This window comes from Aythya ferina (assembly GCF_964211825.1).
Source record: "Aythya ferina genome assembly, chromosome: 2".
Lineage (NCBI taxonomy): Eukaryota > Metazoa > Chordata > Aves > Anseriformes > Anatidae > Aythya > Aythya ferina.
In genome coordinates, this window is record NC_140297.1 from 55,196,156 (window position 1) to 55,484,513 (window position 288,358).

Here is a 288,358-nt window from a genome sequence, read left to right on the forward strand (position 1 = left end):
AAACTCTGAAAGAATGCTAGACAGCAATGAAGTGATCACTCTGTAGAGCATGAGAAAACACAGTTGCAAGAATTCACTTCCATAAGTTGGGAAATAGTACATTCATAGATGACCAGAACCCTAGAATTCTTAAATTTGACTGAATTCCAGGCCTGACAAGAATATATTGAATGAAGAAAAAATAAAGATAAATAAATAAATAAAATTAAGGCAAGAATACCTCACGCTTACATTTTCTGCTCTGAAAACTCATGTTACAGATAGAACTATAATTTCCTTAAAAATAAATAAATATAGCAAAGAAATCGGGTTCACAAGCTGAAGATATAGAAGAAATTTTGCAAGTGTTTTATAGTTTTATAATTGATCATTACATGTAGACTACAGCTATTTCAAAAGACCTTAAATAAATAGAGTGACTGAATTTCAAATTAATATTATATGCATGCAGTTTAATATTATGTACATTTTAGTGGCAGGTTAACTAACCAAGTCAAATAACTAGCTTTCAGTCATGCAGCAAATCATTTACAAGATTCAAAAAGCCTTTCTTATAAGCCTTTTTTGAATCCTGGATTGTGGTTCCCAAAGTAATCTCTACTTTTAGTGCAAAAACATGATCAATGTAGGGACAATGACAACTGCATTTTTGATATAACATGGCCACCTTACAGCCTTCCTCAATAAACTCTTCCCGGGCTCCCTCAGTTAAAAATAAAACAATGCATTTTCATTTTTTCACTTGGGAACCAAGAGATTTTATGTCCCTGTGGGAAAATGATGTTCTAAAAAATTCCCTTGTCTGGTATTTGAGTTACCACAAATGTGTCTAAGCTAGGACTTCCCATTGGCTGCCAGTGTCAGTCCTGGAGCACTCAGCTACAAGTGTAGCTTTTGCCATTTTATTCTGCTCCTTTGGCCTGCCTCTCAAAACCAAAGAGTCACGTTTGCATTAGTGCTGTGATGGAGAAATGGATAATGAAATACATGGCTAAATGGAGCTAGAAATATTTTCTATTAAAAATTAGAGAAAGGCTTAAAGCAGAGATTGTTAGCAACCTAAACTTAATATATACACCCAATAAACATGTTTCACACCCAAAGCACTGTTTGGAAAATGTGCTCTAGGGCAATATCTTAGAAATTCTGTTCTGGAAAATCACTTTCTATGACAGCTCTGTAAATATGGGTAACAACTGAGTCTGACTGAAAAGCTGTTTCATTGTTGAATAGCTGGGCCTGGGTCTACCAAGGACCAGCCAAGGACCTTGAATGTCCTTGAGAATCAAACAAGCCAGCGGGAAGGTAAAAAGCACAGTGGGATTTCTAGGCTTTCCCAACAGGAAGCAAAGGGTAGAAATCAAGATTCATTTGTAGAACTTGAGCAACTCAGTAGAGGTTTGCACATAGAAACACCTGAATGCAGTATTACCTGCTTATTCTAAATGAGCAAGATTTGTTCATACATTATGAATGAACAGATTAGAAAATACCCTGAGGTATTTCCATTATTCCAAACAGAAAAACAAGATTATATTAGAAAGTGATGTGCTTACTGACAATAATAAATAATTATTACACTTACCTGTAGGGTCTAATTCAAATTGTTTTTCCATCACATTTTCTCAAAGAGAACTTACCCTCCTCTTCTTCCTCTGCTTTCCTCCCATCTTATATACCAATTGTTTAATAATATATTCTAAACTCACAGTCAGTAACATGTAAAGTAAGCCTTGGCATAAGATAAATGAAAGAAAGTACTCATTATTTTACTCTTCAGAATGATTAGTTCTAACCAGTTCCTTTGTGGTGGCAAAAAAAAAAAGCAAGTGGAGAACCTCCTTTCTTGGTTACCTGGGAAGAGTTCAGACTTTCTGCTTGAGGTAAAAACTGTTGCAGAGTTTTGTTATGACAGATATGTCCACTGAAAAACACAAAGGAGGAACTTAGCTCCAATCAGCTGACAGATACTACTGCATCCCAAAGAAGTGGTCACAATGACCCTTCCAAATATTGTTTTAAAATACCTGCCCACAATGACCTTTATGTGAGTCTTACTTCATACCTCTTTCTAAGCAATTTCTTGAAAATGACTTGCTCAAACCCAATTTGTATTCCAGTATGATCAGGACGGGTTACCAGACTCTTCTGCACCATTCATAGTATCAATCTATTTCTAATAGACACTGTCTCATCACCATCTTTCCTCCCTTTGCAAACAACTAACTACAAAATAAAGGGAAAAAGGAGAAAAGGAGAAAGGGAAAAAGGAAAAAAGGGGGAAAAAAATAGAAAAAATAAAAAATTGAAAAAAAAGGAAAAAAGGAAAGATTTTTTGTTTGTTTGTTTGTTTGTTTTGTCTTAAAATACAATAAAATCACAGTGCTGGAGTCCAGAGATTTACTTCATTCTGTGGTATCCAAAGACAGGAATCACAACAATCGAAGCACGTTCTTAAAAGATGTCCAAAACTGAAGGATTCAAAAACCTTCTCAATCTCTTTCAGTACTTCAGTATCTTTATTACAAAGCTGTATTTTTCCCAAATCTAACCTGAATTTTACTTCGTTACAATTTAAGTTCATTAATTCCTGTGCTGTCCATTGCTGATAAGGAAAACAGCCAGAAGCTGTAACTGTGTCTACTCTTTTGAATGACTAATACTCCATTAGAAGACCTTACAAAGAGCTCTTTGATAATTTGCATGAAGCTTTATGCTAGTAGGTCAATATGTCAGCTCTGAAAACTACTTCTAATCCATCTATATTGATATATGGTGGACACAGCAGCAGTGTTGGATGTTTGGGCCCTGGTCATGAACAATGTTTCAAGAAAAGGAGGAGATAACACCTTATGCCTGGGAAGAGGATGATAAAAAAAATAAGAGAAGCACAATGCCTTAGCTGTAATACATTATTTATAAAATACTGTTTTTAAAAATCAAGCTGGACACTTAAGTCTGTGTTGGAAACTAATACTCATAACAAAACAAACAAAGAAAAATTGTTTTCAGGTTCTGTTTTTTTTGGAAGTTTGATCCAACACATAGATCTGCATGCAGGGAAAGCTTATACAATCTCTTGCAGGCAGATATGAGTTTACCCATGTCTATATCCTAAGGCAATCGAGAAGCTGCATGGCTACAGTAAGTGTGGCATTTAGCCCCTATCTGCTTAAAACCATCCTATATAATCACAGAGTTCAATGGCAATGAACTGGCTTAGGAAATCTGCAATCCGTTGGCTTCCTTTTCTAAACAGCCACAGAACACAAAACATATGGGGTTAAGCATTACAGAAGTGTTGGTTGAGAAAGTACTGAAGTAACTGGAAAAAATTGTGATGAGAATGCAGAAATAACACAGCCTGGAAATTTTGCAGTAAAGAGTAAGTTTGCCTTAAGACAGAAAAATAAACACACACTAAGAATCCAGGGAAGTATAATGGAAAACTGAGATGCGTTTGCTCAGCTACTAGTATAATCATTGTTTTCTCTATACTTTACGGTTTTAATAGCATGATTACATCCATCTGCACAGCATTAACTCTGGTAGAAGATTGGTTTGTTACAACAAGATAAGTAATAAAAATACTTTAAACAATAAAAAAGTATTCTAGCCATGAGACTGTTACAGTGCAGCACAAGTTATTAGGTGCCAGTCAGACAATCTTAACAATGGATAGCACTGATCTATGAATTGGGCTGTTAAATGCAGTATAATATTATACCTATGCAAGATGATAAGGTATTTTTAAAAACAAAAAACTACCAAACTATATATGAATAGTATAGCCAAAGTATACACTCAGAGGCATGAGTATATTTATGAGTATATATCCAGAGGTTACATAAACCAGATTTTTACTAACATAGAAGGTTGGAAAGACTATAGATGTGTGTTTAAAAAACTAAACTAAACAAAACTAAACAAAAATCACCATATATCTGGCAAAGGAATCGTTCATTTTGGAATGAGTAAAGTAATGCATTAAACTCTGCACACTCTTCATAGAATCATGGAATCATAGAAACATAGAAACATAGAAACATAGAATCAGAGAATCATAGAACAGTTTGGTTTGGAAGGGACCTTAAAGATTATCTAGTTACAACTCCTCTGAGGGCACGGATGCCACCCATTAGACCAGGGCCCCATCCAACCTAGTCTTGAACACCTCCGGGGATGGGGCACCCACAACTTCTCTGGGCAGCCTGTTCCAGTGCCTCACCACCCTCTGCATGAAGAATTTCCTCCTAACTTCTAACCTAAATCTCCTTTTAGTTTAAAACCATTCCCCCTTGTCCTATCATTATCTGTCCGAGTAAAAAATCATTGTCCATCTTCTTTATAAGCTCCCTTTAAGTATTGAAAGATGCTCTGCAGGAAGTTATCCCTTGGGAAAGCTCAATAAATTTGGTTGTAAGACTCTACTTTCACAGTCCCTGTAAATTGCTCAACCCACCTATAGACCCTTGTGGACTTCATGTTTTTCACTTGTGTTCAGGTTTCCCATCTCTACTGACATCTCATAAGACCTACACCTGGGTTTTACCCTCTTGGTTATTTCTCTTCCCTTTTTCTGGTCATCATTCTCTTTCAATATCCTGGCTTTTCTCCTTATTTTTGCTAGAAATTATTTATTTTCTGCATGAAAGAAAAGGAGCAAGCTTTGATATTACCTGTAGGAGATATTCCTAAAGCCATTTAGCTTTTTGGTACCACTCTTCTTCAGTGTCAGAAGGGGGTGCTCAAGGCAGTTTTTTGTTTTACTATTGTTTTGATATTGTTGAGCAAAACCATATTTCCTCAGACTTGGTCTATCAGTGCCATAAAGAATATAGTTCCTGTATTTGCCTGCATTTACAGGCAAACACACAGCACTACTATTTTCAGTGCACCTCTAATTCCTGAACTCAGTCAAATGTGATTATGCCTGACATAATTGTATAGGTACAAGAGTAAGTAATGTGTACATGTTTATTGTCAAGACAGATAAAATTAAGATTATTAAATCTTTAGAGAGACCATCACCAGCATGATAAACTGAAATGTAACTGAAAAAAAATAAGTAAAAAAAAAAAAAGTAATTGAAAATATTAGGGGTAAGAAACAGGTGTATAGAGGAAGATAAAGTCATCCTAACTGAGCCTATAGACATTTTCCATGGAATACATCGCCATTCCTACCTCTTGGCACACTGCAGATTAAAAACACTCATAAAATGTTTTTGGATTCAAACACTGCACAAAAATTTCCTGTGGGAAAACTGAGTGCAAGACAATTTGCCATAATCTGTTACCACCACAGATGGGTGGAAACTGCATTAGAATAGTCATAGAGCTTTCAATTATTTTTCAGCTGATGCATATAAAAAGTTGTTCCTTCCTTGAAAGAACTCTTGAAATCAAAAAAAAGGGTTTTAGGTTTCTTAAGGAATGATGAAATCTCTTTGTCTGGACATTGGACTTTCTAGTTTTAAAATAATGCTATAAAACTGAACAGTAGAAAACAAAGGCTTATAATCCAGGTCCTTCAGTGTTTCCTTACAGCCCAGAGACATGGTTCTATGATGATAACCACTTCCTGCATTTTGCAGAGCTAAAAGAAACCTATTTTATGAAACAAGAGAGGCTGGCAGCCCCAACTCAGTTTATGTCATCACTGAGAATGAAATCACATGCCAAACACATGCAAGTGTTTTGTCATGTTCTGTCATAGTTATTTGGTTATTACTTTGTGTAGGGTTGGGTCAAGGGATCAGAGGAAGAAAATAGCAATGAAAATGAGACAGCAGGAAAAAAGAGATGTAACCTTAATAAAGGACACTTGGTTCTAAAAAGAAGTCTTGAGAGAGGTGTTTGTTGTTGTTGTTGTTGTTGTTGTTGTTTGCTGGTGGTGTTTTGTTTTGTTTTGTTTTGACCACAGAATCACAGAATGGTTAAGGTTAGAAGAAACCTCTGGAGGTTATCTGTTCCAACTCCCCTGATCAAGCAGAGACACTTAGAGCAGGTTGCCAGGACCATGCCAGATGATTTTCAAAGATCTCCAAGATGGGAGCCACCAAAAATTCTATGGGCAACCTGTAGCAGTGCTCAGTCACCCCCACAGTAAAGAAGTGTTTCCTGATGTTTAAACAAATCCTGTCACTGGGCACCACTGAGATGGTGAAGGGTCTGGAGGGCAGGATGTATGAAGACTGGCTGAGCTAACTTGGTTTGTTCAGCCTAGAGGAGGCGAGACTGAGGGGAAGAGTCATGGTGGTCTCTGATGGGAGCAGAAGGGCAGGCATAGATCTCTTCTCTGTGGTGACAGAAACAGGACCCAAGGGAACAGCATGAAGCTGAGGGGACATTCAGACTGGATGTTAGGAAAAGGTTCTTCACAGAGAGGGTGGTTGGGCACTAGAACAGGCTCACAGAGGAAGTGGTCAAAGCACCAAGCCTGCCTGCATTCAAGAAACATTTGGACAAAGCCCTCCAACATATTGGAGCCTGATTTTTGGGTGGTCCTGTGTGGAGCCAGGATTTGGACTTGATGATCCTTGTGGGTCTCCTCCTACTCAGGATATTCTGTGATTCTTTGATTCTTTGCACCCTCCTTTCAGGTTTTAGTAGGCATTGATAGGATCCCCCCCGAGCCTTCTCTTCTCCAGGCTGAACAGTCCCAACTCTCTCAATCTGTCTCAATCTGGTGTGCTCCAGTTCCTAACTGGATCTAACTGAGTACCTAGTGGAACAAGGGACCAAAGAACTTTACTTTTATACTGCCTGGGGTTCAGGACTTGACACATTATTATAAAAAGGCCATGATTATATTTTAAATTTCCAAACTCTAACAAGATTTTATCCTTAATTCATTGTTTACCTGCAAGACCCTACAAATTTGTCTAACTCCCCAAGTCAAAAGGATAATAAATAATCTAGCTAGGCTTAAGATTTTATTTTAGAGCAACAAAACAGACTATGAGCCTCATCCTCAAACATTCTGATACTCCCAAATGTTTTCAACTTCAGATGGATAAATGGTGTCATTTAAGCCAAAGAGTGCAGGGAGCTACTTTGCTTATTTATATACAACATTGAAATGCTCAAAGAAATGTATTATAACTCAGCAGGAAAAATGTTTAAAAATTTCCACCCACACACTCTAATTTTAGCCCATAGAAGTGATTAGTTGTTTCTACATCAGGTTTAGCTTTAATTGGATGTACAGAGTGAACTCCAAATAAGCTGCCAAACTGATATAATGTATTCAGTTACATGGTTTTAAAGATTAGCCTCATACGCTACTAATTAAAACTATACCTGAACTTTTAGTATATTCATTTATGACTCTGACTGGCATTAGGTTTACACACATGTCTATTTCAGGTAGCATAGTCTCATACGTTTATGTAGTGACAGTAAAGAGCACACTAGAAAAAAAATCAGTAAGTGACTCAGTAATATTTTTAGCTCTGATTATGTGCCTGGAGTTATTCTCTTTTAACGAAGTCCAGAGCTACAGCAGCAGCTCACCAAAAGCCAGAAAGAGTACAAGCATTCAGATTTCAGTCATAGTGCTGGCTGCAAAAAGCACTCTCGTTGACACATAGTCCTCTTTGGCACTCACGGGCAGACTTTTTGAGGCCAAGGAGGCATATACATGACCTCTCTCACGACTTTTGCCTTAGACTTAGCCAGAGGAAGTAAAGAACATGGGATGAAAATAAACAGACTGTGGACCACACTTAATAAACAATGGTCTCTCCTCACCCCACCCAGAAACCCCAAAGAGAAAAACAAGTTAATTGTATTGAAATGTGAACAGACTTAAATGCAAGGATAACTGAACTCAATACACAGAAATAAGCATCTCTAAGATCACATTTTCATTAATTTCCACCCTTTTAAAAGTAATTGTTTCTTAGGGATAGTGTAGTCTAAATGTAGCAAATCATTGTAACTGAAAGCAAAAAACAACAAACAGTTATGTCTAAAGTTTCATTTATTTATTTATTTTTATTTATTTTATTATCTAATATTACCCTTAAAAGAAGCTAGAAAATTGTTATCTAGGGCATACAGGTCTTATTTTTTTTCCTTTGTCCACATCTGAGTAAAATGGTGTTTCTGAAAAGCAAGCTACTGAGACAGACATCTAGTGGGGTTTCTCCTGGAGTCAGGGGACCCTATGTGCACCAGCAAGCAGAATGCGGAGTCCTCCTGTGCTGTGGTCTCCTGGTGCTGCCTGTGAGTGAACAAAGCAGCCCCAGCCTAACCATGCTGGTGATCTTCTGGCTTCATTGAAAACATGACACCAGTGGAGGACTGGCGTAATGAAAACATCCTCTGCCATTTCACCAAGGCCAGAGATAAAAGGAATGCAGGTGGCAAAGGCTCCTAAACAAGCACACAGTTAATTATAACAACATACCCTTCTGAACCATTTTCAAAAACAGGTTTGGCCTCAAATCTTGACCAGCTGCAATGTTACCTTCTTAAATTTTATAACAAATAACAAATACTCGTTTTCTTCTATTTTAAATCAGATCAGATGTTCTGGTTCAAAAACTACCAACAATCACTACTACTACTATTACTATTATTACTACTATTACACAATCAGCACATATGGGGTAGGATTCAGTACACCTAAGAAGCAGGCTCCTGTGAGGTTTTTTATCTTCACTGGCATTTAAGTTTCTCAAGTGGAGGAGTTGTGCTGCCAACTCTAGGGAGGAAAAGTTTTCTGCCACATAAGAGCAAAACACCCTGGAGAATAAAACTTCACCAGTTATCTCAGACACCATCAGGTGAAATCAGCCACTGAAATTTGTGTTTAGTTCTCACCACTAAAAATGTTGGCCCACGCTGATCAAAACAATGGAAAAAGTGAATACAATAACAACAGCAATTCCCAGGAAAGGGGGAAAACAAAGCTTCCAATAGCTAATAGTACTCTAAGGCTAGTTTTTTTATTCTTTCATATGTTTCTTCTCTTATTTTTATTTGGGGGCTTTTGGAATACCGGAGCACATTTATGAAGAGCCTTTTCTAACTCCAAGCCTTGGCAAAAATAATAAAAACATACTTAAAAATGCAATAAAATTACTATTAAAAAAAAAAATGGAAAGCCAAACCAGAAGACAGATACACATATACAGAACAAAAGAAAGAAAGAGCATAAATGGAAAAAGTATTAAGTATATTGTTTATTACATTGTTGTGTAACATGGAGCCAATACCCATAGCCACTCATGTGAAAATGAGTGAATTTGAAATGCTATTGTTGTTAGGTACACATAGTACTGCTTCCCCAAACACATGAAGCTTATTCTTTTGCTTAAAAACCCTGACGTTCAACATTAAAAGCAAGATCTTTACCCCAAAACTCTCATGTAGACCCACTTCCATTTCTTCTTCTTCTTCTCCTAGTAGATGGTACCAAGGCTGAGCAGGCATATACATACAAATATACGTACTTCCAGACTGGAGACTGCATTACCAGGCAGTGCAGCCCAATGGATGAAACAGTTGGTGATAAGGTCTCATGTTTTGCACTGCACATCTTTCAAGAGTTTCACTTAGTGGTAGCTGTGGTCCCATGTATTGAATGACAACTGATGTTCTGAATTCATGAAATATGCATCTGGAACTCATCTTCCAATTTTGTTTCCTCCCAGTGCAATTCAACTCTTATGTATTGAGACTGCTTTATGATGTGAATTGACATGCAGTAGAAAGGTGTAGTCAGGAGATTCACTTTAAAAATGCATTTCTACATTCAAACTAAAACTGTTATAGATACAACCAAAAGCAACTGGGATAGCAAATACTTAATGTTTCAGTTGTTTAAGCTAACCCAGTCTGAGACTATTACTTCTTTAGCTGGCATAGGCTCAGCCAGAACAAAATGCATATCAAAACCCTGCATGCCTGCATTTTTATTTATTTATTTATTTATTTATTTTAGACTTTACTCACTAATTCTCCCACAGGCTTTGGTATCTCTGAGAACCGGTATCTTAGTCCATCTGACTGTTCAGTAAAGGAATACCTTCATGCCAAACCAAGGCAGGAACTGATACTATTTGCAGATGAACTGAGCATTTCTTGCATGCCCTTCAGCTTTCAAGTCTGAACACAGTCATCAATCCAAGCTTCCAAAATAAAAGACATTGTGAATTTCAACAGAATAAATATATCAATGGAAAAAAGTGGTTCAAAACAGTAAGAGCTGCAAGAGAAAGCCAAAACATATCAAGTTTGAGGAAAGATTAGACACCTGCGATGCTAAGAAAAATAAGCCTCATTCAGCCTCATCCAATGAAAGGCCTTCTGGTTAACCATTCGAAGTGACACCTGAAAGAAATTGTCCATGGTGTTGGCCAGTCTTCCTTGCATTCAGCCTCTCCTCTGCCAGGGAAAGCACTCGAGAGATTTCACATTTCCTATTATACTTCTAATTTAACTATTTGCCATTCTTTATTCTGATTGCATTATTAAAAAAAAAAAAAAAAAAAAAAAAAAAAAAAATCTTATGTATTATTTCATTGAAGAAATTACCTATTTTATTAACTTGTATTACTAAGGTGGGATTTTTTTACTGTTGATCAACATCTTGAAAAATCCAGTTCTTCAGGACCAATGCTGATAAGTCACTTGCATTGGGATGACACATTAAAATATTATTCACAAGAGGAAAAGGTTAATATGGAATACATTTAAAGCAGAAAGGGTAAAAGGTGCTTTTGTAGAAGTATACCAGTCTCGTGGTTCCGCTCGAGTGGGCAGCCGAGCTCCACCACAGCCACTCTCTCACTCCCCCTCCTCAAAGAGGAATGGGGAGAAAATATGTGAAAAGGGCTCAAGGATTGAGATAAGGACGAGAAAATCACGCAATAATTATTGTAACGGGCAAAACAGACTCGGCATAAGGAGATAGTAAGATTTATTGCCTACAACTAACAAGCGAGAGAAGTGAGAAAACAAAGGAAAAAAAAACAAAAGCACCTTCCCCCCATCCACCCTCTTCCACCTCCTCCCCCCGAGTGGCGCAGGGGAACGGGGAATGGGGGTTATGGTCAGTCTACAGCACTTCTTCTCTGCCGCTCCTTCTCGGTCACTCTCGTCCCCTGTGCTGTGGGGTCCCACCCACGGGATGCAGTCCTTGATGAACTGATCCGGCGTGGGCTTCCCACAGGCAGCAGCTCTTTCAGAACTGCTCCAGATATGGGTCCGTACCACGGGGTCCATCCCTCAGGAGAAAACTGCTCCAACCTGGCTCCCCTACGGGCAGCAGCTCCTGCCAGGTCACCTGCTCCTGCGTGGGCTCCTCTCCACGGGCTACAGGTCCGGCCCAGAATCTGCTCCGGCAGGGGTCTTCCACAGGCGGCAGCCTCCGTCGGTGCAGGGCCACCTGCTCCACCATGGTCTCCTCCACGGGCTGCAGCGTGGAACCCTGCTCCACCGTGGTACTCCATGGGCTGCAGGGGGACATCCTGCTTCACCATGGTCCTCACCACAGGCCGCAGGGGACTTCTGCTCCAGCGCCTGGAGCACCTCTCCCCCTCCTTCTACACTGACCTTGGTGCAAGGCTGTTCTCTCACTCCCTTGACTCTCCCGGCTGCTGTGTGGCGCAGTGTTTTTTCCCTGTCTTAAATATGCTCTCACAGAGGCGCAAAACAACATCGCTTATTGGCTCGGATCTGGAAAACAATGGGGCCCTTCCCAAACATGGGGCAGCTTCTAGATCTTTCTCACAGAAACCACCCCTATGGCTCCCTGCTACCAAAACCTTGCCACGTAAACCCACTACAACCAGCAAATGACTGAATACACAAAGGAGTCAAAATAACTAGCTTTAAGGATACAAAATATGCAGTCACATATTATCTTGCATATTCTTTTTAATTGACTGTGTTCTTGAAAGAGTATTAATTAGATATCTATTAATCTAGAACTGCCATTTACATTTTGCTGCATTAGATTATTAATTAAATATCTGTTAGTTTTTCTTTAAAGTGCAAAATATACGTTAAAACTTTTTCAAGTTGAAAGAAATTTCTTAATTGCATCCATATTTAAGATTTTTTTTTTCCACAGGCAGTAAGTAATAAATTGTGTGTGCTTTGGAATTAATCTTTTCATAAATATGTATTCTAAAAATGTAATAACACAATATTGATTTATTATATGATGTTATATCTTTTTCATAAAAATCCAGCATATCTTCTAAGCAAAAGGAATTTCATAAAACTTTTTATTTTTTAAAGACAGTTCCAGAGACATGAAAATAATGAAAAATATGGTTCACACTATTTGAAAAAACAAATAACATTTAGACATTGCAACAAATTCTATTTGCTTTTGTAACATACAGCACAGTGAGGACTTACATATAATTTCCTGCTCTTTCATAAATGTAAATATTCTGGTGGATTCTCCAACACATAAAAGTACAAATATAAACAGGAATGACAGATTATATATATTTTATTCATCCAGGGTTTTTTGTTTGTTTGTTTTTAACAATCCTAAAAATAATTACATTTTAAGCAAAAACAGGGAAGCTTAACTCAATAGAATCACATAGCTGAACTGCTGTACTTAAAAGTACATTAGGCTTTCTCTCTTTAGTGTAATTTTTTGTAACCCTGCTGTGAGTTAAATTAGTTGACGCTGGAACATACTACAATGCAGCGGTTGCTTCTGAACTCAGGAAGCCCAACAAGAGGCCTCAAGATTACCAACATTTGTTGGTTATCCTTGGGTGGCCATGAACGCAGAGCAGTGTATAAACACTCTTCCTGACCCAGTTATCAGAGCAGCTTTCCAGTTCTCCTGTCAAAGATGAGTTGCATGACAGACACAGAAATTACATTTCTTAAATAGTGATTTCTTGTTGGACATGAGATGCTAGATGGCTGTCTTGGCCATAGTGATCATGAAACAGGATTCATAAAGGTAAAGTCTTGCCTTAGTAATTTGGTCTCCTTCCATGATAAGATCACCCATTTTGTGGGTGAAAGGAAGATCGTGAAGGTAATCTTTCTGGATTTTAGTAAGGCCTTTTGATACTGTACCTCATAGCATCCTTCTAGACAACTTGTCCAACTGTGAAATAAACATGTTCATGCTGTGCTGGGCAACGAACTGGCTGAGTGGTAGAGCTGAAAGGGTCATAGTGAATGGGGCTACATTTGGGTGGTGGATGGTCACTAGTGATGTTCCACAGGGATCAACTCTAGGGCCAGCCTGTTCAACATTTTTATCAATGAACTGGATGCAGGAGTTGAATACATCCTTAGCAATTTTGCTGACACTAAACTTGGATGTGTTGACTCTGAAGGGACGAGAAGCCTTGAAGGATCTAGATACACTGGAGCACTAGGCAATCAGTAATGGCATGAAATTCAACTAAGGAAATGCTGGATTCTGCGTCTGGGTTGGAGTAATGCTGGGCACAGGTATAGACTGGGAGACAAATGCCTGGAAAGCAGCCCTGTTGAAAGGGATCTGGGGGTGCTGGAGGTTCAACATGAATCAGCAGTGTGTTCTAGCAGCCAAGCAAGCAAACTGCATTTTGGGATGTATTAAATACAGCATAGCCAGCCAGTCAAAATTGGTGTTTTTCCAGCTATACTTAGCATTGATGCAGCCTCAGCTTGAATATTGTGTGCAGTTCTGGGCTCCACAATATAAAAAAAGATGCTAAGATACTTGTATATGTCCAGAGGAGGGTAACAAAGCTGGTAAAAGGGCTGGAAAGCATGTCCTGTGAAGAAAGGCTGAGGACACTTGTGTAGTCTAGTTTGGAGAAGAAGAGGCTGATCTAATGGAAGGTGTCACTTCCCATGGCAGGGTAGGGGATGGAAATAGCATGCTGCAAGGCAACCTCGTTGCTCTCTACAATTTCCTGAAGAGGGGAAATGCAGAAGGAGGTGCTGATCTTTTCTCTCTGGTAACCAATGATAGAATCTGAGGGAACAGCAAAAATCTGCACCAGGGGAGGTTCAGACTAGACATTAGGAAAAAATTATTTACAATGTGTGAGGTCACACAGTGGAACAGGCTTCCTAGAGAGGTGGTTGATGCCCCATGCATGTCAGTGTTCAAGACGTATTTGGATGATGTCCTCATGAATACATTTTAACTTTTGTTTACCTCTAAAGTGGTCAGGCAGTTGAACTTGTCCTTTGTAGGTCCCTTCCAACTGACCTGTTTTGTTCTGTTCTGTTCTATTCTATTCTATTCTACATTTAAAACACTAAATGATGGGAAACTGTGTAGCCTACAGTAGCCATTCTAGCAGAAATGATAACTGAATATCTATTTACTGAACATAGTGGTATTATCAAAATATTCACACATTAAAATTTGAATATAAGTATAGTGATTTCTTTCCTTCTAATTACAGAATCACAGAATCATAGAATCATAGAGTCAAAGAATCATAGAATAATAGAATAGTTTGGGTTGGAAGGGGCCTTAAAGTAATCTTCTAATTCCAACCCCCCTACCATGGGCAGGGACACCTTCCACTAGTCCAGGTTGCTCAAAGCCCCATCCAGTCTGGCGTTAAACATTGCCAGGATTGGGGCATATACAAATTCCTTGGCAACCTGTTCCTGTGCCTCATCAACCTCTGAGTGAAGAATTTCCTCCTAACATCTAATCTAAATCTACCCTCTTTTACTTTAAATCCATTACTCTTTGTCCTAATGTTATGTATCAGCATATAATTATGTTCAAATAAAACTGCTTATCCTCCAACTTCCACAAGATTTCTGTAGAAGGAGTATAAACATAGAATGTAAACCAAAATTTCAAAAATAGAAAATAAGAATAGCTCCACTATGTTCACAGGAAATAAAAACATTAATGTTCAGAGAACTTGGCACAAAAAAGCACTCACGTGAGATTCACAGGCTCAAGAATAGAGCAAGTATCATGGAAGTTTAATAAAACATTTTCATAACAACTTCAGAGGGGAGAAACAGAACTATTGAACATTGCATTTCCACAGATATTATTTTACAAACCTAATGTATTGAAATTATTCTCTCACTGAGATACTTATATCATTTCCGTGGAGGAGAAAAGCAAATTTAAATCACTACAATAATAGTTATAACAGTCTAACGTTCCTTGGAAGCAAATCTAAATTGTTCAAAATTCTAGGAGAATGTTTTTCAAATTATCAGACATTGAAGACACAGGAACAAAGTGTAGCAGGACAGCAAAACAGAACAAAGCATTTGAAGCAAGGAAATAAAATAGTGTCAATATTTATTTTTTTTTAAAGTTAAGTGTCTGAAAACTCAAGAGCACAGAACAGGAGCTGCTTTGACTGAAGACAGAACTGGAGGTAATTTATCAAGATACAATGGTAAAAACATCCATATTGTTTTCAGTAAATTTTTTGTTTCCCTGAATAAAATGTAGTCATTTAAATACCTTGCAGAGTGCAATATCTTTTGGCATCATTAATTGAAGATGTCCTGTTTTCTTTCTTTCAGATCTAAGAAGTAACTTTTTTCCTCCTAAGGCCCACTTGGTATCAGAAATGAACCTGTTGCAAGTCCTACCTATAGGAGGGAAGATATGTTCTTGCTCATGCCATGGAGTTTCCATTGCTTAGGAAGTTTTTGGAGAGAAAAGAGTTAAGCCTTTTGGCTACAGTCTAATTCCTTCCACTCCTTTCAATAGTAAATCCATGTTAGCAATGTCCACTGTTTACAAGTACAAATTATGATTTTAATTATGGTCTTAATCATATAAATTGAAAAAATTATTAAAGAATAAAGATCCTTAACCTTTCTGCACTTTTGCCCTATGTAAATAAATAAACCATTCTGACTTTTATAAAGTGCTGTGGAAGGTGATAAGTGTGCCCAGATGGCCAAGAAGGCCAACAGCATCCTGGCTTGTATTAGGAACAATGTAGTCAGCAGGACCAGGGAGGTGATTGACCCCTGTACTCTGCTCTCATGAGGCTGCACCTCCAGTATGGCGCTCAGTTTTGGGCCCCTCACTACAAGAAAGACATCAAGGGAAGGGCTACAAAGCTGGTGAAGGGCATGGAACACAAGTCCTATGAGGAGCGGCTGAGGGAACTGGGGTTGTTTAGTCTGGAGAAGAGGACACTAAGGGGAAACCTTATTGCTCTTTATATACTACTATTGCTCTTTTTATACTACTGAAAGGAAGTTGTGGGGAGCTGGGGATCAGCCTTTTCTCACAGATAACTAGTGATAGGACTAGGGGGAATAGCTTCAAGTTGCACCAGGGGACATTTAGGTTGGAAATTAGGAGAAATTTCTCCTCAGAAAGAGTAGTCAGGCATTGGAACGGGTTGCCCAGGGAGGTGGTAGAGTCACTGAAGCTAGGGTTATTTAAGGAAAGGTTGGATGTGGTGCTGTTGGATGTGGTGCTGTCCTGGTTTTAGCTAGGATAGAGTTAATTTTCCTCCCAGTCGCTGGTAGGGTGCTATGTTCTAGATGTAGAGCTTAGGGATATGGTTTAGTGGGGACTGTTAGCGTTAGGTCAGAGGTTGGACTCGATGATCTTGAGGTCTCTTCCAACCTAGAAATTCTGTGATTCTGTGATTCTGTTTTGAATTTAGGATGTGAATAATGTTGATAACACACTGATTATCAATTGTTGCAGAGCAGTGCTTACACCAAGCCAAGGATGTTTCAGCTTCTTGCTCTGTCCTGCCAGCAGGCAGACTGGGGGTGCAGCAAGAGCTGGGAGGGGACAGACCCAGGACAGCTGACCCAAACTAGCCAAAGGGGTATTCCATACCACCTGACATCATGCTAAACAATATATAGGGGTGGCTAGCCAGGGTGGGGGGGCAGCTGCTCAGCTATGTTATAAATCATAGAAAGCTTCTTCTAAAGTAGAATTTGAATTTCATTCTCTCCTACAATTAGATACTGAAGTTTACAAATGAAATAGAAATAAATATGAAGGTTTACTGCTGTCTTTTAAAGAGCGAGATTAAAAACATATATATGTATATGAAATCAGTATTTTTAATTTAAACTAGCTTTAAGAGTCAATCTCATGGATAGGACCCAAGGGAATGGCATGAAAATGCGTCATCGGATGTTCAGATTGGATATTAGGAAAGGTTCTTCACTGAGAGGGTGGTCAGACACTGGAACAGGCTCCCCAGGGAAGTGGTTATGGCACTGAGCCTGCTGGTGTTCAAGAAGCATTTGGATAGTGGTCTTAAGAGATATGGTTTAATTTTTATGTAGCACTGTCTGGAGCCAGGTGTTGGATTCCTTCTTGGTCCCTTCCAAATCAGGATATTCTGTGATTCTGTGATTCTATGATATGAGTATCTCATACATAGCTGAGAACTGCTGTTTTCAATGCTTTACTAACAATACCCCTTGTATACAAGAAACTCAACTGACGAAAAATGATTAGTGTTTGCACTATTGCATAATGGCATTCAGAGAGACCCATCCTGAAGGATGGTTCAGAAGACCACACCTTGACAGCCTCCTCAGGAACACAAAGGAAGGAGGAGGGCATCTAAAGCATTATTCACACTATGAAAGAAATGAGAAAAGACAGTATTTCCTTTCAAAGTATTATGGATTTAAAATACACCATGCAGAGCATTTGCACATTATGGATTAAATAGCATTCTCTCCACTCTCCCAAGACTCAAACCTGTACGTTATCAATAAGATGATGAAGAAAACACATATATGAACAAGCATAGCAACCCTTTCAAAATTTCCCACTGTTTGAAGGTAGTTACGGAAGTAACTGTATTTTGTTGAAAGGTACCATCTAGTGGTGATTTGATATCACACAAACCCTCTGAATTCTACATACTGAAACACTTTTGCCTGTTAATGTCAGAGCACAGATTCACTAAAACTGAATTAAGCATTATGATAACATATGTAATATTTTCATTCAAAAATAAGAAGTATGTTATCTTTGCTAGTACCTTTGTTCACATACCAGCTGGTGAGTCACTGGAAAGGAACACTTCTGAAGAGAAATGAAAGGTCTGCCACCTCGCTGCTGAGTTTAGCTCATTTTCAGGATTGGAGTAGTAAAGACTTGTGGAAAGGATAGATTAATAATTACCAAAAGTGTTTTTTGCTTACTAGAAGCCTCAGATGGTACTTTTTATCGAGTTAACAGACAGAACAGCCCAGGAAAAAAGCAGCACCTTGACCTTTTTCATGTTACCAATTTCTTAGTGTAAGCAAGGACTTCTTTACTGTAAATAAACAGAAAAATGTTTTACTGTGTTAGTTTTGTTGTTGTTGTTTTGTTTTGATTTTTTTTTTTTTCCTATTGATTATCTATGTTTTCTAGAATTCAGAATCCTTCCACCTGTCTTGGGAAGTCTAATCCACATCAACTCTTGTCAAATGATACACTAAGCTGTTCAACAACTGGTTGCTCATAAATATGACTGCAGGCCACATTAATAAGCCCCATGCTCTCCTGAAAGCAGCAGGAAATAACAAAGAGCAAAAAAAAATAAAAGAAGAATTAATGACCATTTACAGTGCTATTATAATTTTTGAAGGAATTGAAGAATTAGGCTAGCAAAGCAGCAGGTGATAACCAAAGGCAGGTGTGTTTGTTGTAGCACTTGGTTACTTCAAGTCTGTACACCCTGCAAAAGGACAGAACATCTGGCATTGTATTCATCTACATAGCCCAAGGATTCAACTGAGATGCTCAGGGTCTTGTATGTCATGTGGCCCTGTCTAATGTTATAACATATTCCTTGTAGGAACATCAAGACCCTTATTAACTTAAGGAAGGAAATTAAAAGCCAGATCAAACAGAGGTAACAGTCACTCTTAAAGAAAATTATTTAAACTTGCACTTAAGATCCCAATGTTAAGGTTAGAAATATCATGCAAAGGATTCTCGAGCAGATTGAAAACAGCAGCAGTTTGTACCCTAACAGTTGACTGACTTTTGGAGGGTGATTTGAGAGAAGTGGAAATGAAAGCATATGGAACTTTTAAAATAATTTGCCTTTGCCTATCCTTGTAATTTTCTTTTGCCATTCAGGTAATGAATAGTTACATTAGCCTTGGTTTTCCTAGCCTAATTCTTTACATTCTTTGGCTTGCAAATGCAAATATCATCTTACAATAACTTTTTTTTTTTTCTTAAAAACTCCTCCCAGAGGAGGAGTCTTTTTCAACATTCATTTTGTTGCTCTGAATTCCACCCATGTAAGCATGTAAATACTATGTCAAGAATTTCCTTTCTGTGCACACACAATCTTTCAAAGTGGTTTTGACTTTGAAATAGCTAGATTTTTACATTTCGTGATTAAACTGCCAGACCAAAAGATCTGCTACCTCATGCAATTGTATGTTGCATGTTACTTAGGCCCAGCTCATACAGATGATATAATTCCACGTTCTCTTCCTCAGAAAAAAAATAATAATAATAATTCTTTTTTATATCTGCCTGCTCATTCTCCACTTAAATATCCAATAAATTCTTCAAGATCTTCCATTAGTTTCTATTAAGATTGAACCATCAGAATATACTACATCAGGTTCAGTTTATCCTTACCCTGCCATGTCAACATTTCATTTAAATGTTTCATTTAACTGTTTAGCTTTAGAAAAAAAATACAAGCAGAAAATCTTGATTATTCTAAACTGGTTGACAAATTCTGCTGAAAGAGAACATTTTAGTGCTTTTAAATACAGCCAACACAACAGAATTTTGAATTATTTTGAATGGGTTGAATATAATTACTTCTGCTGTATGTTGTGTATATATTCTTGAAACCTAAATAACATATTTTTTTTAGACAGTTCTCTGGATGCCAAGTTATACTCACATGGTATCAAATTACTATTTTACATGTATCTCTTGATAACATGTTGTTGCTTGCATGATCTAGAATTGTGCTGAATATTTTAAAAGGATATATATTCAACCCTTTTAACTGTTAAAAATAAATAACATAGAAAAACTATTTAGAAACAACATAAACTATTTAGAAACAATGTTGGCCCCGCTTGTCGGTGGGGCCAACAAGGCTAGCGTCCTGGTCAGGGTCTGTTATAGACCGCCGAACCGGGATGAGGAGACGGATGAGGAGTTCTACAGGCAGCTGACAGAAATTGCGAAATCTTCAGCGCTTGTTCTCGTGGGGGACTTCAACTTCCCTGACATATCCGGGAAGCACAACACAGCCCTGAGAAAGCAGTCTAGGAGGTTTCTGGAGAGCATGGAAGATAGCTTCCTGACGCAGCTGGTTAGTGAGCCTACCCTAGGGGTGGCGCCCCACTAGACCTTCTCTTCACAAACAGAGAAGGACTGGTGGAGGATGTGATTGTCAGGAGCTGTCTTGGGCAGAGTGACCACAAAATGGTGAAGTTCTCTATTCTTGGCAAGGCCAGGAAGGGGACCAGTAAAACCGCTGTATTGGACTTTCAGAGGGCTGACTTTGAGCTGTTCAGGACACTGGTTGGTAGAGTCCCTTGGGAGGCAGTTCTGAAGGGCAAAGGAGTCCAGGAAGGCTGGGAGCTCTTCAAGAGGGAAATGGCGCAGGAATGGTCTGTCCCCACGTGCCCAAAGATGAGCTGGCGGGGAAGAAGACCAGCCTGGCTCAACAGAGAATTGTGGCTTGAGCTTAGGAGAAAAAAGAGGGTTTATAATCTTTGGAAAAGTGGGCAGGCCACTAGGGAGGACTATAAGGATGTTGCGAGGCTGTGCAGGGACAAAATCAGAAAGGCCAAAGCTCATCTGGAGCTCAATCTGGCTACTGCCATTAAAGATAACAAAAAACGTTTCTATAAATACATCAACACAAAAAGGGGGACTAAGGAGAATCTCCATCCTTTACTGGATGTAGGGGGAAACTTAGTTACAAGAGATGAGGAAAAGGCGGAGGTGCTTAATGCCTTCTTCGCCTCAGTCTTTAGCGGCAATACCGGTTATTCTCTGGATACCCAGTACCCTGAGCTGGTGGAAGGGGATGGGGAACAGGATGTGGCCCTCAATATCCACGAAGAACTGGTTGGTGACCTGCTATGGCACTTGGATGTGCACAAGTCGATGGGGCCGGATGGGATCCACCCAAGGGTACTGAGAGAACTGGCAGAGGAGCTGGCCAAGCCACTATCCATCATTTATCAACAGTCCTGGCTATTGGGGGAGGTCCCAGTTGACTGGCGGCTAGCAAACGTGATGCCCATCTACAAGAAGGGCCGGAGGGCAGACCCGGGAAACTACAGGCCTGTCAGTTTGACCTCAGTGCCAGGGAAGCTCATGGAGCAGATTATCTTGAGAGTCATCACGCAGCACTTGCAGGGCAAGCAGGCGATCAGGCTCAGTCAGCATGGGTTTATGAAAGGCAGATCCTGCTTGACAAACCTGATCTCCTTCTATGACAAAGTGATGCACTGGGTGGATGAGGGAAAGGCTGTGGATGTAGTCTACCTTGACTTCAGCAAGGCTTTTGACACCGTCTCCCACAGCATTCTCCTCAAGAAACTGTCTGCTCTTGACTTGGACTGGCGCATGCTTCGTTGGGTTAGAAACTGGCTGGATAGTCGGGCCCAAAGAGTCGTGATAAATGGAGTCAAGTCCAGTTGGAGGCCAGTCACTAGTGGCATTCCCCAGGGCTCGGTGCTGGGGCCGGTCCTCTTTAATATCTTCATCGATGATCTGGATGAGGGCATTGACTGCACCCTCAGTAAGTTTGCAGATAACACCAAGTTAGGTGCATGTGTCGATCTGCTTGAGGGTAGGAAGGCTCTGCAGGAGGATCTGCATAGGCTGCACCGATGGGCTGAGGTCAACTGCATGAAGTTCAACAAGGCCAAGTGCCGGGTCCTCCACCTGGGATGCAATAACCCCAAGCAGAGCTACAGGCTGGGAGATGAGTGGTTGGAGAGCTGCCAGGCAGAGAAGGACCTGGGAGTGATGGTTGATAGTCGGCTGAATATGAGCCAGCAGAGTGCTCAGGTGGCCAAGAAGGCCAACAGCATCCTGGCTTGCATAAGAAGCAGTGTGACCAGCAGGGCTAGGGAGGTGATCGTCCCCCTGTACTCGGCTCTGGTGATGCCGCACCTCGAGTACTGTGTTCAGTTTTGGGCCCCTTGCTACAAGAAGGACATCGAGGTGCTTGAGGCGAGTCCAGAGGAGGGCAACCAAGCTGGGGAGGGGCCTGGAGAATAAGTCCTATGAGGATCGGCTGAGGGAGCTGGGCTTGTTCAGCCTGGAAAAGAGGAGGCTCAGGGGTGACCTTATCGCTCTCTACAGATACCTCAAAGGAGGCTGTAGCGAGGTGGGGGTTGGTCTGTTCTCCCACGTGCCTGGTGACAGGACGAGGGGGAATGGGCTAAAGTTGCACCAGGGGAGTTTTAGGTTGGATGTTAGGAAGAACTTCTTTACTGAAAGGGTTGTTAGACATTGGAACAGGCTGCCCAGGGAAGTGGTGGAGTCACCATCCCTGGAAGTCTTTAAAAGACGTTTAGATGTAGAGCTTAGGGGTATGGTTTAGTGGGGACTGTTAGTGTTAGGTCAGAGGTTGGACTTGATGATCTTGAGGTCTCTTCCAACCTAGAAATTCTGTGATTCTGTGATTCTGTGAAAAACAAAACAAAACAAAACAAAAAAAAAAAACTTTTCCCTTGAAACATGTGTGTCCTTTGACTGTTTCAGATGGATAAAGAAGAATGAAAGCCAGATATATGAATGATAAAAATAGCTGAAAGTGAGACTGACTTTACAAAGGTAAATAGACATGAATTTAATTATTATGATTAATTTCAATAAGACAATCAAAAATGAGCTGTCTTCCTTGCCTTGGTATGATATGCAGTATATCTGCATTTTCTAACCTTAGTATTTCTAGCCTAAATTTCTTATGACACTTTCCTCTGTTACAGCTTTGCATTATTATTATGTAAAGTAATACTGCACATTTCCAAACCATATAGAATAAGGCAATAAATTTCACAATATCAGTAAGTGGAAAATTGTTTATTTTGCTACAGCCTTCATATATATGCTGTTTGTCTACTCTGTGCTGACATTGCTCTGCACCCCACATTTGGGAAAGACGTTACTGCTTGAGATGCTAACCCTGTTTGAACAGTGAGTGTCCTGGAATTTAAAAGCAGCAAAGCCTCAAAGTGTCAGTCAAGTTCACACAGGGTGCTACTCAGAAGGGGGCATGGCATGGCCTGGAAGTTTTTAATGACAATACTACCATAGATCATTGTTTCTCTTCCTGGCTCATCCACCAAAACAGTGAGAAACAGGGTGAGAGGAGGCTGCTGTTCTCTGACAGAAGCAGGCAGGCAGGAAAGTTTTTGAATATCTTTTGAATTATAGTCAGAGGTTTAGAAGGCAAAAAGAAAGAAAACAGAGAATGCATCTCAGGAACAAACCCCTAAAACTTCAAAGCCTGCGTGTGCCTGCGATTTAGACACTATATTACTAATACTTGCTCACCTACCACAATCTACTTCAGATTATAACTGCACATTGGTAGTAGCTGGCACCCATTGAATTAGGTGTCAGTGATATGTCAGTGATATTTTACGGGAAAATTTCTAAGCATAAAAATAGTTTCACCATCCAGATTCATGTAAAGGCAAACTATAGCTGAAATCTGTAGAATTACAGAAGGTCACTCTTCTCCACTGGAAATAACCTAAACGCAGTGTGTGATTACATAGGCTTTTGGAGGAAAATTAAGATTTGCCTATACTTCCACTTCCACTAGCTTTAATCTGCATGGTAGTGTAGCTATTTCAGCATAAATTGTAAAGGGCTAGCCAAGGGCTTCATGCTGAAAGCTGACTTCAGTGCTTCAGTGGCTTTGGTATTGCTGGCACCCAAACCAGTACGCTTGGGTATGTACAAATGGGCTAGAACAGCAGCTCTGAACTTCAGGGAGGATATTCTCATGTCAAGAATGTGAGTCTTAGTTTGGCAAACTGTATATATATGAGCAAAATTAGTATCAGCTAGCTAATGTAATTATTTAAGAATTTCAGATTTCAGTACAACTTATTTCTTGATTTTGTCTGAAAGCAGAAAATTAAAAGAAAGCATATCTTGGTTCTTTAATTCCCACAAAAGATAGAAGCATGAGAGAATGAATCAGCTGTGTGTGTCTGTGCATGAGATTTCATGTATATAATATAAAACAAGCTGCAACTGCTTGGAAATATAAATAACAGCAAAAATATATATTTGCTGAACCCATAAGCATAGTCACAGAATCACAGAATCACAGAATCACAGACTGGTTGAGGTTGGAAAGGACCTCTGGAGATTATCTAGTCCAACCCCCCTGCCAAGCAGGATCACCTACAGCATGTTGCACAGGATGTGATCCAGGCAGATTTTGAGTGTTTTCAGAGAAGGAGACTCCACACCTTCTCTGGGCAACCTGTTCCAGTGCTTTGTCACCCTCACAGTTTTCTTATTCAGCTCAAACTTCCCACGTTTCAGTTTGTGCCTGCTGCCTCTTGTCCTGTTGCTGGGGACTACTGCAAGGCATCTGGCCCCATCCTCTTGATACCCATCCTTCAGTTATTTATATACATTGATAAGATCCCCTCTCAGTCTGCTCTTCTCCAAGCTAAACAGGCTCACCTCCCTCAGCCTGGGGAATCCACAACTTCTCTTGGCAAGCTGTTCCAATGCCTCACCACCCTTCTACAGTGAAGAATTTCCTCCCAATGCCTAGTCTATGCTCTGTTAGTTTAAGACCATTCCCCCTTGACCTATGCATTCTTACGGGTAAGAGATATAAATGGTATAGAACGGGATGGATTTTTACCCCAAATAGAGCTCCTTTCATCTGAGAAGCTTCTTGTGCTGCTTTGTGGAGAGCAGCCCATGCTGGAGCAGTCCGTTCCTGAAGGACTGCACCCTGTTGCATGGCTCCCAGGCTTCTCAGGCCAGCAGGCATTTTCTTCTGTCCCAGTTTCAGAAGACTTTTTCTATCAGCCTTTTTTCCAGTTAGGGCATGGTCACCTTTACGGCTGCTGCCCTTACCCGGTTACCCAATCCCATGATAATTTCCCATCCCCCAAATGATATCCAACTGGGTTGCTTTTTAGGATTTTTTTTTTCTTTAAATGTGGGGCCTGGCCTGGTGGCCTGCGTGGTTGCTAGCCCCCAGCTCTTCTTGCTGGGCCCTTTGAAGCCACAATGTGTCTCCAGCATTGGCATTCAGCGGGGACCGGGGCCGTCTGCACCCGTCCTGCTCCCAGTGCCATGAGAAGCTGCAGACGGGCTGTCATGGAGTGGAGGGGCTGTGGTCCCTGGGCCTGGGTGAGACGCTGTGGGACCGGCAGCTGGAGGGGCTCCATTGCCGCTGCTGCTGCCACTGCCCCTGCCCCGTGTTGTGTTGGGCCCTTCCCCAGGGTGGCGGGCTGAGGCGTCGCATCAGGCGGCTGGCACCAGCCTCACGATGGTAATGATGGGCCAGCGGCAGAGCGGGCAGGTGGCTCCCCAGTACAAGCGGGACATAGAACTACTGGAGTGAGCTCAGAGGAGGGCTATTAAGATGATGAGACTTCATCTCTGCCGCTCCTTCACGGTCACTCTCTGCCCCTGCTCCACATGGGGTCCCTCCCACGGGATGCTGTCCTTCCTGAACTGAGCCTGCATGGGCTGCCCACAGGCTGCAGCTCTTCAAGAACTGCTCCCACATGGCTCTGTACCATGGGGTCTATCCGTCAGGAGCAAACTGCTCCAGCACGGGTCCTCCACTGTCGGCAGCTCCCCCCCAGCCCCCCTGCTCCTGCATGGGCTCCTCTCCACAGGCTGCAGCTCTGGCCCAGGGCCTGCTCCTGTAGGAGTTCTCCATGGGCTGTAGCTTCCTCCAGGCCACATCTACCTGCTCCACTGGGGACTCCTCCATGGGTGGTGGCATGGCAATTTGCTGGAAGTGGTCATGACATCGAGCCTGATGGAGTTCAAGATGCATTTGGACAATGCTCTCAGACATACTGTCTGATTTCTGGGTGGTCGGTCCTGTGTGGAGCCAGGAGTTGGACTCAATGATCCTTGTGGGTCACTTCCAACTCAGGATATTCTATGATTCTAATTTCTTCAGATAGTTTTAGGAACTATGCAAAAGTGGTTCAAGGGAATATGTGGAAAAGAAATAGTTGCACTGTTGTGTATTGCATGTGTTAAGCTGCACTTCATTCAAACCACTACAGGCTGGAGGTAAGACAGCAAAATACCTCTAAGAATGAACACAGGTGTAGAGAAAAAAAATAAAAAATAAAATAAAACTCAAACATCATTGCTCTTCACATTTAATAATCCATATCTCTTTTGTTCTCTGTTACAATACAAATCTTCACCAAGACCCCCAACCCAGACCTTCTGGCCTATGAAAGCAAACAGTTATTAGCATCTGATAAGTCAATTGGTTTGGCTTATATCCTCTGGAGGAAAGGGAAGATGAACTTTTTGCCCCTGTGACATCTGGTGTAACCAGCATCTCCCACCTCCAGCCTCACAAGACAGCAGCAAACACTGAGGGCTGAGTAGTGCGAAAGAGAGGCACAACCATCTTCAGAAATCACAGAAAAGGAAATTATTGAGGAAACCGTCAGAGCATGATAGTGCACAATGAGGCAGAGCAATGGTTGTGCAAATAGACACTGCAAATGGAAGAAAGGAGTACAGGAGGCCCCTGCAGTTGTTGATCAGACAGGTTTTGTTCAGACTCTTGCAGCACAAGGATTGTGAGCAAATATAAAGACAAAGTGAGCAAATTTTATTTGTGAGCAAATAAAAAGACAAAGCTAGACATCCTGTCAATTTGTCAGTTTCTCAGGCAAAAAGAAGAAACGGAGGGAAAGGAGGGGGAAAGACTTTCCCCTTTTTCCTTTTTTTTTTTTTTCTAGGATGGACTGTACAGTTTATATGTTAATAAAGAGTTTTGCATAACCTTGTGAGCATCCAATATCATTTTCAAATCAAACATGAAAATTAATTTGGTAACTACCAAGACAAGCAGAAGAAAGAAGGTAGCACACAGAAGGGCAGTGTTCTGACACTTTTAAGAACATGCTAAAGTAACAGAAGAAAGAAGGTAGCACACAGAAGGGCAGTGTTCTGACACTTTTAAGAACATGCTAAAGTAACAGAGGTTGTAGATAGAATTAAGCTACCGGATTTCACTGTGCATGGCAACAAAATAGTCCTGCATTTACAGATGAGAGTTTGTTTAAGAGGAAAAAAAAATATCCTTGTGAGTGTTGAATGTTTGCTTAATAATCATCCAAATTATGACTTTACATTGTCCTGAACAGAAAAATGCCAGTTTCTGTAAAAACTGATGAACAGCATGCACAAGAAATGGAAATTATTAGAGATTAGCACACAGTGAGAAAAGACAGAGAGGTTTACCAGTCTCATACTTGATGAAAGCACAAATTTAAATGATACCTCACATATGGCTATTCTTTCAAGACCCCACACTTGTGTTGCCTTGAAGAGAGAGGATACAATGGAAGCTCTGAGTAACATTTTGAAGAGGGTAGGCAGGAATTGATTCTTAATATATTAACAGCTGATGACATTGCGGTAACAACAGAGAAGCGAAGAAGAGTTCAAAGGTTCTTGAACCACTGAATCACTCGCAGCTTTCACCACCTGACCTGTGAGAAGATCACTTTTGTTAAATACTAAAATGTCAAACTAATAATATGATGCACACGATAAAGAAAGTAGAGAGTTCTCTCACTTCAAAAGCCAAGTGAGACTCAGGGAATTTAAACTTGTGATGAATAAATTAGATGATTATATGGAAAATTTTTCTTTCTCCATCTGACAGTTAAGCCATAGCAGAAACTTTGTACTGACATGCAAACTGCTTTGATGCAACCACACAAGCCTTGCCTGAAGAAAAGACACAGCTATGCTTGACTTTTTTATTATAAATTTATTTTAATTATAAAAAGTAACCGGGCAAGCTTACAGTGATGACTGACATGATACAGTTGTGAATGCTGGGATAGATTCTTGCAGCTTGCATTTTGTGTATTTCTTTTAATAATCCACTCCAAAGGAAGAAATGGTGGCATACAACTGATCTGGACTGGAGCTACAGACTCAAAACATCTTTGCTGCTGTGTAATCATTACAGAAGAAAGTAAATGAAACCAGAAATTATGTAATCAAAAAATAGTAAGTGGATACTGAAGTAAGAGTTTTAAAATCTCAGTGACTCAATATATATATATATTCCTTTCATTCAACAGACTGACAGTCTTGTGAGTTTACAGGAACTTGCCAGACACTGGGAATACTTTCAACAGACATATCATTTACCATTTCTTCAAATTTGCACAGTATTCTGGTGAATCTCAAAATGCTGACACAACTGAATTAAAAAATAATAATAATAATAATAATAAATACTTTACAGCCAGAAAACACACTCATAAAACCATCTACAGGAAAATCCGCACATTTGCAGCCTTTGTAAGACTGCAGAAGCTCCTGGGTCTTCTAAGAGAAAGAAAATTACTATGAGTAATTTGGTTTTGGCTGTCACAGAATGATATGACAAATTAAAACAAAGTTGCTATGCATTTTCATATTTCTTTTTCAAAACAAACAGTACAGGAAAACTGCAAAAAAGAAACACCTTTCAAGTTAATTTTAGATGATGTAGTAATGAAATATTATTTTCTCTCTTGCCCTTGATGACAGCACAGATATCACAAACATTAAAGAGCTAGTATCAACAAAAGTGATAGGGAAGATTTTTCATACAAAAAGAGAGCTGTCTCATATTGCTACTTGGTGCCCTCAATAACAGTGCCTGTGTTTCTGAAGTAGCTCATCACGCCATAGGTGAATTTGGTGGCTTTGGGACTGTATCTGATTTTCTATAATGGAAGTTCTGTGATATGGCTTTGTTAGGCTATTAAGGCATAACAGGGATAAATCCCAAGCAGTATATTACATCTCTAAGCAGGAACCCTTTCATGGAGATCCTTTAAAACTGTTTGACCTTTCACAAGTGCAACCATTTAAAACTTATCTCTAGTATTACCAGGGACATTATTATTAATATTAAATAATGAACTGAATTTGGGGATTGGACTAGATGATCTTTCAAGGTCCCTTCCAATCTCTAACATTCTCTGTGATTCCATGTGAATTACTGAACAATAAAATAAAATAAAATAAAATAAAATAAAATAAAAATGTTAATCTGTTTTCTAAGGATATGGTGAGTTGGCGCAGCCATAGTAATGCTATGGGAAAAGATGTTCAACCACATCAGCCTCCCAAAACAAATAAATAGTGTGAAAGAAACATTAATTCATTTTCCCTTCCTCCTTATTATGATTTACAGAAAAGGCTTATCTGATTATGATTTTACAGAAAAGAGCACCTAGTCACCAGAGAAAAATAAGCAAGGACTGGATTTTGGTCATGTATCGCATCCTGAAATACATGTATAAGGAAGTCTTGTTTGGATCCCCTCAGAAATTCTGAAATGCGTTGTAAAGTAATACACTGGAAAAATCCTAGAGGGCAGCTAACTATTGGTGCAAAAAATAAGCAAGCTTCTCAATACATTATTCAAACAAGAAACTGTTCATTTATGAAGACAGTGACAGGCTACTTAATAGTAACCATTTATTTTGACACTGCCAAATAGTAAATAAAAATGCTTCCAGGTGACATGTGGAAGCATCATTACGACCTTGAGAATGTTTTGCCTGAGGAATGATCATCAAACATTTCTCATGAAATAAGTGTCCTAGGCAGACAAAGACAAATATTCAGAAGATCAAAACAGAAAAACAGCCTTGGAATATTTTTTTCCTAGCTACAGTTTGCACAGATTATCCCAAAGGACTGCTTCAGCAACGTCACTCTTGCTGTTCAACCCTGTTTTATAGCCAACTGAAGGTATCCTGCTGCTCAGTTATTTCTGTAATGGCACATGATTTCCACCAGCTGGTCCTTCTCCTTCCTGTGAAAACAGCTTCAGCTGAAAAATTTTTGCACATCACTTTTCTCTGTCAGTCTCATGGTCCTTAACTGCAATCACATGAAGCTTGTTTCAAGTTAGGTTTTAACATAAAATATCTGCTGGTGTTACAACTCTGAAAACAAAGAAAAGCTTTAGCTGGCTGAAGTACAGGCTGCAGGGGTTGGGTTGACCCAAAATGAGTTTCAAATTTCTTCCCTCACCCCATGCTACCAGCATTGTTCATCTCCCCACCTGCTGTATGGGAAAGCCAGTCTACAGGACTCTAACTTGGGCAACTGAAAGAAAGAGAAAGACTTGCATACATACAACCACCTGAAAATCAGTCCCTTTGCCTCCAGAGCTTCATGGAACAGTGGCACTCTTGTATTGGTACCTGTCCTGGCTCCTCAGGGAGCCCCTCAAACAAACCACAAGTCCCATCACAACCAGGCTACCGGGGAAGCAGTGGCCTCCTTTCCTACTCTATGCCCTTCCTTACACTGTTGCATCTGGACCGATGTATCCCTTATTTTCTCTCAGGACACCAAACCCAAAAGGTGCCTTGTTAGCACCCTCCCCTTCACCATTCTCTGTGAGCACCTCACCTGCTATCTGGCCACTGTGCAAAGCCAGTGCTTCTTCCTCTTTACAAGGCATGAGAGAGAAAAGAAAATCCACCTCTTGCCCTGTTTTTTGCTTTTTCTTCTTCCTGTGAGGCGATCCCATCCACTCAACTGTCTTACTTCCTGGCTCCTGACTTTAGGTACGAACTTTGGCTGAAAATCTGATAAACCCCTGGGACTCCAGCTGAACAGCCTTCTGCCCTGCACCACAGGGGATGCTGGAAGAAAAGAGCCCCAAAGGCAGAAGAGGAAGGTGTTATACAGATGTGTCCTATTTACCATGAGTCATGAGGGCTGCCAAAGGCCAAACTGCACACTCTCCAGTCACCAGTCAGGAAAGAAAGGAAGCAAAAAAGCAACAGTCAAGCAACTGCGTACCAGGAAGGGTACTCTGAGCTGTGCTGCCTTGCAGGGTATTTTCTGAGGGACAGATAGAACCCTTCAGGGACAACCACAAGTGATTTCTGAGAAGGGGATATCTGGAAATGTAAGAAGTGCATTTCTCCATCAGAACATCACAGAGAGAAGAATTATCTGGTCCAGTCAGATAAATGAGGTGGGATGAGATTTGTGGTGCATTTCAAGAGTAAATAGCATAGCCACAGGGCAACCACAAACACAGACCCATGAAGATATTACAAGATATACCAAGCCTCTAATTTCCCCACTGTAACAGCTAAAAAGAGATGATAAGGCAGAGTTCACTAACAGATTTTTGTGTGGTATCTCCACTGTTTCTGTAAATGATTGATGAGGAAATAGTATGAAATAATGAAGTTGATGAAAGTGTTTACATGGTGTTGCCTTTGGTTCAATGATTTCTCCTGAGGAGAATGAAGAGCAGTTGCACAATGGTGTACCAGCTGCTTTTTCTGAATTTTAAGGCCACAGGCTCAGGAAGGTGCCTTTTCAAACTTGCTGGGAACTCAGCATAGCTTCTGTATACCCATGAAACCCTATGTGTGTGTAACTGTTGAATGCATAGAATTCTCTTCCTAGAGACACTTAAGTCCTATAAAACTGTTTTCAAGTTACCACATTCCTGGGAAAGGGTGCTATTTGAGAGAAAATATCCCCATACAATTTACAAGCAGCACGTTGCCAAGACCTTCCCCACATTAGCACCCAGCAGCATTGACTGTACCTATGTCTAACTGATGTCCAACTGATATTTTACAAATCAACATACATGGTTTTCAGGATGATAAAAGATTGCCTTGACAAGATAGATGTACATTTCTAACTGGTCCAAAATCAGCCAATGCAGAACACTGGAGTCTTAAGTACTGTTTGTATCTGAAGGGCAGAATAAGTGCTAAGTGAGTTGATCTTTATCCCACTATCCCACCGGAGCTAGCTCAGGCAGAGCCAAAATAGAGCCATACAATGGATTACAAGATAGTGAAGATACCGTTCATATTGCCAAAGACCAATTACAAGAGAAGAAACTGGCACTGTCCCCCAAACTTCTCAAAGGACAAGAGCCTCTCCCTCAGGCCAGAGGCAGATCTTGTTCCTAATCCCCTCTGCTTCCTGCTCCTACCTGCCTCTGGGAGTTCTCAGCTTTTCTAATGAGTCTGATTATACAAACTAAACAAAACACACCCTGCAAACAGCTGGAAAAAAAAAAAAAATCCTGAACTGCACTGTAGCTTCAAGCTCGAACAATGCTGCACCAGTTCCCAACGCTAGGGCCCAATGCAGCAACTGTTCCTCGCAGTGTTCCCAGAGCTGGGAACAGGCGGCTCTCTGCTCTGCCTCCAAGCTCCCAGGTCCCCCACGCCAACTTTCTCTCTGACACCGACATCTTGTGGCCAACTGCGGACATGACAACGCTCCTGCTCTAATGGAGGTGGATGGGGCCTTACTTTCATGTTTAATTCCCTTCGGGGGAATTAAATTCCTCCTGGGGGAATCCCACTGTGGGTTTCGTAAATCTCTCTACAGGCCAGCTGGATCAGAGTCAGAGCCCTATAAACTAAAAAGCATTAGAGTCAACAATGCACTGAACTTCAGCAAGTTTAACTTTCCCATACAGAAAGCAGGCAGGACAAGCAGTTATCCATACAAGAGGTGAAAAAATAACTTGTGAAAAAGTGAGTCATTCTAGCAGTATTTACCATTAAGGTTCTGTTACTTCTATTATTTTAATGGAGATATCAACATTGTAGCACTGATGCTGATGTGACTGCTTTTGTACGTAGAAGGCACTAAAATCTGACCTTGCTGAAAGGTTCCAATGTTTATTCCAAATTCATTTACCAGTAAATACCATTAAAGGGATCTACTTGTATATACATCAGCTGAAGAATTTGTAATGTTATAAACTCTAGTTTAGATATAAGTTACAGAGTTATATTGGATTTGTTGTCATCCAAATTTAGAAGCCTTCTAACTTCACAAAGCAATCTGTTCTAATCCATTAGCCATTGTGTTTTACAATTAGGACATAGAAGTCTTTGAAGAAAAATACTATTAAGAGACAACATTCAGGCTATTTATCTCAATGAGCACACATTTTCACTCACACTCTCTGCTATTCTTGGCACCAGCTAGCAAATTACTGAAATGCCACATCTTCACCAGTAAATTAAGAGATGTCTGGGAATATTCCTAGGCACTCAGGCCAACCAATAAGGAGGGACTTATGTCTATGCTAATAAAATCTCTCATCCTCTGAACAGGCTGGCTGCACACAAATTGACACGACAGCTCTGGACGAATGTCCAGAATTCCTCGTAAGTGTATCACTTGGCACAGGCTAGAATTGTGCTAGCAAGCGCCTAACATTTTAATAGAGTAGATAATCGCACTCCATTGCCCAGGCACTGTTTAACTTACAAGCACAAAAGTAGCCAAAACCTACAATTGGGGAGTGTCCAAATACACGTTAAACACTGTGATACATACTGGGTGAAGTCAGCTACAAGAATTCTACTAACGTCATTTGAAATTTCCAAACATTTTTGAAGCCCTAGATTCAAATTTTTTGTGACATCAGTATTATAACTAAAAGTAAACAGTTTACGTATGCCACTTTTTGCAGTATTTCTATCACTTGCTTCTGAAATGATATCTGAATGTTACCTACCAGTATACTCATCTTCTAATTCAGGAGAGAGATGGTACACTATTCTTTAAAAGTTACTGCTTCCAGAAGAAATGCCCCAGAATTTTATCACAACAGATGCTAAACTTAGGTTGATGTATTTGTAAAAAGTTTCTTTGAGCTGAACACATCAAATGATACTCACCTAAAATGGTACACAGATCCAAGAACTAAGCAGCAAGAGCCTAAAAAATGGAAAAATAAATAAATAAATATATATATATATAAATAAATAAATAAAAAGAAGGAGCTGAAAAAAATAAGTCATTCAGACAAACACTCAAAATTATTGCACCAAAACAACAAGAGTGCAACATAGGAATCAGTAATATGTATTACTGTGACTTGCCACACTTAATAAACTTGCAAGAATTTAGTAGTATTGAAGTGGACTGCATCTCACAAACAGAACACTTTCACATAAAACTTTCAAACTCTCTTTCCCTGTTTCTACAATGATGACTGAAAAAAAACAGTGAAAGATATTTTAAAATTATCATTGTAACATGTGAATAAACAGTGATCAAAAACCAACAGAGTTGTACAAATGTTTTCTCTTGCTCTCTAAACTGTTTCTAGATTTAGATGAAACACAAAACAGGACGAATATTTTAAGCATTGTTCTGGGAGTCATTGAAGTGATTTAATTGAAGATTATGTGATAAGCAATTCATCATCATTTGCTGTTGAAGTTAATGATAATGCAAAAAACAGATGATGTTCACAAGAAAACTACCAGAAAAATTATACAAAACACTTGTGTAACACAGTTCCAGTTTAAAACTGACGGGTCACATAAAAGAGAGGTTTTGCAACTGAACCTGATGTGTTCTTTAAAATAAATAAATAAGTAAATCTGAGAGCATTCCTGCAAAACAATTCATAACTACACTTGTCACAATGTCAGGTGTGTATTTGTAACATTTTGGCCAGATTTTAGACTGCCAGTGGGTGGTATTAACAGCACCATTAGCCCATGCTGTGGGGAACAAATATGTTATTCAAACTGATTACAGAAGAGAAAGTAGCTTGTCACACAATCCTACTGAAAATGCTGTGTGCATCACGGTCCAATACATTACTGCACTCACATTGTGTTGTGGCTGCGCACGTTCTATTACAACAAATTTCTAATTCTTTAAGCACCATCAGCAACTTCCTATAGTCCCCAGGTACAAAATTTGTGTTTAAAAACAGTAAACTGATTTGACACACCTCTATTCAGACCAGTATCAGCCAATATCTAGTCAGTATCACTCTGTGATATTAAGGATACAATAAATTAAAGCAGTTGCCACATAGGCTAGAACGTTATAATTGCTCAGTATCCTTACACATTGCCACTTTTTATCAATCAGGCTCTGAAAAGCCAAGTAGGTTCAAATCTACTTTTGAAACTAATTTATTAACACAAGTTAGACTGACGTAGATTAGTTTGGCATACCTTGCAATTTTCATGATTTTTTGTAAAAGAAAAACAGCATTTGCTTCTTTTTCATTCACTGCCAAATACGTTTCTTCTAAGATCAAAAAACATACCCCACAGATTTGCAGAATTATTGACATACAATGACTAGCACCTAGACCTGCTTGAAGGGGAAAATTTCAGTACATTATAAAGAAATATTTCACCGGTCCACCACTTACTGGTGATGGAAAACACAGGTGCCATCTGTGAAGACTTGAAGGTAGAGCCACTGACAACTTAAACCAACATGAAAGGCACTCAACATTCCTGAGGAAAATGAATTTAAGGAGTATGACCATCTGCTTGTTCCTGAGCACGCCAGTCTATGCAGACTGTTTTATTCCATTAAGCAAAAGAGATAAAGGTTCAAACAGTCAGAAATAATTTCACTCATATTTCTGTGGACCATGACAGCACAAACAAAAGTAATCCTGCACATAATTTTCAACATTTCTTTGCAATGATCTTGAAGGAAACATATTTTGCTGTTTTAGGCTTACTAAATTTCTAGCTTTACTGTTTCTCTTTCCTTCCCAGCAACATTTTCTGACATTTGCACTTATACAGACATTCTTTTGAGATTAAAACAGGAAAAATCATTTGCTCAAAGCATACCAGGATTGTAATACCTCATCACATAGAGTGTACTTTTCAGAACACATAACATTTAAGATTAGATGGGAACTGGTACAATGTGTGACATAAGTAGACTTGACTTGCCAGAAAATGCAATGGAACAGTTTATGCCTATAATCAGTGATGTTTTAAGACTGACATCCTGACACCCTTCTGTTAGATTTATGAATGTGTTGTATACTGTCAATGTATTCTAAAACATTGTTCTAAGAAGAGGACTGTAAAGGATGTTTCCACAGAGAATTTGCTTCTTCTATTAATGAGATATCGCAATGGAAGGGAATGGACTTCCAACAACTTTCAGAATTTTTTATACTAACACAAGATCTTTTGAACAGGGAGCAACAATGCAGGCAATGCTACTGTCCTGACATGTAGCGCAAGGGTACTTTTTGCAACCCTGGGGGCAAAGTTAACTATATATTCACATATGTAACTCTAAAGGCTACAGCATCCCAGCATGTGGCCTTGTCCTTAGTAGAACCTACAATGATTTTTTCTTAACAATTGCATACTGCTTGAAATATATATTCCATGCTGGACATCCACTAAAAGCATTGCTTTTTGGATCACCTTCTTGACCTGCTGCCAATGAAACCTTTGTGTTCAGTTAAATGCCATAAACAAAAATGCATTAAAAATAATTCACTAGTTCTGAAACTAATGCACAAAAGCCCTGTGTATCCTTTCCATTCAGAAGGCAGCACTGTCAATAAAGCCCCATCCCTCTGCCAGTTTGATGGGCTTTAGCAACTCGATGTTTGTTGATGCTCTGATGACAGCCTGCCAACTCCACAGGCTATCCCCCATAACAAAATTCGTTGAAAATTTTGCATGCTGCATGTAATATAAAGAGGGGATTTTTGACTTAGCAAGGTCTTGTCTCATTGCAGTATTTTATGGCTTTTCAAACGACTGAAAATAACCAGATATTTAACTAGGCTTCTTTGGTGGCAACTGCATCTCTCACAGGGTACTCTTCACACAGACAAGTTGCCAATATCTAGTCCCCTGAGCCACAAACACCACAGGATAGGCCATATTTTCAAAGCTGAGTCACCACCACCACCAGTATTCCATCTGTATATTATGTCTTTTTTTTAATATATATATAAATATTTCTTTTCCTTTCATAATAATTTCACAGCTGACACATATGTATATATATAAAATAAGGAAATGGAGAACAAAAGTATTTTTAAAATAGGATGTCCCTTGTGTAAACACTACCTAGCATGCTGCTTATTAGAGAACAGATTTTGATCTGTTTTGATCTGAAAGTTAATACAATATTTAAATTATTGATTAGAAATATGCAGTATCATTCTGAATCGCCTTGGGTCACCAAGGGTAAGGCCAACAGGTTATAAGGGTATGAAAACACAGTATGCACAAAACATAATCCATTTTCAAATAACTAAAGTGTGCTAACACCTGGATTTTTCTGCAGCATAGCAGAGGTATCAGACAAAAATGTCTTTCACCTAAAACTGTTCCATAGATGCTTTGTGAACTCTTATGCTTTCAGTGTTTGTTTGCTCTCTAGCAATGTATGGAGCAGATGTGACTTGCAAATGTGGCCAATTTCTCATTTCTTATATGTTGCAAGGGACCTGTGCTTCGCTATTCACTATTCCATGTATCTAACCTACAGATGATCCTATACTTAACCATCTGTTCCAAGCTCTGTTCCACCTTCCTTCTACCTAGAGAGCTTACTGGTAAAGAGAATGATTATTCTGTTGCTAAATGTCATGGCTTTGGCTGGGACAGCTATTTTTCTTTGTAGGGGTTCAAACAATGCAGTGTTTTGGATTTTTGATGAAAATAGTGATGATAACACAGTGATGTTTTAAGTTGTTGCAGAGCAGTGTTTGCATATAGCACCAAGGACTTCTCACAGTTTCTCATGCTGCCCTGCCATAGAGGAAGCTGGGGGTGCAACAGGAGCTGGGACAGGACACAGCCAGGACAGCTGACCCAGACTGGCCTCCATATCATATGATATTGTGATCAGCAATTAAAACTGGGGGAAAGAAGAGGGGTGGGGGTGACATTCAGAGCAATGGCGTTTGACTTCCCAAGGAACCATCATGTGTTATGAGCCCTGTTTTCCTGGAAGTGGCTGAACACCTGCCTGCAGATGGGAAGCAGTGAATGAATTCACTGCTTTGCTTTGTTTGCAAGCATGGGTTTTCCTTTACCTAGTAAACTGCCTTTACCTCAGCCCATGAGTTATCACACTTTACCTTTCCAATTCACATCCCTACCCCAGCAAGGGAGAGTGAGTGAGTGAGTGGCTGTGTGGTACTTAGCTGCCTGCCAGGGCTAAACCACAAAATTACCTCAGATAAAGATCATGTACTTGGCAAAAGGCCACAGCACTGTTTCTAGTAGGACTTAGTCCAGAGAATTTTCAGCTTCATATGGCCATCCGTATATGCAAGCAAGCCTTGAGGGAACAGGAAGGAATCTTTCGGAAAAACTGCATGGATAGCACGCTCTTTTCAGTGCCTGCTGTATTTCACATTCGCACAAAGCTTACAGTTACACTAAGCTACACCACAGCTGGTCTCTGATGAATTACGTTTCTGTTTAGTATGTTCTTTATGACCCGTTGTGTTGTCCTGTTATGCCAGCCTAGGCCTGAAGGCATAACCCCACTGGTTTGAAGACAGAAAAGACTGTGGTCCTTTGCCAAGGCCCTGTTTGTCTAATGGGACGTGCCTAAGATCCAGGCTATGGTAACTACCCACACAGTTTGGCAGTCTTTCAGTCAGATGATCAGGCTGTCCTTGCATGAGCAGGGATTACAGGGTTTCTGTCCTGCAGGCTTTCCTGATGCAGTTCAAACAAATCCAGAAACTGTATTTGTACTGTCTGTATTTCCTTTTTCACTTTCTAGCTGCATCTTGGTGCCTGTCATCTGTGACTCTCTAGCAAGTCTACTAACCTCGTTTTTCAACTTGGTTAATAAGTATAAAACTTAGCTGTCACAGAAGAAAAACTGTTTAATCCTGCATTTCACATTCTAACAGATGAAAGCAATAATCACACTACTTCTCCCTCTTACCTGGTTATTTATTTTTTTTTCTGTGAGCTTTTTTTACCTGTTTTCCAGTGTCCAAACAACGTCACCCTGAAGTGCTGGGTCTGACAGCACTCCCCTATATTGGTGTAATATTGATATTATCGAGCTGTCTGCTGGTTAATCTCCAAACAACGTTGGGATAAAATGGATTGCAGTAGCAACCATTTGTCTTATGGCAGAACTCAGATGAGGAGGGTAGCAAATATTTCACACACCAGCAATACACTCAAATCACAGAATCATAGGGGTTGGAAGGGACCTCGAGAGTTCATTGGGTTCAACCCCCCTGCCAAAGCAGGTTCCCTAGAGCAGGCTGCCCAGGTAGGTGTCCAGACGGACCTTGAATATCTCCAGAGAAGGAGACTCCACAGCTTCCCTGGGCAGCCTGTCCCAGTGCTCCAGCACCCTCACCGTGAAGAAGTTTTTTCGCATGTTGGTGCGGAACTTCCTGTGCTCTATCTTGTGGCCACAAATCAATGGTCATGTTGGCCAGACACCCTGTAAATATTTCTCTTGCGAACCCAGATGAGGAAGGCAGGAAATATTTCACACACCCGCACTACATTCAAATCAATGGTCGTGTTAACCAACACCCTGTGAACAGCAACCTCCTATAATCTTTAATTTTTCACATTCAGGGCAGTATCCAACCCGGCTATGTACCACCACCACATTACTGTGCGCCTACGCCAATAAAACACATCATCAGAACAAACTCTGTTTATTTTCATATTTATTCCAAAATCCGGCGGGATCAAGACAGCTTTTCAAACCAGGTCTCACAAGGTCCCACTCGGCTGTAGCAATACACATTTAATTTGAAGAAAAAAAAAAAAATAATTAACTAAAAGCAGGATTTTTTTTGTGCGCCGTTCTGTCACCTCACACACCCACCCGCCCCCTGCGGCCCCTCACCGCCCCCTCACGGGCAGCCCCCGCCCGCCGCGCACGCGGCTCGCCCTGACAGGCCGCCGCCACCGCCCTTGCGCCCTCCCCCCGGCGGCGCCCGCCAGTCCCCAGCGCCAACGTCGCGCTACGCCCGGCGGGCGGGCGGGGAACCCCCGCTCCCTTCCCTCCCCGCGGCCGCCCCTCCGCTCGCAGCGCGGCTGCGCCACCATGCTCGTGGCGGCCGGCGGTTGGCGGCCGGCGAGCAGCCAATGGGCGCGCGGCAGCTCAGAGCAGGGCGTGCAGCTGCGCGCCGACGGCCCCGTGCGCTCCTCGCCCCGCCGCAGCGGAGCCGGGCCGGGACGGGCGGCGGCAGCAGCCAATCAGGGGGCGCGCCGAGGCGGCGGCAGCAGCAGCAGTAGCAGCAGCAGCAGCAGCAGCAGCAGGAGTAGCAGGAGTAGCAGGAGTAGCAGCGGCGGGATGAGGCGTCGCGGGGTGCGGGCGCTGCTGCTGCTGCTGGGGGTGGCGCTGGCGCTGGCCGTGCTGGCGCGCGGCGCGGCGGCCGAGGAGGACGAAGGTGAGCGCGGGGCGGGGCGGGAGCCGTGGGGAGCCCCGCTTCGGGCCGGGGGGGATGTGGGGGGTGCGCTTGTTCCATCTCTGCTGATTAAATCGGGTGGTTGTAAGCGTGTGGCAAAGCCCCGGAGTTGCGATGGGCAGGCCGTGGCTGTTACGCCCCTTGCATGGCTACAAGGCAGGGTCCACGCAGAGAATCCGGTACGGAAAAGGTGGAGGAAAGCGGCTTTCCTAAATAAGGCTTTTGAGTGACCTGGCGGCAGATTACAGGTCTCGGCCGCCGTGTTTCTGGAGATGGAGGTCAGCTGGCTGGAAGCAGCCTCGACGCTGCCCTTCCCAAAGGAGGCTTCCAGGCAGCATCCAGAAGCCGTCCGTGTTTGGGTCCAGCTTTTTCACACAGGAATCATCTTACACACGGAAAACTTTTCAGGCCAGGTTTCCAGCAAGGGTTGAAAGTTCAGTAAAGCCACTGCATAAATCAGTATCAGTTAGAGTAGCCCATCATCCCAAAAAAGGCCTGCCAGTCAGTGTCACATACCTGGAGTTTTAAAATGAGCATCATCTTTATTAGTTGGCTTAAGTAATAATGCGTTGAAATTTGGGGTATGAAACTCTTCGTACTCTACTTGAGGACAAGTTATAGCAGAGCTGTCGTTTCACTGCCTTGTTAACCTTCTTTGCAAGTAGCTTTAAGAAACAAAGATAGTTTGGGTGCAGCTGTTTTATTTTCTTGAGCTGTGTTATACAAATACTAACTTGTTACTTCTACTGTATTAGATGTCACAGTTACACTCATTCTCTGTCTGTTCTCTTGAAAATGTAAATCGACTCAAAGCAAAGTTCCTTAATGACAAAAGCCTCACTGCCCCCTTAGCTGCTCAGGTCCTTAAAGCAGGTCTTTCGGTCCCAATGCTGGGAGAGGCGATAGAGGTAGCTAAAGCGATCCTAAGTGTCAGTGAAGCTACAGACTCCAGAGGATGAGTTCATGATTGTTACAGAAATGCATGTTCTCCTTAAGATATTTTGGAAGGCCTAGAGTCCTGATTTTACGTGCCTTTATCATGCCTCCACCTCTGGGGAGGAGGAAGTAGATGTGTGTAATGACCATACATCCATGTCAAAGCTTCATGTTGGCAGGCTGTGCAACTGCTTCCAGTGAAAGATATAAAATTACTTCAGTGATACACATGAGATCCAGTGGTTTAGAGTTTTTAATTTGAGCAGAATCTCCATGTGTGATTCTTGGTTCTTGCCTTTCCAAGCTCCGAGCTTATGTTGCTGTTACTGCAGCAGTCTTTTTCTTACAGGAGGGAAGCTAATGTTGTGAGCAGAAACAAGACTTGCAGTCTGGTCAGTTTCAAAGCTGCACAAGAAGAATTGACTAATGAGTTTTGCTCAAGTTCCTTCCTTGTTAAAAAGTCAAGTCTGATGTGCTTTGCTTGGAAAAGCAACGGGTATTGCACAGCTCCCTGGGAATCCAGGCACACACCAGCCTGGAACTCCCTACAGTAAAATACAGCCCTTGAATCTACTGAGCACTGATGTCAGCAGAAGTTTTGGCTGCTGAACATCCCTGACAGCTAGCTTTCTCACAGTGGCATTCCCAAATGTAAATAAATGAATGCCCTAGGAATTCTCTTGTAGTGTGTTTGGAAGCTCAGCCCTTCTACTACTGCAAGTGCTCTGAGGCAGCAACACAGAAGGCATTGTCCAGTTGTAAATAGTGCTTTTAGCTGATGTTTAGATGAGAGGGAAGCAGTAGTAGTTGTTAAGAAACTTAATCCAGGTGACATCCATTATGTGATAAATGATCTCCTGTGATCTCTGACTGTGTTAGAGACTTCACTATTTTGGCATTGTATAAAATTGGGTTCTAATTAAAATATACCCTCCTCTAGAAAATACGTTTATGCAGAGAGCATATGCACTTACTTTTTTTTTTAGTGTCTTTTAACATAAAAATGGTTATCGGTATTTAGTGGTATAATGTCCATGATGAGAATGTTGCTGTGGTTTGCTGTTGGCCTGAAAATAAACTGGGTTTTCTTCCATTTTTTCCTGTTTGTACCTGGCCACTGAATATTACATATTTGTAATTCTTGACTTCAAATTCCAGGCAAAATCAAGAGTATTTTCAGAATTCTTGTCCTGGACACATAGACTATGTGTACGTTATCTACTGCCTCCTGCAGTCCTCCATGTCAACGTAGTTGAAAGCTAGCTAAACTTAGGTAGAGAATATATAGTTTTGAACAAGGCAACTTTTAATCTTCTTCCTGCTTTTTTAACCATGGAACTCCATGTGGCTAAAAGGACCTTAGTTACACTGATGCATGTTTTACATTAGGGATGACGTACTGTCATCATTTGTTCTGTGACTGAAATTCCTATAAAAACATTCAGTAAGGTTTGTTTGCCTAGAATTATAGCAGTTTTAATAACGTCTTTAAAAGAACACGTGAATGATCAAATGTTAAAGACACCATCTCAAATTCTAAGGCAGACTGAACTGGCTGAAGTGTCTTGGCATCAGATTTCATGTGCAAGTCCCGCTTCTCAAATTGAGCAAATCTGTCTTCTCCAAAGGCCTGTTCTAGTGGTTTTGGACTCCTTAAACCAAAGGGCCCCCTGGGTGGGGGGCCTCACTCCATTTGTTTCAGAAGGGCATCTTGTATCTATCATATGCCTGGGGATGGGTTTGCAGGGGTGTGTTATGTGACAGTCAGTTTGTTTTTACACTCGCTCCACAGCCTGGTGCTGATTCTGAGCCTACAAGCAGAGTGATGCTTTTGCACGTAGAAAGCCTCTTTAATGAATTGAAACATCTCTGTAACTGAAAGCAGGATAGGTCGGGGTGGCAGGGCTGGGCTTGAGCAGTTGGGGATGGAAACAAAAATTCCCAAACTTGGGCAGCTGTCACTGGATGTAGAACAGGAACTGACCTAGTACTTCTTTAACTACAGGATACATCTAATCCATCTTTAACCTGGTAGTTATTGAAACATTAAGCTTGACACAATCTAGTCTGTACTGCATTTTTTTAATTCTACTTTTCCAGAATCACTTACAAAAGAAATTGATGATGATGATGATGACGACGATGATGAAGAGGAAGATGATGACGATGATGATTCTGAAGTTAAAGAAGAGAATGGTGTGTTGATCTTGAATGATGCAAACTTTGACACCTTTACTGCAGACAAGGACACTGTGCTGCTGGAGTTCTATGCGCCATGGTGAGTTCACGGTCTTCAGCACCTCCTTAGGTGGCAGAATGGGATGGGTTCTGGGGGATTTTTTGGCAATATGCAATCCTAAAAAGTGAGCTTGGGCTGTTGTTTTTGGGGTAGAGATGTTTGCTTGTTTGTTTCTACTCTTTACCAAGTATCTATCTGAACTGTTTTAGGGAGTGAGGAGTTGTTGATACTGTTTCCTCATGTTAGTAGGCTGTGATTCTAAAAGCAGATGTCTGGGTCATGACTGGTTTAAAAGCATAGGTGGTTTCAAAGGCCAAGGAGGACCAGTACTGGACTGTGCTGTTGTCCAGGGCAGGAGATGGTTCTGGAGGTATCCCTTTCCCTGCTCCTGTAACATAGGAAAGAGCATGCTGTTTTCTGTCACCACGTGTTTAGGTCATACTGAGGGCTCCTGTGCCAGGGGAAGCACTGCTCGGGGTCTGTCTCTGCTCTATTCTTGTCAGGGAACAGAGATGGTCCCAGTGAGCCCCAGAAAAGTTGTGCAGTATGACCATGCAGCCCGCTGTCTTGTCCTGTTGGCCTATCTAAAACCAGTGTACTTCTAGATGTACTTCGAGAAGGAGGCCTGCCTAACTGGGAGGTTTTCCTTTTGAAGTTCCAGTCTTTGTCCTTGCCAGAAGGATGCGGTGTAAGGATATAGTTCCTTCATACTTCTAGTTTCAACAGTGCCACATACACCAGCAGAATTTTGATCATGTACGCTGAGTTACACCAGTACACTCGGGAGCTACCATGGATTTACCTGTGTACAACTGAGACAGAGAACTTAAACCAGAATGTATCCTTTTTTTTTTTTTTTTGCATTATTATGGGCAAAAATAATGAGGATCATTAATGGGAAAAATAAGAGTAGACTATTTGCAGTCAAGCTGGTGCATTAGTGCTGCTGCCAGAACCTCTCTTCCTTTGTGGCTTAGTGATATAATGGATAATTCATTTGACTTACCCATGTGTCCTGTTTCATAGAATCATAGAATATCCCAAGTTGGAAGGGACCCATAAGGATCATCAAGTCCAACTCCTGGCACCGCACAGGTCTGCCCAAAAGTTCAGACCATGTGACTAAGTGCACAGTCCAATTGCTTTTTAAATTCAGACAGGCTTGGTGCAGTGACTACTTCACTGGGGAGCCTGTTCCAGTGCACGACAACCCTCTTGGTGAAGAACCTATTCCTGATGTCCAGGACTTTTTCTAGTCTTTGAGTGGGGGGGGGGGGGGGGGGTGAGTATGATCTCACTTGAGGGAGAGTTGTGTTTTATCTAATACCAGTCTCATCACATGGAAGCCTATTCCTTTTTGGCAACTGTAGTTTGCCAGCTTGAAAACTGAACGTGAAGCTTAATATAACCAAGTAGAAGGATGTGTTGTCACCACAGACTAGACACTTCTTTTTTTCCTCCACCCTCTCCTGCCAGTTGAGAGGCTAAGGAATACAGGCTGTCTGTTACATGCTACTTTTTTTTTCCTGTTCTGTCTTCAGTTTGTCAAGCTATATTCAGCTTCTCATATGCTGGTATCCTCTGCTGTGCCATTTTTTGCAGCAGTAAGTCATGCTCTTCCCAGAGAGTTTTGGCATGGTCAGAGAGAACAGGTGTTATGATATGAGAGTGGATGCGAGGCTTCATTAAAGCCCAGTTAACTTCTGGTTCATTTTTCTCTTCAGTTTAATTTTAGGGTACCAGATAGAGAAGATGAACCCAGATCAGATTAGGGAGAAGCTGAAGTCTGAGTGAGATGCTATCTGGGGGCAGGGAGGAGAAGCACAGTACAAGGTTTGCAACTTTGTAGAAGTAGTCATTAAATTTTCTTACGGAGGCTTTAAGAAGCATATATGGTATCTTTTGAATAGGTGTGGGAGTGGAAAAAGAAGAAAGGTTGTGATTTGAGTGAACTAGCTATAGCATCTCTTGCCCTCTCACCACCACTACCACCCCCCATGAGTCTGAAAATATAGCAAGACAAATACTCTTGATACTGTGAACATCTGGTAGAAGGCCTCCTGGAAATGTGGGGTAGTAAAATACATCTCCATGTCTGCCTTGCATTTATCTGTCTACTTTTGTCTTTTACAGGTGTGGGCACTGCAAGCAGTTTGCTCCTGAATATGAGAAGATAGCCAAAACTTTGAAAGAAAATGACCCTCCTATTCCAGTTGCCAAAATTGATGCTACTGCAGCCACTTCGCTAGCAAGTCGTTTTGATGTCAGTGGCTACCCAACCATTAAAATCCTGAAAAAAGGCCAGCCTGTTGACTATGATGGTTCTCGAACAGAAGATGGTAAGCACCAGTCCCTTACAGTTCTTCATGACAAAGCAAGGAATTGTATTGTTTTGCTACTCAGACCATGTATTTTCAAGGACTTTGATCTCAAATTCCATTGCGTTAAGAGGAACAGTATTATGAAGGCTGAAATTTTGTCCAGTCTTCTAAATTCTCTGTACTAGAAGGTAATTCTGCAGGTAATCTGTAGAGCTTTTAGTGAGGAAAGGTTTTTAAAATTATGACTTGATTAGAGTAGGAGGTATTGTTGTGCTTGATGAGAGATCAGCCAGTAGGAAACATCAGGTTTGTAAATTGACATTGGGTATAAAACCCTGTGTTTCTCACTTAATGAACTTGTCTATCTTCACTCCAGTCAGAAGGAAAAACTACCTTTTCTGTCTGCTTTGAATGGAATTCACATAATAACTTGCTGTGAAGTATAGACTGTGTTCTGCATAATTAAGGTGCTGAGTAGGTGAAGAGAATATTAAAGACCTTGGCAATACCAGCAGTAAAGTAGACTATAAAGGAGCTTTATTAAAAAAAAAAAAAAAAAAAAAGTGATATAGTGTAAACCAATATAAAAACTTGACTGTTTGTTCTAAGACCGTGCTTGCTGCTCTGATATCTTGATGTTGACTCTTCCTTTTGATATACTACAGATGTGATAGTGCAAACTTTAACTGGGCTATTGAACTATCTTTCAGAAATTGTAGCCAAAGTCAAGGAGGTTTCTGACCCCAACTGGACTCCTCCACCAGAAGCTACAATGGTATTGACCCAAGATAACTTTGATGATGTTGTGAATGGTGCTGACATAATTCTGGTGGAATTCTATGCTCCATGGTAAGCAGGAAGGCAGTCACCTCTGCTTTACTAGCACAGCTGGCCTGAACGTGCTTGGTGAAGCTGTTTTCTGTCATTATGTCTCTAATAAAGAGGCTTGCAGCTCTTTCACTGAAGAGGTAAAGGTAACTAGCAGGACTATACATGTACATCGTAAAAATTGCCTTTCACCTTCCTCCTTCTTTAGGTGTGGACACTGCAAAAGGCTTGCTCCAGAATATGAGAAGGCTGCTCAGGAGCTCAGCAAGCGCACACCTCCTATTCCTCTGGCTAAAGTCGATGCCACCGCTGAAACTGACCTTGCAAAGAAGTTTGATGTTAGTGGCTACCCAACTCTGAAAATATTCCGCAAAGGCAAACCTTATGACTACAATGGTCCCCGAGAAAAATATGGTATTGTGCCTTCTCTTTTATTTTCTTTGGGCTTGACTATAAATGTATTGATGTAACACTAGAGCTTGCAAACTTGTTCGCATCCTAGGAATAGTAGTTAGAGGAACCTGAAAAAAAGATGTAGTCGTATCTACACAAGCCAGCAGAATAAATTAGTCTTATCTTTGTAACATCTTATGGTGGCACTGTAAGCTCCTTTTAATATAAAGTAAATGTACAAGCTGGCAGTATGAGTAAATGAGCAGCCATTAGTTGCCCTGCTGTGTAAGGGCTGGTGAAGTGCTCAGTAGTATTGAGAGAAGAATTAGCAATATCCGAGTGGAATCATGTCTCATAGCAGGGTCACAAGACTATGGAGGATCTAAAATTTCAAAAAGATGAATTACTGGGAAGGTAATTGGATCTGATATCCATGGAAGTCCTTGAAAGCAGCCTAAAAGAGACTATCCAGAACTGAAGCCTTTGAAGACCATGACTGCAGTCCTGTTGATGTGGTCTCTTGGTTATTGTGGAAAGGCTGCACAGAAAGAAAGGTGTCAGTGGGGAATATGGTATTAAATGATGCTGTAGAGAAAATGCCTGAACCTTTCAGTTCAGTAAATGTTCTAAACAATTTCTTGGGGGTGGGTTTGTCTCGCAGGTATTGTCGACTACATGATTGAACAGGCTGGTCCTCCATCTAAACAGATTCAGGCTACCAAACAGGTACAGGAATTTCTGAAGGATGGGGATGATGTCATCATTATTGGTATCTTTAGCGGAGAGACTGACAAAGCCTATCAGCTTTATCAGGAAGCAGGTAAGGAATATTTTAAAATATTAGAAGACCAGGTTGTTGATATTCTGTCCAAGACTTTATGCATGAGAAGTTCCTTTATTTTTGCTCTGAATTCAGTAAGGGACTTAAAGAGGGAAAAGGAGACTGAAGGGTGATCTTCCACTTTTACTCAAGGAAAAAAGCTCATACCAGGTCTTGATCGTGTAACTGAAGTATCGGCAAGTCACAGGACATAATCTCTTGATGTTGCATCCCTAAAGAAAATTCCTAGCTGAGGAACAAGTCACAGCTTCTTGCTAGCTTTGTCATGTGCTTTTGTTGGCTTCATATCTGACAGTTCCAGAGGCTGGACTCTACTGAGTTTATTTGGGGTGGAGAGACTTTAAGGAAGGATCATCATCCATCTCTGGGTCAGTTTAGCTTAACCATTCCCAGCAATGCTTATTTTTACCACCACATTGACATAACACGCTGATAGTCCTGTTAACAATTTTTGCTACCACATGTAAGAGGCAAAGCACCGTAAGTGCTCAGATCCTCTAATCAATCCTTGTCTCACAGGATTGATTTACTTACAGCCACTCTCTTTCTGTTTGAGCCTTGAGAGAAGTAAGAGCTATTCCTCATGACATGGCTATGCCTGTTTCTGGGGCTGCCATTGTTTATATCTGGATTAAGAGCTGATCTGGCAGTTCTGGCATGGCAAGATACAGAACTGTCTCCCATGTTTCCCAGTTTGGAGGTGAGAGCTGTTACCTAAGACTCTGGGCCATAACGTGTCTGAGAGAATTTCTGTGCAGTACAGTACTAAGATTTTGGTTGAAGGCTGTCAGTTCAGTTCTTTATGACTCTTCATTTTTCTTAACCTTTTTTCAGCTAATGGCTTAAGAGAAGACTACAAGTTTCACCACACCTTCAGCAACGAGATTGCAAAACTATTGAAAGCATCTCCTGTAAAACTGGTTTTAATGCAGCCAGAAAAATTTCAGTCAAAGCATGAGCCCAAGATGCATATTTTGGATCTTAAAGTGAGTAATTGGTCCAAAGCTACAAAGTTTCTTAAGAGACTGAAGGCTTTATTTGTATGTATGAGCAGTTGGCATCTTTCTGATGGAAATAGTCCATTACATATTTGAGGTGACCTGTTTGTCTCCTGAAATTATTTTGGTTTGTTCTTCAAAACTTTATGAAATTAACGCAGAGATTATGCATTCAAATAATTTACTACTGCAATGTTCAGGCTAGGGGTAGAACGCTAAATAATTATTAATGCTTAAGGATTTGAAGAATATGGTGAGGGCATTGTTTATAACATGCCACTTCCTTAGTCATGCATGCACAAATACTAGTTTCCAGTACTGTGTAACAGAAATGCCACTTATTCGCATGTCTTTTCCCTGTTTTTCTTTTTTTTGACAGGATTCTACAGATGGATCAGAGATCAAAGAGCACGTGCTAAAACATGCTTTGCCTCTAGTTGGTCATCGCAAGCCTTCCAATGATGTTAAAAGATACACGAAACGTCCTCTAGTGGTTGTCTATTATACTGTAGACTTCAGTTTTGACTATCGTGTTGGTAAGTTCACCATCCCTCTTCTTTGGAAGGAAGCAAGCGATAAGTAACTAGAAATCACTAATCCTGTTGTATTCTGGTTCTTTAGCTACTCAGTACTGGAGAGGCAAAGTTCTGGAAGTGGCCAAGGACTTCCCTGAATATGTGTTTGCTGTTTCTGATGAGGAAGATTATTCTTCTGAAATAAAGGATTTAGGACTTCTTGAGAGTGGAGAGGATGTCAATGTTGCCATTCTGGATGAAGGTGGCAAGAAATATGCCATGGAGCCAGAGGAGTTTGATTCTGATGTACTCAGGCAATTCGTGCTGGCATTCAAAAAAGGTATAGTTCCTAAAAAGAAAAAAGACATTTGCTTGTTTTCCTTCCATCACTTTTTCCCGGTATTATGGCTACAATAAAATCATATGTGCAACCTTGTGGCGCTCTGTGGCTTAAAACTTTTGGATGATGCTTGCCTTTTTTTTTTTTTTTTCTTTTAACCTTGGTACATTAACTTTGTTGTTTTAGCTATGCTGTGGCATCTAGCTGACACTAGCTAATATCTAGCTAACACTGAATGTGTTTGGTAAGCCTAAAAGCTGCTTGTAGCTTTGAAGTGCCTGTTGATCATTCATATTCATGGCTAGTGTAAGTCACTGTCTAATACATTATGGATGGATACCAGAAAAAACAGGAGGAAGCTTATAGAGAATTGAGATATTGTTGCCAATATTTCACAAGCTTGCCATACTAAAAAAAATAGTCAGCAAGCTAGCCAGTGTTTCCTGTAGAGGTAAGCTCATTTAGTGGTGCAACACTTTTCCTTGGTGTGAGAATGTACTTCTGCCCTTTCTTAGGGGAGATCATAAGGATTGTTTTTATTCTACACTAATAATGATGCATGTTTTCCTTTCTTCTAGGAAAACTGAAGCCTATTGTGAAGTCCCAGCCGGTGCCAAAAAATAACAAAGGGCCTGTGAAAGTGGTAGTGGGTAAAACTTTTGATACCATAGTAATGGATCCAAAGAATGATGTTCTCATAGAGTTCTATGCCCCGTGGTGTGGACACTGCAAGAAACTAGAACCAGTGTATAATGAGCTAGGCAAAAAATACAAGAATGAGAAAAATCTAGTCATAGCCAAGATGGATGCTACTGCCAACGACGTGACAAATGACCGCTACAAAGTAGAAGGATTCCCTACTATCTACTTCGCTCCGAAGGACAAGAAGAACAATCCTATTAAATTTGAAGGCGGGGACAGAGATTTAGAGCATTTGAGCAAATTCATAGAGGAGCATGCGACAAAACTCTCCAGAACAAAAGAAGAGCTTTAGATAAGATGAGGGATGGTAAAGAAAGAATTTTTTGTACCTTGTAGTTTAAAGAAAGTTACCGACAAAACTTCCTGAGAGAAGAATTCAGCAGTTGGAACAAGGAAATTGTTGAGCAGTAAAGCAATTGCAGTATGTCTTTTTGCATTGCAGGAAAGTTTTCTCTGGACACTGAACTTCTATGATATGAATGTCTTACGTTAGTTATGGTTTTGATCTTTGGAGGAAAAATACATCCTTTATTTTTTGTGACTATCTTGACCTTGATTCTTTGATTTCAATGCAACTGTTTTTTAGAAGTTAAGAGATACCACCAAAAAGAGAAAACCAAATTCCTCTACCAAATATACTTGTCTTCTTTGTTGGTATAGTTACTTTGGGAGCAGGAAGCCAAGCTATCTTGCTATATTTCTGTATACTTACTCAGGTGACTGTATTACTGTATAGATTGAGGGTAAGAAAGGGGGTTTTCTAAAGTGTGGATGAAGTACTCAGTGCTATTGAGATAAGACACCAGTAACGTGCTAACTAAATACACACTAGACTTGTCTGCTTTTGATTTATGGATCTCTGTAGAGCAGGTGATGATATAATAATGAGAAGTCACTTAGAAAAATTTGATATGTGTTCATATTGACCAATTTATATCTTAGTCTTCCCAAATATGTTTTGGAGCAATTGGAGCATGATGGAAATAACATCTAGTGCTTGGATTCTGATACCAGGTCTGTGTGTTGCTGTCTCAGAGAAGATAGTGTTTGGTACTGATTCTTCTGTGGGAAAGACTGGACTTAGCAGTTCAGAAACAGCCTGCCTTTTTCCAGAACTTTGATCCCATAGCGTGTGCCACTTGAGTGTCACTGGAGCAATTTTGCAGCAAACTTAACTTTACAGGTAATGCTCCTGACCTAGCAGCATTGTTTTCTGTCTTAGAAAAGACCAAAAGACCAAGTCTTCCCTCTGTTTCTGTGCTGCATTAGTTTTTCAACTTTTTGGAGGGTGTGAAATCTAAAACCACCACACAGTCTTTTTTTCTCCTGATGAGACGGCATCTTCTGTGTAGCAAGAATAAACCCACATCCAGGATTTGGTTGTTAAAATACATCCCAAAGCCTGCAAAGGGACAAGTAATGCTTCTCCTCTCCTAGTGTACTTTACATCCCTGTTGAAGGGGGTGTGCCTCTGCCTCAGTAAGGGACCGTTTCCACCTGACAGTTAACAACCTACCCAGCAAAGTATGACTAAACTCTCGCAGAGGTGAATGAGACTGCATGAAAGCTTTCCCTTCACTAAAAATTAAACTGAAGCTATTGAACAAAGCTCACCAGCAGATTATGAATGAAGGGGATGGTATTAGATCTCCATAGAGTGCTGGGGTGTGAGAGATTGCATTTAGCTCCTGTTGCTTATCAGAGGAAGCTGAGAAGTGCTGAGCATTTACTTACTCAGGATAACATCACAATTGCTGCTTTGTGTTAAAGCAGGTGTAGTCATTTACTTCATTCCCTGGCATTGTTAGTCTTCTCTTCAGAGTAGAAAAGGCTTTCCTATACTGTCCCTAAACATACAGATGCATGTTAAGTTTAGGCAATGCTTCATCTACAAGACTCTTCCAAAGTGCATTATCTTCATCATTTGCTGTTTCTGTTTACAGCTTTTCTGTAGAGCCTTCAGAGGCCACAATCTGTGGTAATTGTGTAGGTAATAGGACTGAGATCAAACTTAGCTGAGCGTCAATGTGTTTAAGATGATTTTTCAGCTTTAGAGGATGTATATAACCCAAGCAGAATGTTCTGTCCTGTCTCTGCCAGTTCCTATCAGCTCGGTTTTTCAAAGAAGCAAGCACAGACTTTCTAAATCTGTTCTCAAACATAGTTTAGGTTCTATCCCTGAGATACCTCACTTAACGCTGCGGGAAACTAAAGTGCTCCTGCTTATCATTTGCTCTTACAATAGCGTAGTTGCAGGCTTGTAGGTATTTATTCCAAAACAGATGTTGCCTAACCAACAGGAGGACACAGATAAATATAGAACATGTAGTGGGGGAGGGAATCCCTTGCTGGTGCTGAGGACTAAAGCTGGGGCTGAGGCTCCATTCTTGGGACAGTAAATGTCAAAAGCTGATAAGAATTTTCCACCTCTCTTCTTGCAGCTGCTAACTTCATATCACTGCCAGTACTGTTTCTGGAGATCTGTCTTCCACAGGAGGCTGTGTGGGCAGAAGCCACTGGGTTGAAAGCAAGCTCTCCAGCCTGCCGAGAGCCTTGCAGCTATACAAGGCCCTGGGAGTGGCAGAGCTGTGCTTGCATGGCAGTCCTGTGTGCTTTCTCTTCCCTGCCTTTGCAGGTGGAGACAGCCTGGGTTGCAGATACTTAGGGCTGTGCTCAGGGACTGGATTGTATTTTGGGGTGGCAATGCTCGAGTCAGAGCTGTGTAAGAGAGAAATAAGCCTAGCTGTAGTATTTCTAATTTAATTTCCTGGCATCTGTGAGCTGCAAGAGCAGGCACTGTTGCCATGAGTTAGTTACAACCATGAGGTTATAGGTTTGGTTTATGAGCATTAAAGACTGGAGAATTCCTCATTCTGTGTTGGTGTCATTTGGCTGTATTTCTCACAAGTCCTTGCCTGTGCTCCTCGGCACCTCCACTCTGTAACTGATGTATTTATCCTGACTACTTTCCAGCAGACTAGAGAATTCTGTTGTCTCTCAACTTGAAGCAAAGTTATACTGGAAAGCAAATGAACTTCCTTAGCTCCAATATCCCATCCCCTGTTGCGTGCATTGTCAGCATCTCACAGACTTTCTCTGAGACTTGGCCCTGAGCTAGGAGTCTCACTGGGGTGGTTTGATCATTAGGCCGTGGCTAGATAAAGCTATCTACTTGAAAGGTGACTTTTCCAAAAATGTGCTTGATGCCTATAAGGAAAATAAGTCATACCATCTACTGGATTTTCTATTAAATGCTTTTCCCTTTCTGTTTCTGTTCTGTTCCCTTTCTGTTTCCCTTTCACATTAGAGTGGCGTCTATTCATCCTAAATTCCATTAAGGTATTACCTAAGTGCTACTGGTCAGTTTTGGTGTTTCACCTCTTACAAAAAGGGGAGAAAAAATACACACAGTGCAAAAAAGCAAGGGAGGAGGTCACCTGATCTTAACACAGCTGTACAAGCATATGATACCACCTCTGGTTGTAGTTTCAAGTGGAAGAAAGCTTACAGTTCAGGCTTCAGCACACGATTGCATAGCAGTAACCATTCCCAGATAGGCTGCAAGGAGCTCAGTGGGAAAGACCTACTTACCAGATCATGTTCTCATGCACAGCTTTGAGGGTGGGAAAAAAATCATCTGTAAACGGGGGTACAGTTTATGTAGTCAGAGCTGAGACTTCACGGCTACTCCCTTGCCCTGAAGGGCAGAGGACTGGGGTGGCAGCACAGCCACTCATTTGCTGAAACTGAGTTTCTGTTCTATCTGTAGGGTAGTCAAGGCCACAGCAAATGCTGTCCTGGGACCTTGATGCTGACTTTTTGTTTTGTATTGAAAGAGATTAACAAGCCATCTTTCTGCAATCAAAGTTACAACCTGGCTTCTACAAAACAATTTTGTTCTTCTAAGCTGTTAATTATGGTGATGTTTGGGGATGGCCCAAGATGTGTTTGGTAGCAAGCGAGGCATTACAGAGCAGACAATTTCATGAAGATATTTGCCCTCGTGTAAGGCTATATGTTGAGATAATGGGCTTCTGGAAAATCAACTGTGAATAAGAATGTATGTTAGGGGTTAAAGACTTCAGAAAGCAGCAATAAATGTGGTCAAAATTCTGTCCTTTCTCTTACAGTAGGCAGGTAAAACCCCTGCAAGCTGGCTGTGCTCCAAAATGCATTTGGTCATGATATGAAGTGGAACTGTACAAGGATCAGAGGACTGAGTGTTGCAGCCTGTGGGGTAATGAGTATATCAAGCCCCATGCAAGCGAGTATGTAATCCACAAAAGCGATACAAAGCCATGTATTTGTTAAGTACAGCAAGCAAAAGCCAAATTGCTTAAGTTGCATAGCTCCCTTTTTGGTAAAAAGTGGGTAGCTGTGACCAATGGTATCTGAAAGCTCTGAAGTGCTGCACTACCTTGCCTCTGTTACTAGGTTTTTCGGGGACATTGGTTTGAATTGTGTGTTGTCACAGGAATCACTACAAATCACCATGGTCCATGGTGGCCAGGGTCCCCTGGTGTCAAGGAAGAAGGGCTTCCCTGCTTTTCCTGCCTGAACCTGTAGTAGGTTGCAGGAAGCCATGGGCTGGCAAAAGCTTTCTAGGCACACAGCCTCACTTGAAATCTGTGTCCAGAGTCCCACAGAGCGCAGAAGGCTGCTTGCTCATCTTTGGCAGACCCTTGGCCCTGAAGCTGACTTCTTTAGATGCTATTGTGCATCCTTCCACAGTCCAGGAGCCATGGACTACTGTCATTTCAGCATGAATGAGGTTCCTGTGCCATGAACAGCTGGTCTTACGCGAAGTCACCTTGTGGTTACCTGAGTCTTTGTACCATGGCTCTCGGGAACTCCTGAAGGCCTGTCTGGCCAAGTCCTTGGCAGAGGCTGAGTGAGACTGCTCGGTACAGGAACGACTTGGTCTGGAAGGTTGTGGCCACTCTCCATTTTCATCTCTGCTTGTAGAGAGGAAAAGATTTCCTCTGTGAGTTACCATGACTCTATACATCAGAAAGGCGGAAGTTTCCCTTCCAGAAATGCTCTTTGTTCAAATCCCAAGCTCTGTGCAGCTTGGTAAACAAAAACACAGAGAAGATAAAGCTACATTTAACACAACCATGCAAATAAAACCCTTATCACTATCAGTAACCCAATCCTTTGATGGATTTCATTGTGCTGGGGTTTTGAACAGCCATTTGTTTCTTCATTGTGAAAGCTGATGTTTGTCAGCCTGCTCTTGATTAATGTGCTACTTCTTGCTTTATCTAAGCTACAGTAACCTTCTTGAAATTTAGTATGCTTTGTCTTACAATAGAGAATTATTCTGTAATACAGCCTAGCACACTGCTGCTCAAAGTGATAGAAGTAGCATAAAAAAAAATACTGCAGAAGGTGGGCTCAGAAGAAAAGTAACTGATAACCCACATTTCTATAAAGTCTGAGAAATCAAGACTAGACATGACCATTTACTCACTCTGATTTCTTTATATATCAGTCTGTGTTTCCAGCTGTTTAAGCCTAATAACTTGCATTTAACCTATATACCCATTTAAAAAAAAAGTCTACACATAAGTCATAGAGCTTTCGTTAAGTGCTGATGCTACACTGATGTCTGCAAAATGCATTCAGGTAATGGATCGTGCCTTGAAAGTAGTACTATTTTGAGTACAGAAGGCAATTTTGCATTCAATTACAGTGATATAGTTCATATTACTTCTGCTTTTACCTAGAGGTCTTCACAGAAGGCCTAGTGGCAGGGGGGTTGAGCTTTGTTCAAGATCCTTCCAACAAATCTGAAGGAGAAATAAGCAAGCAGTATGTGCAAATCTAGAGAGTGTACTAACCATTCCATTGAAATTTAAGTGGCCTTACTAATCTGCCTCCCTCTATTTTTCTGAGAGCTCATCCTTAGAGTTCAATTCAGACAAAGCTGTTGTTAAATCTTTAAATAGAAAAATCACTGAATAAATGAAAAAAAGGTCACTGTGGGCTTTGTTTTTCATTTTCATGCTTCCACAATACACCACCATTAATGAGATCCTTGATGCTTGCTGTTTTCTGTAGTGGCACAGCAGCAGGAGGACAGGCAGCGCTTCCTCATGCTGACAGCTGTCCAACAGGACTACTAAGGATCAAAACGTCTTTGATCCCAGTGATGTGGCAACAGCTTCAGTGGTACAAGCATATCAGTGTGTGCTTTATTTCTAACAATGCATCCTTGTTTTGCTGAGAATTAAGTTGTTGGATAATGTAGGAATGGTCAACCTTAATCAGCCACACTGTACTTAAACACCTCAGACTGAGGAGATGCAGCTGAACAATGGATGTGTAAGTAACAAGTCATCCTCATGGCTGTGGAACGCTGCAGTTTGAAGGACCAGACCTAGCTGATTGATCAAAAGCATAATGCTCGGAAAATAAAGAGAAAATTCAAATAATGTGTAAAGATCACTATAAATGTCACCACACATAGTACTGCTCATCACTCATCATAATATTAGCAAATACAGATCAATAACTATGTGAATGGGAAAAAAAAAAAAAAAGTGAAGACTTTTGAAAGTCTTTGAAAGATTTTGAAAGTGAAGTCTGAAAAATGTGTTAATTCAGATACAGAATAAGTAGAAAATCATAAAGATCTACTTGGAATTACAGGTATTGTGTTATTGTTTGACAAAAAAAAAAAAAGTCTGGTCTTAAAACACCAGTTTTAGCTTATCACTAGCTGAAATCAATAATAGATTTAGTCCACTCATTTTTAATCTCAGTAAAAGAAAGAATGTGCATTGCTTGACTCAAGAACGGCTTCTATAATAGACAAAGAAACTAACTTCAAAGAGTCAGTCAAATGCATTCAAAAATATACTGCTGGACTTAACGTGTTTGGCATCCAAAAAGAAGTGGTTATTATGTGGTTCTCTGCTAAGATATTTCCTTTCTCCTAGGTCAAGTTGTTTCTTTTCTCTCTCTCTCTCTTTATTTATTTATTTATTTATTGTTATGTTGAATCCAATGTTACCTTTTCAGAATAAGGACTGCTACAGTGACCAAAAAATAAATAAATAAATAAATAAAAATTGCCTGCCTTCCCTGTACCCAGAGATTTTGCCTCATCCAACCAGCCCCTGCCTGCCCACAAAAACTCATGGCTTCTTACACCTGCAAACCCAATGTGCTCTTGGGATTTCCTCAGAGCTCTAAAATCCCACGTTTTTCTGACTCATTAACCCCGTTGCTTGCACTAGAGCCAGACTTGGCACCTGTATTTCCCCACGCCCAGCCCTGGGAAGGGGGTGCAAAGGCTGGGAGGTATTTAAAATTGTTATTGCACTAGGGCAAGCCGAGAGGCTGGGAGCTGCACGGAGACCTGCAAAAGGCAACGCTGGGACTCTTGCCCGAGGATGGGGCTGCAAAAGACCAGTCAAGTGCAGTAGTGGGAAGGGGGGAAAGAGAGAACGAGGAGATCAATCTGTAACTGACTGTGAACAATCAATTGAGATACCCCACTACCTTCGGACCAGCCAACACCAACTGTTTACCAGGAGTCTATTTATACCTCTAATATTGCACTACTCTTCTGTATATGGCTACTGTTGGTTCTGTGCTTTTGGTGCCGTGTTCTGGCGTCGTGATCTCGGTGCCAGCTGTGTTTCTCGATACCAGGCTGGATTTGGGGCATTCGGTCTCCGAGCGGGGCCAGGACACGACCCTGCCGGCCAACCCGCGCCGCGCTGCCCTCTGGGAAGGCGGTATGCAAATTAAGCCAGCTCCGCTGCTGCTGGCGCCAGCGGGTGGGCGTGGCCATGCCTCCGGCCCCGCCCCCCGACACCCTCCCACACTCCCCTATTTTCTCTGAGGTGGGCTGGTGTCTGCCAGCTGAGGGAAAGGAGAAAAGTGCGGCAGGAGGGGCTGCACAGGCACCTTGCGGCTTTCAAGACGTGTTTTAGAAGCAGCCCTATGGGGAAAAAAAGCATGTTTCTGCTCTGGGCACAAACTCCTACACTCAGGGTGCCAGCAGGCGCGTGACGTACCCCTGGGACTGAAGGTCTCCAACAGTGCCAGTGTTCGTGAACGCCTCGTTAAAAATAAACAGATGAGTAAAGCTGTAAGCTTTGCCAGCTGATCTCATGGCTGGAGAGGCCTGGTCTGCAATAATTTGGACCTGAGTGTTCTGCCACCCTGTGAGGCACGCCAGCGCCTGGAGAAAGCAAGCACGTTGTGTGTGCTCACAAGAAAGAAGAAACCTAACGTTGTGACTGACCTCGTCAGTATAGCACGTCAGGAGAGTGTAGACTTCAGCATATGTCACCTGCAGGTGCATTTGGTAACAGAATGGAGCATCCGCAGTGTTCAAGAGGGACAGAAGCAACAGCAGTGGTTCTTTAGTATGCAAATAGAAGATCTCCAGCACAGAGCTCAAAGGAGGAAGAACAGAAGATGAAATGGATATCAAAGGAAAAGAATAAAAGATTTTCTTAAAGTAGAAAAAATATGCTCCCACTTGTGGTGAGGGCACCACATCTTTACTGCTTTTCAGACACGCATGAATGTGCAATGGATTAGCATTGTTTTAAAGAAACTTCTGCAGTGTATATGCGCACACTTCAAGTGTGTGGTATGAATAGTTGTTTGTGATTGCCTCATTTTCATGTTATTTAATATACCACTTGTGTTAATTACCGGAGAAAATTATTCACAGCAATCTGTCCAAAAAGTGTCTATAAAGTGCAATATAAATAATCATTGTGCAATTTTAGATTTGTTTAAAATTATGGTTATTCAAAATATCCATGACATCAGTCACAGGATTTTTTGGTCAGTATCTTGGTGCCTCAAGACATCTCCATAGCTTTCTCATCAGGACTCACTTGCCAGCCAAGGATAGCAGCTTGCTTTGTGCCAGCCCAGCCATTTATGCAGAAAATAGAAATCCCTCTCTGAAATCAGTCTTATTGTTGCATAAAGTAAGCAGAAAGCAGAAAATACATAAGTGGGCACAAGCTTGGTCTCAAGCTGAGAACATCATTAGCTCCAAAGAAAATGTTCTTTCTAGTGTATGTTGTATATTTCATTATATTATTTACTTTGTATAAATAATCTGACCAAAGCTCTAGCATGAACTTCAGCTGAATCAGCCTAACACGTACACAACACCCAAGAAAGGCTTCATTCCACTTCTATGCCACCAGTTGCTCCCTTGCTGGTCACTTCTTTGCTAGGTTTGTTCTCTGCCAGGTTAGTGACTTGAATTAGCTCACAGAGAAAATGAGCACCAGAGGCAGCACAAGGCAAGCAGCAATGTTCAGGACAACGAGGAAAGAAAAATTGCACGTGAGACTACTACCCTCTGCCAGAAGCAAGCTGATAGATCTGGTCAGCTGCAAGAAGGGACTCCATGTCTCAGACCATCTCTTTAGCATATTTTTCAGCTTCTTCTGTATGTAGCACAAACAGATATAGAGAAGCACTCATTCATGTAAATTATTTTCCCCTAGGCTTCTCTCCTTCTTCTCAAGAAGGCTTCTTTCACTGTGAGAATATGACGTATCTACTCTGCTGGGGGCTGGGGGGCATCCCGGGCCAGCCACAGCTGCTTTCTTGCTTTCCATAATCAAGGCACTGAAGTGGAAGCAATTGGTGGTTAATCCTCTCTAATTACTACCTTTTTCCTTCCCCTAAGGTCTGTGATTATTGAAAGAAGTTGGGTTTTCCAGGCCTTGGAGAGCTTCTCTGCATTTATTTATTTGTTTGTTTGTTTGTTTGTTTATCTAAAGGCCTGTGGGTACTTGTCTCCATTAGCCACTAGGTCTGGTGTAATTCATCACTGGGATGGTTTCCGTAATTGACTGAATGCTTCCCAGCTGACTCTCACTTCAAACTCGTGAAAGCTTCCTCAGTTGTCAGCATATACTTTGGGGAAATTGCCTCTTGGTTAGTGGATAGGCAGGACTGTGTGTGCTTTTATTCTGATGATCCTGCTCTGGTAGGTGTACACGTACAATAAAGCTCTGCAGGCTGGAAGGCATATCCGGTGAGAAGTGGCTGAGGACACTGGGTTCCTCAAGCCTGAAGAAGATGAGATTGAGGGGTGACCTTATTGCTTTCCACACCTTCCTGAGGAGGGGAAGCTGAGAGAGATGATTGTCTTTTTTTTTCTGGTACCTGGTGGCAGGACAAGTGGGAATGGCTCTCAGCTGCATTGGGGAAGTTCAGACTGGATGTTAGGGAAAGCTTCTTTACTGAGAGGGTAAACAGACACTGGAACAGGCCTCCAGGAGTGGTGGTTGATGTGCTGTGCATGTCTGTGTTTGAGAGGCACGTGGATAATACTTTTAATGATATGTTCTAATTTTGTGTCAGCCCTGAAGTAGTCTGATGTGCTTGCACTTGATCTTTGACAGTCTTTTCCAACTGAACAATTCTATTCTATGTGCCCAAGCTCCATGATGTTTTGGTGCTTGTTGCAGAAAAGATGCAAGTATCTGGTACTTTAAGCCCCCAGTACATATGCAGGAGGAGAATAACTACTTATCCCTTGCCCACTGCTGTGTTCTCATGCCTTCTACCTGTCCTTTCCTAGAGCTATGACTCTGGCACATTTTTTCAACTGCAGCCCTGCAAGCTGCTTCTGCAATTGGTATTAGATGACCAATTGAGGTGAGTACCTATGAGAGAGTAACAAAGTCTGATCACAGAATCACAGAATTTCTAGGTTGGAAGAGACCTCAAGATCATCGAGTCCAACCTCTGACCTAACGCTAACAGTCCCCACTAAACCATATCCCTAAGCTCTACATTTAAACGTCTTTTGAAGACTTCCAGGGATGGTGACCCACCACTTCCCTGGGCAGCCTGTTCCAATGTCTAACAACCCTTTCAGTAAAGAAGTTCTTCCTAACATCCAACCTAAAACTCCCCTGGCTCAACTTAAGCCCATTCCCCCTCGTCCTGTCACCAGGCACGTGGGAGAATAGACCAACCCCCACCTCTCTACAGCCTCCTTTAAGGTATCTGTAGGGAGCAATAAGGTCGCCCCTGAGCCTCCTTTTCTCCAGGCTGAACAAGCCCAGCTCCCTCAGCCGCTCCTCGTAGGACTTGTTCTCCAGGCCCCTCACCAGCTTGGTTGCCCTTCTCTGGACTCGCTCAAGCACCTCCATGTCCTTCTTGTAGCAAGGGGCCCAAAACTGAACACAGTACTCGAGGTGCAGCCTCACCAGAGCTGAGTACAGGGGGACAATCACTTCCCTAGCCCTGCTGGCCACACTGTTTCTTATGCAAGCCAGGATGCTGTTGGCCTTCTTGGCCACCTGAGCACACTGCTGGCTCATATTCAGCCAACTATCAACCATCACTCCCAGGTCCTTCTCCGCCTGGCAGCTCTCCAACCACTCATCTCCCAGCCTGTAGCTCTGCTTGGGGTTATTGCATCCCAGGTGGAGGACCCGGCACTTGGCCTTGTTGAACTTCATGAAGTTGACGTCAGCCCATCAGTGCAGCCTATCCAGATCCTCCTGCAGAGCCTTCCTACCCTCAAGCAGATCGACATGCACCTAGCTTGGTGTCATCTGCAAACTTACTGAGGGTTCACTCCATGCCCTCATCCAGATCATTGATGAAGATATTAAAGAGGACCGGCCCCAGCACTGAGCCCTGGGGCACGCCACTAGTGACTGGCCTCCAACTGGACTTGACTCCATTTACCACGACTCTTTGGGCCCGGCTATCCAGCCAGTTTCTAACCCAACGAAGCGTGCGCCAGTCCAAGTCAAGAGCAGCCAGTTTCTTGAGGAGAATTCTGTGGGAAACGGTGTCAAAAGCCTTGCTGAAGTCAAGGTAGACCACATCCACAGCCTTTCCCTCGTCCACCCAGCGCGTCACTTTGTCATAGAAGGAGATCAGGTTCGTCAAGCAGGATCTGCCTTTCATAAACCCATGCTGACTGGGCATGATCGCCTGCTTGCCCTGCAAGTGCTGCGTGATGACTCTCAGGAGGATCTGCTCCATGAGATTCCCTGGTACTGAGGTCAAACTGACAGGCCTGTAGTTTCCCGGGTCTGCCCTCCGGCCCTTCTTGTAGATGGGCGTCATGTTTGCTAGCCGCCAGTCAACTGGGACCTCCCCCAGTAGCCAGGACTGTTGATAAATGATGGTAAGCGGCTTGGCCAGCTCCTCTGCCAGTTCTCTCAGTAGGCTGAGAGAACTGAGGCGAAGAAGGCATTAAGCACCTCTGCCTTTTCCTCATCTCTTGTAACTAAGTTTCCCCCCACATCCAGTAAAGGATGGAGTTTCTCCTTAGTCCTCCTTTTTGTGTTGATGTATTTATAAAAACATTTTTTGTTATCTTTAACGGCAGTAGCCAGATTGTGCTCCAGATGAGCTTTGGCCTTTCTAATTTTGTCCCTGCACAGCCTCGCAACATCTTTATAGTCCTCCCTAGTGGCCTGCCCACTTTTCCAAAGATTATAAACCCTCTTTTGTCTCCTAAGCTCAAGCCACAATTCTCTGTTGAGCCAGGCTGGTCTTCTTCCCCGCCAGCTCGTCTTTGGGCACATGGGGACAGACCGTTCCTGCGCCATTAAGATTTCCCTCTTGAAGAGCGCCCAGCCTTCCTGGACTCCTTTGCCCTTCAGAACCACCTCCCAAGGGACTCTACCAACCAGTGTCCTCAGCAGCACAAAGTCATGATGAAGTAAGTTATTAAAAAAAAAAAAAACAAAAACAAAAACAAACTTGTTGTTGCCTTGGAGTGGCCTGTAATTATGGACAGAAGCATGAAATAGGTAAAACTGACTATAACAGGAAAGGAAGCTGTCTTCATTACTTAATCAGAAAGAGTTTTGTGGTAAATTTTACACACTTCATTTTGAGGGGATGGATGCTTTCTGAGCAGCAATAAAACCTAAAACACAGAAAATGGCAAAGCAGAGAGAGAAGGGCTACTTTTACTGTAATTGGTCTGGAATCATATATTAAATGTTCCCCACATTTTTTTCTAAATGTTCTTTATTATTATTATTATTATTATTATTATTATTATTATTATTATTATTATTATTATTAATGCTGATAATTCCTATATGCAGAGCATAAAGGCCAAGGATTAGCAAAGGATAAGTGCTTGATTGTTTGGGTGGGTTATCGGTAGCAATGTTTTGACTTTTTGTTTTGGAGTAGGAACTGCAGTATTCTTATCTATCCAAAAGTAAAACCTTCTTAACTGATCTTTATCTCACATTTTAAGAGCGTGGACTGCAATTAAATATAGTCACAGATAATCACTGAAATGCTAATCTCCTGCACTTTTATATCAATTTATTCTTCCTCCTTTTCTCCTATGAAAATTTGATTATCACTGTGTTATTACTACAGAGTAACTTTTGGCCTGTTTGATTTAGTTTGTTTCTTTCTACTTGCTCATTAGATCATAGACTCAGATCTTTATCTGATCAGCTTTCTCTTCTGGGAACAATTATAGGAATACAAATCTCCTGCTTACAGTAAGAACTTTCTACAACAGCAGAAAGTTCTGGAAACTATTTGGAGTCCATGGTGCCATTATTTTTGGCTAGAGAAACTTTCATTAAAAATGCATTGTTTGCAGATTGGTTTATTTCATCCATATTTGAATCTTGGGTGTGGTTTTTGTTGTCATTGTTGTTTAAAATGAATGTTTCATGGTATTATAGCTGTTCTATTCCAGCTAGCATGCACAATAAGTTTCCATTTTATTTTTATATTTGCTGATAATTGGGTTTATACTTCCAGCAAGTGTAAATCAATATGGTTTTATTAATATCAAAAACCATTAATTATAATTTACATTGAGAAAGCACCTGCACACCCTCTGACAGACAACTGTACAATGAACAGGCAAAAGGAGGAGAGAGGGAGAGAAAAAAGGGGGGGGGGGGGAGGGGGGGAAGAGCCTGCAAGAAGCTCCTTAGGGCAGAGATTTCATGCATTCTGGTTTATATCAGCTAAGGTCCTTGGAGTATTCACAGGGCGAGGACAGTGATATGGAAGAACACACGCTTATCACAGAGCATTTTTGAAGTGTCTCCTTTAGAAGTGCAACACTCCATTGTTTTAAATTGGTGATAAATAAATTATAGATCTGTAATTTCAAGACAACAGAGAAAACTATTTTGTGTGACACTGTTAGCAGCACTTGCTTCTGAGGCTCAGTAAGGCTTTATTTTCCATTGCTCAAGACGTCAGTCTTAAGAGAGAACCTATATCACTATGAAAATATTTCCTATCTTCTGGAGGACAGAGGAGGAATTGTGAAGTATCTGTAATTACACAAATGCTTTTGGTTTTATTCCTTGGACAGGTTCCATGCAACTTCAAGTTTCCCCCCTGGGAATTAATTAAAATGACTTTATTTAATCTCTGCTGACTATAGGTATTTGTATATTCAGAATCTTCTAGCACCTTTCTCTAGGGAATATTTGTCGAAGATATATCTCAGCTTTTACAGTGGATGTAATGATGCTGCATATCTGCAGTTATTTCTTACATTAAGCATCTAATTTAATATTTCCAGAATTTAGTTTAAACAGCAAAACAAACTTCTAGTGAAAGGATAACTTTTCTTAAAGAGAAGGTACTGTATCCAACTGTACTTTGAGCTATTTTCTGTTCAAAATGTTTGTTTTGCCCTAATGAGAGTATTATGTAATCTGTTAGCTTTGCACTACTTCTTTATCACTCAACTGAGTAAATTTCAGAAGATATCCTGAGGAAGACTATTTTAATATATTTTTGTTACCATATCTTACTCTCCCAGGCTTATGGCACAAAAGTTGTGACCAAAACAATTCATGATCAATGTTTAAAAAATAAAAATGATGTGAAGTCAGAAAGGAAATGCTTTTCCTTTCCCACCTTATTTTGGGGACAATCCTGTTCCCTCACATGCAGGTGTAGGTGAGCCTTTGGCAGAAAAATAGCAATGCTTCTGTGGCACAAATACAGACTTCACTATAGGTGGTAGAGGTGCTGCACCTGGTGTAGCAAGTACTGCACCTGTGTAGAGGAGCAGGGACACACTGAAAGCATCTTCTGTGAGTGCCATGTGAACTGCTGTACCAGGGTTCACCAGGTGAGTTACTACTCCAGTCAGTGGAGTGGGCTCTGCTTCAGTGTGGTGCAACTCTGTGGTCCTGCAGGAGACAGGAGAGGAAGCTCTAGTATCCACCTCTGGACTAACAGCTGATCACTGGATGTTGTCTCCTTGGTGGAAACTACAGTGGTCTTGGTGAAGTTACCTTAACCTTTTTTTTTTTCCCTTGGTCCACTGAATGCCAGTGGTCTGAGAAGGAGGAAACATAAAGGCTGTGATTATTTAAACCTGTGGCCCTCTTATTAAAGCTACTCTGATCCTTTTTTAAAAACAACAACAACAACAAAAAACTACCAGTCTGATATAAGTGAATAGAAATTCAGAACAAGATTACTGCTTAGGTGATCAAAGAGCACCTGACTGCATGTGCCAATACCAATTTCATTATCATTTGACCTTTATACAGAACTCATTTGCGTGAGCCTTTTCTGTTACAGGTAATATTACATAATAACAAAAGGTTCACTAACTTTTATTTACAATAATCTAGTCTTTAATTTTCTTAGGTACCTAATAATCGATACTTATTGTGAGTAATGTAATCAGTCTTTAAAAAAAATTCACTTGAAACCTAGCAGATGGATAGAGATTTCACATAAAGGAAACCGTAAGTTGAAATATAGATGTCGAGTGTATTTGCTATCCTAATTTTTGCACAGGCTTCCTAGATCAGATAGAACTTAGTCATTGCTTGTGTTTTAAAGAAAGGCATGTTTTTAAGGCTTTTTTTTTTTTTATTAATGTTGACATGGTTTTAGCTTCAGAGGTTTGCTAAACTGAATAACTACTGGGAAGAGTGGTGTGCTAACAGGGTTAGTAGAATGCTGAACTTTGATCCTTCATGGTGTCTAAGTTTTAAAAAGGCCTCCATGACTGAAAGAGACAAAGGACAGAATTTACAAATCAGACATATATTTTTCAAGCTGTTTGCACCACACAGGAAGGAATGTTAAGAAACTTGCACGGTAATAAGTATTAAGAAATGAGACTGTACCTTCATAGCCATGTACATGAGGCTGTGTGTCAGCATTTAAAGTGAATGCAAGGAAACAAACTAGTGACAATTATAAAAAGAAAATAGTGGATGTATCGTTTACACCTAGAGATCCCTATTCAACCGTAGTAGCTGATAAGCATGTATTGGGATGGCTCTATCCCATACAAGACCATAGGGCATGGGAGGTAAAGCACACCAAAAACATAAAATATTTTTTTTTTTTTTTTAAAAAGAGATTGAGCCTGCATACAAATGCTACTGGAGCTCTAAAGAGGGTTCTGCTGGGTGTTACTTGTTTAAGAGATTTTCTTTAAATATACTGTGCAGTGAATTGCTTGGAGGATGCAGCAAGTAGGGAGAAGTGGCTAGAGAACAAAATCAAGATTGGGTTTCTGAAGTGGGAAAGGGAAGAGAAAATTCCCTGTGAAAGGAGAGCAAAAGAGAATAGTATGCTGTAAAATAACAGGGATAATTAGTTCCTCTGAATGCACTGATGAATAATGCAGACATCCTCCCTCAGGCACCAGAGTCTGCCTGGGTTTTATTAAATATCTCCACAGCAATACTGATTTTATACAGTGCTTTGCAGAAGATCATGGAGGGGTCAGACGAAGCCTGTCTCACCACGTCTGGCAGCGTCGATGCTACCAATGGGAAGCGGCCCCATGGGGAGGCTCACAGGGACCTCACCCCCCTGGGCCCCACAGGGCACAAGGCCTGCATGCTGACGGGCAGCTGGGCACCACTGGGATGGGCAGGCTGCTGGCTCGGGTCAGGAGGCAAGATGTACCTCAGAAAGAGCAGCTGGTAGTAGCTCAGCAAGGGGGTGAAGGTGGTACCTTGGCAGAGCAGGGGAAATGGAGGTGAAAGCTTTCTTTGCCCGCTCACACTGCCAGCCCTGGTGCACCCCACCTGTCGCTCACAGAAACCTGGTCTGTACTATGCCAGACTGAAACACGTTCGCCCCATAGGCAGCATCTTGAGAAAGCCAGTTTTGAACCAATATCATATTCTCATCTACTTGGCAAAATATCTGAAAAGACACTTGTTATGCAAATGTGGATGTTGCAGCATTTAATGAAAACACAGCCTTTACACTGAGGTCCCTGCAGACGCAGGTATCTGATCAGCACCTCAGTGGGCCTATGCCTTGCATATTAACTCCAGTAATTGAATTTCCGAATTTCAATATTAAACTTGAAGAGTAGTGCTTATGACTGCAGAGGCTTAGGGTCTAGTCTGCTTCTACAGTTTTCCTTCTGCTTTTCACAAGCAGTTCCTTCTTCCATAATTGCCATTACTGAGCTGCTTCCACTGGGAATTATCTCCCAGCAAAACCTCCAGAACTGTTGGCTTGTAGACACTGGGGGAGGAAAAAAAAAAAAAAAAAAAAAAAAGAAGAAAAGAGTATATAAGGTACCCAACACCTCTTTGGGCTTATCCTAAATCAATTTTGTTTTAAAGTGAGAAAGACTGCATGCCTCCAAGGAAAATATTTTTAATATGAATGCAGTTCTAGCCCCAGTGGTACAGAAGCAGAACTCTCTTGAAACATCTGTAGGCCTACAGAAACACCATGGATATACTCTTCACAGTGGTGTTGCATGGCTGCTGACATGATAACTGACTTGCGGCTTCTGTTCAGTGCTTTGTTCTTCTTTTGAGTGTGGCAGTATTGTAGTATTGTAGTATAACACTACACTGTTGAAAACATTTGAAGTGTACTTAGTTTTATTTTCTTACAATTTTTCAAAAATACAGGTTGCTTACACAGATCCCACGTAGATCCCACATTCATCTGAAAGGAGCTTTAGCCTGTGGGTACAGTTACACACGAGAGGGAGGTTACAGTGATGGTTACAGGAATATGAAGTGCCTTGGCTGCACAGCTCAGTCCACAAAATAAACCTTTCATTTTTTTTTGCTGTGTATTTGTGGGTCTGCACTCTTGCAATGCATTCATAACGTAGACAGCTGAAAGCAAGACAGTGAGAAAAATAAAGGGGAATGGGAAAAAAAAAGGCAAACCGGAACAATAGTTTGTTATTCAGCAGACTTACATAATTTATCAGCATTTCTCATCTATTTGAAATACACAATTATTGTTAAAAAGAACCTACAGGGGAAAAAAAAATCTGTAGTGGCTGAACTGAGTAAAGGTGCATTCCTGACAGCACAATTAAAGTGTCATAGCTGATCTGAAAAAACAAAAACATAACCCCCTAGTCTAGAATTAGGGGGGTGAGATTGCTGGAGGCAAGGAGCATCAAGCAGCCACCTGTGGAAAGCTAACATCAGAGAAATTTTTGAGGCTCATGACAACAAAAAATGAAATACTTTTCTGCATAAAACCAGGGCCTCCACCTTGTTCAGTTGTTATATTATCTGATAATCAAATGGGACAGTCGCATAAAGCAAAGGAGGAAAATAATTCTTATGTCTAGTATGTAATAGGTTTAGGCAGTCATCAGTTAATTTTTATTTATCCTTTTGACTGTCATTTGATTTAATTAGTCTGTTAAAACCACATGGGAGATTGTAAGCATAATGTATTAGAAAAGGAAAGCATATAATTGAAGCAGAATATGGTAAGTGGCTTCTCTTTCCTCCTCTACCCCCAGCAGTGAGTTACTCTTTCAGCTGCTGTTGTACAAATGCCTTTGAAGCACAATTCCTTTGTTAGTAACAATGGTAAAAATCAAGTAAGTAGCAGGCACTGACTTCTGAAAATGACTGGAGAAGAAAGCATAGGCCAAAAGGGATTAAGACTTAAATAATAATAAAATGTTGTCTAGATGCTCATTTATTCCAGAAAATCACAGGCTAACAAAAAAGACTATAAATTTACAAATTAAATGGAACAAAAATTGTTCCATTTCAAAAATTGTTAGTCACTAAAGCACTTGCAAAAGTAGAAGCAGGATGAGGAAAGTTGAATTAAACATGTAATGTTGGAGGTATTCACTAACCCTGGTATCTGAATCACTGTTCTCTCCTGCACCTTGTAGTTCTACTAGAGTAAAAATTAATATAATAATATTTCTATAAGACTCTATTGCAAGTAATATAAAAATGCAGAACTTGGGCAGCAAAAGACTAGTCAAGTGCAGCAGTGGGAGTGGAGAAAGAACAAAGAAATCTGTAACTGACTGTGATCAATTAATTATAAGAGCCACTGCCATCGGACCAGCCAACACTGTGCTCCTGATGAAAAGGTATTTATAGCTCTAAAAAAGAATTCTTTTACAGTTATGGTGACACTGGTAGTATTTTAGTTTTCCAAAACCGAATGACTGTACTGCTTTAAAAGCAGCGCATCTGTCTCTACCTTAAACACAGTGTGTGACACGTTTCATGTGGGCCCTTTTCTCTACGCAGTGACGGGCACTGTTGCATGATGGGTAAGAGATATGCAAATGTGAAGCGTCAAGCCCTAAAATTGAAAATTGGTGAATAAGAGTGCTGCTTTCAACCAAGCAGCCTAGCTTCAGTGTTGCAAGCATTGCAGGATGATCTCTGATAAGAGAAAAATACTGTTTTCGGTTGCTCTTTAGCAAACGAAGTGAGCAGGGTTTATTGTTAGCAGCCCTGTGTTGAGTATCATGCTCTGCACTCACACTTCTGTGCTTGTAGCTCTCCAGAGAGAGATAAGCAGGGCCCCACTCACACCTACATACACACACATTCCTGCACTTTTGTCTGCTGTAGCTTATAAAACAACAAATATTTCTCCTTATTCAAGAGAGGCTGCTGAAGTCTTTCCCCATTTGCATCTCCTGCATATCAGTGCTTCCAATGAAAAGGAGAGGCAAGTAGCAAATGGGCGTGGATGAGATCTGGATCCCAGCAGCTACAAAGAAAATATTCTCACAAAACAAAACTACAGAACTTTCCATCAAAGAATAAAATAAATAGTTTTTGTTGTTTTGTTGTATTATATTGTTCTTCCTTTTTTTCCCAGCTCTCTTCTGCTGAGAATTTTCTTGTTTGAAATTGATAGAAATAATTTTTCAGATGACTTTTCATTAAATTGTCTAAACAGGAGCAAATAAAATTAGCTTTACTCTCTGCATAGATTTTTAGTATGTTAATAATCATGAACATTAAAAATCTTTAAATATTTTGGTCATGATTTTTTACATTCAGTGGTGGAAAATCTTGTTGCTCTGGTTTAATAATCTTAGTAAATATTTATTTGATGCAGCACATTAAATCAAATTATAGCTTTAAACAAAAAGGAGAGAATTTAGAAAAACATTTTCCTTCATGTTTGGAGATGCCCAAAAGACAGTATTTCTTTCTGATTACAGAAATTCTAACGTATAGACTTTCTCTTAGGTGAAACAATGAAGACCCTCTGCCCAACTGTATTGTGCCCCTGTCTGATCACTCCTTAAATCTCTGAAATATTCTGCCAATATCTCCATTTAATCTCTGCCAATTATTACGGCATTTATAGACACAGAGCAGAATCTGAGGTTAAGGTTGGGTTCATACAGCAGGGCAGCTATTCTCCTGTTACATGTGCTTTCTGATAATTTTGGAGTATTAATAATTTTGGACTTATTAAAACTCCTGGGAAGAAAATGGACACTTTCAATTCACTGTAATGAATTGAAGAGCAGGTCAGCAAGGTACAGAGAGAGAAAAAAAAAAATGTTATTTCAAAGAAAATGAATCCCATAATGTCATATTTCATTAGCTAGATTTTGCCAGGAAAATCAGGCCTGATAAGATCTCTTGGAAGGGTCATTTGTTGGCTCCAGACACTTGTATTTTCCTTAGCTAGATTAAAGCTCTATGGAAATCAAGGAAGTTTTACCTCTCAGTGCTTTGAATTAGTACCCTGATGAACAAAATTCCTTTCTGAGATATGAGCTATGCTATTGTTTGTTAAGATCAGCAATATTGATAAAATATTTCTCAAGGAGAAACATCTTTCTTTAAACAATTTAGTGTTTTGTTTCTTACTGTTTTGACTAAAGTGAGTTGCTTTTTTCTTCCTATGTAATGGAAGGAGCCATCTCTTATTCTTTACATTGGCAGAACTAATGATGTGAACATACTTGTCGAATCACATTGCCTTGCATTCCTCAGGCACTCATGGGAATCTAGTTCACAGTACATGTTGAAGTGTCAAATGAGGTCATTTGTTGCTTTTAGTGAATACCTAAACCACTGCCATTAACATTATGTGTTGAAATGCTGAGTAGCACACTATCTGAAACACACTGTAGAATCTTTGTCACCTGTTCCTCAATCTGTCATAATTAAAAGTAACTATTTATAAGTAATAATAAAGGTTTCTGTAGCAGCACTAACTCTCCCACATTACAATCAAAATATTTGACATGTAGATTAAGTCTTTAAAGGCACAGTTGAACACACAGATAGTGAAGAATGAAAAAGAGGAAGTCAGCATTAAAATTAACTAGGCTAGTCAGAAGAGCAGTGGTTTTCAACAAAAATATGAGCACGAGGTATATGTAGAAATCCCTGTGAGCTCTTACATGTACAAGAACCTGTCCTATTACACTCCAAGTGTCTCTTCACTGTCCATAGAGCCCTCTAACAGATAGAAAGCTCCAACCTGCATTATTAAACATATATTGAAAAAGACTGTACAGAGGATGACATATATCCACTACTTTAGTCCTGAACTCCAGTTCATGCTGCAGGATACCTAGTTAGTGTACTAAAATAATACTGAGCTTGAGGCCCATGCAGATGTCACTGGAACAATGAAGCCAGAAGTAAAGAACATGGGAACAATTTTAGTGTCATTCTGTGGGGTGGCCCAACATTCACATTGCGTGCCAGGGTTTACAGGTATTTTGGGTCTCTGCCATGATAAGGGATTATTTATAGAATCACAGAACCATAGAATGGTTTGGGTTGGAAGGGAACTTAAAGATCATCCAGTTCCAACCCCCCTGCCATGGGCGGGGACACCTTCCACTAGACTGGGTTGCTCAAAGCCCCATACAGCCTGGTCTTAAATACTTCGAGGGACAGGGCATCCACAACTTCTCTGGGCAACTGGGTGCTAGTGCCTCACCACCCCCGAGTGAAGAATTTTCTCCTAACATCTAATCTAATTCTCTAAATCTAAATCTCTAATGTAAGTCTCTAATTCTAAACTAAATCACCTTTAGTTTAAAATTTTTACCTCTTGTCCTATCACTACACTCCCTGACAAAGAGTCCCTCATCATCTTTCTTGGTCTCCGTTCTTCACAGGAGAGGTGCTCCAGCTCTCTGATCATTTTTGTGGCCCTTCTCTGGACACACTTTAACAGGTCTGTGTCCTTCTTGTGCTGGGGGCGCCAGAGTTGGATGCAGTGCTCCAGGTGGAGTCTCAAAAGTGCAGCTCAGAGGGGAGCAATCCCCTCCCTCATCTTGATGGCCTCGCTTCTTTTGATGCAGCCCAGGATATGGTTGGCTGGCTCATAGTGAGTTTTTCATCCACTGTTAGTGGATGTCCCTTTTTCATTTGCAGCCTCCCTGATGTGATACATGCAGATATGAAGGGCAGCCATTTAAATTAAGTATATATATATATATATATATATACTTTATATATATATATATATATGTTTCTTTGGGTTACTTTTTGTTTACACTACATTTTTTTGTAAGGTTACAGACTTTTACTATACATTCCATTTTTGACCATATGTAAATACTTAAATGGTTTAGAGCAAAGTGCTGCATAGCCAAATCTCATTTAGTAACAATGTCAACTGTAGTTCTCATCTAACAAAATATTTAAATATTGGCAGTACTGTAAGTGTGAAGTTATTTCTTTTGATGATGATGAAAATATTGTGCATGAACTTAATACTGAATTGAAGCTGTATAGTGTTTCATCTGTGTTGGTTGTCTAGACACTGTTGCAGATGCTTTCCTATAAAGGTTTTGTCACACTGTAAATTTGTGCTACAAGTGGAAACCAGTCCTTCTCTTGCCCTTTTCTCAGTAACCCTCCCCAAAACTATAGTGTTAGAAAAAGACAAGGCTTAGAGACATGAGAAAACTAGGATAATTAAGACATTGGGAAATGGCTTTGGTTAGGTGCCTCCTAACATTTAAATGCCTAAATCCCTCTGCAAAAGTGGGGCTCAGTGATTTGCTGACTGGCTTTAAAGTGAATAAAACAAAATAAAATTAACTCTTAATTCGCTTTCCCTCTCCTCTTCCCAGCAGCCTGTGTTTAAATGCTGACATCTAAAACAAGATTTTTGGTATGCCAGAAGCCTAAATAACAGTTACTTTTTACACTTCAAAAATGCATTAAGGAAAATAAAAGCAGATTTTTATTTATTTATTTTTTTTAAGACTGCAGTGCATTAGGTAGGAAGGATTCAAAGTTTGGGAAGATACTCACATTCTTTGTATCAGGGGAAAATAACAATAATCAGTATATGTTACCCTTAAACTACCAAACAGCTTGCTTGCTTGCTTGCTTGCTTGCTTTCTTTCTTTCTTTCTTTCTTTCTTTCTTTCTTTTTGTTTGTTTTTTTTGTTTTTAATGTCAGTGAAACCTAATGTGGAGTTTTAATTTCAGCTCAAGATCCTATGAGAGAGATGAAGAAAAGTTATATGATCCTGTGAATGTACATAAATAAGGCATTGAACAGCACTGGGCAATCACACACACACATTACTGCTTTTATTCAAGCACAAGTAATGTTTATGTTGCTACTACGGCCAGAAATGACCTAAGAAGACCACATTTGGATTCAGTTCACATTTATAGTAATGTTTAGGCTGTTATCCAAGTCAGAACCAGTGATTCTCTTTCCAAAGGTTTTCCTTCAAGACTATTTCTCTTTGTACTGTAAACCTTTTTTAAGATCAGTTACATTAACACTGGGATAAGAAATTTTAAGTTTCTTCTGAGTTTGGGTTCAAACCACAGCATTTAGGCAGGTTTCATTCCAAAAACCCCATCTGTCAGTGGTCTTTCTCTCCTCTTCCCCAAAATAGTATTCCTTTTTATTAGAAGCTGAGAAATCTTGTCTGTGAGAACATATTTTATTACTTTATCCAAGCTGAGTGAATACCTGGAAACATGGCTTTTAATTTATCAGGTACAATAACAATATTTTCCTATTTATCTGTTAGCTTGAAGTTCATATAAACTGGTGAAAACTTCTAATGTAGGGCCTATAAGATTATTTCGCTTTTATTTGTGTAATTTAAAAGACACAAACCATCTTACATGCTTATAGCATGGACTCGCATTTGGTTTTAGTTTGACACTGGTTAGAATACTTAAACTTTCTATCATGGACAAAGCTTATTATAGGGAGAAGCTCTGGTATTCTCCTCAAAACAATATGTATGGGTGAAATGTTCTTTTGCGAAGCATATTCGTAAAAGAATTACTTTTCCCAGCATTTCAGCATAGTTATCTCTTCAGTCTTGCATCAGTATTCCATGGGGGGAAAAAAAAAAAAAGTGGGGGGGGGGAAGGGAGAGAGAAAGAAAGAAAGGTTTCCATTGTTTCCATTTTTCCCCTACCTACTAAAAGCTGCCTGATACTCAAATGCTCTGAGGAGAGTCAGATTAATTAAACAAATATAAACAGCACATTTTACTGACAGTTTGTCCTGCTAAATTTGGGTTTCTTTATGTTTACACAGTGGTCCCTGAATCATCCTGACTTCTGGAGAACAGTGTGATGCACTACAGAGAAAATTCTTAAACTGAAAATCACTGGAAAAATCAATGGACAGCTGAGTCCTCTAAATATGTCTGTGGAACGAAAGATTTTGAGAAAGAAGCAAGCTTTCTCAGGGCCTACTGAGAATATAGAACATTTATCTGGTATGGTAACTCATAATCAAGGTCAATACTCAAAAGATCACTTTTTAAAGAAGCTTGCAAAACTCACTAAACTCATTTCTCTGAACAGGTTCAAATTTTCCACAAAACTTTTACTTTTCCTACTTGTTTTGTTTTGTTTTGTTTCTATTCAGATACCATAGAGGAATTCCAAGGTCCTTTAGAGGAGCTGCCTTACCTTGCAGTTTGCCAGGAACATGTATATTTCCTTTTTTTTTTTTATAGGTCCCAAAGGTTCTTTTGCATGTTTAGATCCTTGCTGTAAATGGACCAGACACTTCTGCCCAGTTGCCCAGTTATCCGCATTATTACTTAACTTTTTTTTGTTACTTTTTTTTTGTTACTTTTTTTTTTTTTTTTTTAAATCAAACTGTATATATATAATTCATTTTGGCTTCCGCTGGGTCATCCTATCTCCATTGTTATTTTATAGGCCATTCATAGGGCAACAACCAAACATTAGGGAAACATCTTTTGAACTTTTATATGATTTTAACTTTTGAGATGGCTGCACTTTGAAGAGTTTTGGAAACCAGGCGCATGACCCCTCTCTTGGTTGTTGGCTCAGTCTGGCTCAGACTGTGTGACCCCGGTCAATACAACAGAGCATCAGTAAGGATTCTTACCCTACATCACTATTACTTTCTTGCTGCTCAGAAACTTCAGTGAGATAAAAGGAAACAAGGTGAATTAACTAACTCACCTTAATCACAAGGGAGAGCAGAGGAGGAGGTTCTAACCTTTTCTCTCTGGTGACCAGTGGTAATATCCAAGGGAACAACACAAAGCTGTGTCAGGGGAGGGTCAGGCTGGATAATGGGAAAAAAATTGTACTTTTATTTATTTTTTTTTAAGATTTATACTTTATTTTCTACTTGGTAATGTATCACCATGAACACACTGAGAAAGACACATATTTACAGTATTTCTCTTAGACAAGAATACTTTTGCTAATTGCTCTGTGTGGATGGAATTTGCATGCACTGCTTTCTTGTCATTGAAACTTAATAATTAGATCTTGTCACAGTGAACATAACCCATTGACTTTTTTCACCAGACAGGTGATAGAACTTGCAATCTCCTCCCTCCATAATGTCTGTCCAATACAGCAGCCCCCGTCACCTTCAATGTCAGCATGAACTGCATGTAAAATGAAAGGGAATTTTTTGCACACGTGCAATACTGCCAAACAAATGTTTGATAAAATGGCTAAAATAGTGAGTCTGGATTTCTGTAGGTGTTTCTGCAGCCTAATGTTTATGGAATCTGTTCACTTCATGACTGAAGTGAATTTTTTAAATAATTTTAAATAATTGCTGTTCAGCTTTCAATGACAGGAACTTGCTTTTTAATGGATTTTTTTTTTTTTTTTTTTGTATGTGGTAAAATCTTCTGTCATGTTTTTTTCTAGTCACCCTCTGCAAAAATAGAGAAATAAGTCTGCAGTCTTAAGAACAAGATTGTTTTTAAAACAATCATACCTGTGTGCTATAAAATATATTTCATGAATGCTAGTAAGTCTTATTTGAAAGCACTGTTTCTGCAAGCTCTTCAACCTCTACACCTTTTCCCACACCTCCCTATCTCCCATCTTCATATAATTTGCATTTTTCTACAGCAGTTTCCAATTCTCTTTGGCTTCTTAAAAGCAAAGGTCTTTGCTTCCCTGGTTCCATTTTATTCTCTGCAGTTTAGGTAACATCACCTAAATCTTGCCCAGGTGTCAGTACTATTTTCTCTTGCTTTTTATCTAAAACCATCATCAGTACCCTTTTGTATTTAGAAGACTGAAATATGAAAGTTGTACTTCAAAGGAGATCATAAAATATTGTTGAAGTAACAATTTACCAGAAAGCTGGCAACTAATCTTAATAAAAATCAGAACTTTAATAAAAAGATGTAGTTATCTGTAACAAGTAGCAGAGGATGGTAAAAACTCAAGTCTTTGTATTTTTCCTATATTATCCTATATTATTCACTTATAGAAAACACTGTCATTCACTGGCTTCAGTTGGATTCATCTGCATGCTCAAGTGAAGCACACAGTCAGGTTTCATGGGTCCACAGTGGTCAATAAGAGATGTTTTGCTCCTCCCGACCTTTTAGCACAGAGCTTCTGCTGTGCTACGTGGCTATGACTTAACCACAGATAGTACCACTCTACAATCAGTTATGAACCTCTCTAAATGTCCAGGGAAATTGTACACATCAGACAACTATGATTAATTGATAGGGTTTAAATTTGGTCACAGAATCATATTCATTATCTCTATTTTTAGGTGGTCTCCTTAGTTAAGTAGTTGGGCCCAAATAACTAGAATCATGTCTTTATTAGTTCTGAAACAAACAAAGAAAAAAAAAAAAAAAAAAAAAAAAAAAAAAGGAAGAAGCTTGGAAATTCAATTCTCCTTAAACTAGTAGATTTTTTTTTTTTTTCCAGAACTGAACTGTATTCTATAAAAATTACATTGGATAGTAAGAATTGATGTGTACAGCAAAAAATGTTTATTCAAGAAGATGCCATGTCTGCTTAACTACAGACTACAGATGTGCCCAGAAGCTGTCAGTCTGTTGGAAAAAAAATATATTAATGGGTAAATAAAATGCACTAAGAAGACCGGTCAATGTTAGCAGTGGGGTGGAATATAGAAGGGTTAGTTTAACTAACAATAATAATTTCTTTTAACCCACTACCATCGGACTAGCCAACTCATTTAGCCCTTCAACTTTTATATAAATCTCTCAAATCACCATTCCACCACAATTAGGATGATTTATTTAACTAATAAGAGTGAATAAAATGATTAATCTACCTCTACAGTTTGTATCACAAGCACCAGTGAATGATCACTCTGTCCTCTCTCTGCATTTCTTTGGAAGTTCAGGTGGCAGAATATGTTATTGGATTGCAACAAATTTGCATGATGGGAAATATAAGCAAATGACCAAATTGTAAACTCTCTGTGGTATTAAAGCATTGTTTTAGTTGAGTGAAAACTAAGATAGAGGTATGTTTAGTTACTTAATTAAAAATAATGTGGGGCACTTTGATACAGAAATATGAATTTCGTGGGGTTCTACCTTCTGATCTCTTCCGACTATAATTAAGAAAAAAAGTCAGTTGATAAAATGCAGCAGATGGCAGTAATGCACAAAGGAAACATGATCCTTTGCTTATCTCAGGATTACTCTGAGCATACAGACTTTACCGTTCCTCACATTGACTGGCTAGCCTAGGGCTGCTAAATGCCTCCATTTTACTTGTCTGGATTTCAACTTGCTTTAGTATATTTGTCAGCAAGTGTTTTAAATCAAAAACCAGACAGGAAGATTCAAAGCTGAATGCTTTTACGAGTTCAAAAGAACATCACTGAGATGCTGTCAGCATAAATAAATAACCTGAAGAGAAATAGCTGCTGGTATTGAGACACACCTACTCAGAATAAGAACGTTGTCCTGACTTCATATATTTATAAAGCACCTGCAATGGTGATTAAAAGATTGAATCAGACAAATCCAGTTTTCTGGGTTTTAAAGAGCAGTGTTCCAGGGATTCACATCTTTTTGAAAGGGAGCAGTATGACTATCCTGAATGCCGTTGGGATATGAATTTCATGATACACTTCCTGCAAAAGTCATAACAACTTCCATCTAAAATACAGCATGCCTTATTGAGAAATGTTAAGTACCACCTATGAGTTTCAAGAGATTATATAATTTCTAGCATCCCAAGGATATATGGCTAAAAATAATAAAAAATCCTCTGTTTTTTCATACTTCTCAGACGACCATTATGAGGGAGGTGCCCCAGGTTCTTTCCACTCCTGGCTCCCCCAGCACCTCTGCTCACCCTCTTTTCTGTCAGGTTAGTAACTTTGGGCTCTAACGTGCAGCCTGTGGGGTTTGTGCTGGAGCGGTGCACAAGAGGTTGATGTCATGGGCAGTTTCAGCATGAAGAGTGCTACATAAACAGTAGCACTACGTGAACATGAATAGCAGAACTACATTAACAGTGCTGAACCTGATTTTCAGCCATTGCTGTTCCCAGAAAAATATGAATCAAAATCAAGACCAGTGATGTCCTGTGTCACTATGTTGGGCAACTGTAGCAAGGGGTTGTGGCCTCTCTGGTGATTCTGCTGGGGGGTGGTGAGAGCCAGTATTGACAGGGGGCACAAGCTGCAGGGTGGTTCGAACATGAATTGTCAGATACCATGATTTATATACTCTCAGACTTCAACCACCCCAGAGCTACTTTTCAGAGTGCGCAATTTGCACTCCTGTGAGTCACACACAGCCAATACAATCCTTGTGTGTTCTGCTGCTGTAGCTGAAATCCTGGTGTAGAGATTTCTGTTTGTCCAATCCCAAGAGTGCAGCTGTTACCAGTCTCCAAAAAAGTGTGAGCATGGATTTGAAACTAGAAGTTAGGAAGGAGGTGGTTTAATTGTATGCTTTCATTTTCTTGCCTTTTGGCCCCATGATTTTATGTCTGTTACAGGTGGAAACAAACTGTTGTGAGTTGGTAAAGCCCAGATGCACAGCATGCATGAATGTGCTTTGAAAGAAAGGCTAGATGAGATCTACTGTTAGTCACAGCTCTCATTAAAAATGCACAAAAAGTGTTCACTTTTTCATTGTCTCAATTCGGCTTTTCTCTGGCCCAACTGCAAGGTTTGCTTAGACTTTCCTCTCTCCCAGGGATGCCACCAGTGATCAATATTTGGGTAAAGCTTTTTAATATGCAGAACTGATGATGATATTGGATACTGTCATTTCTTGAGGAGCAGTAAATCTCCCTTCTCCTTTATCAGTGACCAAGTAAATAAATGAATGGCCCAACATTCACTTATTAGAAAATAAGTTTCTCTCTCTCTTTTTTTTTTTTTTTTTTAACATGACAGCTAGACTTTTTTTTTCGCAAAATCACTGCCACAGCAAACCCTCTTGCAAAATAAATAGATTAATAAATAATAGATAAATGAATAATTGGTTGATAAAAATGACGGTTGCCTATTGAAAGCCAACAGTGACTACAATATGCTAACAGAAACTATGCTGCAGATAGAACTTCTACACTTCTACACTTCTACACAGACCTTCTACAGAGCTCGTTGTCTTTAGATCAGTAGGGGAAATAGGATCGAGTCTAAGCAGAAATATTTTGATGAAGAGAGGCTAATCTAGCAAGGGTATTGTAGAATTCAAGTCTCCAGACGGTAACTGTTGTATTACAGAAGAGAAAAAAAAAGCAGAGCTCGATGTATTTTTCAACACACAAACCTGAAGAAAGACAATCTGGTATATTTTCTGTCTGGGTAGCCTCAGTTCAGACCACTGACAATAATGCTTCATTTTGGAGTGTGATGTCACAATGTCACAATGAAAAGATAGTGTTCGTAAAATGATTCTTACTCTTCATAGACCTACATGAGTGGTGCTTCCCCTCATGAAAAACAATTTCCAGAATAAACTAGTCAATGAAAATAAAATGAATTTCTTCATGATTTTAATGATAACTAGGCCAGCCCTTTAGAATCTGATTTAATTGCTTCATATGGCATCTTTTGTTCTTGGGTGGGTATTTGCTTAAAAAGAATATCATAATGTTGTTTCCACTTAGAGACAAAACAAAACCATACCAATTTTCTATCAGTATTGTGATGGATGTAAATGGATCCTACTGGCTGTAAAATAAATTAATTTAAATTATGTAAAAACCTATCCTGTTCTGAGCTGTATTTGGCATGAATTTACAAGCATTTATGACAAGGCATCTACATGTTTCATAGTAATTAAGACATCAGCTCTCTAGTCTTTAAAAGGAAGACATTACTATACAATATGAAACAAACACAGAGAAGATATAAAGATTACTAAAATAATCTCAATTTCCTTGGATTAACATGAAATTTAATTTTTATATTTTGCCCAGCAAATAAGGCATATAGGATAGGATCTGTTGCTGTTGGCTAAATGCTTAGATATACCTGCATTAATAGAAAATGTTTCTTCTTCCTCCATTTTGCGGATCTTAGATTCAAGCTATGCCTGTTACTCTACTTTAGTATTTTATAATGGCCTATTTTCTGTTTTTACAAGGTATATCACTTGATGTTTGCTCAAAAACACATAACAATTGTATTAAAAGAGGCATCTGAATCAAATTCATAATCTAAATACTCTCAGTTTTTGAAAAACAACTCTAAATGTAGGTTTTCCTTGAACATGGTAAAATAGAAATGATGTGATAAGCCATAATGCGGAGTTAGTTTTGGGGTCATTGTGTGTGTAAGAAATGAGGCACTGCTCAATTTCCTCTGCAGATGAATGGAGAGATATTGAAAAAGATAATTACAAGAAATAGTGACTCAAGGAGGGAGAATATATTTTCTTTAAAATAGCAAAATGCCAACAAAATGCCAAAGGGACAATGAAGATAATTCAGAAAGAGGAGTTTGAATAATAATAATTCAGAAAGAGATGGAAACAAATTTCAGTAAGTATAAAAAAACAAACAACACAACAAAAAATAATTAAATTATGGTCCTAGAGATAGGTATTCCTGCATGTAGATGTATCTATTCCTGTTCTGTAGGAAGCAGGAAAATTTAATAAAAAATGGGAAACTCACTGAATTACACTAATTTGTTTTGTGGATGTAAAAGATGTGCAATTTATAGATTTATTAGCTACTTATTTTATTACTATTCTAACCATTTTACCTTAAATCAAGCTATATACTAATTACACAGACTTAAACAGAATATTACTTAGTAGTGACAGTTCAGCCTGAATATAAATCAAGATGTTAAGTGAGTAGTCTCAGTGGACATTTAAAATTAGCATTTCAGTGTAAAAGTAGATCTTGATTGCAAGCTAACCAAAGAACTGCAGAAAAAAATATATATATATATTTGAGTATGAAGGGTGTTGGATTTTATACGGTTGCATTTAGTCATGCAATACATTTTAATATACATGGATTCTTTTGGCTCTCAGCTCTCTGTAAGCAGGTACCCATAGCAAGTAGATTTTCTTAATGTCTGTCAAGACAATTACTATAGTTTAGTTCAGTATAGGTTTAGGTTTAGATTTATTTGTGGTTGGGTTGGGTTGGGTTGGGTTGGTTGGGTTGATTGGGTTGGGTTGGTTTTTTTTGTCCCCATTCAGATAAGAACCTGGCTAGGATTACCCTGACCTCAGGACTCTGGATGGCATTTTTACAAATCCCTCACTGAGAGCAGCCGTGTATCTGCCAAGTGGGATTCCAGCAATACATTTCAACAGCATTCTGCTGTCTGCACCCCTAGCAGACAGTATCATGAGTGCCCAAACAGAGCCTCGCGTTATCTCTGTTGCTGTTCATCACATGGCATTGCTTACTGACAGTGCTCTGAGCACCCTGTCTGCTTCACATATTTCCGCTGGTAGAAACATACAGGAATTAGAATTTAGATGATAATTCCATTAGGGAATAAATTCTGAATAAAACCCAGCTGACTCTCCATCAGCTCTTCAGCTTTACAAGGCTAACAGTAGTTAAGGGTCTAGTTTCATCAGGAGTGCACACATAAAAAAGCCAGAGAAAACAAGAGATATGTCATGTAATAAAGTATCATTTTTTTTAAATGTCAAAAGCCAAGTCTTACAATCCTTTATATGTTCTAAATATACATCTGTTACATAGTACTTTAAAAGTAATATTGTAATTGTGAATACAATTGCAGTAACTAAGTTTTTTTTTTTGTGAAAGTATCTTTAAAATTAAAAAAAAAAAAAAAATAGTATTTTTACATTGGTTTTGCCTGCACCAACAGAAATAAAAACAGAAAATAATACTCTTACTTAACTTAGCATTATTATTCACATTGCATAACTTGCAGTGATTTATTGTATACATTAAAAAAGTACATAATCCAGAAGAAATGTACTATAACACACTATTTGACTTTCCCGCATGAAACAGTAAAATAAAACTTAAGTGAAGCTACTATGAGCATTTTTATTCTGATATCTCATTATTTTTCACTTTGATAATAAACAATGATTGAAGTTAGACAACAGTAGAAAGCAGCAAGATGTTTTAAGTGCAGTGAACTGTGGATTTTTCACTATGATTATTATCATTTCCTCGGGTCTTATAGGGAATAGTTGGAAATTCTGAACTACTTAACTACTTCTTAAATATGTATTTCTGCTAGACAAAAATTACCTCAGGTGGCCTTCCTTTTCACCTTGTAGCTCAGATGATCTCTTGGCTATCCACGGACTCTCTAGACTAGGGATAATTTCACATTTAGCAGAATTCTTATGATATATTAAATAATGAATGAACTGGTAATGCAATTAAGTAGAATTTTATGCCACCAATTAGATAGACTTTATGTAAAATTTATTTGCATCATATTAACTTGGAAACTGGACTGGTTATGTACTTCTTAAGATAACTGTAGAAAACAACATATATATTTGTACTTGTGCCACTGCTTTAATAATTTTACATGTTATTGACCTGTTTCAGTTATCAGTTAAACAGATTATCACCAGTCCTGTTTATGTACAGAAGCACATCTTTTAGTTTAAAGAAGAATTAAATTATACTCGGCCGCGTCTACAACATCTTGGGTTCCACGTACTCAAGCTTTGTCTTTTCTAGTTATTTTTATAATATATTGTAGATGATTTTATGTCTTAGATGTATGTGGGTAAAGAATAATAATTGCGTTTACAATAACTTACTTGGAGACACAGAGAAGTCTGCAGCAGATCAAATCTTGATCAGATAGTTTGGACAGGCCAGGATGTTCATGCTGATATGAGTGGCAAAATTCCAGAAGCCATGGACATATGCAAGCACGTTTTCTTCTGGGCTTCACTTATGATAATAATTTATCAGCTATAAACTTTTCTCTGTTTCCCTTTTCTTAAAATTCTTTTTTAGGGTCTGGTTATGTGACACTGAATCAGCGCAAATTTGGGGCAATCTACTACTTGAGATTGATATCATACATGTAGGAGCTCATCATATATGTTTTTCTCTAGTCACACAACCGTGAAGGAAAAGAACATTAGAAATACACTTTGCCTTACTATTTTCCATATTGTATTGAAAAATCCTAGTGCTTTCAACTGAAATGCTTAAAAAGGGATTAAAACTACATTTTTACAAAACAATAGTACCTTTAGCTTAAGGCATGCACATACCTTTTAAAGGTGCCACTACAGCAATTAATCTGTTTCAGTCAGCTGCAATCCATACTGAACTTGAAAGCTGTAGTAAATGTGGCACACATTCAACAAAGCACTTAAGCCTCCATGTAACAGATGTTGCTGAATAAGGACCTCTAACTTCAAGACTTCATAACATGTGTTTTGTATGAACCTTCCTTAATATACACAAGTATATACAATCATAACTTCTGCTAAAAACAGCCTATCTGTAAAAGTAAGAGCCAAGTTTTGACATTATTCTCTGGTCCCCTACAAATATGCATCTTTACTTTTTTTCTCCTTATCAATGTGGAATTAGCAGAGACAGCAAATTTCAGGATCTGGAGGCCAAGTTTTAGGCATGTAAGTAAGCTACTGGCTGGTTCTTTCAACAAGAAGCGAAGATAAACAAACTTGATTTCATAATTTGAAAAACAAATTGAAATTACAGGTATCTGTTTAATCTTTCAATGAAATCTGATAGTATACGATTGTTTTTAATCAGCCACACAGCAAATGTTGCTGTAATTTTGCTTTACAGTATATACACTTTTTAAAGCAGAACAGCTGACCAGCTGTACTGCAAACTTCCTTAAGCTTTTCCAATCTATTACACATGTCATTACATATTTTGGATGTGTATATAATGTGTAGCAAGAAGATAATAGGTGTTGGTTCCTTCTTGGCTGTTTCAGACCATTATGTAATCACATAATTGTGGTCTTGAAGCACCTCATTTATTTGTTAGGCCTGAACTGCAGTTCTTAAAAGCCAATCACAAGGATGCTCAGGCAAGATAGAGAGGATAACATGTAGATTCATCTATGCGTGCATGAAAAGCCTGAGTAAAACACAACAATAAACAGAAAATAAAATCGGGGAGAAGTAGCTGAAAACCAATGATTAGAAAGGATAATCCAATAAAATAAGAACTCATTGAAAAATATCAGTAATTTTAAAACTGTATCATCCATATTAAAATGCAGAACTAAGTACTCCACGAGAGTGCTATGTAATCTGTCAAAATCAAGGCTTTCAAAGTCCTAAGACTACCAGACTAGTATTTGTAATTTTTATTTCTTTTCAATGATAGATGCTGTTCCTCACTTCTTTTCCCTGTGAAAAATGGTATGTGTATGGATTTGCACAGTTCTGATAAACTCATCAGGAAATGGATCTAACAGACCAAATGCACTTGGAATTATTATAACATAAAGCCATTCATGTTAAAATGTTATTAAAAAAAACTTTTCCTTGGAAGACATTATCACGAGCCATCCAAAAATCTCAAATAAGTTTTCACTTACAAAAGAAATGTAAGTATTTCAATAAAAAATATTTAGGCAACAAACCACCGAAACTCTTGGATGAAATGAAGTGCCATATACTTATTATATAAAAGTCTCTATGAAGTGTGATGGAAAACAAACGTTTTACAATGGATATAGTATGTTTGTTGGTTTCCAACTTTAGATATCTCATCTGACAGATTTTCAAAAGCAAAGCATTTGAAAGCAGCCCAGAAAATGATTACAATTATTTTATTTAAAAAAATAATATATTAAAATCCATCAGGCAGACACCAATAATGTATTGAATTTTGAAAGGTACTGAACTGCTGTACTATTATTGTTTTCTAGTGATAACACAGGTGCACAGTCCTTTCCAGAATTTGTCTCAGTATCTTTGACTTACAAATATAATATTTTATCTCATTTTTATTTCTTTTTTTTTCTTTCTTTATTTATTTGTTTTGTATAATTCAAAATAAGTTGTTCTTTTCACTTATTCCTCAAAATTAGTTTCACAAGCAGTAAAATACCAGATATGTTTGCTTACAGAAAATTTTGTTAACAATAAGGAAAGAAAACACATATTTTTGGTTCTTTACAGTGTTAACATTTTGGTCTATTCCTTTTTAGGTCTTATGCACTTTTTTATTTCCTAAATTAGGATGCTGGCAGCTTATGAGGTATGAGGTATGACCACATCTCACATGTTGCTGCATGCAACATTAAAAGAGCAAATGATTTGGACTGTGATTAAATGACTTCATAAAATTTGAATTTAATATGTACTCTAGCACTGGATAAAAACCACAATGTCTATGCAACAACTGAACCAGAAACACTGACAAACTCTCTCCGCTGGCTCAAATGTGTTTACAGCCTCCAATGAAGAACTTTGCATTGTCAGTCTGTCACGCCAGAACAGGTACTCTCTCTCTGAGCTGCTTTAACCTCCTCAGGTCTTATGGATCCTCTGTCTCACCACAGCTGATGCAAGGTCTGCATAGAAGACACAGGCAGAAGAAGCATATGCTCTAATTCAACAGCCCTGTGATCACAAGCCCATTCATGTGGACAGAGCATGCAATCATGATGATCTCTGGGTCCACTTGTGATAGTAATGACTGAGGAACCACTGCTTCACAAAATAGTCAGTTTGACAAAATAGTTCAATGGTCATTTTTTCAGAAGATAAGATCACTGTCTTAAAAGTTTGCAGTTCTTTGTGCGGACTGTTGAAAGATTGCAGCACTAAGGAAATACATACATACGTATATATTTATATATGTATACATTCTTATTTTATACATAGAAGGGAAAAAATAAGGCCAACTAGACACGATCTGTCTTGAGTGAAATTTTGGAAAAGAGATTTTTATCTGTCCATCCCTGCTTTCACTTGTTATGTCAAACAGAATTTTAAAATAACAGAACAATTAAAAACAAACACAACCTGCAAAAGTGCAGGCTTTTTCTACAGTATTGTAATATTGCACACATAACATGGCATTGCAAATATTCATGAAGAAACCAAAACAGGGCCCTCTGTACTTTTTCATTTATACCCATCTATTAACTTTTATACTGATATTTAGCTTGTATACATATTATCCATTTTCTATCATCCTGGGAGTATGACTGAGCATTTTTCAATCTTAGATCCAGCACAACCTCTACTTGAAATTTAGGCTGTTCTACGAACGGGATTAAATCCTCTTCTGATCCCCTCCTCTGCTATTCTGTGAATAGTATATGCTTTGGTTTTCTTTTCTTTAAGTAAGAGTGAATTCTGGCAGGAAAATAAGACTCGGGAAATTAAAAAAGCTCAGAGATTAAAAAGGGTCAAATGTTTGAAATGAAACATAATACATTTTGTAGTATCTGGTAAACTGGTGTATTCCATTGTCTATTTGCATTAGTCAACAAAGCCTTGACTTCTTTACACACCTATCCTTTGTCATTTTCTGAAACATACAGATTTTAGAAACATGGAAATTTTTGAAACATACACATTTTTTGAAACATACACATTTTACAAACTATAATCTGATGCATAAATGGAAAATAAAGTACTGTCATACAAATTCTTACATTGCTAATCCTATGGAAATGGTCAGCATTTGAAAATACTTTTACTGCCATTAGTTATGGACAAAGAATTCTGAGTGATCAGATATTTAAGGTCTCCGCTTCCTTCTGCTTTTTTCTTTAGCATACACTGCAGACTTACATAAGAAGTTTGGGACCAGCTGCTAATTTGAAACATTTGCTTTTTCAAGCCATGTTTATTTGCAAGCTCAGTTGAAAATCCAGCTCTAACATTTAAGATTGTTGCTACTAAATTGACCAAAAATATGTTCTTGGCAGAAAACTTCAACTCAGAGACATAACTACGAAGGTCATTGGGCAGCAGCACAGTATTTATCCTTCTAATATAGCTGGGGATAATCTGTAAATATTGTTTCTATTGGTCCTTTCAGGAAAATTTAATATCCAGTATTAAGCTCAGAAGAATAATAGTAAAGGTTCAGATGTCTCCTCCCTTAAAAAAATAAAAGCAGACAGCTCCCCCAAAAGATCTTTTTATTAATACACACTGAACAAAATCAGTTCAAGTCAAACATTTCTTATATTCAGCAAGAGTATACATCAGTAGTCATCAATCATATTATAAAACTACTTTATAAAGATGTCTAACCACTTAACTCAGGTCCCAAACTTTAATTTATGTATTACTGTGCATGACAAGTTGTTCAGATAATGAATTGTTAAATATCACACATTATTAAATGAATAACAACATGCCACTGAATGCAGATCCTTCATCAGTCCTTAGAAAAGTACACATTTCAAAGCTCCTTTAGCAGAGGTGTTGGGAATCCTCTCCTTAATAACTTTTTGGGTGTTGTTCATTTTGGAATATGAGTAGAATTAAAAATAAAAATAAAAATCCTATGGCATATAATTGTTCTATAATTAACTAAAGTGTAATGTTAGGAACCACAACAAGTGAATATTAAGCTTTTACAGCAACATTAATTTGGTCACAATGTACATCTGGTTTATTTTACAGTACATACTAAACAGCAATATATAGCAAGCAATGTATTCAGTTAATTTTACTATCAAGTTGTATTTTATTATTATGCACAGGTCTAATTTTATTTTCCAAACAACAGTGGGCAGTTCAGTTGGTTTGTTACAGATGTTTGTATCTTATTCTCAAAAATTGTGAAGCTTCTGGAGTTTGGGGTAGATTCAATAAACCTGAACAAGTGTAAGAAGGAAAACAGGAAGAGAAAGACTTGCTCTAGACTTGCTCTATTCACTGCAGCAGAGCTGGCATAACATCATTAACTTACACATTTTCTGACTTCTTGCATTTTAACAGGGCAATTGAATGTGTGTGTGAATGTAGGGTTTCATTTTCGTAAGGCTTTTTTTTTCTTTTTTTTTTCTTTTTTTTTTAGGAGAGTGCAAATAAAAATGCAAAGCCTTCTGTTTATGCTTTGTCTAATGAAGTTAATTTGCTGCTCTTGAGGTGGTACTTGCTGTATGTTGGACAAGTCACATATGGATAATTGTGTTTCAACTATGCAGTTCAGAAGAGCTCTCTGAATGTTCGATCTGTCTTTCAGATACAGCTTGAATCTCCAGATTAATAAAGTTTCTATTTACTAGCCTTCAAAGGTTCCTCAAAAAAATACTGTGCACACAATACATATTTGAGTTACAGCTCTGAGATTGTGTTAGATTTACTCAAAGCACGAAACTAAAGCTACTCATGCTGGATATTCCTACATCACTGTACACACTGGTTTTAAACATGCAGCTTCTGGAATGAGACTGGCAGTTTTCTGGTCCCCTGAGTGACATCGGACAGTGACAGCAAAAGTGTTTGAGCTGGTGAAATAGATTTGGATAGCCATACTGCATGTCAATGGGCAGCTGTCAAATGGCAGCACTTCTTTATATGGATCCCCTCTGTATTCACGCTAATGTGAACTTCTCAACCTGTGACACAAACTTTCCAAAAGAAGCCTTATGAAAGAGCACATGACAAACAATGGGTATGTATTTGACTTTATGCTGTGAGGAAACATGAGGAAAATTCTGAGCAAGGTGTAAGAGGTATAGGTTAAGGAGGTTGAAAAGTGCAGCATTTCCAGAGGGTAGTCCATTATCCTTAAAAATCCTATGCTCAAAAGTATTCACAAGGTTCTGATTTGGGCAAGCATCACCATAAGGCCAAAGAACACATACAAAATGAATAATTCACATTTTGATTTACTTTTGCCTATTAATCTAGTTAAAGAAACAGACTGCAATCTGGCAGCTGAATGCTGTTGGATGTACTTCTGCTAAACTCCATGATCTATGATAGATGTTGTGCCACAGCCAGGCTGTGACCTTTCGAAGATCTGCAAGAATTGTATGCAGACAAGCATTTGCTTGCTGTATGGTGTAACTGACATGGCACACTGCCCTTCCTTATCTGAGAAGCTGATCCAGCTGTGGACAAGGTTACTATCTCCACGTTTGGCCTCCTGAAACAAAGATGATGTGATTTAACTCTTGCTTGTGATACTGTATTTTAATTTTGCATTCAAATCTTCCAATAAAGAATGCATTTCTTTAAAAACAATTTTACAAATTCACAAATTGAATATCAGTGACAATTTAACTATGGTAAGTCTGACTGCTCTAATAATGACATCTTGAGATGATAAAACTTACTTTTCCCTTGGTATCAAAAATACTTTATAAATATTTATTCTCGTTTTCAAATACTTATCCTCATTTTCAAAATGTGAGAATTAGGCACATGAAGTACAGTTGCCAAAAATCACAAAGCAAATCAACGGAAGAGTAAATCACGTGTTCCTTATCACTGGACCATATTCTTTTCAGACCTCAAGCTTCCAGCAATCAGTCCTGATCTAAAGAACGAGGCTGAAATAACCCCTAAATCCTCTTCTTTGAAATGAAGGATATCATATAAATATTGTTTAGCTTTCTCTATGCAATAACACTGTTTGGAATTGGTGGTCAGGAGAAAATTTGCCAATTTTCTTCTGTTTATAAAACAGCTATTACCAGTAGCCCTGGAGAGGAACATGTGTTTGGATTTAAGAGATCACTTAGAAGATTTTTGTTGTTTACTACTCAGATTGAAACATAGACTGATAACTCACAGTTTTCTATAGAATATTTTTGCCATGTAAAGCTATTTCAATAATATTGGCCTTCGTTTACCTCTGGATTTAATCATTTTGGCCTGAGTGGAATACCACTCTAGTTCTATAACAAAATACATAACTAAACCATGTATAAATAAAACATGTAACTTAAATCAGAGCAGAAGCCACACAATTTGAACTTTGACAAAATTTGAACTTTGATCTTACATCAGTGATTAATTTTGCTTATAAAGTCAGATAGCTCTTTTGGCTACATAAATCCATAAAAATCCAAAAATTGTTACTTTCTTTAAAGCCAGTCACATAGTTTAAGACATCAAAATCAAGATCAAATATACTTGGAAGGTGGCAGCATATGCAGAATATCAGTGTTCAGTCACAGTTTGTTTGCCAAATCATGTCCTTCTCTGGAAGACTGCCATCCCAAACCTGGAGGACGTAAAAAAGGAAAGGATTCCTGCTTTTTAAAGAACGGCAAAATGTTGTCAGATCATAAGGTACACCAAAAAAAAACTGGCAGCTACTCAGTTTACTGAAACCCTCTGAGAGAGCACTGTGCAGATGAGCAGGCAAATTTTAGCTTAGGATCAGGAAATATCTTCTACTGGAAAAATCAGTTTACATGCAAGAAAAAGCCTTAAAAGCTGTAGGGTTAATTATGTATATATGTAGGAACATGTTATAGGAACATATGGTTTCTATAACCTCAGTTTTCAAATTCAATGTTAAATTCAAATTTGATTACAACAGTTAAAAGAATTACAATAATTACAACATTTAAAAGAATTCCCCAGCTCAAGTCAGAACATCAGAGTTGTTAAGATGCAGGTAACTACTACTGTTTGATATATTTTTATCCGAACTTCCATACTACTGGAAGCTATGGTCAATCTTTTTTTATTATTTATTTATTTATTTATTTATTTATTTTTCTGAGAAAAAGGACAGGGCAGTTAAGGCCAGTGAGCCCTCACAAAAATAAATAAATAAGAAAGTAAATAAAATAAAATTAAGTATTTTCATAAGGAAGAAAAAAAAAAAACACTAAATTTTTCAAGACTCTAGATTATTTCTTTATATCTATGCATCACACCTATTTATGTGATTAAATTTTAGCAGCATAATGTTGACTCCTGTTTTCTTAATTGCACGCAGCTGTGAAATGAAAAGTGAAAATAGTGAATGATTTATATATGATACAACAGAACAAGTTTTTATTCTGCTTTTGTTTGTGCTACATGAAGTAGTAAGCTTTCAGGGTGCCAAAATTACTGCTAGCCTTGTTAACTACTTGGAGAAAACAAAACAAAACAAACAAACAAAAACAAACAAGCAAACCAAAACAGCTGACATAGCCAAATCTGTTCCTTTGTGAAAGTGCACTAAGACAAAAAATCATTTCATCATCAGATAAGTCTTCGGTTTATATTTCACAATTAGATTTGCAATCAACTACGGATTTGATAATGTCACTTGTAACACTAATCCTGGAAGAATGAGTGTACCTCTCAGGCTTTCTGACACCCACAGGCTGAAAGCAACCCCTGGAACCCCTGGATTGGCCAACCCTGAGTTACACATATGTAACTGAAATCAGATTTTGGCATGCTATTACTATTATTTTAATTTGTCTCCAAACTACATAACAAGTTTAGCTCTATTCTACATATATTAATATTCCAAACACTGAGCTCATTAGGCTAATCAAAAGATGGAAAGACCACACAAATGTACGGATTGTTCAGCATCCCTGACCCCACTCATTCACACACATGCAGTAGCCCTACCATTCATTCATGCATAGAAATGATCACAATAGCAAACAATGACATGCTCACTCATTCACTTAATTAATTAGTCACTGTTTCATTCACTTGGTTGACTCAGTCCTTCATACTTAAATCTTTAGAATTTCATCTCATTTCACAATGAGATGCAGGAGTAGTGCCAATTAAATTCACTTAAGACTCACATAAATTGAGAAAATCAGAATTACGCTGTCAGTCTGATTGATAGTAAACTTCATGAAAAAAAAAATCTCAATGCAATCTGAAAGTATTTTAATGTCTTAGGTAGAAATTCAATGCTGCATAGGCCTCAGCTAACCATCTCTTTTTTTCCTTTTTATCTTGCCTGATTTGAAAGCAAAAGATGAGTTTCTGCCTTTGGTACCATTTCTGTAAGCAAGCATTATTGAGAACAAAATGTGGCCTGCTGCATGTAAATTATAAACAAGAGTTTAATACTTACATATTTGTCAGCAATCTATCCTCCATAAAGCATTTCTCAGCATCAGTCTGTAAGGACACTCATTTATTTCAAAATTTTCTTGGCTACAGTCCAGTACACGTAATTGGTCACTTTAAGTACCTTTAATTCCTCCTAATTGTATGTTTCATATCCAGCATGAAGGATTCAGAGAGAAAAGTGATATATTATATTTCTAAATTGTTATACTAATGGCCTTTTTTATTCTTTGTTACAAGTTGGATACAAATTCCAACTAGTGTTTTTTCCGTTAAATATCTGGAGTATTAAGCTGACACCTAAAATATATCTTTGCCAAATCAACTCGTGACCAAGTTCTGCATTCCTGCATGATGGACTTTGATGTACAGGCGTGTTTGTCTTCGTATACATATATGAACACAAAACACAAAAACCCATTGCATCCTCTGGTTTTAGAAAACAGAACATTATTTTTCCCAGCAGCAGCTTTCTCAAAAGCAGCAGTAGAGTGATTTTTGGTTTTACCATTTTGTTCTTCAGAAATAAGTATATAGGGAACCATATATTTGACAAAAAGACAGCCAAATAACTACAAATTCTTGCAACTAGTAAGTAAATTCATTGTCAAAAACTCACAGTAGTGAATGGGTCTGCATATTCTGTTTTTGAGATTTACATTTATTTGAGAATGCTTTTACCCACAGCTAAGACTGAAAACCAAAAACACAGGGTGTGCTTTCTGTTGGAAGGGAATGGCATCAGCATCTTGACTCACCACCAGCTCTTTACATATATGGCAGACAAGGAACGGGAGCAGACAGCATCAACAGGAGCACCTAACATCACAGAAGATTTCTGCAACCCAGGCCCAAAGGATGAAATTTGGAATATGCTATCATTTGAAAATGCTTGTGAATCACAAAAAATGCAATCGTAACACTAAATAACATGTTATGGGTTGCCATAAGCATATTCAAATAACATACTTCTGCTGTGTACATCTCCACAAACCTTTTTGAAGAATATCTTATTTTCATGACTTGCATCTGACAGTTTATTCAAGAGATGGATAATTATTTTTTTACTTTCAGTGTAAACTATTTAATATATATCTTCTTAAATTGTCTTTTTTTTTTTTTTTTTTTTTTTTTTTTTTTTTTTGACAATATAATTTACTAATTCTGGACAGATTTAACAGATCATCAAATACACTTGCAAAGTGTGGATATTCCCAGTCTTGTCCAGTAAATTAGTGTTTTCTTTTTTTTTTTTTTTAATCAAATTAATATTGCTAAATGATATTTTCATTTTCAGATTTTATGAAATTTCTAACCTGTAGTACGTGAGTTTGTGTGTGTATACACAGTATGCATGATTATCATACTAAAAAAAGTTAGGTAGGGTCAGTGCAAACACCTTCTACTATTTTAGATGTCATGATTAGGCAATTCTGGCACAGGACTGTGACTTTACAACAGAAGAGATGGAAGTTGGCGTACGGTAAATATCAAAGAGAGAATGAGAAGGGGCAAATGAAGCTTAAAATGGAGGCGTATGTGTGGAAAATACACAGATAGATGGGAAGGTGACTATGTTTGGAAATAACGCTTTCTGAGAGGTGGAAGGATAAACAGAAGGAAAGAGATTTCACAACTGCATTTACTTTTGCAAACAGTCTCACTTATCACTACAAGTACCTTGTGCCTTGCTGTCTGAAGAAGTACCTTCTGCAGCTGAACAAGATTTGATTCTAGTCAGGGAACTCTGTACGTCTCCTGCATCGATTTAGTCACTGCCACAGAAGAATTTTGGCACCTCAGAAGCGGAATACCCAAACAGAGCCCAGGTTTTTAATCTTGGATGTGGCCCAATGGGATAACTATCAGCTCTCACTGAATGCCCACCTGAACCATTAAATTTACAGCTCTTTCTGTTTGGGCAAATCCTCCCATGTGAATGGCACTCCACAAAATATCATACAGCTACACTGCCAAATACACCTGGAAATGGGGAAGGGGATCAGGAATTTAAGTTCTCATTCATGTGCTTTCATGACAACTTTGTTAAGTTTGGCCATTTAGACCTTAAGATGGTTTTAATATATTGGTAAATAGAGGTCAAGGAAAAAAAAAGTGAAAGGTGACAAACAAGGAGACAAGGATGGTGAAGTATTTTTCCTACAAAACTTTTCCAACACTACACAGCAGCCTCTGTGACCACAAAATAAACAAAAGTAGATTCTTTAGAGTGAAACCATTGCTACAGATAGTTTTTAAAGTCAAATTAATTTTTAATTGAAGCCAGGGGAAATCAATTAATCCTTTTCATGAATTGAAATAGATGATCACACACAGTAAGCTTTATCTCTGCATGTAGAGAAAAATAGAAAGTCACCTACACTGCTTCCCTTGTTGTATAAAAACATTGTAGTTTTCCTTTCAGCAATGTTTCTCCTTAGCCAAAAAGATACTATCCTGTATTTTAGACAGTGCCATAGTTTGAGTTAACTGTGTTACTCTCACTTCCACCTTTATTTGTCTTGCATTCCCTTTCCTTAAATTGGATGTTTTGTATTATAAACGTTCTGTGAATTCAATATGATAGAGCTGAGGTGACCAGCATGCTGAAAGTACTTATACTTCGTATAAACTGTATTGCTTACATGTATTATGATCCATGAGATGAACACTCAGTGAAAGGTCAGGTATCTTTAGTTACTCAGAGGGAAAACTGATGCTCACAAAGAGCTAAGAACAAGCTGCTTTCATTATCCTTCACAGCATCAACTTCGACGGCCCGTAAATGGCACAGAATCTGCATTTTCCTCTAATAGCGCTGCGTCAAATCTTTGCCACATTAAGCAATACACTTACTGCTATAGCTTTTTTCATGCACACATTCTGCCCAGTTTTCTTGGTACTCTGGTGCTAGTACTTTGAGACAGTAATTACACCTGCACTTTGTGTTGTACATGTATATTGCACCCTGACTGTACACACCTCCCAACCTTCTTTTGGATATGAGAGTTTCCAGGTCTTGAGACAAGTGCATCAAATCAAATGGCAACTACCAGTCTGGTTGCGTGACAGGGAAAAAGTCTAAATCATGAGTAATCTTTGCTAGCAGCGATGCTTTGAGCATGGGACTTCTTTTAGAGGCACATCTCCAGGTGCACACCTGTGCCATGGCCTCTTTCCAGCTTCTATGGCCTACGCCTTGGGCACATCGGGTGCCAGAGCAGGCAAGGCGACAGCACTGCACTGTAAGTGTGTGGGAAACAGGGGAGGGCAGATCAGGAGGCTCAGGTACAGTACATTGGGCTTGGCTGGTCTGAAAAGCACTGGTTCAGTGGGGGTACGTTGTGCACTGCGGTGACTAACTAGGCTCCTTGTTCTCTTACATAGCCTAATGGCCACTATGTCCAAAGTTACTTTGGCGGATTATCTGGGTATTAAATTCAATTCTAATGGGCATACATATAGTAAATGGAAAAGCACAAGTCAGAAATTATTTGTGAAACAGGACATAAGGTTGCATTTCTTTCAGGGAAATTAGTCTGTAAGTACCACCAAGATGTTATGGCAAAACATAGTTGATCTCAAAATGGATAGTTGCAAAACATGGTCATTAATTGTTACTAAAGGTTAACACACTAAAAGAGAAACTTTATTGATAATAACATAAAAATAGCCAACTCTTGTTGTGTACATGCTGACTTGTACAGTGTAATTATTGCAGCACATAATAGTTTTATGCTGTTACAAATTCTTCATTTTAGGCCGCGCTTTTAGTTCTGTACATACGTTTCCATGTTTGTAAACATTTTGTAAAATCTTACCAAATTAACATGGGCTAAAATTCAGGATTTGATCTACAAAAGAAGCTAAGGTAGCCAGAAAAGTACAGCTTAGTGTTAGGAATTGAACGAATATTGAATGTGAAACATCTTTCAAAGCAGACATGGAATGCATTATAAAAAATATACAATTAAACAAAGAAAGAAAACCTCAAAGAAACAAAGACCATACTTCTGAGTGGCCTACCATAAGAAATATTATTTGCAGGCTTTGCTTGTAGGGCAGTACGGTGGTAGGTGCAACAAGGAGAGGGTGTGCATCCTCTTTCTCTCCCCATCAAAGAGCAACTGAGTTCAAAACCAGGCAGACTGAATCTTTTGAACTGTGTGACTAATATATGAAGTCCACCAGACTGCATTACAGAACAGACCCACCCAAAATCTATGTGCAGCTTTGCTGAAGCTAGGTCTTGAAGGGCAAGGGAAAATTACACTGTGATAAGCAAATCATAAGGTTACCAACAAGAATTATAGATGCAGCCCCCAACACAGTGCTTTGGGTGGTTTATGATGGGGGCAGCCTGGCTGTGCATCCCCTTAACTAAGCAGGATGGACAATAGAAAAACAGGCCAACATTTGCGGTTATTCCAGGCTAGGGGAGCTCTCTAAGTGTCTTGCTGGATCCCTCAGACAGATGGAAAAAATACCATGTCATTCTGACTGCAGGAATCAGCAGATTATCAGGACAGTTATTTCAGTAATAATACATAGAGAATAGTCTACGTTTTATAAATATGACCTTTTTAAAATGGCACAGTCTTTAAAAGAAATCACTCAGCTGGTAAGTTTGCCTTTTAGTGCTGTATCTTTTTTTTCTGTTTTCATACATCTCTTTTTCAAACGGTGAAAGAGGCACCTAAGTACCTCAGATTATCCTGCAACGTTGTTAAACAATTCTTTTTACATCTGATCGATATTAGTGATCCAGCATTAACAAATCTTTATTCTACTATTTCAATCATGCATAAAACATGAATAAACTTGTTTCATTCATGTATTGGAAACATATAAAAAGCTCTTCCAGAATGTTATCTATTAAAAAAAAAAAAAAAAAAAAAAGGAAAGGATTTCAACAAATTCCAGAAATAAGGTCCAAACCATTTTTTTTTTTCCTGAGTCTGACTTTATTTTCATTGACATGTCAAACATATATTTCTTTGGCATTAGCTACTTTTCTCAGAAGCACTATTACACACTGCCATCAGAATCGACTCTTTTCAGAATAACTTGTCAAAATATCAGATTTCATAATTCTTTCAGAAACTTTTGTAACATTTTAGCCTAGAGATCTGGTATGAATGTCTCTTCATCAAGCAGATCAGTGTTCAAACAGACATACTTTAATCATGAAGATACACAAAAACGGAAAACAATTCAGGTAGTTTACTTTGTGAAACCAGAAAGTCTATAAGCAGCTCATTGCAACATTAAACACCCGTGTGCAGAAAAACAAACAAACAAACAAAAAACAGCTGTCAAAATTCTCCGGGTTGTTTGAAACATCTAGGATGACAGATCAGAAAACTGGTACTTAATGGAGATCCTCACTGTGGAAATTCATCACTTTAAGAGTCTAGAACTATGTCTCGGAGGAAAAGTTTTTTAACTACAAAGCAAAACAGAAAGAGTATTTCATTTCAAAATGTGTTTTGTTTTCCAGTAAGCATTAGCTTGTGATATAGCAGATGAGTAATTTTCTGTGAAAGAGAGAAAAAGCTAGCTGTACTGCAGTCTAGTTCACAGCGTTGGTTCTACAATAGATTTGTCCACCTTGTGACTGAGGTACTACTTAAATCAAGGTGCCCTGTGCTTATTCAGTATTTTTATGTTTTGACCAAAACCAGATCTCATGAAAGGCAATTCTAACAATCAAAATAAATTCCAATCTGTGAAGAGACTTGGTAGCCATTTTGGTGGTGGCAGCCATCTTGGGGCAGAATAGATTTAAATAGCTGAATTTCCAGAAATTACTAATATTTTGCAAAGTTGTCAGTCATAATATAATCTTGAAAACTGCCAGCTATTCCATGAGAACTGGGGGAAGGGTACGGCAATCTATCACTCTGTGACATGTAAACACAAGAATAAATCATTTATATCTCACGTTTTTTGCTTACAAAAAAAAAAAAAAAAAACTAAACTAAGTCCCTAGTAGAACCCCCTTTTCAAGGTCATAAAGTAGATCAAGAATAAGCCATGTAAGAACGACAGCTCTTGAGATTTCATTGCAAACTTAATATATGATGAAGTTTGGACATTTTAAGTGCTTACACGTGGAAAGACAGAGGATGTAAAAGCACCCCAAGATACCACCTCTAAGAATAAGAGCCCTGTGTGACTTGTAACCCAAGTGAATGATGTGGGAATGGGGTTGTGTTTTTCCAGACGGGAGTTTTGTCGCTCAGGACCCCATCGCGGTGCGTGGTGCCCATTTTAGGGGCCTCGCCCACGGACGAGGCACGGTCCCGGAGGGCGCCCCAAGCCACGCACGGCGGCACCCGGTAACAGACAACAACGGGAAGAGACGGCGAAAGTGAGAACACGCCTCAGGTTTTATTCCCCCTCAGAAACCGCCGGGCGCGCAGGAAGGAGTTACGGTTACAAGGGGAGGCGAAAAAAAAAAAAGAAAGGCTGACTTGTCCCTGAAATTTTATTTTTAATCGGTAAAGGCGCAGAAAGGTTGGGGCGGGCAAAGAGGGGGGGGAGCGCCGTGCCCCGCTCCCGAGGAGGGGCAGGGGAGGGCTGCGAGGAACCGCGCCGGGTGCCGGCCGGGGGGCGAGGGGCTGCCGAAGGCTGTGTCCCCGCCCCCCCCCCCGTCCCGCGCGCAGCAGCCGTTAGGGCCGTTACCGCTCCCACTTTCGAACTGATTCAAACCGGGGCGCGGCCCCGCCCCGGGCCGCCAATCCCCTCGCGCCCCCCGCCCCGCGCGGCCCCGCCCCCCTCCCTCCGGGGGGGGGCAGCGCGAGAACAAAGAGCTCCCCCTCCCCGCCCTGCCCCCCCCGCACGTGGGGCGCCAGGCCCCGCCCCCCGGCCCGCCCCGCGCCGCGTCTGATTGGCGCGAGGGGGCCCCCCGTCCGCGCCCGTCCAATCGGGGCGGCGCGCGGCGCTCGCCAATGAGCGCGACGCCGATTGGGCCGCCGCGTTTGGCGCTCGGTGCGGGAGGGTGAAGCCGGCGGCCGGCGGCGGCGGGGCGGCAGAGCGGGCGGGAGGGCGGCGCGGGCGGAGCGGGGCCGGGCTGCCGGCGGCGGCGGCGGCAGCGGTGAGAGGCCGGGGCGGGGGTGAGTAAGGCAGCGAGCCGCACGGCAGGGCGGGAGCGGCTATTTATAACCGGGGAGGGGGCGAGCGGGAATAGGGGAGGGGGCGAGGCCCCGCGGCGAGCCGCCCCTCGGCCCCGGCGCCCAGCGGCGGGGGGACGCGGGCGCGGCGGCGGCCGGAGGCGGCGTGCGCGGGGCGCCCTTTGTGTGCGCTGGCCCCGGCCCAGCGCCGCCGTTCCCGCGGGGCCCTGCCCCGGGCATGGCCGGGGGTCTCCCCCCTGCCCTCACCCCTCCGGGATCCCCCCCCGTGGTGTCCGCCGGGCCCCGGGAGCCCGCCCGGCCCGCCCGGGGCCGGCACGGGTGCGCCCGGCCGCGTGTGCCGCGCCGTGCCGGAAACCGGGGCAGCGGGCAGCGGGGCTCGGCGCGCTATTGTCCTGCGGGGCAGCTGCCGCCTCCCGCCGGGATCCTAACCCGGGGCTCGGGGCGCCTGCTGGGCGCTCGCCCCGGCGGGTTTCCCGGTCCCTAGGGACTGGGGTCTGCCAGGGCGCTGCGCCCGGGTTGGTAGCCGGGTGCCTGGGGTGAGCTGCAAGGCGGCCAAGCGCGGGCGCAAAGAGCAGCACTGAAGGCAGGAGGTGTGAGGGAGGCTGGCCTCGAGCAGCACGTGTGTGGTCCGAGAGCGGTGAGGAGGTCGGCACGTTGTAGCATCGTGCGCGTGTGGGTTCGGTGTCGCCAGGTATTCTTCGCGGTGATTCAGAAATTACTCGTAGCGGGCTGAGCGTGAGGCAGCAGGAGTGGAATAATGGGCTTGTGCCTCGCTGAAGTCACCTACACGAAGTTACAAAGCACCGTCTTCGTTTTACTGGAACTGGAGAAAAGTTTTTTTTTAATTTTTAACTGTAGGGCTGAAAGTTCAGATGCTTTGTCTCTAAGAAAAAGCATGTAACAATTTGAATGGAGCTGTTCAATTGTTGCAGGATAGATTTGTCTTTGTGTAAGTCTGGCGGCTGCAGATCCAGCTGTTATAAATTTGGCTCATATTAACGTGTGTATCAGTGAACGTTTTACCAGTACTTTTAGCACGAGCTTCGCTTCTAAACTGGGATTTCCTCACGGATAAGTTTTCTCTTTCTCAGGGGTTGGCACACTCAGATTCTTTATGTGACTTATAAAAATTTATGAGTCTTTATAAGAAAATGTCATTCTTTGTTTGTCCCCAGTGTCTATATCAAATTGAGAGTCTGGGGAATGTTTATTTGTGGTAACAATAAAGCATCTTCAGAAGGGTGAGTATTATTTGTCCACAGCGTACAATAGCCACTCTTGCTTTAGATTAGATTATTAAAATATGAATATTAAAGATGTTCGGTATCTTTCAGGCATCATGCTTCCAGTACTTTAGAAGATGTGACTGAAAAGTTTTATGCGATGTGGCAAGTGTTTTAACTTTGATAGGTAGTGGTTTGTTACTTACTTGCTTTAAGTTTATTATGTCAAAATGTTACACTTCGTGTTACAGAGTATTCCTTAAAAAAAAAAAAAAGAGAGGAAAAGGTACACTTTTTCCTTCCTCTATTGACAACAGGAACTGAAGTGTAATTAAAGGCTAAAGAATGTATGGAGAAATCTGTGGTAGTAAAATGTTCTGTGAGGTGTCAGTAGATATTTTCTACTGGATAACTGTAAGAATTCAAGACTGTAATCTAGGACAAAAAACTGGGGAGAAGAAAATTAAGACATTTTTAATATGTAATCTTACCTTGAAAAGTGACAGACACTGAAAATCCATATAATCAAAAGAACATAAAATGTCTTTGCTCAGTTTAAAATGAGCTGAAACAGTAGTCTGTCAGCTTAGGCTGGATACTCGAAATTCAAACTTCTGTTTTTCCTTGCTGTATTTTTTCTTCTCTAGTAGATATAATTGCCAACCAGCTGAAATATGGTAAGTGATTTAATTGAAGACATGCCTTTAAATGGATTTGTGTTTGTTCTGTAGCATTGCAGCATTCATAGGTGAAATGTGAATGTATTCCTGCACTTCTGCTTATCTGCAAAGAAACTTTGGCTTCATGAGCAGGGAATTCTTGCACTACATTAGTGAATGCAGTGACTGTATAAATGGAGAGTGCAAGCTAACTGATACTTTCTGTAATTTCTGAATAGCTGGTGCACTCTAAACATCCTCTTGAAATTAGTAAGAAAAAAATAGAAAATAAATAAAAAAAAAAATAAACCTCTCCTTGTCACCATTCACAAAAAGATTCTGCCTCTTCAGCTGTATACATCATGTATACATCCTAATAAATTTTACAGCTGTAATGTTCAAAGTTGAACAACATTTTTAAATGGCAGCACTACCGTCATGGGGAAAAACTATTTTAAAAAATGGCTGCAATACTGACAGAAGGTATATTTAACAAATGTTTGCTTTAAGTTGTTCTTGAGCAAAAGTAAGGTGGAAAACTTTAGTGTTGTCCTTTGAATGTTCAGTACTTCTGTGGTTAGCTGCAATGCATTGTAGCTGACTTGGAGAAATACCCGAAATTTTAGGGGAAATAACATTTTCCCCAGCAGAGATCCTGAAAATCTCAGGAGCAGGATGTGGCCTTTGCTAAGCGAGGAATATTCAGAAGTTTACTGAATCAAGCAGGTCATCATTACAGAATTACACACCCAAGGAAATTTCATTTTATCAGATTAAAGAAATGTTGAAGAAATGGACTACGTACCGTGAATATAATTCGTAATGGTTTCATGAATTGTTTGAATAGCACTTACCTTAGGAAACAAGACTACTGTTAACAGAAGCTGTAGGACAATAATAGGAAGATTATTTTTAACTGTAATGTTCTCTAATGGTAATGTTGCTACCAGCCTTCTAATTTGCTGATAGTATGGAGGTGGAAACTGGTGCTGAGCTCCTTGAAACGATGGCTGACAGCATTTATGCTGTCTGTATCTTTAGATGTATTTCATATGTGTATCTGTATATTTAACATCCATAACTTGCTATTCTAGAATATTTGTGCTAAATTAGTCTTTAAACAGACGAATTATTCTAGTGGTGGCATAGCTCAGGTGATAATTTCAGTTAAGCTTTGTGCTTGGGAGAAGGAAAGGTGAGATAAAGAAACAAAGCCTTGTGTAAAATGGGTGCAAAACGGAGAGATGTTTTACAGGGGAAAAACAAGGATGTCAGTTCCAATTTAGCAGATTGCTTGGATTTGTTTTTTAGATCTAAGTATATGCTCAAGATTTTTGTTGAGTTAAAGATTGAAAGGAAAAAAATGTAAAAAACTATTAAATAGGTATTCTGTCTGTTCCCACAGAGATCAGTTAAAGGCTCTGGGATGAAGCTGTGAGTTGCTTGCTATCTATGCATGAGGTGAAACTCAAGAGTGAAATTTGTTGAAGGAAGAAGTAGGTTCTATTGAGGTCCAAGCTAGCAGCACTGAAGTTTTCTAAAAACACAGTAGTTGCAATGCAATTTTCTGTAACTGATAATAGTAGGTAGGTTGTTTGTTGCAGGCTTGTTCTAGCTGTGCACCTAGATTCCCATTAAGATTGTAGGCTTGAGGTCTGGGTCCTCAAATGACAGTGAGAAAAATGCCTCCAATATTGGAGTAAGTATTTTAAATTAAAAAGGTAAATGTGGGTAGAGGCAACTCTAAGGAAGAGGAGTGAAAAGTAAGATTTTCACTTGCATATAGCATTGACAATTTCAATGTAATTTAAAAAAAATAGTGAAGAAAAATTCTTTGATATTACTAATTATTTAACCACAGACTTGTAAATTGATTTCCATTTAAAGAAAAAAAAAAGAGGATGTCTTTCAGATGTCACTATGGTGTCCAGAAAAAGTATATTAAAAAAAAAAAAAGATTATTGTGGATTCCTTATTTTAGGAATCTTTTGGTTACCTGGCTGAAGTGTGGATGTAGAGTGTTTTGGTGATCGTACCTCTGTTCAATTGGTGAAGAGCACTATTGTAATGGAAAGATTCATAATGCATATAGTGCTTCCTTTCTAATGGTAAAATCAGGAGTACTTTTAAGGTGAGAAGACCATCTGGAAATGTAGTTAGATACCAGGCATGTTCTAACTGCTTCAGATAACAATAACAATGTAGTGATGTGAGTGGATCAGTGCAATATTGGCAATTGCTTGAAAATGTGACGTAGTTCTTCAAAATGTCTTTCAGATACCTCAGTTGTTAATATAATCTTAGATAAAGCTGTCAGTGCTGTCATCATTCTGTATGCAGATAAAGACTTCTCTGATATGCCATTTCAGGAGTACATATGAATTTGCCATTTTTTCACCTTTTTTTATATGTGTCTGGTACCGGCTTAAATGATATATGTGTAGCTATGCAAGCAAAGTGGTGCACATTGCAGTCCATACTCTAGGCTTTCTAATATGTGAACTAAAAAAAATAAATACTTGCAGGAGAGTGTGATTTCCTTATGTGTTAATTTTATTATTTTTAATCTAGACCCAGGCTGTTTCCTTTGTCAATTTCTGTTGCATCTGGTTCCTTCTTTCATTCTGCCTTTTCATGGTTGGTTCTGTTTCTCTGCTGTGTATTCTCCCTTTCACAGCCTGTGTGTTCAGTTTAAATCTCAAAGCAATTAGACATAACTTAAAGTATTTGAAAGGAAGCAAACTCAAATCTTACTAGTAAATGCATGTGTTTTAACTGTGAGCTGTTTTCCTTTCTATGTTTTTTAGGCTGAGTGGATCTGGTAAATTGTGTATTTCTTCTGTGTAGGTGTCTGATCTTACTTTCATCTAGTAAGACGAAATTTAAGAGATAGAACCTAGTTTGCTTTTTATGTGATAAATCAGGCTTGTTTTAGAAAGACCTGATATACCTGCAAAAACTGTACCATGGCAAATGGATTAAAGTCATTAAGTTGATTTTATGTACAACTTAAAACTAGGAAGAACGTTAAGTCTGTCCATTGCGTTAACTCTTCAGCTGTCTGCCTGCCAATTTATGTTATGTTTTTAGTGAGTATTTTTAACTAGTGTGTTTAGTGGAAAGTTGAATCCATTGTTTAAATATTGGGAGAGAAGATTGACATATGTTGTTTTAGTGTTAAAATAGTTTGACCATTACTGGTGTTCAGTATATCATTGCTTTGAAACCGGGGGACAGAAATGGTCCCAGAGCCATGGAACTACTCATAATTCTCATCTGTAGCCTAAGGTAGCTGAGTTCTCACTGGAGTGGTTTTTTTTTTTTTTTTTTAATAAGTTAAACTGTTTCTCATTAATTCTCTTTATTCTTTAAATAAAGATTCTAGAAAAGCAGGATCTTTTTTTTTTTTTTTCCCCCCTTTATAAGCAATATTTAATCTGCTGATGAATTAATCACCGTATGCTTTTTAGAATAGGGATGCTCTGTATTAAACCCAGTTATTTTGAGAGCTTTAGGGATGAGAGTTGGCTAAGTAACTCTTGGTTGCTTTCATTGTCTGAAGTTTGTTTTGGAATTGCTCAGACAATTTACAAATATTCTAAATACACATTCAGCTCCAAAATTTGACACACTTATCTGCAATAAATTCTATATGACTTGTCTGCATAAATGGTTGTATAATGTCTTTGAAAGTTTAAGCTATTTGCCTATGCAGAGGAAGAGGTATGTTATAGCTATTGAACTGCTTAATTGTTATGTGGCAGGATTTTTTCAGTTTGGAGTGTGGTTTGCTTTTTTGTGTGTGAATTGAACTGAAGAACTTTTAGGTATTTTAATGTATTTAGAGTAAAAACAAAAAAGGTGTGTCCGCAAAACTAGTTAGGGTGGAATAGTCACTGAACTCCAAATTCACACCCCAAATTATTTTGCCTGTGTAGACATGCGTTAGATGCTTGCAGCAAGTGCTATTTTTTCTGCTAGATTTATCCAGGGTATCAAAAAGGTTTGAATTTTAAGAGGTGGAGGTGTTAGGCAACAGAGGTTATTTGGAATGTACAAGGGAGTCATCTAACTCCTCTGGGCATCTGAATGAGTGTGAGGGGAGAGATTTGGAGGTAGGCATTTGAGCAACTGAGAGTTTAAGTTTTATGTCTAAAGCTTTACCGTCTCCTGACAAACAGCCAGGCTTCATCTTATGTTAGAGGTGTGGAATGGTTTTAATGGTCACTTATAAAGAACATTATAAAAATAAGGCTTGAGACTCATTGCTGTTCTTTTATTTGGATTTTTACATCATATTTTTTGGTGGGGGGGCGGGGGATCCAAATAGTCTCACTTGTGCCTGCAAATATAGTTAAAAACGTAAGTGTAGATAAAAATTAAAAAAATAGCTTTATTAGCTGATATTGCCTAAACTGAAGTGAGATTTCAGTTCCAATTTTGGTTTGATTTTTTCATTAAAAAGAAAAAAATCCCCGGTGGTTATAATTTCCCTGTTTTCTACTCACCTTCCCCCACATCCCTAAGTACTTAAGTTTATCACTTCTATTTCTCAAACAGTATTTTTCTAGAAGTATCATATGTTTAACTGTTCTGGGAGAAATATCATTGAAATGATTGCTTCTTACATGATATTCAGTAATTACATTTTGTCTTTTTTTTTTAAAATTCTATTTTATCCTGAAACTGTTGGGATACAGTGAAAGGAATTTATTTTTGAAGGGAAGTTTTGAAAGCTACAGGTTAGCATGAGCAAACTGCTTCAGAACTCTAGTAAAGATTTATATTTATATATATTTAATGGCTGTCTGAAAACAAATAATACTTTTTTTTGTCCTACTCATATTTAAGGAAGTATATTAGGAACTCATTGAAATTATATATTAACAGACTCTTTAGTTTTCTTCTTTATTAAAGAGAATGAAACCCTTTCCATTGTCTTTACTAGTAAATGTCGTAAATGAAGAACTTCCCTCAAATGAGATGGCTTAAATGTAAATCCAAAGGCAGTGTACTACTGGGAAAAAAAAAGCCCTCAAACCATTGTCTTCCATCCTTACGGTTGGTGGTAAATCTGCAATAAACTGCATTTCTGGTACAGTTCTGTTGTTGGATTTTACTCAGGTGCTTCGTGTCTGTTCAACCTGTAGTTGGTGCAAAAAGTTTTAAAAATGACTGGGGAATTTTGTCAAGACTATGTATATTCTTACCTGTTTCAGTTTGCATTTTCTTAAACATGTTTGAAGTAGATTGATTACAACTATTTTAGATGCTAAAAAAAGTTTGGGATAAATTTTATGAAGTACTTGCAGAATGTTTGGGTTATTTATAAGCTCTGAGTTTAACATGCTGGTAGATAAGAATAAAATAATAAGGATAAAGAGATGTTAAATAACCGGTTATTACTTACCTTTCATAGCTTTCTAACACAGAAAATAAAAGATTCTAATGTAAAAATAGTAAAAAAATAAATAAAATTAAGATTCCTACCCCTTTTCCAGGAAGGAAAAGGGAGTGGAGGAGTGTTTCCTCCTCTTTTCATATTCAAGATCTGTTTTACTCCTCATTCTTCTCTTTCCCTGTTCCATGCTGTGGTAAAGGTGGCAGTGTTGGTTTTTTTTTTTTTTTTTTTCTTGGTTTGGGGCTTTCTAATGTCTGCCTAGTTAGTTTATATTCTTTTCAGGAGTTTCTACAACTATTATTCAAGCAACATAGTGTTAAACTGTGAGAATGAACTATTAGGAGAAAGCAAGAAATAAAATACTGTGGGAGGAAAAGTAATACGTTTAAAAAAAAGAGATGGGGGAAAATGCTTGAAGAAAATGTCAGTTCTTAGAGCACTAGAACTGACTTGTTTCCTTCCTGTCTTGATTTACTCTCATGTAAGCATCTCAGAAAATAGCGGTATGAGTTTTAGTATGAGTTGAGCGCATTCAGAAATCGATCCGCAATCTTAGGCGGTTAGTGCTCTCAGGAGTTGGAAATTGAATGTGTAAGGCCAGAGTTTCACAATGTGGTTAGGTGGGGACAGTAGAAATGGATGCTCACTTTTCTTCAGTGAAGAGACATAAGGTGTTTTCAGCCAAAGGACTTTCTTGCTTCTGTCAGTGACTGGCTATGAAAATACTCATGCTGTCGGGAGGGAAATGATAGCACAGATGCATGAGCAAGTGGTAGGTAAAAGTCTTTTAGTAGCAATGTCAGCAGAAAGTAGCAGTGACACTTGAAAGTCCAAGCCATCTGTACAGGTTTTGTCTGGTATAATCTTTGGTCAGTGATGAGAAACTTTTTTTGAAAAGGTTCACTTAAATGTTAAAAACAGATGAGAAATGATGATTGATTAAAGTAGGCAGATGTGCCCAAAGCAAGCAGAAGTCATGAGTTAGGCATGGGGATGAAAACAGGGTTTTCTAACAGGTTGGTAACTGGACTGAAGGTTAGAATTCCTAATATCTAAAATAAAAGCGTATCCTAGCAAGGTCTAAGGATGCAATGCAGGACTGTAGCTACTGTGAAGTAACGCATATAATTATGTTATGTGGCTGGGACAGAGAACAGGCATGTCAGTGAGTTTTCTGAATTGTGGTTAACTACAGTGGCATCTCAGTGAATCTGCTGCTAAGTTTGGTAAGTCAGTGTCTGCATGTTTTTCATGATTTCTGTGTGTTGTTTTCTGCTTTTCATAAAATGAGAATTCGTACTGCAACATTTCATAATGCCAAGGCACTTGCAGACCTTTATGAGTATATTGCAGAAAGCATAACTAACTTAGTTATCTCTAAGAAATGTCACATATGATTTATGCTTGCCATTTGTATCAGAAGTTACGGTAAAGGATGTATGCAGAATGAGGCCGTCGGCTTTATTTTCATAGGAAGGCTGTAATCAGCCATTTAAAGGAAACTGATTACACCGATCAGCTCAGTTACAAGGTTTGGCCTGTGTTATAGTGCATTAGTAACTACTCCCAGATAGTCTTAGTTTGGGGAGTAATACTGCAAATAAACAAGAATTAATTACAGCTAATTTCTTTATTCAGCGTATGGTCATGCAGTTTCTAGACTAGGACACAAAAGGTAACAGTATGAACAAGTGAGTGAACAGCAGGCTGGCAATTCTGACAGAAGTATGTAGCTTAATTGGATTAAATATGTCATGAAAGTGTACTCGTAGTTCAATCATAGCCATTCAAGTAGATGTAAGAAAAAAGGGTGTGTATAGTTATTTTGTGTATGGTGGCTATGTGGATTGAGATAACATGTGATAGCCAAAAGAGTGAATATGCTGCAAAGTAGTGATTTTTTTAAACCTCTTTTGAAAGAGTGGTGAGATGTAAAGGATTATTCCTAATAAAGGAATGTGAAAGGGTAAGGGACCAGTTTAACAAGGAAGAGTAAGTAACTTTAAAACTTGAAATGTAAAACTGACCTTTTTTTGAATAAGAAAACTTGCTGTTTTAAGTATGTTCTCAGAATTACTCAATGTTTTTAAAGCTATAAGGATTGACAAACACAGCAAAAAGAAGCTGGTGACTTTAGCATCAGACTGAATCCGGTAGGACTGGAAACATTCTGGAAGTGAAAGCAGAAAAATCAGTTGCTGACAGTGAAAATACGCTCCTGGATGAGTAATACCTTATAGGTAGCTGTAAAAGGGTGAAAATTTTAGCAAAGAAAAATGTTTTTGAATGTGAGCTGAAATACTTGCTTAAAGAATGTAGAAGAAATGTGAATAACCTTGAATATCCTGAAGTATCAACTGGGTACTATTAAGTTAAGGGGGTGCTGGGATAGTAACAAAAGGCCCAGAGAGTATTGTGCTTGGGAAGAAATAATTGAGAAGGCACAGCATTTCACTTGCAGGGAAGCAGGTCACAGCAGTTGCTTACAGTGCACGTGTACTCCTTGCTTATTGATAGCTTCTAGAATATGTTTAGGTTTTACTTAAATACTTTATTTCTTCTTTTTTATTTTTAACGTTCTAGGGTAAAGATCAGGCTCCTGATCTTAATCACACCAAGAACAAAGTAAAGCTTTATTCACTTAAATTACAGTATGTAAAAGGTTGGCAAAGAATGACACTTCAAAGGCACAAAAGTTGGGCTATAAGAAGAACTCTATTAGAATATGAAGAAGGCTCACTCGAAAAAACATCCCTTTACAAGTCTTTCTCAGCTAATTTTCCCTTTACTTTCTTTCATTTTCCTTCACTTTTCTAGTCCTGCTCCCTTTGAAAAAGAAAAACAAAAACAACAACAAAACACACCTTTATTTTGGAGAGCCTGTTGCCCTGATACATTACTTCAGACAGTGAATGATGGTTTCTTGAAGCAGAACTTGCAAAGTTACTACTTTGACGCTGTTATGGTTTTAGAAAAAGTGATCTTTTTTCTGGCTTTGAAAGGAACACTGCATCTTAATTTCTTCATTTTAAAAACATTGGTAAGTTTCTGGAGAGTATGAAGCACAGTAGTTAGAATACATTTCTTAATTAGTAAAGAGCTTTCTTTGCCTTTTATGTTTTATATGAGGGGGAGCTGAAGGTTCCAACTGGTGTTAAGCAGAGACAGACTCTTCAAATGAACAAACACAAGATTGTAGTGGGAAGGAATATGTGAACTAACGAGTTGGAGTTGTTAAAGGAGACTCTAGTACAAGGGGTGTTTATACTGATGAGAACAACCAGTGATTACACACCAAACTAAAGATTGTAATCTGATTAAGCTCCCAAACACTTTAATTCAGAAATTACTGTTCCCTTAATATTGTTTTCCAAATTACATGTAGCTGACTGAAATATCAAGAATTTTAGAGTGTAGTGGTGAATATTTCCATCTTCTGAAATATTAAATTGGAATTTAAACAGCACGCAAGCTTGGTAGCATCAGTTCTAAAAACAGTGTGGCCCTTGGTTTTGAGATGGCAGGCCCAGTTCAGAATTTTGTTGGCTTTTAGAATAGTTTAGGTTGGCAAGGAAATCTGGAGGTTATCTGATCCAGTCTCCTGTTCAGACAAGGCCAACACTGAAATTGCATCAGGCTATTCAGTGTCTTTTCCAGACCACTTTTAAAATGTTTTTGCGGATGGAGATTCCAGAACCTCTCTGCTTAATGTGTTCCTGTGCTGGACTGTACTAGCTGTGAAGCATTTTCTCCCTATGTTGAAGTGAAATCCCTCACTTGAGACTTGCTTGTTGACTTTGGTGCTCTTGTTTAGCACATATTAGCATGTCTCCAAAGAAGGGCTAGAGTAGTACTCAAATTCTGTGGTCATCTGGATTTAGTGCTGATTTCTGAGACATCACACTGTTCATGGAATATTTGTTTAAATTCTTGAAATGACTTCCAATTTTGATAAGGCCACAAAACAGATGAAAACGTAACATCTTTAAAAGAGGCTGTTTAGGAGTTTGGATCCCTACGTGTAGTTTCCTTCTAGTCTTTTTAAGAACAGACAGAACCATATTTTGAAGCCTTAGACTTGTACTAATAATAGAAAATGGAAAATAACTTTTGTTAACTGTTGATTTGAATATAGAGAGTTGTTGTGAATGGCTGTTATGGGATGTATGAGAAAAACTGAACTGTAAAGCTTGCATTAACTTCTCATTTGTTACAGACATCTTCTATACCTGTCCTCCACTGGCAGCTAACAGAGGCAAGTTATAGACTGTTTTGCCAGTCACTGAATCATTTTCAGGGTAATCTTTAGCTGATAGAGCAAGAGCAGGAAGCACAGTTCTTGAAAACTACTCACACAAGTATTTTGCCATGTTAACTGCTTTGATTGTGCATAGACTTGTAAAGAAAAAAAAAGATTACAGTGTGAATAGTATGGTACATGTGGTATGGAAGATAAATGTTCCAGTCTAAGGCAAGCTGGGGAGACTCTCAAGCAGCTTGCTGGTATCGACAGAAAGAGGCTTTGCTTCATACCCATGACCCTGTCTGCATGGCTCTTCCCTGCCAGTTGTGTGCTGGCTCTGCCAGCTTGAGTAATTTTGACTTTCTGGTCCAGTTCAAGACCAGTCAGCCTCTTCTGAGGGGGGAAAAGGTCTGATTTAGCAGAACTAATCATCACAATCAAACTTACCGTATTTGCCCTCTAAATCTATCAGAGATGCAGAGGTAATGTAGGCAGATAATGAAGAGAAGAAATGTATGCCATTTTATGATTCCATTGCCCTTCCCAATTCTAGCCAAGAAGTACATGAGGACATATGTCATCACCTTCCAAAAGCAAATGGATGTGTGATTGTGCTGTTAAGTCCTGGTTAAGTTGCAATGTTCATCCTCAAAATTAAATTGTATTAGGCAACTGTTAATACACTAGTAAATACTGATGTTGCACGTTGGGGAGGAGGGAGTGCACTGGCCTTGAATGTGACAACTTTTAAGCTGTTATCTCAAAGAAACAATACTGTAGTGACAGACTGCCAATTTCGAAAGGATTTCACTACTTAAAATGTATTCTAGTGTTGCAAATGCTAATTGCAAGTAACTGGCAGTACTATAATAAATACGAGCTTAATTGTGATGAGACTGCTTGTAAGAAAAATGTCTATTTATAGTAGCAGCAAACCTGCTTTCGATGCTGCCATATTACCTGGAAGGTCTGTCTATGGCTGTTACCTATCTGTCTGGGTATTAGGGCTGGTGCTAACATGCCTTGGTGCCCACGCTGCAATTGGAACATAGGCTTTTAATTCTACTTGTAAACCAGGGGTGTGCTGCGAACTTTAAGGTGGAGGGAAAGGAGTCATTCTGAGATTGGGATGCTTACTTTCACATACAGACATTCCTCTTTAGTTCAGGGTTATGGCATTGGTATATCTGAAGAAGTTGATGGTTCTTCTAGATACCTTGTTAAAATTAGTTTTGTATTTGATGATAACTTGTCTAAGAGTTTCCATCTCTTGAGTAATCAAGAATGTACTCACAGAGCGCGGAATCTTACTAGAATTGGTCACGAGTGTTGTATTAGCCTACATCAGCCACAGCCACTGATGTCTGTCAGAGTGAGGAAGGACAGATGAACTGTTTAGAGTTACCTACATAGCCTAGATTCATAAATAAGTATACTTATTTTAGATATTGTCAGAGTGCAACAGAGGTTAAGCCTCTGTAGGCCACGACAAGCTTCTTGGCTTTTATGTGGCCAAAGAGTGGCAGGTCTGTCATGGGTGTCTTGCTAAACGTTTCTGGTTTGTAAGGATAACATTTACATATTGGTAAAACTGTGGCAGTGATACAGTGTGGCTTGACAAACACTTCTGTTGAAGGCAGGACTGGCATAAACTCCTAGCCTCTCCAATTTCAGTTCTTTGCCTCTTGTTTCTACCCCCTTCCCTTGTGTTGATTCAAGTATTCCTGTGGCTGCTGAACAAACCTGCCTGTGGAACTGATTTTGTTGAAAAATTGTATTTGAAAACCTAAGTATGTTTATTTTCTGGGCTGTTCAGCCAGATTTTTTTTCCTGACCTAGTTTGATTAACAGAATCATAAGCACTTAGGTCTTACAATACAGAAGGCTGAGTAGAGGTGGAGATGAGGTATGTGGGGCCACTGATTCAAAGGATGAATGATGTCTTTTCTAGGTGAAACTGACAACAAATAATGTCTGAGGAAGATAGCTTAACTTGATAACATTTATTGAAAGTCCAATGCTGAAATTTAAATATTCTTAATGATAAAGATCTTCAGCATATGGAATAACATGAAGTATATTTTAGAGCATAGATAGGAATTTTTAAGTATTTCTTGGTTAAACAAATTGAATTGCACTGTAAACTTAAAATACTATGTTTCTATAATATATTACAGTAAAAAACCACTACAGTTTATTCTCATCTATCACTGAAAAATCTTGTAGAGTGAATGTGATGTAGTGGAATGTTACTACTAAACTATGCTAATCTTTCCAATGTTGTATTTGACCCAGAGATTTCTAGTTAGTCAATGTGGTTTGGTGTCTGAAATGCAGAAGCTGACAACAGAGAGCTGACAGCCTTGAAAGTGTTTTTCTTCCCATGGAAATGAGAACATGCTATTTTACGCAGATAAGTTTGAAAGACAACTGTTTTTGTATTTCTTTAGAAAATGCAGAAAGAGTAGCAAGCAGCTATAGATCACCTAGGCATAGATGATTTGTATGTGTGCTCATAACACAGGTAAAAAGGCCATTCAGGTGCTGGGGTGTCTTTTCCCCTCACCCTATAACTTGCATAGGGAAGAAGTTAGCTCTGAAATCACAGAAATAAATAAATTTTCTTAGTTTGCCTGAGAGAGTAATACTGTTTCTTGACCAGAGTTTTTTTCATTAATATCTACACGGTTAATAAAAGTTTGGAGTAAATGAAGGATGCAGATTACAGCAGTTAATTATAATTAAATTTGACATCATTTCTTGAAGTCTGGCAATATGTATATGTTGGTTTATTTTTAGGTGCTTGATAATTGTAATAAGAGTCTGCTGGAAACTGCTTACTCTGAAGGCCTTCAGAATAGGTTCATAAATAGTATTGGCTTGTTTTGCATTTAGACTGCATGAAGTAAAATACTAAAAATACATCTCCAAGAGTTTCTAAGCAATAAAGTTTGGTTTAGTGTAGCTGATAGCTACTTGGCTGTAGCTGAGCAATCATTTAGTAGTATTTATATATTACGTTGTTATACTACTTTGTACTGTGTAAAATCCTGTAATATGAACATCATCTGAGTTTTTTATTAGATGGGTTTGGAAAGTTAAAAGTACTGTGAACTTACACCTTTAGGTATACACTGAATGCATTGATGTTAGTAATTTACATTTATTGTCTTATTTCTTTTCTAGTGAAGGTGTGGTTTTGGTTCTTTGTTTGTATGTTTAGGCTTATGGAGAAGTCTTTAATCCTTTCTTCTTCCTGTTGCTAACATTCTGCTTTTTGAGTTGAATATGAATTATCTTTAATCATGCTGCCTGAACAATTTTATTTTTACTAATTTGAAGAAAATAGCATGGAAGGTGTGGCTTTTGTAATTGAACCCAAGTTTTGTAGATAAATGAAGAAGTTCAATAATGACTTCAGATAGGGTTTAATATATGGTTATTTTGTCATTAATAAAACTGAATATGCATAATGTGAGGGACATGTGTGCTGTCTGGATCTGATAACGGCTTACAGCTAAAGAGCATGTCTGCTACTCCAGAGCAAACTGATGTATAAAACCAGGGCTTCTTTATGGTACAATGGCACACGCTATTTCTTCCCCTGTGGCCCCAGTGTTGGCCAAAGTTCCTCACAATTCCCTCCTGATTTGTAGCTGTGCACAGGTTGTGTAGGGCTCTAGGTGGGGTCTCATAAGAGCAGAGTAGAGGGAGAGAATCACATCCCTCAACTTGGATGAGTATCTTTGTGATGTAATATTGAATCTAAATTAATAATTTTATGCCATTTGAAGTGACAGTTCTTGAAGCTAGCTGAGATGAGTGCTTTGAGCTCACTAGTGCGTCAGTCCAAGGAATGTAGTGACAGTATGTCACTGTGTTCATGTTGTCAGTGAGGTGGGAGAGGTCTGGACATAGGATGTAGTTTGCTGAGCAGGTCTGTGGAGTTCAGTAAGTTTCCCTACTTCTTGAGGTTCTGAGAAGCAAATGTGAAAGCTTTCACACTTGGCTTTATGTGAGGTTCTAGAGGTAGTATTTCCTTCCACCCTCCCCAAACTGAATTATTTTATTTTTTCATTACTCTAGGCAACAAAAACATTATGACTTGATTGTTCATTGGTTTGCATCAAGTTGCGTAGGCACTTTGTCTGTTGGGTTTTGTATTTTCTTCCCCTCACCGTTGAAACTTTTGGTTAAGAGTGCTCCTAAGTGCAGTGTTGTATTGGAGCATACATACAACTGAAGCATAGGAATGACATTTTGAGCATATATGAAATTCAAAAAAAAAAAAAAAGACTTGGAAGTTGTGCTGTGCACAGTATGTTTTAATTCTTAAATATCTCCAAAAAGAATTTCTGAGTTGTCAGAAGATACACAATATTTTAAGCTGTAACAATATTATATTAATATTAAGCGCAGTTACAGAATTAATAATATTCACTTATAAGGGCAGACTCTCCTCATTTATGCTCTCATGGTTTACAATTTTTAATTTTTTTTCCTGAAATTTGGCAGGGTAGCCAGAGGAGCTTTAATATAGTCTTTGACAGCAGTATGATTGCTTGAATAGACTGCCTAATTTAGAGAATTATCCACGTGCTTGTTTATCAAAGCGATTGAAGAAAAAAAGGATGTTGTTTTTAAATAAGGCCATTTGTATGTTCTGTAGGCAAAACAGCAATATGAATGGATATTTTTCTGTACTTAATTGTCTCTTGTGAATTGTAGATGTATTATATACACTTTGGCTGCTGACATTTAGTAGTTGTCAGATTTAAGCTCATGCAGTTTTTTAAAACTTAGTGTACAGCATATGGATCTTGTACAAAATTTCATTATGAAATGCTTAATGGAGTTTATTTAGTACAAGCATGCATGCTGTAAGACACTTGCATATTTTGTTGTTTTTCATCTCCAGCTAGGCAAGCATGAATGGAAATGGAAAAGAACACCTCTGTGTCTATTTTTTCTGTACGGTTTTTCTTGGTCATTGTTTAGTTGGGTTGGTGTATCTCATTCCTAATACCATAGTTAAGGCTCCTCATTGGTCAAAAAGAGGCATTATTTCTATTACTTTTCATTTGATGATGCTCTGCTTCAAATTGTGTTGGTCCTTCCATTAATATAACTAACACCCAATTCTACCCACCTGTGTACTTAATGCTATGAAATGGCTATAGCTCAGGGAATTAGTTGCGATATTATTGGTAATGGGAAAAACAGGGGTGGTGTGAGATATGTGGAGAGGAATGTAGGGACACTGCTATACAGAGTAGACAGTGTGGGGTCACTGGAGTTCTGTGGTCCTGTGTTGTGGAAAGACTGGATAGCTTCTGCTCTGTGTTGGACTTGAGGACTTTGTTTAGATGGGGCATAAGCATCTCTGTGCTTTTTTGTGGTGTCAGGATGATTGTCCAGTCTGGAATGAGTGAGATCTTTACCAAGCTGAAGCTAGAACTCCTTTGGTGTGTCTCACTGCATTTCTCAGTGCTCCCTCTTCTGCAAATAGATGCAGGAAGCTCTGTCAGGGCTGTTCTCTATAGTATGAAGCCAGGTATGATCAGGCAAGGTTGGCTCAGGTTCTGCAAGGAAGTCATTCTGTGCTTTGGGAAATGAGCTTTCTCTAGAGACAAGATAACTGCTTTAGAGTTGTGCTTTCTTTCTCTTTTTTTTCTTTTTTTTTTTTTTTGAGATGAGATAATCTGCTTATAAATAATGACTGAGTTGACTGTACAGTATCTTTCTTTTAGAAAAAGTCTCAGGACTGAGATCATGAGCAATTGCACAGTTTCTGCAGGCTGTTTCATCAAAGAGGATGAACAAATGGGAAGATTTTAAGCAATAGAAGTACCAGGATTCAGAAAGGAAAATTGAGAAGAAGGACTCAACTGGGGGCTGTCTGAATCACACTCTTGCACAAAGATATTCCAGAATCATGTTTTTATTTGCTAAATGTAAATTGTTTAACATTATGTTGTCTTAAGACAGCTTTAACTATTCTTAAATGGAATTAGCTTGTGATATTGTAGGGAATATTTGGAAACTTTTTAATGAAAAGGTTTCAAAATCAGTCTTAAAAATATCCCTAGCTTTTCTGTTCTGCAACCTTAGCTGCAAATCCCATACAAAATAATTTAATGAAAATGTACAGGCTTTTTTTTTCTTGTGTAGTAAAGTGTAGTTTGCAGCTTAGAGTTGCATACAAATGTGAACTGCAGAAATTGTAGAAGGTGATTTGGAAAAGGTTTTCCTTACACACAGGTACTAGTGCAAATGAATGAACAGTAGGTTTGAGAGAGCACCTTTACAAGTCCTGGATTTGCTCCAGAAGCCAAGTTTACATTGATGGTTCTCTGAAGTCTTTTAGTTCTCTAAATTATCTCCATCCCTGAAAGGAGGTGTACAGCATCCTTCTGTAAGAATCCATCTTTGATTTTTTTTTATTTTTCCTCTCCTAGCAATGACCCAGCATAGTAGGCTTGTCCTTGTCTGGGCAATATATTAGCCCAGTTTCTCAGGCTTAGTTTTTGCAGTGTTTTTTTTTGTTGTTGTTTGTTTATTTATTTATTTATTTATTTATTGGTAGACCTTCTAGCTGGTGCTAATAAAGTATCATAGATAATTTCTATAGTCCTACTATGAAGATGCACCATGGGAATTAACTGTCCTCTACGAAAATGCATTAATATTTCCCCCGAGACATGGGGACAAAAGAACAATTACTCTTACTGCGGTATACCTGTTAAAATGTAATATAATTCTGCTTTAGAGATGTTCAACTGCCCAGAAACTTACAAATATGATTCACTTGGCTTGCAAAACTGCTGCTAAGAAAAGGAACAATAAATGAAAACAGATTTCTTTCAAAATTGATATTATACAACCCTGTATCCATAACACTTTTTCTTAGCTGTATTTTTTGTTTAACATATACATGTGTATTCTTCCTTTCTACTCAGTGCTTTTTGTCTTACTATGGACTTGCCATTTAAAGGACGTTTCTAATTTGTTTGTATGTATTTGACTTAATGTATTGTGTGTATCCCACTGATCTTTGCACATTAGCATTATTACTTTATCTTGAAATGTTTCTTACTGTTGCTTATATGAAGTTGTAGCATATTTCTTTATTTTCTAGGATTTTTTTATCTGGTACCTTCAATACTAAATCCGTTGTCCATGTTGTGCCTCAAATAGCAGCTTCAAACTAGTGCTAGTTTGAAAAAAGAGTTTTTAAAACTCATTTGTTATGAGATGAATGACCTGTGTGTAGTATTTTAAAAGGAAGCATTTGTCTTGTAAAGTATGAATTATTTTTCTTCTCATTTTAGCACACCATGTAACCATGATGTTCATTACTGGGTAAATTGAATATACTTGTTTTGTTTATTAGATGGAGATACTTCTCTCTGGTTTTAGACTCCAATTTTGGGGACTTCTGAGGCAGTATTTCAGATCTGTGATAAAATAAACAGAATTCCCATCATTCTATTATTATTAACCTAATTATATATGGTTTCCATGCAGATATACTTTTGATTAGGGCTTATCTGGCAATTTAATTTAAGTTGAGAATGCTTTTTTAAGACCTGAATCATTTATGATTTTGCAAAAATCTAAAATTGAACGGACTGTGCTGAATGCAGTATTAAAATAAACATAAGTTGTGTTTTGTCCTGTTCTTAATGGGATGTGCTACTTTAGTGTTGTCAGCTGAGGTTTCATTTATCTTTTGAATTCCTTCATACTTCTTATATGTCTTTTGGCTGAACCCTAACTGAGACAATTTCGATATTCTATATTACCTAAAAATTGAGATTGTCTTTCCATTATTTATCGTGTCTGATTTATTTCCAGTTAAAGGGATGTTTTTCCATATTTTTCCTTTGCTTAGTTTAGCGTATAATACAATGCATTTACTTTTTTTTCCATGATGCTTTTATGCCATTCTCTAATCAATATCATAGTGCATTTTGAATCACCAATCCTTTTCACTGTGCTCTAACATGAATGGATTGTGATTTTTCACTTTAATTATCTTTAACCTCTTTCTCCTGTAGTCACTTGTGTTGTGGTAAATGAAATACAGGTAGATTCTACCTGCTGCCTTGAGGCATGGAAACATATCAGCTGTGTTTGACTCCTTTGCTCTAGGTTGACCTCTCCCTTCTAGTTTACTGTCCTCCCCTTTGTGTAAGTCAGGTTCTCTTGCATTATGGGAAACATCATGTATGCCTTGCCTTTTTTTCCCTCAAAGGATACTTCCTATGATTTGGGAATTTTGCTGTTTGTTTTTAATCTCAACCTGAATATCCAGTATGTTTTCTTCCAAAATATTAATCTCTTGTGTACAAATGTGTGAGGCTCTTAGACTATTACTTTTTATTCAATGATTATATTGTAATCATTGGAAATTAATGTAAATTATGGCATAGTATTGAGAACAAACAGGATCTGCACTGATTTTTCTTTTCAAGATTATCATGAGTTCTTGTAGAACTCAAATCCACTCAGTACAAAACTGCTGAAAATTGAGCTCTGCCTACAAAGATCTTTTAAATTAAGTATTTACTTGTGACTGACAGGTGTGGAGTGGTATGGTGTGGCAGAAGTGGCACTGGGCATCTGATTCAAGCCTGAAGAGTGCATTTCTGTTCATCTTTACTTATATTGTACCTTGATAATAAAGGCTAGAATTGTTTCTGCTCAAATTGATTATGCTCATTTGAGAAAGCATTTTTCTTGGGCAACTGGACACTTAAGCCTTTCAGCCTCTGATGGCTATTGTGAGCTGTTCAGTGAAATACAGGTTTTGTTACAGTGTAACTCTGGAGAGGAAGTAAGTCTTCAGTGTAGTAGTGGCTTTGTTTATGAATGCTGTCAAAAGAGTTGTCAGCATGGGTGCAGTATATGGTCCTTGATTTTGAAAAATGCTGAGCAGATTTACATGTTCCAGCAGTTTCTGTAATATAAAATACAACTTCAGTGCCAATGGTCGTGAAACATAAAAATGAAGCATTTGGTACTAGCTGGGTGATCAGTAAAAGTAGAATCTGTGTCCTGTTTGCAAACAGCTGGACAGTTTAGTTGTTCATGTTGTACCTGAGAAAAGAGTGAGGTCTGTCTCAAAACTTATGTACGTCTGAATTTCTAGAACTCGTTGGCAATTGAGTGGCTGATGAGGAAGACTGTACTTGGTACATCTGTGCACTCGAAATCTACTCTAGAAGCCTACTGCAGGGTTTACTATCTTAATGACCCTTCCTGTGAGGAGGGGAAGATCTGTCTGTCTTGAACATTGCTGCCCAGAATCTAATTTACAAGACTGCTTGTATGGATTCTAACCTATCTCTTTGCAGTGGGGAGTTTGATTTGTTCTGCTTTACTCGTTTAAATACATCGGGTACTTTTATTTATGTAGGTATTAGGAGTGCTTAAACCAAATGTGAATGGTCCCCATGATTTGTAACTAAGATTACTTTCCTTCAGTGTCTTTCACTGATTCTTAATTAAAATTACTTTTTCCAGTGTCTATCACTTACATGTCTTTTGGCTGAACCCTAACTGAGACGATTTTGATATTCTATATTACCTAAAAATTGAGATTGTCTTTCCATTATTTAACGTGTCTGATTTATTTCCAGTTAACAGTGGAAATGGTGGTGGTGGTTGTTACTTAGACTGGGATGGTGTTTCAAGTGTATGATTGAAAGGAATTAAGTATGTTAGGTATTAAAGGAATATCTCTATCCAGCTTTTCCCATTGCTCTAACTTCTTTTGTAAGCAGAGGGGATGGGTTTGGTAGTATTAATATGATGTTGTCTCTTGCAGCATAATCATGGGTCAAACCGGAAAAAAATCTGAGAAGGGACCAATTTGTTGGCGAAAGCGTGTGAAATCAGAATATATGAGACTGAGGCAGCTCAAGAGGTTCCGACGTGCAGATGAAGTAAAGGTATGTCATCTTTTGGTTAGATTGTTTAAAAATTGATATCAAAATCAATTTTCTTCTGTAGTATGAGTTGGATTGACTGTGAAAGTTGTCCTACAGTTAACAACTGCAATAACAGTTTTATGAAATATTTTGTTAACATACTGAATCTTATCTCAACTCTGATATTGCAAGTAGGTGTGATCCATTTGTATATGATTGAATCAAGTGTGCAAAGTATCAGAAGAGACTGGAGAGCAAGTACGGCAGTTCCTTTAGCTACCTACTCTTTCTAATTCTCTTTAGAATTTAATTCCATGTTAAACCTGTAAGGCTCTAAATGTGAGAACTTGGTTTCAGTCGAAGAAAGGGATAACAATCTATTATAGTCTGACACTTAAGCAAAACTGGGCCAGTTCAGTGTTGAGCAGCTTCTTAAATTTTTTGGTTTTAGTATATGTTATGCCTTAAGATGTTAGCAGATTAGTTCATAGTCTTTGATTTATTTGTAATGTTTACAATTGTGATTAATTTTTAGAGTATGTTTAATTCTAATCGTCAGAAGATACTGGAAAGAACTGAAATATTAAATCAAGAATGGAAACAACGTAGGATACAGCCTGTACACATCATGACTTCTGTGAGCTCATTGCGCGGGACCAGGGAGGTTGGTTAACATGTGTTGTGGTAATTCCCCTTACAAGGTTGTTAGCATGTTTTAATTTTATTACAGTAAATTTGGCTGTTCTTCTAATTTTTTTACCAGCTTGATATGACTTTGCAACTAAACAATTTTCTTACAAGTAAAGGAGTTATTTATCCATCAGATAACTTCCATCAGATGACTTCTGTCTGGAAATCACAAAATAGCAGGGTATTTGAGTGTCCCACAAGCCCAAAACTTCTGATAATACGTGGCTTGTACTTCAGCATCCTTTAATCAAATCATTTTGTCTCAGTCTCACTGATACTGGGAGTCTAGTGTTGCTTCTATCAGAGTTGATCCCCTGTGGTACAAATGACTAGTTACTTTAGTTCTTACTAAGTTAAAACACATGAAAGGTGTGAACATAACTATTTGAAGAAGTCTTCTTTATACTTAGAGTTGTTCAAACACACAGGTTCTGAAAGGAGTTGGTACACCATTATGTTGCATATTCAGACTAAACACTAGATTTGTGAAAAAAGCTTCCATGATTCTGATGCTGAGTTGAACACCTAAATTGGCTGTCATGTTGGTAGCTGAAATAGTGGTTGGAGTCCACTCCAACTTCCATCACTCAACCCAGCTTAATTTATCTTGTTTGTCAGTTGCTCTTTAGACACTTCAGACTTAGCCAGTTTGAGGATGCTTCATGTGTAATTATCTGAAAACCTAACTCTTCTCATTAGACTGAGAATGAAGACATTACTGCATACAGGTTTATAAAAAGAAAAAGCAACACCTTCCTATTCAAGGAAATTTGTCAGGCTTTCCTTTTCCTAAAATTTTAGAGGGAAGCTGATTTTCTTTATATCATAGAGGTGCACTTGTGTGCCTGACTGTTTTCCTTTAAGCATGATTGAATGTGCAGCTCTCATGTACAGCTCTACACCTATTATATGGCACTTTGGGATCAGAACCTCTCATAATAACCGAGAGGTATACATCCAGTTTTCATCTTTTTGATAGAAGATCATGTCTCACCATTCCTCTATTGCTCTTTTTTTTTTTTTTTGTAGCTTGATTTACTATTCTTTTATTTTACTCTTTTGCCTGAATTGATTTCTTGCCTGAACTGATGGAGCACACTAATTACTGTATTCAAAACCAGTCTGTCTCCATGAATTAGAAGAACTCTACTACTTGATTTAAGATTGCTATAATTCATAGTGGGAGAAGTGAAAGAAAGTAGTATGGGAGGTGTTGAAAGATTACTTAAGTCTTTTTCTTTCTTAATATGCTAAATTTCTTCAGAGAGTTGTATAGGATAATGGCTAGAAATTAAGTTACTTGATTGAAAGGATTTGAGAAACTTGGTGTTCTTGATGAAGTCTGTAGGGCGTTGCTGATGATGTAGGTTTCTTCCAGTCCCTAGTGCAGTTAGCATCAACAAGAGACAATACCACATATGTGTTAGCCTAATAAACATCAAGCTGAGTTCCATACCTAAATAATGGGGGAACATAACGGACTTTGTACTAAACACCTTGAGTCATTTTGACACAGTCTGAGATTTCTAGTTCCAACGGTAAAAGTAATGATTTTTGTGTTTTTCTTTAAATGAAAAATGTGCTAGAAGGCTGCTAGCTAGAAAACTAAATATTAACCTGAAATGGCAATAAAGCACTATCATAGCACAGTGTCTTGAGTATTGATATACACAGCAGAAATCTAACTTCATTGCCTGCGTATTTAAAAATAAAATAAAAAACCTGGCTTGTATCATTCTACTGGGGTACTGTCTCTATATGCTGTTTGTTATATTACTTTGTGTATTTCTTTAGAAATGTGAAGCTCTGTTCATCTTTCCCTTCTGGAAAGGAGAAAGATCTTTTGTCTCCACTTCCTTTTTTCCTTTCAGGTAGCTATGATAGCTGTTCTACGTTCCTTCCTTGTTGTACTTTACCTAGCATTGTATTTTCCTATCTGCTTTGGCTTGTAACATTTTTTTAGGAGTTTTTCATACTGCTGTTCAACTACTTGAGAAGATCTGATCTGTATCTCTGTATCTGTTATCTGTTGAATTGATGCAAGAATAACCTAGAAGTTGTTTTGTATTTCTGTGGTATGTTTATTCTTCGGAGGCTGCATACACATTAGAATTTCAAAAAAAAAAAACAAAAAAAAAACAAAAAAACAAAACAAAACAAAAAACAACAACAAAAAAAAAAACAACCAACTCATTGACATGTCCAGAGTTGCACAGTAAGATGTTAATTTTCCTCTGCTCTTTGTAAACAGTGACCATAATCAAAGATTTGGCTATAGTATAAAGATACGCAGACAGTAAGCAGGGCAGGAGTTAACAAGGCATATATGAAGTATCAATTTCCATAAGATGTCTTGATGTCATTAAAATAAATTTTTATTTTTTAACATGTATCATACATGATTTCTGCAGTGTATTGATCTAAAGCCAAGGGAATTTTCATCTGCCTGTGATGGCTTCAGTAAATACTCCTAAGACCAGTGTAGCAGCAAAAGGTACTAAATCTGTTCTGAGGTACAAAAAATGGCTTATGGCAGGCTGAATAGTCTGAATAAAATACTAAGTATCTAACACAGTCACTTTAGTATTATGTGGAGGAAAAAAAAACACCACATGCTCTATTGACAGAGGTATTAAAACAAATAATTCCTGCATCTTTTTTCTTGTGAAACCTGTTCTTATTATGCCATACAAATCTGAAGCATTTCTCAAAGGCAGGTCTAGCGAATTTTGACAAACACTTACCATTTTGTTCATTGTAGAGTGATTTCTGTATGTTTTTTTTTTTTTCCCCCCTGAAATTGCTATGTAAGTGTAATTTCAACCTTTTATTTCAGTGCTCTGTTACCAGTGACATAGATTTTCCAAAACAAGTCATCCCACTAAAGACTCTCAATGCTGTTGCATCTGTGCCTATAATGTATTCTTGGTCACCTCTTCAACAAAATTTTATGGTAAGTTTAAAAAGGTGGTGCAAGGAGAAATGTATGGTGAAAAGAGAGGGGGGTAGTTTTAGAAATAAAACACTAAAGGTATTACTAATAAAAAAAAAAAAAGGTATTAAAGGTATTTTTTTTTTACTAATAAAAAAGGTATTACTAATTGCAGACTAAACCTGTGTTCTTAATGACCTTTAGTATCTACAACCTTGCTGTAAACAAAGCTGTACTGTATTTAATTTCATCATATAATGGTTTGGGTTGGAAGGGACCTTTTAAAGATAATCAAATTCCAACCCCTCTACACTTTTCACTAGATCAGATTGTTTTGGGCCCCATCCAACCTGGCCTTGAACACCTCCAGGGATGGGGCATCCACAGCTTCTCTAAGCAACTTGTTCCAGTGTCTCACCACCCTCTGGGAGAAGAATTTCTTCCTAATGTCCAATGTATATCTCTCCTCTTTTAGTTTAAAACCCTTACCCCTTGTTCAATCGCTACTCTCTGGCAAAGAGCTCCTCTCCAACTTTCTTATGGGCCCCCTTTAGGTACTGGAATAGAGCCTTCTCTTCTCCAGGCAGAACAATCTCAACTCTCAGCCTTCTGTTGTAGGTGAAAGAAGAGGTGCTCCAGCCCTCTGATCATCCTTATGACCCTCCTCTGGACTTGTTCTAATAGGTCCATGTGTTTCTTGTGATGGGGGCCCTGGAGCTGAACATAGTATTTCAGGTGTGGTCTCACAGGAGCAGAGTAGAGAGGGAGAATCGCCTCCCTTAACCTTCTTCTCATCCATCTTTTGATGCAGCCCAGGGCCCAGTTGGCTTTCTGGGCTGGAAGTACACATTCCTGGCTCATGTTGAACATTTTGTCAACCAACACCCCAAAGTCCTTCTCCCCAGAGCCATTCTCAATCCATTTTCCACCCAGCATATATTTGTGCTTGGGATTGCCCCAGCTCAGATGCAGGACTCTGTACTTGGTCTTGTTGAATTTCATGAGGTTTATACAGGCCTACATCTTGAGGCTGTCCAGGTCCCTCTGGATGGCATCCCTTCCCTCTAGTGTGACAACTGCAGCATGCAGCTTGGTGTTGCTGGCAGACTTGCTGAGGGTGAACATGAATCCACTGTCTGTGTTGCCAGCAAAGATGTTAAACAGTGGTGGTCCGAATACTGACCCTCTGAGGAACAACACTAACAACACTAAGCGCTGATCTCCACTTGAACATTGACTATTTTAAGTGCAACCATCCAGGCAATTCTTCACCCACTGTGTTGTCCGTCCATAAAATCCATGTCTCTCCAATTTAGAGACAAGGATATCGTGGGGAACAGTGTCAAATGCTTTGCACAAGTCCAGGTAGATGTCAGTTGCTCATTCCCTGTCCATTCATGCTGTAACCCCATTGTAGAAGGCCACCAGGTTTGTCAGGCATGGTCTGCCCTTTGTGAAGCCATGCTGGTTGTCACCAACCACTTCATTGTTCGTGTTCCTTAGCGTAGTTTCCTGGAGGAACTGCTCCATGATTTTTCCAGGCACAGAGGTGAGACTGACTGTCCTGTAGCTCCCCATGTCTTCTCCTCTCCCCCCTTTTTAAAAGGGGTTATGTTTCCCCTCCTCAGTCACTGGGAACTTCACTGCGCTGCCATGACTCCTCAAATAGGATGGACAGTGGCTTAGCAGCTACATCTGGCAGTTTCTTCAGGGCCTTTGGATGCATCTCATCAGGTCCCATGAACTTTTGCACTTTTACATTCCTTAGATTGTCTTGAACATAGTCTTCTCTTACAGCAGGCAGTTCACAATTCTCCCTATCCCTGCCGTTGCCTTCTGGGACTTGGGCTATGTGGCTAGAGAGTTCTTGTGGGTGAAGTCTGAGGCAAAAAAAAAAAAAAAGTCATTGAGAGCCCCAGCCTTCTCCATATTCTAGGTAATCAGGTCTTACGTTTCCTTCTGGAGGGGGCCCACAATTTTCCTAGTCTTCCTTTTATCACTGACATACCAGTAGAAGTCTTGATGTCCCTGGCCAAATTAAATTTTAAAAGGGTTTTGATATTCTTAACCTGATCCGTGGCTGCTCAGACAATGTGTCTGTATCCCTGTCAGGCTACCTGTCCTTGCTTCCATTCTCTGTAGGACCCTTTTTCTGCTTGAGTTTGGCCAGGAGCTCTGTTCGTCTATGTAGGCCTCCTGGTGTTTTTGCCTTACTTCCTCTTTGCTGGGATGCATCACTCCTGAGTTTTGTGGAGGTGATCCTTGAGTATTAACCAGCTTTCTTGGGCTCCTCTTCCCTTCAGGGCTTTGTTGCATGGCACTCTACCAAGCAGACCCCTGAAGAGGTCAAAGTCTGCTCTCAAAAGGTCCAGGCTAGTGAGTTTGCTGTGCTCCCTCCTCACAGTCCTTTGAATGCAAAACTGCACCATTTCATGGTCATAGTAGCTACAGCTGCCCTTGACCTTCATGTTTCCCACCAGCCCATCCACGTTAGTGAGAATGAGGTCTGGCACAGCGCCTCTCCTCCTTGCTTCCTCTGTCACTTGGAGAAGGAATTTGTTATTCATGTGTTCCAGGAACTTCCTGGATTTCCTGTGCCCTGTTGTGCTGTCCCTCTAACAGATAGTGGGGTGGTTGAAGTACCCCATAAGAACCAGGGCTTGCAAATGTGAGGCTGCTTCTATCTTGCTTCTGTTTTGTCTAGAGAGGGCCTCATCTGCTTGTTCTTCCTGATCAGGTGGCTTGCAGCAGACCCCCACTATTTTGTCCCTGCCTTCCCCTAATCCTGCCCCACAAGCTCTCTGTCTGCTCCTCATCTGTCCCCAGGCAGAGCTCCTTGCACTCCAGCTGCTCGCTGACATAGTGTGGTGCCCACTCCTTGTTTCCCATGTCTGTCCTTCCTAAAGAGCCTATATCCTTCACAGCCGTCCTGCCACATCCTCATATTGCCAATGAGGTCATGGCCGTGCAGGCCTGTGTGCATCTCTAACTCCTCTTGTTTGTTCCCTGCACTACATGTGTTAGCGTAGAGGCATTTGAGTTGGGCTCCCGATGAAGCTGACTTAGTGGCTGGAATTTCTTTTGCTGTTCTTCAGGTGTTCTCCTGCTGACTCATGACCCTTCTCCAGGCTCTGGACATCTATCTCTGTCTCTGACAGGTGGATCCCATCAGCCCCTAGCAGACCAGGTTTCTCAAAGCCAGTCCCATGCTCCCCTGGTTTTGGCACCAGTCCTGTAACCATCTGTTGATTTGACAGATTCAATTGGCCCTTTCAAACCACTTCTCTCTAACTGGGAGGACTGATGAAAAATCTACCTGAGCTCCTGAGTCCTTCACTGCTGCTCTCAGGGCTCTGTAATTCCTCTTAACACTCCTCACGCAGCTCCTGGCTGCATCACTGATGCCCATGTGAAACAGCAACAATGAATAATGGTAGTTAGCGTCCAAGGCTTGGCAGCCTCTTGGTGGCATCCCTGATACGAGCCCCTGCTAAGCAGCAGACTCCTCTCAAGAGTAGGTCAGAGGTCAGGTTAGCAGATGGATGCCTCTGTACTTCTCTCTCAGATGAGAGTCATCTGCTAGCCTTTTCTTAGGTGCACTGCATTTAATATAATGAGAAATATTTTCTGAGGGATGTGACTGTCCTTATGTAAGACAGGTGACCAACATACCTGTAGCAGAATAATAATTCTTACATACTAAAGAGATCTCAGTCCTGAAATAGTCTCCTAATGTAATGGTGATTTTATATAGCAACTATAGTTTAGACTTTTTTTCTAATTAGCCTTACTGTATATGCAAGCTGTAATGTTAGATTTCTGATAAAGGTGTTTGACTTACTTGAAAGGCTTAGCTTATTACAAATCTTTGTCACAGCATCTTGTATACAATAGCTTTTGCTGAAATGGTTACGATGACAATCACAGCAAAGCAATTTAAATAACCAGTTTTATCAGTATAAGTACAGAGTCCTTCCACAATTTTTTCTATTCAATTTGTCAGTATTTGGGTATTTGCACTGCTGCAGAATGATGATCAGCAGGAAATGTTGCATTGTCTGTTTTCCTAACAATAGAAGGCTCTTTTGAAATGCTGGAAAACACAGCTGAGTATCAAGGTCTGTAAATTCTACTGATAAAACTTTGAGTTATTAACGTGGTTAAGTCTGGATATAGACAAAACAAAACTGAGAATGGCATTTGGATTAAATAGTGTGAGGCATATTTCTGTGCTATCTGTTTAGACAACTTGAATTTAGAGTCTTTCTGTATCATGTTTTCTTGTCTCTAGCAAAGGAATGAAAGGGCGATTTCTATCACATATTACTGAGAGAAGCAAGGAAGAGAGTGAATTTATCAGTGCAAGCTTCCCAAAGCTAGGTAGCTCATTGTGCTTCTGTAGTAGGAGTTCTGTTGCAACACACTGCTGACCTTAATGGTAGGAGTTAGTGTCAGAAACTTAAGCCTTTCGAGACTAGTGCAAAAAGTTGTTGAATAAAGATGAGGGTTTTGTTTTTAGTTAACTGTGAATATGCTAAGTGGTGAAGCCAATTTAACTGTTACCTAAACAGTTGTAGATTATGAAAACAGCAGTGGTGATACGGCCAACTGAACATGCAATTTAACAACGATTCTGATCAAACAATCTTACTAGGTAGAGGATGAAACTGTTTTACATAACATTCCGTATATGGGAGATGAAGTGCTTGACCAGGATGGTACCTTTATTGAAGAGCTTATCAAGAATTATGATGGGAAAGTACATGGAGACAGAGGTGAGCCCAAACACTCAGGTATACTAATCACTTCTTTTTACATAAATAATTTCTGTCAGTTTTATTTGTTAAGGCCTGATACTTGATTGTTACAATAGTATCTCTAGAATGCCTATGCTGTGTAGATGTTGGGTGTAATAGAAATCCTTATATAAATATAATTACTTTCATTTTCATAAGGCTACAAAGTATTCAAGTATGGATAAATTAAATGCTTTTTTTCCCCAAGTGATTCATCATAATGCCTAAGTGTAACATGGAGAAGTTTTTGGTGTTCAGGGTTCAGAGCTTTGTAATAGTATAACATCTAGATGTGTGTAGTGCTTAGCAGAAAGTAGCAGGAGATGCATGTAAAACTCTGATTATAACAACACTTACAAATGACATTCAGTAGAACAACCTTTTGTGGGTTTTGATTTTCTTCCCTTACCTGCAAGGTGTAAATAATTTTTCATTAGTTATCACAAATTATTTGCTATTTAAAAGCATTGGTTCTATAAATCAGACTGTAAAGACTGTGTGTAATGCTGTATCCTTCTCTTGGTACACTGTATCAGAGAATCATAGAATGGCTTGGGTTGGAAGGGACTGTAGAGACCCATCTAACTCCAACCCCCCTGCTATGGGCAGGGACACCTTCCACTAGACCGGGTTTCTTAAAGCCCCATCCAGCCTGGCCTTAAACACTTCCAGGGATGGGAGGGGGAACAGGGACAAGTGTCAAATGCTTTGCACAAGTCCGGGTAAATGACATCAGTTGCTCTTCCACTATCCACCAATGCTGTAACCCTGTTGTAGAAGGTCACTGATTTGCCCTTAGTAAAGCCAAGCTGGCTGTCACCAATCACATCATTTTCCATGTGCCTTAACATAGTTTCCAGGAGGATCTGCTTCGTGATCTTTCCAGGCAGAGATGAGACTGACTGGCCTGTAGTTCCTTGGATCTTCCTTTTTTCCCTTTTTAAAAATGGGAGCTATTTCCCTTCTTCTAGTCAGTGTATATGTAACAATCTACAGTATGTATATGTATTCACATGTATAGTTTTTTCTTGAATCAGTAGATCTGCTTGCTCTGTGTATCATTCTGTGTACTCAGAATGGCTTATACAAGCCTAATTTTATAGTTGTAATAGTTTCTCTGACTAATCTGCTTCACCTTCACAAAAACATTTGTCCTGTTCTGCTCCTTGCCCACTCTGTCCCAAGCAGAATCATTTCTTTCAGTGCTACTTTTACATTCCTGTTAATGCAGGAGTGACTAAGGAGGAAAACTACATTTCTGAGTACATTTTGTGTCACTCATGAAAGTTAAGCCTGTAATTCAATAGTAAATGTTACTCAGTCCTACATCAGTCTTGTTAATGTCCTCAGGACACGTGGTGCCTTTATATTTCTTGAAAGAACATCACTGTTTTTTGCCTTTGGATAATTTTACAAATTTACTGATTGTCGTTGACACTCTTGTCAGAGAACTGATTAGGTCAAAATGTTGACATTACTAATAAATGTATTACTGATTTAATTTATTATTTTTAATTTATTATTTAATTTATTATTGAGTCCAGTTTTAAAAATAATCTTCTTTCACTGCCTCGAGTCCCATGTTCATTATGGCAATTATTCAGGTCCTTTGTACCTGTCTAGCAAAAGTCAAAAGAGTTCTTTTTATTTTTCCAGTAACTGTTTTTTTGTGTGGCTATATTGAAATTTAAATGCTATGGAAATCTGTAATCCAGAGGCATTTCCTTTTACTTATATATATACATGGATATATATATATATATATAAAATGAGCCATAATTATAAAATAGTTTTGTAGTTGCACTTTTGGGAGAGAAATTCTTACTAATCTATGCGGGTATGTTGAGAGTTCTGTTTAAAACATCCAAATGTCTGGCTCTTTCAATTATCTGTGTATTAATAAATCTATGAGCTTCGTTCAAGTTACATTGTGACATCCATACCCGTTCAAGTTCAGAAGTAGGGTGAAAGCACTACAGTTGCCACATGGTTCAGTTATTTCTTGAGAAGTAACAGCAGTATGTCAATGTTAACTACAGTTTTCCTCTCTGCAAAAAAATGCCTTTTTGTCCATCTGTGCTGCCCTGTGAGTTTCACAGCTGAATCTGAGCTAAAAAGCAAATACATAGCATTGTATCCTTGAGTTTTCTTGTGAAATTGTTGTTTATATTTCCTTGCCGGTGAACCTACAGTAGTGGAAATATATGCTAAAAAATACCAGCCGAAAGTCGCTCTGGGGATTCCCTGTCTAAGGATAGTTTCATAGTCTGTTTGCATGGATTGGCTGGCTTTGCATGCATAAGGCTGGCTTAACCCAACCACATTGGACTTGGGATTCTGGTATAAAATAATATACAATAATAAACAATCTAGCTAGTAACTCTACTCTTAAAAGAAAAAATAAAATCTATTAAGAAAGAGAGATATATTCTTGTTTACTAGTATGAAGAATGGGGAGATTAAAAGAATTTTCAAAAATTTTTCTCCCTATTCCGGTTCTCAGGTTAAAAAATGAATACCAAGTATTTTTAATTCTTCTGAGTTCATACATTGAAACGAAGAAGGAAAAATACAAATTTGTTTTTAGTAAATTACAGCTTTTGCCATAATTCAAATGTAGGGAGTATTAAAAATATTTCATATATACCATGTGCTTTTCTGTTCACTCCCAATTTTGCTGAATTTCAGAATGTGGATTTATCAATGATGAAATATTTGTTGAGCTGGTCAATGCACTTGGTCAATATAGTGATGATGAAGATGATGATGATGGAGATGACAATCCTGATGAAAGAGATGACAAGCAAAAAGATCGGGAAGGTAACAGGATGGGTATGTCTGTCTGCAGACTTTAAAATTTAAGACCAAAAAAAACTTTTCTTTAATCACTTGGTAAATTTGTTCAAACCCTTCAACTTAATAGTTTTCAGATCTAAAGTAACATCATTTTCTTCATCATTTCCTTTGCCATTTAGTTCAAGAAATTTACAGAGAATACTACAAAAATGCTTTTGTCAACTTTTGTTTCTCTCCAAATTGAGACAATCAAATGCTCAAAAATCAGTTGGGAATCAGTCTAATAAAAACTTTGGTAAGCCTCAGAAAATGAAATAATATTGTTCTTAAGTAGACAGTTCTGAATTGCCATCTCCATCTGCTGGTGAAATAGTGTTTTCTCCAAATTTTATTAGTACAATTCTGTCAGCAGGAAAGATCACTTTAAGGAGTTTAATTTAAATTCTCAGTAATTTAGAAATAAAAACCTTTGTTTCTTTTTTTATTAGGATTTTGGCGAAGTCCCTCTTTGAACACCTCCTTGAAGTAGCAAAGGAACAGAAATATAATTTTTGTTTGTTTGTTTTCCAAAATTTTGCTTCTTTGACAGAGAAAGAAAGTCATCCACCTCGGAGGTTTCCTTCTGACAAGATATTTGAAGCCATTTCTTCAATGTTTCCAGACAAGGGTACAGCAGAAGAACTGAAAGAGAAGTAAGAAAATATTTCTTAGTATATATTGCTTTGCTGAATTATGAAACAAAGATTCCTCAACTTCATTAAGTATTTGTTGATAAGGAATGGTCCCCCTAGCTTCCAGGTTCTGTGGCTGTTGTGTTACTCTAGTGCAAGTGATATTTGAAGGTAACTGGCTGTTCTCTCCAATTGAGTCAAAAAATAGAGGTTTATTAGCTTTCATTTCAAACTACTGAAAAGTGGGTGCTTGTGTGTGCTTAATGCCATTTTCTTGAAGTGGTAAAATAAAAGCTGTTTAAAAAAAAAAGCCACCTTTTTGGTGTTAGTGAGTAATACATATGAAGAGGTGAGTTTCAAAGTAAATGCATGCATTCCTAGTAATTTTGTACTTGTGTTAATGAGTATAGAACTAACTTGTCATATTACTTGCTGATGAACCTTTCTAGCTGATGCATTACCTACAATTTTTTATAAAAATTTTGTCACTGAAACAGAGTGGTACTTGTAAAAATTTGTTTTTCATTGTACTGAATAAATAACTTGTATTTTTTTCTTCTAAGATACAAAGAACTCACTGAGCAGCAGCTTCCAGGAGCTCTTCCTCCTGAATGCACACCAAATATTGATGGACCAAACGCTAAATCTGTTCAGAGGGAGCAAAGCTTACACTCTTTTCACACACTCTTCTGTAGGCGCTGTTTTAAATATGATTGCTTCTTGCATCGTAAGTACAATTGTATTGTGCTTGTATCTTTTGCTTTTTGCAAGTCAGAAAACTTAACATAAGATGCAATACAGAAGGAAGTAAAAAGAAATGAAAGTATTATTATCACTAAAGTTTACAGAAGTAATTTGTCCATGTTGACACTATTTTGTAGGGAAAACTATACCTCAGAAAATTGAATGCACCTGTTCGGGGTTTGTTATGCTTTTTGCGTTTAGGAATGCTTGTAGAATTGCAGGCTTAGACCAGCCTGTGATGTTATTTCTATTTATCTGTTCTTCAGGAGAACTACCCTTTTTCCCACTACTATTTCTGTGTTACACCTTTGCGGTTTGTGCAGAAAAAACGATAATGGAATATGATTCTGTATAAAAATATCCAGTTATTCAACAGACTTGCTTTGTCTTCCAGGAGGGACAATGAATATCCATCCACAAACAGTTTTATCTTTCATTCTCTTAGGTCACTTTCACCTGTCTGATTTGAAAAAGAATAGTTTCAGACAGTTGAATTTTAGTAACTGTGATATCCTTTCCACTGAATTCCTTTTGTGTTGACCCACACTTTTGGGGAATTCAAAAAGGCAGTTAGCAATGACATTAGTTTCCGTTTGCAAAATATGAAGAGTAAGAGAAATTCAGAACTGCTAATTGAGACAATTATTTCTCTGAGAATGTAGTCAAAGGTAAAGGGGAACCTAATGGTCAAATACGAAGTGGTTTGGACCTTAGTTAAATACTACGATGTCCTTTATTTCAAATACTTTTTCTCTTTTGACTTAACTGCTCATATGTATGTTAGACTGCAAGTATAAATGCATATTCATTTGGAAATCTTCATGCTTTGTCAGCAGCTCCTCATCCAGCATGCATGCATTCTGCCTGTATTTGTACTTCATCCAAAAGGCTTTACACAGTGCTGGTGCTTTTTAGTATCCCTTAGTTGCCTCATAGTTTGAGGAGGAAATGGTGTTGTTCTTACATGGGGAGTGGTGGGGAAACTTCTAGTTTCATCAACAGTTGTGGCTTTTGGAGTTAGGTCAGTTAGTTTCACTTTTTCCCTGTATTCTTTTGGCTCGTCTTGCTTGAAAATACATGCAGAGAAACTCTTACCTCTTAGTGTTTAAGAAAATAAGTTTCTGGAGATATAGCTGCTGTCTTGTCCAGCCAGCTTCAACATCGTGTGTCCTGTGAAGCTATAGATATTGTTTAAATGTGCCTTAGTTGCCTGACTGACTCATTTCAAGAAGTGTTCTGCATGCAGCTGTAGTCTGTAGGACAAGGAAGTGAAGCTGTATGCTACCTCTTGGCAAATATATTATTCTGGAATTTCTTTTAAGGAGATTTGACGCTGTCAGTAGTCTCAGGGAGTTTGAATGCCAGTATAGTTTACCTTTTCCAAAAGCATTTTGGTTTTTAAGTCAACAAGAAAACACTGTTCAGACACTTAGAGAACAAACTTTTTACAGTAGTGCCCCAGAAGATTTTAGGTATTTCTGCAGCAGTGTTTTTTTGGCTATTTTTCTCAGTATCTTTTATAAACTTGGAAGAGTTTTCCACTGAAGTTGTGGGCTTCTTTAAGAATATGCATATACTCAATGATTAACATAGTTCATGTAGATCTGTCTGTATATAGATATGCCTTTCGTAGTCATTTTTGAAGAATGTTAGAAGTAGAACTGAACGAACATACATACCGTAAGTCTGTGGGCCCTTCTGGGATACACCTGTGAATGCTGAGTGAGCTGGCAAATGCTGTAAGGTGACTCTCAATCTTTGATCAGTTGTGGCAACTCGGAGAAGTGCAGAGACTGGAGAGAAGCAAGTGTCACTCCTATTTTCAAGAACTGCTAGAAGGAGAACCCAGGGAGCTGACCCAGGTCAGACTCAACTCAATCCCTGGAAAGATCCTGGCAAGTATTTCCAGGCACATGAAGGACAAAACATCTTGGGAGTTGTCAGCATGGATTTACTAAGAAGTCATCGTGCTTGATCAACCTGATAAGCTTCTATGATAAAATGACAGGCCTTGTAGATGATGGGAGAGCAGTGGATATTGTCTATTTGGACTTCAGTAAGGCCTCTGATACTGTCCCCCATAAGATCTTCAGAGAGAAGCTATTGAAGTATGGGCTGGATGAGCACACAGTGAGGTGAACTGAAAAATGGCTGAATGGCGGGAATGCATCAGTATTTGCTTGGGGCTACCCAGCTGGAAAGCAGCTTTATAGAAAAGTCCCTGGGGGTCCTGGTGGACACCAAGTTGAACATGAGCCAGCAATGTGCCTTTGCTACAAAGAAAGCCAATGGTCTTCTGGGCTGCATTAAAGAAAGTGTTGCCAGCAGGTTAAGGAAGGTGATCCTTCTCCTCTACTCACCCTTGGTGAGACCACACCTGGAGCAGTGTGTCTAGTTCTGGGCTCCTAGTACAAGAAAGACGTGGACATACTTCAGAGTGTGTAGTGGATAATTTCCTGGTCCAGGTACTAGATAAACCAACCAGAGGAGAAGTGTTACTGGACTGGATGCTCACCAGTGTAGATGAACTCATTAGAGAGGTCAAGATCAGAGGCAGTCTGGGCTGCACTGATCACGCCCTGGTTAAGTTTGTGTTCTCAAGGAATATGGGCTTGGCAAATCCCTGAACTTCTGAAGAGCGAATTTGCAGTTGTTCAAAGACATAGTGGGCGAGATCCCCCTGGAACCCTCTAAGGATGCTTTTCTTAGAGTGCAAGAGCTTTCCATCCCTTTCCATCCCCATGTATAAGAAAGGAAGAAGGGAAAGCAGGAAATGGGCATGGCTCAGCAAGAACCTGCTGGTCAAACAGGTGTGAGAAGGAAATGCACAGGCAGAAGCAGGGACATGTGGTCTGGATGTACAGGGATGCAGTCCGGATATGCAGGGATGGGATTAAGAAAGCCAAGGCACAGATAGAACTAATCTTGGCAAGGGATGCAGAGACTATCAAGAAAGGATTCTATAGGCACATTGGTCAGAAAAGAAAGGCCACGGAGAGTTTATACCCTCTAGTAAATGAGAAGGGAGAACTGATAATAAGAGACATGGAGAAGGCTGAGGTACTCAACTTCTTTGCCTCAGAATTCACTGCCAGTCAGGCTTCCCAGTCCCTGGTGATGGCTGGTTGAGCAAAATCCCTCCCACTGTAAGTGAAGAGCAGGTTTGAGACCACTTGATGAAACTGAACAGATAGAAGTCCATGGGGCCTGATGACATGCATCCCAGGGTCATGAGAGAAATGGCTGATGTAGTAGCCAATCCTCTCTCCATCATATCTGAGAAGTCCTGGCAGTTAGGCGAAGTCCCCTGTGACTGGAAAAATGAAAACAATACCTCATCTTAAAAAAGGGTCAAAAGGAGGACTTGGGGAGCGACAGGCTGGTGAACCTCACCTCTGTGCCTGGCAAGATCATGGAAGCAATGTTAAGGCACATGCAGGGTAAGGAGGTGATCAGAGACAGACATGGTTTCACCAATGGCAAATTGTGCCTGACCAATCTGGTGGCCTTCTGTGATGGAGTGACTGCATCAGTTGATAAGGGAAGACCAACCAATGGCATTTACCTGGACTTCTGTAAGGCCTTTGACACAGTCACACATGACATCCTGATCTCCAGATTGGAGAGACACGTATTTGAGGGGTGGACCTTTCAGTGGATAAGGAATTAGCTTGAAGGTCACACCCAGAGAGCAGTGGTCAATGGCTATATGTCCAAGTGGAGGCTGGTGACGAGTGGTGTCCTTCACGAGTCTGTCTTGGAACTGGTACTATTTAATATCTTTATCAATGACATAGACAGCGGGATCGAATGTACCCTCAGCAAGTCAGCAGGTGACACCAAGGTATAGTCGATACAACAGAAGGAAGGGATGCCATCGAAAGAGACCTAGACAAGCTAGAAAAGCAGGCCTATGTGAACCTAATGAGGTTCAACAAGGCCAAGTGCAAGGTGCTGCACCTGGGTCAGGACAATCCCAGACATGAGTACAGACTGGGAGAAGAACTCATTGAGAGCAGCCCTTCAGAGAAGGACTTGGGGGTTCTGGTGGACAAAAGGCTCTGCATTAGAAAGCAGTGTGTTTCAACACAGAAGGCCAACTGTGTCCTGGGCTGCATCAAAAGAGGAGTGGCCAGCAGGTAGATTGTTGTCCCCCCTGCCCTGCTCTGCCCTTGTGAGGCCCCACCTGGAGTACTGCGTCCAGGTCTGAGGCCCCCAGCACAAGGAAAGATGTGGAGCTGTTAGAGCAGGTTCAGAGAAGCAGGTTCAGAGAAGGAACATGAAGATGATCAGGGGGCTGGAGCACCTCTTCTGTGAAGAAAGACAGAGAGCTGGGGATGTTCTGCCTGGAGAAGAGAAGGCTCTAGGGAGACCTCATTGCAGCTTTTCAGTACTTGAAGGGGGCTTATAAAACAGATGGAAAACAACTTTTTGCTCAATCAGGTAATGATAGGATGAGGGGGAATGGTTTTAAACTGAAAGAGGGGAGATTTAGTTTAGAGTTTAGGAGGAAATTCTTCACTGAGAGGGTGGTGAGATGCTGGAACAGGTTGCCCAGAGAGGTTGTGGATGCCCCATCCCTGGAGGTGTTTATGGCCAGGCTGAATGAGGCCTTGGGCAGCCTGATCTCATGGATGGATCTTTTAAGGTCCCTTCCAACCTGAGCTATCTTATGATGAACTTAAATTTCTTCAGGTTTTCAGGGCCTTAACAGAAGGAAGAATAATGTTTTCAGTGTGGAGGCATTCAGAACACCGCTGTGCATCAAGACTGTAAAGTTACCTGTAATAATTATGCTTTTCATGACAGCTCATGCAGCATGTTCATTGTTGCTGACCTTCTTAAAAAAAAAAAATAGTTTATCATTGCAAAGAGACCATTTCACTATGCAGCAAACCAGAGTGGATACTGGTGTAATAAACTGATGCTTCAGTCACCATTCCCTGAAGACATAATCCAAATCCCACCTCTGCAATGATTGGTCACTGCTTTGGATGCATTGCTTCCTTCTGCTTTTTTCTGTAGTGACAGCAAAGGAAAAAGTTTTATTTTTTTTCCCCTGTGTCTGTGTGTGACTAGAGATAGGAATTTGTCTGTTAAGAACTGAGAAAATTCACTTCTATGACCTCTTCACTTTCTGTGAAGTTTTAAGACTGTTAGTCTAAGTATACTGGATTCGCTCCTGGGATCTAATTTGTAAGCAGAAATCTCTGGAGAAGGCATAAAGAATTAAAAAATAAAAAGTACAGGAATTCTATTAGTTCTGTTTTTGATCTTACAACTCCCATTCTTAGAGTCTGTCCTTGTTAAGTTTATCCTTATTTTATATAGTTTCAAATCTTCATTGTAGAAAGTTTGAGTTAAATATCATTAGATTTCTAATATGTCTAGTCCCCTTGATGAGCTGGCAATCCCTTTATGTGCAGGTGATGGCATTACTGAAAAAAACTTGTGTACCGACTTCATTTGCTGACAGCAAGGAATTATGCCTAAGTGTCTGGACTAACAAAGAATTTAGAAGAAGGAAAAATATCAGGTAGGGAGAATTTCCCAAATAGCTTGACTGTGAAGCAAATGTACATTTCAGGTTAAGCTATTGCCTGTGTGCTTTCATGAAAAAGTTGAGAACTGAGCCTGTTGTGGATCGCAAAGATGGAAAACATTCATAGTGGAACAATTTTAGAATTAATTTAAGGAAATTATTAAAGAAATTGAGTTTAGTTACTTAGAAAAATCTACAAAGTCATCTGTTTTGAAAAAAATATATATTATTGTTTGCAACATTCAGAATACAGCTATAAAAAATTTTTATATCTCGTCCTGGTCCTTTCTTTTGTAACAAGTCTCACAAATACCTTGCAACCATTGTGGTAGATTCTGTTTATAGTGGTCAGTACTGTATGGTGTATGGTGTTGTGTGTTTTGGAAATAGCAGAATATAAGATACGATTCTAAGATTAATTTTAAGGTATAGCATATTTTTGGTCTTGTTGGTTTAAAAAGTCAAAGGATTTGATTTTACAAATGAGAAGGGTTTCTTTATTATCTAGTGGAAAAAAGGAAAAGAAAATTTTAATAAATAAGAACTTGTTTTAACTTGTTTTAGGATCTCACAAACTTGGAAGAGAAATACTTGCATTGCCGAGTGGCATATGTAGAAACAATAGTTTTGATTTCTGCATGTTGCAGCAGTCTGACATGGATCATGGCTAGCAAATATTTTACTGTTCTTTTGCATTGTTGCAAAATCATTTTCCTTGTGATGTGAAGAGAGAGTAAAACAGTCAAGCTTGAATGAATAAAATGGTATACGATGCAAATTTAAAGATGCATTGTTGAAAAATGTGACTTTTCCTTTCCACTTTTTGTTGAGAAGCTCCTATTATCTCATTTCTCAAAAGCTGGCAAAGGGTGGAATAACTTGGCATTAAACTGTATGGTTTCTTATTTAAATTATTTTAACTGCAGAACACATGAACTCTTCAAGGATATATGAAGCATGAGAAGTGACATACTACATAAAAGATTTTAACTGAAATGTGGGGGAAGAGAGGAAGAAATGCTAATAGCAGCAATGTGCATAAATTACATCCATATACTTGTGTGTAAATAATTTTTACATATCTGTATGTCAGAAAGTGGTAAACTGAAGCTTTTTTATTTTTACAAATTTATAAAATGTAATATATGTGGAAAAAAAAGATGCAATATTTAATTAGTGAAATATTTGTATCCATTTATAACTTTTTAAGCCCAGCTTTGGAAAAATACATTGCTTCCCTGAAATCCCTATGCACTCTTGTTATTAATACAAGCATAAAATTACAGAATTTTAAATGAAATTTTTACCACATCATCCCTCATGGAAGAGGGGAGCATGCAGTGATGGTTTTAAGATGGAGTGATTTCACTAGAGGGGCTTCCTGAAGAAGCACTCATTAACTCATTAGCTCACCTTCCCTGCAGGTGCCAAATCAAGTGCTTATGAAGCTGTGTTGCAAACCAGATCACTGAAACATTATTTCATTGTAAAAACCTTCTGTGAAGACATATGAAGCTCTGTCCATAACAGCTGACAGATATTCTTTTTTTAACAGGGGAATAACTGCATTTAAAATGTTCAATCTTGAAGGCGTAGTGGATTATAAAGAGGAGCCTTATGTAGAATCTAGCAATGAGTAGGAAAAGCTATGGTGGTGATCTGTTGAAGAAAGATGTGAGTTTTGTTAATATAGAAGAGCCCTTCTTATGGATTAATATGGGTGAGGAGGAGAGATTTGTTCTTTCAGTTCACACAGTAGCACTCTTTATTCACCAAGTGATGAAAAACTTAACTGTGACTTACAGTTGCTTAACTGTAAGTGTGGTAAAACTGCAGCATATGTTCTGCAGTGCTTGGGAATCTGTATTTTCAAACAGGAGTCTCTTGAGTCCTATATGTTTTTTAAACTTAAGTACGTTCTCCATTCTTGTTCCTTGAAGTTGTATATGTCATTGTTACCATGTTTAGGGGAAAAAGCTATTTCCTGTATTAAACTATTTATATGTATTAAAATAAACAAACAAAAAATCTTTGAGGATAAACGTTTTTTTGTTTTAAAGAAAATTGCAGAAAACTAAGGATAGTATTTTTGAAAAGCTCCTAATACAGCAATGAACAACAGAGATACAACAACTTGGGAACTTAAGTATGTGAGTTTGGCTACAGGTTTCCCAGACTTTACTTAAGTAGGGGATACTGAAGAGTTCCTGATGCTTCCAGTGAGAACAGGAAAATCAGTCACTCTGGAAACATTCTGTTGGGAAGCTGTTAATCAAGTGAGGGAAGAGCTGGCAGAGATTAGCTCTAGCAAAGGAATGGCTAGGGAACTTTGTTATCCTGTTGTAAAGGTGGTAATGTGGCATCTGCAGCGTACCCAGTTTGGCTTCATTCTGGGTCACCATTTTGCAACTTGAGTGCTCTACAGATGCCACCAGGATACAAGAAATGGTTCTCTCCAAGTTGCAGACTTGACTGTGGCTGTTCTGATCTGTAATGATTGTGTGCTGTTAACTCATTTTTACCTTGCAGCTAGGTTAGAGGAACTGGACTCTTACTGCCTGTTGGCTTAGTTGTGGTGCTAGTAACTACTAGAGTAAAAATGCCTGTAAGTCCTTCTCACTAACCAGAATCAAAAGTGGGTCTGTCACATTTGTAAAGTGCGTGGCTATTTTTTTGACAAGATAGAAATGGAAAATATGGTTCTTAAAGCTTGAGAGATGAACTCTTAATAGGAGAAATCCTGAATAATTCTGTTTAACTTGGTAATCAAGTTTGTTCTGTTTGTTGGAAAGGGAGATAGAGCAAGTCTTCCTTGACACATGAAACAAAGGTGATGATTGCCTTCACTGATATAAACAGGCATATGCAAAACTTACCCATCTGCTTTCTGTGTGTAATTAAGTGGTAAGCAAATGTCAGTAGCTGGAATATATTTTGTGTTTTTCTAGTTTTTATCGTTTTTATGCTTTTTTTGGTGAAGTCTAGGTAAACCTTGTGTTTTGAATATTGTTTGAAGTTAGTTACCTAATGCATTTTTTTAAGGTTTAAAAATGTTATTCTTTGATTCAACAGCATTCCATGCAACTCCTAATACTTACAAAAGAAAGAATACAGAAACAGCATTAGATAATAAGCCTTGTGGACCGCACTGTTATCAACATCTGGTAAGATTTCAAATAAACTGTACGAATTCACCAAAGCAGAAATACTTGTAAAATAGCAAGCTGCTATTGTGTGTTGCTGTATGTGTTAGGACATGCTAGGACGTGCCTATATTTGTGGGCCACTTGGAGTCAAATCTGTTAGTTTCTGTGAAAGGAGAGCGTTAATCACCAATTGAAAGTCTGAGTATGAATAACTTTTAACTCTATTAGATGTATTCTGACATAGCTATAGGGAAAAAAGATCATTACCTCCTAATGTCATGTTGCTGCCGTTGTGTCTAACTTAGTTAAAGAACTGGGTGTTATAGACTTAGCTCTCATAAGTTACATATCAACTAAAAATTGGACAGATTTAGTTTACTGAAGGAGAGTTATATCCAGTATTACAGTTTTTAAGAAAAAATGTGATAGAAATTAAGGGGAAAGTGTTAGTAATATAATTTCAAATTTCTCTCATACCTGCCCTTTTTTTTTTTTAATGTGAGAAACTACATATCTAGTTTTCCACTCTGAAAATGTACTATTGTCATATCTGTTTTCATTAGAAGGCAAATTGCCACTGATTGTATTTTGAAAAATGCTGAATGTATATTGTTTAGGCAAGAAAAGTTCTTGTTTTGAAGGCTATTCGCAGTGGGAAATTCTCATTCCTTCTTACACCTAGGAAGACGGAAACTTACAACTGAATTATTTTTTACTTGGCAGCCAAAATGAAAGTAGAATTGAAATACATAATTACTTTGTAAATGTAGATTTATTCATGGTAGCATCAGAAGTATTCATGTTCATGATAGAAAACTTGAACACAGAGAGACATTAAAAACAATTTGCATAATTGGCGTAAATTAACTAGAATTTATGTATACATGATTAAGTTACAGAACAATGTAGAATAACGCAAGCCTGTAGAGTATGTAAGTAGAATCTATTACCTGCCAACCCCAGGCTAGAGGTGAAAACACATTTAAACTCTTTACTGATAAGTGTAGTGTATTGTGTTTAGGAAGGTGCAAAGGAGTTTGCAGCTGCTCTGACTGCTGAGCGTATAAAGACACCACCAAAGCGCCCAGGTGGCCGCCGAAGGGGAAGACTTCCAAACAACACCAGCAGACCCAGCACACCAACAATAAATGTATTGGAATCAAAAGACACAGACAGTGACAGGGAAGCTGGAACTGAAACTGGAGGAGAAAACAATGATAAAGAAGAAGAAGAAAAGAAAGATGAAACATCTAGTTCTTCTGGTAAGCTTCTTTAATTATTTGCAGTGCTTGAGAGCATGAATCTGGATTATGCCATGCAATCTTAGAAACCATGTATTTGAAATGTATGGAAATCAGAGAAAAAACAATACGAGTTTAGTAGAAACCTGTAACAAAATGTACAGATTGTCTCAATTATGTATAGAAGTTAGATGTCTAGTTTGAGTAGCTACCTAACTTTAAACTTCTCTAAGAGCTGCGTGAAAATTACTGTTTTGTTATAGTACTTAAATAAAAGAAACAAGCCAAAATGCAGTCTCTTTTAACTACAGTTGAATAGGTTAATAATTTGATGTTTGTAAAGGCTGTGGAAAAAATTTGAAACATAACCTTACATTGTTCCGTGCTTTCAATAACTATTTATTACAGAAGCAAATTCGAGGTGTCAAACACCAATAAAGATGAAGCCAAATATTGAACCTCCAGAGAATGTGGAATGGAGTGGTGCAGAAGCCTCAATGTTTAGAGTTCTTATTGGCACCTACTATGACAACTTCTGTGCAATTGCTAGACTGATTGGGACCAAAACATGCAGGCAGGTAAGGAGGGGGGAGAACTCTTACTAAGGATGATAGTATTTTATTTTCAAAAACTGAAGTGCAGAAGTACTAGCGCTGAAAGAGAAAATTAACTAATTTTCTTGTTTTTCCTAAAAATGCTATGATACAGAATATGTGACACATATATATAAAAGTTAGTTTTAAACCTTTTTTTAAATTAAATTTACAGGAAGTTGTAGTCAGACTATCTGTTCTTAAGGAGAAAAATAATAAACTTTAAATATATTGAAAAGAGATATAATCTGTAAGATGTTGGTTGGAGGAAATCATATTAACTTAGAAAATGAGCAACTTTCTACTAGTGAGAGATTTATCGTGGATGTATTATGGTATCTCTTGTTAGGTGTATGAGTTTAGAGTAAAGGAATCTAGTATTATTGCTCCAGTCCCTGCTGAAGATGTTGATACTCCTCCCAGAAAGAAGAAAAGGAAACACAGGTAAATTTGTTACTAAATAACCTTAGCATAACAGTAAATTGGAGGTGCAAGGGATAAGAACAGAAACTATTTTGAAGGAAAAGTCATGCAGCTCCTCTCCTTTTCTTTTCAAAAATAAAATTTGCAGCAATAAAATGAAAGTGTGTTGTTTTCAGACAAAAGCACTACCACGTATGCAAGCGTAACCCTTCCACTTCCCTTCCCTCCCCCCTTCTTTTTAACCTCTTAAACAGTCAGATTCTGGATAGGTTTATTGTTGCAAATCAAGTTTAGTTTAGAAATACTCATCTATATAGATAGTTAAAACATTCAGGATATTTCAGTATAATTTTGTTTCAGCAATAAATAATAAATTTACAAGCATGATTGTGGTATTCAATAATGATTATATGTTATTTTGCAAATCAGAATCTATGGTTTTACGTTGAAATGTATTCCATCAAAATTCTATTCAGATGATCAGTAAGAAAAAATGTTTCAGGAAACTAGGATTGCCTTTTTGGGAGGGATGACAGTGGGAATTCCTTTATTGCACCCAGCTTCATTATTAACTAGAACTTCAACTGAAGAAACAAGTTAATGAATTATTATTTAACATGTGGCTGCAATTAAGAACCTTCAATTAAGTACAAAATAAAGCCATTTGCTGGAGCTAGAAAGACCACCTATAACAATTCCTGTTGAAATTATAAACTTTTACTGTCCAATGTCAGTGAAATGTAATCGTCTTTGTTGAGAATCCTGAAGTTTGAAAAATGTGACAACTTGTGTGTTGTGATCATTTTTGTTCCCAGGGATAAGAAAATAGGAGATAAATTAATAAATAAATGACTGAAAATTAGCAAGAGCGTTTCTTTTTGCAAGGAATAAGTACATTTTTTTTCCATATTTCCTATTTTTCCCTTTAACTTTCCTTATCTTCTACCAAGTTCATTCTTCCAGTTCTTCTCCCAGTAATTCTAGGTATTTTTATTATTTTCAGGGTTAATTGAATTCCTAATGTTGGTTCAAAAACTACTGTTGGAGTAGAATGTTTCTGCTTTGTAGTACAGAAACAGCTGATGTAAGCTAGAAAAAAATTTGGTGAGCGTCTGGAAGAGGTTCTGTCTGTTCTAAGCAAAACCTATATTGACTTAATGTTTTTGGCACAGCTTTCAAGTTTGTGGGCAATTTGGGGCTTGGATGTTTAAATCTGGAGTTATTAGCCACAGTGTAAGTTTGGAATATTCGGTTGGGAAGCTTGCTTTCAGGTTCATGCAAATTGCTATAAAAATAGCGGCACTACATCTATTTGGAAAGCGCAACTAAAAGTACTCAAATTCATTTTGAAACTGAACTGGATTGTATGGTTAATGGATTGACATTGTTTTGGAGGAGTTTGAGGACTTTTTTGTTTTAAATAAATGAAAGAATATACCAGTATGTGGAGTTTCTTGATGTTTCTTTCTTCCTACTAGTTGCCGAGAAAGAAGAAAAAAACTTGTATGCCAGTGATTTGGTTTTGAAATGCCTTTTAATTATTTTTTTTAGCCCTCAGTGAAGGAAGAAGTTAAATTTTTCTTTTGATTTCAGAGAATGTGGCAATCAAGCAGTCTCCACTCTATGTGCAGTAGTCTTTCAAAAAAGGAAAACCTTTTAGCCCATCTATGTACAAGTGTAATCTGAGCACTGTCTAAAGATGGCGCACAATCCTAGTGATTGGGAAAACCATCTGGAAGCCTTTGTCTGGTTCTTATGCTGAGTCCAGTTTGATTTTACTCAGTCATTAAGTAAATCCAGTTCTAGAGGCAGGATAGTTCTTTTTCTTCTCTTTGCACTTCCCCATTGCAAGGGACTTCCTGGTCTGCAGGTTTTACATGTGCAGATGTGGTACACAGCCTTTAAAGAAAAGCAGCATTTACCAAAGAGAGAACGAGCAGTAGAGGACTTAGTTAATGACATTTTCTATCTGATTTGATAGCAGATTCTCTCTTATAAGGCTTTTTGTTGAATTTCTTTTTAAATATTCACATAGTATGATAAAATGACAGTTCTGTCTTGTGAGTGGAGCTGCCGAATGTTAGCCGAATGGCCTATTTCCCATGTGGTCTTGTTTGTACTCATGTAGGCATACTTAGCAACTAGCTAGCATGACTGCACCCATTTGGGATAGTAAAAGATGCTCTCACCTTCCTTCCAGTGTCACTTTAGTTAGATAGCTGTAATAAGACTGATCAGTGACAGGAGAAAACTTTTTAGGTAGTTGTTTTTTGGAGAGCTGGTAAATGTTAGAACTTGTCTTATATATCAGAGATTAACTTGGCAGTTTGTGACAACACTGCTTTGCTAGCAGAATAAGTACTTTGCATAAGAAGCAGACAATAGAAAAATATGAATAAAGAAAAAAAGCATTCTTCAGTACTGTTCATTCTCTTATGTATATGCTTTTTTCCATTGCTGGGAACTGAACTGCACTTGCTTTAATCAGCACTCTTCCCTCTGCATTGTTAGGGATCTTTTATTGATTGCCATGTAATGCTGCTGCTTGATTTTTAATTTTTTTCTCCCTTCCCTTTCCCATCCTCTATTTAGATGTGAGTTTACTTTACTAAACTTTATTTGAAAGTATTTTCTTTTTTTTCCCCCAATTTTTCTCATTTTCATCCTGCTGTCCCTAGACTACTGTTCACTCACCAAATATGTTTGATTAGCTAATGCAGTTCTGCCTAGAGTTCATGGTGTAAAGATGCATGTTAGCAAAGAAGAAAACTCATTTTGACAGCTGCTGTCATAATTCTGGAAATGCTTGTTTTCAAAGCTGTTAGCCCTACAGATGTTAGCAACCAGATGTACAAATCCACCTGCTTGTTTGGAATTCTGCCACTCAGTTTCCAATTTATTTTTTTTTTCTGATACCTTGTGTTGCGAGTGCTTCCTCAGCTTTGTTGTCTTCCCTTCGGTTCTTGGTGCACAAGGCCCGATCTTGCCTTATATTTCTGGTTTAGATAGCAGATTATAGGGCAGATGAAGACATTAATCTGCCTCTGATAGGGTACTCATTCAGGCTTTAGTTCTGTGTACTACTAGTAAGGAGAACGTACAGTGCTTCCTGGCAGTTTTTGAAAGTTGCAAGAAAATGAACGCAATACCTGATTGTGCTAATCAAACCTCCTGTCTAACTGGTCAGTGATGGCAGCTCCATGCTGTTGCCTGTCATTTCCCTCACGTCATGGTCACACAAGATGTCTTGGTTCCTTTCTTGCTGAGGTCTCTTAGCCTACGACACCAGTCTCTGTTACAAGAGTGGCAAAACTTATGCCTTTGTCATTGTGACTTCCATGCTGAATTTTCTATCCATCTTGAGTTGATAGTTTTCTGAACGTTTGGTTGATAATGGCAATCTTTGTCATATTCAGGTAGCCATGTCAATACAATCCACTTTCGCATAAAACCAAAAAGTTCCAGCAGGCAACTAGTCAGGAAATGGCATTTTACTGTTAAGTATTAGGACAGTGCTTCGCTTAAATATCTGTATCTATAGATACTCATACTAATTGCTAATGAAACAGTTTTTTAAGGAGTGTATCCACACACAAAGCCTTGAAGGATTTGGTATGCTGGTAGGTTCTCATTACCTTAAGCTGAGACAAGCTTCTGTGAAAGAGTTGTTCAAAAGTAGCATTAAGTTATACTTGCCAAATACCAGCCAGGAAAAAAAAAAAGAAATAAAGGTAGCTTATGCATTAGAGTGATTTAAGTCAAAATCACACTCCTCCCAGTTTTATGGGAATGGGCTTCTTACATAAAGTCAGTGTTTCATAATTCAAAAATATATGTTGGCATCTTTTTTTCCCCAGTTCTTCTCTTCTAGAGAGAGCCATTCTCAACAGGAATGTCATCTATTTGTTACAGTGTTCTGTAATTCTGATAGTCTTCGGTTCATTGCCCACTCTTCAACTGCGTTACCTTGAATAAGTTTGCCTCTGGATGTTTTTAACTTGTATGGGTTTCTACAAATGTTTGGAAGAAAGTTAGCCATTGATAGCTTAATGAAGTCAAACAGTAAATCTTTGAAAGGGCAATAGCACAGAGAATATTGTTGACCTAAAAAATATTGCATGTGACAGAAGGAGGCAGCAAACAACTGAATTAAAGCAGAAATTGAGACAATGCTTATCTAAAAGAAAGTACCAGGTAAAAAATCCTATTTGGATAGGTACAGCAGAAGGTAATTTTGCAGAACACAGACTTTGGACTGTTGCATTCATTGAAAGGCAGTACAGCTGTCTAAGTATTGTGTGCTGAGGAATTTGAGTACAGGTGTTTACTACTATTTCAGACCAGTTATAATAAGTAAATTTGCACAGAAAGTGCTAGCTAGATGCAGCTAGCAGCATATTTCGTAGTTATTTCGTTGGGGAGTGAGAGTTGTTCTATATTCCCTTGATGTTGCTATATAATGTACTAATAAACAGCAAGTATCAAATTTTGAAAATCCTAACTCCAACTAATTTAACTTTTTAAAAATTGTTTATTCACTGAAATTCAGCTGCTAACAACAATGCATAGAATTGAACAAAAACTAAAAACAAACAACAACATGTATTTCTACTTTTAATTTTAAGGCTGCTGAAATTTTTTAAGTGTGTGTTTGGTACCTGAGGTCCAGACAAGTATTTTTGCTTGATTGTCTGACTCTGCTATTCATGATATGTTACTTGCCCACAAAATTTGCAACCTGAAATGGCTACAAAATAAAGAAAAGGGGTAATCATAACCTGCAAGAAATTGCAAGTGTAGCAAGCCATGCTGTGATAAACAAAAACATGTTATTCCAATTAACACGCATTCCACAAACACCCCAACCTTCTGCCCCCAAGCAAACTTGAAAAAGCATTGCTTAGGTACGTTAACAGAGAAGGAGGACACTGAAGGAAAACTATAACTATGTAAGAGGAAGGCACATAATGCACAGAAGGTTTGAAATTGAAGGGAAATGATTTAGCAGTGTGATCTGTTGTCACATACTTGGAGATTGGCAGATGAGGGGTAATACCTGGTTGTGATCTGTAGGAGACTACTAGTGTAAGCCCAAGTCCTGTGATGCAAACAGCTGACACAGTTTCACCCCTCTATTTAGATACCCCTGCATATCTGCAATTTGATATCTTGTGCTGCTGCTTCTGCCCACTAGAAGCAGTTCCAGCAGTCACCTCCTTGCAGGGTTCCTTCAAGGCCACCCGAATTTAAATAATCTCTAGCCTGGGCTGGGTGGGGGCTTCTCATGTGTACAATTCTGGGACTACAGTAATGCAGTGGTGTGGGGAGAGGGAGGGATTAGCCTGCAGAGTGTTGAGTTTTAAAACTCAGCTCCAAGAGACTAGAACAAGGTGGTTCTGTTGCAACCACGTCTGTCTGTACACTTAGCGGATGTTCATGTTACCAGAAACTCGCCCATTTCATATCAAGCATGGGTGCAAGATGCAGATATCTTTCCCAGCCCACTGCAGGAAGAGTTCCTGTCAACCTTCTTGTGTTTGTTTTGTGTTTTTGCAGGTTGTGGGCTGCTCATTGCAGAAAGATACAGCTGAAAAAGGGTTAGCATCTTTCCATTCAATTTATGTCCTGAACTTTTAAGATCCTACTATTGCTTTTTTGGTTTGCTTGTTTATTTGTTTGTATTTTTTTAATGCTAGGTCATTATATACATTCCATGGGGAGATAGAGATCATAGGGGAAGTAAAAAAAATGAATAAATAAATCTCATTACAGATATAGTAGGGACATAGTTTAAATAATTTCTTGGAAATATTCTATAAATCAATGAAAATGGTAGGAGGCTGAATTTACAATTTAAGTATGGTGTCATTAAAATACATAAAACAATATCAAAAATAGAAGCTGCAGTAAAAAGCAGCATTTATTTCTTTAAAAAAAACAGCTTATTTTAGAAATTGTTTTCTGAAAATTTGTTGAGAATGGTTGGGACTTTTAGCAACGAATAATCAGTTTGTTTCTCTCCCCTTTTTGCTTCCTAATTGAGCATTTTTACAAATATATGCAAGCCCAACAAAAGCTCAGGAGTATTAACAGCAAACATAATTTATATTGCACCAAATTCTCCTAGCTGCTCTATAGGTAATGCTAGATTTTCCACCAGTAGTCCCTCCTTGCCTGTAAGATGTTAGCATTGTCTGTATTGGAAAAATGACTTTGTAAAGCACAGTGGTATAATGACCAAGTATTATTTTGCCCAGCATTATCTGTTTTAAAGTTGACTGTTGCTCTAGTGTAAAAATGATCTGGGGGTGTTTGAGCAAATTTGCTTTGAATAATACCAGAGTTACTCTCCCACATATTTACGCAGGAAATTTTACCATTGTAGTTTTGTTTTTCAGTTTTCCACAGTAGAAAGCTTCCAATTTTGAATACTTTAGCTAAATAATGGGAAAAATGAAGTGCACAAGGAAGTAAGCAACTAATGGTGTCAAACACCTTACTAATTTTACGGTTCTGGTTTGGTGTCTTTAAAAAAAAAAAAAAAAAAACACCAACACACACAGTTTGTAGTATTGGGCTTGTTTGGTTTTGGGGTTTCTTAGTTAACGGACTTAAAGGGAACTTATACTGAATGAAGGGAACTGCATATTGTTTGTTTACACCTTTCACCGTTACCAAATGTTGCTATTTTTATTCAGATGGGTCATCAAATCATGTTTACAACTATCAGCCATGTGATCATCCACGTCAGCCTTGTGACAGCTCATGCCCATGTGTAATTGCTCAAAACTTCTGTGAGAAGTTTTGTCAGTGCAGCTCAGAATGTAAGTAAAAATGTAAGAGCTATCTTATAAATTTTTTTACTGTCCTAGCGTCTCTGTACTAGCTCTCTGTCCGTACTGCAGACAGTGATTGCAAGAGGAGCAAATAGTGTTGAACAGTGTTTACAAAAATAAATAAAAGCAGCACAATATTCAGTTTTATCTTGCCCTCTTGTTAGCCACTGAACAAAATCAAAGTCTTAATGTTGAGAATTGGGGAAGTCTGAAGTAAAGGAGCTGGACTTGGACTTGATGATCCTTATGGGAGTTGGATTTGAGGAGTTGGACTTGATGATCCTTATGGGTCCCTTCCAACTTGGGATATTCTGATTCTAAAATCAGAGAAGGCAAGAATTCTTAGTACTTCCAAATGTCCTATAAAAAGATCAGTGGTTGTTTTGTTTTTAATATTCTGATATGCTATAATCTCTATTGTTTCTTTTATAATCTCTTTTACCTGGTACTTTTTTCATACTTGCCCTTTTTGTTTTTCTTATGTTCCTTTGTAGGCCAAAACAGGTTTCCTGGATGTCGTTGTAAAGCACAATGCAACACTAAGCAGTGTCCATGTTACCTAGCTGTACGTGAATGTGATCCTGATCTCTGTTTAACATGTGGAGCAGCTGACCACTGGGACAGCAAAAATGTTTCTTGCAAGAACTGCAGCATTCAGAGAGGATCCAAAAAAGTACGTAGATATACAATTACATGCCTATTGCCTTGTTTTGTTTTTCTGAGTCATTTTCACATCAGAATATGGAATTTGTTTTCATGCTTTCAAAAAGGAAAAAAACAACAGCTAAAATAAAACAAAAACCAACCAAACAATAAAAAGCCAAAAACCAAGAATGGGAGGTAGCTGTCACTTACGTTACTGTGCTTATGTGCTGCTGTTAGGCTTGTGCGTTTTATCATATACCACTACCACGTTAGTGTTTTTAGTGTTCTCTGTATAATACTGTGGTAGAATCTCTCTTCTTTCTCCCAGTCAGGCTTCTCTTGTATTTTGCAAATAGTCTGCTGTTCTAAAGTGGTAGCTTGTAAGCCTTTCTCTAGTTCAGGGCAAGAAAACTTGGCTCAAACATAGAGACTGCTATTCTTTGTTAAGTTGTTGACTCTAATGCAACAACTTGTACACAGTCTACCAAATATATCTGGAAAGCCTGTTCAGCTCATTTAAAAAAACAAAAAACAAAAAACAAACACACACAGAACAAAAAAAAAAATCTGCTCTGGAGCATCTTTCCACCAACTAGGCTGTCAAATGGTGAACTAATTGGTATTATACTCCTGTCAGCAGACCTTTCTAGTTTGAAGTCCTTAGTGTATATGTTGTCTAAGCTCTTTTTTATTCTCTCCACCCTGCTCCCACAGCACTTGCTGTTGGCACCTTCAGATGTGGCAGGCTGGGGAATATTCATCAAGGATCCTGTACAGAAGAATGAATTCATCTCTGAATACTGTGGTGAGGTAAAGAAGGTTATGTATGAACTTAATTGGTAAAGCTGCATGTTGACTTGGAACCAGGAGATTATCACATCACGTTATAGACATTTTTTAGAGAGACAAATGTGATTGACTAAGTATATATTTATTGCTGTCAGAGACTCCAAACCCAGGAGTCAGATGATTGAAATGTCACAAAAATAATGATAGAGGTTCTTGTGAGAATGAGTGTTGAAGTTTACTTTTATCTTTGATATAATTTCAATTCAGACACACCTGGAACTTTGTGCAAAATCATTTAATATAGTACTAAAATTCAGTAGGCACGTTCATTAACTGATATTCCACAATAATTAATAATAATGATAATAATAAAACTGAATCATATATGCAGTCTTGATTTTGAGATGAGAAGCAATTCTGGCTTTCTTCCTGTTCTGAAAGAACTTATGCTTAAAGCAAACCATGATTGTTTGATAACTCCAGAATACTGAAAAGAGTATTTTATGTTTGGGAATATTTTCAGTGTCAGAGAATAAATAAGAAAGGCCTCTATTTTTTCCAACCTTAAGTTCTTATGGTTACAAAAGGGGAGAGGTGGTCTACTTTACAAATACTGTTCCTTTCAGATTATTTCTCAGGATGAGGCAGACAGAAGAGGAAAAGTATATGACAAGTACATGTGCAGCTTTCTGTTTAACTTGAATAATGGTAAGTGTTTACAAGTCATAATCCTTACAACATACATAAAATATGTATGTTCACAATATCCTTCAGCCCTGTTCTTTTGTAGGCAGCAGGTAAGACTAAGAAATTTTCTCTTTCCCTTATCTTTTCTCAGTAACTTTCTTGGTTCCTAGTGCTGATAGTGTTTAATGTAAACACTGTTCAAACAGATACTAGTAAAGCCTATTATATAAGCCAACTATGCAAGATGAGTTGTGTAGAAGTAGATTTTCAAGGAGTAAGATGACATGCAAGCACTAGTCAACTAACCTGAATAGTAAAAGTCATGCTAGCTATTGTTTGAAATAATTTTACTATGACTTAAATAATGAGTAAGTTATGATGGTAATTTGCGAGGAGAAGGAGCCACACAGCTACTAGTACAGCTACTGCTGCTTGAAGAGGAAAAACACTGACTGTACTGTGTCAATTATGGAATACTAGAAAATATTTGGAAGAAAAAAGCTGCCTTCTGTAAATGTTAACTTAATATATTTATGGAACTTGTCCTTGTGGAGTAAGTTTAGAGAAGCTTTAAATGAGAAACTAAGGTATTGCTACTGGGGCAGGAGATAAATGGGCTGCTCAGTGTTGGGCAACAGAACATTCTGAGTTGCAGGACAATAAAGCTACTGTAAGAGACTGTGCAAGATCTTCTATGTGGGAAGCTGAGCAGTTATCTTTCCAGCTGCTAAAATCTAAGCACACTAGGTATTAAATAAACACCAAAAAAATGTTTGTAGGTGACCTACCTATCACTTGTGGCCTTTTTTTCCTAGATTTTGTGGTTGATGCAACACGCAAGGGCAACAAGATTAGATTTGCTAACCATTCAGTAAATCCCAACTGCTATGCAAAAGGTAAGTTTTAAATTCACCTTTAGCATAACAATACATGAAACGTTGTGGGATGCTAATTCAGAATATACATTTTCAGTATTTTTGTTAACATGAGTTTATATTTCTTTTTAACAGTTATGATGGTTAATGGTGATCACAGAATAGGAATATTTGCTAAAAGAGCCATTCAGACTGGTGAAGAACTGTTCTTTGACTACAGGTTGGTAGATGTTTTTTGTAACTTCTTCCTATCACACATTGAATTATCTAACTGTAGTTCTTGGTCAGCTCAAAATTAGCTGCTGAGACCCGAAGTTGTAAGGCACAGTAATTGAGAGACAGTCCTGGAGCATTTTTTTTAAAAGTCAAAAAACAATAGTAACACAATAGTAAGACTGACTTAAGCAAAGCAGCTGGCCAAGAGCCTTGCAAACCTTCAACAGCAGCTTGTATCGAGAAAAGAAATGGTACTTAGAAAGAGGGCAGATTTGCATAATGTTACCAGGCAGACAGGCATTAAAGTTTCTTTGGGTAGAGTTCCCTGGTTAGCAGTGCACGTTGACTCTACCATCATTCAGAAATGGACAAGAAATTTTTGCTTTATTACTGAGAAGTGCTTGCTAAGATTGTGTTAATACTTTCCTCTAAAATCATTACTAGAAGAAAACTTACCTGTCCAGTGAAAACAGTACTATTTAACTGCATTTCTCAAGGTTGACTTAATTTCCTTCCATTAGCTAAAATAACTATAGCAGTGTGGGATGCAGGATGAAAAGTGTGGGTTTCTTTCCCCCTTTGGCTCATGCTTTTCTTAAAGCAATTTCTTGAACGTTCTGCATTGTTTTGTATCTGCAAGGTCACAGAGGAAGCAAAGGCCCCAGTAGTGGGAAAACTGGCAAATCTGAGGGTATTCCAGGCTGAGCTGCTGTGCTGTTAGGTCAGAAGAGTGAAGTTGAAATGCTCAGTGTTACTGATTTTTGTTGTTATTTTTATTTCAGATATAGCCAAGCTGATGCCCTTAAGTATGTGGGCATAGAAAGAGAAATGGAAATCCCTTGACACCAGCTACCTCTTCTTTTAAACATACAGCTGCCTTATCTTCAGGAATTTCTAGTACTGTGGGCAATTTTTAAAAGATAAAATGATGCAATTTGAAATTCTGTATTTGCAAAGTACTGTAACAGTAATTTATAGTAACAAATTTTAAAAAAACAACTTTTTATTGCCTTCTCACCAGCTGCAAAGTGTTTTGTACCTATGACCTTTTGCAATAATGTGGTGTGGTACATTTTTCAACCTTGAATAAAGGATACTTGAACTTCTTCATTTTTACTGGAATGGAGTTGGGATTCTGTGCTAGGTAGTTGAAGAAGCAAAGTGGCGACTTGCTTTCAATTTCTGAATAAAGGCAGTCCATACTTGCCTAGTTCTGTTTCTGTTACTTCAGGTCACACTTGCATTAAATTCTTTACATACAATCATCTCTTTTTGTAAAAAAAAATAATTTGTAGGAACTTCAACTGTAGCACTTAAGTAAAAGAGTAGTGATCTTCAGTTTTCATGCACCCTTAGGGTAAAGCTACAGTCAGGTTCTCTGAAGTGATAATTAGAGGCCAGAAACATCTAAGCTGACCTGTTGTCATGCTATCATTTTTCCTCTACTTTCACTATATCTATCTCATCAGTCCTAACAAGAGACTAAGTCCTACCAGTCCATTAACACTAGATGGACACTAGAAGAACAAAGGGACTAAGTAGAGTTGTGATTATTTCTGAAGCAAAGCGTTTTCATGACAAATACTAAGATGTAATTGGTGCCTAATGTTACAAGGTTTTCTTCTAGACATATACTAGCTTAACAGTAACCCAGCTCTTCAAACAGGTGTCATGAATATATGTGTAGAAAAAACACTGAAGAGGCCACATGTCATCTGATTAGGGAACAGTGTTCCATTAACTCCAGTAACTGCTCCCCTGAATTGCGGCTTTTCTTAAGCTGCAACCTGAATGATGCCATAATTACGTACATATACCATGTGCATCAACCAGCCCAAGACCACTTAACTGGCTTAGCTGTAAGCAGCAACTGTTTGCTTAGCGGTACAAATGTCTAGCTCTTATTACAAACTTCATATATGTTTTCATCCAAATTTTTTTAGATTGGAGATAGTCATCTGTTTGGGTCTTGTACATGTTTATTTCTCATTTGCCAGCAGAGTCTGAACTCTGCAGCTTATTGCTAGAACATGATGCTCTGATACATAGTCAAAACAGCTGGGCTAGGAGGGCAGAGACAGGAAAACAGTATTACAAAACTGATTTCAAGAAATCCTGTCAGTAATGACTGACAGCATTCTGGACTGAGGAGGTTCTAACTTACTGATTCTTTTCAGACAGAGCTGAAGTATTGCAGTCTGGTATCAGGTGCTCAACACCATCTTATTCCACACTGACTCCAGGAACAAGAACTAAGAATTCATACCCCTCATCTTACTGATAAGAAAAAAACAGCTTGAACCATTCAAACCTTTGGGGGCAGTTGCAAGGGGAGAAAGTCTCTCTTGCTGGTCATTTTTGCTTTCCAGTCCCCATCCCTCCCCATGTTGTAACATGGGTGACCAGTCAGCTATTCTCCTTTTGCAAGGTCAAAACTTATTTTCACCCTGCTTAGCTAAAGCATTTCAATTGCCTAGAGCCAGACTGAGAGCAGATGGGCTTTTTAAAATAGAGCTCTGCACAATATAACATACAAACTATGCAAAGCAGTACTGCTTTAACCAGTGATGGGTTAGGCTGCCCAACAAGGCTGTGAAAGGCAGCTCACAGCAGGTTATTTCTGGCATCCCACATGAGCATTTGGTATGCTTTTCTAGAGCCATACCACCCTTACATCCCCCTACAGAAAAAAAAAAAAGAACTTCAAAAGGCAACTCAAAAATCAAACAGCAAGGTGCATTTAATCATGCAGGGAGGCTTCAGTGCAATGAAAGTTCTTTCAGTACAGGAATAGGAAGCTTGCAAAATCTCAAGATGATCAGACTATCCATTTTCCAAACAAGTTAGGATCCTATCTAATACACCACAATTCAAGCTGGGACTTTTTTTTTTTTTTTTTAAACCAAGCATTTTTGTAGGTCAAAGCCTAGTTATAACCACAAAAATTAGTTATAACCATAAAATTTAGACTCAGAGAACATTATCAACACCAAACCTGCCTCCCTTCATGCCACACAAACAAAACACTGATCGTTTCTAAGGGGAAAAAAGGGAAAGCAAAAGCCTTTTCACCATCAAGAATGAAGAATATAATTAACAAGATTGAGTCATGTGAGGATGGTAGCTTTTTGCTTGTTACATACATAAGCCGGTTTTCCTTTCACATGTATATGATGAATATACAACATGAAAAGAATGGAATGAAGCTTGGTCAATCAATGTATGTATAGTAACATTTTATTCCCATCACAGGTTGCATTTAATAGGAATTAATCTTTAGGAACACACTCAATTTTTTGTTTTATTCAAAGAAAGGGGCAGTGTAAACCTTATTCAAGGCAATACTTAGACAAGTGTGATGGGATACGTTAAAAATAACTCCAATTTCAGATGACCAAGTATTTCTGCATATTTCACATTTTCTATTCTGCTTATCTTGTGAAATCACAGTTTTCTTCTCTTTTCAAAGCAGGCATTTCCTCTTAAAGAAATAATACTTACGTTTGATTACAGATGAAAATTAATCTCTTCAGAGAACAAAGTATGCTTTAAATCGCTGGAAAATGGGAAAGGAGGAAAAGCAAAACAAGTTTCTATATCTTTCATAACCATTATACCTTTTATTTACATTTAGAAAGATAAGTCATGAAACTTAAAACAATAAAACCAAATGCAACTTGTACAGAAATCTTTTAATTTTTTTTTTTTATTTATCACATTAAAAAATGAAACACACTATACAAATGGTTTTTCATAGCAGATTACACATGGGTCCATTCAGACTCGCTCTCAAAGTGCTGCCAACATTTATAAGTGCTGCCTGTGATGGCAGCTGTTTATCATATAGCCAATGTATTGATTTAAATGCAGTAGCATGCAACCCTTAAAGGAGAAGGGTTTGATTCCTTTCTGTTCTTAAATTAGGTTAAATGGCATTGGTGTCCATATTTACATACTTGAAATGTATCAATCCTGAGCAGTTCTGATGTAAGTCTGAGACTGGCTGATGGGAGTCCTGGTCTCAGTTATTAAAAAGGGAGGTCCAAATGGCAGCAGGGTAGCTGCTATGAAGTTCCGTTGCTTTCATTCTTTCCATCACATACCTATTTGCCGAGTGTCACACAGTCAGAAATTTTGCTAATAAAAATGTTAAGCCAAGTAACTGTAGGTGTCCTTCTCACCATCAACACGTTCCAAGTACTCCTTCTCAATCAGAATGTCAATGCATTTCTGTGAGGAGAAACAAAGGTAAGTGGTGGGACACTGACAAACCCTCCGTGGTTGCTACGAGCTTTGAACAATTTTGGCCTTTGATTTTCATGCCAAGTAGAAGATGGGAGTAGGCAATGGGCACAAACCAAGGCAATTCACTCTCCCATTTCTGACCACATCCATGTTGAAGACACTTCACTAGTCCACTGAATGGAATTATGCTTACTTGATGCCATTCCATGGTAGTATGCTCAGCAACTTGGTAGTAAGACAGCAAATAAAGAATTAAACCAAGATGTAGAGTGCTTACTATAACGTTACTAAAGATTGCTACAGCAGTAACCAGTGGCCTGTTTAATGACTTGTCTATATGCATCATTTTCAGCACTGGTGCCTGTTCATACAGTGGCTCTCCACTGGCTGTTTCATGCTCCACTTGTCCCTCTGGGTCTTGGATGTGAAAAGAAAAACTAAACCAACCAATAAGAAAACAATTAAATATAGCGCCCCCTTCCCAACTTTTTTTTATTCTAGAAGAGATCAGAAAACTATTATAGTAAGCAGGCCTGTAAGCAGTGGTACTCTGACAACCGTGAGAACAGAACAATAGGTAAGCCTGGAGAAGGGATTGCTGTATGCTGGCGCTGACACACACACACAGAAAATAAATAAATAAAAGCACTCAAGCTACTATTTTACCACTGCAAACAATACAAAATATGAATAGGAGACATTTGAGAAACCATATAAGGAATCTATTTCTGGTTAAAATATTTACTGATTAGTTACAATTTTAAGCTCTGTCCCTACCCATCCCATCTTTAGTTTCCCTTTTTAATTCAGAAGCATATATTTTATCTTCCTCACCCCCAGATCACTGGTTCAGAGCAATGATTTTCACATACCTTAATTACTGGAACTCGTGGCTTGAACCTTGAGGATAGCTGTGTTAGCACTTCTCCAAGCAGTTGCTGGTGTTTTAGAACCTTCCTCATTTTCATGATTCTTACAATAGCAGCCTGCACATCAAAGTCAGAAAGATGTGCTTTAGTGCATACAACTTGACTTCTGCATAGAACCATTTCACTTCCCCAGCAGATAATGTTTGCTAGCACAGAAGCATCATCACAGACTACTTCAGTAGCAGATAAGGAGAAGTGTACCTACAAGTGCCAACTACTCAGACAGACTTTCATAACTCATTCTATATGGTATACAGACATCAAAAGTGCTTTTGACACATGAATTTTGAGAACTACTCTGCTTAAGGTCAGTAAGGACAATAGTACCAACAGCAATTCACCTTACAACAACATTTAACCTTACTGTAACATTCTCTTAGTAGTCCATTTATGTAGCAGGCAGGTGATTGATGCCCCATGCCTGTCAGTGTTCAAGAGGCATTTGGAAAACACCCTCATTAATATGCTTTAACTTCTGGTTAGCCCTAAAGAGGTCAGGCAGTCAGACTCTAAAGGTCCCTTCCAACTGAACTATTTATTTTATCTTCTTCCCTTGCCCTACTTGCTTCTCAGGTGGATTCCAAATGAAGTGATAGAAAAACACCTTCTAGTTCATTCTGCCTAGATATAATTAATTTTCACCCAGAATAGAGGTCTGGTGAGTGTATGCCTCCATGGAACGCAAACACTCACCAACATGTTAAAACTATGTGAAGGACGGTATGCTATCATGTCTTTCACTGGAAGCACCTTCAAGAGCATTGTAAATATATTTTTAGCTTCATTCCATTGCATTGGTACTACACATTGTCTTTCAATAAAAAATAAAAAAATCCCATAGTGTATATCATTAAAAGACTACAGAGTTAGGATTTCAAGAGCGCTCTGTGGCAGTACTCTGCAGTACTAGTCACCTGAATCAGTAGTTTCCTATCTTCCTCTATATTTTTGTGTGTAGTTTCTTGCTCCTGCTTCTGTTCAGTCTTCATTGGCACATTGATGTTTACCCTTAATTTTTTGCTGTAAAGAAAAACAGAAGTTAATCAAACAATGAGCCTGTTCTCAAAACAAAAACTCACCGAACTACCCACAATTACTTGAGCAACAAAAGCAGACTTTGTCAGTTCCAGAAGATTTAAAAAATCTCATTCAAGTTAAAAATAAATAAAAAAATAAATAAAAAAACAGTAACTAGAAAAACAGTGGGCCCATGACCATGTGCAGCATGTATCATGCCATGTTACAAGCAGGGAATAAGCCACAGCACCAGGGCACTCATGATCATGTCTCAGTGCTCAGCCTGTCAGCCACACTTGGAAGTGCTGCAGTAGACAGAGGTTTCATTACATACTTAGCAGTCCTGTGAGCTGTAATTTGGGAGCCTACAATCCACACAATACAGCAACACTCAAGTGTTTCCATTACTACACTGATGTAGCTGACAGTGAATTCTCAAACCTTTTATTATTGGCCAAGAGGGGAAAAAAAGCAGATGAAGAGGGAGGTACAGGGGCAAGTTTTAAAATAAATGTTTCCTTCACTTAAGATCTTATCTTCAGAAAGTGCTGAATTCCTCACTGAATGTGTGTCTATGCTCTGGTTAACATGATAAGAAGTCAGCACAGTGGTGCGAACAGCTTAAAATACACAAACACTGAAAACAACACTGGTTAAAGTAGAAAGTAAAAACTACTGAGAATCATGTTCAAGTTTTTACATCACTTTCCACTTTGAAGTTCTAAAATGAGCCTGCTGATCTTCCCATGTTATTGTGACTGGATGGACACTTAAGTCTTTGGCCCTTGCTGATCACTGTATACTACTTTATAAAATGTAACGTCCTTTGTGGGCTGCATTTACACTATGCACTCCAGTAAAAAAACAGCACAATTATAACTGGCAAGCAGCATATCTTGCCAGAAATAAATTATACAAGAATTAGGTAAAAATTGAATCAAGGTACAAAATAGAGATGTGAAAACGTATTAAAGCTTTGCCAGACTATGAGAAAGTCAGATAACTGAAATCTCCATCCCCTTACTAGCTGTCTCCTTTAAAGCTGGTATCAGGATCTATATTTGTATTGGCACTTGTGCCCCAGAGCTTTCATCCCATGCATGTTACATTTTACCCAAACTTTGAAAGCAGAGAAGCAGGATGCTACCCATTCTATATAAGTGATGTAGGTAGGCAGCTGAAGGTTTTCCTTACTTTTTATAACCAAGATACAGTTTTATTAAGGTATCTGGTTTTAACTCCACCTCATCAACATTTGCATTTTCATCTTCCAAAACCTGTAAGAAATAAAGTAAATAAACATTAACGTCAATAACATTTTGCTGAATGTTAGGCATATCATAAAAAACAAGGAGTACTTACAAGTAATTTTGATTTCAACAGTATCTGTAGAACTTGTGCCAAGATATCCTACAAAATTACAGAAAATATTATCAGACAGACTGCTCCCTTCTCTAACCTAAAATCCTCTAACAACAATACACAGACTTATGCTAAGGACTACTGAGTGCAGAGCACTCCAAAATGAGTCTGAGAAGCAGTAAAAATGTAGTTAACATTAAAAGAAGTAATAAGGTCTTTTTTGGGGTATTAGGACACATTCCCCTGTAGTAGGCAAATACTATCAAATTCTTTATAAAGACTAATTCCAAACAAAAGATTTTTCTAGTTGTTGTTCTATATATCTGCTTAAAAAATCACCTCTAAGCGTTAGAAATCATTTTCCTTCAAACCATGCAAATATAAGTACCATGCCAGGCTTAAAATCTCAGAAGTAGGCACCCTCTGCTTTCTGATTAACTTATTTTTTTCATCTTCAATACAGAGGTCAGTTCTGGTTACTGTCACTGGTCAGACACCCAGATGGCTACACCAGTCAATACTCTGTGCAAGGTTGCAAAGCTGCTATTTTAACACAGTGAAAGTCTTCTGGATTTCATGTCATTAAGTTTCACTTGAATGAAGAGTTTTATTCAGGTCCAATCATGATCTGGGCCAAATACTTATTTTTTTAATAATATAATATATATATAGCAATATATGTTTGCATTTATCTATCTGTAGATATCTGCAAACAAGCATCTGTAATAAACGGTAGCCCTGCAGCATACGTAAAACTTCTGAAATTGCTGTAAATTATCAACAGCAGTAACTTACTAGATTTGCATTTCTGAAATCAAAATTTTAAAACCCTCACTGACTAGGTATTGCCTAACTTTCCAGAAGTCACAGCAGACTCGATTCATAACTACTAGGAAAAGACAAAAATGCCAAATAAATTGTGGGTTATAAAGGCTACTTGGAAAGAAGAAGGAATCTTTTTCACAACAAATAGTGAGCCTATGATATACAGACATTACTACGTTCACGTATATAAGCACTGAAATGCAACGAAAAACAAACTCAAAACACAATCATTTAGGAAATAAGATGTTCTCTAGGAAGAACAGTATTTAATATTAAAGATTTATGCAGGGAAACTGTGAAAACTTGATATGGGAATTCAGCAGGAGCGTGCACAATTCACTCTAGTGATCAGACATGCTAAGATTCCTTAGAAGATTAAGCAGTTACGTTTACAGGAAAGTAAACCAGATAAGTTAACCAAGAATAGAGCACATCTGCTCCTTCAGGACAGAAATCAACTCTGGCTTCAAGCATGTCTAATCCCAGTTTCTTATGATAAGAGAAGAGCCCTGATGACCAAAGAGTGCAGTTAAATGTGCAAAATCACTACCATTTTTATTTGAGTACTGTCTGTCAACTGCTGCACAGTGTAGGCATCTTCTGTGTTGTACTGCAGTAAAATTGCCATCTGGAATGTGGATGCCTACCAGAAACAAAAATCAGAAAATGAGAATGAACATACTTACTGAACTTGAACAGCTTGGAATTCACCAGCGTGAACACACATACTGGAATAACCGGACAATGGAAAATAGCCAACTAGCACTAATCATTATACAATACAGGAAGTCTGATACTACTTATATAACCAGAACTCTACCTTCCAGTATTATCTAAACATAAACCCTAAGATAATGAGCACTGAACTAGCCACAGACACTTAATATCTTCTATTATGATGTCAAAGCTTTATCTTTCCACTTGTTAATATCAATTTTTAATTATTTTCCCATCACTATCTGGCTCTTACTCATTTAATCTTCACTAAAAACCTACACGGACTACTGACTTCATTCTCACAACCCTCTTAAATCTAACAGAATAATGAAAACAAATTTATAAACAAGCAGCTATCAGTGGCTTATTCATGTCTATCACCGTTGGGTTAACATATGCTGATTACACAAGTTCAGAGTCTGAGATTATTTTGTTTCTTCTCACTGTTGTGAACTCTCCTTCTCTGCCTACTTTGAGAGAACGCAGACAGGAAAGCATGACATGCATGAGATCTTCCATAACAGTCTGTTGTCTCACGTAACCCAGTTCAACAACTATTTAAACCCCAAGTAATATATTCACTTTTCTAAGTCAAATTTCTTTTAAAGAAATCTTAAGTATCATTACAGTAAATAAGTCAAACATATAACAAAGGTTCTATTTATCATAACACCAACAACTACCTGTTGAGAGCTAGTATTTGTTCCCATTAGAAATACCCAGAATACCTTCAATCTTGCACCGGCACTTTTTTTTCAGCCAGTAGCATCGTACACAAGTAAAGCTAATGAATGCTTAGTAGCTAAACACATATACGTGTATACATGTACATGCACACACAAATGCAACAATTAATGAACCAAATGATTTAAAACACTTGCAATATATCATTACATACTGTTAATGAATATTTTGACATACAAATAAAACACAGCTTAAGTCTCCATATTATCTTTTAAAATTTGTTTGTATGGGTGCACAGGTATTCACATGAACTCGACTACTTCACCATCTACACACCTTGCCATTTTAAACACATTTATCTACACAATTATCCTTTAATGTTGGGAAAACCAGTTATCTCCAAATAAGAAGAGGTTGTACAGCTCATCTACAGTACATAAAAGCAGTGGAGTAGAGCGTGAATGCATGTCTCCAAAGTGATCAGCCAGGACCAGCCCTCTAAAAATGCAAACATCAAGTGTTTCTACTGGCATAACCTTATTCGTACCTGTAACGTGTATCTATTTTTGAAACAGTTGGTAACCAGTTCCCCTTTGGACAGCTGATACAACCACGTTAGTTTTCTTCCACTATGACGACTGGCGTAAAATGCAGTGAATCTCTGATAGCTCCGTTCTAACTGTATAAAAACAATAAAAAAAAGAGAATGTTATTTTTCTTCATCCTTTACTAGAATATGCTCTGGAACCAACACATGACAATCAAATCTGATTGCCCTATGCTGCAATGTTGTCTGAAATACGAAATATTCAGGTTCTTCTGATTGGATGGAAAATTTCCCTTTGTAATGAATTTCCCCTTTAAAATGTCATTAACAATAGAAACCTTAACAAGAATCTAAATTTCATTCTTCCCTTTTTGAGATATTAGGTAAGACTAGAAAGGTGATTAAACTACCTTGATCCTCCACTTAACAGCAGTTGTTTCTCATGTTAAATACTCATTTCTTGTCTGGTTTTCTGCTGAGTGCTTATCAAGAATAATGATTACAATATCCAAATAATTCAGACAGAGCTGAAGCAACTGCAACAAAGTTTCTTACACAGACCTATACAAAAAAAGATACGCTAACAAAGACTTGTCTCAGTTACTGTGGAATGTTTTGAAGAACACTTCCTTAATTGTCTTTCTATAGAAGAAAGAATTTAGGTATTTCACATAATTTTCTCCCACCACCTTTACTCGCTTATCTTATTCCCAATACCCTTAAGCCAAAAAGCCAAACCCCACATACAAAGCTTTTAGACAAAAAAGAACCTTCCAGTCCTCTGACACACAACAAAACATGCACACACACCAGCCTTGCTCTTGTTTAGTAATCTCATTGCTCTGATGAACAAAGTGTAGCACCTTACCTCAGAGGGCAGAGCAAATGTGCAAGACTGCTGAAATGGCCATGATCCAGAACTCAGCACCTGTATACTAAAATCCACTGGAAGAGAAAAATGCACATAAATAGGCTGGACTGCATTATCTTCCTTGCTTCCACTCGCTGCGCAAACATGCAGTTCGTGTTCTAACACAGGAAATAGTTCTGTTTTGCTCAAACTAACACAATGAAAAATCATTAAGCAATATACATTATTATTCAAACCATAGAACACAGAAATTCATGAAGGATGATTGTACAGCTGGATAGGTTTAGGTTTGTGACAGACACTCAATTTTCTTTCATTTGCAGAAATTGCCCTGCTTCTACCCCACAACAGACTTCTCTTTTACCATGCCAGTATAAAAACTTATAAACACACATTTCTGTGTGTAACTAAAACACAACACATAGCAAGAACAAAAATTACACGTTTATATCTGTAAGGCATATAACGTAATTCAATAAGAAATAAAAATACAAAACTCTAATGTAATCCAACAAATAATTATCATTTTTTGAAAGGATTTGATTTGATATGCTTCAACTTAAAAACAAAAACAACACAAAAGCCATAAACACACAAAAGAAAACAATAAGGCTTTCTAACAGTGTAATGCAGTATCCTTTCTCTTAACTCTTACAGAAGTACAATTACTAAGCCATGTTGCGTTCGAAACCAAAACTGTTTACAGAAAATCATCTTCTCAATTAAAAAAAAGTGACAGCATTCAACTTACTTTCATTAGATACCCAAATACAAGCTACAAAAAGCTATGGAATGAAGAAGATGAAGTACAGACCCAGAAGACTAAAAATCCTAGTTATCTTGGATAAAATAGTAACTCTAACCATTGGGGAGTTAAGATATGTCAAATAATGTTTCCTTCATATAGTTAGCACGTAAAGATACTACTTACAATCTAGTGGTTCTGAATTGGTCAGGTGTTTTTTAAATTGCTCATTCAGGTCCTTGCTTACACCAATATCTTGGAACATCCGTTGCAGTTTGGACGTATACTCGAAACCACAAGCTTGCTGTATTTTAAAAACAGATATGTCAGCACAAGACAACAGGTTTTGACACTGAAGAACAAAAACAAAGCATAGGAGCCTGTTTTCTTAAAAGATGTACACAGTTCAATATTTCCTTTACTGAATTATAGATTCCAACTAAATGTGTTCTTCAAGTTACCAAAAAGTGAAAGTTTTGTTTAAAGATGAAACAAAAACACACAATGAAACAGACTACCAAAAAATCATTAAATCTTACTTTGCTTGACATTGTACTAACAAATGAAATTAAGTTAATGTCCAAGTCCTTCACTTGGACAATAATATCTATGCCATTTATTGGATTAAGAATAAACTTTAACTCCATCAAACAGACATGCATTACAAGTTCCTAAGAGGTTAAAAAAATTAGAAGTAGATGAGAACTAGGTTGCGTATTTTTCTGTTGTACATAAAGTAAGTGAAAAAACAAAGTGAAAGTACATACAGCAGTGATATCCAAGGTACTGTGAAGACGTGCAATATGGTAGATCATGGGACAATCAAGGAATACTCACTTTTAGTTTAGAGATCATGCTTGCTTCAGCATCATCACTAGCACTGTTCTGATGTACAAGTCTTTTTGCCAGCATTTTGGCATAGAATTTTTGAAACACATCTTTATCCTCAATGTACTTGAAGACAACCATCTGGAAAAGCCAAGATAATTTGTAAGAAAGAAAATTAAGCATTTGTTGTGAAAAGCTTTAACAGGACCTACTTCAATAACAGTTCAAACTTCACAGCAGGGTTGGTTTTTTTTTTTGAACGTTTTTCTCCTTTTTATTTTTATTAAATCTGAATATAATTTTAAAAACATTGTATAGTCCACTAAAATAGTCTTATTATGCATTAATATAGATAGTGTATATACATGTATATAGCTATATAAAAACAGTGTAGAAACTGTTATGCATACGTATAAATCAACTAAACTAAGTGAAAATTCTACCTTGTCATTTTAAATACACTAAGTACTCTGTATTAAAATTATGTACAATGAAATACCATTAACAAGTCTCAGAGATAAAGACCATCACTGAAAAGCTAATGAAATCAAACATACAAAGTAACAGGTTTGATCTCATCTGACTTATGTGACAATTTAATATTACTAACTTTTCAGAGCTAAAAACAGAAGAGAACTAACTATTTACAGATGTCTTACCACTTGATTGAGTGTATCTTCCAATTCTGCTTCTTCTGGATTCTTTGAGCTGTAATGAAACAAGTGAATTTTTTTTATGATTCCCCAAACTGCTATATTAGGCCAAAATAAATAAGTATATGGAAATTTATTTCATAAACAAAGGAAAACTAATAGTTTTGGAATCAAAGACTCTCAAAAGAGGGAACAGTGTAATGAAATGAATGCTTTTCTCTTTATTCCACAAAACACACATATGCAAGCACTTCTAAAGTATGTGATTTTGAAACAATAGGTTGAATTCCTGTACCATTAATTGCTTGTGATTTCCTGATAGCCTCATACTTCTCAGGATATACGGGCTTAAATGTGGATCCCTTTCTTCCTCCTTTCTTTTCTGCTGCTAAATGCTACCTTCACTTCTTATCTTAGATAATATAGTGAAAAGGAAACAGCTCAGATAGCTGCATCTTGAAAGCTAAGGCGGCAATACATTGTTTTTCTCCATATCATGCTTGATATGGAGAATCTAAGCTATAGAAGTGTTGTATTTATAAAGGGGAAAAATAAATCCTTTGCAGGAAGAAAAAAGGGATGGATGGGAAGTGAGAAGTGAGCAAATTTTTCTGGTTTTGTTCCCTCCCACCCCGAAGTTGCCAGTGACAAAAATGACACCAATCCAGTACGAACTGGACTGGTACCAACTCAATTTATGTGCTGTTTAATCATTTCAAGCTAAATACCTTAACTTAATATGAACTATGAGACCTCAGAAGGCAATTTCTGTCCTCCTCAATTTCTGCCCAGATGGAAGAATATACAGATAGAACAACAGAAGCAAGAACTTTAATGGAAAAGGGATTGTGTTTCTTTTTTTTTTTTTTTTTTTTTTTTTAACCACATGTATATACTGCACCACTCAAATTTATTGGGGGGGGGGGGAGGGGAAGGGGGAGGAGGGGAGCACCTAGACGTTAGAATACATGTAGAACTAAGAAAACTAGAACTTCATTTTCTATAAGAAAAAAAGATCTTAGTTCTTTTGTTATTTCCCACCCTCCTGCCATTCTTTAAAAAAGAACAGTAAACTACAGATCATCTTTAGGAAAGGCCCTACTGACTTTTTGGTTGGTTTGTTTAAATTCAGGAATTGATATAATTAGTTTTTCTTCAAATGTTATGTTCTCTTTCTGAATACACAAAATAAAACTTCTCAGTATAAATCATTTTAAAACAAAAGCCAACTTGGAATAATAATTCGTCTTCGAAGACATACCTTTTCTTTAGCAACGAGTCACAGTATCGTGCCAGTAGCTCTGGGGACTTACTGGATGATTGAGCCATTTTTGTCACTGCATTATTATTTATAAATCGACCACAAGCCTATAAATCACAAAAGATCGTGAAATTTTGGGGAAATAGAAAAAGGAAAGAAAATTGTTACCATACGCCATTACATATACTTACTTTGTCCAGTGCAGCCACAAAACCAGCATCATTGTTGAATGCAGACATGACTAAAGCATTGTATTTCTTATGGACATCCAACACTGTCTGTACGTACATTTTTGGATCCTGTAACAGAGAAAGATTGTTTGCAACCCACTGACTTTGTGCCTTCTACTTTCTCCTTCCTCTAAAAAGAAGCTACTCACTGGAAGTTTTTATGGCATAATGTAAAAAGTATTAGAAATATTTGATGTAGTATTAAAAGTTTTAGATACTATTAGAGGTAGTATCTATCCAGACTAGTTTAGTCTCTGTTTCTGTTATTACTGCAAGCTTTCATTTAATACAACCAGGGCAGAGTGTTAACTATACTATATAGTACAAAAACCAGAATCGGTTATAAAACTAGAAGCAGTAATTCTGCCATTGCAAATACTTTCAAGAAAGATATTTCCAGAGACACGAGCTTAATTCCAATCAGACCTGAGAGCTGGATGATCATAAAGTGGTAATTGCTGGAAGAAACCCTCAAGATAAATTTCTGTAGCAAGAATGTAATAGTGTATCACCAATAGGTACAACTTAGTGCAGAGACCTCAGTCATCACTGATAGTTAAAAAAATGATTAACTCAACACCCAGTGGCATTCAAATGCCAACAAGCATCCAGCTTGCGTCACTCAGACCAAGTCCTGCATGCAATTACTGACCTCTGCATCTCAAAAAAGATGTAGTGGAATCAGTAGAAACAGTGAAAGGCAACTAGAATACCACGCAGACAGGACATCTGCTTTACATGTGTCTAAAAAGGCTAGAAGTCTTCAGTTTGGAGATCTGAAGTGTAAAAGTGCACATTGAGCCAAGGTTTAGAAAATCCTGAGGATGAGTGACAAGATGAAGGTTCACCAAACACCACATTTTAAAACTACAGGGTACTTGATGAAATTAATAGGAAACAAGCTTAAAACAGGTAAAACATGTAATACCATTACATATAAGGTAGTGAACTTCTGTAACTTGCTGCCACAGTAGACTACTGGAAGTAGAAACTGTAAGGGGGTACAAAAATGCATTAAACAAACTCAAAGGACAGAGTTTGTCATAAACAAAAGGATTGGGCATGGAAATACTACTGTTAAATCCCTACCATAAGGGTTCTGGATGCTGGGAACAAATAGCAAAAGATGGGCAGGGTTACATCAGGATCCTGAAAAACATTTCCTATTGCCACTGAAGACAGACACAAACTATGTAGACCACCAGTCTAAGGCTGTGCTTGAAACATAGAACTGACATGTTATTGAGAATCTCGTTGGCAAGAAATCACGAAGAGAACCTGAAGGACATTCAAAGAGGAGTGTCCTGTTTACAAATCCAAAACAGATAACCAAAAGCAACTAAAAACAGTAGTCCTCTGACTGAAGAGCAGTCCAGTTAATATAGTTAATGGTGTTTAAAACACAACTCATTCAGCAATAAGAATCTAAAGTAAGTCAGATGAGTCAACTTGGTATGGCCATTATCCCCACTGACTACAGAGAAACTGCGACATTTGCTCAGCTGTTAGTGTGTTCAGACACAATACAGATAAATGAAGTTAGACAGAACCAATCCTACCTAAATGCAACCAAGGGCAAACAAGACAACGATTCAAGTAATACAGTGGAGTAATGGATATTGGAAGAAGAGGCAAGATGGTTCCCAAGGAAAACCAGCCAGAGATACAGTTACGAAAATAAAAAAATATATATACAGAAAAGGAAAAAAAGAGAAAGGTAAAGCATGCACGTTTAAGAAACAAGAAAGAGTGCCATGATAAAGGTTTTTTCCCCCCCTCTCCGTCCTTTATGGGGCTGGAGTTAAAAGAATACACATGAATCTCAGGCTTCCTCACTCTCAAAGACAAACTGCTGAAAAAGCAGCTTTTATTTTTCTGGGAACTTTAAGGTCTAGGTAAAAAGAAACCTGAGAGTTACAACTTCTTGAAGGATATGTCTACTATGGAGCATATCCAATTTCAAAATTTAAGTTGACATCTATGAATGAAACTGAAGAATCCTTAAGTTGCTTCATGATTCATAAAGCATCACTACCGCCAGAAAGCTAAGTGCTTAGAATTACAGAAAGGAAACTATAGACATGTAACACATTTTAATCTCTGCTAAAACCTACAGTATTTACAGCTGTCCATGCAGTTATTACAGACTATTGTTTTAATATTTATTAGTACGTTCCACTGCTAGTACTATTTCAAGAATATCTGTGCCCAATAAATGGTTAAAACTGAACTATGTCAGAACTGAAAATTAAACCCAGTTTTAAACAAAATTTACCAGAAATCTATGTTCCATTCTTCTATCCCAATTTTGTTTTGTGCAATGCCTTTTTTTTTTTTTTTGATAGTTAGTGACATATTGTCTATGTTCAAAAGGGTTAAGAAAGGTTTTAAACAACTTCTTAACATCACTGAGATCAATACAAAATTAATCCTGGAATTGTAATGTAACAAAATCAAGAGGGCCAATTATATGGCTAAATGACCCCAGTGCTGTGAAAGAAGTAACCTGCTTCTTACATTGTACCCTAACCAACCATTTCAGTTGTCAACTTGTTTCTTCCTTTACCACTTGTCATGCTTTTCCAAAAGGAATGAAGCAATTCACCTAAATACTAAACCCAGAGACTTTCTTCGAACAGTCCCCTCCAAGTCAGGAGTCTACACAACAATGAAAAAATAGAATACACTGGAAACAATACTTCTTGTAACAAAAATACTACACTTAGCGTGGACTTCCAAGTATGTTGTATTTGCACAGCCAGCTTTCTGAGCAGTATGACATCCTGACAGAGCCAAAACTCAGAAAGAAAAGAAACCCCAGGAACAAAATAAAAACACAGAAAAGTGGTAATAACACAGCAATATAGCTGTTGCTCTAAACGTACCATAAACATCTGAGAACTGTCTATTCTTCACAAATTTGAATGAGTGAGAAGGAAAGCACATGAAAAATTAAGATTTACACTATAGGAGGGTTCATGACATACATTGGCAGTAACCATATACAGACTTATTTTAATGGGATACTTGCGTTCAGAGCAGCTTCTCCACATTTTTCTATTGCAGCTAGACCTTGATTATGAATGTGGGTTTCTAACAGCTTTTTTAGCTCTCCAAGGCCATCCTGGATTCGAGATACAAGGTTATACATACGTCCCAAGTCTGAAAAATAACAAAAAGACAGTATCTTTTATTTGTACTAGCTATGACTCCAATTTTTCATTTATAAATTGTCAATAGGAGTTAAACATTCATTACCAATGAAAATATGCATGCAATTGCCATTGTAAAAAGTAAGAAAAAAAGCAAAAAAATCTGTATAGTAAACTTTTCCACTAACCTGGAAAGCTAAGAGTTCAAGAGAAAATCTGTTAAATATTAAGACACGTTTTACATTCACAGTGCCATCAGTAAGAAAAAAAAAACAAAACTTCAGTTACAGAAATACAATTACCTCTGATTTCTAGTTGTCACACATCTAAAGAAGTGTAATAGTTTAAAAAATGGAATTAAGCATTCTTATTTACATGAAGTTTTGAAGTGATGCCTTTAATTAGGACTTGCATTAGTGTTACTGCTAGCTGTTCCAAGAACACAGAATTCTCCACTTGATCACCATCCCTTAGATCTGTCCTTATTTCGAACAGGACAGTTTTCAGAGACATGACATCACTTGTAGCCTATTCTATATTAACATTTCTATTTGGGGCAGCAACAGTGGAAATTGCAGGAAACTTAAGGCAAACCATCACAAACCGATGATACCTCTGGCAGATAATCTGTAACATTAGAAACCAAATTTCTTCCAATAATGCTAACAGTGTTTAACTATCTGATTTAACTATCTAATAGAATATTTAGAATTAAAATAGAATACTAATTGATTTTCTTTTACCTCAAAGAAGAAAAAAGCTTTTAAAAATCATCCCCACAGCATAAAACTAGTGATGGTAGAAAGAAATAAATTGGGCATCATTTCACACATATCAAAGCTTCATATAAAATTCTCAGTTTTCAGCCAGTCAGTTTGTAATGTTGGGTACTGTCCTTAAAGAGGGCATTGTTCTTATTCCTTTTAAACAGGGCAGATTCTTTGGGCTTTCTGAGTGCAGGACTCAACCTCTCTCCATCCCCTAACCACCTTTTGTTTCATTTAAGCAAACAAAAAACTCTCAAAACTTTTACATTGGCAAACCAGGTACCCAAAAATGCTTGGTATTTCTAGTGGTCTTGCCCTTACTGAACAGACACTTAAGTAAAACAGCAAATCACCAAATGAGTTACTATAAAGAAATGCGGATATTTCACCTTACTGAATTGATCTTAATGTTGTCAGCTACATCTAGCTATATTCTAAAAGTGTAAAGACTTCTCTTGAAGGCTTAGGAGCAATTTATTACCACCTTTAGATTATTAAATGTAATGGAGTAATCAAGTAGCTGTATTGCTATCTAACACTGAAATACAACACAGAGCTTGATACCTTTAATAGTGAAGCAATTACACCTCTATTCTGAAGAATTTTCATATAATGCTTTCAGTTCCCTAGAACATTGTGAAGTTTTTAATTTTTGTATTGACCATTTTTGAAAACTGAACTGTTTTTCCCCCCTCTGAAAAATCACATTCCCAGTGTAATGTTAAGCTTTTATTACTACACAGGAATGTTTTTCCTTTACCTACAGAAGGTTAGAAAAGAGATAGGAAAAACACGCACATGTAAGTGTAACAAGCTGCTATCCTGCCAAGGGTCACAGGTTGCTCTATCAGGATGTCTGTATTGGGTGAAATACAGAAGAGATGCTACAAAAAAAGGACCATTTACAATGTAATTACTCCTAAATAATCTTAGAATCTGTTCCCAATAAATATAATTATATTTCCTATAGGTGTAATGCTGATGTGAATAGGTTAACACATGAAAAATATGCCCTTAAAACCTAACTGGCTGCACGATGCAATTAAAAAGTTAGAGAATACCAACAAGTGTGGCCTGCAATACAGTATGCTTAATATACTTCACTTAGGAGGACCTCAAAACCTGCATGCTCTCAGGAGCAAAGCAATAAAGAATTCATCGAGAGTGATCAAGATTTTATTATGAGTTATCATAGCCTATAGTAGACTATCCTAACTGTACCACAAAATTTAGGTCCAGTGCTTCAAGAGTGAACTGATTAAAAATTGATATTTCATTCTTTAATCACAATCAAAATAAAATGCTTCTACTCATGAGACTTCAATAGGGCCAAGGAACACTACTGTTATTTGAGTAAGTGAAGCCTAAAATGAGAAAAGGAAGCATTTTGAAAATTAAGAAAATATCAGTCTTTGATATAACTCAAGTGAAAATTAAAGAAACACACCAAAAATAAAACATCAGATGGTGGCCACGACTCAAGGTATTTTTTTTTTCCTTTTTACCCCAGGAAGGCTTCCTGAGTCCAGACAAGTTTTCTTCTTGATTGAGCTACTGTTATTTCTATTGTCAGAATATATATATATGAAGCCATTTTACTATTCAACACCTATCCATATAAAAAAAATCTCCATTATAGATTAAGAACATTTATTAACAAACAAACAACATCCAACCTTTAAAGACTACCACAGGACAAAAGAAACTATTGCATCCGAAACAGGTAACTTCTGATCTACTCATCATGTTTAATTGCCCTGTTTTGAAGTGTCTCTTAGTTATCAACATAATCATAGTAATTATGCATAGTTGCTCTTTAAGGTTGGTATGTAGAGTCACAGTTGCAATACACAACTGTGAAACCAACAGTGTTAACAATACTAACTTACTACATCTCTTCAATTCTGTCATTTTTTTTATAAGCAACGGTTCAGCTTATCTTGATATAGTTTTAATTAATTCTCCAATTGCAAAAAATCTGAAATACCATTCTTCTTCAGCACCTGCATTATTTGACCCTAGTTTTGACAATTTTGTGCAAAGCATTAACTCCTGAAGAAACTCTTAGTAATCAGTGCAATTGATAATTCCTTAGAAATAACCAAACTCTTAACTTATTTTAGAGGAACTACTGAAGAAACTTTTATGCTCTTTGTTTTCTATAAAGGTATACATTTAATTCACTTAATTTTAGCTGTGAAAACGAGTCTCATCAAGTAATAATTTGTACCTTTGTGCTCTATATGCAGTTCTATTTAATATTTTAGAAGTTACTTTTTATTTCTCATATTCCTCTTTTAAATTCCAGTCAATTTAGATTTTAAAATTCTCATTGCTGACTTAGGAAGATCCATGTAACAAACTGAAACAGCTGGTGAGACTACTGATCTGTTTTCTGCCTCAAGACTTGAGAAAGCTTCCGTTCCTGCTGGAAGAATAGCTCAAGTGCTCTTGAAGCCATTCCAGCTAAAATCAGTGCTGTTTTGCTTTAGTATTTAGGATTAGAATGGGCTTCTTGAGGCAACATCCTGAACTGTCCCAATTTAATCAAAAGTTGTTTGTTATCAATTTGATGTCTATCTTTTCTCTTAATCTGACTTGGGAAAAAAAAAACACAAAACACAAAAAATCATGTTTAGTTATCAACAGAATTTATGTCATTCACAAACCATCAGGGAAGAACTCTCAAGCCTAAAACCAATGTCTTAGTTGACCTACCTTCATTTTTGTCAGCATCCAACAAATTCTGAAACTCTGTATGAAATATTTCCAGGTGTTTTTCAATAAGTACTTGCTCACATTTCCGTGCTAATTCATCTTGTGTGCTCTCATGGAGATATACTTGAACTCTACGCTGTTCTTCAAGAAGGCGAGCTTCAGCCTACAGGAAAGAAAGATGGGCATGAAACCTGTATGGAAGGCAAAGATCCAATATAGTAGAAAACAGATTTCTAGATTAATTTACTAAATAGACAACAAACAAAAAACACCAAATCTCTCATGAATGCAGTACTATGGTACCTACCCTCACTGTAAGCATTATTTTTCTGAGAATTGCAACGTGATCCCTCCCACACTACACTATATACATATGGAATCAATGTCAATGTTGATGATAACATCATATACTGTTGAAAAGGTGGAGAATCACAATAAAATTGTCCTTCCCTTATGATTCTGATTAAGAAGTTTTCAGATGGGAATACGTTGTCAGACAAAGAGAAAGCCACTGACATGCAATGCTTGCAGTTTCAGCATCATCAAGATCTCCAGCTACAGTGTGTGCCTGCGCAAAACTACAAGGCACAAAACTAGAATTTAACTCTACACCCGTTATAAACTTACCTGAACGTTCTCATATACATTCTTAAACAGAAAAGCTTCTTAATCTACAATTACTTTAAACTGTATCAGTATTTGATTTAGCACATGAAATACTACATATGCATATCTTTCTGGAAAAACAAAATTAAGTGTCATTTGAGAAACACTACTTTATTCAAAAATGTAAAACTGAATGTTTTTTATGTAACAATGACCTCTACTTTGTTAAAGTGTTAAAGATTGCCTTTATAAGCCATGTGTAAGAGTAATACACTATTAGGGATAAGGTACATATGATTATTTAAATTAATGTCACCAAGACACTATTTATCCCCAATCAGAATTCAATGCACAGTGCTTCCATGGGAAAGTCAAGTGTACTAATAACAAATTACTTTTCCTAGTTTATACTTCCAACAGATGACTTAAGATGCTCTTACTGCCAGGATGACACGTGACTGATTGACAACTTGCAACTTTTCACATCAGTCTTACTAATTTTCATAGCAGAAATGAATTGTATCAGTACGTGAGTAATAATTATGGAGAGTACTATTCGGTTCCAGGCATTTAAGTGGCATGCATGATTAACACCCATACAGAAAAAAATAAGACAAATATTGTAAGACAGGTTCATGTAAGTCAAAAAAATATGTTAAGAACTCCTGACACAGTAAGAAAAACTGAAGAACAAACCTATCTGAATTTTAAATAAATAAATAGTTGCAGTAGACCACATAGACCAGATAAATCAGTCAAGACAATTTATTCCAGTAAATATTTATTTTTTTTAGCTTAAAAAGAAACTTTTAGCTTCAGTCATTCCACTTTCTGGGAGGTCATATTCCTTTTTTTGTTTTGTTTTGTTTTTTATCATTTTGCAAGCTTTTACCATTTTTGCTAGCTCCAGTTAAAATGCTCCAATGACACTTACTGCAGTCATCTTGAGTTTCACCAGTTAAATCCCAAATCAGTTTAAAGAAGACACTAAGATACACAAAATGTCTTATACGTACATACAATATACAATACACACACACACACACCATATATTAGCATACAACTGATCAGACTTGCAAGGCTACACACTTCCTTGGTTAAGGATTCCCTTACCTTCCAATAGCTTTCTATACATTTTCAGCATCAACTAAAAAGCAAACATTAAGCTTCAAGCAAAGCAAGTTGCTCTTCCGTGCACTTCTCAAGTTTTTAAGATCGCATGAGGTACTACTAAGTTTGTTGAGTTTGTTGTACTTGCCAATAATCCCTAGTTCTTGAAATAGTAATGACCTTCAGACAGCTTTTTACTGTCTGGAATTCTGGCTGAGCCATTCATTCATGTTATGAATGACTAAAATTCCCTTACTGTTTTTTTGTTTTTTTTTTTTTTTTTTTTTAAATCGACACCCATAACTCAGAAAATAAAAAAGATTGTTAGAGAATGAAAGTAAAGACAAATTGAAAGAGAAGTGTCAAAAATAATGAATTCAACATCAACAAATGTGAATATAGAAATGCCTGAGAACAACTGATGCCAGGCAACTCTCCCCATGCACTGAAAATGGGATTTGTTATGTTGTGTTATAATCATATGTTTCTTCTGTGGCAAAGAGCTGCACAAAGATATCACAAGAGACGTGACTGTTACGTGTACCTGCACACTGCATATTCAAAAAGCTGTTTGTTAATTAAAGAAAAAAAATAAATTCAGAAAACAATAAAATGTACTAAATATATATACACATACATTTTTCAAATTCACTAAGACTGACCCAATAACCAGGCAGGAAATACAATTTGTTTATCCAGGTTGCTCTTAATCACCCTGTTTGGGAGTGATTAAGAAACCAAACCAGAGTGACCAAGAAGAGACCAAGGATTCAAACCCTGCTTCTGTTTATCAGAATGACTACGTAGAGTTCACTAAATGAAAATATTCTGAAAGAATGAATGCTGATTAATGATCTACTTCCTCTGTGGAGGCCAACTTGCTCAGGAAGAGATTCCAATAATGTGCTAACACACAAAGTTCCTGGTACAGGAACAGCAAACTTGGAGATCTAAAGCAAAATGATTATTCTGGTGTCAAATCCTCAAGTTTAACAGAAATCTGTATTTATTTCAACTTCCTTTTCTGTTTTGCCGGTTAATAAGGTTTCAAATTTTTGTTTTACTTAACAGAAATCACTAAGGAGGCAAACTTCAGACCAGATAAATAAGTAAAACATAGAAGCATATCACCTTAGGGAAAAGAGCGGAATTGTTTTGCTTCTGTAAAGTAATTGTCATTTAAGAAACTGGTAACAAAAGTCAAAAACATAATATTGCTTTACCTCTAACCAGAAAATAACCACAAAGTCATTTAATAACCCACCTTCTTCATATACTCTGTGACTGGGTTCTGTTGCAAAAATTCAGTACTTTCTCGTGTATAAAATCTCTCTGTGTCAGCAAGAAACTGTGATTCAAATGATTCTTTATAAACTGTTAGTGTAGGTCCTTTTGCAAATGCATCATCTTCATTCAGTCCCAGCTCCACTACAAAAAAAAAGAGCAAATATTACTAAAATTGTCTTTATTAAATGGCCCTTTGCAAGTAAACAGGTAGTCTCCTTCTAAGAGACATGAACATAATCAACTGGGACAGTATAAGCATCACTTTTTTTTTTTTTTTTTTTAAGTATATATTTATAGCATTTAAAAACAGCACAAGGACATGAGAAACTCCACTCTCAAAATATAGTTAAAATCCCCCCTTCCGTATTTTCCCTCTTAACAGTTACACGTTATATGCATACTTATTTTTAGTTATGAAACTGGTCATTAATCTGCATGGCAAAATTCTCAACTTCATGCAAATGGGAAAAAAATAATCCCACTCAGCTCTGTAAACTGTTAACACTTTCACCCTTCCGTTTTTTCTCTAAAACTGATTATATGCAAACAACATTATCATTTTTGCTTTCAAACTTTACAAATATTTTATTATTAACTGTAAATATGCATCCAGTGTCTCTACATACATGAAGTTAAACTTCGTATTACTGTACTTATTTTACTCTAAAATGATATTAACTGAACATCCAAGGAGAATAGACAGGAGTCTACTTCTGAGTTCTGATAGGGGATTATCACCACTATTTTTAAAAAAAGAAAATAATTAAACCTTAAAGATATCTCATTTACCATAAGATTGTACAACTCCACTTATCAGCCTGGTATTGATAGTTTCACCATTTCTTTCCTTTTCAATCAGTTTCAACACAGCATTTGTTACCTTAGAAAACAAGGATTAAAAGCAAGTCAAATACAGAAAAAACTGCTGGTAGGTCCAGAAGGGTATTTAATCAGGAATGTATTCTTATGTTAAAAAGCAGTCAAGATCCTTGAGAACAAAATTTAAGGATACCTGAATATATAAAATTTCTACAGACATCACTGAGAGTATGCTACACCTGTAAATTCTACAGTACAATTACAGTACAATTAGTGGTGAGCTAAAAGAGGGTACGAATGTGCTTAGGCTTTTTTTTGTTCCCTTTTATTTACTTCAAATGTTTGTTTTTTGTTCTTTTTTTTTTTTTAATTCAAAAAGCACCTAAAGCAAACTTCTGTTTGCTTTATACCTGAAATATAAGAAAACATCACAATAAGAGTTAACTAACGACCCGTTCTTTAAAAGAAAGCTATTGATCATACTGATGGATACCATGGTATAACTACTGCACCTTTATACTGAAATATAACTAATGCTTTCATAATACAGTATATCTTTTCATCATAAAGTACTAATAAATAAGAGTGAAATATACACAAACACAGTATTTCATTGTGATAGACTCATCTTGCTTTGTATTGTACTGATTCACAAATTTAAAATATATGGTTGACTTGAATCTCCCAGGCATCGGAGTAAGTTAAAAGATCCATAGTAACATGAGATCAAAATCTGGATCAAAATCTCAGATTTGTCACTATCTGTTCTCACAAAATCCTGACTTTCTCAAACATTAAGACATCACTGTCAGTATGTACTCCTGCCTGTCCTGCAAACATTAGGAGTTGTTACTTCATTTATGGCTACCTTCATTAAAGAATGCCAAGGATCCTCTAAGCAAAGAAATAATGAAACAGCGTTGATATCAAAGTTCAACTACTAAAAATAAATAAATGAAATTGAGGCAAGGTTAATTCCCTCAAGATATTTTATCTTAACATCACAAGAAAGGAGCAGAAATCTGTTTTGTTTTCTGGGACTTTTTTATGCCCCTAGTTCTCCTTGGAGCAGTCACTAAGAATATATAAAATTAACTATCTAAAATAATGCTATAGTTACACAATCTGTACACACACATATGTATATAAATATACCTGCTTATTTAATGGCCTGAATAAGCAGTCTCTCCAGGTCACCAAGGCAAGCTAGAGGAAGGGAGGTGAAAGACAGAGTTAAAGAAAAGTACTTGTACACACACAGAGTGTAATTCTTTAAGGAAAATTGATATAGTACACTAAGTAATCAGAACTTATTTTTACAATTATGTTCTGGCACACAAATTTCTCATGCAATAAAACTGTTTCACAGTAAAATTACCTTTTGCTTTATTGCTAGCCCTACTTAAGGTAGAGTTACCTAAGGTGTCCCCTTTTCTGACAGTGATCCACTGCCAGCTCTGAAAAACAACAAACCTCGCATATTACTTTGACATTATACTGCTTTTTCTGTTAATGATTTTCAGGCTGGCACAATCCCTTAGACTAGTGAAAGGCAGAACAGTGGAGAGGGAGCTAAGTAAGAATATCAACTGTTTTTCTACCCTACATAAAGTTATTTTAGTGAAGCAGTAAAACAACGCATCTTTCCTAATGCACCACCAGCAAGGACAATACTTATCCATTATAAAAAAATATACTTTCAGCAGAAAATCTGCACCTCAGATAACTGTGTTCTTCTCTTGTTATATTTGAAAAAAAATTTAAAAAATCAAGATCACATATCAATCTTCCAGACTGATACTACAAACCAAATGTTGTCTGAATCTTGACAGTTTGAATGCTAAAAGATTTGTAGAGATGCATTGAAGTTAACAGAAAGAGGCAATTCACTTCCTGGTCTTGTATTTGAAACACTTGACTGAATTTTAAGTGGAAAGAGAAGGCTATGTAGATACATAAAGATAACAGTACAAGCAGCAAATATCAAGGGACAGCTCTTGTCAGATTGATACTGGTTGTCCCAATAGGTACCAGGTGGATTATACATCCTCAGGTTTAGACTCAAACTTTTACTATATAGTGGTGTGAGGAATAAGGTAAGAGGTGCAATTTCTTTCAACAAATTCTATGATGCCTACTTCAAAACTTCTGTAAACGTCCTACAAATAGCAAGTTTCAAGAAGTGATTTGTAGGATGAGAGTGCAAATAAGACAGGCGAAATGGACAAATCACTCACTTCAAAAGGCTACCTACCGAATATATTTCATATATTCCTTTACGACCTTCATCGCACTCACGACGAACCCAATGTCGATTGAGGTAGGCACATATCCCATTCAGTACTTTGCTTGAAAACCTATAATCTTCCCACTGTTGAGTATAGAATTTCAGCACACTCTCATCCATCAAATCTTCACCATCCTAAAAAAAACAAACAGAAGTTTGCTTGTTTTACTACTACAATACTACTAAAAATTAGTAGTATTTTTAATAAAAAGTAGTATTTAAGGTAAAAAGACATAAGGGTATACAATAAATGTATGCCATGAAATATATTTATAGGAAACATAGGGCTAATACTTTTACAATAAAAAAAGTTAAACCAAAACAATAATCAAACAAAAACCACTAAAATATTAAAAGGAAAGTATAGACAAAGACCCTTTCCTCTGAAAGAGAAAGATGGTTCTATATTAGAAACAGACAACTACACTGATGAGTGTGCTAGGGAGACGGACAAGTACTATGTAGAAATTCAGGTATCTTTCCAAACTGGACCAGTACACTTTGAATTGACATGGAAATAAAACCCTGAGACACCTTCACGCAGCCATGTAAATTAATTACAAGGTAGACTTCAAGACTAAGAATTGTTTTACTGTTGCTCAAAAACTAAAATCCTAAAAATCAAAAGCATGGTTCCTTAATGCTTTTCCAAAAACAGATAGGAAAATTTTCTCTTACAATGTAGCCCATTGCTCTATTAGTAATATATCAATTATAATAAATTAAGGTCTACCATCAAGCATTTTCAACAATACAGGCAACCATTTTTTCAGCACTACTAATATGCTGGTTAACAGGTTAGAAAGTCTGGCTATACTTGTTCAAGTTACAGGACAATTTAAGATGACATGTAATGTTACTTTTATAACACATGCACACAAACCCCTTTGGCAGGAAAAGGGGGAAAAAAAGCTTATGTCGAGGTAAAGCCTACAATACCTTCTAATGTTTAATGGAATGCTTGAGATGAAAGCAGATTTCAAGATCATCCAATTTACTTCCAACGATTGCACACAGTTATGTAGGTACAAGTTTTTCCTCAAGTCAGCCCATATTACTATAAACAACAATTGATCTAACATTCCATCTTACCTTAAGAAGATTTGTCAAGTAGTTCTTCAGAAATTCTTTTAGGCGTTTGTACAACTCCAAACCCACAAACTGAGCACCTCCAGGTGTTTGGCCCTTTTTTGATTTAGAAGGAGGTACTCCAGCTCCACGTGCTTGATTAGACTGGTGTACACTAGTACAGTAGTTATAAACGTGACTGACAAGGAAGTTAAGGAATATGTATGTGTGAGCACAGGACATTAAGAATACAATAAAAAAAAATCAAGTCAATTTAAAGAAACTACTTTTATATTACTGTAAATGACTTCACCATATATTACATTAACTCATATATTACTCATAACTCAGATAACTCATATATTACATATATTACATTATATAACTCATATATTACATTAACTCATAAAATAAAATCAAAGCTAAGAAAAATAATTTTAAGCAGAACTATCTTAGCAGAAGTGTACACTGTGGACTGCACGGCAAATACTGATACAAACATTAAATATACCTAACAAGACCACCAACAAAATGAAGTAATGGAATTTTCTGAGAAGGTTGTTTTTAAGGTTTGAATTGAATTTATCTGATGCATTATAATGGCTTTCTAAAAATACATAAGCTTTCATATGAACAGGAAGAAATTTCAACACTTTCCTCAACATAAAGAGAACTTTGTGATGAGATTCACCAAAACCCAATTTACAGCTAGAAGTGTAACTGAACTATCTGCTTGCAATATTTTTTCCTCTCATATCAGTACAACCTGGAAGACTTATTGTATCTGTTAGCAAGACATTTCAAGAGAACATTCTGTTTTCTGGAAGAAAAAACAACAACGAAAACAAACATTCAAATACTCATAATTCTTCCAAAGTTGTAAGTGGAAGTCACATTGCTTGAAACACTTCATGTAAGAAAGCATCCTAAAAGAAACTGCACTCCACAAACAAAGGAAAAAGCTAGGTCAGTAACAATGAATGCAACTGGACATTGACGATGTAACAACAAAAGTGATTACTCACTCAACAAACAATTTGTCAACAAGAAGAAAGATACCGAGCAGTGATGCTTCTACTGATAGTCTAAGATCAGGCTTTTGAGTCACATATCTCGTTAGAGCAATGTTGCAGTAAGTGATCTAAAAGGTCTAATTTGGCTGTAACTTGTGTTTTAACTAATGGGTCAAGCTTTAACCACTAGACAGGCTTTGCCCATGGTATGTCACACATTAGGAAATTAGTATATTGCCGAGATTTGGCTTTTTCGTTCCCTTCTGAAAGACCAGCACGATAAAATGAAAGAAATCACTGTGATTAAATACCAAGGGCATTAGAAACACAATCCATTACAGTCATTATAACAGACTTGCTTCTGGTATTTAAACAGTAAAGCTCAAGCAGAAAAACTTCTGAAAAATACTCAGTTATCTCCTTTGCAATTTAAGAAATATTTCACAAACAATCTTAAACTGGGTTTTCAGCTTCAGAGTGTACTCTACACCACAAGGAAAGAGATTCATGTGTTTTGTTGTTGTTGTTGTTTTTGATGAATTTCAAAGGAAAAGTCTATTTCAATCCTACATGTATACTCACATGCTTGCTTAGAAAGTCATCTTATTCTGCCCAAAACTATAATGCTCTTTGCCAAAAGTTAACCATTTTGGAAAATGTATATTATAACCTCAGTCGTTACCTGTTACCTCTTCTAGGTGCCAAGTAATGATAGCAAACAGTCTGAAACCTTTATTTGCGCTTAGTAACTGAAGCTTTATCAGCTTCCTAATCTCTTATCAGCCACTTATTACCTGAACATTATCGATTTCTTTCAGCTCCTAGCTACTTGTTTGTTCAACTTTCCTGGCACTGTCACTACTTGTATCATTTAGACTTCGATTTCAGAATTCCCCATTTAAGTGAGCAATGTTATACAGTACAACAAATTTTCTCTGGGTACAAAACTTTTCCCTCCCACAAAGAAGAAAAAAAGCAGGGCTTATCTCACAGTTTAACTTTAAAATATTTAACTTAAGGTGCTCTGGATTGTGTAATGTGCCTCCATAATGATGTAAGGAATTTAGAGTTTTGATTTATAAATACTGAGCTTAGAGTTTTGCCTCCTCCTTCTCCTAGCTCTCCTAACCCAAGTGGCTTTAATCAAGCCTAAAAATACAAGGAGCCCAGATGGTGAGTAATTCTTACATTTTTTGTGAATACAGCCTGATGATAATAATACTCTTTCTGCTCTTCTCCAACAATCATCCCAACAGCCTTCAGAAAAATAAGAGACCAACACTAGAAGACATAAGCCTTTTTTCAGCCCTACACATTTTACTGTTAAATCCAGGACTTCCTGTAAAGTAAACGCTGAGAAAGATTTTGCAATCTTTTGTCCATTCCTTACAGTAATCATCTCAGAGATGAAGTAAAAACATACCAGTAGTAGCCACCTTTACTTGTAGTTCCAGCTTCATTCTCACTAGCCAAAGTGTCCAAGATGGCACTTTCCAAATACTCTACTTTAGTTGTTCTGCGCAAGTCAAAATGAAGTTATAGTTTGTCTGTGCAGAAGGCAGTTTGTAAGTGCAAACAACTCTTCGACATATTATGCATAAAAGAAAACTTAGGCTTTGTTTACAATCTGCACCTCCGTCTGGTAAAGCCAGCCACTGACAGAAAGACTGACATATGCAAAACAAAATCAGAGATGTGCTGCCTGCAGCAAAGTACATGCCAGTCCATCTGAGAATCACAAGAAGAATGGTATAAAAATATTTCTTGGTTGCAGAAAGCAAAGTAATCCCCTTCAACTGCCTTGTACTTTGGAAGTCAAGTACATACCAAATGTCTATTACGAAACATTTCTGTGGATGTTTTCACAGTTCTGCATAGTGATTCACATATTACGACAATCAGAGAAATTAATTTATCAATAGTTTACACTACAGTGAAGTTGCATTGCACCCAAACCTTCTGACTTCTAAACTTCAAGGTTGGTTCAGCAAGCAGACAAACCATCTTAAGGATTAGATGAATCTTTATGTCATCTTTATAGTGAAAGAGGAATTAGATTTATGTATCTAAATTAAGGTTTGAGGTAGGAGACAAAAAGCAAGTTTGTAAATTTATTCAGTATTGTGTAAGTTGAGATGAAAAATCTTTCAAAACTTTATTCTTCTCTAAAATGTGATTCAAGAAGCATTCAAAGACTAAAATTAATTTTACCATCTTTGTCTTCAATACAATTTACGCTGCTTTTAAAACAACCTTTACTCAGTTTCTGAAGCCGAGCAGCTACCATTTCATAATGAATTCATGGCTTTGTACAACATACCTACTGAAGGAAACAATCCTGACAAACAAAATGCACCTGGAAGGCTTAATATCCATCCTTGCCACCTACTTTTCTAGTAGGACAGGAGTTCATGCAGACAGTCAGTGTGGATTTGAGGAAGCGACTGCCATGACAACTAACCATTTTTCCTTTTCCCAGATCATATGCTAAGAGGTTCTAAATTTCTGTGTCAGCACAGGGGAAATGAAACAGTCTCTCAGTAGTACTGAATAAACTTTTTGAACAAGTACACCATGAAAACAGTAAGCTTGAGAGTGCTATGGTCACCTCTAAACTAACCCCTTCTCCAGAAAAGTACCAAAATACTTCATGAGGCATTTTTTCCTCAAGGAGCAAGTGCAGACAAAATATGGAAGACAAGTATCAATTTTGTAATTCAATACAACAGGAAAACACTCAGACTTTACACCAATGGATGTGAATTACTTAATTTCATGAGTTTCTAATTTTAAACATATAAAGAAAGCTGTGCTTCTGAGCTAATAACTGATTCCCCTTTCAGTAGCACAGCTGGGTCCCCACAGTTCTCCCATATTGCTATGAAAATAGCATAGCTGGAGTACAGATGTGTAAAAATAAAAGGAAGTGAAAGGGAAGCAGAAATAATATAATTTAGCACAAAGCTACATTATTGATGGCAGAGAAACGACCGCAAAGCTTTTACAACAAGAAGACAAATCCAAACTACCTTCTAACCAGAGTTTTTGTTATTGATTTCAGTCTCTTTATAATGAAGATAAAGCATAAATTTGCTATTTTACATATCTAAATCAGTAATTAACTCTATGCCAAATGCCATCACCCTAAGAGTAGGTCGAAACAAACAGGTTCAGATTAGTTATACTTTGGTATAATTAAGAAAAATGGAAATTTTTGACAACAGTAATGCAAGAACAACATATAGAAAGGTATTGAAAACATCAACAACAACAAAATGCTAGGAAAAGCTGTGGAAATTTTGTATTCTTGTAAAACCACCTCCAATAAAACAGTACAGCTCACCATTTTCAATAGAGAACTGCTTTACGCATTTCCTTCAGACAGATTAAAGTCATTTCAATTCATGTGTCCAGATTACATTGGGTGAATTTCACAAAACCATCTCGTGCATAAATAAAAATTATGAGAGAAGTATACATGTCTATATGACTTTAACACCTCATCAAACAAACAGATTAATGACATTTTGCACAGGTTTTTGAAATGATGAGGCTGCCAAGATCAAACCACTTTTCAGAACAAGTGCTTTAAACCTGAAATTCAGCTTTCTGAGGAGTAGCAATGAGAAGGAAAAAAAAAAAAAACATACAAAAAAAAAGACCAAAAAATAAAACCACAAGCCTTAATTCTTTTCAGGAAGGTATCAGCAAGAGCCCATTTTTAAGTCAATTCAGTTAGGAAAGGTTACAGATACTCCACAAAGCAGTTCAAACAAAGTCCAAACAAAAAACACCCCGGCTCCAGCCCCACACATTCTCCATCTGAGTTTCAATACAATTTATTCTATGATCAATTACACATTTAAGTCTTTATATGACATACTACTGCTTTGCTAAGCTATTCCCATGTTAATCAAGGAAAGACTGAGGCAGTGAATGTAGGACCTATTACAGAATCAGCCATGCATGCTGCTGTAAGAATCCATGCATAATCAAATTCACATACATTTATGAAAGTCTGAGATCTGAGAAACTTCCAGCAAAAGCCATCTAAAGACTAATAGACAACTTCTTGTTTCCATCTGCATGGCATAAAACCAGAAAAATAGCAGAGAAGTGCTGAGTTAAAAGGAAAACACAGATTTTCAAACTCAAATACATACACAAAGCGTACAGTCTTTATGTCAATGTGTAAGAACCACTATAATTGAGGTTAAGTTTAAAGTTCTGTGCATCGACAGAAGTTGATTTTGTACAGAACATTCTTGGTTACTACAAGCAAGTAGAACAGGATGTGATCAGCACAGAGATGAGAATAAAGAAGGAACTGATCACGCTAAAATAAATATATTCTGCACTTCTTCAAAACCAAAGCAGCAATTGTTATAAGTATACACAAGACTGTACCATTATACCTACATTTCTGCATAACCACGTGTACCCTTCAAAAAGTGTAAACAAATTCATTTACTTGTACCACAAGTGCATTTACTTCTACCTTCACATTCCAAGTAAGCTCTAACTTGCACACAAGAAACGCTAAGAAATATCATATTGAATGTAAACAGGATTACTACTAGCACAGTGGAGGCTGCTTTGATGTATGCAGAGTGACCTCAATTTGCCATTAATGTGAACGGATAGCTTAGAATCTCAAAAGAAAGCGGAACTGTTTCTAAGGCTTAAAAACTGCATACTCTAGCATCCCAGTATATTTTTCTGTACAGAAAGAATAAGGGACATTAAGAAAAAAAAACACAAGATGTTGTACTGCCCAGTAACAGCAGATTCACGCGATCAGTAAATAAAAGATTCTTATAGTTTTAAAGTATTTCTGCTTATTAGAAGTCTTAACTAAAGAATCTTACAAGAATTTCAGTAAAATTTCAGTAAATGCCATTAGGACAAGGGCTGCAAAAGAAGCAATAATTTCATGATTCTCCTTGGGGAAAACGTTCTACTGGTGCTGAATCTATCCACAGGCAAAGACATGTTTCATGTATTTATATATTTTATTTTATGAACAGGGAGATTATCCTGAGTCATCTGGCATTTTTAGAATGTAAATATACTACAACGTATATAATAATGTTTTTTCCTTATTGCATGCTAAAATCTGAGACAAAACCACAATAACCTTTTCTGATGTACAATTACATGATGCAATGGATAATCAAAAACTACCACTTCATTAAAGCTAGTTTAAAAAGTTGAATCACAGTAAGCAAATTTAGAAACAAGGGAAAAATGTTCATAAAATGATGAAATTAGACAGAAAAGCCTAACCTTTATTTATCCTTACTTTAAAATACTTAATATAATTATTTTCAAAAATTATTGCCAAGTTGTTAATAAAGGGACAATAATATAATAAAGTTGATTTGAACACTGCAGATGCACTTTTCAGTAAAACAATCAAACCTTCCATAGTACTTGTCCGATTACCAATTAAAACATTTTAAGCTCTCTCTCTACTTCACGTAGACTGAGATCTTACTCACAGTAAATTAATGATGCCTAGAATCCTTAAACAGTTCCTCCCCCCAGCTGAACATATTCCTTAAACATTACAACTGAACGAAAAGATTCCTCTGTTCAACAGGTACAAAATAATTGCACTGCCTAAAAAAGAATCTATAAATGCTTCCCAGATTATGTTCTGTAAAGTAAGACAGTAAGAGCTTCAGTTTAAGGGAAAAAAAAATCTTGAGTTTTCAAATAAGTACACAGGTATGAAATAACGGTGAACCACTGAGCTTTCCATTCATCAATCATACCTGTAAATTGAAGACTTCTTTAGGAAGAGTAACTTCAAGAAGTTATTTAGCTTTCTGGGTAAGCCACTGTGAAAATTACTGCACCATATTGAACTAGCATGAATGTTTTCTGATAGTCTAATACCTGGTCTGAGTATCTGTTTAGGATATATAAAAGAGGGTAAGTTACAAAGTCCTTTCATTCCCTCCACTGCAGAATTTAAATCTGAATGTGTGGAAATCCCAATTCATCTGAGGAAAATAAATCACAGACTTATCGAATAATTAGTTTAAAAAACTGTTGACAGTTTCTGTAATAAAATAATAGTAAAATGGAAGATGTACAAATATTTTACCATTGCCAGATGGGTGTTGGCAAGAGGTAGCCATGAAGATAAGTGACTTATTCAACTTGTTCTTATTTGTATTTTTATAAGAGTCATTCTAGTAAGTAAACAAAGTAATAGGTGTTCCATCAAGAATTCAGAAGCTCACGACTTGCTTTGCAAGGATGGTGCTTTCTTGGACAGACCCACTGCCAGTTGCATCAAAAATAGATCAAATGACATGGAGCAATACTCTGCATACATTGGTAATGCTACTCCCTGACTTATTGCAACAAGTGGGGTTCCTCTTTTGTTGTTTTTGTTGCAGAACGGTGGCTTGAGCTCATTTTCCCTTTGTATAAGGGAGACAGAACAACTTATCAGTAAACTACCCTCTCATGGGTAGTGACATGAAAATTTTCATGTGCAGTGATATCAAAATTTGCTGCTTTTCTCCACTGTTCCACAAACTTCATCACTGTTACAGAACTGACTTTTACAACCTAGTCCTTTTCCCAACAGCCTCCAAACTAATTACCACTAAAGGAAAAAAAAAAAAAAAGAGGGAAAACAACAAGTACCATTCTAAAATAATTTCGTTTCTATAAGGAAGTTCTCAACAGGAAATAAAGAACACATATCAGAAAGTAATTACAGTACAATCCATCATAACTGTGCAAAGAGCGGTAAATAAAAATATCACACCTTCTCTAAAGGACTGCTCTTCTGGTTAGGTGCTTTGACATAGCTGGTAGGACAAAAATGAATCACAAAGTATGTGCTGCACTAAAAAAAAAAAAAAAAAAAACACATCCTGAAATAAGAAGCACAAAGGAATCTGAAAGAATAGGGATTGAAGTCTTTAGAACTACCATTCAGAAACAAGATCTCTTGGTTTACTTCTTCAATATTCTGCGATCTAGAAAACACCCAGAATAATCAACTTTTTAATTCTCCTGCTAGAAGAAAGCATATAAAAACTTAAATACCAGCTCTGACCTATACTCAGAGATTGAATCCACTGTCTCACAAAAGGACTGTCTGGATAAAGAGAATGAGTAGAGATAGGATGGAAGGTCCAAACTGTCTGAACTGCTTAACTCTTCCTCTACTTTCTAAAATCCATTTTAACAAAGCACAACAAGAACTTCCACACCTCCAAACAATGCTGGCTAAAAGTTCAATACCAGATACAGAAGCAAAGGCAGTTGCACACAACAAAAAAGGATGAGGAAATGACTGAACTGTCCACTCCACAAGATTTCCAAACTGGTGTCACATTCAGCCTTCTCAGAAGTAAGGCTGATCTTCAGGCCTTACACTCTGCTGAAACTCATCTGTTTTGCTTTCCAAACCCAGCTATTCAGAGCCTCTTGAAAAGTCTGCCAATCTACTAGACTCATTGTATGTGATGACTGATCAAATGTTTCCCATACTGCATCTAAAAGGGGATAAATCTTCTTTCAAGCACAACTTTTGAACATTTGCACTTGATATAGGATGTAAAGTGCATTATCATCTTGATAATTGATTCAGAACTCCTAGCCTAACCAGCGTCAAATATTCTGAGGTACCAGACTATTAAATTAACCCACAAATAAATATAAAAGTCAACTACCAAAATTATTCACCAAATGAATTCACTCATGGAAGAAACAAAATCCATCTAAATTTCAGGCTCAACAAATCACTTGAAGCAGCAAGAAGCAAATGAGTAGTTAATATACAAGATATCCCTTTCACAGCTTCATCCAATGAGTATTTGAGAACATCTGATGGAGAGGGGAAAAAAAGTAGATGCTTCAAGAGTATTATTACACCAGGTATTTAGTCTTCAGCTGAACTGCTTGATAGAACACACACACAGGAATATGTTAAAGACTCAAAAGAAAAAAAAAAAATCCCTCAGAGGTTCTAGTACATGTCAGATTTCTCGCAAACATTGAACTTCTGCAGATTTGTTTTGTTCAGTAAAGAACAACACTGAATCTAGCAACACAAGGCTTCAGTCATCTCAAGTCTTGGGAAGAGTTCTGACCCTAAACTAAATGTTATTTCATCTTCCTGCCTCTAACAAAAAAATCTAGACAAAATCGAGAGACACCTCAGGGCGTTTTTTCTACTTTGGAGCATGGATTCTGTAAGCATACACACCTGTAAGATTACACACCTGCTCTGAGATTATAAATGCAGAAAACAAACTTTTCTGTCTCCTTAGAAAGTCCAGAGAACCACAGGACTAACTGACTTATATTGCCTTGCATTTTTTTTTTTTTTTTAAAGTTGTCTCTTCACATAAGTTCACAAAAATAGACTAAAATTCGAGGCACAATTCCAACTAAGTGCCAATAACAATTTTAAGATTAATTTATGTATCAGAATAATAACTTTTATTAAAAATCTCCAAAAATTAAGAAAACTATCAGAATTACTTGAAGTAAGGAAATGCATACAACCATTCAATTTCTTTTGTCATATGTCTACACACTTTGCTTTACCAAAACCTTCTTAAACAGTACTTAACTCTACTGGGCAGTAGAAGGTTCTTAGAGTGAATACTGACCAACAGATGCAAATAGAACAGGTGAGAGATTTCACCTTACTGTGGTTCTTTGTCATATCCAACTGCATGTCACTTTTTACAGAAGGCACAAAAGCAGGATTTATCACTTTCCAAACAACGTCCTGAAATTAAGCACTGAATATGTAATACAGGAAGAGGCACAAGTCTCTTTAAAAATCAGTGATCGAAGATCACAGAATCATGGAATGGTTTGGATTGGAAGGCGGCCTTACAGACCATCTAAATCCAACCCTCTGCCACGGGCAGGGATGCCTCCACCAGACCAGGCTGCCCAAGGCCCCATCCAGCCTGGCCTCAAACACTTACAGGGATGGGGCATCCACAGCTTCTCTGGGCAACCCGTGCCAGTGCCTCACCACCCTCAGAGTAGAGTTTCTTCCTTATATCTAACCTAAATCTATCCTCTTTTAGCTTAAAAACATTATTTCTTGTCCTATCATTACAGTCCCTGACAAAGAATCCCTCTCCAGCTTTCCTGTAGGCCCCATTCAGGTACTAGAAGTCCACAATAAGGTCTCCCCAGAGCCTTCTCTTCTCCAGGCTGAACAACCCCAACTCCCTCAGCCTGTCTTCGTAGAAGAGGTGCTCCAGCCCTTTGACCACCTTCCTTTGGACTCGCTTTAATACAACCATGTCCTTCTTGTGCTGGGGGCCCCAGAGCTGAACATGGTGCTCCAGGTGGGAGGTCTCACAAGAGCAGAGTAGAGGTTGGGAATTACCTTCAACTACTTGACCTCAATCCTGACATACTACCTGACAGAAAAAAGTTTCCTGAAGCTTTCCAAGTAGTAGTTTGCTACACATACAAGGATGAACACAGCAACAATCTCCAGAATAGGAGATGCTGGAAAACTTCAATAGCTCTTGGATACAAATTAGCAATTCAAGAGAAATCCATTGTGCGCATCCTCACACCAGCTGGAAAAATCATGAAAACAACTCAGCTTAAAGAACTATTTTGAAGTTCACAAGAGAAAATTTTTCAAGGTAACTGGACATTACAAATCACACCCAAAAAATAATGCCAAAATCTAACATATAAAGGAAAAAAAAATAATAAAAAATTAAATATCTGCTCTATCAAATAATCATAATCAAACCTGAAATTCAGAAATATACATAACGAAGAGTTTTCCAGAACAATAAGTCTTTCTGCTTACTTGCAAGAAAGAATAAATAGAAATGGCTGATCATTAAACAGAAAAGGCTGATATATTCTTAAACATCACTAAATCAACTACTTACGAAGCAATTTTAAATTTAAAAATGTAAAAAAATATTTTTCATCTACCAACAATGAAAGAATGAAAGTACTAATTGGCTTAGATGCTAGGATACGTGTAGAGTTCCATGTATCTGGATTTTGCCATACTTTGTCTGGTGTAAACCTGTTGAATTCCAGCTCTTAGGTCATCCCATATCTGGTCAAGACCAATTTGTTTAAGTCCATGCGGGTTCTGACTCCTATTAGATGACATTTTGTATTTCCTGTGAAGTCTTCCAGTGCAGCAGCCTGAGATCTGGTTATTCCTCCATCAGAGTCACAAGCAAAGCAACATTATAAATTCAGTTGCAGTAACTCTAAGATATTCTTTATATGCAAACAGCAAGGCTTCCCAGGAAGAAAATCTGCAAAAGGAAAAAAAAGATGCATATATTACAAAACTGTCCAATCAAATTCATTAGCACTAGAATGAAAAATGTAAAATTAGTGATCTCTTTGGTACATTTTCATTTACACGAGATATCCATGATCCAGAACCAAAAGAATTTAATTTTGCAATTCAGCAATTCACTACAACATGCAACTGTTAGTATCCAGATCTGTACAAAGCGTATAGGTACCTCTGTCAGCACAGTTGACAATAAAAACCTAACACTAATAATAAATGTAATAGAAATAATTGTTCCAAGAAGCAGACACTATCCTGCCATGAAGTGTTTCCTCCCTCCAATATTTGACACCAACTTATGGTTCTGTGATAACTCATGGTTTAACAACACCATGATACATAGCCAAGATAACCACAAGGTATCTAATACCATTATTTTTCTTTTATATCACTAAACTCTTCTAGACTCGAGATTCTATCACAGATAATCTGAAAGTCCAAGGTATTTTGGGAGCAGAGCATTTTGTATTTGGTAGATACATGCTTACATTAATTTCTGTGTTAAGTAAAATAACATCACTTCCTTTAATGTCATTGTATGAGCAGGAAAACATGCAGTCAATAATGGTCAGAAGAAAGAACAACTAATTGAATGCACAGAATAAAGATCCATTTTTACAAGTCCTTTGAATTTATTTGCAATTTTAATATGTCTCATCCTCTGTAGCAACCAAATTAAGAAGATTTCCTAGAGTGACAAAGGAGGTAACATGATTAAAAAATAATCCACAATAATCAAGTTGTAATAAATCAGGATCAGCTTACCCTAGAGTGCATTCACTGAAATGTTGTAATACTCAAAACACAGTGAAACATATCATTACTCTTTGCACTGTTTCTACAGAAAAAAAGAATACAGCCCTATGATAAACCTGTCCTGTAATGGAGTCTGCTGGCAAAGGGCCAAGTGAATCCTTCTGTAAATTCAAGGATAGTATGTGCCAAGACCTGATAAATCCTGTTATTTGTTTTTGACCTCTGAGCAGTGGAAGATGAAGATATACTTCCATGATCTAAAATACATCATAGGTACTTCACCACAGCCACTTCTAGACTTTGTATGTTGCACTCCAAATTCCACAGTTCAAGATTAAAGATAATATCACACCTTACGTCTGCTCCCCCTGCAAATTATTGGGAAAGGGGAACACACAACATTCAGTTTTTTCAGTCAGCAAATCAGTCCTTACCCAAATAACACGCAAGTTAACATTCCTCATAGTCATTTACTATCCATCACCCACAAGTATTTAAATCTCAAATTCTAAGTAAAAAACATGTATAATTATTTAGATGATGTAAATCTGCAAGATGAGACAGTACTTGCTGCAATCAGAGAAACTGCTTCTGTAGCTATTTTTTCTTTTAACATGAGCAACAATTACTTGGAAGATCAGGAGAGAAAAATGAGAATACAATCAATATATGTATCTTATAAAATGTATATTTAAAGTTTAACTTTGCTGTTCTGTGCTTCTGTAGTTACAGCAAACTGATTGTTAGAGGCATGTGAATCACCATGCTGCACTGGAAAACAGATCACACAGATCACACCTTATTGGTATTTCATTTCTGGAAAACAAACTTGCCACGAAACTAAAAGTGATGGGATTTCCACAACTTAGCAATGAACACCAGGAAGAACAAAGGTCCACAAGTGGCTGCTCGCTTCTTACTGCAGGAGAATGGCCATGGTCTGAAGTGCATGTAACACACCCACAACCTTGGACTATGACCCTAAGTCAGCACTGCAATACAAAGCAACAAAATTAACTTTCTCTCTTGAATCCAAGAGAAAAGAAACTTTTTGGTTCCTTACTACTTCAACTCTCCACACAAGCAAGAGAGGACATAGTTACCAGCCTACCAACTCTCCTTCTCTATCAGGATTTGTAAAACGTAACTGACCCTGATGCTTTTACTAATCTGTAAAAAGCAAGCAGCCCAGAATTACAACGTATTTTAGTAAAAATATTTTGGTGTAACTAATACAGAACACTTCACTCATATATAAAAGTTCACAAGAAAAGACCAACCCCTTATTAGGTCAAAGAAAATACAGTAACTGTTATTACAATTCACGAGTGGGACAAGGTCCCTTCCCAGACAAGGCGCAGAAAGAAGCAACACCCAGGGTTCTTGCTCTGGTGTCTCTCTAGGTGCCAGTAAGGGTACATCACCGTTCCACGCAAGCCTGTTGTAACCAGTGGCTTAACAGATGCAGTTATGTATGTATGACAGAAATACATAACTTCTCTAATGAAGCACTTCCTAATCTTGTTACATACCCTGGTGCATCTACAAATGCTGCCTTCTTCCATAATCTTTTAAAAATCAATGCGTTCCTCATTCACACTGTACTGATTTTCCCTAGTATCTCCCTAAAATAACCTCTGTGAGCAAGTCAAGATGCAACCATTAACAAAAAATGTCACAAAGAAAGAACTTAGTTTTGATTTCCATTTTGTTTTCTCATCCAGTCCACTACATATAAATACATTTTCTTTAGAAACAGTAATTCCTACTGTATGTGACATTACATCACCATCCTTTGGCTATCTTTCAATTTGAATTTTACAATTAGAGGCGTAACTACAGAATGTTAGCATCATATCACTAACTTCCTATGGAATGTTATCCTATCACTAACTGCATAGATTCAAAACATTTACTTCTTCTAGTTACTAGTTAACACAGTTGGTAAATAACACAACAGATGAATAATGATCCAAACTACTTTTTTTTTCAGATTTATTCATACGCATAAAAATGGAAAGGGAATTATTAATATATTAAATAACAGAAGTTTCACTGAATAAGAATAGTTACAAAACCATATTTATAAAAGCAGATGTTTGCACTTACTTGTTCAACTAAGATGGTGTTACATGTATGGAGAGAAAGGGAAAACTAGGCTTTGTTGCATAACAGTTATTATTACACACAAGCACCCAGGGAAAATATGAAGTTCTATTTCACTGCTACGGATAAGTGTAATTTTCAAAATTATTTTTGTGATTCATGCACACAAAACCTCACGAAGTCTGGTCCACACTAATTACACTGTGTCTCACTACCCATGGTCCTTATCACTACATTTACAAGGGAGAATAAAGAGAAGGGACAATAAGACATCTATAGCACTTCTGCAACAGCTCTCATTAGCTAAAGAGGCTTCAGCTTTTAGAACTTACATAACAGACACCATGCACGCCGCCTGCTATCATACAATACTCTGACTTTCAGCATTGTACAAAAACAACAACAAAAATTCATTGCTGCAATCCTCACTGCTTTGGGGGATAGAAAACAAAGTAATAAATGCAGAGACTATAACAAAGAACAAGAGTTTAGCCATTTCCCAGAGCTCAGTCTATGTGCAACCTCCAAAAACAAGGTGCCCTCCCAAGAGCCAAACATGGCTACAGATGAATTGAAAGCTCAAAGCTTTTCGTCAGTAAGATTTCTGACCTTTGGAAGTGATGTTAGCAGGAGTGTGTATAAGCCAAACTTGAACTGACTGTCACTGTACCTACCTTCTCGCTCAACCACAAAGCAAATGTTCTGTTGATGACCAGTTCAAAGACAGGACCACTGCCCAAGTTACACCACCTGCTCAGTAGCTCTGGACCAGTAAATACAGATTGCATTATGTCTCCAGGACCAGTGATAATTACATAAAAAATTACTTCTGCAGTTTCCAGCTGATACAGACAACTTTATGCAGCAGTATGACAGTTTTCAACAGCCCACTTTTTAACCCTGCTTTCCAGCAATACAATTGAAACAGAACTGTCAAAGAACCTAGTCGTTTCTGCCTATACCAACATCAAAAAGAAGTAATATTTCTCCACAACCTTTAGAACAATGCCCTCAAAGGACAGAAGGAAACACTATTCTCCTCTTCTGTTACTGGGGTACTGGAAGAAGAACACACCTCATATACAAGGCATGAGATCTCACTTAAAAATGGCATCATTCATTTTTGCTGACCTAAAAAGCTTTCTTTTAGCTACCCCATATAAGGAAAACAATGCGTATCTTGAATTAGGTCTATACAAAGAAAGCAGGGTTAATTTTCAGAGATTATCTTAAAAAAAAAAAAAACAAACAACAACAACAACACAATAAAAGACACCTGACTACAGTATCTCAAGCTATATGCTGGAGTTGCCACCTTATTTTGATGTCTGAATACAATATAGCTTTCTTCTTCACAGCTATACAGCCTATGCTCCACCCATTGTCCTCTCATAACCACGCATTGCTAAACTACAGATTTAAAAGATAGTTTACTTCAATAACAGTAAAAACAAGTACAGATAGAATTCTAAGTTGATAGCTTCTTGACTCAGTAAGAATTTACAAAGAAAAAAAAAAAAAAAGCTGGCAGACCTGTAAATACACAGCACCTAAACTCAGTCACATCTAAGTAATCCCTCATCCATTTCTAAGTCAACCCTTGTCTGATTCCAGTAATAAGCTACGGTGAAACAAATGCCATTAAAGTCATCATAGAAAATCCTGGTTGGAAGGGACCCACAAGGATCATCAAGTCCAACTCCTGGGTCCCCAGAGGGCCACCCAAACATCATACCGCATGTCTGAGAGCGTTGGACAAATACTTCTTGAACTCCAACAGACCCGGTGCCGTGAATGGCTTCCCTGGGGAGCCTGTCCCAGTGCCCGACCACCCTCTGGGTGCAGACCCTTTCCGTAACCCCCAGCCTGACCCTCCCCTGTCCCAGCTCTATGCCATTCCCTCGGGTCCTGTCGCTGTCCCCAGAGAGCAGAGCTCAGCGCCTGCCCCTCCGCTCCCCTCGTGAGGGAGCTGCAGGCCGCCATGAGGCCTCCCCTCAGCCTGCTCTGCTCGGGGCTGAGCAAACCAAGGGACCTCAGCCACTCCTCATATATATTGCCCTCCAGTCCCTTCACCATCCGCGTTGCCCTCCTTTGGAGGCTCTCTAACAGCTTTATGCCTTTCTCATACTGTGGCACTCAAAACTGCACACAGTACTCAAGGTGTGGCCACACCAGTACAGAGTGGAGGGGGAAACCACTCCAATAACTTATTCTAAAAGTTCAAAGACTTCAACGTTATTGAGGTTTCCAAAATTTTCAAACATACACTGAAGTCAAAGCTTTCCCCCCATACACCTCAAATTCATTTTCTAAAGATGAAAGAAATTTTGCAAGTAATAAAAATACATCAAAAGTTCATTTGGACACTAACTACAGTTTGTTATCTTTGGTAAAAATTGGTGTAGTGACCACATTCACTTAAATAACCACTAAAAGCAACAGAACAGCCCTCTGTGCTTGAAGGATAAAGCATAATAAACATTTAATCTTTGGCTTCAAAAGACAAGAAAAAGTAGTAAGTTTAATACAGCCACACACGTACAAATGCAAGGTGAAATTCCTCTTGCCATACACTTTCATCCCCATTTTTCCAGCTCAATTTCTGTCTTATCTTACCCTGCTCTCCTGTTGCCCTCTTTCATTTCAGCTTGTCTGATCCAGAATTTCAACAGATGTTTCTTGAAAACAACAGCAGCAACTCTCAAAAAGGTTCCCAACCAGTTCTGCCCTCCTCTACACTGAGCTGAGGCAACTATTTAAGTTATTTACCTGGGATATGCAATACAGCTGAACAACATGCGAAGTATTTTCAAAAGACACAGTCAGAAGGACATTAAACACTACCTTTATTCTAACATGGTAGTTATTTGCTTGATCTTGTACTTATTTTAAAAATGAGTTAAGATATTGCACGCTGGTTTAACTCCAGCTACAATAAACTTGAAATCACAATAATTGAAGTGCCCCTGAAGTATTACCACATCAAACTACTTTGCAAGATTTTGCCTTACAATGCATGCCTATCGCTTTACACCAAGGCTAAACTTACCAAAAAACAAACCAAGCCTCTCTCATAACCAAAGCTGTCAATTTATTATTCTTATATCCCTCGTACCAAACATGGGCAGTTCCACAGATAGGATGTTGCAAAATCCTACAAAGCGGTCTTAGGGCTCCTTTTGAAGTCATGTACGCACAAACTCCTTGGAAAGACATGAAAACACAAAGCACAGAGCCGAGAACAATATACAGATTAACTAGAGGTAAAGGGAGGTTAAGACAGAATCTCCATTGTGAAACAGACACAAGCATTGGCTTGTGGGGAGGTAGGACAGAGACTTAAAAAATTCTCTTCACTTTCTCCTTTTACTTCTGTCTTTAAAAGTTATATGAACTGTTTCTTGGACTTTTTTTTTTCCAAGTTAAACATCTCTCAAACCCTAAAGGACATGGCCTCCACTCTGGCACATATTAAGATTTGATGTGGTGGAAACAGGAAGGAGAAATAATTCTATTTTGTCTCTATGATCACTTGCACTCACAATTTATGATTTCAAAGACATTTTCTAAAACCATGTGTCTCCAAATGAATTATTTTGTGTTTACCTGACTTCAGTGGAGGTTACCATTATGAGCTCAAAACTATAACATAACAGCTTAATTGAACCATGGTCCTGCATACAACATTTTATGATATTGACATTTCTGTCCAGAAGTATTTTACGTCACTAAAATAGGCAGGTGGTTTACACATGTAAAATAACCCAATCCCTACAGCAAGGCTAGGAACAAGTATGGTGTCCTTAGCACTTCACACACACTACATGTGTGTAATTATTCAAAATCTGAAGAATCTGTCTACAGCAGACATTTCCACTGTGTCTCAGCAAAATCAATCCACAACAATTGAAAAAAAAAAAAAAAAAGTTACAGGTTATTCCAAAAATTACATCAATACCAGAAGAGAAACATTAGAATATTCTAACACACACACCTTCATGGACAACATGGATCAAATTACATTTCTTGAATCAGTTTGGAAGATGCAATAAAGGGAAACAAGGGTGGAGAAGTCAAAAAACCACAATCCTAGATACTCAATATGCCTAGCAGAAGACAGAATAAGGCACCTTGTTCTTCTTACAAAATAAAATCAGCAGTGGGAAGTTGTATTGAATTCAATTTAGCAAGAACAAGCACAGAAGACTTTGGAAACTCTGAATTATCTTGGGCCAGCCTAGAGACCCCAATGACCTTGTACAGCTAATTCTTACATGAACTGATTTCCTGAGAGCTCTTACTTGCCATCAAAACTTTACCTGAAACCAACTGCATAAGCTGGAACAATGTGATCCTATAGATCTCTACCCAGAAAATCTTGGTCTGAACTTACAGTCCACTGCAGTCACAGTATCACCTCTGTCAGAACCTTCCGGGCGAGTCTCTAAATGCCAACAAATCTCTCTCTATCGTAACAGAATTTAGTGTACCACAGTACATGATTTCATACTGACCTGTTAATAGTCAAATAGCAGTTTTCACTTGTAACAACGTTTGTATGCAAAATTTTCACATTGCTCTTGGACAGCGGTGATTCTTATCTAATTTTAGCAAGGACTAATGTTAGCAAGTGTCAGACAGTTCAGGGTAGAATCTCTTCCCAATAGCTTATTAATTTCACAGCACCTTTGATCTTTTTACCTTTGCAAGAGCTCAACTAATCAAAGTAATGCAGTTTGTAAGTTCAGTTTAAAAATAACAATTATGGCCACACTAACTTATAACAGTCTGAAGTTTTCAGATGATCAAATATATCGCAAGAGCATGGCTTAAATACTGGAAAGTTTCCTCCTATGTTAACCTTCCTACTAATCTTTCATTCAGAAGCAATGAGAACTCCAACTCATATAGTTAAAACAGTCAACAAAATGAAAGAACATTGCACTTACTTGTTTATCTCCTGCATGTGACAAAAGACACTGCTATGCAAAAGCTGCTCCCCCAAACAGGCCTACATTCTATATTTGAACCCAGCCTAACCTTACGTCCACATTACATGCACTGATGTATCTGCTAGCAATGCACATTTCCAGTAGGGTACAGTGCTGTGAACACTGTTCACAAAAAAGAGTAAAGTTTAGTTCATTCCAGGTGCCTAGACATTGACAAGGCATAGCTACTTACTTCCAGAGATAGCAAGAAAAGGACTGAGAATGCTTCTCATTAAGGCCTAAAAAGGGATTCATACATGACTGTTCTGGTTCAAGTAACTTATCTGAACTGTGAAAACCCTAAATCTAATCTCCTCATAGCAAAGAATTTCTACTGTACAAAAAGGGAATTTCATATAAACTCAGCATTGTCTTGAGCTATTTTTTAATCAGTTTTGACTCCCAATAACTGCAACAGGTATGGCTGGTACAGAAGTGAAACAATTTAACTTTGTAGAAGTTAAAATTGTTGTGCACCACTAGCAGCCACTATTAAATCCCACTTCTTGTTGATTTAGCTCGCACCATGAAGTCTTAGGTATTAGTACAGGCTTTGCTTTAACAAAATCAATTTTAATTAATTTGCTTAAGCACATACATTTGGGTGTTTCGCTATTCCTCTTAATGATGGCACTCTCATAGAGGCACACTTTCAGAGACAGTAAAACTTTGGAAAAATACCTGCACAGTAAGAGAACAGACTGTTTTAAAAATATCTGCATTTTCTTAAGAAGAGTATTTTAAATTGTACAGTGAAAAAAAATTCTCCCTTGACTACCCAGAAGCAAGCAAAACATTTGCCTGCGATATTATTACCACAAAAAGCAAGATAGAAAGACTAGTGCCTAACAAAACAAAAGCAGTTTCCTATAACCCTTCTTCTTCCCCCATCTAAAATTAAGTCCTCCAAACTTAAGATAAAATTTCCAGATGATAGTTTCCACTGCTGTGACACTAGAGGAGCTTGCAAATTTACATATGAAATTAAGTTTAAATTACAGAGCAAAGCAGGGTGAATTAAGGTCGCACCATTAGCCTTGTTTCTGAATTCCAATCAGCATCGAGACATTGTCCAACCTAAAACACGTAACAATAAAAAGCCAAGTTACATCAGCTGAGAATTAAAAATACAAACAAGAGGTTCTCGAGTTCAGCTATGGCTGAAATTCAATTCCTAACAACCCAAATTCTCAGTTTCCTGCTTTATTTTTAAAAAGGATCCTGGCACTATTTTTTGTCTACCTTGTATGCTAATGACTCAAACACAACTGAGATGACCAGTACCTCCACGAAAACGGGAGAAGAGAAGCACATCTGTGTTTTCCAAATACCACTACATTACCAGAGCAGAGTGAGAAGCTGCCCACATTGCAAAAGCCTTCAATCCTCAGTGTCCTCTGCAAGGATAAAAAAGTTTAAATTTCTCCTTCACAGTAACACAAAGTATGAGACAGAGCAACATTAACCAGCGCCAATCTAATGAAACCAAGGTCAACGAGCATTTTATATCACCTCTCAGTATTTCTAATTTAATAAAGAACAGATGTCAAGGGTATTGAAGTGCTATTGGAACCTACTGCACAACTAGGAAGATCTTACAGAGAAAATATGTATTTGATCCTTTGTTCTTAGTAGTGATTTCAAGCAATGCCACGTACCTGCCAGACCAACCTACAACAGTGAACCTCCTGACTGCAAAGGCAGAAAAATCAAAGGGAAAGAAGAAAAAAAAGAGATTAATCTTCTCTTTTTTGTGTTAGTTTTTGGAAGAGCACCACATCAAAATTATATTGTTTATTCAAGAAAGGTAGGGGCATCTTGAGAATAAAATACAAGAAATCCCAACAGGGTTGCCACAGGATATGATTCTCTATCAGTTTCCTGAACCACAAAGTGGAGTCATTATTTTCTTATTTTCACAGTAGCTTCATTTTTTAACCATTTTTTCAAGGTTCTTAGATAAAGAACGACTTGAGAAGTGTTACATTAAATAAAGTGGAATGTAATAAGTATTTGGTTAAAAAATGTGTATTTTTGATCTTGTCCAGAATCATTTATAAGAAGAGGTCACATCACAATGTGAATCAGTTCGCTGTTGTGACTCTAACATCAGAGGTTCTGTGGGTGAAAAGAGAACTCTGAAAATTACCCACTGGAACATGGATTATGTGCTAAAAGAGTGTTTTCTTACCAGCTGCACTGCAACTAATCCCTGATTAAAACCTCATATATCTACTCGCAATGCAGGAAGTGTTTAAATCTAACAGTGTTCCAACCCTGTAGTTACATTAAAGTAAGGCTGTGAGTTACTGCACTATAGTGGTGCGTATCAGGTCAGGACAGCTTTATTACCACATTATTTAATCCTGTCTGTAAAAGGCTGGAACTGCATTCTTGTAGAACCATCAACAGTCAATCTGTAGTAGTTCTTCCATTTAAAAACCCTCTTAAAATAAAATTGCAAGTGACTTAAAAAAATAATCCAAATGAAGATATGTTTTACAGCTCTCTGTAATTTTCCAATTCCAACCATTCAAATTTCTTGCTTTGTCTCTTCCCTAATGAATGTTCCCCTTTAGCAAGTAAGAGAAACTCAATGATCTCAACAACAATTTTTTAAAAATTTGCTTGCACCCTATAAAGGTTACAACTTTTACCTAGGCCTCTAAATGTTGGTTCCATGTAAGGAAATGGTTGTTGGAGATTACCTTGAAAAAATACAATAATTAGGAAGTTTATGAGTTTGCCCTTTCCAAAAAAACAATGCTAGTTCATACGTAGTCAGTTTAGAACAGGTTCAAGCATTCCTAAAGCACACAAAGAACATCCACATAAGGCTACAAGTTACGTAACAGCTGAACTTCCAAGTTTTCCATGCTCTATCTTCCTTTGAGCTCTGTGGAGCACAAAGACTGTACTAACCTAGACACTGCTGGTACTGCCCATGCACGTCCTCCTGACACAGACCTGCTAAAGTTCAGCACCTGCCCCTTCTCCTCAGAGCAGACAAACCAGGTTAATGCAACATGGTAAGTACAGCGGCACAGCCATGATCCAACCACTTTACACTTTAATCTGCTTCTGCCCTCAGCAAGTTAGAAAATCCTGGTTGAAAAGTATAGTACACATGACATCATTATCCACCTATAGCATACTGGCAATCCCCAGTCTTCACATTCACAATGCATATTTTGGATGTTAGAAGTGGCATAACAGCAAGTGAGACATCTTTAAAGCTGGTTCTTCTGCTAGGAAAACTAGAAAAAAAAATTTCAGTCTCAGAAAACGCCAGGTATACCCAATCCACATAAAAACTGACACCCAGGATGTGACTCATCATTAAACTGGGCCCTACTGAAATAAGTGTGACTATGCAAAACTAGACACTACTTGACAAAGATAACAGATGAAAAGCAATACTCAGAGATCTTCACATATAAATTGTAAGAAAACACTTTTTAAGCTGAATAACTGAGATAACTTCCTCAAAGGACCAATATTATCTTTGTAACAGCACAGCTAGAATATAAAACATTACACCAAGACTGAGAATAAGCTAAATTCAAAAAAACTACCCTCAAATCAGTATCCAACTAAGGGCGTATATCAATGTGGCTTAAAATAATTTAAAGGATTTAAATCAGAGCAATGCAATTTTCTCATGCCCATAGTTTAAGTAACAGGCCCAAAGTATAAGGTAAGTTTAAACCAGTGGAAAAGGACTATGGCAAAAGAAGAATAATTTAGTTAAAGCAGTGCAACTGTTTTGTCAATTGAGCAGTGGGGTGAGTATTACCTAATTAAGGTGCCTAAACTATGAAACCATTCTCTATACGATCCCTGGATGAACAAATGGAAAAAGTTTCCTCTAGAGGGGTAGTTCAGATCAGAAGCCTAGTTAGTTGCTCTGAGATGTTGTCAAGTTACTAGGATCTGTGTGTACGCAGTTGAGAAAAACAAGAACAAGCTGTTAACATTAGACACCAAACTTGGATTCTAAAGTTAGGTGTACAAAGTACTCTCAAGATTCAACGTATTTGCCACACCTCCCTGGGGCAGCTATTTTCGGTGTTTAAATCGCACTTCAGATATATTACAACAGTACGATCATGAAATGTAACCAGTCTTAACCAAAGCAATTAAGCCAGAAATAAAATAAAAAAATTGGCAAAAAATACTGAGAAATAGGGGAAATCACAAAGCAGAGGGAAAAGCCTGTTTTCCAGTAGTTGCCAGCAGGCACATTAAGTTTAAGTGCAACACAGACTCCTAACCATCACCACACAACATCGCAGCTGTTAACTGCAAGCATATCTGGGGTAAGAACTATGTACTTTGTCACTTAAGAAGTATCTTACCACTTCCCCAAAGCAAATGTTTCCTAAATGCACCCAGATCAACCAAGTACCAACTCACAGTACAGTACTACAAACAATATTTGGCCTAATTTAAGGCACACAGCCACTGGGTATCTCTGGTCCCCATGGAGAGCCTTTTGGCAGGACTGAGAGAAAAAGCCTATGACAGAAGTTTCTTCTACACTAGAATCAGGGTACGTGTGTATTAAGGTGAAGGCACGTGACTATATATGAACACTATATAGGAGAAAAAGGTTGTTAAGGAAGCCAGTAACAAACAAATGAAAACAAAAAAGGTAAAACAAGTAAGTAATCTGTGCCCTCCTAGTGCTTACTGACAAGTGTACAGATAATCTAGGGTTAAATTCCTTTCTCCTCAAAGGCACAGCTGGAGGATTTAAATACAAAGTGGGGGAGACAGCATGAGTCTACAAAGGAAAGGAATATGTCAAAGGGAAAGAGTATTAGGTGAGATCAGAAGGAAGGTTTTAATGACAGGAAAGTAAGATCAGAAGGGCAAAAAATCATGGTGCGGGAACAGTTACTGAGGGGAAGAAAACCGAAAGAGGAAAAGCAATAAGGGAACAATGATGATTAAGGAATATAGATTGAAGAGGAAATAAGAAGGATTGGAAAGTATCCCAGTAAGGACACAGTCAGCTTTCAGTGGCAGACAAAGTTACTGGGAGATGAATGAGGCGATTAGTTGCAATGGCAGAAAACTGCAGGACTAGCCATCCGGGTGGAGGCAATAAATACATCAACAAGCAAACAGATAAAAGGTTATCTGAGGGGGCACCCTCCCTGGGAGGGCCACAACCGCAGGAGGCAACAAGGGAAAGTCCAGCACACAGTCCTTGACTGCCAGGGGACCCGGGGGAGGGGACAAGGAGGAAGTACTCCGAGGGAGACCCCAGGGCGCTGGGGGCACAGCAGGGTTTCTCTGGGCATGGCCAACAGCTCCCGGGCAGCCGCCAGCGCCGCTATGGCTGCGGGCCGGCTGGGGCACGGCGAGAGGAGCGAAGGCGGCTGAACGCTGGAAAACGGCGGCCGGGCAGCCCGCAGGAGGAGCCCAAGGGGCCTCGGGACGAGCGAGCGGAGGCCTGGGCCGAGCCCAGCCCGGCACGGCACGGCCGGGGCCTGCAGGAGGGCCCCGCGGGGCGGCCCGGCCCCCGCAGCTCCCCGCCGCCGGCTCCGCGCATTACAACGCCCGGCCCCGGGCCTTCCCGCCCGGCACGGCCGGATCCCCGCGCCGCCGCCGCCTCCTCCCTGCCTGCCGCCCTCTCTCCCTCGCTGCGCGCCGGGGAGAAGAAAGGCGGCCGGGCCCGGCCTCCCCCGCCGCTGCCGCTGCTCCCCGCGGCGTGGCCGGTGGCCGGGCCCCGCTCCGCCTCGGCGCGGCTCGTCCCGGCGGGGCCTCCCTCCCCGCCGGCCTCCCCCCTGCCGGCCCGTCCCGGCCTCCCCGCCGGCCTCGCTGCGCCACAGCGGCGCGGCCTCCTCGCGCTCACCAGCATCGCGCGTCCCGCAGAGTCAGGCCGCGGCCGCCCGCCCCTTCCGCCTCCGCCGGGCCCGGATCCGCCGCCGTCGCCTCCCCCCGGCGCGCCGCGGCCCGGAGAGCGCCCAGGCGCCGCCCCGGCCCGCCCCACCCCTCGGGGTCCCGGCAGGGCCCGGCCGCAGCCCCCCGGTGGAAGGAGCCCCGCGGGCAGGGCCTGGGCCCGCGAGCCGCGAGCCGCGTTCCTTCCGGGGCTCACCGCGCGGGCCCCGCCGACGCAGCACCGGCCTCTTGCTTCTCGGTGTGAAGGGTCCGGGCTCTCGCCCGTCCACCAGCAAACGGCCGGTGTTTTGTGTATTTATCCGGAGCTCTGGCTCCCAGCTTGTCCCAGGCGGTGCTGAATTACACGGTACCCGAAGCTCCAACGAGTGCTGAAGTTGTGCCAGGCAGGGTCCTTGTCTGGCGTTAATAAACTGAGCTGAGAGGCTCTCGTCTGTGTGGCATCAAGAGTCATTAGCTTCGCTGAAGTGATAACTTAGACGGCAATTAAAGTGCGACTGTCATAATGACTAAAGATGGTTAGAAATATTTCTATAATCATGAATTAAAAAACATACATATCTCAGGAAACAACGCTGCAGAGAGAACGGGGTAGAAATTCTTTGAAATATATGTACTTCTCAGTCATGAGCTGGTTGGGAGGTGTGTAAGGCTGACTGATGCAGTGGTAAATGGTTATGTGAACTTATTTGCAATCCGTGAACAAATTTAGCATAGGTAATTTTAATGCAAAATGAAGTACAAACTCATAGTGTTTGCATCGCCTTCATCTGGACTGCAGTTTTAACACCGTGAAATAGGTGATGCAAATCATACTAAAATTAAGGCAAGTTTCAGAAAAGTAGTGTTTTGGACTTAGTGCTGTCTTACAATTCCACAGTCCTCAGGAATAGATATTTATGGAATTGTGCTGCAAAGGAGAATGGGATTGACGAGTCCTCAGTATTTTGCTTAGTCAAGGCCATCCGTACTCTACCCTCACAAACCATGCAGATTTTCCCTGCCAAGATGAAATCAAATACTGATCTGAATTATACCAGAAGACATGTAAAGCAACTCAAATGAAATAATAAAAAAGTCTTATCATTTACACTAGTCTTAAGAAATCAACCCTGAAAGCACAATAGCTTCGTGAGAAAAAAAAAAAAAAAAAGAAAAGAAAAAAAAAAAAAAGAGAAATGTGGAAGCAATCGAAACGAAACATTTGTTTGCACTGCAAAATGCTTCACTTGCATCCTGGCTCCACCAGCTTTACACAATTTTCAAAAATTGACCTTCTCAAAGCTAATGGCCTTTAGTCACCTAAGTGCTTGAAAAAATATTTCTCTGTATAATAACGCCTTACTTCAGCACAGCCTAGTGAAGTGGACATAAGCTAAGTCATTGGAACAGCTCTTCTAATGAGATAGTTCTGGCTAAGCACTTGAGAAGCACAGTCTGAGGAACTGGTTTAATGCAGAGCATGAACACAGTCCAGTCAGCTGGGTGGCATCACAGCACTTATATTAATTTTGCCCATGTAGACATAGTTTGCAAATACCATTCCTAGGCATGACTAAATTCCTGGCTTGCTAATGTGGGTTGTGCTAGAGGAGAATCAGTGTTAGTCATGCTCTGTGCTGCATCAGCATGGCCAGCTCTGCATGATACAATAAAGACCAGGAAGAATAAGGGGAAACGAAATAGTCTGGGGGAGACAGGAACCAAATCCAAAGGAGGATGGAGTGGTAAAAAACAAAACAAAACAAAACAAAAAAAAAAACGGGGGGGGAGGTGACAATTAATTTTTATTCTTGGAAAGTAAGTTTTAATGATGTATTTTCAAACAATTATATTTACATAAAGGTAAAACCATCATTGACTAAAATCCTAAAATGAGAGGAAGATAGGGCCATGGAGAAGCAAAGAAAGTGGAAAAGAAATAGACGAAAGGGAAGAAAATATGCACTAGACTTTTTTTTTCCCCTTGAGATCTGAGAATTATGAATATTTAGCTTTGTTTGTATATTTATTTTCCAAGAGCTGCATTATGATTTGTATATACTTTAAGGAGGCAAGGCACAGTCCTCTGATTTTATTCATGATTGGCACTCTGAAAAGGTAGTCCATGAAAAAATCCTCACTAGAAGATTTAGTCATCATGCACAATGTGATTCATTCATACGTCCATTGAAAAAAGTCCAATTTCACAATAAGTGGTCACAGAGAGAAAAGTGAATTGTATGCCAAAGTAAATATCACCATTTTTTTTCACAACAGGATGGCTAATGCATTTTAAATTGTCCAGTGGATTTTATGTACTTCACACAAGAGGAGAGATACCTTCCCTAGAGAATGAGGAAAAAAAAGTTCAAGGACAAACTTTATGGGAGAAATCAAATCAGTTTTTACTGGAATGAGTTCACAAAGCTGCTGAGAGGGTCCTGTTTTGGAAGTAACTTCCAGGTTTCTCACTTGTTGCATCAGCAATGAATTAGCAGGCATCAAGAAACACAGCAATGTATGCTGTTGGTGCAAGTAGGAAGCACCGTTTGCAGTTGGCTTCTTAGCCAAGAGGAAAAGCCTGAGTCACTCCAAGATGCAGAGGAGCAGTGCCAGTTTATTACTACTGTGAGGAGGTTGGCTGTCTGGGCAGGGATACTTTCCCTGATAGTGATATCTACAGTGGTTTTCTGAAAACAGCAATAGTATCATCCTCTCAACATAGCCAGGGAGACCAACTAAGGTTAGAAGATAACTAGATTTCATGACACATTCTTGTCAAATATGAGTTCTGCTGTGCTGACAGTGCACCACTACTTTGGGCTAGCAAAACCGAAAAACAAACAAACAAAACAAAACAAAAAAAAACACCAACACCCGAAACAAAACTACCACCAACAAAAAACAATACTGCAAAAATCTTCACCGACAAATCTGACAAATTTGCTTTGTGGAATTGAATGAATCTGTAAGATATGCAAAACTGGTGAATGCAGTCAAATATACTGCATTACGATGTCTTGTAGAAACTACAGCTAGATCCTGAATATAAATATTTCTTTGATTATGATATTGACCCAAAGAAAAAACAAAACTAAACTAAACAAACAACCACCAACAACAAAAGCACTCTATTAAATCTTGTAAGCAATAGTTTTTGAAGACCTAGCTGAAATGAGCAGATGTGTAGTTAGCCTGGATGCAAAGGTCTACTAGACACTGAGACTGTACTACCACTCACAGAGAATATATGGTGAGAGGGCAGCTAACAGCAAAGGCCACTGCCAAGTTTGCATCTATAATAAAAGTTAGTGTAGAGAGTAAGCTTATTCATACTTTTTAATCAGTGAGAAGCTCATTAGTATTTCAAACTCCTTTGGCTACAGCGTGCTCACAAAATGGGACACCTGTCTGAAAGTCTCCCTCAAAAACATATTCCAAAACTATGCTAGATAACAACATTTTGCACTCCTACTTATGTTACAGGGGTTATACTTAAACTAAACAATGTACTTTTCACTAGCCAACACATTAATTTGATGAATTATAGCAGATTTTTTTTTACATTACAAAATGTAACTAAATGTAATTACTAAATATTTTCAGTCCTCAATGTGCTTAACAAATTTATATGTGAAGTAGAACTTTAATCTGTACATCTGACTAGTCTTAAAGGTTTGAAAATATTAACTAGTATTATTTTCATCTAGGTTACTTAGTCCAATGCTTTCTAAGTATGCAACTGGTCAGTGAAAATGATGAAGGGAGCCTGCTATTTACTTTCTGCCAGAAAATTCCTTCAGATGTTGTGGGCACTAAGAAAAGCAACATTAATATGATTTGCTTGGAGCAATAATGTAATAGAGATTGAAAAAATAAGTTATTAATGGATAATTTGGCCTTTGTAATACATCTAAACAGAGAAAATCACCATGTCTGTATAACTGTAACTCACAGTTTTGCACTTTGAAAGGTCTGGGGAAGTTATACTCTGAGGGGATGGCTAGTGAAACTAGAATGAATTCGTTAAATGGGATCTGTTAAATATGAAAGAGTTTATCAGGATATGCAAGCAAGGTAGAGAAGGGACGGAGGAGATTTAGCTGAAAAAGTCCCTCAAGAGTAGACTTAGCGCTAAGCTAGGCTTTGCTGCTTACAGGAGTTTGCAACATTTGACCTGAGCAGTTCTGCCACTCTTGCCAGTGTTAATGGGAATGGGAACTGCAACTGCCTCACTAGCCTGATAAATCACCCAGTAACCATGAAAATATATATATATATACATATACATATATATATACACATAAATATATGTTTGAGCCATTTCCTAATAGAGGGAGTTTTGTTTTATTTTTCTTCAACAACATGATGCCTGGTACAGTTATTTCATTCCACGATGTGGAGGTGGGACTGCTAGCCTCTGCTTTCAAGACTGTGGGTTTTAATCAAGTTTGATACAAGTGTGTTGTGATATTTTCCTTCTTTGTGGAAAAGTACTCCCCGAACTACAGGGTGGAGGTTAATCACATCTGACAACAAGACCCTGTCAGTGATGTAACTGAAATATTCTAACCTAGAGGTAAAAAGTTATCATACTCTAAAAGCAAACTGCTTTCTCAGAAGTCTCATTACCTCTCAATCCTACAAGTGTTTTGTAGTTGAATCTGGCATTAACAATTTCAGGGAGGAATGCTTTTAATTACCTCCTTTTGATGACAGTCCTAGTAGTCTTTTTTTTTTTTTTTTTTTTTTTTTCCAGGAGAAAGTCTTAAAGTCTTTGTGGATAATTGATTTTATAAATTACCACAGATCATGCAGACGTAAATTTTCACAGCTTTTTTTTTTTTTTTTTTTTTTTTTTTTCTCATCAAAACAACTCTCCATGCCTTTCTTTTCTTCCCCTTTCAGTTCCCCTTCCCCTCCTCGATCTTCAGTCTGTTTGACACAAAGCATGTAATTTGACCTGAAAGGAAGTAGTTGGTCTGTGAATACTAGAAACAGAGTTTGTTTTCCTTTTAGTCAGTCAGAGAGTTGCCCAGTTCTTTTTCTCTCTCTGAGAGATCCATCATTTTGTCTTACCAAGAGAATGCTCTTCCCAACTAGCATTAGGCTTTCGTTATACTAGCCCAAACCTTTCTCAGGCTCATCACATACTGAACTTTGTAGAATCTCTCCTTCCCTTTTTGGGTAGGAGAGATTCTCAAGCTATGACGCCCTTCAGCTGGGAAGTGCAACCTCCTGCTCTTTTTTTTTTTTTTTTTTTTTTAATACATTTGCCAAAGAAAACAAGGATGGTCATGAGTGCTGTGAGAAAGCAGTGTTATGAAAGCTGACATAAGAAATACCCACTGGCTGTAAACTTTTTTATTCATATGCTTTACCTTTAGTGAAAAACAAAATATTCTCCCCTTATGTCTTTCAATTTCCTTGCCTAATGTCAGATGGAGATTCTCAAAACAAAGCAAAATTGAGACTAAGAGCTTAAGTGGTATGAGCACCTTTTGTGCTGGTTTGTTTATCTTCGTGAGTGACATCAAATCTGCCTCTTATTGGTCACTTTGAGAGCAAGGATTTGAGAAAGTGATACAATCGCTGCTTCTAATACCTAACTGTTTCTGTATTATACCATATTACTGTACTAACACTTGTATTTGGAAAAGGTTGCTTGGCTGTATTGAATATCTCTTGCTTTTTCTGGGAGATTCATTTTCCTCAATGTTTCAGTAAAGAGTGTTTGATAAGCTCATAAATGAGGGTTCCCCATTTTAGGACTTTATTCCTGCTTTTAGGCTGAGCACATTTTGCTCTGTAGGAAACTCACAGTAGCTCTGAGAACATCTATTGCTTGAAATAGTGAGAGGCATGGTCATGTTTTTGCCCTTACTGTCCCTTCTTGGAGGGGTTACAAGCCAAGATACAGGAAATATAAAACAGGAAAAAAATGTGTTCAGGAAAGGGATAAATGGTTGAGTTCAATATTTGAACATACTGGGAAGAGGCTATCCATTTTTGCAGCTTTTCTGTTGAGTGGAAAGTTTGAGTTTCAGGATTGTCCATTGTTACTAGCAAATCAATGTTGGGCTTATTGTCTACCATGAATGTTTATCTAGATTATCTGAAATAAGAGATCATCTGTGCTTCCAAATTCAAAGGTGTCTGAAAGAATCTATCAGTGGTAGATGATACTACAGCACTCTACTTCTTTTTGTGTTGTGACCATTTGCCAGAATTTAAGAAAAGATTTTGCAAAGATAGGATATCTTTGGTTAATCTGCTGCGTTTTCTTTTATAGGCACCTGCAGGCCAATATTAATATTTCTCTCTGTTTCTATCACCAAGATTGGCACAGGGTTGTAGGTCTCCCCAAGATTTCTGATTTTGCTGTTCTCTGACAGGTGTTTTTCACCTGAACTATTGTATCAGAGGTTTGCAGCAGTGAATTCCAACATTCCTGGATGCCAGGCCAGGCTGGATGGGGCTTTGAGCAACCTGGTCTAGTGGAAGGTATCCCATAGACAGCGGGGTTGGAATTAGATGATCTTTAAGGTCTCTTCCAACCCAAACCATTCTGTGGTTGTAATGAACATCCTTGCCACAAAAGTAAGGAGCCTGCCGTATGTTTTCTAATTCTGGCTGCAGAAGACGGGTGTCAGTTTGGTTCTGATTTCATCAGCCTGCTAGCTCTCCACCTGATAGCTGCAGGCAGATAGCCTGCATGTACCCTGATGTCTGTAGGCAGAGATGGGACCTGGTGTGCTAAAGTATCAGTGGCTGCTAGAAGAACTCCCACAAAAGATCATGACATCAGACTTACATCAGTAAGGACATTAGTCCTCTTTGCACCATCAGTTTATGTGTTTTTCTCTAAAGAATGGCAAACACTTCTAAGTGAGTGACTCACAGTTTCTCTGCACCATTGATTAATTTCTTAACTGTTCAGGAAGCTGGGAAAGCAGTACTTTAATGGAGGTCTGTATTGGTGCTTAAACAATACTGTAACAAGAGTTTGTCTTTAGTATCATCAGAAACTAGGAAATTGCTAAAGCAAATGTTGAAAAGTATTATAGCTGGAATCCAATACTTTAACTTACAACACTTGATTTCCAGATTAAGGTCTAGTATAGCTAAAATCTTGAGTTAATTTACTATTTTAAGGTAATATAAATAAGAGTTAGCAAATATCCAAAAATATGTTTTGTGTGATTTCTGTCTAGCTCAGATACATTTTAGTAATTTGCATAATGAGATAGCTGCTAGAATGCCTTTATGTTTCTATCTCAGAAGTCTGAGAAAACCTAATGAATTTTTATAGCTAGGAGACCTATTTTGTTGATTAATCACAATTACCTTCACAACATCATGAGGAAGAAGTGGTAGACCTACACTCAGTAGAGAAAGTAATCAGTTTTACCCTAATTCTCTGGTGTTTTTTCATAGACAAGTACAAGTTCTTTTCAAGCCCAGATAGCAACAGAAGATGTACATTTTTTTTTTCTTGAAAAGAAAGCTAATTTACAAGTCAATTATGAAGGAATTAAAATTACAGTTGCTAAAATAAACCAAGTACATTGTGTTATTTGTGACTGATGCTTTTAGTTATTTGTTATTATGGCTTCTTTTTTTGTTCAGTAATTTACAGTGGGTCTCCCACATATTATTGCAAATTAGCCTAGTTTGATGGATAACAAATACTTTTATCTCTTCACTAAACAAAAGACTGCATAAAATGAATAATAGTAATATTAGTATATGAAAAACCTCATGTTCCAAAAAGCCATTAAAAGCACACTGGATGATGATTACAGGAAACAATGCCTCAGCTCCTTGAAATTTGTCACAGAAATTGTGATAGCACTAAACGTGATTAAAAGCTGGGACCATTTAGAACGCCATATACTTAAAGGCATTACCAAACCACAGCCATCCCATCTACAAACAAACAAAAATACCCCCAAAAGCTGAAAATGTGTTCACTTTACTCTGATTTCCATATTTCAAATATCATATAAATATGCCAGTTTCTGGACACAAGGTATTCTCAGTATTAATACACCTATTTGTATGAACTGTATGGACTCCAGTTACACAACATGGAAAAGCAACAAAGCTAAATGAATTGTCCAGAGTTACATGTAGTGTTCAGGCCCAGATTAAGTGTTACCAAGGTTAAGTGCTATACTACTGTGCATGCCCCTTGGCACCGTGCAGATCAATTTGCTGTTCCTGCTATTTATTATTATTATTATTTTTCATCTGGAGAAGCAAAACAGCATATAAACTTTGATCCTCTGACACAAGCTTGACTGTACACTTGGAAAGGATTACTTTTGTTTAATATCATGGCAATTTGGTTAAATCAGAGTAACAGACTCAAGGTCAAAAACTGCCCCCACCCCTGCACCATTTAAGGCTATCTGTCAAGATCATGCTATGCCAGAGAGGAAAATAATGTTAAATAATACAAGTGATTCCCAAGGCAACTAATCCTTAAGTAACAACATATGAAAACATTTGAAAATAATTCTAATGACACAGAGGTCAGTAAATCACACAGATACACTGTAGATCCTCGCTGTACATGCTATGAATGGGTAATTCACAACTTGTAAAGTTGTAGGCTAAAAACAGACCAAGTAACAGGCTGGAAACAATTTTCATCTGGTTATCACCACTAAATATGATGCTGATTATTCCTTCTGTTTCTATGCTGTGTAAGATGAGATAAAACTGGAAGTAATTATTACTAAGATGGTCTCGACAACGTGTGCTGGACTTACTGCTCAGACTTTATTTTTTTGACCTTGCTGTGTTCAAATATGTAAATAAAATGAAATAAATTTGAAATAAATCAGATGAAAGCTTGTGTGTAATGTATTGTCTAAACTGGAAGATTTACAACACGTTAGAACACATAAGTGAATAAAATGCTTTTCCAGGTGAACAGCTTTGATTTTGCCTAACGTTTTACATCTACATGGTTGGCTAATGTCTGATAATAACTGAGGTACCACTCTAGACAAGCTCTACCATGTTAGAGGTTCTACGTAGAGAAGGTGATCAGTTGGTACAAACATATTTGCTCAAGATGACAGACACTGCTTTTTTAGCATAAATGTATAAATGTGAAAAACTTTATATTTTGTTTAAAACATCCCGAATACTGTTATTTAATATTTGAAGTCCAACTGAGGTTTGTTTGTTTGTTTTTTTTTAATGTATTTATTTTTTCAGTTACAGAAGACAACCATCCTTTGCTTATATGGAGAGTATACCAAAGTCCATAAATATCCATTTAAATAAATAATAAATATCCATTAAAATTAAGTCATTAAGCTATTATTGTCAAAATAAGGAAAGTAAATATTGACCTCTTTTTCAGTTCTGTTTTGAACCTACTTTCTTACACTTTATTTTTCTGATACATAATGGTGCATTACTGTGAATTTTAAAGTGAAATCTTTTTTTTTTTTTTTTTTTTTTTTTTTTTTTTTTTAAGCCACTAATGCTGTAAGGAAGAACTAAAAGTTAACATTTATTAAATTAAACTCTATTGAGCCATAAATTTGCATTTGCTCTTTAAGTGACTCAATTACAATCATCAAAGTCAGAGTTAATTCAGAACTGTGATCTGTTCTCAGTTTACTTCTGATGAAGTAAACAGAAAAAAAAATCCTAATGTCTAACAGCAATTCATATGTCAGTTTTTAATTATTTGTTTTCAAAATACCTTCTTTATAAAGGACATGCCAAGTCAGATTATTCCCATTTTGTAACAACCTCTCCCATTTTATTAATTTAAGGAGCTGTATAAAGCTAATTATTATTACCATAACTCTCCCTTTTTAACATCATTCCTTCTTGTTAAGACTTTGAATACTTAGTTAACGGTAGACATTAAAAACCCCTACAAGTTTTCCTTTACTCTCCTGGGAAAGTAATTTTCACAAATCGTTGCAAATGAACTGGATCAGAGATTCTAGAACCCACCTGCTTCACATTAGGGAAGCTGGCCAGACAGGTAAGAAGACTTGTGAGATCTTTTTCGAGGAAGTGATTGTTTTTGTTTTCTGTCTGTGGCATTTCTACCTTCAAAAACTCCAGTCTCATTAATTTTTTGCTGTTACCCAACCATCAAAGGACCAAATGCAGATATGCCATGAAGGCAGGAGATGGTGGGTAGGTGCTGAGCTTTGGCTGCAGTAGGTAGCCCATGTGTGTCATCGGTGGTTATGTGCTTGGAGGAGAGTTTAGGCTGCTGCCTTCTCCATTGCTCCAGTAAGCTGGCTACAGGGAAATTTTTGGGTCTTTGAAGTGGCCATTAATGCATCGATGTCACTCCATTGGTATTCAGTGGTGTCTAGAATGAATTGCTCCTGTGCTTCCAAAGGTAGTGGCTTGGTTGAGGGAGAAGGAAAGAGAAAATGGTTCCCCTAATGAATCTTTCAAGAATAAGATCCTAACAAGCATAGCTTCCACTTTAGTATAGCTGTTGGTTTTTGAAATGTCCTGCTTTTAAACCGGAAAGCTATTATATAGCACAGTACAGATTTTCAAAACTGGCATATTGCTCCTTATTTGTGCAGCTGAATTATTGGCAGACTGAATCTTTGTGGTGCTGAGCAAATGTAAATTTCCATGTGTGCTGTAGGTATTCATTACTTAAAATGCTTTAAGTGCCAAATATTTATGGATCCAGGTTTGAAGATTTGATCCTTTTAAAAAAAAGGCATAGAAGCTTTGTAAGATAAGGTTATTCTTCTGTCACTTTATGACAAACATATTTTTTGTTTGTGATGTGCTCCTTACAGCTAGTTGCCTTTCTCTTCTGAGTGTCACTAATGGAAAACACAAACTTTATGAAGCAGATTTTTAAAGCAATTTATGAGTGATCAAGAAGACTTTGGCCTCTTAAGGAGGCAATTTTTTCCTCTATGCTAGAGGTAAGCAAAGGAATCAAAGAAGGGAATTGAACACACAATGCCTGTAGCATGCATGGCCTCAATTTCTATAAAGGATAAAATACCAAAAGTATTTACAAAGAAGCTATCTTCAACAGAAAGCAACCAGCTAGTCAGATCAAACCAACTGATTTATCAAAATAGATCAGCAACAACAAAAAAAAAACACCAGTTACAGCTAACTGGATATGTTATCACTTCTGTTTATTTTATAACACCTTCACAAGAAACAAAGAACTTTTCAGTGGTAATTTTGTAGAACTGTAACCAGTTCTCTTCACAATACATCTATGTTGTAGGGAAGTACTATTTTTGTAAGTGAAACAGAGGCCCTGAAAGATTTAAGCATCCTATTTTTTTATATCCAAAGATGAAGATATGTACACAGTGAGATTTTTTGAATTTTTTTCATGCTTTTAACAGAAGTTAGGTTCATATGTGCTGTTACAAATACCATCCACATTTCTATTTGCAAGTTGAAACGGAAGAATTCTTAAAAATCTGGCACAAGCTGATTATCTCACAGAAATCCCTAGTGAAACAACTTTCCCCCTACCCCACCCTTTTTCCTAATTTAATTCCTAACCTGATTTTTTTTAAATTTATTTATTTTTTTATTTATTAATTTATTTATTTTTTCCTCAGTGGTAGTTTTGACCCTCTGTGCCCGCACTGGCCATAGTCTGTGTATCATCCCATCATGCCAGCAGAGCTGTGAGCTGCGCAGCCCCCAGCACTGCTCAGCTCAACTTCATGAACATCAAGCTTTGTGAATTGCCTCTAGCATGTGGCTGCATAGTGTGACCAGTTTTGAAGAACTGGATAGTATGTACAGTACAGTGGGGACCTATTTAATGCCAAACTTGGTCTTTTCCTTACTAGTTCAACAGGATTTACTCAGGAGAAGAGGAAAAAAATATATATAGAGAGAAACCTCCAGTACTTAAATCATTTGGAAAAATACAGTGCATCAGAGGAGAAATGTATTACACTAATTAACAAGCTATGTACTAGTAGATGGAAGCAGCAGAGAGAACAGTACATGCTGAAGTAACATATAATAGTCTCCTCACCTGAACCTTTGTCTGGTCCATGCTGGACAGAGATGAGCAGAGAGCTGTTTTTTAAAATTAAGCCTTTTAAAAACAAATATAGCAGGACTGCCTGCTCGCTACCTCTGTGTTTAAATGTTGATGCAAAGCAAATTTTTATAAAGTTGAGCATCACATGCTGTGCGGAGATTACTAGATGTAGAAATCCATTTCAATGGGGACACAGCTCCTTCATAAGTGGAGGCTGTGCTTCATCTCCAGCTGTCAGTGAGCTGGCCACATTTTTGATCCCCCTTTTAGCCAGTGGTAACTGGAAGTTTAAGGGAAACAATTGACAGGAGAAGTCAAATGCTCCTTCTCTATAACTGGTAGATAGAGTATAGAGGAATACCTTGGGCAAAACAACTAACCTTCATGTTGCTAAAATCAAGTGATGCAAATCTCACCTCCCCTGACAAGCAAATGAAATTGCTCAAGCCCTGTGGGCTCCCAGCCCAATCTAGCTATGGAAAATGGGATCAAATCCCATAGGAATGGGAACAGTTATTACTCTGTAGAGCCAGATAGATACTATCAGCCTGTGAAGGCCTTTTTCTTGTCAGTTTGAAGCCTTTTCCACCTGGTTATGAACTTTGCCTCCAGTGCTGGGAAGTACAGTTTAACAAGGAAATGGTGACATCTGCATAGCTGCTAAATATATCCAGGAGAGGGAGTTTTGTTTGAAGCAGAAGAAGCTGAAAAATGATAATCTTACATTGAGACAGGACCACTCATAAAAATATTAAGTTCAAGACTTATGTTCCTGCATTTTGGAAGACATGTACAAAAGTTGTTATTGTTACACAGCAATCACAGATTTCAGTTCTTAAAGTGAGCTTCTAAAAAAAGATGAAGAGTGGCTTTTTACATAGACAGATAGTGATAAGACAAGGGGGAAGAGCTTTAGACTAAAAAAAGGGAGATTTAGATTAGAGTTTAGGAGGAAATTCTTCATTCAGAGGGTGGTGAGACACTGGAACAGGTTGCCCAGAGAGGTCATGGATGCCCCATCCCTGGAGGTGTTCAAGTCCAGGTTGGATGAGGCCCTGAGCAACCTGATCTAGTGGGTGGCATCCCTGCCTGTTGCATGGTGTTGGAACTAGATGATCTTTGAGGTCTCTTCCAACCCAATTCTGTGACATGATTCTATGATTCTGTTGTAACTACTTTATAGTATGATAATCTTTATAAGGTATTGAATAGTGATGATTTTATTTATGAAAACTTGAGGGGTCCAAAAGCCTTTACAGCTAAGTTATATAGTAATTACGCTCTTTTAAAATAATAGTTGATGTCTTTCTTTGTAATTCCCTTATCTCTTTTGTGTCTATCACTGAAACAATGAAGAAAGTCACCATATACATGTATATTTTATTTTTGTCTCCTCTCTCCATTTTTTTGTCTTTATTAAATTTATTAAATTTTCTTTTTTTCTTTTTTTTTTTTCCTTTTTTTGCATGTCCTCATTTTTTTCCCTCAAAGTTTTTTTTTTCCTAAACTTTTAAGAGGCCAGATAACATTTCTTATTTAAAAAGAAGAAAAAACAAAATCCTACCAAACAAAAAAGCTCTTACTGGACATTTCTCATTGATTTTCTAGATACTTTTAATCTCTAGACTTTTATTTGATATTTTGTTTCTTATGGATTTTTCTATTATTATTGCTTACTTCTATACCTCTTTTCCTCTGTCTTTCTTTTCACTGCCTCTTATCATCTCAAACTTCCCTTTCTTCTGTCCCCTCTGTTTTATCCTATAAACTTTACCTTTGAGAATCATGAGTGACACATGATGGAAAATGTTCAGGTTAACATCAAAGACTGAAAGACAATCCTTGGAACACAAAAAAAAGAGAAAATATCATTGGTGTGAAAACTAGGGTCGGGATATATTTTCCATTGATCAAAAACTCTTTGATCTTGGAGAGCATCAAGCAGAAGATAAGCATTACACAAAATGCAATGGACATGTTTGTTGGTGCCTTTGGTGATTCAGGTTAATACCCATAGCTGCAGTTTACATAGTTATACCATAGTTTTATGGTAGTTACAAGAAAACCTTATTCTTGGACTTGTACGTAATATCCACTAGGACTTTATAGGCTTATATAAGATTACTGTCTCTAACAGCAAATTACGTGCAAACAGAGAACAAGGGTTACGAAGTTGCATTTCTGTTAGTACTCAGCTATACCTCATTTTAGTAACCTAAGGGAAGAGAAAAGCAGGCTGATTTTCAGAGATACCAAGAACCCATGGTCTTTGCACAACTTTAATGCAGGAACCAAACTAAGTGGCTCTGAAAAACAGACCAACTTCATTAGAGTAGCTAATGCCAGGCAACCAGTTTTGAAATGTTAAACTGAAAGAGCCAGCTTCAAGTTGCATAGAAAACCTGGGAGAGCAGTCATTCAAATCTGGGATTTCCAGCATTTAATCATGAGATTTTTTTTAATCCAATGAGGCTGAGGTTTTTTTTAATCACATCTGGCTAGGTATCACTATGTATAGCTTTACAAAATATAAACAAGCAAATAATTTTGAATCCAGCATGCTCACATTTCATATGGTGTCTCCATTGTAAGTTCTGTTTCAGCATGTAGAAATATCATTACAGAATCTAAAGTAGCATGGCAGAGGCCAATGAGGATGTGGCTGGACCTGTTTTCAGTTTAGCTCTGTATCATTTGAAAGCTATGCATACATAATGACCTCTTGCTTACCTGGACCAATAACTCATTCAAATCCCTTCACAGATCTGAAACATAAGGTGAAAAGATCATGTCTTTTTACAAATGGAGGAAATTAAGTCCAGAAAAGTGGAGTCATGGGTCTGGGCTGTGTCCAGCAGCCGGTGCTGGATCTGTCTGCTCTCCTGATGCGGAGAAGTTCCTTGGGCAGTCAGCTAGGTGAGTGAGGTTGGGTGGCAGCAGCAGACAAGGGACAGGCCTGGAAGCAGGGCAATGTGCTGGGGACTCATTTGCCTTTGATGATACAGCCTCAGGAGACAAGGTGTCACCTTGACAGGATTCAGCAGATACCTATGTGAAGATTGCGAGAGGAGGAGCAGAGTAAGAGGCAGGGGGCAGTTCACCATTCACCTCAGTAGTGATGTGTCTTTTAGGCTGTAGCAGAGGTGGAGAGGAAAGCAGAAGCAGGTATAACCGAGCTTACTAAGTTGTTTTGGAGAATTTGGATTTCGAGATGTGAGAGAGAAAGGAGAGTAGCAAATAAGAATATTGCCCTCTTACTTTGAACCAGATCTGTAAACAGACTCAAAGTAGCACGGGAAGAACAAACTTATTACTTGGAGTTACCTTAAAGCAATTCAAGCAGTGCTTGGAAAATATTTTTTGAAATGCTACAAAGGATGCTCAAAGATGCTGTATTATTCACCTATATGGAGAGTAACACCTATAACAACCCATCATGACACTACACTGGGGTGCCTATTTTTTCTGGCAGAGGTGCTTTGTAGTGTCCTGAAGACCTTGTTATGGGGCAGAAGCCTGGGCTGCTGTCACTCCAAGGCAGTGCAGGTGGGCTACAACAGCTGGCCATGTGCAGTGGCAAGAAATATTGAGCTGGCAATGGATATATAAACCCGAACTCCTTGGTGCTTGGCTCTGGCAAAAAACATGACGATGAGACCAGTTCAGCAAAGAGTGATTTGCTGGCAGCTCTAAACACTGGCAGGATGTAGTTCTTGTGTTAGATGGCATGGTATTAATTTTGCTCCTTCTCTTTGGAATGCTAAAATTAAAAATAATTGTTAATACAGAACTACCAACATACTAAAGATTATTTCTATATGCATGTTTCGTACAATTTTGAGTTAGCATTTGTATCCTCACAGAGACCCACTACAGTTAACTGGGTAGGCCACAGCTGCAGTGAATTACTGGCTTCTTTGAGACACAAGCCCAGACCGATCCATTCTTGTCTGTTTCCACATAGATGTTAACAGTTCAATAAGTCCACATTTAGAAAGGTTTACAAACAAGATTGTTGTTAGCTACATTGTCTTTTCTTTTTTCTTATTTTTTTTTTAATTGATTTTTACTACCAATACTTTCAGTTTCAGTAATAACTTCATTATATGTACTGCTGGCTGGGTGGAAGCTTTTTTCCTTTCACTGAAGAAGCAAGCCACTGCACGTGGAATAATCAAATACTGGGAATTGCTTTCAGATTTGCTGACTAGCATTCCTCATCAATGACTTATACAGTGCTGCTTTTGACTTTGCCCATCTCTGATGCATGAGCTACAAAAACAGTTTGTATTGATGAAAACATAAAGTACAAAGCCTGTTAGCTCAGTGGTTTTGGCTTCATCCAGTCTAAACGTGCCTGCAGCTCCACAGCAGCAGCAACAAGGCTTCTCCCTTCTCTCATCTCCTCCAGTGCAATGGCCCTGCTAGCCCAGCTGCTGCCTTCGGCTCACAGCGCACCTGCTGGTGGGTACTCAGATGCTAAGGAGAAATCAAATGGCAACTATTTTATTAGGTGAAACAACCTGCAAACTTTAAACTGGTTTGTCTCCAAACACCTACGTTCAAAAGTAGCACCTGAGAAAATGTCAGTGTCTTAGGCCTTGCTACTTGCCAGATTTTTCAGATACATATTTTTTTTAGTACAAATCTGGCTACGCAGAAGAGATTGCACTGGCATCTGTGGCAAGTGGCAATGAATTCCAGGCAACAATATGGTATCTACATCTATTTTGTTAGATTTGGGAAGCTCCTCTTGGGAAAGAGCCCAGGGAGGTGGGAAGTAGTCCTTTTTTTTTTTTTTTTTTCCCCCACAAAACAATTCTCATTCTCAAAGTGTTACTAGATCTAACATGGAGAACAAATGAATGCTTACAAAAATTAAATAAGCTAGAGCTTAAATGATCATTTTCAACTACTGCTTTCATAGTTTTTTTGTTTTGTTTTGTTTTTTGTTTTCAAAGATCAAAATCATAATTTTATCTCACTAAATGGCAATTCATTTTAATGATTCTCTTTACGGATAAACTTTTGGGCATAAGCATGTCTCCTCACACTTCTAAAGAATAAAAACAAAAAGAGAAAAAAAGCTACACAACCTGCAAGCTCTCGACTAATAAAGAAATTTTTGTCTTTACCACACTTAAAGAATTTGAAATACATCTGCCTAGCAAATTATAGCTTATTCATCCAGTCTATTATACAGGTCTGGTAAGTCCAGTCCTTAATATGCTGAGTGCACAAGAAGGTGCTAAAAGAAAGGAACGTGCTCTGATGTGAGCACAAAGAAAGCTCTTGCTGGTCATGCTGTGCATTGCAGAGCGTTCAGTCCCTTAAGTTTCTTTCCAGGTGCTCTAGAAATGGCTGCATTCATATTTTATTTCCACTCAGGAATAGAAAACAAAACTATTAGTTTTAATTTGTACAATTCATTTATTCCATAATCAATGCTCTTTAAATTTCTATAATGAGTGCCTACATGATTATTAATTAAAAAAAAATAATAATTAAAATGCAATAAGTGTATGCACATGGATTTTACTCTCAATGAAATAGTTATTTTGGAACATAAAATGTTGATACCTTTTAAAGCAAACACAATACTGTCATCCTTAATATTATTTTAATGAGATCCTCATAGTCCTTTTCATTATTTTAAGGCGAGCACATTCATGCAACTTGAAGATCATTAGCTGTTGACTAACCATCTGAAAGCAGGTGGAGACATGCTGTGATAACTGTGTACCAGCAATCTTCTTTCTTTGTCTCACTTTCTAGACAGTAATGCAGAAAGGGAAGCAACTGGAAATTTTCTGGTGCAAATAATAGACTAGAAGTCTTCTTGTTGGCATGGCAATAGGAGAGAATCAAATTCACTACACTTAAAATGTTGTCCAAAATTGAACCTTGTTAAACAAAATCATGATCCAGTACTGATTTAAGGCAGCACAGTTTTGGGAGGAATCATTTCCAGTCTCCATACTTTTGCTTGTCATTTCATTTCAGTGATTATTTAAAATACAAACAGTTTTTAACTAGGAAATGGAAATAGTACTCTAAAACTTTCATTGCAAATTCAAAGGTGGTGCTGTCTCCTGCTGACAGTTTGTGTATATTTCCAGCTTTGTTCCCTTTGGACAAAGACAATACCAGCTGCCTCTATATTATAATAGTCTGTTTTGAAAGCTACTGGCTTGGGCAGGACCAGCTTTGCAGATGAACCTTCACTGAATCCTGAATTAGCATATTTCTGGGAACCTGTCTCCTACAACATTTAGGCTACTATAAGTGGTCTTTTATTTATTTTTTTATTTTATTTTATTTTATTTTATTTTATTTTATTTTATTTTATTTTATTTTATTTTATTTTATTTTATTTTATTTTATTTTATTTTATTTTATTTTATTTATTTCCCTGTAAGCTCACATTCCTTCCTGTGTGGAAAAAAACTTTTTTTTTTTTTTTTTTCCAGTTTTACACAAAACAATAAAGACAAGGGCTTACTTTTTCCCTGATTATCCACCAAAATGATTATTTTTTAACACTAGGTTCAAGAAAATTTTAAAAAAAGCAACTTCCAGTAGTACTACTGACACAATAATTGCTTTTGAAGATGCTGTATAAAATAAAACCAAAAAAGTTATAAGTACTATTTTAAAAATACATTAAAAATTACTCATTGGAAAATTCTAGATGCAGAACTAGTCTATGGTATTTTACACACAGACACAGATGTGTGCAAATGTGCATTTATCCATAACAAAACTTTTCAAAGTATTTTTCACTCTATATTTCACAAAAAAAAAAAAAAAAAAAAAAAAAGAATACAAAAGAATAGAAAGACAGTCAGCAGCGAAAGGCAAACATGGGCAGACTTCCAGATATTTTTTCTAATAGTGAACTGTCAATTAGATGCAAAGAACTTATCTGTATTTTGCAATATGCTCTACCACAGAGGAAAGCAAGAGACTTTGTGTTTTAATTCCCTTGGAGCGTAATCTCCATGCAGATCTCCTCAGTGTACCTAAATCTACCTAAGGTGAGTACAAAGTAACATGAGATTTTAAAATTATTATTATTATTATTACTTTCAGAGAGGGTTTCCTGGAAGTACATTATTAAATTTCTTGTTCTGGAATAAAAGAAGTAATGAAGTCTTCTCTCTCCTGTGGGCAATTCGTTGGTCTCACAGGAGGCAGCAGGAAGTTTTGCCCTCCTCAGAGCAATAGCCTTGAAAACAAAGCTGCATCTGTGCCAAGTGTTTTCAGTTCATTGTATGCTGGCAATGGATGACCTAAAATCAGACCCAGTGGCTATTCTGAGATGCTCTGAGATGCTCTTCCCCCTTTTCTAGCATCACTGACACAAACTACAGGGTTTCCAGTATATTATGTTTGCAGAACACGTGTTGATCTCTGTTTGGTTACAAGCAGCTGGAAGAAATAAACAGTTTTTCCAATCCCACATCAAGCTCCTCTGCGAGGAAACCAGGGTTGGGTGAGACATTAGGGACAGTTTGCCAGCCTTTCTTGCTTGTGTCAGAACGAGAAAATAAAACCGCTGCCAACCTCTGCAGCAAGGGATAGGGTATCGTAACTCGCTGAAGTCAGTCAGTGCTCTGGCTCTGCTAGGACTTCCACGTGGCGGATTTCTCGTTTCCTTCAAACTTCATTAAAAACAAAACAAAACAAAACCAAAAACAAACAAGCGGTCAGGACCGCGCCGGGGTCGCCGCCTGGTGGTGCCGCGGGTTAGGCGCAGGCAGCCCGGGCTGGCACAGGAGGGGTGGCGGGGGACGCTGGAGGGTGCTGGGGATACTGGGGGGTGCTGGGGGGTCTTAGGGATGCTGGGGGGTGCTGGGGGGAGAGGAGGAAGATAAGCTCGGCCATGCTTTACTGCCTGCTGGGCAAAGCCATAAGTGGTACAACTGAGTTGTTCCCCCATCCTTAACTTTTTTTTTTTTTTTTTTTTTTTTTTTTTTTTTTTTATCACAGGGCTGTGTTTTGTATGGGGCTGGCTGCATAGTGGCAAACAGATATGATGCTAAGAGTAGTCTAGTAGTCTGGTTAGCAATAGGTCTGATGCGAAGTGCTTGCTTAAGATATTCCTGATAAGTTTAAAAGCAAAAATTGACTGTGTCAAGAAAAACAAAAGTGTGTGTAACCTCTGAAAGTGGGCAGCAGACCCAGTTTATATATAAATATATATTTTTATATATATGAAGAGCCTATCACCATATTGATAACTTGCCGATATTGTGATTTTTGCCAGAGTGAAAGCTGTTTTTGTTGGTCTGTAACACAAATATTGCAGCCTCCAGAACAATGTCTCACAAAGCACTGATTATTTCCCTGCTGATGTAGCTTGCCCATTACCTCTAGTTAGGAGATCAGCTACTTACAAATAACTGGCCCAAACTGCTCATTTTATGTCCACATTTTGTGCACACCTATTTTTATACATGCATATGCATTTGTGAACATGCACACCCATTCTCACACAAGTATACACACAAACACATACACATGTCTGTATATACATACGCAGACATACACACAAGCATACAATACATACACATACAAAAGCATTTACAGAAAGAGAGTGTTTTAGTTTTAGCCAAAAATAATGAAGCCATTATACAGAACAGAAATAGGGAGAAATACTCTGCTTTGTTCACATTACGGAGTTCTGATGTCTTTTTCTTTAAGTCTTTAAGCATCTTCCATGCACTGCACACTCTGTCCTCCTCACCTCTTAGGATTTAATTTAGCAAAAGAATATATTACCTGACATCCCAGTTTAATACATTAATTGGGCAGTATACATAAGGTGCAATGGCTCCCAGATGCGCTATGCACAGTGTGTAGGCAAGCCTAATACCTAGTTCGGTCAGCAGCACGCACAGCCCTTTGACTTCCAGTGGAATATAGGCCAAAATATGCTTCAAAACTGCTCAGTGTTGTTACAGTATAAATGGCTGTACAACTGAACAGCAGAAGTCAAGATGATGAGAGAGCCTCATGAGTTGCAGTTTAGGCATTGATTGAGTTTAGGCATGCCATAGATTAGCTTAAAGCTGTGTGAGTGCCAGGAGTACCTCATGTATAAACTAGCAACCCTTCTGTAAAAATACTGCAAAAATGTTTGCTTGCTTGCTTCCTGTAGCTCTTGGGGCTCTCATGGGCTTATCATGTGCTAATGCAACTTATTAAGCCTACGACATATTAGATTAATAGCCATAAAATTGTGGGTTAAATATCAAAGTATTTTCCCCAGGGGTTCTCACATGCATTGTGTATGAAGTTTAAATAAAAGTTGCAGAGTGGATTCTTTTTTATTTTTTTAACCTTTTCTGAAATGTCATTGAATTGTTTTAACAACCTGATTCCTTCTATACTGGCCTGTCTTTTCAGTCTAAAAGGAACAATTTACATGCAAGTTGTCTTTACAGAACTGACAAAAGGAAAATCACTCCCAACCAGTTGGCAGGACACAATATCCTTGAAGTTCCTTGAAAGGCAGAAAGCAAGTTACTTTTGTGCTTTAGATCTTGTCTTCAATTTTTATTTTTTTCCCTTTCACTTGTAACCAGTTCCCACGGTGACAACTCCTGCTGTACCTGTGTCTGTCATGGCAGTGACTGTGGTTCTGTAACTTTCCTGAAGTTAATTTGACCGGAACAGAAAAACACTTAAATTCTCAGAGAGTCCATGCTGGTAACAGCAGGAGTGTTTTGCAGGAACCACAACAAAAGAATAGATCCTATACGTTTCTGAACATCTATTAAGTATAGAAAAACAGTTAGAAAATATTGAGAGATAAATGTATATAAGCATTTTAAATTACATAATTGGTCCTGCTTTACTCTGTGAACATATCACTCTTATCCAAGTCAGCATTTTCCTAGTAATGCTTGTAACTTTACATAATGACTGCTCAGAGTTTTTGGTGCAATAACCAAGAATTCAGATGTGCATTTAGTGCAGTCATTAACAATATATGCTGTCAGTAACAATAATGAAAAATACTACTAATTAAAACTTAATGCTAAACCCACATGTCTGTGTTAGTGGTATAAATAAAAAAAAAAAACAAACAAAGAAACAAACAAAAAAACCCTCCGAAGACTGTTAAAAATATTCAGGGATGAGCAGGTGTATATGTGAGAGTTAAAACTTTTTTTTTCTTTTTTCTTTTTTTTTTTTTCCCTGCATCTTATTAGCTGCTTGTCTGCAGTTTATGCTACCTGATTTTAATGTAGATGACATGCTCAACTAGTGCTTAACCTGCATCCTGTAAATTCATGTAATTCTTCTAGGACAGAGGAAGAGTCGTTTGAATGTAAGAGAAGTATGTCACTATGTCACCTTTAAAGACTATTCTTAGTTAAAAGCTGCAGGTGAAATAATTGAATTTACCAGGAACTACAGTTTCTAAATTACTGTGTAGTGAATCACAAAAAGGTCATTCTTCCACTACATCTGCTCAATAATTTATTCTTTGACTAAATCCACGTATCACAGCAAAATATTTAGTTCATGAGATGACAAGAATAACTCCTGATGGATTATAAAGATTTGCACAAAGACATTGCACTGCACTTGTCTAAACTTGCATAATTTGAAATAATTTACAAACTTTGGAAATTTGGTATTGCAGAATAACTACATTACAGGTTTTAAAGACTACCTCTACACCTTAAAATATAAGTATCTGTACAGCAGCAGGCTTTGAGTTTAATCTTTAAGAACTCCCACTTTTATGGTAGTCTGATCCCCTGAGTCCCAGGTCACCTAGCCAGTGGTGATGCTATCTGTAACAAAACCCTCTAAGTTCTAGATGACTTTGATACTCTAAAATTATTAAATTATCATAGTTATTAAATAATTAAAATTCTGAGCCTTATGTATTTACCTCCTGCCATTTATAAGGATGTACTTTTAACTCAGTCCTGTATACATAGCCAAGGACACTGATCTCTGACTGGATTCTTATCATGTTTCTTTTATTTATTTATTTATTTATTTGTTATTGTTAATGCCACACTCTGGACCAAAATAAGCCCTCAGGTACACCCAGACACCTTTGCTCCCTTTGTTAGCTTTGCACACACTCTGGCTGAACCTGCACTTGGGAAATCCCTTGCAACTTTTCTGAGGAGGCATAGGAGAAAGTTACTATCTAGCTGAACTTTGCTGTTAAAGTCAGTAGATGTGCTTGAACACACTCTTTGAGCAGAACTGTTACTGAAAAAGGGCTCCTTTTATGTGGTCAGGCATAGGGTAAATCCGCACTTTGGGATGAATTTTCAGCATTACAGTAATTAATTCTCACTGCTCTGCTTACATAAAGCAGCCATTGCAACCAGTTCAACGAGTCCCTTGAGAAATCCCACTACATAAGGAAGAGAGGAACTGTAGGTGCATTTCCACATTACTGAGTTAAATACTCTGATCAGTCTCACAAATCACCTGCAATGGTTCTTGCCTACCACAGCTGCTTTGGTCTGCAACCTTGTTACGATAAAATGAAGTTCATTTAAAGTCAAAATGAGACTGCAGCTTGGCAGAACTATGCAAACACCTCTCCTTTCCATAGCCACCAAAGTACCGGGGGATTTGCTTGCTTGCTGCTTAATTTTGCCCAAGTTTTTCTAGCTACAGAGGAGAAAAGATAATAAACATATTTTGTGTTTACTGACCTGCTCAATGAGATCAGTTTGAAACTAAAACTTTGCTGTGATGGACTTAGGAGTAGAGTGGGCGAGGGGCTGTGGCAGCACTGCAAATACTTGATATAATTCCTTTCTGAGGAGGAGGATGAGGAGGGGAGGACAAACTGAACTTGGTATTTCTTCCTAATACAATAGCTGTTTAGCACTGTAATTTCTGAAACATATTTTAACTGATACCACATTAAAAGATATTTCTTTTTCATGGAATCATTGCTGACTCTTTCAGAGCAAAACCAGTTTAAACCTTCAGGGTATGATGTTGCGGTGGTTACCATAAACACTCAAAAAAGCACCTAACCAAGCCCCTTACTTCAGTGCTGCCTCTGTCTTGCCTGTTGATGAGACATGCCTCTAATACCAATCTACTCATCAATGGAATCTCAAGGATGTACATCTTTTTTTCTCCATATAAGTTGTATATGAAAAGCCCAAAGGTCAAACACCAAACTCAATAAAGCTGAGGGTCCTGGCATGCTAGGTGGCTGTATAACCTGATCAGACCTTTCATGTCTGAAGGAGCATGTAAGCTGTGCGATCAGCATGGACAGAACAACTATTAACAACCTTCTACATGATGATGGGGCAGATTTGTTTCAGATGTACCCGGTTTTCTTTTATTGGTTTCAATTTTGTTTTTCTTAGAGGTATTTTAGAAGAAGTAGGTATGAGGGAAAAAAAAAAAAAAAAAAAAGGAATAACAAATGGAAGAGGCTTGGGCACGTTTCACTTGACTGCGGCCTGTACTTTGAACATGAAGACCCAGCAGTATAGGTGTCAGTAGTCTGTACAAACCAACTCAAGGCTGCAAATATCTGAAGCCACAGCCAGCATTTTAGGAGCACAGTGGGGCAGATGGTCTCATACCACCCTGCATCATGAGGATGTGCCTTATGACTTGACTGTTATCATAGACTGTTATCGAGTTTATCTGTGTTTACAGCTAGTCTACACACACTTCCCTGGGGTAAAAAGGGGAATAGGAAAGATAAGGGTAGGAAGATGAAAGCTGGAAGTAGCATAAAATCAGATGAGAAGAGGCATTTTTTTTTTTTTATAGATTTATGGTTTCAGAAACCTTGGTTGATGATGTGAAAGAGAGTGATGTGATATTTCCCATCCCATGTTGCCAGAATTTCTAACCTTTCAATTTGTGTTTACTCCAGCCCAATTTCTGGGAACATTTTTCTTTCCCATAGCCCCTCAAAAGGCTTGAGTCTTGATATTCCATTTGTAACAATTTATATCAACAGCCTTGGACAGTTTGACTTTTCACTTTCCTTCCTATAGCAACAGAACTCATCTCCATAAAGCTTAACATTATATAACTCCCTGTTCTCTCAGAAAAATCTAACATGACAATTGGCAAGAAAACATATAAAACATATAAAAGCAACTCATATTGGATTCTATTCTTGTTAATCTTTATCCAGTGGAAGAAGTCCAAGCTGATACTTTTGTGGGTATACTGTTTAACAGGAGTATTTAACAACTCAAAAGAGCTTTTTGTCTTCACAGGAAAAATAAATAAATTAATAAAAAAGAATAAAAAAGTGGCTATGCAATGTTTTTAAATGCAAATAATAAAAGGAATGGGATTTTAAAAATCTGTTTATTTATTTATTTATTTTTAAATGATGTTAAACATTAAAAAGACAATAGGAGAAAATCCTCCAGGCTTTCTTAAAAAATTATAGGTATGTTGTGACCACTTTCTAGTCTGCATCCCTTAGTACCTATCTTCTTTGACTCTCTAACTCCCTATCTTTGAGGACAGACTTAGTATTTATTTGCCAGACCATATTGCTCCCCTGAAGGTTAATGCCTCTTACACCTTCCATCATTTTTTAATCCAAACCTTCTCTTCCATGCTAATGCTTCTCTCCTTGCTAACTTTAGGCATGATGTAATTTTCATTGTGGTTTGGTGCAAAAACATTTACAGAGGTAAGGACTAGGACTGGGATCCCATGCTTTGTTTGACTCTAAGATCACCTAGAAGGCTTAGGAACAAAACCTTTCAGTGCCAGATACACAAATCACATTAGTAAGAAGAAATGAAATAGACTGGAAAACAAACAAACAAACAAACAAACACTGGAATTGTAACTGGAATTGTATATGTAATAATCCTGAACCTTCTCTTATGGCTTTAATTTTTCAATGTTTTGAACATAGCTGAAACATTTGAACTCCAGAAGGGTGACAAGCAGATCAGCAGAGAATCTATGCCAAGGAAGTGGGAGATAGAAGTGTGTCCCTGCTCAGCCCTACTGTACTATGGCTGGCAGGCATACCCTGGTCACCTTGCAACACCTGGCTCTCAGCTTGGTCAGGGAAAGTCTGATGGTCAAACAGTGGTTTTGATGATTTGTGTGTATTTCTAAGATAACATACAATAGTTTGTTGGTGTTTTTTTCAGAAGACCACCAGAGCATATCTAAAGACACCTGATCAGTGTACTCATCTACATGGCCCGTTAGGAAAATTGAGGCAGCTGCAACTTTGATTTGCTCAGGCTGTGGTGATCTAATGAATTCAAAGCCAACAGCCTCTATGAGGAGATATGAAGGATGTCTTTCAAAGCCAAAAGGGGCAAGTAAAGCTTTAGTGCTCTCAGGATAATTGAAAGCAGTAAATCTTGCATGTTGTGATAAACATCCAGCAGCTCAATCAAAATATGTGTGCATAACAGCAGTTAAGGGTTCATCTGTCATTTTTAGATGGTTCACAGAAGTGTTTGTTCCCTCAAGAGGTCCCTCCTCTGCTTCCTCACTGCTACAGGCTTCTTTCTGTAACTTAGAAGTTGAGACTGGGGACCATTGAAGTTGACCCTTGGGACTGGGAGATAACATGGTAGGAACTCCATCCACAAATTCTGGTGGCCTCTAAACCTCTCTGCACTGCTGTGAACAGAGCATACAAAATGCCAAATTACCCCTTTAGAAAATAATATCTGAGAGGCACAAGATTTCTTTTTGCTTCCATGCAGTTCTTCCTTCTGTTGTCAGCTTCCACTGAGTGTAACATTTCAGTCAAGACTCTGCATTCACCTCTTAGGCTGCAACTTCCTTTCCCGCCATCGTGTGTCAATATACCACAAGCAATAAAGCAATGCTCCGTGCTGCAGAGATAGCTGCTAGAATGAATCATTATGGTGTAATCCTGGGGGAACTGTTTTCTCCTTTTCAAATTGTGGATGTTGTGAGTGTAAGCAGAAAAAAAAATAAAAACAAAAATAAAAACAAAAAACACCTTCATAAGCTTCTATGTGCTTCTGTGTATGCAAATGCCAAGTTTTTGTACTGTCAACATCTGCAAAATTGTCTTGTAGTTTCCAGACAACCTGAATTGTCTGTCTTTATGAGACCTCTTCAGACAATCTTAATGAGGAAGGAAAAAAAATGACCTTCTCTCTGCTAGAAAAGTCTTAAATTCCCCCAGAAGTGTCTGAGCCTCCTTTAGAGATGAGTGTAGTTTGCTTTGTTTTAAAACTCCTCCTTAGCTTATCACACACTTTGGCAAAAGTTTTTCTGTCCTCACAAGAGGGACCTGCTGCCTGCCAGCACCACAAATCCTCAGGTGGGACAGGTGGTGTTTGTGCTCCTGTGTGATTCTAGCAGAAAAACAGTGCTTGGGTAAGGTTCACAGAGAGGTCTGTGGGAAAACCCTACTGGCAAGTGGCCATGTGTCCTCCTACCCCACACCAACAACCAGCCTTATACACCAAGCCTGAGTGGTAGCAAGGGACTGCAAGCAAGTCTAGAAATTGGGATGGGGACACTTGACTTGAAAAGATGGTGCTTCATCTCCTTTTCCCATAAGTAAGACTTCTGTACATACATGTATGACCACACTATCAGTTTTCCCATTCTCCCGGCACTACTCCCGTTTGTTTAAATTTCCCACTACTGTTCACACAGGCCTGTAATCACACAGAAACACTGAAGTAACATATCTAATCTTTTGGTGTACACAGTTCTTGACCAAACAGGGATTTTTAGTGTTCCTGAAATGCTGAAATGTTTTATTTTACAGGAAAAGCTGAAGGAACGTTTATTTATGGAATACTAGAGCCAGATGAAAAGTCTCTCACTGCCCACCTTGAGCTATTCTGTAAAAAATTCTGCCCACAGAAATCCACTCAGGTTACTGTGCTTTAACATATAAACTGATATCATAAGATATTTGTTTTTATTTGTTATTTGCAGATAGGCAGCATCAGCTTTGCTGAAACACTCTGGAAGCACCAGTAGATGTTTTTCCAACAAAGAAAATTTGATAAGACATGTAATGATTCTGTGACAAGCTTAAGAGCTGTGAGTGACCAACGAAGAATGATAGGGGCATAGAGGCAATTTATGGTCTTTTTGCTTGAGTACAGACTGCTATTTGAGCAGCATACCAAACAGCAGTGCAGAAGTCTTCCCTCTCACATCCGTGCTTTCAGAAGGCCAGGCCACACTGGTGGATGGCAAAAGAACACAGACGTAAAAGATGCATCTGTGACACTTTAAACTTGTCTTCTGATGGTGAACTCAATACTAACCTAAGAAAAAAAAAATTGAACAATTATTTTCAATTTGCTGAGAGAAGAGCTAAGTGATGCTGGGACTGCTAGTCCCTACAGCCAGCTTTGGTTTAGTCCCAAGAAGGAATGAAAAGCTGAGATGCCTCAATTCCTCATACCACAAAAAGAACTTCATGCAGGAAACCATGTCCATCAAACAACTTTGTGAATGTGTGACATGTTCTTAAAAGCAGCAGATGGCACTCTTTAGATTAACTTGTTCTAAATAATTTTTATATTAGTACAAACAGACACACTTGTGCACACGCAAATATTGGGGTATCAACAAAATATTTACATCAGCAAATCCCATTTATTTGAAGTTTGACTTAGATACCTTATTAATAATAATAATTATAAAAAAAAAAAAAATCTAAGAAATAGATGGTGAAGACAAATTCTAATCTATGGTTTCCATTTTTTCCTTCCTTCTTTTTAACTCTGCATTTTTTTTTTTTTTTTATTTATTTTTTTTTTTTAAGAGGGAAATATTTTCAGGAATAAGCACAAACTCACACAAGGACTGTGTGGACCAGACCTATATCTATCTCTGCTTGGTCTTTCTTTTCCTATCTTTGTTTTTATCTTCCTGTCTGGCTTCTCCTACAGATTCTGCCAGAATGAAGTCTTTTCCTCCCTGCATTCATAGTGTTAGCAGATATTGCTTTTCTCTGCTTTGAGAGAAATTGGTGGCTTGAAGTTCCTGTTCACCTTCAGTTGTATACTTGCAGCCCATAATCACACAAACCTTGGAACTACAGTTTCTGGATGGAGGGTCTGACCTTCATGCAGTCATGGGCTGGCCCAGCATGACAAGCTTGTCAGCCCTTTCCATTTCTGCACTGGGGTCCTCCTGGAAGCATATTCTGGCCAGGTTGAGCAATTCTGCAAATGGGCACCAAGCTCAAAAGAGGCCTTGCTAGGGATTTGCTTAGGCCCAGGAAAGCACCAAAATTCATCCCTTGCTCTCAACAGCTCATACCAGAGCTCTGCATTTGTTAGAATTCAGAGGCAGCTGGAAAAATAAACCATGTGTTGTTTTTGCTTGGATTTATTTTTTATTTATTAATTTTTAAATTTGTATTTGTGAAATTCTTTTTCAAGTAGCTTTTCTGGATTCACGACAATCTGGAGGGACTGTCAGCTCCATCTGTGGGAATACCTTTTGACTCTGCTGAGGTCCTTGTCACACAGAGATGCTTAGCCAATGCGCTGTCACAGCCACTAGTAAATCCAGAGAGCAGATGGCCCGCCCAATTTAATTTTGTCTCTGTTGTTGAAGCTGTGAAACTTGTCTAGGAACTGCTGCTTAGTCATACAGCGATCAAATGTTTATGTGACATGGTTAAGGAAAACCAACAATTTGTTGGTGGCATGATCTGACACACTCAGCATTACAGCAAATCCTTTATGCACATCAGATCATGTCAGTGATATTAGGATGACAGCCACACTGTGCCTGTGCTGGGGAAGGCAAAGATTGTCATGTGGTTTAATAGACGCATCAGTCATTTGCAAGTGAATGAATATTCAGTGCGTACAAGATGATCTCAATATTGCTATTGTGTGGAAAGGGAATAACTAACTCTGCTTCTCATTTACTCAGACCTGTGTCAGGGAGTTGCAGTCATAAATGCTCAAAATTAGGTGTTCTGTTGTACAGTAGGACATATTTTTGAAAAAAAAAAAAAAAGATTCATAGCAATTGTTTATAAGCAAAGAGTACACTTCAAGTTTCTGTTGGCACTTTGAATCTATGGCTTTTACACTTGCAGTGTGATTTACAGAGATGTAAAACAACTGAAAAGAGATGTTAGACAGTATGTTTTATATACCAGGATTGCCTTATTTCCTCCTTACTGACTCATGTGGAGAGTTTTTGGGGAAAAAGTTTAAAGTCTTTATTGCAGGTCAAAGTCAGTGTGCAAAAGATAATAATGAATTGCTGTTAGAATCATCATCTTTGATGGTGATTTGATTACTAGAAGCTTTGTAAAATCATTTTCAATTTATTTATTTATTTTTAGCAGATTTATAGAGTTATTTTTATCCTAAAATTTATCTTAAGCTTCCTGTAACAAAATGCAATTCCTGACAGAAATCCAAAATGCCATTGCAGTACAGGCGTAGATCTCAAGGGCATCCTCTGCAGCAAACTGAAGTATTAATGGAAGATGTGAGATTGAGAGCAAGCTGATAGTGCTTTTTGAGGCTGACTCCCTAGTGACAATATCTATCATTAGTGTTAGAAATTCTACTGTTTAGAGGGTATGTGGTGTCCAGTGGCACCTCCAATTGTTCCTCAATGTTTCTAAACTGACTCCAGAAGTTTTTGCATTTCTATTCTATTCTCCCTGTCCTCATTTGAACTTTCTTATTGTCTGTTGTATTGCATTGAATGCTCCTCCAGGTACTGGAGTACTCCGGGTACCTTACACTGTCAGCCATGCAGGAAAATGGTTGCTGTTACTTTTACACAGTCTGGCCATTGGTGACTAACTGTGTGAAAGAACTTACCCTATCCTTGGTGTCCTTAGAAATGAGATGACTGCTCACATCCTAGATGGCATGCAGACCCACTTTGCTTTCCATTCTCATCTTTTCTCTGCCTACCAGCTGTTTGCCATTCTCCCTGTGATGAGTGCCACGTTTCCATCATCTGTGCTGCCTTTCTTCCTCTCCTTCTGCCTCTTCTTGAATACCATTGCTAATTACAGAATCACACAAAATCACAGAATGGTTGAGGTTGGAAGGGACCTCTGAAGATCATCTAGTCCAATGCCCCTGCTGACCAGGATCATGTAGAGCACGTAGTGCAGGATGGCATCCAGGCAGGTTTTGACTATCTCCAGAGAAGGAGACTCCACAACCTCTCTGGGCAATCTGTACCAGTGCTGTGCCACTGTCACAGTAAAGAAGTGCCCTCTCATATTCAACTGGAACCTCCTGTGCTTCAGTTTGTGCCCACTGCCTCTCATTCTGTCACTGGGGACCACTTAAAAGAGTCTGGCTCCATCCTCTTGACACCCTCCCTTCAGATATTTATACACATTGATAAGATCCCCTCTCACCCTTCTCTTCACCAGACACTTGTATGACACTTGCAATAGGCTACAATAACATCACACCTCTTTTACCCTTCTTTTACCTCAAATTCAAGACCAGGTCTGCTTGGCATGCCCAGAAATGAGGGCCTGGAAGCAGTCCAGAACTGTATGAAGCTGTAGTGGACCTTCAGAGAATCCTTTCTTAGGGCTAGGTACAACACCATATTAAATTATGAACAAATGTAAATGTAATTTAATAATTTCAAAAAAGTAGATTGGAAGCACGAAAAGAGGCTTGGATTTGAATGCTTCTTTGACCAAAGCCAAATATTATTACCTGATTTATAGTTCCCAGGCAAGATTCACTCTTGCCTGAGGCAGCCCTGATGACAAGTTGACAGAAAAATGATGGGTGATCCTGGTGTACAGTCACATCTGTCATAATTTTCATGCAGTCCCTTTCCCTTAAGTAATACAGACCCTGCTGTGATACTGTGAGCAAATTGTTATTGCATGCTTGGTCCTGAAATCAATTGTACAAGAAGCAGAAGGGGGGGATGGGAAGGAGGGAAGTGAATGGGTTAAAGAAAGTAAAAAAAGTCTGTCTATGCATTTTTTTCAGCTTACTACACTACATCAGAGCAATTTGTCTTTGTGTCAGTGTGAGTGAAAGATTCCTTGTGGACTTTACAAATGTGAGAAAACTGGAAAGATGGAAAGAGAGAGGTGTAGAAATCTGTTCTGGGCTATAAAAAAGTGCCTTGTTGGGACTGAAAACTCTAACATCAGACAAACAATTTGCTTTATTAGGAGTCTTTGAAACCCATTGCCCTTCTTCTTGTTACAAAGAGGGTGGCAGTGCCCTGCTGGTGGCCTGAACTGGCTTTTCCTCAACATCATTTAAACAGTGCTAAGATGGCCCTAGCCTTTGCTGCTATGGGATAGATTCTGGTTGTATCTCAGCATCATGGAGGTCTGTTCGCAGATGCTGTCATTCAGCCATTGACAAATGAGTCTTAGAAATCCAGAACGTATAAACTTGTTGCCAAGAGCCCAAAGGTATTCTTAGCTGCATGAGGAACAATATCACCACCAGGTAAAGGAAGGTGATTATTCTCTATTCAGCATGGGTGAAGGTGGACTTGGAATACTGTGGCCAGATCTACCCCCTCCAAATGTCCTCCAGAGGTCACTTCCAGCCCTAAGCAGTCTGAGATTATGTGATAAATCCTGTTCTCTAGGGGCACCTCTGCTCTGTGGAAAAGCAGTCCTGGAAAGCTGGCAGTCTCACCAGGGCAGAATTGAAATTGGAGTGAGGGGCAGTGGTGTCAACAGAGCTAGGTATTTGCATTATGTGGCATTTTTTTTTTTCTTTCTATTTTCCTGCTTTTGCAGGAAAAGGCTCCTGGGTTACCTGTGAGGTAAGCTTCAAAGGAAAGCAGAAGTGTTTCCTCTGGGAGAACTGCAAAAAGGCCAATCTAAAAGTGATATTCCTTCCTAAGCAGTTAGTGATGCATCTTGGTGCCTAGGTAGCACGCTTCCCCTCCTTTCCTGTCCCTCTCTTTCCTGATTTGTGCCTCTTCCCTGGCAATATCCTGCTGCTGAGCACATCTTGCAGGTCATAAAATCATAGAATCATAGAATGGTCTGAGTTGAAAGGGACCTCAAAGATCATCCAGTTCCAACCCCCTTGCCTTAGGCAGGGATACGACTCACTAGGTCAGGTTGCCAAGGGCCTCATCCAACCTGGCCTTGAACACCTCCAGGGGTGGGGCTTTCAAAGCTTCTCTGGGCAACCTGTTCCAGTGCCTCACCACACTCTGAGTGAAGAATTTCCTCCTAACCTCTAAACTAAATCTCCCCTCTTTTAGTTTGAAACCATTCCCAAATTGTCCTGTCATTATCTAATTGAGCAAAGAGTCCCCTCCACCTTTTTTACAAACCCCCTTTAAGTACTGAAAAGTTGCGAAAATCTCACCCCTGAGCCTTCTCTTCTTCATTGTAAATATCTCCAGGTCTCTCAGCCTTTCTTCACAGGAGAGGTGCTCCAGCCCTCTGATCATCTTTTGATTAATTACCCTGTGTAATTAAGCATTACATTTAAGCCTTTTTTTTTCTTCTAAACCATAAAAAATATTTTCCCATAAATCCCTTACATAAAAATGTAGCACTTTTACTTAATTTATGTCATTGGTTGTGAAACAAATTGTCTTGAGTGTAATCACACAGCATGTGTGGTACAGCCAGAGGATCAGGCCCAGCCAGTGTATGTTCATGAAAGTCCTGCCTGACCAACTTCATCTCCTTCTATGAACAGGTGACCTGCCTGGTGGGTGAGGGAAGGGCTGTTGATGTAGTCTACCTAGACTTCAGCAAGGCCTTTGGCACAGTCTCCCACAGTATCGTCCTGGAGAAGCTGGCAGCCCATGGCTTGGACAGGTACACGCTTTGCTGGGTTAAAAACTGGCTGGATGGCTGGGACCAGAGAGTCATGTTGAATGGATTGAAATCCAGCTGGTAAAGGGAAGTTGTGGGGAGCTGGGGGATCAGTGTCTTCTTGCAGATAACTAGTGACAGGACTAGAGGGACTTGCCTCATGCTATGTCAGGGAAAATTTGTGTTGGAAATTAGGAGACATTTCTTCTCAGAAAGAGCAGTCAGGTATTGGGATGGGTTGCCCAGGGAGGTGGTGGAGTCACCTTCCCTGGGGGTGTTTAAGGAAAGATTGGATGTGGTGCTTAGGGACATGGTTTACTGGGTGACATTGGTGGTAGGGGGTGGTTGAACCAGATGATATTGGAGGTCTTTTCCAACCTTAACGATTCTGTGATTCTAAATAAACATATGCAGACATCTGGAAATCAAGAAAATTCAGTAACACTAACCTGCCTAACATATTCTGTTGTGAAACAACTGAAGGATTTAGAGATTAACAGGCTTATCCAGCACAACTCTGCAAAGGGAAATCTGTCTCATTGACTTCTGAGGCTTGGAGTTTGACAGGATTTAAAATGTATCTTTGTCATAGTCTCTACAAAATCAAATCAAGCAACTAATACCCTAGGTTATACCCTTCCCTTTACCATATCCTGCTCAAATACTTAGCAACTTGAAGCTGCTTAAGTTATGCAGTTCTTTTGCCTCAACTTAGTGACCAAATGATCAGTAATGAAAGGGTGCAGGACCCCTTTTTTACAGCTATTGAGGGTTTCCATCTTAACACTCCTGGAAAAAAGATGTCAGAAAGACCCAACATCATTGAATGAGAAAGCAATACAATGATGCATTTTCAGCATCAATGCATTTCATACACATTGAAAGGGAGATGAGTAGCTGAATCTCTTCTGGGCTTTCACCTTGTTACTCTGCAGACAGAAGCTGAGGTGTGTCGGACACATTTCTGACTGTTTATTCTGGTGTGTGCTTTAGGATACTAACAAAATGGAGACATACAAAAAGGCATGTAGGGTATGAGAGGAGTAGCCCAATGGCTGGCGGGATAACTGAAACTCGAAGAGTTGATATCTTTTACTCTCCTGCAGTGGCTTTTGAACCAGGAGCTCAGCTAGCCATGAACCCCCATAGTGTACATCCACACTTGTGGGATCCAAACAAGGCAAATCAAAAGGTGAAGCAATACCCTGGGAAAACATTTCTCAAGGAATACCTTGTAAAATACTACAGAGTTAATTTGAGGTAAAGGAAAAGAGAAATATAATTATTTGAAGAGGTCAGGAAACTGTGGCTTTTCTGGGTTGTATGGGAACAGGATCAGTAGTCAGCCAGGACTGGGACATATCAATGCCATTATTTTTTCCTTGGTGTGAGTATACCAGGAGTGCTTTTCAGACTCACGGGTAAGTTTCATTTAAAACCAAACTAGTGACAGGAAACTTCTGAAAATAAAGCAAAGCAAAACAAAACAACCGTGCAGGTCTGATGGGAAATTCAGTGTAAATATAATGCAGATCTTTCTCTTGCTTGCACTACCTTCCATGCTGACCTCTTTCGTTCATCCTTGCTCTCATTTCAACAGCTTCCCAGGCCCTTCTGTGTTGCAATAAACCTGACAAAGCTTCTTTTGGAGTGTTGGGAAAAATCTCTTTCTGTCATCCCTGAAGCCTGCTGTCTTGCTTTTCCTCCAGGAAGTATCCCAGCCCATATCTGTGCTGCCTCTCCCCACTGCACACCCACCCTGCACACCACCAGGCCACCCATGGCATCACATACTGCACAGCTTTAGGGGAAAGGGGTATCTATCTGTCTCCCCACAGAGCTGTAGGGTAAAGCAGCTAGCAGGCATGCTGGCTCCCTTTAAATAAGGGAATATCAGCTGTCAGCTGTGAGAAGCAAAACATCTGTCTGTTTCTCCTAAATGAAATATGGCTATCCATGGAAACTGATAGATGAAGAGTCACAGACAAAAAATAATTCCCATGTACACACAATAAGGGATCATGCTGCAAATCTTGTTAAATGATGACAGGAAGTATTGTTCAGAAGTAAATTCACACAGGGCTGCAGATTTATCTGGATATCGGGCCTATAGAGTCTGTCCTCAATGTATCATTATAAAATGCAGTTATCTTTATGGGCATGTACAGAGATGTAATTGGGACTGGTGCAGAACACAAATTAGATTTGAAAAATTTCTTCTGCATCTATGCTTTAAGACATGATGAGGTTGTTCCAGTAACAGAGATTAAAAACAAAATCCCATTCCCTTCTTGCTCAGTTGTCTTTTTTTTTTTTTTTTTTTTTTTTTAAATAAATATCATAGTAACTCACTGTTTTGAAATGACTGGAGTGGTGAAGAGATGCTAGTTGTTCTGCACAAGTGCACAGCAAATAGGGAAGGAAGAGATGATCAAGCACACAAAAACAGTCCTGGCCCTGAAAGTCCTTAAACTGCAAACGGTTTGCAGCTGAGAGACTATTCCAAGAAAGTATCAAAAGTGTGATATCTACTAGATATCTATCTAGTTATAACAAGATATTTACTTATCTTTTTATCACCATCTCTAGGCATCTGCTTTTGGGTACAGAAATAGACTATGACAGGAGATGTACCTTTGATTTGACCTATCGTGGGCATTCCTAACTCACTCAAAGGGTGAAGGTAACTCCATAGATTTAATTAATACATTAAAGAGCTGTGGGAGATGAAGTTCTCTCTCCATTCAAATCTGTGGGCATTTTATTTTATTTTATTTTTTTTTTCCAAATTTTAAGGAAGGGTAATGGTGGGGTGGGGGAGAAAGAGTTGCCTGTAATAAGGAGCCAACTGAAGTTTTTTACTAGGAGCAACAAAGACCTTGCACAAAGAGGCATCAGGCTAGGAGGTCCCCTTTGCCATCACGCTAGTGTGAGCACCCTAGCACTTCATGTGTATGGCAGCATGTCACCCTGTCCTGTGGGCAGCACTGATGTGCCTTCAGTGCCCAGGGGTGTCACAGGGGCTGCATGCAGAGGAGCTGCCAGGAGAAGCAGGAGTCCTTGTCCATCAAGCACCATGAAGCTGTTGCTAGCCTGCATGGGGCCACGTTGGAAAACACCTGCAAGAAAATCAGCCTTAGGGATGTCTCTCACTCTAATCAGCAACTCCATAAGCAATACTAGTCATTATTCAACACACCAGTGAACATTTAATTTAAAGCTGATGAACAGTGCAGCTGATAAACAGTACATAATATGTCTGCTTTACTTAAGTTTTTTAATTTACAGAAGAGAGTAATTTGGGGAAAATGTCACCAGCTGTGCAAAATAATGCACCTCATGGTGCTGACCAGTAATTGTCCAAAGAGCAAGGAACCTTCTGCTGGGATCATAGCTGGAGCTGGTTGTTTTATCTCTTGGCTGAGGAGGGTAGAGTACAGTTTGCTGGTTTTGCCCCCCTGATAGTGCATACTTAGTCCCCTGGCAGGTTTGCTCATGTGTACTTGAGGTGAAATGGGCAACTTGGAAGAGCCTCAGATGTGTGTTGTTGGTCTTGGGCAGGGATGGACACACTCTATCCAAACAGGACAGAAGTGTATGGAGCATGTGGGAAAAGAGCTGTGAAACTGTGGCATATTATATAGTAGCTCTTCCTATGGAGTGCCTAAATCTTTCATGAATCTTTCCCCTGCTAAATAGGCACCATAAATAAGAGGGATCAGTAGTGATAGCATTAGTTTGGATTAGTACAATTATTTCATTTTTTCAAATCGTTCTTTAAAAATCTCCTTCCAGTCAGTGGTTCTACCAGCTGTTTTTGTTTCCAGAAAGAACCTTAAGCAATATTCAACTGGGGGTTTATCCAAATAGTTCATGAAAAAATTGTCACAACCCTTGAGCATCAATACACAGAAATCTGAAGAACACGCTGCATGTCATCTCAGACTTTTATACACCCTTTATATATCCAGTTTGTAAAAGTTTTGTTTGTTTGTTTGTTTTTATTAAATCAAGATTTAAAATATTCAAAAGCATCTACACACACACACAAAAAAAAAAAAAGCAGTCTTCATCTGGCAAGGCTCTTTTAATATCGTACTTTTACCAAACCACAGTACATACTTCAAATAAGGCCTAACAGATTATACTCTTTATAAATTTACAAACAGTTTATTCTCCTTAAAGAGATCATATTAATTTTATTTGTCTTGTGTATTTCAATGAATTATATGTTTATTCAAGCATAACATAGCAAATGTAGCCATAAATCTGTAGACTAAATGTCTATAACAGAGGAATCTCAGATACACTATACTTTCAGATTAGGATTTTTTTTATATATATACATTTTTAGTTTTTTAATAGGGCAACTGTCATATCCTGATTATGCTTTCTCTTCCCATGGGAAAGTTGTGCTCAAGAAAGAAACCTGTGGACTAGAATAGCTGCAAACAGACAACACCTTTGTTCTCCCACAAAGAAGCTGGGCCAGCTTTATAGGCACGTAACCCTAGGATTGGCTTTCAACTTGATTTGGAAGGAAGGGGTGGGAGGCTGGTTTAGCTTTTCTGATAGCTAATGGCCCTGGTCTTTTCCTGGGTACAGACTGCTTTACAGCAATAGGAATGAGATAGGAATGCACACTTCTACCAAGAGCCCATGTTATTGAGAGCAGGCTGGCCGGTTGGTAGATATATATTAGTCAGACATGGCACACTGAGAGTATTTAAAAGATACAAATGTGTAAGAGAAAAGAGGAAGTAAAATAGCCTGCCTCAGTAGGAATCTTGATCATCTTTTGGTATTGTTATGTTTATGGATGTAATTCTGAATCCTTATTCACTTCCTAGTCTCTGCTAACCCCTTGTTTTGCCTGCGAGACTGTATTGATAGGCCAGCTAGCAAGCTAGCAGCTTGCTATCTTTTCAAGCAAAGTTAGAGAAATAGGAGTACTTCACTAAAGTGTGAAACCCTCAATAGCTTTCTAAAGAAACCATATATTGAGGCCATCAGACTGATCAATGTCACAGCCTGTGCAAAGCAGCTGTTTCTGAAGTGTTAGATGACACTGATGGCTTCAATCCACCTCTCAAAGACTGAGAAATAAGTTCCTGCTTGAGCCCAATGTGTCCCTGCCAGAGAACCAACAAGGGACGAAAAAAAAAAAAAAAAAAAAAAAAAAAAAAAAAAAAGACACTGTGACAAAAAACAAACGAAACCATGCAAATTATAGCTGAATAATAAAAATCAAAACCCAAGCCCACAACCCAAATCCCATTTGCAACAGAGACAGCTGGTTACTTTCTAAAGACTGTGGAACCAGCCATTCTGTAGCTCCTAAATAACAAGAGTTTGGCAATAATTACCATGCACAAAGTAAAGGGCATTTATAAAACATCTCCATAAAAATATCTATTTATCTCTATATCTCTATTTATATATGTCAGTAAGAAGCTTCAGACCGAGCACATCCCAAGCACTCTGTGTTGGGAGGAATCTATTTAATCCCCCAAAACAAAGTGCTGTTAGGTAGGGCTAACACCCACGTGTAGGAGTAAGGCAGTACAAATCATTTATTGCAGGCTTCTGTTAATTAGCACTAGTCAATTGGGGTAGTTGTCAAGGAGCTTAGGCCTAAGGAATATTGTGTCTAGCCATGTTGCTTTATCAGAGGAACTGCCTGGACTCAGGATGCTCAATGCACAGTTCAGTTTGCTAGGACTTAAGATATTTTGTATCATACCTGCACAGCCCACTGAAGTGTCCTGATCCACTGAAGAGCACAGCAGAAGATCCTCCTTACCAGTGTATGAAAGAGATCAACCACATGAAGTGGTTGGAAAGCCAGTTCCCTGTGCTTCAAAGACTTAAAGGGAATTAAGTGAAGTCTTCTTTGTTTAGAAGTGACTTTGATCCCATATCTTAGGTAGCTGGAGCTTCAAAAGGTTCGACATCATGCAGGAGTTGGAATGGAGGGAGTTCAGTATATCAGGAACTCCAAATACAAAAGCAGATTTTTTTTCCTGTCTGAGATATTGCTCCAATAAAAATTAAATTCTTTAATCACCAGTGTTGAGAATTTCCTTAGATGTCCTAATAATCAAAGTTTGTAAGGGTGCTGACTTTTTGCCGCTTTTGAGATAGACCTTTACAACTCCACGTGACTAAAACCACTAGTCAGTGCTTTCACAATATCAGTTTTGTGTCCTCTGATGGAGGATCCCATTGGCCTTGTATATGTGCAAGACATAGCAAAAGCATAAGGGAAAGAGACTGGTGAGAGTTAATTCTGACATCTTGTGGTCCTAAGGAAAATAAAAGCTAGCGTTTGCTTGACGTTTATTTTAGTATTTATATATATTGGGAAAAATATGAACCAAAAATAACCCCAAACCCAAAGTGAACATGCTTAATGGAATGAGGTGCGGATGTATTGTTTTTGCATTGATTTTAGACAAGACAGTGCTGGGATTTTGGAATGAATGTAAACAAGTTATACTGTTGCAGCTAGCAGAAACCAAACTTTTACTTTCAGTCAGTGAATCCTATAAACAGATAAAAACATCTGCAAATATCGAACATGACAGAAATTTAGTGTCATTTTTTCCCAATAAAACAGCCACATTTTAAGAAGGTAAGAGTCTTCACTTTAGTCAAAGTAGACAGCATTGCTGTAAAGGAGTTATGTATCCTGACAGAAAAAGGTGAGGAATTTATCAATGAGAGGAAACATTTCTAAAGTAGAGGAAGAAATGGAAAAACAAAACAAAACAAAACAAAACACAAACCTGTTAGCCAAATTCTTTCCATGATGGCCTTGGAGAGGTGGATAAGGAGTTTGGAAACAATGAGATGTTAGATGTGTACAGAGACCTTACTCCTGCAGCAGCAATTTAATAAAGAAAGGGACATTACAGTCTGTGTTTCAGGATGTGCACAAAAGGAAAATTTCTTTTAGTTACATTGCCTTGCTGCCTTTGTTTATGATTCAGGGCTAAAGGCCATGTTAATGCAAGTTACACACAAAAAAATAAAATCTGTAGACAGACCTTTGTTTTGTAACATAAATATACTACAACTGCCTGTTGATATGGTGTCCAGCCATCTCAATACAGGTCAGTGATTTATGACAGCAAGCCATACATTTATTTTTAAACATGTACTAACATAGACTTTTAAGACAAAAGAGTAACAGGTTGTTGGGCCAGCTTGTGAATGGTTTATTGACTGTGCCAAGGTCAGGCTGCTTCAGTGACATACTAACTGTAAGCATGAGGATGCACAGTTTAGAGATTGAATATTAGCATAAAGGGGATGACTATCTCGTCTTTATTCAGATAAGTTTATTTATATTACATACCTCCTTCAGCCTGACTTAAATCACCTAAAGTCATTGCTTTCTGGCTGATTCAAGAGTTCATTGACTTGCTCCAGTAATGCTTTCAGTTTTACAGACAATAGCCTTTTGAAAGCCTACAGCCCTGAAAATGGGATCTGTGGGGAAAAGAAGGGGAATAGAAATATACCTGTAGAATGTATGACTCTTTCTCCTTCTAGAGGTTTCAACAGTCAGTACAAACAAACAGTCAAAATGTGGTCACAAGGCATCACTGGACTTTGCCACAGTTATATTCTGCAAAGTAGGTTAAGGTCTCAGACAGGGTCAGGGCTTTGCAACAGCAGTTAAGGCAATTCATGCTGCAGAAAGAAACAGGTTAGAACAATCACAGCCCCTCTGACTCTAGTGGTTGTTACTCTGGTGCTTCTTTGCCTAGACTTCATGCTGTTATTCAACTGCACTTAATGTAGTTCTTTCACAAAATGCTTCTTATTAAAATAAATAAATAAATAAATAAATAAAGCTTGGTAAGGTAGTTTATTAAATGAACCGTGCAAGTCTGTTGAGCTGGGCAAACATTTTTCTTGCTGACTTCAATAAAAAGCTCATATTCATAAAGGAAAGGACAGAGTTGTGGTAGGAAAGGAAGGCAAACAACCCACATCCAGTCATTTTTAGCATGTAGCTCTTGTGAAGCTGGCACTGCCACTGTATCTGCAATAACAAACATGAGCAGAAGTTGTGACAGACTGCTTGCTGCTACCTGCAAAGCAATCAGAAATGGAAAAAACTCAGAAAGGTAGTCATTTTGATTCCATCAAAACTCTATGCTCAGACTCTCAGTCCACTTCAACAGGTACAGATTTACACTGCTCAGTATTATGGGTAGACTTAGATTAGATATAAGGAAGAAATTATGTATTTTATAGAAATTTATTTTATTAGTGGTGAGACACTGGCACAGGTTGCCCAGAGGAACTGTGGATGCCACATCCCTGGAAATGTTTAAGGCTGGGATGGATGAGGAATTTGAGCAATCTGATCTAGTAGGAGGTGTCCCTGCCCATAGCATGGGGGTTGGAACTAGATGGTCTTTAAGGGCCCTTCCAACCTGAACCATTACATGATTCTATGATTCTCACCCATAACACACAATTGAGGCTGCCTGACACAGGAGCATGCATGCATTTTAGTAATTCTTCCCTGTTTTTCATTTTTTCTCTTTTTATGTATAACTGCATACTGAAGTCCCTTTTTTTCATGTGCTTTGTGTCTTTCTTACAAGGCCTCTCCAACTTCGTTTTGAATTGATTTCCTGGTACTAGAGAAGGAAAAAATATAGAGAATGATTAGAACATACAAAGCCCGAAGAATAAGTTATTAGGGTAATTAAAACTATTTAGAATTGCTTTCTTTTTTTCTTTCTTTCTTTCTTTCTTTATTTATTTTTTATTTACCAATCCAATTTCTCATAAAACTTCAGTTAAAAGGAAAGACATTCACAGAAGATATTAGGCGTACATACATGTTGTCCTTTGTTCATTCTAATTTACATGCTGTTGCTTTTAGAAGGCAAGGTTTCTGTTTCGTATCTCTAGGATGGACAATGAAATCTGATTAACAGAATCTAGGTTCCATTTTTTAAAGATGACAACCCTTCAGAGTAACCATGCTCACTGGAATGTGAAATAATTTAAGGGAGAAACCAAATTAAAAGCTATTGCTTGTCAAGCTGAGATAGCTTCCTATTTCAACAGATATCCCGGCAATTAGATGCATCTGCCATTAAAGGACACTGTTTTAATTAAAATGTAGTTATTTACTAGACTCTTTTATACTGAATTCTTATTACAATAAACTTGTACATATGCACCACTGCTCTGGCAGTCATAGTAAAATATTTATAATAACCATCCTTTCGTATACATCATGCTAGCTAGAGCACGATGTTAAAATGCTGCCATATCTTTGACGTGGTAACTGCTACAAGAGATATAAAAGGTATAGGTAAGGTTTAAGACAAGAAAAATACAATTCAGAAATGTTTCAGTACCAATTAAAGACATATTCTTATTTAATACACCTGAATTTTCTATCAGTAAGTATGGAATAAGCAGTGTGTGAAAGACTTGATTCATAACCAACAGACTGGATTGCAGATTCCCCCTTAAGGCTGGGTTGACATCAAGACTAGTTTTTCACCATTTTGGCTCTTTGGAGCTCCGCAACTCATTTCCTAGTGGTCTGCATGTGTTGTGAATTAATATCCAAATATTGCTAACAGAGACTCCTGGTCTCCAGCCCAGTCTTGCTCTCTCAACAGCTGGTAGAAGGTTTACCATCAGTTCCAGAGGAATCACAACAAGCCTGCTATAAACACAACTGGGACACTTTAGTTCCCCAACCAATGCAAGAGGCTACATTTTCCTGTGCAGTTCAAATAGGTGATACAGCTAAAAGCAGGTGATACAAGACTGCTTGTTTTAATATTCTCTGGGGGAAAGTACAGATTTTTATAAAAGCAGGGTCCACTCTACTCCCCATCAGATTTTCCCACAACAGGTATTTGGATAGTATCTGTCAAATAATATGGATTTTTGGCACAAAAGAGAATAGGTGAAATAAACTATGGATGTTGTTGCAATCTCCAATAATAGGCTCACAGAGGAAGAACTCCTCAAAATAGATATGGTGCTAGCAGAAATATACAAGCTACTTTTCTGAGCCTGCTCCTGCTTCATTCCTAGGCAGCTGAAATGGCCATTCTCAAAATATTAAAAACAAAGCAGGAAGCCAGGAATTCACCTACAGTCATGAAAAGCCTACACAGAGATCAGCTGCTAGTCTAAAATATCATGTATAAGATCCAGCATAAGAGGAAGGAAGGATTCTAATAATTAATTCAAAGAGTTGATAGAGTTATGAAAGTGATTGTATCAGGAAAATTGCAACAAGATCAAAGACTATCAACATTTTAACACAGCATTACTGGGCTTCACATAAAGGGTCCACAGTGTCGAGTTAATGGAGAGATGCTGATGCTTGCAACTTAATTTAAGAACTGTAAATCCTGTCTTTCAAGTTCAATACATGAATTTACAACTATTGCATGTGCAATGGTCAAAGGATGTTTTCCAGACATTTCTGCTTGCAGGGTTGTGAGAGATTAGCTAGTAATCTTTCAGAAAGTCAGTGAATAGGTGTCAGGACCCATTACCATAATGCAACAACAGTCCCTAGTTTAGCCAAGGACTTGGTTAGGCACAGAGACCAAGCTGTATTTCCCCTCTAGTACCATGCTGAGGCATTTGGCAAATTTGCACTGTGGCTGGTAAGTCTGTCTCTCCCACATCCTCTAGCATCAGAGGATTCCAGTCTCTTAGGATACATGAGTTTGATCCCCCTCACTGATATTAAATTCAGATTAGTAAATAGTTTTTGTTTTGTTTTGTTTTGTTTTTGTTGCAAGCCAAATTCCAACCTATGCAAATGATGCTATATTCACGTCTCTTGATAACTTCAAGTTTGAGACATGGATGTTTTTCAGAGTGGACCAAAATCAAAATATATAAAATCATACAAAAAAGAGAACATCTTCCTAGTCATAGATAGACACCTGTGCAGCATGTAACAACCAAAGTATTTTGCTGACTAGTTAACGGTGCAGGCTAGATCCATCCCAAGCTGATGTTCTCCAAAGGGGTGGAGACTTATCTTACATCTGTAGGAAAAAATGAACAGTGACTCATCCACTTAATTAAGCACAAGAGAGGGAGATATTGATACTGGAGGCAAAAGACTGTAGAGCACAAGAGTGACAGAGGTGGCTTTCACGTCTACCTGAACCCCTCTGCCACACAATGTTACCTGAGAACCAGTTTTGCCTGAAACTGGCAACTTTTTGTATGCTAATTAAAAATCCATAAACAGAAGAAATAAATCGTTTTGATTTGGTTAAAAGGACATTGACATATGTTCAATGAGTCTAGCAGAGGACTTTATGCTACCATCCTTATACAAAACTATCTGGCCCTGTGTGTGTGTCTGTCTGACAAATTGTGCTTACAAACTTCTTGTCAGGTAAGGCTCCAATATCTTCCTCCCTCTCCATGATTTTTTTTTTTCTTTATTTTAAAACATAAACTAAAATAATGAAAAATACAATTAAAATGATAAGGGAATTAAATATGCCAACACTGGTCAGCATAGTAAATTTTAGATTTGGATCTGAAAAATAAATATTTCTTGTAAAGAAAAATGCATTAAATATGCACATATTAAACCCAGCAATATTAAAGGTAAAGCAAATCTACGACTGTCACAAGCTTAAATACTTTTAAAGGGAAATTCTTGTTGCTTCTGTTCTTTTAGCACACAGAAAATGCCTTGCAATACATTCATTCATTTATTCTGTTCCACTGCAAATACTGCCCATTAAGACCTTAATTTTTTTATCAAAACAGGCCACTGGAGAACTATGTACATATGCAGAGGGCAAGCTAAAGCTACTTTATTGCCATGAAGGGATATTAGGTCTTCAGGCTGCCCCATTGCCTTTCCTGTAGCTGCTTGTCTGCTTTGCAGGTGCCAACAGAAACTGAGAGAGGACGTGGGGTACAATGCTGCACTTGACATTGTCCTTGATGTTCTTGAAAATGCCTTACAAAGACAAGTAGTAGTTCAGGTAAATCTACATATTGTAAAGTAACTCCTCTGTAGGGTCGTGCGTATTTCTCTCTGGGCAGAACTTTCAAGCTTTTGTTGCTTCACCTTCCTGCCTGTGTGAATTCTGCCAGCAGAGGCTTTCTTCAGAAAGGTACTAAAACAAGATATTAAAAAAAATAATTGCTGTGCCAGAGCTGTAAAAAGTATCATGAAGTGACAGTGAAGTCCATGAGTTTAAACTAGAGCTGTACTAATGCTTCTGTGACAGCCTATAAAAAAAGAAACAGAAGTACACAACGTTTGGCTCTAATTGCCTACTATAATGCTTATGCTTAAGGACAGTATTTACCAGAACATCACAGCTGGGCTTAAACTGGCATGTGCCTCTGATCATCAATACCATAGTCAAAGATACAGGAACAGGCTAGGTCTATGGACTTGCATGGTACCATCCTTCCTCAGAGTCCAATAAAAAAAAAAAAAAGCTTCCTGTGCTTTATGCTCATCTTCTCTGGTAGTAGTAGTAGTAGTCATAGTAACAGTATTTTTACAAAGCTGATGAGAATTGTCCACAATCAACAAAGTGCCTGGGTCAGAAAAGATGGATCCTGCCAGGGCTGGCACAGGCTGACAACATTTTGAAAAACTGGCAAGTATAATTTGCATTAAGCATCCATCCTCACCCCTCTGTCCCATTCCCAGCCCTGAACCCGTGGTTCAACACCGCTGAAATGAACCGTGATAAAGTGAAGGTGCAGGGCTGATGGCAGCCTGTGGGGAAGTGGCCAGCCATGAAGGAACACAACGCTGGGAACAAAGGTCTGCGACTTGTTCTCAGGCAGAACTACCCCCATTTTAAACAGCTTTTAAAAAATGTAAAAAAATGGCCCTGTTTCTTGTTTTTTAGAACACCTCTAAACACATACAGAAAAAATACAGTTATTACTGAAAATTTTTCCCAATGCTGAAGCTGCAAAACTGCTCTTTGTTGTAGTTGTGAGAATACAGAAGGGGCAATTTGCTGTAAATAAATATTAAAAAGTATTTTTCTTAAATGCTTGTGATATTCTTTTTTTCCTGCAGTCTCAGTAGTTTTTCCTGTCACTTGCTCCTCCAGTTGTGCTGATCTTTTTACCATATATGTGCTCAAGCGTCCAACACAGAATGTTCTCTCCCCACTGCAAGAGTCATCCCAGTCCCACCCTGGCCCTGCTTGTATCCCACCCCAGGCCCCCTCCCCGTGGGCTTAGATAAGCCATTCCTTCTTGCTTTCGTCGATGGTCTCCGTAAAGTTGGGGTCATTGTTCATGATGGCAGCGTCGGCGCTCTCAGCTGACTCTGCCCCTTTGGCCTCATTGGTGTGGTAGGTTCCCTTGTGGCGAAACATGTAGCGGATCAGGAACACCAAGGTGCAGAGGATGGTGAAGATCACCACAGCAATGACACCTGAACAAAGGAAGAAAGAAAAGATGATGCTAGAAAAGAGAATACCTACAGATTCTGATACAAAGAAAAGAGTCTCACAGCTACTCTGAGCTGAACCTGGATCTGATCTACCTGGGCAGATAAACGTCACTTCAGCTGCTTGGTTTCCACTATTATAATATTTAGGTAAAAATAAGTGTGAGGAGTCTGCTAGTAACTTTCACCCCATCAATTAGATTTTGACATTAATACCTAGTTACAGAGGTGAGCTTTGCTGACCACGAGGCAGAGGGTGCTGAGCGCTCCCAAAACACTGTGGTTTTGGGAAAAGAAGAAAGAAATTCCATTAGACTGTACATACTACTACACTCAGTGTTGCTTTACAAGGAAAAAAAAAAAACAAAAACAAAAACAAAAACAAGCAAACAAACAAAAAAAACAAAACACACCACCAGTATGTCATTTTATATGCACCTAGAACTGACTGAAATATATTAGGGTGATCTTTAAAACATTTTTATATGCATTCAGAATTTGATGTACTAGCAAAGCTCTCCCTGGAAGACTTAGGGTGCAACACTTTCATATGAACAGACAGGGCAGAGAAAATTGTATGCGTTTGTAATATATTCAGGATCCTTACATCTGGAGACAGCTTGGTAGAAAGTCTTCAGTTGAATGATAATTCAAGAACCATTGCTAATGCTAATCCTGGCATTACTTAACATCACCTGGAAACCCATCACACTGAATGGGACTCCCAGGCACATAAATTATAGCAGAACCTGGCCCCTAAAAAATAAGGGAAAATCATGAGTGATTTTTGTCAAGATTGTAACAGTGTTTGCCATAGACTGATGTTGGATCTGCTATAAATGGAAAAGTGTTCTTGACATTTCATGGGAATTAATTACATAAGTAATTCCACAGTAGCTCTCCACATGCATGCTTGATATGTTGATTACAAATATGAATATTTTAATTTGGTTAAAACTGAATCTGAGGGAAAAAACTAAGTGAGAACAGAACATTTCACTAGAACGAAGTACCTGAACAGAATTACATAAATATCTACTTAACTTTGTTCAGGAGTAATTTTCCCACATAGTCAATTCTTAGCAAATAGTTTGAGTATGTTACCAACTGAAATTCAGCCTTCACAGTCTTGTTGCAAAGTCACTTAGTAAAGAAGACATTTTTCCTACCTCCAATAATGGCAGAGTTTCTGTTCACTCCATCTCCTATAGCTTGACCATTGTATGGGAAATCAGCACTGGCTGTAAATAGGGAATTAAAGATTAATGTTGTAATATCAGTGAAACTTCCCAATATAGTTCAGAAATACATCCAACATCTTTAGATACAATTTAAAGAAAAGGAAAACTGTGATCCATATTTATCTAAAGAAATATGAAAGAAAAAAATATCTTTCACTGTTATCTAATCCCTGATAGCTTTTTGCTTCCTCCTCTTCTTAACAAAACTAAAAATAAAACAAAGGAGGTACCCTCAATAAGCACTGCTTATTCAGTCAGTTTCTTTAGCACAAAAGCAATCAAAAACCTTTCTTTCAAAAGTGTGTGATCATACACTGGTATGATGGTCTTGGTTTTAACCTTAAGAAAACATTACAGAGGCTTTCCAAAGACAATCTCATCATTCACCCTGTCATCGCATTTTTCTGAATAGTCAGACATAGCAACTAGATGCTGCCGTGACTATGTAAGCTAGGTGAGTGGTTTCAGTCATACCTTTCTTTGCCACAGGACTATGGTATTGATTTTGGAATAGAAAGAATGTCATTAAAAGTATTTAATAGAGACAGTTCGAATAATCAAGGACATTAATTATTTTTTATGTCAGTGTTTAAAATCCAGATGTGTTTCCCTTGTTCAATGGATTAGGTGATATTGTAATAAGTTGCTTTACAGGCCAATGATGTATTATCTATACTCAGAAAATGGCTAAGGGAATTCAACTGGATTTCTGTTAGCATGGAGTAAAAACCATAATAAAGTTCCCTTTGTATTGTGAAGCAGCTGCACAAATGAATGGCTTCAGCCTGTAAAGAGGTTTGGGGTTGGAGTTGTATGTATACTCAGGGGCAGAGTTGAACCAGCTGTGTGTGCAGCAGTTACTGTTTGGCTGGGCGCCTGCAGGACACACAAGAGAACATTTCTCAGGACTCAGTGGAGGGGGCTCGGCGAGCAGTTTTTGTCTGTGGCACGTGTCCCTTCAACATTTGTTGGTACTCTAGCTTCATACAACAGCATTCCTGCACTTCTCAAAAACAACAACAACAACAAACAGTCTAAAATATACATGTAAGAGATAAATAAATATCTGATTCTATACCACTTTTCCTACAGAGACATCTTGGCATGGTATTTATAATATTATCCTTGCAGCAATGAAAGGGAAGGGCTGGCAGTGGGAAAATAAACCCTAACTTTAAACCTACTCCCTCAACCCATCACATAAAATCTGAAATCCAAATGACTCCATTTAGAAAAGTATAAAGTTTGCCAAATTGCTGCAGCCAGTAACAAGTCCCACCACTTCCTGCTGTGGTTTGAAGTTACTCTACCATGTCCCTACACAATAAATCTTAGCAGCAGCAACGATCACAGTTCCCCTTTCCCTCACAACTGGGTAGTACCTTTTATCTTCTTTTTAAAGGTTGTTTTAAGGGCATTGGCACTACTGAAGTGTGAAGAAAGAGAAAGGTTGCTGGTTTATGGCAGCATGATCCCTCCTGAACTGTCACATCACAACAGCTATGCTTCAAGGGAATCCTGCCAGATGAAGACCACAGTTTATGTTTAACAGCCACTGAAGTACACCACAGAATAATGGAGAACATGTAGCATGATGCAAAACTGCATCCTTGACCTTGCCTGAGAGCTGTTGGTAGGAGTGACCTTGGTAATACTTCCATCCAGGGCAGCCTTCCATTGCATCTAGTGATCACATATGCTCAGGAAGAGATGTATATTAGAAGAACAAGATTTGACTTACTCAAAACATCTCTGACAAAGAGGAAACAGGACCACATATCTGGGGTCAGTTGACAACCCATTTTCAAAAAGGTGACCATCAGATTGGATAATGTGTAGTATAAACTGTGCCCTGCTGCAACTGCTGGAGTACCAGGAGAGCTGTAGTAAAAACATGGGCTTAGAAATTCATGTATCGTATTTTAGAGCACCTATGTCAGTGCTGGCAGATATTATCACCATAATTCATGAATTCCTGTTCTGTTACTCTTGTGTTGGTGTGAGGTCTGATCTGATTTGATATGAGTTTTTGGACTAAAAAAATAAATCTAAAATCTCAGCCAACCATTGGGTTATAGAACAGTTTCTACTGCAGCAGTGTCTCTACCAGGTTTATTTTACTGAACTTATTCCTACAGATGGATACAGGAGGAAGAAAAAGAACTCATTACTGTCTTCTTTTATAGCTGGAAGTTTCCTTGAAGTTCTTCTGGACAGCAGTAGCTTCTACAAAACAAGTGTTTCAAAACTGTAAAAGGATAACTCCTGCCACAGCAATTTGGCAGAAGAGAACATATGAGGGCACATCTCTGATGCTTCAAGATGAGCTTAACAAGAGAGTACTGTCACCAACAGACGCCAAGTACAGGTATTCAGATTACATCATTAAAAATGTGGTGATTTGTCTCTGACCTTAATACAGTTACATTCCTCAACAATATTAAGTAACTTTGTCAAGAAGACAAATAATAAACTTCTTTCTTCTGAAATTCAGGAGCAAAATGGGGAAAGATGTCAGAACAGGCTGACAAGAGGGCAACAGTAATACTGATACTGAAAGAATACAAGAATACAGAGTGCCATTCACAGGTTTTAAAGAGTAACTCCTAAGAGGTTTTAAAATGATCGGTCAGGTGAAATGAATATCGTTATTAGTGACCCTTGTGTTGCATGAGAATCTAAATCACAGTGGTATAATAACTAGTTTGCATGGCTATAATACGCAGTTGAAGTACATGATGAGTTGCTAATGGACAAGTGTGTGCCTTCATTTCTCTAGCACAGCTGGGAACACCTCTTTCTTGTTCAGATCTTCCACTGTGACATTAATTTTAACTACATGTCTCAGCAAGACCTGTCTCACTGCCTGATACTTGCACCTCAACAGCTTCAAATCATGACTTGCCCAGAGCAAATAGGTGTCATGAAGCTGCAGTTACTCTATGTAGCTACCCTGAAAAGCCAAAGTAAGTTTCTTTCCCCTGGGGACAGCAAGTGAGTTGTGGGTGTAATGTAATGTGGATGTGGGAAGGATACTGCAGGAATTTTGGTCTACACGCTGTGCAACCTAATTATTAGCTGAAGTCATGAATAGTGCTATTTCATTTTCTTTTTTTATCTGGTCTATAAAGGTAGCTTTGGAAGAGCTGTTTCCCAGCTGGTTTGGGGACAGTGCTGAAAAGGTCTTCTTGCCTTAGAAGTTTTTTCTGAATGCTTCCCAGGTTTTTCTGAGCAGCCAGGGTTTCGTTTGCATGAATGCAAAACATGAAGAACAGAGCTAAAAGTTTTTCGGACTGTGTTGGAAAACAGTTCTGTATTGGCCCAAGAGATGAATTGCCAGTTCTCTGAAATTCTCTGCTCCTCTGTGGCACAGAGCCAACACACCAAAGATATTTTCTTAGAACCTACAGCTATTGTAAGGATGCACTGAACTGTAGCAGGAAATGCTAAGCTCATATATGGCACACTAATATTAATTTATCTGGTTCCCTTCCAGGATCCAAGTTGGATGATGCTGTTCTTTATACTCTGTCTTCCCACAGAAGACCGTTGGGTTTGCTTCATGTAAGGTCATCCTGAAGCTAAATAATGTGAAAGAACACAGCATACTTTGCTATCTCCTTCTTTCATGGACTGCTGTTTATGAGGCCATAGTTTCAATAAACACAGAATACAAACTAATGTTTTGTACTTTTAAATTTTCTGTTACTAGTCTCACGGTAAATGGCATTAAAAGAACTTTGCAGCACTTAAAAAGATAATTGAGGGTTGACTGCAGGCAAAATCCATGTTTTGGCCATCACTGTAGTGAAATTTGAAATTCTGATTCACCACAAAAATGTGGCACAAGAACTGGTATCATCCTGCAAGCTCAGCATGGCTGCTGCCACAGGCAGCTGCAATACAGCAGTGCTCACTGAATTTAAAGAGGAGATGTGACTGGATGAACAGACCATAAATAGGATTGGACATTCAAGATGATAGATGTGGTTGATTCAACGGAGTGAATGATAATTTAGCTTCATTATAGTAGGTGAGAATTTGCATCTATAATTTTCAGAGGAAGTTTTTTTATTTATTTTTACAATAGATCCCACATAAAAGCCTTTTGCAAATTCACAAAATTGAAATGCAAAATGATTTTCGTAAAGTAGAAAAGTGGTCCAGGAAGTGGGTTTGGTTAGGGAAATCAGCAAATGGATATTCACAGAATCACAGAATCACAGAATTTCTAGGTTGGAAGAGACCTCGAGATCATTGAGTCCAACCTCTGACCTAACACTAACAGTCCCCACTAAACCATATCCCTAAGCTCTACATCTAAATGTCTTTTAAAGTAAGAGGAAAAATGAAAAAAAGCAATGTGGAGAATTTTCAGCTAGAGAACAGCACTGAAGGCCTAAAAATGAACAAACAATGAAGTTTAAAAGGTAAATCTCATTTTGACATACATGTACACTACCAGGAGTGTTACATATAAGCTATTGGAAACTATTTTTTAAACTGAACTTTTTTTACTGAGTTGTGAAGTCTTTGTTAAAATACACTGACCTATAAAGGAAGATACAATTTAGATGTGCTTCAAAAATGGAAGAGTGAGAGTGATCACAGGTCTAAAACAAACAATGGATGAAAATACTAGAAAATAGATTTGTTCAGCCTAAAACAGATATATATATGCTAGTGCTACCTTTCAGCTTTTAGATGCCAACAATTTTGAGAAAGAGCATATGTTCTCTCATTATTAAGACCAGTCCTATTTTCACATAAATATGAACTAGATTATCAACAACTATGAACAACTAGATCTGGTGATCACAAGGTATGTAAAATCCCTGGCAATCAAGACATTGATTAAAGGTAGAAGTGAGAGAACAAAATAAAAGCAAAGATGTTAACTATCATTCTCTCCAGATCAGATGCCCTTGTCCTTATGGGTGACCTCAACTTGCCAGGTGTAGACTCCAAGCATAAAACAGCTGATACAGTTGACTGGAAGCTGGCAAATGTCATTCTAATTTTCAAGAAGGGCATGAAAGAAGACCTTGGTAATTACAGGCCTGTCAGTCTCACTTCAGTGCCTAGTGAAATTATGGAGAAAATGATTCTGGGAGTTACTGAAAAACACCTGAAGGACAATGAGGTCATTGGTAGCAGCCAACATGGGCTCATGAAGGAAAAGTCATAACAAACATGTTCTCACATGACTGGAGTGCTGGAATGGAACAAGCTCTTTAGGAAGGACAGGCAGGGGAGACAAGGAGGGAGCATCACCCTCTGTGTCAATGAACACCTGGAGTTCATGGAGATCTGCCTGGGGATGGACAGAGAGCTTATGGGTCAGGATTAATGGGAGGGGACAAAACAGTGGGGGTCTGCTGCAAGCAACCTGATCAGGAAGAACAAGCAGATGAGGCCTTCTACAGACAGATAGAAGCAACTCTTATTCACAAGCTCCCATCCTCATGAAGGACTTCAACCACGCTGATATCTGTTGGAGGGACAGCACAGCAGGGCACAGGCAATCCAAGACGTTCTTGGAATGCATTCCTTCTCCAAGTGAGAGAGGAGCCAAAGACGAGAGGTGCTGTACCAGACCTCATTCTCACTAACAAGGAGGGGCTGGTGGGAAACATGAAGCCTTAGCTACAGTGACCATGAAATAGAGCAGCTCAAGATCTTGAAGACAGTGAGAAGGGAGCACTGCAAACTCATTAGCCTGGACTTTGGGAGAGCAGACTTTGCCCTCTTCAGGGGTCTGCTTGGTAGAGTACCATGGGACAAAAAGCCCTGGAGGGAAGAGAAGCCCAAGAAAGCTGGTTAATATTCAAGGATCACCTCCGCAAAGCTCAGGAGTGATGCATCCCAACAAAGAGAAAGTCAGGCAAAAACACCAGGAGGCCGTCATGGATGAACAAGGAATTCCTGGCCAAAAACCAAAAAACAAAACAAAACAAACCAAACAAAAAACAATCCGCAACAAAACAAACAAAAACAAACAAGCAAACAAAAACCAAAAACCAAACCAAACCAAACCAAACCAAAACAAACAAAAAAGGAAACAAACAAACAAACAACAACAAAAAAAAAACAAACAGAAAAAGGAGGCCTACAGAGCGTGGAAGCAAGGATAGATAGCCTGGGAGAGACACAGACATTGTCCAAGCAGCCGGGGATCAGGTTAGGAAAGCCAAAGACCTTTTAGAATTAAACGTGAGCAACGGCTTCTATAGGTACATCAGTGATAAAAAAAAAAAAGACCAAGGAAATTGTGGGCCCTCTCCAGAAGGAAATGGAATACTTGATTACCCAGGATTTGGAGAAGGTAAAGGTACTCAACAACAGTTTTGCCTGTCTTCACCAGCAAGAGCTCTAGCCACATAGCCCAAGTCCCGTAAGGAAAAGGCAGGGACTGGGAGAATGGTGAACTGCCCACTGTAAGAGAAGATCAGATTCAAGACCATCTAAGGAACCTAAAGGTGCCTGGGACCTGATGAGATGCATCCAAAGGCCCTGAGGGAACTGGCAGATATAGTTGCTAAGACACTGTCCATCCTATTTGAGGAGTTGTGGCAGTGTGTTGAAGTTCCCAGTGACTGAGGAGGGGAAACATAATCCCCATTTCTTAAAAGCAAAAAAAAGAAAGACCCAGGGAACTACAGGCCAGTCAGTCTCACCTCTGTGCCTGGCAGGATCATGAAGCAGATCCTCAAAGAAACTATGCACATGGAACATAAGGCAGTGACTGGTGACAGACAATATGTCTTCACTAAGGGCAGATCATGTCTTATAGGTGGCCTTCTATGATGGGGTTACAGCATTGATGCATAGGTGAAGACAACCGACATCATCTACTTGGACTTGTGCAAAGCATTTGACACTGTCTCGCATGATATCCTTGTCTCTAATTTGGAGAGACATGGATTTGACAGATGGACCACACAGTGGGTAAGGAACTGATTGGATGGCTGCACTCAAAGAGTTACAGTGAACAGCTCAATGTCCACGTGGAGATCAGTGCTGAGTGGTGTTCCTCGGGGGTTGGTAGTGGGTCTGGCTCTATTTAACATCTTTGTTGGTGACATGGACAGTGGGATTGAGTGCACCCTCAGCAAGTTTGCTGATGTCACTAAGTGATAGTCATGCTGGAGGGAAGGGATGTCACTCAGACAGGTTTGAGAGAATGGCCTGTGCAAACCTCATGAAATTCAACAAGGCCAAGTGCAGGGTCCTGCACCTGGACTGGGGCAATTCCAAGCACACAAGCTGGGTGGAGAATGGATTAAGAGCAGCCCTGAGGAGAAGAACCTGGAGGTGTTGGTTAACAAGAAGCTGAATGTTAGCCAGCAATGTGTGCTTGCAGCCCAGAAAGCCATCCATACCCTGGGCTGCATCAAAAGATGCATGACCAGCAGGTCAAGGGATGTGATTGTCCCCCTCTACTCTCTTGTGAGACCCCACCTTGAGTACTGTGTTCAGCTCTGGGGCCCCCAGCAAAAGAAGGATACGGAAGTATTAGAACAAGTCCAGAGGAGGGCCATGAAGATGATCAAAGGGCTGGAGCACCTCTTCTGTGAAGACAGGCTGAGGGAGTTGGGGTTGTTCAGCCTGGAGAAGCCTCTCCGCTTTGGGGAGACCTTATTGTGGACTGCCAGTACCTGAACGGGGCCTACAGGAAAGCTGGGGAGGGACTCTGTCAGGGAGTATACTGATAGGACAAGGGTGAACGGATTTAAACTAAAGGAGGGTAGATTTGGATTAGATATTAAGAAGAAATTCTTTACTATGAGTGTGGTGAGGCACTGGAACAGGTTGTCCAGAGAAGCTGTGGATGCCCCATCCCTGGAAGTGCTGAAGGCAAGGCTGGATGGGGGATTTGGGCAATCTGGTCCAGTGGGAGGTGTCCATGCCCATGGCAAGGGGGTTGGAATTAGATGACCTTTAAGGTCCCTTCCAACCCAAACCATTCTATGATTCTATGAAAAGGTTCTTCACCAAGGTTGAAGGTGAAGGTTGGGTACGGGAATAGGGAAAAGGTCATGGCACCAAGCCTACCAAAGTTCAAGAAGCATTTGGACAATGCTCTGGGATGTATGGTTTGATTTTTTGGGTGGTCCTGTGTGAGCTAGGAGTTGGACCCCATGATCCTTGTGGTCTCTTCTAATTCAGGATATTCTATAATTCTATGATTCTATTATCATTCGTTCTTCCTAATTCTATTTTACATCCAGGTATTTAGGAATTGACAAGAGATAATAATCACTGACACTTTGGGATTTTGGGAAAGCATTTGAGACTAGATTCATTCATTAATATATATCCACAAAACCATAACACAGAGGAAAACTAATAGAAGCTCTCTGGCTAGGGCTTGTTAAATTATATCAGCTCTGCCAGTCAGGTGAGACTGTACTATTATGGTTTCAAATGACAGAGTGCTCTTTATTACAGACTGCAAGTACATAAACAACTTCATTAATTGCTTGACTCTTGATTGTAGAAACTAATGTACAGTCAGTTTCATTCTCCTTCCCAAAGGGAGTAGATTACAAGAGAAACTCAAAGTGCATACGTATAAATAACTGAGCAGGAGTCAACAACTCTATTACACAGTCCTTCATCAAAGGTGTATAACACAACCTACAGACTTCAGTTGCTCTGTCTAGGTTGTCCGATTGCCTACACCCTCTCCATTCTTGGCCTGAGCACAAGTCTATAAAGAACTCCCAAGACAAGTGAAGTACAGCAATTCAGAAAGAGAGGAAAAAAATCTCAAGCAATACTAAAAATATTGTGTCTTTATATGCTGTCTTTATATACTACTTCTACAAGCTGAAAACAGAGAAAGGAATGACAAGATCCTTGTTTCTCTAGGGATTTGACAGCAGATTCTGAGGGAGGAACGTTTAACATTAAGTAAACTCTGCTAATGCAATTTAAAGTGTCACTGACATTACTGTAAGTATAGAATAGAGAAGTGACGTTATTCTTGATATTAAACACTTCTTTTTTTTTTTTTTGTCCATACTTACCTACCCACAAAATATTTAAAAAATTTTATTAATCATGTTGTTTGTAAAAGTTCACTGTTTTATTAGCATGCTATGCAAGGATCAGTCATTACTTTTTTTAATTTTTAGTGATGCCTCATCCGTAATGTTAGACGGTTACAAGTGTATCCTTAATATGAACCATTCTTCTGTCTTTATAGAAATGGGAATCTCCATGTTCACAGATCACTAACAATTAAGAGTTTTTTTTTTAAGTTACAGTGTACTTAAAGAGTACACCCACACAGGTGTACACATGCAGCTTAGAGCAAAAAAAATAGGGCTTTTCACTTTAAAATTATAATCACCTTGTCTCTGTGTCCAACAGTGCAAGTTATTTGGAATACAAAATTCCTAACATTGGATCGAAATCCACTAATTCCTTCAATCGTCTGCAACCTTGCAGGGGTGGGGAAGAGGGAGGGCAGGGACAGGGTGAGAGGGAAGGAGAATAAGACCAGAAAAACATTCACAAACAACAAAAAACTCTTCTAACGTAGTAGTGTTATTTGAACCGATAATTTAAACCAATATATGTCAAATATTTTCTGCTAGATGAAAAACATTTTGAAAGGTTTCATTTTTTGTAAGAGTTTTTCACTGTATCTTTAGTGGTTTGAATACCAGTTACACAGGTCAGTTCTAATGAACAACATATTCCCAAAATAGCTGAGGTTAGAAGGGACCTCTGGAACACATCTTGTCCAATCATCATGATGAAGCAGTCCCATGAGAAACAGACATGCACTGAGACTATGGAAAACATAAGTTTTTCTACTCAAAATCTATGTTTTAACTTGTTGTTGAAATCCCTCCAATCATGCCATTATTCCAATGTCAAATGAGCATAAATTAAAAAACCATCTGTAATGATGACTTAACAGAAACATTGTCCTTTGAACAGCTCTTTTGTATACAAATTCTGGGACAGTGTGGGAAAGTAATTAAGGATTACAGAAGAACGAATAGTTGGATGTTTCTGTTAAAAAGTCATGAACTTTGGAATGAACGATAGAAATGCAAACAATGAACAATGACAGCATTCGGGGAAAATTCAGTGAACACTGTGGTCAATGAACTGCTACAATGCAAATTCCCACCACTAGATTTCAGAGTCAATTTCACAATCAGTCAAGATCGTGGCTTCCCAGTCGAGAGTTTTATCAACCTTCTAATTTCATATCGCAGGCAAACTTCGCTGTCCGTACTCTTAAGAAGATGAGAAAATGGAGTTTTATGAAGAATGGTTTGCTCTGAGAGGGCAGTACAATATTCTTTATTTTGGTATTAAAAAGCAAATTTCCTGGCAAAGGTACAGAAAAGCTTGTGCCTTATTAGGAGATTCATCCTTGCAGTTTATACTCTCTCAGATCAAGCTTGGATGAAATACCAAACACGGAGCACATTCCTTCACTGGGATGGGTTAGACAATTCCCTTGATTATCCCTTTGTATGGTAATTTCTCAATAGAGACTTTTCTACTTTCTTTTGCACACAAGCTAGTAATTGTACAAAGCAGTGGGAAGGCAAAATGCCTTGTACACTTAGTAACTAGTACCTGTATACTGCAAAATTGTATTCTTTATTTTAAAATAAGACAGCAGATAGTTAAGATCACTTTTGGACCACATTTATCTGAAGTTTGAACTTCACCAAGTCCTTTTCCAGATGTATTATTTTGAATACTTTCTGTGTCGAATTCCCAGTTGATTTGCAGCACATCAGACCACCCACATTCATCAAAGACATAAACTCATCTGTCTTTTAAGACCTGGTAGTAACATCTGTTCAAGACTGGATCTTACTATGACTCCAGACGAGAACTACTAGTATATTAGTAATGCCAACCTAAGCTATCACTTTCATGAAAATTTTATGAACAGGTCTTACATTTCACCTGTTAAGGAAGACAAGCAAAAGCTTCCTTTTATAATTAACGTAGATTATGAAACACTTCGGTGCTCTCAGAGGAACAGTAGAGTTAAGTGCTGATCAAAGCCTAGCTCTATATAGATAATCTCTGATAATGAACCCATAGGGAATATTCAGATGAAACAAAATACAAAACTAAAATAGCCAGCCTATTGAACAAGAGAAACAAAGAACTAACCTTAAGTAAAGAAATATTCATCCTTATGGCAAGAGCAAGTAACAGGATGGATCTGTTTTTTCTGTAGCACATTAAACAATAAATGTAGCAATTGATACTAACCTTGATAGATTGTCTTTGCTGACTCTGATATTGTGTATTATCACTTTAAAAGTTGCTGTTATTCATTCCCCTGTGATAGAAAAGGCTGTGATACTGTTTTCATGGGCACTGGTGGGGAGGGGTAGGACTGCCTTTTTACTATGTTTGTAAAACAAAGAAGCCCTTCTCTCACTCAGTTCCCCACATCTGTAAATTTACAACAGTGAAAAAAAAAATAGAAAAAAAAAAGAGCTGGACTCTATTGAGGTCATTGGAAGAAAAGTGCTCACACAGCCAGGATATGAACTACAAGATCAGGTTCTACACTTTTAGCATTCACACACTTCTGGAAAAAAGAAAGGTTGGACTGGGGATGAGGAACTGGTCAGAATACACAGTATGAATCTAAAATACACTGTGATAGCAGTAATGAGCTGACCATAGTCTAGAACAACCTCTTACACAGGAAGTAAATTGCTTTTCAGCCTAAGAAAAGGAAAAAGAAGGCAGTTACATGAAGTGCTCAGGTATCTAAACACTTCTTTCCTCCCTTCCGCCCCCTCCTTTCCCCCATTTATGTCATTACTATGTTCCTCCTTAATGTTAGCACTTGTGGAAAAAATACAGTCTTTGCAGAGCCTGGAAAACACTCTCTTCTTAATATTGCTACCTTCTTGTCTTAATGTCAGATAGCAGCATTAACATGCAAATCACTGCTTATGAAAGATCTACAATGCTGATCTCTCAATGAATGCCAGTTTGGCAGTTTGTCAGCTGCCTGATACACTAGACAAAGTGTCAGAAACTTTACACTGAAATGATGTATTTTTAAAGATTAGAGAAAGCTTCACATAATGGTGTGAAGGAATTACATGAGACTGAAGGAGGCATTTTTATTCCCAATCAATAGAGTTTTACAGCAATTCAAGCACCATAATTAAGCCATTTAAGGAGGAAGCACTGATTGTGCCAAATTTCAGACATGCTCTTCCTAGTTAGCTGCTTGACTGAGAGGACAAAAATAGAAACTGTTGCATCTCAATGTTTACCACGTAACCTTCTTGCCTGCAAAAACAGCCTGGGCTTAGAAACTGAGGTATGAGTTTCTGCTAGACTTAATCCCTGGCTGTCTGAAAAAATGACACCTTACTGTTTGTAAACAAATCTGGTAAAGGCCACGGACTTCTGAGATAATATACAGGGAGAACTGGGGATGAATGTTGGTCATTCTTTGCAGAGAAAATGTGGTTACAGAAATGTACTGAAATCTGACAGAGGAAAAATCTGTTTCCAGAGAAGATTGCAAATGCTTCTTCCATCTCTTGTATAGGAAGTATAAATATAAAACCAGCTTACTGGCAGACAAAGAGCCTCCCAATGTTTACATGCTGGCTATGTTAATTAAAAAACAACAACACCTTTAATCATTGAAAATTTCAAAGAGATGTTATATATGGAGTGGTAATTCGTGTCGATAAAATGGTTGATATTAATAAAGAAGGGGGAGATTTGGGAATGTGGCCATGGGGGTTGGAAAGCCCCGTGGTTGAGATAACATTAGACTCTTAACGACGAGGCCATCAGGAATATAAAAGAGTTTAGAAGGGAACAAAGAAGGGTGATTCAGGAGACTCCATGCAGTCTCCTGTTTCTTGTTCTCCAGCTGGTTTCTTGTTCTCCAGCCGTTAAGGCATGGATGTTTCTGTGTGTTTGCTGTTGTTACATTCAAAGTTGTTTGACCAATGAAAAGTTGTTTTGAAAAGAACTGCTGTGGAGAGAAGGGTATAAGAGGGGAGCCTGCCCTCAAGATAAAAAAGGCAACACGATGAAGTTATATCAATAAAAAAACAGGAAAAAGAAGTGAAGAGGAACAGGCTGGCAGAATGGAGACCAGGACTGACCGCTTCATGAAGATCGGTTCTGCCAGACTCAGCAAACCACTCAGAGAAGCTCGTACAGAAAGTCGCTGGAAACAGGCGCACCGGAGCTGGAGAGAAGCTCGAGCTGAGAGAAGCGGACCTGTGCACACAGCTGCCCTTTGCTGGTAAGCAGTTGCGCATTATGGGGAATCATACGTCCTTAGGAACAAAGACTGTCCTGGTAACCTTACAGATTATTCTCCTTCTTAACAATCGGACAGTTTATGATCCTGAAATATGGGACCAAATTGAGGTCAAGGTGTGGGACTCTGTAACTAGAAACGACAAGGTTGCAGTGGGATTGCTCGGCACCTGGCGAGCAGTCTCTGAGGCCTTGAAGAGCCATGTGGGACTACAGTCAGAAACGTGTGGTTTGCCAGACAGTGAGGGAGCTGCGGGCTGCTTTACTGATCCGACTGCTACGCCATGGGCCCCTCTGCTGCTACAGCCATCGAAGGCTTTTGCTGTTACGCCCCCTGCTGACCTGAACGTGCCTTTTGACCCAGGCCTATTGGCCTTGAAAAGGAGATGGATATGCTTTTCTTCGATCTGGGAAGAACGGGATACATAAGGCCTGAAGACCGAGTTGCTTGACAACTTAAAGTGAGACATATTATTCAAAAGGAACGGAAAATGGAGACTTGCTGGTAATCAAGAAAAGGAATGGAAAATGGAGACTGTTAAGTCATGGAACTTAAAGGATTGTTTGTTACCTTTTCTGATCGTGAATACGTATAGGTGTCTCGATTTTAGTAAGTTATGGAACTTAAAGGATTGTTTGTTACCTTTCCGGATTGTACGTATGTATAGGCATACTTGGGTTTAGTATGTAAAAGCAATGTTCTGTATATGTAGAATGTTTGATGTTCGTGTGTGCGTGTTGGTGGAGCGTAGACTCCCCGCACACCCAGTGCTGTTTACTTGCCTTTTATACCTTTTAGAAATATTTGTTTTATAAATATTACAAAATTAAGATTGAGTTGAGACCTCATTTATGACACAGAATCTGGCATCATTCTCTGATCACAGTACAGATAACTAGTCCTGTATGCTATGCTTGAGAAAAGAAGAGCATCATTTTATTCTAGCAACTGCCTTCACATCCATTTCTAATTTTGCTAGCACATAGAGTTTAGATGTGTAAGGCCACATCACAAACAAAAGCGATGCGCCTCTGTTTTCTGTCATCCCCTTCTCCTCCCCACTTGCTTGCCCCTTGCAGGAAGCACAGAGACAGGAATCTGCTCTCCTGTTGTCCTTGGAGGAGAGAATGAGTGCTGATTCACATTACCATTGATTTTATTCCTTCTGCTGTTGAATTCACTGATGCATACAAGACATTAAGCTCAGGATGTGCTATCAATACTCCATCAATGCCCACAGCCAGGAAAAGACCCTTTTGTTCACGTGTCCATAATCTAAAACAGTTTTGAGGTCTGAATTGCCTCCTGCCCCAGCAAGTAACACTTTTGTCCTTTCTTCCCACTGTGAACTCATTGACAAAGGCAAGAGTTATTTCCCATCTTTGTAGTCACATCCATACCAGTGCATTTCTGACACAGCTTCTCCTCAAAAATCATCATGGTGCCCTCTGACACATGGGCACCTAGTGGTCAGAGCACAGCATGGGGACCTAACTAATGATGCCTGGAACGGGAGGGTGACCTTCAGCACTGTCACCAGTATCACCAGTGACACTTTATCTTAGCCCAGAAAATGCCTGTTATCTTTTGCTGATGAAAGATAATCCGTTTGCCTATGCATGGATCCTAAGCATGGATCATATGGCCTGCATTCAGACCTCCTACTCTTCTCCTGTCACCACTTGTTAAAGGAAGAAGGATGAATTTGTAACAAAAAGGGAGTTAATCATCAGGCAGCCATTTTGATCTTAATGACAACAGTGCATGCCTTCATACAATGGTTTTGCCAGACATGCTTAATATACATTTCAAAGCAGCTGTTAATTCTTTTCTTGATGTCAAGCTGTTAATTCTTAAAAGGCAAGGCCTTTCACCTTCTACAAAAACAGTGAAGAGCTTTTAGGGTTTAAATCCGTTGTCAGAAAAAAAATCAGACGTCTTGAAAAAACACTGCAGATTCAATCCTGCTCAATTTAATTTTTAAAATGATGCTGAAGCCAATGTGGGTTTAATTAAACCCTATATTAAATACTCTAGCTGCTATTTTGTTTATACCAAGAGAATAAATGCACCTCGCAGCCACGTAGTATGATGGCAGCTTAGAGGTGCCAAAGTATGGTCTGTAAACTCTTCTATGTATCCCATCTTTTCTGGTATTTCATACTTAAAAAAAAAATAAAAAATTGAAATAAGGTAGCTTGGCAAGTTGGAACACCTTTTACCTAAAATGGAGAGGTACATACATGTAGGAGGTTTGCAGTATCTTTTATATAAAGAAGAAAAGTTTGGAAGTGAAACTTCATTAGTACATTGCAGAACATTTGTGTTGTGCAATGTACTTTTATGTTCTGCAAAAATACCCACAAACTGAACAACCCCACCCCAGTAATATGAATCTTCCAATTTTGTGTACAAGGCTTTTTAGGACTGGGAGTTTATTTATTACAAAAATACAAAAATCATTTGTGGCTTTTGTTGCTTCCCTAGACAGAGCAAAGTGTCATATATCAGTGACATATACCTTAGCTAATCTTAATTGAGAGATACTAAAAAACATAAAATTTACTAACTTTTTAACATATGCTACAGTAATAGATATTAAAATGAATGCTAATATAATTAAAGAAATACTATTTTAACGTTTGTTTTGAAATACACGCCAGACAGGCAGGTCTTTAGACAATATGCACAGGTGGACATATTTTATATAATGTGGTCATTGATCAAACTCTTTTTTGCCTACTTCCTACACTCCTTTTGATGTAACCAAGGCAAATTCAATTGTCTCACATGAACTGAGATAATACAGATAGGAGGAAAACACAGGAAAGGAACTATTTTGATGACCTGCTTGGTTTCGATTTTTGTCTTTTTTTTTTTTTAAACCACCAAAATCACGTTTTAAATCACCAAAGTCACATTGTAGAAAAGAATGACTTGTTGAATTTCTGCACTTCATCACCACCAAGAACGGATCACCATAGCAACAGGAAAAGGCTATGTATTATAGAAATACAAGCTGAACATGATAATAGTTTATGATAATGTTGTGGTAGGATGGCAAAATGCCAGCCAGGAGTGGGGAGGGAGGAAAGTGGCATTTTTGCAACAATAACAAAAATAAATAAAAGAACTAATGTAAATTTGAAATATATGTGAATTCAAGACTAATAGAAAGTGCAAAACAGTAAATCTAGAGGCTGCATGGCCCATTTGTCTGGGGAGCAAATCAATAAGCTTTCCTATTGACAAAAACTTAACTCTAAGGGTCAATTGTAAGTGACTGATATGTGTCTTTACGATTTCCCCCCTTTATGTTAGGGCATCCACAGTGTTTTGCAGCTAGCAGGAGGTGTCCATGTGGTAAGTACATAAAAGAGTTTAAGGCAAATATTTCATGTAGGTCATCCGTCAGGCAGAACCTGCTTGGCATCTAGTAACTATCCATAAGGTCTGATCTATTATTGCAGTTTAGAGGTGAAAGAATCATCGTATTTGCCTTTGGGGGTACCTGTCCTATTTAGACACATATCTTTGGCTCTCTTCTTCAATGTGTTTCAATGTTCAAAGTTCTATTTCATGGTATTTGACAAGCAAAGGTATAAATTCACGCTTAATTCAAAACATGAATCAGGATAAGTGCACCAAATATTTGTATCACCAAATAAGACCCATACCATCTATACCATTTAATACTTGCCAAATAATTTTTCTCATTTTATTTTCACTACTAATCACCTGTGTCTCAACTCTTATGTTTTATTAAGATCTATTTAAAATTAAATGGATGACATGCTGCTTTCAAATGCATGCTCTTTGCTTTGTGTCAGAGTGAGTGCGAACATCTTGTGGCTTTTGCTCTAGCACCACAAGTGTTTCTGCGAGTCTCCAAACAGGTTTTTCCTTTTGCCCCTTCAGCCAGTTTAGTGAAGGAATAAATTCACAAAAACTGTAAAACTCTTTAAAAGCTTTCTGGCAGGTACTGTGAAACATAAAAAAAATAAATAAATAGTGCGAACTGCCAATTTGCTAATGCAAAGTGACACTGTAAACAAACAATTTAATTTACCAGACACCATCATCTATGTCTAACTTAATGCAATCTACAGTATATATTTTTCCTGAAGCTGAAACAGAGCCAGCTGTGTCAGACCACCAGAGATAATTTTACAAAGCCTGAGTTGTTCTTATCTGACATCACTAAATGAGTTGCTGTGATACCTCTTCTTTGTATCACAGGTATTTCACCAAAAGCGAACATCTGGAATTGTTCATACACAGCTGAATGTCCTTTCACTCCTGCCCCAGTGAAACACCACTCCCATAACACACCATAACTGACCTGACATCGTTGTGTTCTTTACTGTACGGCAGTTCTTTACAAGCAGTCTTTAAAGCAATATGATATTTTCCATTTATTGCTGCTGAACACTGGAGGGGACAAGAGGAGGAATCCCTGGATCCCAGTTTTACTGAAACTTCTCATCACCACAAGTGAAGGCTGGCCATCATATTCTGGATGCCCAAAACTGAAACAGTCAAATCCCACTATTGCAATGAGATTTTTTTTTTTTTTTTACTGGACTGAAGTTAACAGACCACTTGAGCCAAGCTAACTCCATACTGCATGGTCCCTGATATCCTTCATGATGGCTACATGACTTGAGTACTGCAACTAATCAAGAAGAGATGTATAAATTTTTAATCTGTCAGATCAAAGCTGAATTGACTCAGCAAAGGTTTCAACACCAAATGAATACAAGGTCAAGCATAGCAGCACACGACAAGGGCAAACAGAACCTTCTCTTTTTTAACACCAGGAGCTATTAGGAACAGTTCAGCTATGCTGAGTAAATCCAGACAATATTTTACTAGCTTGCAGTCAAATTATCTGTAAGAAAAAGAAACCAACCAAAATTAACAACCAAACCACATAAGCTGTGTAAGACTCACTGCAGCAATTCATCCTCATGAAGTTTATGGCACATTTTTTAAAGACATGAGTCAATGAGGTATCTTCCAAGTAACGTGCTCTTACAGAAACAGAAGCACAGAACATAACTTTCACATAGAAATTGACCTAATGATTTCAGAGAATAAATGGACTACTAAGATTTGTGATGAAAAAAATCAAGTAGGAGATTGCATGTTACAAATGGCGAAGAGATGCAATGAAGTCTTACGAAGGTGTGGTAGTATGGAGGGAATGAAAGGTTTTAGAGTACGATACTGCCTATATCTGTGTTTGGCACCCTCAGACCCAGAATATCTCCCTCTCCTTAGAAAGCTCTGCCCTACTTCTCTATTGAAGAAGAGCTGAAAAGAAAGGCTACAAAGAATTGCTTGAGATTTTGAGAAAAAAAATGACAAAGATATGACCTTGGCACATGCTTCTAAGGAAGACAGGAACCTGTCTTCTCTCACATCAAAACTGACAGCTAGATGGATCCCCAAACAGAAAAGGCAACCACTATCAAGCCGTCAGCTTGCTCAGATGCGTTCTAATTTACACCTGTATAAATGAGGCCAAAACATGAGACAAGTGGCAATGTACCCTTGAATATCAATTTAAAGGGAGCAGATTTTTTTAAAAAAATGACACCCATGCAGCAAGAAAAAATAAGCAAAAAAACCCTCTAATGTAAGTTATAATGTACACTTTCAAAGACTGCCAGTCATAAAGCAGGATAAGATTGCTGGGATCAGCAAATTGTTTTGGCTTTCCAGCATTTCCAGCATGAGAAGAATGCAGTCATGACTAATGGGATTTTCCATTAAACATAGCCTAAGGAAAGCAGACATTTCAGAAAACAAATCAGTACTTTATAAACACATTTATGTCTAAAATTAGATTTACTTTTTTTTTTTTTTTGTATGATGCTGACTACAATATACTCACTTATTAGCAATTCAGCAGAAGAAATTCTACCATGCATTATTTATCTATACTAGCAATGTCCTGCTTACTATGTATCCAATACTACAAAGTGCTATTATAGCAGTAAGTGCAAAACTCAAGAATCAAACAGTGTAAGACTTACAGAAAATAAAAGTAAAGCTGAATACTTCAGTGTTATAACTCTGATTATATCTAAAATTTTCTGTAGTGTTTTGAGTTCAGGCTCTTCGACTTATAATTAAGAACGCAACATACAGGATGAAAAGCAGTACAAACCAGAAACTGAAGTTTTGTTCAACCTATTAAAAATGTAGAGGTGGCACATATATTATGAATACATGTAAAATACAAATGCATAATGAACACAGGACACTAATCTGCATTACTGAACTCTAATCTAGAGGTACTAGAAAGAATGAAACTGATAACCACTCCCACTTACCAAAACGCTGTAATGTTCCTTCACAAATGTAACCATGAGTAAAAAAAAGACAAAGAAAATATTCTGCAACTTAGAATTTAGAAGTGATCTCTGTCATTCCAGTTTTGCATTTCCTACTACGAGTATTGCCCTCTAATCATGTATACATTACGCCTGCTCTATGCCACTTTTTCTTACAGAGGAGGGTGAATGTATTTCTTTCTCTCAACTGCCCAGCTGAGTTAATGTGGAATGAAGCCCACCTTACCTGAATCTAAGTGCCATGGGTCAGTTGCGGCCGACATTGGTGGGATTGTCAGTGGAGATGCTCCGCAGTTGGATTCCACCAGTTCCCCTTGAATGTGGACGTGAGAAGAGGCGTTGGTAGGTCTCAAAGCTGCTTTTAGTGGAGCAATCTGGTTGAACTGTACCCTTGATAGGCAGCCAGTGAATCCTGGTGTGTTGTATTTATATATATCTTGGTCAATCTTCCCAATTTCTATAGGAAATCAAGAAAAATAAAACAAATCACTGTTTTAGAAATCACAGTCTTAACACTCAGTTCCCAAAGCTCAGCTTAGAACTCTCTGTTTCAGCAGGCTGAGAACATTTCAGACCCTTTCTATTTCTTTCTATTTCATTACAGATTAAAGTAGGAAACCTTCAGGCCTTGATGTGGCTTGGTTTCACTGTTATGCTATCATTAAAATTATATCCTCACAGTAAAAAAGTGCCCCCTCATATTCAGCCAGAACCTCCTATGCTTCAATTGTGCCCATTACTTCTCATCCTGTCGCTGGGCACAACTGTAAAGAGACAGGCTCCAAAACATGGAGATGGCAAATTCCCCATGCTCTCCTGCTGAGGAGCTATGCGTGTGCTCCTGTGCCTTCCCCTGCCAGTGGAGAGATATTATAAGTCAGACATTTTGCACATGGTGGCTGTCAGCTAGCTTGCAAGCTGGTAGCTGGGCTTCATGAGCAGACCACAGGCTAGTTGAAACAGATGCCACTCCCTAAACCTGAATTTCCTCACTTCTGAAATACCAGCTAACACACAGCACACGTCCTAACAACCAAAGAATCAGCGGGCCACTTGCAGCTGGTTCATTTCTAGCAGGACCTGTTGCGGTAGCTGAAGTCACTCAGTCCAGTACAACAATGTGGAAACAAAACTGGCACTCATCCAGCTGTATCAAAGAGAATATTAGCACACCAAAACCTCACTGCAGTATCCCATGTAAAATTTACATTGCAGTGAAAAATTCAGCTTAATTTCCTCCATGGTAGCATAGAGTACATGAAAAAGGAACATGGCAGCATCATGTTTGCACTGTACCAAAGAGTATTTCTACAGAGCCCTTGAGATTCTTCAAATTCCCCTTCACCAGGTTTCTATTCCCTGAGTTGGCAGGGAGGGGTGTTAAAGTCTGGCCCTTGAAGTCAATGGAAAAACTCATACTGAGTTGAGCAAAGCAACACAATACTCCAGGGAGAGAGACTAAGAACCAGCCCCAGGCTGCTCAAAAGCATCCTTTTCAGATAGGAATAATGTTCAGGGTTTGAAGAATGGGGTTTCTAGAAAAAAGATGATGTATATAAATCGCAAGATTGTGTCATAAAAAAAGAAAGGAAAACAGAGCTGAGACAGGAGATGGTTCTCCTGAGAAAGGTGTGAGGAAAAAAAGTGCAACAGTTTTATCCTAAGAGATGGGGGAAGAGCTGGAAGTGAAGCACATCTGGGTTTGAGTTTTACTACAAAAAAAAAAAAAAAGTTGTTAGAAAATGCATTACAAACCTTTTGGTCTGTGTTCAGCTCTAACCAAATGAACATCAATTACATGCTCCAGGCAATGAGGTCTGGGCTGCTGACTGGGCATTCTAAAAGCTCCATATGTGACTGTGCTATTTCTATGAGTACTAAGGGTTTTGCATAAGAGCTATGTACAAGGAGTTTCGAGTGATAAACTAGAGTATTTCAAGCCAAGCTTTTTGAGGGATTTACATAATAAATGTGAAGTGGGGAAAGGTTGCTGAAAGATGGACAAATCCTGAGCACACTTAAAACAACTGCTTGATTTTCACACAAAATTAAATTGTACCTTTTCTGTTGTGGCAACCAACTCAGAATGATAAACATGCAACATTTAAGTCCTCACCTAGCATCAGGACACAAAAGGAAGTCACATAATCTGATGATTACTAGCATTAGCTCCTTATATGATCCACAGTACAAGAACTGATTTGTTCTAACCCTCCCATTTTCCCTTTCCATTCTCATTTGAGAACAGCTTCCTCTCTCTGCTAGTGCTTATCCAGCCTGTATCAATTTTTCATCCATGTTTCACAAACTGTCAGTGAGCAGTGGCTGTTAACTGTGACAAAGTGGAAACATGCTCGGGACTCATCTAGAGACTAGCTTAGATTCATTAACATCATTATATTCCACGTGAGTCTTTCACGCAGCCCTCCTTTAAGAAAGTTGCCTGACTGAACAATTAAACATCATCTTCTTCAAAAATTTTATACTAAGTAAGAAAACTCATACATATACACAGATTTTCCATATTTAATAGTCACATTGTCTGAAAGTTGGTATAACTCAGACAGGATTCATACCTGACCACAATATTTGCTCTCTTATTTCAATAAAATATTCCTGGTATATGCAGTGAATGGTTATAATTTTGAGTAATCCTTATAATCTAAGGAACCATTAGGAAATCATAAACACTGAAACTGATGTCAGTAACAGTTTATTTACAGAGCCTGTGGAACATACAGCAGTGTTAATAGCCTCCCATTTACAATCCTGAATGACAAGAGTAAAAATTCATAAATATGATTGCACTACTTTAGGAGCTTCAGCACCATTCTTCTCTATACTTTGTGAATAAATAGGATACTAGTAAATAGGATACTAGATCCTGAAAGAATTAAAGAAATAACAACAATCAAAAACCTAACGAGGCACCTTACTAAAGACCTGCATTTTTGTTTAAAACATTTCACAAATGACAGTTGTGTAAGTCACCCAGTGTAAATTTACAATCGGCTCACATCACATTAGCGCTAAAACAAGATGGATTGAGTTCTGTAAATGTGAACATGCTCCTCCATGCATGTCCCATGGGGCTCTGCACACAGATATTCTGATGTTAGGCCATTATACTTTGCCTCCTTGTGTATTTGAGCCTGCTGTAAACCCATCCCTGGAGAGTGTAATGATTATATAATGAAATATGTCTTTGTTGTCATGACTAAAATTAAATTTTCTCCCTATAACAAAGGGGAGAGCAAAAAAGATGACAGTCATATTATTTAAAGGGAAATGTACAATGCAACCACTTTCCATTGATCTAATTTTCAGCAAACAATGTTGTATAAATTAATATTGTAGCATATAGTATTACTATTAGCAATTGGTGATATTAATATTATTGCTTTCAGGTCTAACACAGCTATCTGCTGCTGGCACCTCACCCACAAGCATTTCTGTAATAAAAGACTTCTAAAAATACCATTTATCAGCCTTTTTAAACTTTATCTGTTTTCAATCATTCGCTCCTTTAACCATATAACCTGCTGATTTGAGATGAAGGCCATGATAAACAGAGACAATTCAGGCAAACCTATTCTAACACAGATGCACTATAGCATACAAATACTTAACACTGAATATTCACATGATCACTACCTACACAGATTAATCACCATTTAGATGTACGTAACTACTACACAGTATATATACTTAAACAACTCACAGCTGCTGCCACATCCTGTGTGCTATCATTCACTGAATGTATGCTTAACATCAATTACTTGTTATTTATATTTTGTTATTTCTTTAATGGCAAAAAGATTCTGGAGTTTAATCCTGTTATTGCTTTTGATTTCAGGGCTTATTTTCAACAGCTGTGCCAGAAACATACCACATTGTGATGAAAATAATATTATTTCTCAGATGAAAATTATGTGCTACTACTGAAGAAGCTCTTTTCTACCTAGGTGAAAAGATGAAAAGAAAATCTATTTTTAAGCATGCTGGTGACACAAGGTAGTAAAGTTGAAATTTATTATTCCATGAATCTACAGGAAAACAAGCAAAAATGTATTGTATGGAGGAAAAAATGTGCAAAAGTCAAAAATGTGTAAGTAGCATATAGCAATACTATTCAGTGTTGTGAGGCTACCTGTTTTTTAAACCTTTTTTGTCCTTACTACAGTACCTTGAGATGCAGAGTTGTTGCTCCCGCCTTGGCATTATTATGAGACAAACAGTTTGGTTCAGATTATCACTGAAGTTTACCCGGTTAGCATGCACATGATGACAGAATCCACTTACAGGAGCAGACACATGGCAAATATAGTTTTTGCCTACAGTCTCCCTCCCCTTTCTACTTTCTATGTCTACCAGTGAAAGATTTATAGAGTTGCTCAAAGTGCCATAGCAACTCTAATAAAACAAGCTATAGCAGTGCTGAAGGGGGGCAGCTCTGTTTAATTCTAGCATTTATTTTTTATACATTTCTAGCATCAATTAGAAAGACTGCAGAAAAAATAACAGCCTGATTTAGCAGGAAACAAATAAACAAACAAAACAAAACAAAACAAAATCTAAAAAAGTTTGGTCCTACCACCTTGAGCAGGTTTTTGATAAACAAACAGAAATGCTTTCTATATACCTAAAATTCCCCATGCGAGGATCCTGGAATGATTCACAAGGCTCTGCAGCACAAAGAAATATGATCCAGGACAGCACTGTGCCATACCATTACAGCCACTTTATATGGGGAAAGATGGCCTTGGACTGTGTTACACTGACCCTGGAAAGAGGGAGGGAAGAGAGGTACAGCCATGATGGAAGAGAGATGCACCCTCATTGCAACCTTACAAAAACTGTTTTTAGTCCTGAATGTCTCTTCTATACTAGCTGATCAGTATTCTTTTTTTTTTTTTTTTTCTTTCTTTTTAGAGGACTCTGAAATGCAGATCAATACAGTTATAAAAAATTCTAAATCTTGCACAGTGTTCAATACACACAGAGAGGATCCACATATCTATTCATGGTGAATTACCTTCCATTAGGAAGGAAATGTAACAGAACTTGAAGTACTTGAAGTTCATAGATACGTACAACGATGTACCTAACAAATAACCTGTTATGAAATCCCTTAGAGTTTTCTAGTGATACTCTTCACAGCAGAAAGAGGGCATACCTAAGCATACTTCTAGCATGGCAAAGCTCTCAGTAAACGTTATAGCCATCTACTTCTTTCTTATTTGACAATGGGAAAACTCTGCCCAATGTACCCCATAGTGGGGCAGGGACGAGAAAAACACGATATACTGGATTTGATTGTGGCAGAAGGTGCCTTTTAAACAAGAGTCTCACCAGCCCAACTAAAGATCCCTCAGCCCAAGGACTATTTCTTCCACATTTTAAACAAGACACCATTTGGGTTTTGCTTAGAAAATGGTGAAAAAAAAAAAACAACAGCCATTTGGATTTAGGACAACAACCTATTTATGCTGAGAAACACAACAAAATAACAATGCTGGAAATAGAGTAACCATATCAATAGCAGGAGAAGCACAGCTTTGACATAGAGTGGTATTTCTGGCTGAACTACCAGAATGCTTTCCTATTTCGCTTAAGATTAAGCATCCACTCAGCAGACAGACAGAGGTAATCCATTATAAATCTCTATAACCCTTCAGCTAGCTCTACTAAAATGAGCCTAAATTATCTCTATGTAATATTATAATAGACTGCACAGGTGAATTGTTGATTCAATTAAATGAACCACTAATTGTTTTTGGGTCAACCTTAGCAATAGATTTTTCTAAAGCGCCATGTATTCTCTTGTCCTCTATACTCAAAAAGATATCTTGTTACATTACCCACTGCAGAAAGAGCAGCCCAGTAGGCATCTTAAGCATCTCTGTGTTACTGCATCAGGCTCCACATAATGGAGTGCAGTTTAAACTCCACTGAAAGGAAGCTATTGATTTCAAGAAGTCACAGTGTACTGAGATTACTAAATCGTTTTCTCTTATTTGCAGTATTTGATGACTAAATGGAGTGGTTTAATGCAACATCGAACCCTGGCACATGCTGATACTTGAGAACTGTCATGGTGAGACAGAGAGAGAGAGAGAGAGAGAATAAATAAATTGGCTTGAATCACATATAGCATGCAATTAAGGGAGAACCTATCTGGGACATCATATATCCACAAGACTGAAATCACAGGGTGAAAAAGTCCACATCAGGAACAACTACTGTACACCCAGCAAGGTGGATAACACCAGACAAAGGGAAAACTATGTTCTGATACATCACCAAGCTCTTCTATTGAATGTCCTCCAGTGTGAAGCTCAAGCACCTGTTTGCTTACTGGCTGTTTTATTTTCTCTGTCTTAAGATCAGTGATATCTATAAAAAAAAGCATACTGATGCCACTTAACTGTGGATACCTTGTGTGGTATCAGATATGCTAAACACCTACAGTATGAAGCAAAGACTGCTCTAAAGACTTACCCTCAGAATTCCTTTGGTTTTAATTTCAATCTCTCAGTTAAAATACAGTAATTGATACAAACCAAGTATAAAGCAGCAGGAACCTTATTTTTGTCCATAACTTGAAAGAGGGCTCTCTGCACTCTGAAAGGGCATGCTGCTCTCTGCATGTACATACCAAGCAGGGTAAGATGCTTTGTTACAGAGAACTTGTTACAGGGGTGCTGGGGACAGCAAAAGGGTTAGCGACCCCTGAGAACAGGGTCTTGAGCTTCACAGGACACAATTGCAAATGGCTACCACCTGCTCGTTAGCAAATTTTAAATCCCACATAGCAGACATGCTTTTTCAGTCCATTGGTCTGCAGCAACCCAGTGGTACCCAGATGCCTACCCACAGGAACGCTCCTTCCTTCACGCTAATATGTTCAGGCTGCCCAGGAGCCTGCAGGGATGCACTAAACACCACGAGGGGCTGCAGCATAACCTCCAGCCCCTGTGAGGCTCAGACTGCTGTTCTGTCACCCCCTCTTCTGGCACATATCACACCTGGACCCCTGATCAGATCCCTCAGTCAGATCCCTTCAGACAAGTGTACCCCTGACTGCTTTGCAGACCTGACAGGTACTGCCTGCAGTGGCTCTGTTGTTTGATGTGGTTCTTCCTTGGTTATATTAACTTTTTTTTTTCTTTACAATTTTATTTATGTTACTTATTGTAATGTTTCAGGTTTCATTTTGTAAGAAATTATAGCTTGTATGGAACAATTTTGTTTATACAATTTATGTCTAAACTGACAAATTCACTGATCATGCATTGAATATGGAGAAGATATTATTTGTGATGTATGAAGCACTCTGCCAGAAACTACTGTGCCAGCCAATAGTGTTGTGCAGTAAGCATATAGTGCTTTCACTTGCTGTCTGACACTTAATAAATGGTCTTATCCAAGGTGCATGCAAGAGAAAAATTGCTTATGAAAACTGCAACAGCTCAGAGCAAGTTTCAGTTGCAATAGCAGCTTCACTGATGTTGGCGAAACAAAGGCCATTTCCTTATAAAATGGTACTTTCAGCACACACTGGAAATGACTGAACCAGGTGAAAAAACACATAACATGAGAGAGGCAAAATAGGCCTGGAAGCTGTGCCGCTCGATGGCTCTGGAGCAGTTCCAAAACAGAGTTGTGGGCAGAAGAATTACGGCTTTAAGGTCACTGCATAGTGGAGATGGTAAATCACTGATCTGAAACATACACCAATCAAAGTTCCATTATTACAGAAATAATTAAGACTACTGCTGGACTGCAGTTCTTCAGTGAAAGAAAAAAAAAAGGTACTGTAAAGAGGGCTATGAAACCAAGTCATTATTTGTCAGAACAGTTTCACAAAGTCAGTAATAAAGAGTTTTTAAGAACATGTTGGATTTTTTGTCTGCTATTCTGCACCTGTGGTATAGTTACTGAATGTTTCAAGATTGTATATTGTATGTATGGTTTCCTGGAATTTTCCATTTTAAAATTCCTTATGGAGCCGATAATGGTTATATGCACTACCTTTTGATGAAAAATGAATTAAACAAACAAAACAAACAACAACTAAGGCCAACACAGAATGCCAGTCTTTCAAGGGAACAAATGGTACTGATTTGCTGTATAATCTTAAGACAGTCACTTCAGATATTCACCTCAAACTCTCCCTTACTCTCTTAGAAGGACTTAAGAGAATTTTCCCTAATATCTAATTGGGATGGCAGTTCTTTAGATACTTCAAATGTTTTGAGATCTCAGTAAAGAAGGTATGGGTATTGGTTTTAAATTTGAAAATAAAATGAAATGTCTTTTTAAAAAATACAAAACAAAACAACAAAAAACAAACACCACAAACTTCTTATGACTTTGGAAATATTACTGATGGAAGCATAATTTGTACAGTGCATTTCCATTCATAAAACAGAAACTGGAAGTATGCAAAATCAAGGCAAAAGAGAAGAAATTGCATGTTTCTGGAGATCCTTTTGATGTCAAAGAATGATACCTTCAAATGTTTCCATTCAACAGAGACCTCTTGAGTTCAGGTAGCGTCAGAAACTCAGTGGGAGGTAATAGTCCTCCTGTGTCCCACTGTGACAGTGGGACCAAAACCCACAGGCGTTGTAGGCGAAGAGGGACTTCTCCATGCATTACCCTTTATAACCAATGGTGTATATAGTCATTACATATTTTTGTGTAGCATTTTATTTCTCCTCTAGATGACTAATTTTTCTCCTTCTGTATGAGAGGTAAAAAGCTCAGCTTGTTCTTTGGAGTGGGAATCCCATATGTATGGAAAGCTAAAAATAAAAAAATAATTAAAAAAAAATAGACGATAGCCTGTACTGACAGAACAGGATGCTAATATTGAGCAGTAATGCTGTACTTCAGCCTGCAATAGTACTTCAGCTGCAAACCCTCCTGAGGGCTACTAGAAATCTTTTGACTGACAAGCAAAGTGCTCAATATAAAGCTTAACCCAAGCTGCAGAAACCAGCAGTTCCAAGGTAAAACTGCATAAGTATCTCACAATTAGCTTCAAGAACAATATTTTTTTCTCTACCCTGTACTCTATCCTCTTCATGTGATGCAGGAGTAATGGGATCATGAGTGGAGGGCAGCAGAAAGATAGCAACCAGGTTGTTTTATCCTCAACAAGGAATTTCATTTTGATCTACTTTTCTCTGCAGACAGGCTCTAAATAGCAAGAGAGTAAGTGGATGATGGGGGAAGAAGAAATTACATTGCTAAAATGTCATAAAAAACCCACAGTATGACTGATAAAGTAACTGAGGAAATTTTATCATCAGAGATATTAATATCAAAACCCAGAAGTTTTTATCACAGAAAAATGACTCTCAGGATTGGTTGGTACAAAGGATTTCAGCAGAATTTATAAATCCATTATACTTTAAGTCAATGATATCTAATTTAGACAGAATCTTCCATAAGCATTAAAGAAGAATGTAAAACCAATACATAAAGGTAGCATTACTATGTAAAAGAAATACCCAATTTAGTGTATATGTTTTGTTTAAATACGTTTTTATGTCTTATTGAGGCTAACTGTATCGTAAGTCAGCAAATGCCTTTGAGGCCAGGAAATAAGCAAATAAATAAATAATCAAACAATAGTCTTGCAGTGTGGAGTCAAATGTGATGTGTCTTGGCCCAACTCCAGTGAATATAGTTATGTTGTGTATTTGTTAAAAGTGTATTAAAATACTGTAACTTCAGTCTGTTTATTATTTGGTAGTTTTAACTGGTACACATCTATGACTTTTTGCAAATGCACTCAGACCAAGCTTTGTATTCCATACAACCAGCTTCAAATATCTTAATAAAATTGCAATGTCATCAGAGTGGGTAGGCTGAAATTCCCGCTCTTGCCTCCCACCTCTCTCCTCTCTTTCTTATCTTAATATCTCACTTTTGTAGAGGGAGGAAGAGCAAGAATAACCATCTGAAGAAGATTCATTTATGAATCTAAAACTGGAATATGTTTTTTTCAATAAAAAACATTTGTATTCTTATACCATGTATGCTTCATATTAAAAAGAAAAACAAACAAACAAACAAAAAATTTAAGAGTACAGAAGGTTTATCTGAAAAACAAGGACCTGCAATCTGTTTGTCATGAAATGACATTAGTAAGGACATTAGTATCACCAAAAGAAAACTTCATCAGTCCCACACATTTTTTTCTTATTTATTTAATAGAAATCTGTGACTATTACATTTACAATATCGTGTTTCAATCCAATGTAGGATATAAATAAAAACTTCTGGAGAACTGATATTTTTCAGGAGATATTCATCATGGTCAAGCAATGATCTGTCCATGCAGTGGAAATCTGTTTCAGTTATCAAAGCATTAAATGGCAAGAAAATGAAAAGCAGGATGCCAGCAAGGAAATAAATACTGTAACTTAGTAGGTCTTTTTTTTTTTTTTCTTCCAACATTTTGATTCCCTGTTTATTTCCTCATTTTGAATCAATTTTTTCTTGGATCGAAGCATCCACTTTTTGTATAGACAGTAACAATCTATATGTACTACTGAAAGACACCATCTATTTTAACAATTGAAAAAATATGCTAGGACAGTGCAGGAAAGAAATGAAATTGATTCTTTTTAACAGCAATTTCTCTTATCTATTTTTTTCAGTATTGTATGCTTCACAAC

The 288,358-nt window shown here is 38.4% G+C and overlaps 4 protein-coding genes across 11 annotated transcripts in view; 2 read left to right on the plus strand and 2 right to left on the minus strand.

Moving 5' to 3' along the window:
- The first annotated feature begins 40,099 nt into the window (after positions 1-40,099).
- PDIA4 (protein disulfide isomerase family A member 4) lies at positions 40,100-51,056 on the plus strand. The gene is made up of 10 exons (XM_084511923.1): positions 40,100-40,381; positions 43,436-43,613; positions 45,708-45,913; positions 46,606-46,744; positions 46,932-47,137; positions 47,778-47,936; positions 48,792-48,943; positions 49,335-49,491; positions 49,577-49,810; positions 50,389-51,056. Exons 1-10 carry the CDS (start codon positions 40,285-40,287, stop codon positions 50,802-50,804), a joined length of 1,944 nt encoding a protein of 647 aa, XP_084368049.1. The 5' UTR covers positions 40,100-40,284; the 3' UTR covers positions 50,805-51,056.
- Positions 51,057-100,530: 49,474 nt separating this feature from the next.
- On the plus strand, positions 100,531-156,760 carry EZH2 (enhancer of zeste 2 polycomb repressive complex 2 subunit). 7 transcript variants are annotated; one of them, XM_084511919.1, is made up of 20 exons: positions 100,531-100,549; positions 121,926-122,049; positions 122,564-122,692; positions 125,555-125,671; positions 130,305-130,443; positions 133,135-133,278; positions 133,832-133,934; positions 134,477-134,640; positions 143,272-143,363; positions 144,367-144,607; positions 144,995-145,164; positions 145,529-145,623; positions 151,159-151,199; positions 152,301-152,426; positions 152,933-153,111; positions 153,798-153,893; positions 154,499-154,580; positions 155,375-155,455; positions 155,570-155,654; positions 156,433-156,760. In XM_084511919.1, exons 2-20 carry the CDS (start codon positions 121,933-121,935, stop codon positions 156,491-156,493), a joined length of 2,262 nt encoding a protein of 753 aa, XP_084368045.1. In that variant the 5' UTR covers positions 100,531-100,549; positions 121,926-121,932; the 3' UTR covers positions 156,494-156,760. The 7 variants fall into 7 exon arrangements, with proteins under 7 accessions (XP_084368045.1, XP_084368042.1, XP_084368043.1 ...); XM_084511916.1 differs by lacking the exon at positions 100,531-100,549 and having other exon boundaries at positions 133,135-133,266; XM_084511917.1 differs by lacking the exon at positions 100,531-100,549 and having other exon boundaries at positions 130,305-130,425.
- Positions 156,761-159,338: 2,578 nt separating this feature from the next.
- Positions 159,339-209,900, minus strand: CUL1 (cullin 1). Of its 2 annotated transcripts, none has more exons than XM_084511915.1 (22): positions 209,690-209,900; positions 195,396-195,686; positions 184,403-184,577; positions 183,278-183,445; positions 182,179-182,229; positions 180,994-181,084; positions 180,182-180,345; positions 177,202-177,364; positions 173,596-173,726; positions 170,526-170,633; positions 170,335-170,441; positions 169,080-169,128; positions 168,430-168,561; positions 167,779-167,896; positions 166,845-166,921; positions 165,977-166,108; positions 164,579-164,671; positions 163,204-163,251; positions 163,036-163,118; positions 161,739-161,844; positions 160,768-160,881; positions 159,339-159,880 (listed from the first exon to the last, which is right to left on the minus strand). In XM_084511915.1, exons 2-22 carry the CDS (start codon positions 195,533-195,535, stop codon positions 159,800-159,802), a joined length of 2,331 nt encoding a protein of 776 aa, XP_084368041.1. In that variant the 5' UTR covers positions 195,536-195,686; positions 209,690-209,900; the 3' UTR covers positions 159,339-159,799. The 2 variants fall into 2 exon arrangements, with proteins under 2 accessions (XP_084368041.1, XP_084368040.1); XM_084511914.1 differs by lacking the exon at positions 209,690-209,900 and adding an exon at positions 209,447-209,549.
- Positions 209,901-249,789: 39,889 nt separating this feature from the next.
- The window catches only part of CNTNAP2 (contactin associated protein 2), a 1,138,684-nt gene continuing 1,100,115 nt past the window's right edge, over positions 249,790-288,358 (minus strand). Inside the window, exons 23-25 of the mRNA XM_084507662.1 lie at positions 277,891-278,121; positions 257,928-257,999; positions 249,790-256,743 (exon numbers count right to left, since the gene is read on the minus strand). Of these exons, the coding sequence (XP_084363788.1) occupies positions 256,544-256,743; positions 257,928-257,999; positions 277,891-278,121 (503 nt within the window). The 3' untranslated portion in view covers positions 249,790-256,543. The remainder of the gene's footprint in view (positions 256,744-257,927; positions 258,000-277,890; positions 278,122-288,358) is intronic.

Bases quoted from the DNA above. Each gene is read 5' to 3' on its own strand.
- PDIA4 (XM_084511923.1), top strand. From the start codon at position 40,285: ATGAGGCGTCGCGGGGTGCGGGCGCTGCTGCTGCTGCTGGGGGTGGCG. The intron at 40,382-43,435 runs GTGAGCGCGGGG...CTACTTTTCCAG, and splicing joins GGCGGCCGAGGAGGACGAAG to AATCACTTACAAAAGAAATT. The intron at 45,914-46,605 runs GTAAGCACCAGT...ACTATCTTTCAG, and splicing joins TGGTTCTCGAACAGAAGATG to AAATTGTAGCCAAAGTCAAG.
- EZH2 (XM_084511919.1), top strand. From the start codon at position 121,933: ATGGGTCAAACCGGAAAAAAATCTGAGAAGGGACCAATTTGTTGGCGA. The intron at 145,165-145,528 runs GTAAGGAGGGGG...ATCTCTTGTTAG, and splicing joins GGACCAAAACATGCAGGCAG to GTGTATGAGTTTAGAGTAAA. The intron at 154,581-155,374 runs GTAAGTGTTTAC...TTTTTTTCCTAG, and splicing joins TCTGTTTAACTTGAATAATG to ATTTTGTGGTTGATGCAACA.
- CUL1 (XM_084511915.1), bottom strand. From the start codon at position 195,535: ATGTCATCTAATAGGAGTCAGAACCCGCATGGACTTAAACAAATTGGT. The intron at 169,129-170,334 runs GTATGTCTTCGA...GTTTCATTACAG, and splicing joins GACTCGTTGCTAAAGAAAAG to CTCAAAGAATCCAGAAGAAG. The intron at 160,882-161,738 runs GTGACTAGTACT...TTTGATGTGCAG, and splicing joins ATAGGAAACTACTGATTCAG to GCTGCTATTGTAAGAATCAT.